The sequence below is a fragment of the Natrix helvetica genome (genome assembly GCF_964273705.1).
Source record: "Natrix helvetica genome assembly, chromosome: 1".
NCBI lineage: Eukaryota > Metazoa > Chordata > Lepidosauria > Squamata > Natricidae > Natrix > Natrix helvetica.
This window is the reverse complement of record NC_138548.1, coordinates 200,981,820-201,270,177: the sequence shown is the minus strand read 5'-3', so window position 1 is coordinate 201,270,177 and position 288,358 is coordinate 200,981,820. Positions and strand designations below refer to the sequence as shown.

Genomic DNA, 288,358 nt, shown 5'->3' with positions numbered 1-288,358 from the left:
GCAAGGTCAGCTAAAGAACAAGCAGGTCAAAAGGAGCCTGGAAGCAAGATACGATTTGGAGAATAAGAAGATTGCGGTAGTAATTGAAGAGCTGAAGCAGACGGTTGTTGCCATTGCTGAAAAGATTAAACGGTATGAAAATCGAGTTACTCAGTTCAAGGAAAACTCACAGTTCAGAGCAGATCAGCACCAGTTTTATAAGAGCTTAGAAAGTGGAGATGGAGTAACAACAAATGAAAAGCCTGATAAAGAGAAAGCTCTGAAATTCTGAAAGAATTTGTGGGAAAACAACAAGAAGCACAACAGAAATGCAAAATGGATCAAGCAGGTTGAGGATTCTATTAAAGTGCATAAAATGGAAGATGTGAAAATAACAAAAGAAATGGTGCAAAGGCAGTCAAGAAAAGTAAAGAATTGGAGTGCACCTGGACCAGATGAGTTACATGGTTTCTGGCTAAAGGCACTTACAAGTATGTACGAAAGATTGGCAGCCCAAATGAACCAGATTTTAAAAACACCTGAAAATGATGAATGGATGACAACTGGAAGGACATTTTTGATCCAAAAAGATAAAGAAAAAGGAAAGGACCTCGGAAACTATAGGCCAATCACCTGTTAATCCACTGGTCATTATGTAAAAAATACAACTTACCTGTATCTAAAAAGTCATGGGAGCACAAAATGGAAAAAAAGTTACCGAAAATGAGAAGATGAAGATCTTGTAGGACTTTTGAATATAGATGGATTGTCATTTGGAACACAACATGCCAGATATCACAGTTGTCGAGGGCCATAGCATACAGTTTATTGATATCGCTGTTCCAGGAGATGCCAGAGTTGAAGAAAAAGAACTAGAAAAAAAATCACGAAATATAACGACCTGGCCATCGAAACTGCACTGCTATGGGTGAAGCATGTAACAGTGATACCCATTGTCATCAGGGCACTTGGCACCATGTCCAAGAATTTTACAAGATACATCAACAAATTGCAGCTTCCTGCAATAACACCAACGGAACTGCAAAAAACTGTGCTACTAGGAACAACATCTATTTTAAGAAGGTACTTGGTTGATATCTAGGATGCTGGCAGCAACCCGTATCAACCATAAGCACCAGTCACTGGTATTTGTGACACATCTTTAAATGTTCAGTTGACTGAGTTTCATGTTTAATGACTAAAGTATAATGACAATAATAATAAATGTACAGCCAGGTAGCTATAACTCCCGGACTGGCAATTGGAATAGCTCAGGATAAGACACGCATTGATTGAATTACTTGCTTTGCATTACTGCTTAAGTGGAAAGATCACTAATTAGCTCATGGTGTTCTCAGCATGTTCTGTTGGAATTTAGCTTCCTCCACTGCTGCTATATGATTATTCAGTTACTTCTTATTAATAGAAGTAAATGTAAATTATCTTCAAGGTGTAGTAAGAAAAGTCAAGGAACATCAGGGGTGGGTTGCTACCGGCATTACTGCCAGTTCGATGCATGCACAATTGTGCGCATGCGCTCCATGCATGTGCGCAGTTGCCCATAAATAGGTCTGCAGAACATTAAAAAATGAACAACAACAAAAACATGCCGCATCAACCGGGGAACCAGTTTGGAGGTGTGGCAGGCCTGGGTTACTGCTGGTTCCGGCGACCCAGGCTGGCAAAGCACTACCAACAAAAATAGGAATAAGATGAAATAATGAAAGTTTAACTATATGAACAATTAATTTAATAGCAGGTTTTAATAGTTGTGGTTGTAATATTTGTTATAGTGCACAATTGTTCTTTTATCTACTGGTTTTGGGCCACCCAAAGTTTGGTACAAGATACATGCAACACATAGGGCACATAGCAAAGCAGCTTTAGAGTAGCAGGACCATATAATTAAGTTGCAAAGTAAGCCATTATGATCGTTTTGCCTTTCAGCTTTTCCTCTTGGTAAGAAACAGCTCCTGAGGAAGCTTTCACATGTCAATCTACATGGGCATTACATCCTATATGATGAAATATATGATCCAATTTTTATTCTGATGCTCAAAATTAATGACTTTTCTTGACTGCCTCCAGGATAGGTTACACCATAAAGTAAGGATAATGATTTCAACATTGTATATCAGTTTAATTTATGGGATGCTGAGAGGGCAGGGGGTTATAAACAAGGAACGTCATTTTCTCAATGAAGCTGGGCATAAGGTATTAAGAACTAATTCTATCACATAATTTATTATCTGTGAGAATAGCTAGACGTTTAGCAAGAGGGAACAATTATCCTAATCTCCACTTTTCCCAAGAAATAATTGGCTGGAAAAATATCGATTTCATTTTTTTACATGTTGGATTGCAGGAATGAAGCAAGGATTGTTCAATCCATATTTGTAATTCAAATAGAGTGAAACAACAACAGCCTGCAACTACATCACCTCCAGTCTTGTACGTTTCTAATTGATCTGTGAAAATAACTAGACGTTCTAGCTTCTAGTCCTTCTAGAAGGGCTCATGTTCTAAACACAGCAGGTATTGTTCTTCATTACTGGTTGAGTGTCTCTGAATTGTACTAATATCCTAGCCACCATGAGGCTTTATCCTTCAGAAATGCTCCCATTAGATCAAAGCTGTTCAAACTCCGGGCCTGTGGGCTGGATGCATCATGCGCTGGCCATGCCCACACCTAGTTTAGCAAAGGGGGGGGGGAGTCCCGATATGTCAATGATGCTGCTGTGACAATGTGAGTTTGACATCCCTGCATTAGATCTTTTGGTAGGTTGATCCAGTTAAAGGCTGGAGGAGCTATGTAGGAAATTGGATGACACAAAGGAATTCTTGTTTCCCTATGAATCCATTGCTCCTTACTTGCATGTTATATCTGTCTTGCCCTTACAATACAATTTTCAACACTGGGATTGGAAGATTTGGTGATCGTTTGTATTTGGAATTCTATTGCATTTGCAGCAGGGGTGGGCTTCAAAATTTTTTACTACTGCTTTGGTGGGTGTGAGTAGGTGGGGGGGCATGTGACTGAGTGGATGTGGGCAACTTGACGTCACTCATGCACATGCCCACTCAGTCACATGTCCCCCCACCCACCTACCCACGGCCATCGAACCAGTGAAAATTTCTGTTTTGCCAACTGGGAGGCTGGCAAAGAAGCCTCGCTTTCCCCACCACTGCTGCGCTTGCTGCGGCACAAAGCAAGCGTGACTGGGGAAAAATCAAAGGGAGGGTGAGGAGAAGGCCAAGCTTCTGCTAGGGAGACAGGAAAGCAAGCCAGGTCACCTCAGCGAGTGCCACTCTTCCTCTCAGCCGCCTCATGAGGTTGGCTGGGTTGGACCCATGACTGCTCTTGCCCGCCCCGGTTCTCCTCCTCACAGCTGATGCCATGTTTTGCGGGAATAAAAGTGGGCATACAGAGAGAACCGGGAGAGGAAGAAGCAGGTCCCGAGCAGGCGGATGCCCTACATACCTGCATTTTCCCCTCCTCCCCTCAATGCAGCCATCCTCTCTGCTCGCCCATCCATGATCACCTGCACTCCGGCCTACCCGCTCCCCCTGCAGGAGCAGGAAAGTGGCATGGGAGGTTTGGCTTGATGGCCGATTTTGTTTTGGAAGGGGGAGTAAGGAGGTGGAAACACCAAGCGGGAAGACGTCTCCCTTGGCTATCTTCAGCCGCCTCTCCCCTTTAGGCTCGTTAGGTCTAGGCCCGTGATGGCGAATCTATGGCACGCGTGCCACAGGTGGTATACAGAGCCCTCTCTGCAGGCATGCGAGCCGTTGCCCAGCACGTGTCACAGAGTACGCGCGTGTGCTTTCAGCACCCGAGGAAAAAAAGGTTAGCCATCACTGGTCTAGGTGCTGGCTTTCCCTACTGGAGAAATCCAGAACACCAAAAAGAGATGGCTGTGGCTTTGAAGGCTACTTGCATTGCAGATGCCACCTCAAATGTATGTAGCCTTGAATCTGGCATTCTCCATTCCTAGTAGGAAGTGAGTACCAACCTGCAAGGTTGTGAAATTCCGCCCCGTGGGGAATTGGGGATGGAAGAGGAGCCGAGGATGGAGGCAGAGCCGTGTTACGCCCCAATCCCAGTCTTCGCCTGCGCCTCCGTGCCATTTTTGAGTGTCCAGCTTGTCGGCCTACCCCCTCTGTCATGGCTACAATGGCGATGGATTCAGGAGACACTGGCCGCAGCAGAGGTGTGGTTGAAGGCTGGGAGGAACACCCCCCCTCCCAACATTCCTACTAGGGAACAACATTGGGAGGGGGTGCAGCATTCCTACTAGGAATGGAGACCGCTGGATTCAAGGCTACATTCATTTGAGGTGGCATCTGCAGGACCGCAAAGCAAGTAGCCTACAAAACACCACGGGGGTTCCGGATTTCTCCAATAGGGATGGAATTTCACAACCTTGCAGGTCCCTGCCTCCTTCCTCTGAGAGCCGGCTTGGGGGATGGCCAGCCTCCCCCGCCGCTGTGCCCTTCCCTCCACGCAGACCCTCTGCTGGCAGGGCACCTCCCATTTTTCCCCACATGTGCCCCTTCCTCGCTGGCTGCAGCCTGGGTCCTGCCTGGTCAGCTGGGCTGCCAGCCGGGAAAGCAGCAAGCGGGAGGGGGGACCATCTTGGCCTCCAATGCTCCATCTAGCAGGGGCAGCAAGGGAAGGACACAGCAGTGGGGGAGGCTGGCCGTCCCCCAAGCCAGCCCTGGAGGAAGGAGGCAGGGACGCTGGTCCGGGGCTCGCTTCCCTTACTGCTTGTCACCACCACCCTTGTGAGACAGAGCTTTGCAGGCCGGGCCCGCCCATTTGCGGCTTTCCCTGCTGCCCACCCAGTTGACCAGGCAGGGCCCTGGTTGCAGCTGGTGGGGAGAGGGGGGCGAGGCTAGCGCGAATGCCGCTTATCTGTGTGTAAACAGGAGGAGGCAGTTCTGTGGATCCATATGGCAAAGGCGAGGCAGGGCGAGCGTCCGAGCAGGCGGGGGCATGACCAGCCAGTGCAATAAAAATTGTTCTGCGCATGCACAGAAGCAAAACCCAAAGTGGCAGCGCCTATGGTGGCGCTGGTAGAACCACTTCGGGGGTATGGCAAGCCTGGGTCGCTGCCAGTTCCAGCAACCCAGGCCGCCAAACCACTACTGGTTTGGCTGAACCGATCCAAACCAGTAGGAACCCACCTCTGATTTTCAGGATATCAGAAGGAGGTTCTTGGACAAGTGGAAGCAACTTAACCTTCCCATTTTTGGTTTAGCTTTTGTTTTGTTCAGTGCTTGAACAAGTCTTCTTTGTTGGCCAATTTCTACTACATTCTACATTCTCCATGAAAGAGGATAAAATAAGAGTTTCCAAAATTGACTAAGATTGTTCAATTAAAATCCTGACGTCAACTGTGGCTCTGCAAAAGGAGGAGTTCGGAGGGAAGTCAACATTGGCTTTTGTTGATTTTCATGACAGCGTTTCAACTTTCATTTTGCAAGAGGAATACATTTTTATTAATTTATGCAGTGATGCACAGTACAAGCTTCAGGCTGTCTGAGATAAGAGAAAAACGTCAGCTGCAGATTAGCTCCCGCTTTTTCTCTGTTATTCTGGTTCTATCCAATTTTCTCTGTGGTTGTAGTATCATGGAACAATCAGCAAAAATATAATGCAATATCATTGTCCAATTCTGGCTGAACCAGTTTAATAATACATAATTGCATGTTTACTACAACAGGGATCATTCCAGGATTTAATAGCAACGCAATTCACAACCATTATTCAAGGACATTGTGCACTAGATCATAGAATAACAGAGTTGGAAAGGACTGTTCTGATCTAGACTTCACCAAAAAGCACGAGGGAGAGTCCTGGTCCTGACAAAACCCCTTTTATTAAATGAATATGAATTCCTCTCATTCACATTCAGCAAGGCCTGGCAAACAGTCTTTCAAAGGAATATTTATGACTACATGCCTTATCTATCTTGGAAAGTTGCCATGTAAATATTTTCCAGTTGAGGTGCTGTGCAAGGAAAGACTGGGCACATAGTCTCTGAGATTCACGGACAGATCTTCAGACTCCTGAAATGGATCTAACGACCAAACAAACAAATTGTTTCCTGCAAACGCCCATTCCCCTTTCACTCCTCATTTATTTCCTATGGGAGGGGCCAATCACCTTCCACCTGTGACTTCACTCCCCAGTCTATCCTGATTTCTGAGTTGTTCTTTTCTCTGGCAGCTCTGCGCAGGCGCACACTGGGAACAGGTTCTAGCTGTTCCTGTACCTCACTGCTGTCTAGCTCCATAGGCACTTAATCACTGCCAGACGGCCTTTGCCCTGTCCCTGCCTATGATGCAGAGCCCTCTTCTGAGCCTTCCCAGCCTCCAGGACTGGCTCATGCTCCTCCCCAACCTTCTCACTGTCCAATTCTGCTGCCAGCTTTGCTGACCGCTGGTGGGCCACAACAGGGACCTTGGAGATCATCTACAAATAGTCCTCAACTTATGAACCATGATTGAGCCCAAAATTTATGTTGCTAAGTGAGAACTTTGTTAAGTGAATTTTGCCCCGTTTTACAACTTTTCTTGCCATATTTGTTAAGTGAACCATTTCAGTTGTTAAGTTAATAACAAGGTTACTGGCTTCCCCATTGACTTTGCTTATCGGAAAGTTGCAAAAGGGGATCATATTACCCTGGGAAACTAGAACCGTCATAAATATGAACCAGTTGTCAAGCATCCAAATGTAATGAACGGATGGGGATGCTGTAACGGTCATAAGTGTGAAAAATGGTCATGTCACTTTTTTCAGTGCTGTTGTAACTTCAAACAATCACTAAACAAACTGTTGTAAGTTGAGGACTATCTGTAGTCCAACCCCCTTCTTGAGCAGGAGTGCGTATACCATTTTAGACAAATAGCTGTCCAGTCTCTTCTTGAAAGCTTTCAGTGACCCACAATTTCTAAAGGCAAACTGCTCCAATGGTTGGTTTTTCTCACCATTAGGAAATTCCTTCTTAGTTCTAGGTTGTTTCACTTGTTGATTTGTTTCCACCCATTGCTTCTTGTTCTACCCTCAAGTGCCTTGGAAAATAGTTTGCCCCTTCATCTTTGTGACAACCCCTAAAATACTGGAACACTGCTATCATATCTCCCCTATTCTTTCTTTCAGTGACGTGCGGTGAGGTTTATGACTGGTGAGGCACTGACACAGTGCTGGGTTTCAAATATTTTTAGACTTGTGGACTTCAACTCCCAGAATTCCACAGCCAGGCATGCTCAGTTCCAATTTAAAGCGACAGCATTTGTTTTTCTCCTTTGCTCCTTCTTTCTTTTTCTTTTTCTTCTCCTTCCCCTCCTTCCTCCCTCTCTCCCTTCCTCCCCCTCTCTCAACACACACACACACACACACACACACACACACACACACACAGAGGTTGGATTGGACTATCTCTCCTACCCCTTCCCTCTCTCACTCACTCTCAAACAAACCCCCACACACACAAAAGTTGGATTGGATATCTTTTCCAGTGGCTTGAAAGCAGCTCCTCTGCCATCCCCCCCCCATTCCCCTGCTGCCTTTCCCAAACACCTCCACCATTGCAAATGCAGCCTGCTGTCTGGGTGGGAAATGCCTGAAACACAATAAAGCCCACCCACCACCTCCTGCTGGCAGGCTGGGGTGAGAGGCGAGGCAGAGAAGCGGGAGGGGAGCTGAGCCGAGCCTTCCAAAAGAAAGAGGCTGGGGGGAAGTGTGTGTACTACAGCATGGCTCTTTGCCTGGCTTCCTGCCTCCTCCTGTGGTCTCCTCAATGCTCGCTTGTGCTCTCCCTCCCCAAGTGTAGTTTGATTGCAGGTGGAGCCACGTTGCCTTTTCAAACTTGTAATCAGTGAAGCTGGGATATATTTTTATATAGTTTTATCCAGCTGTGTGTGTGTGAGAGAGAAATGAATGGGGGCCTGGGGAGGAAGTCACTACACTTGGGGAGGGAGAGCACCAGTGAGGTTAAGCAGAATTGATTGCAGGTGGAGCCACGTTGCCTTTTCAAACTTGTAATCGGTGAAGCTGGGCTAGATTTTTATATAGTTTTATCCAGCTGTGTGTGTGTGAGAGAGAAATGAATGGGGGCCTGGGGAGGAAGTCACTACACTTGGGGAGGGAGAGCACCAGTGAGGTTAAGCAGAGTTGATTGCAGGTGGAGCCACGTTGCCTTTTCAAACTTGTAATCAGTGAAGCTGGGCTAGATTTTTATATAGTTTTATCCAGCTGTATGTGTGAGAGAGAGAAATGAATGGGGGCCTGGGGAGGAAGTCACTACACTTGGGGAGGGAGAGCACCAGTGAGGTTAAGCAGAGTTGATTGCAGGTGGAGCCACGTTGCCTTTTCAAACTTGTAATCGGTGAAGCTGGGCTAGATTTTTATATAGTTTTATCCAGCTGTGTGTGTGTGAGAGAGAAATGAATGGGGGCCTGGGGAGGAAGTCACTACACTTGGGGAGGGAGAGCACCAGTGAGGTTAAGCTGAGTCATCCACGGTGAGGCAGCAACTAGCTCAGCTTTTTCCTTTTACTTTTTTTTTCCATGATGAGAGTAGTGAGGCTGTGCCTCACCTGCCTCACCTGACTGCACGTCACTGCTTTCTTTTCACTATACTAAACATACCCAATTCCTGCAACCGTTCTTCATATGCTTTAGCTTCCAATCCCCTAAACAACTTTGTTGCCCTTCTCTGCACTCTTTTCAGAGTTTCTATATCTTTTTTTATATTGTGGTGACCAAAACTGGATGCAGTATTCCAAGCATGGCTTTCAGGTCTGCCATCTTCAGCTGCTTCACTTTGCTTCCCTGCGTTGGCATCCTGCCATAAACAAAAAAGGGGGAGGGAAGGCATCAGGGGGAAGCTTGAGCTGGACAGAAGAAGAGGAATGATAGGGGGAGGGAATCAGGCTGACAGGAACCAGAGGTGTCAAACTGGAATAATCCAGCCACCAAGGACACCTGGCCTGTGAACGGAACGTGAAATTGCTTTGAGAAGCACAAAACCTCAAAGCAGTTTTGCTTCTCTCCTTATGTTGAGTGTCAACTTTCAAAACAACTCTGGCTGAGGCATTTTTTGTTTGTTTGTTTCTCAGTTGCCACACATATGGCGGAAGGATGGAGGTTTGGAATACTAGACTACAATGTGCTAGTCATAACACAGGTAGAGGCTGGTAGAGCCACGGTCATCTCACCAAGTGCTGAGCAAGAAAGGAGGGGTGTACTTGAAGAGCCTGCCATTTACCTGGTTGGGCAACGTGATCTGTGACATCTGGGGGAGGGAATCATTTACTCTTTTAATTATACTGAACCACAGGAAGTATTTAGAGTTGGCTTCACATTTGAACGTGCCAATATGATGTATCCAATAAAGAGAATCTTTGAGAAGAATCCAGTCTCAGAATTCTGACCTGGTTGGGATCATTACTTGGAACCATGACATTGAGTTTTGTTGGCCCAATCCTTGGTTGAACTTTCAGTGCTGGATTTTTGCACCCGCCCCTCCCTATTTTAGTTTTTTAACAACCTTCTAAAGAATCCAGAGAGCATTTGTCCAGGACTCTCTTCCTAGTCTTTTTTAAGATGTAGCTTGTCTCTTTCCAGGAATATTTGTGAAAGTAGCAAAAGTTGTTAATATAGAATCCAACTCCATCTGCATATGCTGTAGTTGACTTTCATAATCCTGTTGTCTTGACATGCACTGGGGCTTTCAACTGGAAGGATCGATGAAGAAAAACCTACTTGTTCCCCAGTTTCTTTACCTTCCAAGGCCTCATTGTCTCCAGGTCAGGCCTGTAGTTATGTTCTCTTTAGGATCTTTGGCCTGCCACACTTTCTTATAATTTTCTATGCTGTTTCAATAGTGTAGTAGTTGGGAGGGAGGAATAGAAAGGAGTAGGATTGTGGAATGTATTGTTATGGATTTTCTTAGAAGCTCAAGGTCGTCTTTTGTCTCCGCACCACGACACCTGGCCAGAAGAAGAGGGGTGTACATGCCAGCGTGGAAGATGAAGATTGGACCATGTGATGAATTATGGGGTGTGGAGATAGATGATGAACTTTTAACTGGGTGAACTCACAGGATGTACGTTAGAGTTGAAATTTCAAAGCATAATGCCAAAATGTCTGTCTTATTAAATTGGAGTTTTAAGGAGATCATTGTCCAAGGCAAAGTGATCCTTAAAACTCCAATTTAATAAGACAGACATTTTGGCATTATGCTTTGAAATTTCAACTCTAACGTACATCCTGTGAGTTCACCCAGTTAAAAGTTCATCATCTATCTCCACACCCCATAATTCATCACATGGTCCAATCTTCATCTTCCATGCTGGCATGTACACCCCTCTTCTTCCGGCCAGGTGTCGAGGTGCGGAGACAAAAGACGACCTTGAGCTTCTAAGAAAATCCATAACAATACATTCCACAATCCTACTCCTTTCTATTCCTCCCTCCCAACTACTACACTATTGAAACAGCATAGAAAATTATAAGAAAGTGTGGCAGGCCAAAGATCCTAAAGAGAACATAACTACAGGCCTGACACTCCAATTATTAGGAATTCCAGGATCAAACAGAAAAGGTTTATTGCGCAAGATTCAGTCGCAACACAAGAAAGCACCGACTGAATCCCAAAGGATTCGTTTCCAAAACTATTATAGATCTGTCAGGCTCCCCCACCCCCCACCCCCCACAAGCCCTCCCTTTTCCTTCTCTCAAAGCTAAAATAAAATGTGGCTTTTCTAGTAAGTCACAGGTACTTGCAAAACTATCTAAGTTTCCTGTCTTCAATTCTGCGGTTTGGCTAGGTGTGATTTAAGCTTCCTCTTGCAAACCCTTAATCTCCTCACTAAAGTTTTCCTCTTACAGAACTCTTAACATGCTCCATTATAAAGACAGTTACATATATTTAAGATTCCTATTATCCCATATTACAATGATTCTTTCAAGGTCTGTTCTGGGGGCATTATGATCAAGAGAAAAAAAAATAGTTTTCAGTGGGTTTGAAGATAGTCTTGCTAACCTCATTGTCACATCCCAGATATGGACAGCTGAAAAACAATACACTTCTCACAGCATTATACTTGCATAGACATTTTTTCTCAGCAGGAATTCTGCCATCTTTTTTTTTCTAAAAATAGCCCTTGGCTTTCTTCAATGCACAAGGGCCCAAGACAGGAGTGGGTTGCTGCTGGCATTACTGCCAGTTCAGCGTGCAAAATGTTTTGCTTCGCTCGCACATACCCCAAACACGTGCTCTGCCCATGCATGCATTTACACCTAAAAAGGTCTGTGCATGCGCAAAATGTTTAAAGGGGGGGGATTACATTTCTGCAATGAAAATTGTTCTGCGCATGCGCAGAACCAAAAATCAAGACGGCGCCACCATAGGAGAACCGGTCCAAACTGGTAGGAACCCACCTCTGGCTCAAGAGACCTCCACATTGTTCCATGACAAAGTTTGTTCTGTTAGCTATGGATTGCTGACATGATCCCAGTTGTTGAGATCTATTGGCCCTGAGAGCCTCCTGATCCTCATAGGTTTTTGGTTACATGCTTCCATGTGTTCTCTGCCAATATATATTTTTTCCTTATTCTCTGGTGGCTTCTTCACCACCTCCAGTTATTCTGTCCAAGAAATTATCAACTTCCCAAGTGCACTGCAGTTTAGAATGTCTCTCTCCAGTGGTCGGTTGCAGGCGGTACACCCCGATACGGGCGTACTGGAACCTGCCCAGAGCACCTGCCCGCCTTCACTCTTTACCTGTCTTTAAAGTGTTCGGCGCTTGCGCACACGGCACATACAGTGCCTGTGTGACACTCCGCTGAGCAGCTGGAGCGTTGCGGAGGCTTGCAGAGGCATCGCTAGACAGTATGACGCATGTACGCGCTGCGCGTGTGCGCGTGTACGGTTGGAACGGGATCCGGAACCCACCACTGCCTCTCTACTCTGCCAATAAGAACACAAGCTTTTAGGAGCAAGGAACAACATAGGTTGCTGCTCTTTGATAAGTACGTGTTACCACACAAACCTGTGGCTTGACTTACTTTCTTGCATATATAATTGATTTTATCAGTCTTAAGAAGGCTGTAAGGATAGCTTGACAAACAGGAAAAAAGCAACAACTAGGACAATAGTCAGGTAAGAGAAATTTGACTCCAAAGCAGGAATACAGTTTGAGAAAGCGTCCCAGATTACCCCACCCTAGTTCTATTGAACATAAAAAAGGAGGGGAGAGATGTATTCAGACTTAAAAATTCTGTTACTATAATCTTTCAATAACAATAATATTCACTGTCATAATTTTGGTTTCCTCAAAGGGCTGACTTAGTGATCTCTATCTGTAAATCTGTGTAATGTTTTTAGAGACATACATTCCAGTTTAAGTAATGAACAAATGTGAACTAACCTATGATAATAGCTTGGTAGACTTTCTTGTATTATCTTGTCATTTCTGAATGATCAATAGTAGAGCTGCTTTATGACCATCAGGACTTACAACTGAAATTACAGGCTCAAATTGCTTACAATCATAAGGTGAGGACTGCCTGTTCTTTAACAAACATTTTGGGATCCTATCAGAGGTGGGTTCCTACCTATTTGGCCAAATAGGTAGTAACTCCGGCAGACGCGTAACCATTCCAGTTCTATCCTCCATGACACCATCTTGGTTTTCTGTTCTGCACATGCGCAGAACAATCTTCATTGAAAAAATGTAATCCCCCCCCCTTTTAATGTTGTACATATGCACAGACTGTTTTAAGTGCAAATGGCCTTCCCACCCGCCCCGCCCAGTAACTCCTCACCTCCCAGGTGGCTTCCTTGCCTAAACTGCCATGTGGTGCCTACCCTGAGCCCCAACTGAGCTGTCTCCTCCTCCTGCCTACAGGTAAGTCTCGCTAGCACACCCCTCCCTTCCCCGGAGCTTGCTGTGCCCCCACCCCACCGTCCCCACCGGGCTCACAACCTTCCCTTCCCGAGCCCCTTCCAGGATCTCCACAAGCCCCATTTGGACTCCCAGCAGGCTTCAGGCAGGCCTGCTAGGCCCAAAATAGAGCAGGGGGGGCGTGTCTGTTATGGCCAATCAGGGCTCAGCAGCTTCTGTGTCAGGCATGGATCAGAGGGAAGACTGGACACAGCACTCCTCCATCACTAGATGTCGCTTTCGTAGTCCTGTAGATAGGCAGGCCATTTTCTGACTCTCCTGGGCCTCCGAAAGCTCTCTGCAGAAGCTGGAGTAAGTGGAACCACCGAAGGCTCCCTGGAACTTCTCAGAGAAGACATCTTCATTTTGGACACCTTGGCACTCAGAAATACCTGGTGGCCAACAGGCCTCTAGTCCCTGCTCTGACTCAGAACAACCCCCAGAGTCTTCCTCAGCCTCCAGGGCAGTCCCATAGTGTTCATCGCTGTCAGATTCCACCAACAGCTCAGCCGGCCGCTGTTGGGCCACAGCACTATCTCTCACCGCCGGGCCCTTCCCCCGGGTCTGATGCTCAGGGTGTGGCCTAAATGGGAATTGAACATGGAAGGCCTGCACCAAAGCAAGTACGTGCATGGAGGTCACATCCTCCAAGGTAAAATCCTCCGGCCCATAGCCCTTTCATTCAATCAGATATTGGAACCATCCTTTCAGCCATCGGGAATCCCAGATAATGGCAACTTCGTACTTGGGCAGCTCCTCATCATCACGAGGTTCTAGCTGGGGATGATCTGGTTGGCAAAGAGACAAGCCGGCCATTCAGGAATAAGGAGAGATCAATGATAGACCGGATGGACTCGCATTGAACGTGGCAATGTCAGGCGATAGGCGACCGGATTGATGACTGCTTCAACAGGAAGCAGGCCAAGGTAACGCTGGTCTCACTTCTTGACCAGCCATTCTGATGGAAGGTGTCTAGTGGACAGCCACACTTGATCCCCCACAGTCAACGCCGGCATCGTGCACTGAGACCTGTCCGCAACTCTCTTATAGTCCTCCTTGGCTTTATCCAGATATTGTCGCATCACTTGATGGACCGCCTGTAGTTCCGACAGAAAGTCCTTAACTGTGGGGACTGGTGAGTCGATTGGTGTGAGGGGAAAGAACCGAGGATGATACCCTACATTGGCCAAGAAGGGTGTCGTTTGCATGGATGTGTGCTGTAAGTTATTGAACGCAAATTCCACCACTGCCAGGTAGTCCGCCCAATCATTTTGCTGCTAGTTCACAAAACAGCACAGGTACTGCTCCAAGATCCTGATCACTTTCTCCGTCTCTCCGTCAGTTTCTGGATGGTGTGCCGAGGACAAGCAGATTTTACATCCAAGGCCTTCATCAGCCCTTTCCAAAACCGGGCTGTAAATTGCGTTCCTCTGTCCGGCATGACCGTGTCAGGTAGGCCGTGCAGCCTGAAAACATGCGGGCAATGGCGCAGGCTGTTGGTAATCCCTGACACGGGATAAAATGCGCCATCTTCATGAGCATGTCTACCACTACGAACACCGTGGTAAATCCAGAAGACGGAGGCAAGTCCATCAAGAAGGCCATAGAAATGGCCCCCCAGGGTCTCTTTGGTGTTGGCAATGGCTGGAGCAGCCCGGGGGGGGGGGGGGGCTCCCATCACTGATTTGGCCTGCCGACACCATACACAAGACGTGATGAAAGATTGTATGTCATGTCATAATCGGGGCCACCAGAAGGTATGGGAGACCAGGTTCAAGGTCTTGAAGAAGCCAAAGTGCCCCACCGCAGGATTGTCATGGCACTGGGATAGAATAAGTCCCTGAAGTGACCCCACTGGCACATAGAGTCTGTCTCAGTACTGCAAGAGTTCATTGGTGAATGTCCATGGGGAGGCAGGCCCCACTTCTGCCTTCCGTTGTTCCATCCAATCGCCATGCCGCTCCGCTTCCCGTATCTGAGGCCATAAGTCCACAGGCTCCTGAACTGTGAAGAAGGACTCTATGGGCAAAACTGTCTGGGGTGGAATCTTGTCTTTGGTACAAGAATACTCGGGTTTCCACGAGAGTGCATCTGCCCTTTGGTTGTGTGCACTGGGGATGTATGTCACGCGGAAATTGAACTGTGCCATTGTAACTTCAAACAGCGCCTGATTCAGTGGTTCCTCTTCTTTCCTTGGGGCAAAAGGCTGCCATGTGCCCAGATACCCCACAATAAAAACACAAGGCCCCTGAGCGCCATCTGTTTTTCTCCGTTATCGACAAGCAGGATTTAATTCCTCCTGTGGAGTTGGAGTCTCACGCATGGCTGGAACCACCCTGTTCTCCTGGGATGTGCGGCAACTTCCCCGCCTCTGCAACCGAGCATCAATCCGGAGACACAGATGGACCAGTGTGTTGAAATTTGGTGGCCTATCCACACGCACCAGCTCATCCTGCAATTCTTCCGACAACCCATCCTGAAATGTGTCCATGAGGGCTGCCTCATTCCAAGCTGAATCCTTGCTAAGTAGCCTAAACTCGCTGATATATTCTTGCAAGGAACTTGGCTGGGAGCCCAAAAAGCTATATCTATGAAACAAGGCTTGAACTCACAAAATTTTCCCAATCTTTCTCTACGGCTGGATCAGTAAATTGTTGTTTCCTGCAAAATTCCCCTCCCATCGCCCCACCTATAAGCTCTCAGGGAGGGGCCAATCAGTAGCCACTTGTTCCTATTTTCTTCTGTGACCCTTTTTCCAAAGCTGCTCCCTCCTCCTCGTAGCCCTACGCATATGCACATCAGGGACAGCCTCCCTCTGTTCTTCCTCACTGCTCCCTGACTCAGACACCACCTGGTGGCCAACAGGCCTCTATAGTCCCTGCTCTGACTCCGAACACCCCCCAGAGTCTTCCTCAGCCTCCAGGGCAGTCCCATAGTGTTCATCGCTGTCAGATACCACCAACAGCTCAGCCGTGGTTGTTGGGCCACAACATCTGGGGATCTAAATTAAAGGAAAGAGGTTTTCCTGTGTATTTACCCAGGCCTGAGGTGGAGACCGTGTTGAACTCCTTACTGAGATCTGACAGCAACGGTTCTTGGATGTGATGGATTCCAGCTATGGAAAGGCCCAGTGAATTGAACCATTCTAAGCCTAAAAAGCTAGGCCATGGGTCTGCCACTATAATGAGTGCAAGTGACCCTGAAAAATTTCCATACTGAATATGGAATGGGCAGGTACCCAGAATGGGAATGAGTCTGCCTTGGTAGTTCCTCAATTTAATAAGGGCTGGTTGAATTTTGGTTTTTGACAATTTAGGAACTAATTTCTTAATATTTTGCCAGGACATCAGGGACATAGAAGAACCTGGGTCCACCTCCATTTTACATGGAGATCCTTCTAATTTAACAGTAATAAAAATTTTCTTCTTCTTATCACTGATTGCATTGCCAATTACTTTTTCAGTCAGATAGCTATAGTTGTTAATAGTATAGCAATCCTCTCCCCATTTGTATTTTTAAAAAATTTAAAAAAATTAAATTTCTTGTATGCTGGCCTTGAATTTGGCTGTGAGGCTCTGCATACTCTATCCAGGTGGCCCTTCCGTCCACATCGTAAGCAGTCATAATTCCGGAACTTGCATGAAGTCCTCAGGTGTTGTCCCCCCACAGCTTAGGCCAGGGATGGCGAACCTTTTTGAGACCGAGTGCCCAAACCGCAACACAAAACCCATGTATTTATCTCGGAGTGCCACTATGGCAATTTAACTTGAATAATGAGGTTTTAGTTTAGAAAAAACAACTCATATGTGATTAACATCTTTTCTCTGAAAAAACCCCCCACAATAACAGCACATACAGAATATAAGATGCACGTTTTTGTCCCCTAAAAGAGCGTAGAAATGTTGGTGCGTCTTATAGACCAAATACAGCCATTTTTGCCTCCCGAAGCCCTGCCCTCCGGATCCCATTTTTGTGTTTTTTCCTTCCCACACCCCCCAGAATCATTCTGCAGGCTTCAGCAGGGCTGGGGGAAGGAAAAAATGCTCCCATTTTGGTGAAAAAGTGGGACGTTTTTGCCTTATCCCAGCCCTGCTGAAGCCTGCAAAGTGCTCCTGGGGGCCACGGAAGACAAACATCTTGGTGCATCTTATACACCAGAGCATCTTATAGTCTGAAAAAATAGTTAACACTATTAGTTAACACTAAAGAAATTCTCTGAATCAACCAATCTACAGCAGTATTTCTCAGCTGGGGGTTCTTTTGAATTTGCTGACCACCAGTGATTGGGAGAAAGCGATTTCACAGAAGAGGGGATGAAGAGGGCTGTGGGATAATTTGTCTGGAGAAATTCACACCCACTCCCAGACCCCCTTGGGATCAACCAGGACACCTGCAGCCCTCCCCTGCCTCCTCAGGTGTTGGAGCATGTGGGGGGAGAGATGCTTTTCAAGGAGCCACAAGGGGGCTGAGAGCTGGTTCTGTCCCAGAAGTAAGGTTTGGTCCAACAGGAAGGTCTTTTATTTGCTCCTTGTACTCCTTATCTTTCCATTTTTACATTATTAATTCCAGAAGTCAGGCTCTGGATTAAGCAACACTCCAGACAAAATGGAGAAGAGTATCTTGCTTTTAGACATGATAATAGCTGTCTAGTAAGGTGAGTAATGAGCTATTTTTACATCATCAGAAATTCAATTTCTTACCTGGCAAAAATGCAAAGAGAAGGAGTACAAGGACCAAATAAAAGACCTTCATGTTGGGATTGGTTCTGGACCAAATCTGACTTGTGGGACAGAAACCAGATCTCAGCCCCCCTTGTGGCTCCTTGAAAAGCATCCCCCCCACCCTTGGTGGCTCATGTCATTTGGGCCAGCAGAGCATGAAATGGCTTCAGAGGAGAGGGCTTTAGGAAGCAGCTAGCAAGGCTCCCCCCCCCCCCATCCCTGCACTAGCCCAGCACGATGTTAAATGGCTTTGGAGGTGGAGGAATTTGGTTAGCAGCCAGCAAGGCTTCCCACCTCCCACACACACACCCCTCGCGCTAGCCCAGTGCAACTTACAATCAAGCCGGCGAGCAGCAGGAGCAGCAAGCAGAGATCCAGAGAGCAGCCAAAAATTCAGCTTCTCACATGAAGTAAGAGGAGCTGAATTAACTTTCGGTTTCAGCTTGCGCATGCGCAGGTGCCAAACAGCCTCCCGGTGGTTGGCGTGCCAGGCGACATGGCTCCGTATGCCACCTGTGACACATGTTCCATAGGTTCGCCATCACAGCTCTAGGAGTTTTTTTTACCAGGGGGGGAGAAGTTGGCAATGCCTGGGGATTTCTGGGAATTTCTCCTCTGTGTTAGAGGCACTAAAATAACCAAGATGATATAAGGTCTCCTGCTGCAGTACGTGGTTGGACTAGATGACCTCTGAGGTGCCTTCCAGCCCTGCATTGCTGTGCTGTTTCAAAATATTCCCTGAAGCAAACCTCTAGTGCCAGGTTTGTAGTCTTCCCCTCCTTTTTCTCTCCCTCCTTCCCTCCCTCTAGCCATCCATCCGTATCACATTCACTTTCCCTTCTATTTTCTCCCTCCCTCCCTCCCTCCCTCCCTTCCACTATTGATTAGCTTAGCCTGAGCAAGGATAGCTAACCGCACTTTCAATAAGCTCTCAACTCCATGCCAGATGTCTGCAAACTTGGCAACTTTAAGACTTGTGGAGTTCCAGCTAGCAGAACTGAATTCTGGGAGTTGAACTCCATAAGTCTTAAAGTTGCCAAGTTTGCAGTCCTCTGCTCCATGCACCTGGGGATCCCCAAATGCTTTTATTCCCAGGGGGCTGAAGGGAGGCTTGCTAGCCCCCCCCCCCCATGCTCTATTTTGGGCCTAACAAGCCTCCCTGAAGCCTGCTGGGAGCGAAAATTGCCCTCCCGCCTCCCTACACTCTATTTTGGGTCTAGCAGGCCTCCCTGAAGCCTACTGGGAACCAAAATGGGCCCGCCCCCCCTGCCCCCCAAGCCCTATTTTGGGCCTTGCAGGCATCCCTAAAGCCTGATGGGAGCCAAAATAGGGCTGGTGGGGATCCTGGAAAGGGGGGGGGGAAAGTGAGGTTGCGAGCCCAGTGGGGATGGGGGGGGGGGTTGCAGCAAGCTCCGTGAACTGGACTAGAGAGAGTTTTGAGCACTCCGAAGGTGTCAGGGAAGCCACCTGATGGTCCCTGAAGCCTCCGGAGGGCATCCGGGGGGGGGGAGGCTGTTTTCGCCCTCCCCAGGCTCCTATAAAGCCTCTGGAGCCTGGGAAGGGTGAAAAAAGCATGTAAAAATGGGGGGGTCGCATCTGTAGTGCGTGCATGGGGGGGTCGCACATTGCATTATGGGTGCAGCACGCCCACACACGACCCCCCTGCGCTCCCCCCACTTATGGCACACGAGCCAAAAAAGGTTCACCAGCGTTGATCCCCCCCGAGTCCGGCGCTCGGGAGGGAAGGAGACTCAGCCATGGGCCACTCCCTGCATGACGGGCTGCCCTTACCCACCCACCAGTGGCTTCTGCCTCTTCCTCCGCTTCTTTGCTGGCGGTAAATGGCGCTGTGGCTGAGGAGCAGGCAGGTGGCTGGGTGGGAAGCCAGTGGGCTGCTTTGGAGCCCGAAGCCCTGCGGAGCCGGCATGAGAGGCATGCAGGCCAATGTGGAAGGCAGCATCCTCCTCCCCTCTTTGGATCGCCCTGCAGGATGGGGAGGGGGGCTCTGCCTTTGCAGAAATGGAGCATGTGAAAAAAACACCTGTCCCCTTCCTCTCATGAAAGATATTGAATAGCACCCTTGCTGACCCTAATGGGGACACTAAAGAGACAGGTCAAGGTAGTTGTAATAATGATGACTCAAATAAGCAGGGGATTGTGTTCCAAAATGAAGAACTTACTTCGGAAAGGCGAAATGGGGAACCAGGTATCACACATCAGTCACACAAGAAGAGCAAGGTATGCAAAAAGAGAAGTCACCTTCTGGTTGGTGATTCAATCATAAGGGATGTAAATTTAGGAAAGGATATAGAGATTTTAAAAGAGGTCAGGTGTCTGCCAGGTGCTACTGCCAGCAGAGACAAGAGGCGTATTCTTAAGATAGTCAAAAATGCAAGTAAGGACTGTGATGTTGATGCTATTATACATCTTGGCACAAATGATCTGTCCCCAAAAGATGTACTTTCTGTGAAGAATGATTTCCAGAGCTTGGGGTATGAACTTAGTAGTATAGGTTGTAGGCTTATCTTTTCAGAGGTTTTACCAGTATATAAGGAACAAAAAGGGAAGGGCCAGTGTGTAGTAGAGTTTAATGTGTGGCTAAAGGAGTGGTGTAAAAGGGAAGGCTTTGGTTTTATTAGTCATGATGTCTGCAGCTGGTCCAATGAAAAACTGTACAAAAGAGATGGTTTGCACCCATCCAAGAAAGGGACTGAGTTACTTGGCATTAAATTCACAGATTTTCTGGATAAACATTTAACAGTGGGGACAGAGAATTAATTGATACAGAACATTTCTGTCCCCAGCAATCTAAAATTCATAGGATTATCAGTGCATGTAACACAGATGTTTGTGTGGGTAAGATTATCACTCCCGCTGTCAAGCAAAACCAAGCATTTAATAGTGAGTGCCATACCATGTGCATGAATCATACAAGTGGCAAGAAAATAGGGGCAGTCAGGCATAGCAGGTTATGTAGACAGTAAACACAGGGTCAATCAAAATGGACTCAAATGTGTATACACCAATGCACAGAGTATGAGGAATAAACAGGACGATAGAAATTCAAGTAAAAGAGGGCAGATACGATATTGTTGCCATTACAGAAACTTGATGGGATGAAACCGACAAAGGGAACATACAGCTAGAAGGATTTAAATTATTTAAAAGAAATAGACCAAATAAAAGAGGAGGTGGAGTTGCACTATATATAAGAAATAATTACCTCTCTACAGAAATAGAGCACAACAATGATGAGAACTATTTTGAATGCATTTGGGTCAATATTAAATGTTGCGGGGGAAATGACATTGCCATAGGTCTATACTACAGGCCACCCAACCAAGCAGAGGAAGTAGATGAACTTTTTGCTAGTCAGCTAACTAAGGTATGTAGGAAGCACACCACAATAGTAGTGGGGGATTTTAACTACCCTGACATCAACTGGGAAACAAACTCTACACCAAGTGGAAGATCCAACAGGTTCCTAACAAACCTAGCAGACAACTTTGTTTCACAAAAGGTTGAGAAGGGAACAAGGGGATCAGCCATATTGGACTTAATTCTCACTAACAGAGAGGAAATGATGGAAGGTGTTGAAGCCACAGGAACCCTGGGGGCAAGTGACCATGCAATATTGGAATTCAACATTATGCAAACACAAGTAGTAGAACAAAGTGAAACTAAAGTCTTGGACTTTAAGAGAGCAAATTTCAATAAACTTAGAGAGAGCTTGGGAAAAATTCCATGGGTGAGAATCCTCAAGGGGAAAACAACTCAAGAAGCTTGGGAAATTTTGAAAAATGAGATTACAAAAGCCTAGTCTAGCACAATAACAATGAAGAAGAAAAATAATAACTCCCAAAAGAAACCAGCATGCCTGCATAAAGAACTCTGACAAATTGAAAGACAAAAAAGATAACTATAAAAAGTGAAAAGGGGGGGACATAATTAAGGCAGAATATCAGCAAATAGCCCGAGCATGTAGCCCTGGCAGACCCGTGGTTCAACAATAACAAGGACATTCTAACGATGAATGATGGCTTAGTCTAGAAGGGGTCTGAACTGTACATCCCTGTGGGGTTCAGACTGCAAGTTTTACAGCAAAGTCATAATGCAAAACTAGGAGGCCACTTTGGATTCCTAAAAATGCTCCACCTCACCAGGTGTCCATTTTGGTGGCCAAATATGAAATCGGAGGTGGAAGATTATGTAAAAACCTGTGCTACTTGTGCAACGATGAAAGCACAGCCAGGGAAGCTCCCTAGACTACTACAATGGATGGCCAGCTCTAGCCGACCATGGAAAGAAATTGCAATGGACTTCATCGTTGAGCTCCCAGACAGTGGCGGAAATTGAGTAATCTGGATAGTTATTGATTTGTTCTCCAAGCAGGCACATTTAATCGCTTGCTCGGGGTTGCCGTCCGCAAAGAAATTAGCAAAATGCTTTTGAAACACATTTATCACCTGCACGGGGTGCCCAAGAGGATCATTTCAGAGTTCAGTTCACTGCCAAGTACTGGAGAGCGTTCCTGAGGTCCATTGGATCCACACAAGGACTCAGCTCAACGTTTCATCCCAGTACGAACGGTGCAGCGGAGAGGGCCAGTGCGATAGTGGAACAATACATCCGGTGTTATGTGGACTATCAGCAAGAGAACTGGTTGGACTTGATACCCTTCACCGAACCAATGCGGTGTACAGCAGCACTGAATTAACTCCTTTCCAGATTACCAGTGGCATGGAATTTGTTCCCATGCCTGAGCTGCCTAGAGAACCTCCCTCCTCAATGTCTCTTAATGAATGGATGGAGACGCTAAAGAACGGATGGGAGAATACGAAGAAAGCTCTAGCAGATGCGGCAGAAGCCTACAAGAAGCAAGTGGATAAACACCGCTCCTTCCAACTCCCCTTTCGTGTGGGGGACAAAGTTTTTGTGTCTACCCAATACATAAGATTAAGAATGCCTAGCAAGAAATTGGGGCCAAAATTTCTAGGTCCATTCCCAATAGTGAAGATAATTAACCCAGTTACAGTTCAACTCAGTCTACCCAGAATTCTAGGGAAGATTTATCCAGTATTTCATTGTAGCTTGTTGAAACCATTAATTGGGTCTAGCATAAGACCGTCCACCCAAGCTCCCCCTCCTTCATTAGTGTTAGAAGGGGAACGCATTATGAGGTGAAAAAAATCTTAGACTCCAGGCTGTATAGGGGTCGCTTACAGTATTTAGTGCATTGGAAGGGGTACCCTTTGTCCAAAGCTACTTGGGTGAAAAGCTGGGACCTAAAAGCGGCTAAGTTAGTAAAACAATTCCATGAGAAGTTTCCCGATAAGCCAAAGAGTCCCGCTGGAGGGGAAGAGGTGGTTAATTTTGTTATGTTAACCCTTATGTTTTTCTCTTTTCAGGAAACATTTTTCTTCTTAGGAGAGCCCACCTGTCAGGCCTGCAGTCATATTCCTTTTTGGATCTTTGGCCTGCCACACTCTCTATTATTTTCCTATGCTGTTTCATTAGTGGGGAATTGAGAGGGGGAATAATAAGGAGCAGAATGTGTTGTTGTCAAAATAAAACATTCCTTTCTAGAAGCCCAAGGTCATCTTTTGTCTCCGCACCTCTGCACCTGACCGGAACTAGATAGGTAGAAATGCCAGTGTGGCAGAGAAAGATTGGACCATGTGATGGACTCGTGGATGTGAGGACAAGATCATGAACTTTCAGCTGGGTGGGAACCCCAGGAAGCTTTCAGATTCGGGTTTCCCACATATGTACCAACATGTCTCTCTTAATAAATTGGAACTTTGAGGAAAGCTTTGCCTTGAACTCTGATTTAATTTTGGATGATATTTGGAACGCTGAAACAGGGCTCAGCAGCTTCTATGTCAGGCACGGACCAGAGGGAAAACTGGACACAGCGGTGCCCATTTTGGTTCCCAGGAGGCTTCAGGGAGGCCTGCTAGGCACAAAATAGAGCATGGGAGGGGGGCTAGCAAGCCTACCTGTAGCCCCCTAAGAGCAAAAGTGGGGGGCTTCAAGAGAGAAAGAAAGAAAGAAATCCTCACAGTTTGGAGATCCTCAAGTGCATGGAGCAGAGAGGTCTTCAAACTTGGGAACTTTAAGACTTGTGGACTTCAACTCCCAGAATTCAGCTTTGCTGGCCGGAGAATTCTTGGAGTTGAAGTCCACAAATTGCCATGTTTGAAGATCTCTGCTAGCTGCCATCCTTAGGTTCAGGCTAAGCTAATCAAGAGTGGAGCTCTAAGAATGCCCGATGATCAATGGGCATGTTCTCAGTTTGGCTTTTCTTCCTCCTACCAAAGACCACCTGGGGTTCTTCACAGAGAGGGAGGGAGGGAGGAAAGTAGAGTGGAGGGAGGGAGGGAGGGAAAGGAGAAAAAGGGAAGGGAAAGTGAATGAGATATGGATGGATGGATAGAGGGAGGGAGGGAGGGAGAGAAAAAAAAAGAGAGGAAGGAAGGACCACAAACCTGGCACTAGACACAGCTTGAGAGGATGCTTTGAAACAGCATAGCAATCCAGGGCTGGAAGGGACCTCAGAGGTCATCTAGTCCAACTCCCTGCTCCAGCAGGAGACCTTATATCATCTTTGTTATTTTAGTGCCTCTAACACAAATTCTCAGAAATCCCCAGGCATTACCAACCTCTCCCCTAGGTTTTTGCCAACCTAGAGCAAAAACGTCATGCAGTATTAAAAAGGATAGAAAAGAGGGCTGCTGTGTATTGTTTAATGGACTGCTAAATTGGCCACGCCTATCCAGTCACATGACCATCAAGCCACTCCCACCTGGCCACATGGATGCAAAGCCACTCCCACCTGGTCACATGACTGCCAGGCCACTCCCATAAAATAAGCCACACCCACAGAACCCGTATTTTAAAATTTTGAAACCCACCATCGGATCCTATGAATTAAAGTGAGAGAGATCTACCTGGTGCACTTATTAAAAGACTATTAGCTTGCAATATTTAAGTATTCAATTGCTTTCTTGTATTAATCCATGGTCGAGTAGATAGACTAACTGCATAGATCTCTAGCAATAAAAAAAAACCTCCATACTGTTTTCAGGCTCTCCCTATTCTGTAACATTATTGTTACAAGCATATAGAACTACAACTTACTGGTTGTAGACTACAACTACAACTGGTCTTCATTTTTATGTTTCTTTGCTTTGTTTCAATTTCATTTAAAAGTTCATAGAAGAAAGCAGCCCCCCAGATTCTGGCACCAAGCATCTGTCAGCATTTAAAATATCACAAGAATCTTCATTCTTTTTTCAATTCACATAGGATACAACATTGAAAAAAGGAATTGCTTCTTTTTTCAATTCACAGATAACAAGCCAACCCTGTTTTCCTTGCAGTCCTGCAAAATCACCCTGCTTTTTTGTGGCCTTGGCTAATATGCTGAGTTCTCTTACGCTCTCAATGACCTTTAGCTACAAGATTCAGCCAAGGCTATGTTAAAATGAAAACAACCCAATCTGTGTGGAGTCCTTCAGTGGCTCAGTGGTCAAAGACATTGAGCTTGTCAGTTGGAAAGCAGACAGCCAGGGTTCAAGACCTGAGTGCTACATGATAGGGTGAGCTCTCATTCTTGCCCCAGTACCTGCCCAACTAGCAGTTCGAAAGCATGTAAATGTGAGTGGGAAAATAGGTACCACTCTGGTGGGAAGGATCTGTGTGCAACGGCATACAATCATGTTGGCCACCTGACCACAGAAATGTCTTTGGACAATGCTGGCTCCCTTGGCCACAAAACAGAGATGAGCACTGCACCCTAGTGCTCATCTCTGTTTCTGGATGACTGGACATGGGAAACCTTTTCCTTATTTTTGTAATAGCCTCTGAATATTGTACAGTATTGCAGTTCACTTTAATCTGGGTTTTCTCATCTTAAACTTGTTGTAAAGAATACTGAATGTAATGTTGGTGCAGCTATTCCCACTGGTAGAGGTAGAGAGCAGGGATGAGATGTGCACATGCCAAGGATATCTCTGCCATGATCTGTTACTTATCTGGGTGGGAATCACAATGTAAATGTGAACCATGTGCATGCCTCCAGGGTTTGTGTCAGCTGATAGTAAACAAGCTTATTACACTGTCCAAAATCTGAATTTCAATCTGCTTTATTTATGTGGTTGCAAATGATGCTTGTCCTTTCAGCTTCAATGAAGGATCACTTAAGGCTATTTAAGGGCAGATGTCGCAACTGTGTTTGTCAACCACCAGTGGGAAAAACAGCAATCAATCAATCAATCACCAAAGTAGTGTGGAATGGAGTTAAGTAAGTATATACAGATGCCTGGGCCGGTGGTTTTAGCTATCTTTAAAGGTGCCCAAGATGCAATGGATAGAGCAGTGCTCCTCTACCTAGATAGCAAGTAATTTCTGAACCCAAGTTTGTGGCTTCCTGGGATAATGTTTAAACTGTGTCCAAGAGAGTTACGGGTGAACCAGGAAGTTGCTCTCCAGTACATTGAACTAACTGCTTCCCAATTTACTTTGAACCCCTCCTTCATCAACCTTTCTGGTGGATGCTCCCTTTTTTTGACATGAATATATTACTCTTCTAGAAGTGCCCACAACATTTTTCCAGAAATGGCCCGAGTAAAATGCCACTCACATGCAAAGTACATTCAGAATGCTTCCTCACAATTCCCTGTGGGCTGCCTCCCCAAGAGGCTGGAGATGAGAAAAGACGACATCACAAGGATTAAAAATGGCTAGGGAAGCACTTTTGTGCTGTAATTAGAGGGTTATATGAAGTCCTCCTGTAAATAATATAGTAATTAAAAAAGTATTATAAGTGAGAGTGAGCTCATTGTAAATAACTCGTCTGCATGTCTTCTCCCTTGTTGTCTACTGTTTTTTAAACCGCAACGTCTAATTCCAGAACAAATTGACACTTATAACTTAGGTTGGAAAAATCCTTTTCCCCCTTCAGTAAGAAATACATTCTGCTCCAGGAAATTGTGTGTGTGTGTGTGTGTGTGTGTGTGTGTGTGTACACTAGCTGAATATCTGTGCTCCGCTATGAAATTATGTCATTGGGCTTGATAAATTGATACAGCTTGAAAAATTCCCACAGAAACTTCCCCTATCCTTTCCTCTTTTGTCCCTCAGTCTTTCCCCATATAAATGTCTCCTATCCTATCCCCTTCTCTCCCTCAGGCCTGCCCCTCAGAAGCCTATCCTATCCTATCCCCTTCTCTCCCTCAAGCCTGCCCCACAGAAACCAATCCTATCCTATCCCCTTCTCTCCCTCAGGCCTGCCCCACAGAAACCAATCCTATCCTATCCCCTTCTCTCCCTCAGGCCTGCCCCACAGAAACCTGTCCTATCCTATTCTCCTTCTCTCCCTCAGGCTTGCCCCTCAGAAACCTCTCCTTTCCTTTCCCCCTTCTCTCCCTCATGCTTGACCCACAGAAATCTGTCCTATCCTATCCCCCTTCTCTCCTTCAGCCTTGCCCCACAGAAACTTGTCCTATCCTATCCCTCTTCTCTCCTTCAGCCTTGCCCCACAGAAACCTGTCCTATCCTATCCCCCTTGTCTGCCTCAGGCTTGCCCCACAGAAACCTGTCCTATCCTGGGAGAAAAGGGGCTGATGCTGTGACGGCACGACGTGCGATCTTGGTGCTCTGAGATCGCAGTCGATATTTCTGCCGCTGGATGGTCCATTTGGACTTAAACCATCCCACAGAGATGGTGATTGAGAAGGGCACTCCTGCTAATCTCAGGGACACCGCAAAGTCCCTGAAAGATCCAGGATTAGCCTTTTTTTCCAACGACAGGAATGCAACTAATGAAGCTGCTGAAGTTGGGATAGCTCCGGAATGGAAAGAAAGCGAAAAGAGAAAGTGTGCCGAATTGGTGAGGAAATTTTATTATTAGAAAAAGAGACTACCCCCCAAAAAAAATTAAGTTAAATTAAAATTGAAGATAGAAGACTGTAAGCTGTGAAATTAATCTACATTAAACTTAGTATGTTATCCTGTTTCTAATTTTTTTTCATGGATGGAATTTTTGCAAAGACTCCCTATTTTTTAAACTGAATGGATGAATTTTTTCTTCTTTTTTCACTTTTGCTTACACCTATGGATGAATTTTTTCCTTCTTTTTTTATAATGCTCACTTGGATTGATTGGATTGTTTTTGATCTCCATTTAAAGGTTTTTTTCTTTCTTAAGCTTGGAATATAAAGAAGATAATAAGAAGGATTATAAAGAGGGTTGTAAAAACAGGAGGAAAAGCAGTTACACTGCCACTTAGAGGCTGGAGGCTGGATACATTGGTTTTTCTTCTTTCTCTTTGATCAGTTGAGATTCAAGGTTCTTTCAATTTGTTTACTGACAGTGATAGTAGGAAGAGCATAAGTTATTTATACAGGTGCATTTTGGGAGTTTTATCACTAGCTATTGGAGGGAAGACAACATTTGGACTTGAAAGATAATAAATGAACCTGTTTGAAGTTTATTAAAATAGCTTGAATCCTATGGTGGCAGTGCCACCAATTGGAAGAATGGCACAGCAGGAAAAAGAAACTGTAACACTGCAAATGATTATGTTTGAAATTCAAAATCTATTAGTTGTGACAGAGATAATTGAAAAGAGATTGGAGAATATGGAATACAAAACAGAAAAATCTGATGGAAAAACTGAGGATGTTTATCAATTGAAGAATGTGGAGGACAGAGTTCAAAAACTGGAAGAAAAAAAGGAGCAAAGAGATAAGAAAACTGTGAATACTGACAACAAAGTGAGCGTGATTGGTAATGGCAAGAGTGGAATATGGAAAGAGGAGATAGGTGGATTGGAACTCTACCCCAGACTTCAAAGCACAGAAGAAAAAAAGAGAAAAAAATTGATGGAGATAAGGAGAAAAATCTTAACAGAAGCACCAGTGATATCCAAAGATAAGCTGATGGAAAGAGCAGGTGTTGGGTTTCAAGCTTTTATGAGATACGAAAGGAACAACATGTTGCAAAGAGAAGTTCATACAAGATTTATTAAGAAAGTAACTAGAATATTAATGCCACAAATGGCAAGAGATATAAGACTGCACTATTACTGGAAAGACACAGGTTGATGCAATGAAAATGTATAATAAAAACTAAGCTAAATTTAGTTTACTACTGGTATGTATAAAATGCAGTGACAATAGCTATAGTTAGATAATGATTAATAATGATAAAAATACATATAGATATATTAGTTTGATAATATGAAATTTTATATAAACAACAGATGGAGATTATGAGAGGAGGTTTAAAAGCTTTATCTAGAATATGTTATAAAGATGTATTGCGATTGGACGATTTTAGGATGATTTAATAGATTGTTATCATATAATCCTATTCTAGATTTTGAATATGATATATAAAAAGATGTAAAAACAATTATAGTCAAATTAAGGTTGAGATATAATAATTGTGATATACATGAATACATGTGAATTTAAAATATGCGATTTGATATGAAAAGCAAGTGATGACTATGGAAGAGATGCATGGAAATACTGTAACCAACTGACACACTTTCTACAATTTGTAATGGAAGATGGTTTTTTTTTAATGTTTGTTTGTCTTTGTTCAAAAATAAATAAAAATAGTTTTTTTAAAAAAGAAACCTGTCCTATCCTATTCCCTTCTCTCCTTCAGGCCTGCCCCACATAATCCTCCCCTATCTTATCTCCCTTCTCTCCCTCAGTCTTGCCCCACAGGAACCTCTCCTATGTTATCTCCTTCTCTGCCCCAGGCTCCTCTCCAGATTCCCAGCCAGCAGGCCAGATGAGCTATACGCTGGCCATGCCCAAGTGGCAGTTTGAACAGAAATGTTTTCAGGTGGAGAGGGGGGAGTAGAACTCCTTAGCATCAGAGCATGTTAATAATAATATAACAAATACTAATGATCTGATGGTCATTTCAAAAAAATCTTTTCTAAGCAAGGACCTAGAATTCAAGAGGAACTGACTTGCCACATTTCAAGTTTATAGTCTTTGCGATTCTTGAGATTTTGTTATCCGGCATGAGTGGTTTTCACATACATGCGTGTGTGTATGTATGTTCATATTATATAATATTTGTATATTTTTGTATAAAATCATAGAATGAATATGGGACAATATAAAAGAAAAAAAGAATGGCATTTCCATAGGTGTATACTGCCACCAACCAAGCAGAAAAAATAGACAAACTTTTTTGCTAATCAATTAACAAATGTATGTAGAAAACACACTACAATAGTAATGGGGGATTTTTATTACCCTGATATCAACTTAAATTCTGCATCAAGTGAACGATTAAACCGGTTCCTGACCAATCTAGCTACAACTTTGTCATCCAAAAGTTGGAGAAAGGAATTAGAGGGACAGCCATTCTGGACTTAATTCTTATTAATAGAGAAGAAGTGATAGAGAGAATTGAAGTTTGGGTGAGAGTGACCACGTCATATTGAAATTCAACAATGTAAACACAAACAATAGAACATAATTGTACCAAAGTCTTAGAATTTAAAAAAGCTGATTTTAACAAACTCAGGGAGAATTTGGGAAATATTCTTTGATGAAAATATTAAAGGGGAAAACAACTCAAGAAGCTTGGGAAACTCTGAAAAATATGATTATAAAAACACATTCCAGAGCAATACCACTGAAAAAGAAAAACAGGAAATCCAAAAAGAAACCAGCATGGTTGCATAAAGAACTCTCTGATAAACTGAAAGTCAAAAAGGATAAGTACAGAAAATGGAAAGAGGGACACATAACCAAGGTAGAATACTAACATATAGCTCAAACCTGCAAAGTTGAAGTCAGGAGAGCTAAGGCTCAGAATGAAGTAAAACTTGCAACAAATGTCAACAACAAGAACAACAAAAACAATAATACCTGATCCTGCCTTCCTACCATCAAACAGGAAGGTAGGACACTTCCCTCCCCCCATTCCTGATCCTGTCTTCCTACCACCAAACAGGAAGGAGGACCACTTTCCTGCTGTGGCTGGGCCTGGACAGCTATCTGGTGCAGTTCCTATGGTTATGAGATTATCGTCTTTTGATCACCTTTTTGGGAGAGGGGGCGGTTTAGAAATCCAAAGAAATAAATAATAAATCACCAAGCCACCAAGAACCAAACCAGGCACCTACCATCAGTAATGATGAGAAAGAATCAACAAAATTCCACATCAGGTCGGTCGGCGCCCGGATCAACAAGGACCGTGTCAGATCCTATGGCTCCTGGCTATCTGTCGAAAAAGGGGCTATGGGGCTCAGTTGTTACTGCCAAGGAACCAGGATGTGCAACTGCAAAGCAACTGGAACCAAAGCGCAAAACATGGACAACCGAAGAAAATAGAGAAATCATCAAATATTACTACCAGGCAGAACCAACAACCAGGGGATTTCAAAAAAAGAATGATGCAACTGTGGAAAGTGACATAACCTAACAAAGACGCTTCATCATCCATAATAAAGCTTTCACAGATGTGGAAATGCAACATCTAGAAGTATTGACTAAAAAGAAAACAACAAGTAATGATGAACAAGCTGAAGAAACTGCTCCAACACCGGAACAAACTGACCAGCCAGTGGGAAAAAAACAACATACAGGATGAAGATCCTCCTGTGCAACAACTCGAACGAGTAGAGCTAAGCGATCTAGCAAAAATGCTGAAAGAAAAGATTGAAAACTGCATCAAAGAAAACTTAAGAAGCAAAAGACTACCTACCGTTTGTGAAGTGCATAGCAAACAAGTGAAAAATCTGTTAACTGCCATGAACAAGCATTTTAGCTTCCATCCCATCCAGCACACTATATGAAACCAACCAACTAATGTATAGCACATCCGCCATTATAACTGCAGAACTGAGTTATAAAATGCCAAAAAAGAAACCCACTGGAATACCAAAGTGGAACATTTGTTTTCAAAATAAAATTTTAAAACTACGAGGGAATGTCAGCAATCTGAAGTACTTGAAAGAAGGAAAACTAAAGAACAAAAATAGTTCTGAAAAATAGTTTACTCAAAAATACAATCTGGAGGAAAATACAATTTCAGAAATCATGGAAGAACTATAACAACAGCAAAGATAGATACGAAAGATACGAAGGACGAATAAAACAACATTGTGAAAATATCCAGTTCAGACGACACCTCTTCTACCGATCCCTTGATGAAAATCGAGTCCAAACTAATGTTCACCCCTGTAAAGAAAAAGCTTTGAACTTTTGGAAAGAACTGTGGGAAAACCCAGTGGAACACAACAAAACTGCCTCCTGGATCAAAGATATTTAATGACCAACAACAAGAAAAAAAAAAGGGAAATATTGTAATAAAAACTGACTTGGCTGCAAAACAAGCAAAGAAAGTCAAGAACTGGAGTGCACTTGGCCTGGACAAACTGCATGGATATTGGCTAAAAAACCTGACCAGCCTCCATCACCGCATGGCCACTCAATTTGATCAAATGCTTCAAAATGCAACAAGCGAAGAATGATTACCAGCTGGTCGAACATACTTGATAATGAAAGATCCAGAAAAGGGCACAGAACTAGGCAACTATTGCCCAATTACTTGTCTGCCAACAATGTTCAAACTTTTTACAAGAATACTGGCAAATTCAGTATTCAGTCATCAATCATCTGGATACAGTTTGTATCCAGTAGAACAAAAAGGAAATTCAAAAAAAATCAAGAGGAACAGAAGATCAGCTGCTCATTGATGAAAATGGTACTAAAAATGCAAAATGAAGAAAAACAAATTTAAATATGGTGTGGATTGATTACAAGAAGGCATCTACCCCATAGCTAGATTAACACCTGTTTGGAAAACTTTGGAATCAGCAAAAATATCTGTAATATTATTAAAATGAGAATAAGCTTTCCTAGTGCTACTATTTTGTTATTTATTGTGTTAAAAAGGGTATTGTTGTCATTGCAGATACACTGGCAAGGAAGTTGTGAATAGCAGTGCCAGCAAGCCACAGCAGGGATGCATGTGAGAAACTTGTGAGGAACTTTGATCAAATGTGAATTTTACAAGAGGATATGGACTTCCCCAGAACCAACATCATTCTAACCCCAAACCAAATGTGGAAACTTTGGATAGTGTCTTGTAACACTTGTCATTTTCCTCTTAGACAACAGCCAATGATAGAATAAAGTATGGAAGGAAGGAGCTAGAGAAACCATCTCAGCAAGTACAGTGCAGAACATCCAAGATCAGTTGAAATGTTATTGTTGTCCATAGGTTACAGTCAGTGGCAGAATCTAAATTTTGCATTTTCAAGGCCTGGCTATTGGGTCTCTCTTGAAAGAGGAAAGGTGAATTGACTTCACTCAGTTAAAAGCAACTCAGTATGGGACCGAATTAAATATAGGATTGTAGACCTTGAAATGTGGGCAAATTTGTCATTTGGCTTTCCCCAGATTTTCAGAATACTAAATCCAGTTTTATTTTGCCTTGTTTACAAATCCTCATGGATTTTCTTGCTTACTCATTTTAATGCATAAAAAAAAATCAATGCATTGGTACAAGCAGCAGTCAAGAGACCTCTACTGAAATTCATGGTAGAACCCAGCCCTTTCCTTCATGCACTTAGACTTATATACCACTTTACAGCCCTCTCTAAGTGGTTTTATAGTCAGCATATTGCCCCCAACAATCTGGATTCTCATTTTACCGACCTCCGAAGGATGGAAGGCTGAGGCAACCTTGAGCCTGGTGAGATTAGAACTGCCAAATTGCAGGCAATCAGCAGTCAGCAGAAGTAGCCTGCAGCACTCAGGGGTGGGTTCCTGCCAGTTCTAACCTCTTCTATAGAAGAGGTTCCACAAATCTACCGTGCCGTTTAGAACTGGTTCCAGCTCCCTCCCCCCGCCCATCCACACCACACTTGCCCCGCCCACCGCTGACTGATTGGCTGGCTCACCAATCGCCCCACCTCTAAGAGTCCTATCTAAACTTTAAATCTTAAAGCTGTCAAGTTTGAACATCCCTGGGGTTTTTTTTCTAAAGGGTTAGGGGTGGAAGGGTCTTGTAACTTGACAGCTTTAAGACTTGCACACTTCAATGCCAGAGTTCCTGAGCCAATATGACTGGAGGAGGAATTCTGGGAGTTGAAGTCCACAAGTCTTAAAGCTGTCAAGTTTGAACACCCCTGGGTTTTTTTTCTAAAGGGTTAGGGGTGCAAGGGTCTTTTAACTTGACAGCTTTAAGACTTGTGTGCTTCAAATGGCAGAGTTTCTGAGCCAACATTTTGGTTGCTAAGCGTTATTAAGTGAGTTTCACCACATTTTACAAGTTGGCTACGCCCAAACAGTCACGTGACTGCCAAGCCACTCCCACTTGGTCACATGGCTGGCAAGCCACTCCCATCCAGTCACATGGCCGGCAAGCCACTCCCACAAAGCAGGCCACACCTACAGAAGAGGTTCTAAAAAATGTTAAAACCCACCACTGGCAGTACTGCACTCTAACCACTGTGCCACTGAGGCTCAAAGTTGGCCAATTGAACCACTCTGAGATTCCTCTCTTCCAGTGGTGGGATAGGACTGGTATGTCCCAATGCGGGAGCACCAGGTACTGTTCCAGTATGGTGCTCCGGAGGGCCCGCCGCCCTCCTTACCTGTATTTGAACTGATTGGGGCTTTCGTGCATGCGCTCAGGGCAGTGACGTGCAGTGAGGTTTATGGCTGGTGAGGCTGGTGACATCATCAGGAAGGGGGGAATGGGACCACATGTGCAGGAGGCTGAGGCAGCCTCAGCCTCCTGCACACGTGGTCCCATTCCCCGCCTTCCTGAGTCAACATGAAGGGGACCGCGGAGCGCGAGCTGCGGGACCGCAGAGCGCGAGCCGGCGGAGCACGCTCTGCAGTCCCCTTCATGTTGACTCAGGAAGGCAGGGAATCGGACCACATGTGCCTTTTCCCTTTTCCCTTTTTTTTCTTTTCATGATGAGAGCGGTGAGGCTCTGCCTCCCCTGCCTCCCCTGACTGCACGTCCCTGGCTCAGAGTGTACACCACCTGCATGAGCATTGTGTGCAGTGAGTACACATGTGCACGCTGTGCGCGCACTGCACACATACACGTGGTGGACGCCCAGCCCCATTGCAGTGTACCGGTTGCAACAGAATCCGGAATCCACCACTGCTCCCTTCACTCCAGTTCCCAGTTCTCCAGTTCCCAATTATATGTTGGGAAGAGGGAGGTGGAAGAATGCAGAGAATGCATGGAATTGTCCAGCTCAAAGCAGCTGAAAAGACTCCTTTCTTCTTAGATGTAGGGATGACATAGCCTGAGCTGGTGTTCTTGTCTCAGGTTTGATCTCTGAAGGATCTGTAGGAAGAAATGTCCTGTGTTCGTTTCCCAGCTGGGAAGCAGTCACCGATAGACATGGAAGCCCACTGCCAGAAAAGAGATCCTTTAATTCAGGAAGGCAAGAAAAGTAGTGAGACAAGTGGAGCATTCCTGGTTTGCAAGCAGATCGGGTGTGTGACTCTAAGCCTTTTATGTTTAATTCCCCTGTGAAGGTCCTGCAGCTTGATGGGTTTGTTTGTGTGCCTCTAGTTAAAGTTATTGCCCTGGATCCTAACTTCCTGCCTTAATGGGTTAAACCATTGTCTTTCCTATCCTGGGGTTTAATCTTGTCAGGGGACAAGGAAAAGGCTTTGCCTTGGTGAATTATTTTTAGCCATATTCTCCTTATCTTAATGGCTCTACTTAAGTGTTGTCAGCTCTGTTAGCAGAGCTGCTCTGTGTTTTTCTTTCATCTGGTGCCTCTTGGTTTTCTTAAAGCGGGGAGGGCTGGCTTGAGTTTCTTGGCACTGTTTTCTGAGATTTCTGGTACTGTGAGCAGTGGTGGGTTCCTGCCGGTTAGCACCAGTTCTGGCAATCCAGTTCGTGACTGAACCCGGAAGTAACCGGACCCGGAAATAACTTCTGGGAACCGGCACCGGCCCTGTCGCTCGATCGCCCTTGCCGTCCTGACGCAGCCCGCGTGCTCCCCCGCCCGTCCACACTAAACTAGGCTAGCCCAGCCCGCCGTTCACTGATTGGCTGGAGTCCAGCCAATCAGTGAGCGGGCTGGAGGCGACCCGTTTAAAAGCGGGTCCTCCATTTCAAAACTCCCTTCCCTTCGCCTTCCAGGAGCTTGCTGCTTCCCTCAGGTAAGCAACTAAGCGTGAGGGGGGTGGCGGGAGGCTCCCGCTGCCCCGCTCGCGCTTAGTTGCGTTCGGGCCTTCCCTCGCTAAAGCGGCGGACTGGCAGGGGTGGCATGGGCAGCGGGTGGCAAGCCTCCATGAGGAGAGGCCTTCGGGCCTTCCCTTGCTGAAGCGGCAGGCTGGTGTGGGCAGGGTGGGCGGCAAGCCTCCGTGAGGGATGGCCGAAAGCCCCCTGCCCTCCCTCTCCAGCCTCGCCTGGCTGGCTAAGCCTGCCAGGCGACCTGCTTAGTGACAGTCTTACCTGTCCTGCTGCCTCTCTGCCTGTCTGCTGCCTGTTGCATCCATCCATCGCATCGGAGTGCTGCTGATTCTGCCTGCTGGTAAGTAACCTGGTTTTTTTTCTTTTATTTTTTTAATGTATTTTAAAATAATATTTTATTTATTGTGCATAGAATTTCTTAAAATAATTTTACTTAAAAGTATTGAGTATAGAATATTTTAAAATGGTTTACTTAAATTTATTGTGTGTGGATTCTTTTTTTAAATTGTCTTAGACTATTTTAAGAAAGATTCTATCCAAAATAAATTAAAATAAACAATTTTAAAATATTCTATACTCAATACTTTAAAATGTTTTGTGCATAGAATTGTTTTAAATCGTTTTATTGTAATTTATTGTGTATGGAATATTTTTAATGGTTTCATTTTAAATTATTGTGTGTGGAATAGTTTGAAATGGTTATAGTATAAATTATTGCTGGTGGAATAATGGTTACAGTATACTATGGTTGGTACAATACCTTACAATAGTTACAGTATAAATTATTGCTGGTGGAATACTTAACAATGGTTAAGTATTTTTTAATTTAATAGTTTTTAAGGATTTTTTTTATTTATAGAATATCTTTTTTAAATTATTTTTTGAGAATTTTTATTTTTTAATTGTTTATAAAATATATTTACTACAAGAAATATTATTCCTTTTTGCAAATGTTTTCTTTGTGATGCAATATGTTGCTTAAAAGTGTTCAGACCAGGTTTATGTATCTCAAAGTGGCTGCTTTTCTATGGGCAGGCCAGGTTGGTGCAAGGCAGCTTTGCCAGATTTTGTGTGTTTCACCCTTGTTGTTTAGGTAATTCTGAGCTGGTTGGTGGTTCTGTGAGCTTCCTGGCACTGTCCTTTATAATTTCCCACAATGCCTTGATAGTTTTTATTCCAGTGGCTTTGTCTTTCCTGTCCTTAGGGGAAAAAAAACTGGTTTCATTTGCAGTCTTTTTTGGGGGGGATTGTTATTTTTTGGTGTTTTCCTGGCACTATCATAGTTTGTGTGGGTGTGGGTGTGTAATATCCCGCAGTTATCTACGCATTAATAATGATCTAGTAATATTTCCTTATACATTTTAGGGACCTTTCCTTACATAATTGATGTTTTCTTTCATACTTTTGGATTTCTAATTTCTGTTTCCGTTAGTTAGCAATTGCTAAAACAAATCCCATGTGAAAAAGTATTCAAAGCCTTCTTGATTTTAATTGTCAATTTATTTATTCCTGCACATTGTAATATTTATTCATTTTCATATCTCTGTTTTTCCACTGCTAACATGTGTAAAATTAAATATATATTGTACTCCTTTTCAAATAGCCAACAAAATATTTCTGGTTTTAATTCCATATCTTGCTTTACCATTGCTTCTAATCACTAACTTCTGAATAGCTACTTGGACTGACCTAAGTATTGAACCTAATTCATATATTCCTGTTTTTTGTAACTGAGAACTAAATTTCAGAAAAAGGAAATCTGTATTGCTCTGGGAATATGAAACTCATTCTTGAACTATCTTCTTGGATGAAAGACTATATCTTTCCTGTTTGTTGGGGGACATCCTTCCTGAAAAGACTGTACATTGTTGGGTGAAAACAGAGGTCCCTTCTGTTACCTGTAATGTAGTCCTCAGCTTACAACCACAATTGAGTCCAATATTGTTTTAGTTCTTCTGCAGTTAGTATTATTTAACAGGATGAAGAGGCAACAGAGTATAACTGCTAGGACAGTCATCTTTCCTATGTAAGTAGCTGTTTTATTGCTTTGTGTGCTTGTTTCATCCTTAATATAGTAGTGCAAGCAATTAAAGTCTTGCTTTCTGTGTCTGTCCTTTGTGCAGATTTTTTGAGCAAAGTAAATCGATAAGGTGGTGTGCAGAAGACCGGCAAGCCAGGGATCCTTCCTCTGTAAGTAGCTGTCTTTATTGCTGGGTATGGTGTGGTCTGTGCTGTGTTCATCCTTGAGATAGTGAAGTGCAAGCAATTAAAGTCTTGCTTTCTGTGTCTCTCCTTTGTGCAAGTTGTTGGAGCAAGGTGGTGGTGGTGGTTCAGAAGATGCAAAAAAGGAGAATAATTTTCCTTTTCTATTATTTTGTGTGCTTGTTTCACCCTAATGCAGTGCATGCAATTAAAGTCTTGCTTTCTGTGTCTCTCCTTTGTGCAGGTTGTTGGAGCATGAGGTGGTGGTGCAGAAGACGCAAAAAAGGAGAGTAATTTTCCTTTTCTATTATTTCTAGTATTCTAGTAAGTTTTAGCCTCCAGCCCCCTCCCCCCGCCCAATCATCTTTGTTGCTCTTCTGTTTACTCTTTCTTGAGTTTCAACATTTTTTTTTGTATCATGATGATCAAAACTGATTGCAGTGTTCTAAGCATGTTCTTACCAAGGCAGTATAACGTGGTGATCTTGATGCTATCCCTCTGTTGATAATATTGCCATGGTTGGGAAACATTGCTTCAGGCCATGTACTTATCTCTACTGGCCTATTAGGCAGAGCCCTAATCTGGGAAAGTAAAGGTCAATCAATTTTCAAGGTACCAAGATTCTGTGACATAGGTCATCTGCCCGCTGGCTTTGGCATAGTGGAGCATGGAGATTATTCTGTTCCTTTCCATATTTTGTGCCTACAAGTATATAAGGATGAGATGTCAGTGAGTTGTGGCGAGACCTCACCTGGTAGGATTCCCCAGCCTCTGCTTTATATATGAAATGAAATGTTGTGTAAACAATCAGCAAAATTTGAAAAAAGACAATGTCAAAGTAAAATTAAGTAAATGAGATAAAATACTAGTATTAAATATATATATATAACAAGGCCTCACAAACGCAGGGGTATTTTAGAAGACATTATATACGTGAGGCTTTGCTATTAAATTGGGAGAAGATTAAAAGGAAACATTATTTAAAATACCAGTCTGGTTATCAATTATTGAAGCATTTTCATATCCAATAACATACAAAAAGGAACAGTTAGATATGGTGAAATATTGAATGCAGAGGGTGTACTTAAATCTATGCAAGAACTGGAACAGCAAGGTATAAAGATGAACTGTTTTTCATATGTGCGATACATTCTAGATACGATAAAGATCTTAAAATGGAAGGTTTCCATGATAAAATGACTGTGTTAGATAAAATTTTGATAGGTACTGATGAAAAGGTAATTTAAAAACTATATGGATATTTATTAGAAGTTAAGCTAGAAAAAGAACAAGTTAAAGAATCTATGAAAAACTTTGGACATGGGATTGATTTAGAGAATTGGCAGAAATTGTGGTCTCAAAATTATAAAATGACAATGTCAACAGGATATAAAGAAAATGTGTATAAGATGCTTTACAGGTGGCACCTATCCCCGACGAGAATAGCAAGAATGTTCAAGAATAAATCGGGAAAGTGTTGGAAATGTCATCAGATACCGGGTTCATATTACCATATGTGGTGGACTTGCATAGAAGCTAAAAGATATTGGATTAAAATCCACACCTGGTTGGAAAAAATGATACAAAAACATATAGACTTTAAATCAGAGATCTTTTTATTGGGAATTATACCGGAAACATACAATGAGAACTGAAATATTTGACTGTAAATGTGTTAACGGCAGCTAGAATCGTATTTGCTAAAAATTGGAAAAATGAGAAAATACCAATGCAGGAGGAAGTTATTCATAAAATAATGGAATGTATTAAAATGAATAAATTGACATTTGAAATTAGAGAACAAGAAGATAAACAATTTTATAAGATATGGGATTTATTTAATCATTGTTTAGATAAAAAATATGGAAATGAAAGATACTAGAGAATGTTACCAATACAATGAATAATAGAATGATACTGAATATAACATAAAGATATATTATTATTGGATAGATTGAAGATGATGTAATGAATTGTTATAATATGAATGAACCCAATATTTAGTATATCTCGTTTAAAATGAAGGAATAATAGTGATAGTCAAACAAATGAGGTATAATGATAATAATGTATACAAACATATTCAATTTGATATTATGTGATTCATTTAGATTGCAAGTGATGACTATGGAAAGGATGTACAAAAACCTCGTGACCAATCGACACACTGTATGTAATGGAAGATGGTTTTATGTTTTATGTCTTGTTTGTCTATGTCTGTCTAAAAATAAAAACTTTTTAAAAAAGGCTAGTACGTGATGGCGAACCACAGGTGGCACGCAGAGCCATTTGTTAGGGTACACAAGGTGTTGCCCTGTCAGCTCCAGTGCGCATGCGGGTGCTGGCCAGCTGACTTTGGCCTTCTTTTGAGGCTGTTTTTCACCCTCCAGAGGCTTCCTGGAAGCCTCCGGAGCACGAAAAACCAGCCCTATGGGCAAATCAGAAGTTTGGGAACTGACTTCCGGTTTGCTTGTAGGGCCGATTTTCGACCTCCGGAGCCTTCAGGACGCTTCCCTGAAGGCTCTGGAGAGTTAAAAACGCCCCTATGGACAAACCAGAAGTCACCATTTTTTAAATAAAACCCTGAAAAAGCCTCAAGATCTGGAGCTGCCAGTCTTCGGTAAGATACGCATCTCGTGGCCTGCTGCACCCCATCCCCTGCCCCACCCGCAACCCCCAAATTGCCCCCCCCTGCAAAAGTCTCTTAGCCATTGTGTGCAGGGAAAAACCTTGCACAGTAAAGAAAAACTTCCCAAGAGTGCGAGAATTTGTTAATTCCTTGCACTCACAAGAAGTTTTTCTTTACTGTGCAAGGTTTTTCCATAGACACAATGGCTGAGAGACGCTCGCAGTGAGGCATAATTTGAGGGTGGCAGATGGGGCAGGGATGAGGAGCTGCCAGACTCTGGTATGATGCGGATCTTGCAGTGGGACACAATTTGGGGGGTGGCAGGTGGGGCAGGGCGGGGCCACTAAAGAAGGGGAAATGGGGGCAGGGGTAAATAGGTAGAAAGATCAAAAATGTTCCTACTTTTTCCTGTGGGTGTGGCTTGGTGGGGGGTCATGTGACTGAGTGAGCATGGGCGTGAGTGACATCAAGTTGGTCACAGCCACTCAGTCACATGCCCCCGACCTAGCCACGCCCATTGAACTGGTAGTGAACATTTTTGAAACCCACTACTTTTTTACTGTTAAAAACTGACTCAAAGGCATAGAAAGAACAATAAAAAAGAAGCTAGGGGAGATGATGAGGGCACAAGAAGAAAGGGAACATGATTTTTCCAGGCTTGGAAGACTAGCACTCTCTTATTTCAGACATCCAAACTCAGACCTGCCTTACTGAGAGCTGCACCTCTGATTTCATAGCAGAAATGCCTCCTCCTTCTAAGTGAGTGGAAAGATGGTCTTCTGAGCCAGAAAAACATATTTTAACTGACATTCTGGAACGTAGGTCAGAAGGGAAGTCTATTCTGCTTTAGTATTTCATGTAGTTGTAATAAGGAGACTCGCAACAGCTATTCCTTTGCCTTGGCTTCTCAACTAGTACTGATGAGGAAGCATAAACATAAGTTTTGTTCTGAAATGTATCATTGTATATGTTTGAAATTGGAATGGATCCTGGAGAAGGAAGTTACCAGGAGGAGTCTTAGGTTTTTACGGTGTAACCATCTTCCACAGGATTTTATGGGGTGGACATCCAATTGTCTAACATTGGGAACTCTTTTTTTTTTTTACCTCTTCTTTTTTTCTTAATCCACGTAGTAGTACTGAGAGAAAGATAAAATGCTGTGCAGTGACTTCTTATTGATAATACTCAGTCTGGAAACAGCCCAGGAGAACTTAGACTTAGTCAACATTACAACCGAGTAACATTGTATCCCTTCCTCCCTCCCTCCCTTGAAAGTTTCTCTACATCTTATCATTCATCTTTCTTCTTCTTCTTCTTCTTCTTCTTCTTCTTCTTCTTCTTCTTCTTCTTCTTCTTCTTCTTCTTCTTCTTCTTCTTCTTCTTCTTCTTCTCCTCCTCCTCCTCCTCCTCCTCCTCCTCCTCCTCCTCCTCCTCCTTCTTCTTCTTCCATCTTCTATTTTCTATCTTCTATCTATCTTCATCTATCTATCTATCTATCTATCTATCTATCTATCTATCTATCTATCTATCTAGCTATCTAGCTATCTAGCTATCTAGCTATCTAGCTATCTAGCTATCTATCTAGCTAGCTAGCTATTTCTATTATATATACATACATACGTACATACGTACATACGTACATACATGTATTTGTGTTACAACCCCTGGTATGCCCAAATATGGGAGGGAGCTCACTACTCCCCCTTTCTGTCCTTCAGCTCATTACAGAAAACCATCCAGGCAGAAAACCATATTTTTATTTTTAATGTTGCCTTTGCTATGTTTGTGTTGTATTTGTGCTGATAAGCTCCCTTTATTTATTTATCAGCACAAATACAAAACACACACACACACAAACACACATATAAAGAATGTATCAGTGGTGGGATTCAAACATTTTTATTACCCGTTCTGTGGCCGTGGCTTGCTTGGTGGATATGGCTTGGTGGTCATGTGACTGGGTGGGTGTGGCTTGGTGGTCATGTGATGGTGGGTGTGGCTTGATGGTCATGATCTCTATTGTCATGTACCTATCATAGTCTATTTAAAAGTTACAAGAGGGAATATTTACTCTTTGCTCTAGGATCTTTGCAAATATCCTTCTCACATCTATTTTTATTTTTTCTCCACTTTTGAACCTGAAAGAAATGTGATTTATAAAGCTCTCAAATTTTCCCCATAAAGTCATGGTGGGCAAGAGGAAAAAGATGGATGGATGGATGTAAGGAAGGAAGGAATATCTTAAACACACATAGAATACACCCCCCCCCCCATTTAAGATTGTTATATGGGAGGTTTATTCTGTGTGTGTTTAAGATTTCTTTCCTTCCTTCCTTCCATCCATCCTTTGGAGCGCTCAAAACGACCCTCCGAGCAAACCGGAAGTCACTTCAGTTTTGCTCGGAGGGTTGTTTTAAGCATTCCGAAGGCTTCAGGGAAGCCCATGAAGCCTCCGGAGGGCCTCCGGGGTGGGGGGCGGGGAGGCTCTTTTCACCCTCCCCAGGCTCCTATAAAGCCTCTGCAGCCTGGGGAGGGCGAAAAATGGCTTTAAAAAAGGGTGAACTCAGCTGGCCAGCGCATGCATGCGCGCTGGCCAGCTGACAGGGCAGCGCCTCACGTGCCCTGACAAATGGCTCCGCGTACCACCTGTGGCACACGTGCCATAGGTTTGCCATCACTGCCCTAGAATCTAGTATTTTTTTCATTTCATAGTGAGTTTCTCCCTGTATTACCACAGGAGGATGGGGTGGTTGGGTCTGTGGTCTTAAATTAGACCCAGTCATGGGTTTCAACAGGCTACAATGAAAAACTGGGTGTATTTTCCTTAGGATTCTAGGCAGACTAAGCTGAACTGTTACTAGGTTAATTATATTGACTATTGGGAAGGGACCTAAAAACGTTGGCCCTAATTTCTTGCTAGGCATTCTCAACCATATGTATTTGGTAGATAGAAAAATGGAAGGGGGTTGGAGTGAGCGGTGCTTCTCAGCTTGTTTCTTGTACTCTTCAGCTGCATCTGTCAAAGCGGTTTTTTGTATTCTCCCACCCCTTTTTGAGAGTGTCCATCGATTCAGTTAAAGACATCGAGGAGGGGGGCTCTCCAGGCAGCTCAGGCATGGTAACTTGAAAAGGAGCTAATCCAGTGCACTATGATTTTGACTTTGATGGCAAAGGGGTGGATGGCTGCACTTACCATCAGGTCATCATTGCTGTGGTTGTCCTCCTCTGGGCTTGGAGGGGCTTCACCATCTGGTGATTCCTTTGCTTCTTCAGGCAGGAGAGGAACTTCGTCAGTTTGGTTGGTGGGGTGACTCTTGTTGGGTGGTTTTTGCAGGGCCCTCTTTGTCCCACTTGTGGCTTGGATGCACACTTGTGGGATTGGGACCAGTGCCAGGGCATTTGTCAGGCCTGTAATTCTGTTCCTTTTAGGATCTTTGGCCTGCCACACACACACACACACACACACACACATATATATATATATATGTTTTCTGAGGTTTTCGCGGGTGTTTGTATGTATGTTTTTGGTTGTTCGGGTTTTCTCCCGCGTAGAATTGGAAGTATCTTCACGACGTTTCGATGAAGTCTCATTCATCATCTTCAGGCTGCTGCTTCCGGCTTGGTGCTTCTGGCTTGGTGCTTCCAGGAGCAATGTGAGATCTCAGCCAGTTCCTCTTTTTAACTGCCAGTGGGGGTTTGTGCTGATTGGGTGGGAGCTTGGCTGCATTCTGATTGGGTGGAGGTGTATTCTGATTGGTAGGGGGCTTGGCTGTGCTCTGATTGGATGGGAGTTTGGCTGTGCTCTGATTGGATGGGGGCGTGTTCTGTTTGGGTGGGGGCCTGGTTGTGCTTGTGTTAGTCTGAGTTGCAGAGGGATTTGAGCTGGTGAGCTGCGTTACTGTTGTTTGGCTTCGTGTTTGTGGTCGTGCCACATCTCCGTGGTGGGCATCAGTTTGCTTCATGTATGGATTGGAGGGGTTTAAAGTGGCTAATAATTCAGCTGTGGTCTGGCTTCTGGTTTGTGGTCGGGCTTCTGGTTTGTGGTCATTATCGGTGTGGGTTTGGGCTTGCTTTTTGCGTGGATGTGTGATAGTGACATCCTGTGTGGTTTTCGTGAGTGTGGGTCTGGTATCATTCTTAGTGTTAGGGACTCGTTTGTCAGTGAGGGCAGCTTTCCAAATGGCTGGTAGGCGGGAGGTATCATCTCGTTTATTCATGCTGTGTGGTCGTTTTTCTATCTCAATAGCTTCTCTGATTATTCTGTTGTTAAAGTGTTCAAACCAGAACTATTGCCAAGATTGAACACTTTAACAACAGAATAATCAGAGAAGCTATTGAGATAGAAAAACGACCACACAGCATGAATAAACGAGATGATACCTCCCGCCTACCAGCCATTTGGAAAGCTGCCCTCACTGACAAACGAGTCCCTAACACTAAGAATGATATCAGACCCACACTCACGAAAACCACACAGGATGTCACTATCACACATCCACGCAAAAAGCAAGCCCAAACCCACACCGATAATGACCACAAACCAGAAGCCCGACCACAAACCAGAAGCCAGACCACAGCTGCATTATTAACTACTTTAAAGCCCTCCAATCCATACATGAAGCAAACTGATGCCCACCACGGAGATGTGGCACGACCACAAACACGAAGCCAAACAACAGTAACGCAGCTCACCAGCTCAAATCCCTCTGCAACTCAGACTAACACAAGCACAACCAGGCCCCCACCCAAACAGAACACGCCCCCATCCAATCAGAGCACAGCCAAACTCCCATCCAATCAGAGCACAGCCAAGCTCCCTACCAATCAGAATACACCTCCACCCAATCAGAATGCAGCCAAGCTCCTACCCAATCAGCACAAACCCCCACTGGCAGTTAAAAAGAGGAACCGGCTGAGATCTCACATTGCTCCTGGAAGCACCAAGCCAGAAGCACCAAGCCGGAAGCAGCAGCCTGAAGATGATGAATGAGACTTCATTGAAACGTCGTGAAGATACTTCCAATTCTACGCGGGAGAAAACCCGAACAACCAAAGACATATATATATATATATAAATATATAAATATATATATATATTCTTATGCTGTTTCATTGGTATAGTAGTTGGGAGTGGGGAATAGAAAGGAGTAGGAATAATAATAATAATAATAATAATAATAATAATAATAATAATAATAATAATAATAATAATAATAATAATAATAATAATAATAATAATAATAATGGATTTATTAGCCGCTCCCTTTCCGGGCAGGACTCGGGGCGGCGTACACTAAGACATATATAAACATACATATATACAAAGACATACATGCACGGAGGAGGTAATAGATTAAAACATTAAGACAAATTAAAACCATTAACATGCCCCGTCTAATAAAAAACCCAATATACAATAAAAATTTAAAATTTAAAAAAGACAGTCAGGAGGAATATGAAAAGATTACGGTTGAGCCAGGCCGGATGATTGAAAGAGGTGGGTCTTCAACTGTACACGGAAGGAGCGGAGATCGGAAATAATCCTGATGTCACGGGGGAGGTCATTCCACAGGGCTGGGCCCATCACAGAGAAGGCTCTGCTCCTGGATGTCGCCCTCCGACACTGTTTGGCGGACGGCACCCGGAGAAGTCCCTCTCTGTGAATGTATTGTGGAATGTATTGTTATGGATTTTCTTAGAAGCTCAAGGTCGTCTTTTGTCTTCGCACCTCGACACCTGGCCGGAAGAAGAGGGGTGTACATGCCAGCGTGGAAGATGAAGATTGGACCATGTGATGAATTATGGGGTGTGGGGATAGATGATGAACTTTTAACTGGGTGAACTCACAGGATGTACGTTAGAGTTGAAATTTCACAGCATAATGCCAAAATGTCTGTCTTATTAAATTGGAGTTTTAAGGATCACTTTGCCTTGGACAATGATTTAATTCTGCATGATATTTGGAACGCTGACATTATTTTGAAAGGGGTACTGATCTCCCAACGCTGACCACATCAGTGTAAAATATCAGTGAACAATTAAGATAAAGCAGCTAATGATGAGTTGCTTCTCTGAAGTTCTTCCAAAGTGCAAAAGAATTTGCGTGGGAGGATGGGAAGATGCATGCACAGCTGGAGGGGGGTGGCTGGAGGGGCCTCTCAGACCGACTTCTTCAACCAAACGTGAGTCAATCTTTCCCCCCCTTCACTAGTAAAAGCTGCAATGAGCTGGAGGACTTGAATGGAGATAATTACTCCTTCCAAACGGCAATAAATGAAATGACTTATTACCCAGCAACTAAGTGGGAGACAGATTCCCTTTCAAAATGGGAATTTCAACCTTGGCAGCAAGAAAGAATTTGGCCAGCATCTTTCACTTGCCAGCCACCACAAATTGGGCTGCAACCAGTAAATGAAGCAAAACCAGATTGGGTTTTCTTCCCAGAGTTTGGATGGATGAGATGCCACTGGCCACCTCCTTTGCCATCAGCATGGGAAAATGCTCCAAGCCAACAGATGGCACCTACTTGGCCCATAACTCCTTCAAGCCAGCAGGAGGGTCCTTGGCACATAACCCCCCTAGCCAGACATCATTGGTCAAACTGCAACCTGTGAAGCAGGCAACCCCGGGATGGGTCTTAACCCCAGGTCATGGATGGGAGGAATGCCAGTGGGCACCTGCCCTCCCTCAGCAGATGGCACCATGGCAGATAACTGGGCAGTGGCCAACTGAGGGATTGACCTCTCCACCAGTTCTAGTCTCCCCTGCAATGCCCCAACAGGTTCTTGCCCCACCTTCCTACAGAGAAGAGTTCTCAAAAGTGGAAGAAGAGGTGAATGAGGGGATTACTGCAGGATGGGTAACAGAACAATGTGATGAGGCAGTTCCAAAGGCTAGAGATGCAACTAGGTTCCGTCCCTCGGGGAAGCCAATAGAATGCCAGCGTTGCTATCAATTTGGCCACAGAGCGTCAAAGTGCTTGGCTCCAGCCCCAATATCACAACCATGTGCACCAACTGCCAGAGCGATAAAAGGAAGGATCAAGAAGCTACCACAGAGGAGCCTTCTGGGCCAACAACCTCCAGAAAAGGATCCCTAACTTAAGGTGACAAAGAGTCCTACCAAGGGGGAGGCCTCGGAGGAGGGAAATGCTGAAGACGACCCAATGGTTAGTGCACCCATCCGCCCCTTTCAAATAAAAGGCAAACTCCAAGTGCCAGAAACTGGAGTGGAAGGGGAAGTTGTGGCAGTTGTGGACACCGGTTGCACCCAATGCTTAATCAGCATGTCAATTGTGGAGCAACTAGGCATACGTACAAGACCCCTAACCCATCCCATTCGGTTCGAGCAAGTGGATGGAACACTGATTGGAGGGGCCCCAGCCACTAAAGTTACCGAGTTGGTAAAGTTGGTGATAGGGCGCCACTATGAATTCCTCAGATTCATTGTAGCTCCAAGAATGCAGGAAGCTATTATATTGGGGCTTGCATGGCTGGACAAGTGGGCACCTACAATAAAGTGGGAGGACGGCGTTAGAAAACTGCAGGCCATTGCCACCAGTGGAGCCAAAAGGGCACCCAGGAACATTGGAACCCAGCAGCCCAGACCGTCCGGAACCTGCGGCAACCGCAGCAGACACTAAACCTATGACTCCTAAGGAGATGATAGAATTGAGGAAGTACATCGACACCAATTTGAAAAGAGGGTTTATTGAACCAGCAAAATCAAAAGTAGCGGCCCCAGTGCTCTTCAGGGAAAAGAAAGAAGAGGGGGGGGGTTCGCCTCTGTGTGGACTTACGAGCTTTGAATGCGGTATGCGAAAAGAATACCTATCCCCTCCCTCTCATGAAAGATATGTTGAACCACTTGGCTAAGGGCAAGATCTTCACCAAGCTGGACTTGAGAGAGGCATATTACCGTATATGAATCCGGAAAGGGGATGAGTGGAAGACCGCTTTTAATACTCCCTTAGGCAGCTTCCAATATAAAGTCATGCCTTTCGGACTACAAGGAGCACCCACAGTATTCATGCAGTACATAAACGAAGTGCTACACGACCACCTGTACCGCGGAGTACTCGTTTATTTAGATGACATCTTGATCTTCTCTGAGACCATGGAAGAACATGTGAAACTGGTACGGCAAGTCCTGAAAAAACTTCTAGCTGCCAAACTTTATGCAAAATTGTCAAAGTGTGAATTCCACAAGACCTCGCTAGATTACCTGGGATATCGTATCTCCAATGAAGGAGTAGAAATGGGCCCAGGAAAAGTGAAAGCGGTGTTAGATTGGAAACCTCCAAGCACTCGCAAACAATTACAAAGCTTCCTTGGATTTGCAAACTTTTATAGGCACTTTATTCCAACCTTTGCTGAAATTGCCCTACCATTGACTGACCTATTAAGAACGGGGCCTTCCCCTACTAAACCAAAAGCAAACCAACCATTAAAATGGACAATCGACTGTCAAAAGGCTTTTGAGAAATTAAAACGGCTCTTTGCCCAAGAACCCATATTGCAACACCCCGATCCAGAGCGACCTTTCATAATCCAAACGGATGCCAGTGATGTCGCGATAGCCGCGGTGCTATTACAAAAGAATAAAGAAGGCCACCTCTTACCATGCGCTTACATCTCCAAGAAACTCACCACTACGGAAAGAAGGTGGCCCATTTGGGAGAAGGAGGCATTCGTGATCAGGTGGAGCATGCTCACCTGGAGACATCTCCTGGAAGGGGGGGATATACCGTTCGAAGTATGGACTGATCATAAAAACCTCGAAACTCTCCTTGCTCATCGAAAGTTATCCCCCAAACAGGTCCGTTGGGCCCAATATTTCCAAAGGTTCAAATTTGAAATTAAACACATCCCCGCAGGGAAGAACTTGTTAGCAGATGCACTGTCGAGAAAACCCCAGTTTGACAGTAAGAAGGAAGAAAATTTCCACCCCATCATATCTCCTTCTCACCAAAAGGCAGCTCAAGTCACCAGTCGAAGCCAAGATAAACTGAGAACCGAACTGAAAGCAGCCCTCCAGACAGACCCATGGTTCAACAACAACAAGGACATCCTAACGATTAATGATGGCGTAGCCTGGAAGGGATCCAAACTGTATGTCCCTGCAAAGATGAGATTGCAAGTGCTACAGCGGAGTCATGATGCGAAACTAGGAAGTCATTTCAGATTCCTGAAAACTCTCCACCTCGCTAGATGTCAATTTTGGTGGCCAAAGATGCGGTCGGAGGTGGAAGATTATGTAAAAAGCTGTGCTACTTGTGCAACAATGAAAACCCGTCCAGGAAAGCCCCCTGGACTACTACAACAAGTGGCCAACCCTAGCCGACCATGGGAAGAGATAGCAATGGACTTCATCGTCGAACTTCCAGATAGCAGTGGTAATAAAGTAATCTGGACAGTTATTGATTTGTTTTCCAAGCAAGCACACTTTATCGCTTGTTCAAGCCTACCATCCGCAAAGAAATTAGCGAAAATGTTTGTGAAACACATTTATCGCCTACATGGAGTTCCAAAAAGGATCATTTCAGATCGCGGAGTTCAATTCACCGCCAAGTTCTGGAGAGAATTCCTAAAATCGATCGGGTCCACGCAGGGACTCAGCTCAGCATTTCATCCCAGCACAAATGGGGCAGCAGAGAGGGCCAATGCGATGGTGGAACAGTACATCTAGTGTTATGTGAACTATCAGCAAGACAATTGGTCGGACTTGCTACCTTTCGCTGAAGTAGCATATAATAATGCGGTTCACAGCAGTACAGGATTAACTCCTTTCCAGATTACCAGTGGCATGGAATTCGTTCCCATGCCTGAACTACCTAAGGAACCTCCCTCCTCCATGTCCCTGAATGAATGGCTGGAGGCACTAAAGAAGGGATGGGAGAATACCAAAAAGGCACTAACAGATGCGGCAGAAGCCTACAAGAAGCAAGCTGATAAACATCGTTCCCTACAACCCCCCTTTCGAGTGGGGGACAAAGTTTTTTTGTCTACTAAATACATAAGATTAAAGATGCCTAGTAAGAAATTAGGTCCAAAATTTCTAGGTCCTTTCCCAATAGAAAAGATAATTAACCCAGTTACAGTTCGACTCAGCCTACCCAGACTCTTAGGGAAAATTTACCCGGTATTCCATTGTAGCTTATTGAAGCCGGTAAGGGGGTCTAGCACGAGACCATCCACCCAAACTCCACCTCCTCCCGTAGTGGTAGAAGGGGAAACACATTATGAGGTGAAAAAAAATTAGATTCCAGGCTGTATAGGGGTCGTTACAATATTTAGTGCATTGGAAGGGATACCCTTTGTCAGAAGCTACGTGGGTGAAAAGTTGGGATCTGAAAGCAGATAAATTAGTGAAACAATTCCATGAGAAGTTCCCTGATAAGCCAAAGGGTCCCCCTGGGGGAGGAAGAGGTGGTTAAATTTTAATAGGTTAACTTTTATGTTATTCTCTTTTCAGGAAACATTTTTCTCTTGAGGAGAGGCCGCCTGTCAGGCCTGTAATTCTGTTCCTTTTAGGATCTTTGGCCTGCCACACACACACACACACACACACACACACACACACACACACACACACACACACACACACACACACATATATATATATATATATATATATATATATATATATATATATATATATATATATATATATATTCTTATGCTGTTTCATTGATATAGTAGTTGGGAGGGGGGAATAGAAAGGAGTAGGATTGTGGAATGTATTGTTATGGATTTTCTTAGAAGCTCAAGGTCGTCTTTTGTCTCCGCACTTCGACACCTGGCCGGAAGAAGAGGGATGTACATGCCAGCTGGAAGATGAAGATTGGACCATGTGATGAATTATGGGGTGTGGGGATAGATGATGAACTTTTAACTGGGTGAACTCACAGGATGTACGTTAGAGTTGAAATTTCACAGCATAATACCAAAATGTCTGTCTTATTAAATTGGAGTTTTAAGGATCACTTTGCCTTGGACAATGATTTAATTCTGCATGATATTTGGAACGCTGACAGCATTCTGATGCCCGGTGACCATGTTGACCACACCGATAGTGCTTTATTGTTCCAGCTAATTTTGGGGTAGGCATTTTGGCTTTCTTTGTTTGGGCTTGGCAACCTAGGGGTCTTCTGGCTGGCTTTTCAGTGGCTGGCATTCGGTGGGGGTGGAGTCGAGATCCAGAATGACTGCAGTGTTGTGCCAATTCTGGATATGCTCCAGAACCTCCCGGATGCCACAGGCCTTTCGGAGCTCAGGATCCATGGCTTCCTTGAAAGTGTGCACTAGGAGGCGCTCTGGCCAGTCTCATAGTTTTCCAGTCAATCTTCAAAGCTCCCAAGCTAGTTCTTTCACAGGTTGTCTGGCTTGCTTCAGCTCTCGGATTTGCACTTCCGCTTCCACTTGATGGGCAACATTGTAACATCTGGTTCACATCAGTTGAACAAATCCATCGGTGGCGCTTAGCTCAGGAGCCGCTTCATCATGGTGCTCAGCTATCCATTCCAACGCCTCCCCTCGTTCATCCCATCCGAGATGGCTGAAACCAAATCTTGATTGGAAGGATATTCACCCACACACTCACTCACTCATTCATTCACTCACTCACACACTCACACGTTTACACTTAGTGAAAAGACATGCATAGGAATCAAGAGGATTTTTTTCTTCTTCCACCTCCCTGCACTATGCTGCTACACGTTGACCAGAACAGGCCTTTCCTGCCCCACTCCTTTCTGCAAAGGAGAGTGGTGGGAGGGCCAGCCAGTGGCGGGATCAGTCGGTTCACTGAACTGGGTCCGAAGCAGTGACGTGCAGTCAGGTGAGGCAAGTGAGGCACAGCCTCACCACTCTCATCATGAAAAAAAAAAAGTAAAAGGAAAAAGCTGAGCTAGTTACTGCCTCACCGTGGATGACTCTGCCTAACTGTTAAAAAAAGCTGGAAAAGGTACGTGTGGGTTGGAGGGAGGGGGCGGAATTCAAACTTCATCCTCCTGGTGCTGTGCAGGGCTTTGGGCAAAGGCTGGAGGGAAGGACCCTGGCTCGCTTGTGCTCTCCCTCCCCAAGAGTAGTTTGATTGCAGGCAGAGCCACGTTGTGGGGCCAGTGTGTGTGCTACAGCATGGCTCTTTGCCTGGCTTCCTGCCTCCTCCTGTGGTCTCCTCACTGGTGCTCTCCCTCCCCAAGTGTAGTGACTTCCTCCCCAGGCCCCCATTCATTTCTCTCTCTCACACACACAGCTGGATAAAACTATATAAAAATCTAGCCCAGCTTCACTGATTACAAGTTTGAAAAGGCAATGTGGCTCCGCCTGCAATCAAACTACACTTGGGGAGCGAGCACAAGCGAGCACTGAGGAGACCACAGGAGGAGGCAGGAAGCCAGGCAAAGAGCCATGCTGTAGTACACACACTTCCCCCCAGCCTCTTTCTTTTGGAAGGCTCAGATCGGCTCCCCTCCGGCTTCTCTGCCTCTCCTCTCACCCCAGCCTGCCAGCAGGAGGTGGTGGGTGGGCTTTATTGTGTTCAGGCATTTCCCACCCAGACAGCAGGCTGCATTTGCAATGGTGGAGGTGTTTGGGAAAGGCAGCAGGGGAATGGGGGGGATGGCAGAGGAGTTGCTTTCAAGTCACTGGAAAAGATATCCAATCCAACTTTTGTGTGTGAGGGGGTTTGTTTGAGAGTGAGTGAGAGAGGGAAGGGGTAGGAGAGATAGTCCAATCCAACTTATGTGTGTGTGTGTGTGTGTGTGTGTTTGAGAGAGGGGGAGGAACGGAGAGACGGAGGAAGGAGAGGAAGGAGAAGAAAAAGAAAAAGAAAGAAGGAGCAAAGGAGAAAAACAAATGCTGTCGCTTTAAATTGGAACTGAGCTTGCCTGGCTGTGGAATTCTGGGAGTTGAAGTCCACAAGTCTAAAAATATTTGAAATCCAGCACTGTGTCAGTGCCTCACCAGTCATAAACCTCACCACATGTCACTGGTCCGAAGTTAACAATCGGTTGGGCTGAACCAGCTGAATCCCACTACTGGCTTACAGCAGGCAAAGCAGGATGACAGTCCTGACCTAGTCCCCAAGCTTCTAAGAATGGTGTCACCATTAAGTGCAGATATTTGCACCATTAATTACAGATATATCACTAAATAATAAATGTTCAACTGTAGTTGAATTATGAACAGATAAAGAATATCATAGGGAATGCCATGAAAGGTTAACCACAACGATTTCATCAGCCATATGTACCTCAAGGTTTCGTGGAAGCAACTCAATTGTTCCTTAGCAAACTGATATTTGCACTACATTATTTCCATACAATTTGACTATGCTATTTGACTGTGAATGCACTTTTTGCTTTGTTTTTTGTCTTTGAGGTCACAGTTGAACTGTGGAGTAGGAAAAAGTAACCAATGCAACCGATGATGTGCCAGGAAGCCATGGGAGAGGGCTTTAGAAGGATACACTTTAGGGAGCAAGCCCACTGGGTATTCTGTCCCTGTCCCTATGCAATAGTAGAAATGCCAGCATCAAATAAAGATGTATTAAGCTTTACAGATAAAAAAAATCTATGAAACAAATAACATCTGAAAAGAAAGCTTATTGAAAGCTGACATTTTAAGTGCTTACATTATAGAAATGGTGTCAAGCTTTAAAAGGCACTTTTGCTGTTGCAACTATTATCGCTTCTCAGCTTGTCCACAACTAGGGGGGGGGGAGGAAAGGGGGTGATAGAATTTAAGCTCATCTTTGCTGATATGATGTACTCAATAACATTTTGCATTAAGAGACTGGATTGTCCCAGCCGTTCTTGCTTTGATTGGGTTCGTCAGTTGGAACATTGACATTAAACCAGATTTGCCAAAATTAAAACTAACAAAGGAGTCCTGGGCTCCTGAAGCCTGTCTGTCCCCCTCCAGAACAGCTGTGAAGATCGAAGAGAAAACATCCGGAATGGAGTGTAAAGGGCAGCACATGGCCAAGCCTGGGACGGCCATGGCGAAAGAGGTCCTTGCTACTGCAAAAGTGGGTTTCGGCACCCAAATGGTGATGACCAGTTCAAACAGATGGCTGGAGAAATCCAAGCAGACAGCAGCGTGGGAAGAGATTGTGGCAGGGAGGAGCTGTAGCAGAGTGTGGTGCAGAAGGCATCTGAAGCCAAGTTCTCTCTACTTCCCCCTGCAGCGACATTCACCCGAAACCCAAGATGGAGAGAGAAAAGAGCAGCAGAGTGGGAAGAACCAGTGTGTCAGCATTCCAAATATCATCCAAAATTAAATCAGAGTCCAAGGCAAAGTTCCAATTTATTAAGAGAGACCTGTTGGCACATCTGTGGAAACCCGAATATGAAAACTTCCTGGCGTTTCCCTCCCAGTTGAAAGTTCATGATCTTGCCCCCCCACACACAAGTCCATCACATGGTCCAATCTTCCACTGCCATGCTGACAGTTTCACCCATCCAGTTCCGGTCAGGCTCAGAGGTGTAGAGAACAAAAGATGACCTTGGTTTCTAGAAAGGAATTTTATTTTGACAACAACACATTCTACTCCTTACTATTCCCCCTCCCAATTCCCCACTAATGAAAAGCATAGTAGAAAAGAATATTAGTGTGGCAGGCCAAAGATCCTAAAAGGAACCAGCTGCAGGCTTGACACAGTGGCGTGGAGGTACCTACTGTGTTTTCCCAAAAATAAGACTGGGTCTTATATTTTTGGCCCACCAAAAAAGGCACCATGTTTTATTTCCCACCTCAATACAGGAAGGCAGCGGGGTGGGAGCTAGCTGTCCCTCGTGCCTCACATCTCCTTGCCTGACAGTCTTATCAGCAGCTTGGTCCATGAAACAGCTGATATGCTGGCGAGCTCCGGCCACTGGCTCCAAAAAGTGCAGCCGTTTTTGCTGCCAACTGAGGCTGCAAAAGCAGCAGGAGCCCCCACGTACCTCTGCGAAACAACAGCTCTGCGGGTGCACTCCTGTCACCAGCTCCAAGAAGCGTGGCCACTTTTGAAGCCTCAATCTGCAGGTGCAGGGCATACAGCTACCCTGAGTCTGGTGCTTTTCAGGCCCTGGTGGGCATTGCAGCTCTCCTGCCAGCTGTGCGAGGCAGGTGTGGAGCTGCCCCTGGTCACCTTTGGCATCTGCCTCACCAGCAGCTGCTCTGCAGCCACCTCACCTTCCACCTGGCCCAGCCCACTGCTCCCCAACAGCCTCCACTACCTTCTGCTAGAGTTACACCATGCAGAGCCAACAAGAGAGTTGCAGTGCCCACCAGGGCCTGAAGAGCGCCGGGCTCAACATAACTGTATGCCAGGCGGCTGCAGCAGCATGTAGGCGTGCAGGCCAGTGTTCAGCAGCTCAAAGGTTGCAGCAGGTGAGGTGGCCCAGGAAGCATGGCTCCACTGGCGGCTGCTTGCAAAATGGCAGCTCAGTAGGGTGGCCGGGAGCAGCTCTGCCAGGAACTCTGATGCGAAGCCAGCAACCACAGGGACAGCCACTTGGTGGCCAGCACAGGGTCCACCGCAGCCACGAAGTGCTGCCACTGCTGCTACAGAGAGAGGGAGGAAGGGAGAGAGGGAGGGAGAGAGATCCGATCCAACCTCAGAGGGCTGGCGGCGATGTTTCCTACCCACCCCATCTCTCTCTCTCTCACACACTCTCTCTCTCCAAGGCAGTCACATCCCTTCTCCTACCACCATCTTGATTTTTGGTTCTCCATGTGCGCAGAACAATTGTAATTGCACAAATTTAATTTTTTCCCTTTTAAAAATATTTTGCGCATGCACCAATCTATTTTTTTTTGCAAATGCGCACACGTGCGGAGCACTGAACCAGCAGTAATGCCAGAAGCAACCCATCCCTGGTTGGATCAGATCTCTCTCCCTCCCTCCCTCCCTCCCTCCCTCCCTCCCTCCCTCCCTCTCTCTCTCTTACCCTCTCCCTCTCTCTCTTTTACACACACACACACACACACACACACACACACACACACCTGCTTTCCAGCTCCATTCTCCGATGCGCATGCAGGGCAAGAAAAGTAGTCTAAAGTTAGTGAAGGGATGTGGCTGCCTTGGGGAGGTGGGGGGTGAGAGACCTTTAGTGTGTGTGTGTGTGTGTGTGTGTGTGTGTGTGTGAGTGTGTGAGTGTGTGAAAGAGAGAGAGAGAGAGAGAGAGAGAGAGAGAGAGATACAATGCAACCTCAGAGGGCTGGGGGCAATATTCCCCCCCCCACTCTCTCTCAGACATGCACACACACACGTCCCTCAGCCCCACCTCCCCAAGGCAGCCACATCCCTTCACTAACCTGCTTTCCAGCTCCGTTCTCTGCTGTGCGTGCACGGCAAGAAAAGTAGTCTGTGGGATTACAGTAAAAAAAATAGTTCAGACCTTCCAACTTCTCATGGGAAAAAAAAGAGATCTTGCGAAGTTAGAAGGTCTGAACTATCCCGTAGACTACTTTTCTTGCCCTGCATGCACATCGGAGCTCCGTTCTCCACTGAGCGGGAGAACCGTGGTTAAAAAATAGTTCAGACCTTCCAACTTCATGAGATCTTTTTGTGCGTGTGAGAAGTTGGAAGGCCTGAACTATTTTTTTACCGTAGTCCCATACGCAGCCTTATCTTCCATCGGTTTTGTATGTATTTGCTGTCAACCTTCAAATTGCACTCTTCTCTCTTGGGAACAGTTCTGCTACCCACCATATGTGTCCCTGTACACAAACATGTTTACCCTGAATGAAAAGTGAAAAAGCATGGAAAAGCACAGGAATCAAGAGCCTTTCTCTCTCTCTTCAGTATTAAAATGGTATTTGTGCTGCACCAAGGGGGGGGGGCGGGCTGGGACTGCAGCCGGACAATGTCAGCCCCTTGTGTGCTCACCATCTATTGCGCTCGCCACAGCCATCCCCCCCGGGCTTATTTTCAGGGCATAGCTTATATTAGACCCACTCCCTAAAAATCAGGCCAGGGCTTAGTTTTGGGATGGGTCTTATTTTCAGGGAAACACAGTCACAGCCTTCCACAGCCAATTGGTCAAGCAGCTGAAAGACAGGTTCATTGGAATGGAGTTGCGGGAAGCAGAATCAGGAAGGCAGACGGCTGTGCTGGAGCAGGACCCAGTCTGCTCTTGGGGACTCTCCCACACTCATTGTCTCAACCCTGGCCAAGGATGGGAAAAGCCACAGCTTTGACAGAAGCCGTCCCCCTGAGCTTCTGTCCTACAGCCAGGTCTGGCCCCAGGGTAAGGATTTGCGGGACCCCAATGAGTGGCAGCCCAATTCCACGGGATCACTGGGCAGCCCCAAGCACAGCTGGAGGCAGCTGGTGCACGGCCCTGACATTTCCCTATGGGGCAGGATGGCTGGAGGGACACTAGTGCCCCAGGACCAATCAAGCCCCCTTTGATCAAAGCCATGTTCAATGGGAGACCAGGGAAGCTGGCATTCTTCCTGAAGCAAGTATTGGCTCACCTGGACCTTTGCAGCCTGGCCTATATTGGCGATGTGGCCTGCGCAAATGCCACCATGGCAAATCTGGAAATAAAGGTGGTGGAATGAGTGACAGACCTCCACAACAAAGGAGCCCCCAAGCTGGGGGACCCCAGTACATTCCTGGGGCAACTCAGAGGTCAATTTGGAGACATAACGCTAACCTGACAGATGGAATCCAATGTCTGGGCCATTAGAAAAGGGAATAGACCGGCAGCTGAATACGTTCATGAATTCCAGAGGCTAGCGGGGAGACCGAGGCACTGGTCATAGCTGCTCCTGGTCCATTACTTCCGAGATGGCCTGAATTGAGAGTTGTACCATACCTGCCTGCTTTGGGGAATACCTGAATGGATCAACAACTGGTACCAGATGGTAGTAAGAGTGGAGCTAGATCTAGTGGATTATAAATGAAGTGAAGGAGTGGAGAGCTACCTGAATAGGAGCCAAGAAAAGCACCCATTCGGCTGGAGAAATCCTTCTGCAAGAGCCTCGGCTCCTCCTGAAGCCCTGAAGCACAAATCCAGTCTATGCTTCTAATGCATCCAATAGGGTCACCGAGCTGCAGCCTGCCCAGCACTGGCGCTCATCTCAGCCCCAAGGGCTATGAGTCCAACTAAGCCAAGGAAGCCAACAAAACAGGAGAAGGAGAAATTGCAAGTGGCATGCAAAGTCATAGAGTTCTCCCCCTCCCACAGCAGAAGGGGAGGGAACTCCAACTGAGGACAATCCCCAGCTGACGCTTTATGAAAGCAACAGTGAGAGGGAAGACGACCTGATGGTAAGTGGAACCATCACCCTCCTGTCAGCCCAAGTTGAGATTGTAGTACCCCATTCAGGGGCGTAGAAGCTCTAATAGACTCAGGGTGCACCTGATGCTTTTCATTTTATGTGAAGATAGATGCAAAGAAGGAATTAAGTTGTTCCACTTTCTCCCTGCTGCCTGTCACTTTCTTGCCATCTTCAACCAGTGGACTGATCATTTCTTTGATTGGAAGGAAATGTTCTTGTTCTTGTTCCTTACATATTGAAATAAACCTTTTTTGTTATTTTTGGCATTTATTGCAAATTTTCCTCATAGCACTCCATCAAATGTTATCTTCATTTCTAATTTTTTGGTGCCCTGATTGTTGAACCTCTACCCTGCCAGACTACAGCAACAAGGCTGGTAAGTAGTGCTGTTCCTACAGATTGAATGTGGGACAAATTAAGGAAAACGATTTGTAGATTTCTGTGATTTTGTTTCCCCTCCCGCAAAAGGGTCACATGGTAGGAGAAAACCTTTCACTAATACCTCTCCTTAACTTTGGTGGTGTGAGTTTGGATGAGAGTATTGCAGTTTGCTTCCTAGAACAGAGTAATTTGCCACCTTTCTAGTTGCTTAAAGGAGCTGGTCTATTTTTGGAAATAGATCTAGCAATTTTTAAAGAATACTAAATTTTTATTCAAAACAGCCTAGCTGACAGGTCACAGATGTGGAGGACGGCCACAGGATGAAATGAGAGGGGAAGATCTATAAGCTAGCAGTGAATGACAGTAGCTGGCAACATCTGAAAATACTCCTCAAAATAGACAAAACGGCACTGCCCCCCCCCACCTTCCCAAGGCAATCCAAACAGTCTGTAGTATATAAAATCTTTTCTTGAAAAACTGTAATGCACGAATACATGACAGAATCAGTTTCCAGCAAGTAGAAGAACTTGGCTCTTAGGTTTCAAATCAGCAGCACAGGACTAGTAGCTCCTTCAGAGTGCTTATCTTGTTTCTTAAATATAGATCTAGCACTTTTTCCACAAAGCACCAAACTTGCTTGAAATAATAAAGGGCTGGCAGTCTTTTAAAAGGGTTTAGCCCAGGATATATAAGGATCTCATACAATGCCCAACAGATGCATCACTATTTAGCAAGCAATGCTAAATGATACATGATGATATAACACAGGGGTGTCAAACTCGTGGTATCATGGTGGCATTACGTGATGTATCAGGGCTTTCCCCCCTTCACTAAACTGGGCAGGGGTGGGGCCAGCACATGACACATCCAGCCCGTGGGCCATGAGTTTCACACCCGATATAACAGTACCATGAGCCAGTCACGCTATGAGCCAGTACCATGAGCCAGTCACGCATGACAACATAATTTATAATAAAGAAGTCACTGCCTTGCCTTATTTTAAACGGCTGTGGGAAAAAAGAGATATTCTTCTTCTGATGACAAACTAGAGAAACATCTATCCAAATACCTTGCCCAGAGCTATTTCCATTATTCTCTGCAAAGAAAATCTGGAAAAATTAGAAATTTGATAAATGCTTGGCTTTTAATTTTTTGAAAGAGAACTGAGTGAGGAAGCTGGATCTGGCAGGATGATTCAGTTCTGGAGGTCTCCTGAAGAATGCCACTGTGGCCCCTTCACCAAGTGTTGGCTGGTAGAGTAAAAGGTGGGAACACTAGAGCTATCACTGGGGAAGGAACAGGTTCATCTCCTTATTTTCCTGTCCAGAGATTTAGTTCCCAAATGCCACCCAAATGCCTATTTCTTGGGAGTCTATTATTTTTTTTAAAAAAAAATTGAATGCAGATAAAACTTTCCCCATCTTGATTGAAGGTGGAAGGGACCTTTTAAGCTCCTTTGAGAGGCGTGGTGGTCAGTGGCTTAATGACACTGAAGGTGGTCTCTGATTCAAGTTTGAGTTCTAACACTGTGTGGCTGGACAACCTCCTGTCACTCACCTCAACTTCTGTCCACCTAACCGTTCAAAAGCATATTCTATGCAAGTAGATAGATAAGGGATCCCCACATTTCTGTGGGGAGATGAGCTGGTGCTCTGTGCAAGCAGCCAGATTCCTGATGGCTCTGTACCTTTCTGGTTGTGGTGTCTGTTGGTGAGGTAGCTTCAGAGAGGGAGAGATCCTTGGGCGATGCTGCAGGAACAGACGCTTATCTTTTTCCTGTGACAAATTCGCCATCCTGTGGCCTACCTTGGGTAGCGCACAAGCGTGTCCTACAATAGGACTGGTATCTTGTTAAGCCAAACTGCTACTCTGCAATTGCACTGTGGTCTTCTAGCTACTCTAACAACACAATATGTTAATAATATTAGGTTACTTTTTATTTCCACCCTTTCTTTCCTTATTTTTAAAGCTTTTTTTAATTGAAACTTTTTAATCTGAACATTTAAAAGAAATGCAATGACATAGCTATAAAAAAAAGAGCAGTCCCAGCATTTAATGAAAGGCCAGGGGTAGGGTTTTGGATAAGCAGTGCCTTGAAGATGAAACTCTAAAGTACCGTCTTCTCTCTCCACATGGATGAACATTGAATCCTTTGTGAAACCATTTATAGTTTTAGTTCTAATTGCAGCTCAGCACAGCACATCAAAGACTCAACTGAGAGCTAGTTGAGTCTAGTGGTTAAGGCAGGGGTGTCCAAACTTGGGAACTTTAAGACTTGTGGACTTCAACTCCCAGAATTCCCCAGGCAGCCATGCTGACTGGGGAATTCTGGGAGTTGAAGTCCACAAGTCTTAAAGTTCCCAAGTTTGGACACCCCTGGGTTAAGGCAACAGGCTAGAAACCGGGAAAGTGTGAATTCTAGTCCCCACCTTAGCCATGAAGAACAATCAGGGTACCTTTTGGCCAGTCACTTTCCCAACCCAACTCCTTCACCTCACACAGTGGCTGCTGTGGGGAAAATAGGAGGAAAAAGGTGTATTAGGTAATTTTACTGTCTTGAATTATTTCTAAAATAATAAAGGTGGGATAAAGCTAACTAATAAATAACTCAAATAAAATGCAACAAAAGGATTATGGCTCAATAACCGTTTGAATCCTATTTCAGTTCATATTTTGCTGTAAAGTTTCTGTCCCATCTCTCTGAAGCTATAAGAACCAAGTCAATTTTTTTTCATAATTTTCTATACCAATGGTACAGTGGGACAAACTCAGGGCTTTTCCGCACTGCATCCTTGAGCGGCTTGTTTCTCATGGGTAAGCCAGCTGGAACCAAAGGTGGCTTAGGAAATCTGGGGATTTCAGATACCTTCCTTCATTTTGGTCATGGCCATCTGATATTAGGGTGGGAACATATTTCCCACAGCCCGATTGAAGAAATCAAACGTGGGGGAAATGTTAAGGAAAAGAAAAAAAAACTGTTGGAGCTTGGAAAGGGCAGAAAGGAGATCACTTTCATCTGATTAAAAACAAATAAACAAAAAAGCAGGCATTTTATTGTTCCATCAATATACTGTAAAAAAACAAATGAACCCATTTTTTTCCTCCATACCAATGGCACCATCATGGAAGCACTGTCATGAAGGATAGTGACCAGGGGACGAGGTGTTTTTGCTTTGTGCCTGGGAGTTAAATGGGCAGGAGGCTTTGACAAGAATGAAATGAAGCACAGCAGCAGGTAGCATCTCTTAAACTAGCCCAAGTGAGAAAAGGCTGCTTTGTGACACATAGCAGAAAAAGAACAGGGGGAGGTGGCCTTCCTAGAGGGAAGGGAGCAGATGGAAGACAACACTGTGCATTTTTGCTCTCAGAAATGGTTATACTTGCCCTGCGGCACGTTGGCCATGTGCATCAGCCAAGTCAGCAGCCTGCTTAGGGCAAGGATGATTCCCTTCAAAAAAGGGGAAAAAAATAGATCCAGGAAACTACAGACCTATCAGCCTGACCTCAATACCAGGAAAGATTCTGGAAAAAATAATCAAGCAACGAATTTGTGAACACCTAGAAGTAAACAAAGTAATAACCAAAAGCCAACATGGATTTGTCAAAAACAGATCATGCCAGACTAATCTTATTGCATTCTTTGATAATGTGACAAAATTAGTGGACCAGAGGAAAGCCGTTGATATAGTTTACTTGGACTTCAGTAAGGCTTTTGATAAGGTAGACCATAACCTACTACTAAATAAAGTAAAAGAATGTGGGTTAGACAGCATCACCACCAGATGGATTCGTAACTGGCTGACCAACCGCACTCAACGTGTAGTCCTCAATGGAACTGCATCTACATGGAGGGAAGTATGCAGTGGAGTACCCCAAGGCTCTGTTTTAGGCCCAGTACTCTTCAACATCTTCATCAATGATTTGGATGAGGGAATAAATGGGGAACTCATCAAATTTGCAGATGACACCAAGCTGGCAGGAATAGCCAACACTCCAGAAGGTAGGCTTAAGATACAGAAGGATCTTGACAAACTTGAACATTGGGCACTATCTAATAAAATGAAATTCAATGGCGAAAAGAGTAAGGTTCTACATTTAGGCAACAAAAACGGAATGCACAGGTGCAGTATAGATGATACCTTGCTCAGTAGTAGTAACTGTGAAAGGGATCTTGGAGTCCTAGTGGACAACCATTTAAATATGAGCCAGCAGTGTGCAGCAGCTGCCAAAAAAGCCAACACAGTCCTAGGCTGCATCAACAGAGGGATAGAATCAAGATCACGTGAAGTGTTAATACCACTTTATAAGGCCTTGGTAAGGCCACACTTGGAATACTATATTCAGTTCTGGTCGCCACGATGTAAAAAAGATGTGGAGACTCTAGAAAGAGGGCAGAGAAGAGCAACAAAGATGATTAGGGGACTGGAGACTAAAACATATGAGGAACGGTTGCAGGAACTGGGTATGTTTAGCTTAAGAGAAAGAAGGACTAGGGGAGACATGATAGCAGTGTTCCAATATCTCAGGGGTTGCCACAAAGAAGAGGGAGTCAAACTATTCTCCAAGGCACCTGAGGGTAGAACAAGAAGCAATGGGTGGAAACTAATCAAGGAGAGAAGCAACTTAGAACTGAAGAGAAACTTCCTGACAGTTAGAACAATTAATCAGTGGAACAGCTTGCCTCCAGAAGTTGTGAATGCCCCAACACTGGAAGTCTTTAAGAAGACGTTGGATAGCCATTTGTCTGAAACGGTATAGGGTTTCCTACCTAGGCAGGGGGTTGGACTAGAAGACCTCCAAGGTCCCTTCCAACTCTACTATTGTATTGTATTGTATTGATGAAGAGCCTTCTTCTTCAGTGGATGGTGCAACAGGATGGTGGCAGACCATAATGGCATCCCAGGGTGGCTAATGCCATTTCATTAAGCCCCACCCCTCACATCTCCTGGCTCAGATGGGCTTCGAAGGCAGGATAAAGAAATTATCAGAATTTTCTGGTGGAATAAGGCAGCTCTTTGCACCTTTTATAGGTGAAGCAAGCAAAAAATAGCCCATGGACGCTCTCTTTCATGTTTGCTTGAGATTTTTCTGGACATAGAAGCAATTATTGCCCCAAATTTGTAACATTGACCTTTGTACTGCAGGCTATATGTGCCCTTAGGCAACAGAAACAGGGATGCAACCTCAGGGCTCATCTGCACAGCCACACTCGAGGTGCTTCCTCCCCACTGGAGGAACGTATGTTGATAGAAGAGCCACTGCACCAGAGTCTACCTTTCACCACACCTCAGGATGGAGGCTGGTAGTGTTGCTTTTCAGACGGTTTATTGGACTATTTGGAGATGGGGAACCCATTAGCAGCAGAACAGGGCTCTAGACTGCAAGCTGGTAATATGCTTTGTCCAACTAAAGATGCAAGAGAAAAGCATGTGAGGAGTGGGGCTTGGTAAAAGATGATGAACTTGACAAGACCCAGGGAAGGCATTTCTTCATCCAATTATTGCTGAAGTCAGTTCAGGAAAAATTGCACAGGCTGCTGCAGGTTTTCTGTTTTTATCCTTATAGCGCTTCTCTTTCATCACCCCTGCTTGATACAGAGCACAACAATGGAAAGTGCATCCTTTGCATCACACACTTGCCTTCTGTTGCAGCACCCTATACAGCAGGAGAAGTGGTGTAGCAGGGTTGCACCTCTTTCTTTAATTCCAAGCAGCTGAGAGGGAAGTAGCGTGGAAAGGAACATACGGTAAGTCTATATGTATACCACTCTATAACGCCTTAGCTCTAATACTGCATCCAGTTTTGGTCACCACATTATAAAAAAGATACTGAGACTCTAGAGAGAGTGCAGAGAAGAGCAACCAAGATGATTAGGGGACTGAAGACTAAAATATATGATGAACAGTTGCAAGTACTCAGTATGGGTAGTTTAGTAAAGAGAAGGACCAGGGAGACATGATAACAGGGTTCCAATATTTGAGGGGCTGCCACAGAGAGGAAGGGGTCAAGCTATTTTCCAAAGCACCTGAAGGCCAGACAAGGAATAATGGATGGAAACTGATCAAGGAGAGGTTCAGCCTAGAAATAAGGAGAAATTTTCTGACAGTGAGAGCAATCAACCAACGGAACAATTTGCCTTCAGAAGTTGTGAGAGCTTCAACACTGGAAGCTTTCAAAAAGTGACTGGACTGCCATTTGTCAGAAATGGTGTAGAGTCTCCTGCTTGGGCGGGAGGGGGGGTTGGACTAGATGACCTACAAGGTCCCTTCAAACTCTGTTAATCTGTTAAGTCCCCCTCAGTGCCTGAAACGATCTGACTGTAGAGAATGGAAAGTCCTTTTCCCTCACTCTCAATTGTTTCCTGCCTAGGCAGGGGGTTGGACTAGAAGACCTCCAAGGTCCCTTCCAACTCTACTATTGTATTGTATTGTAAATCACTCACACTTGGGGCTTTGGTATTGGAGTATTCACTGTCACAAAAGAGCATGCTGGGGGAGAAGGAAGGGGGGAGGAAAGGAAAGAGCAAGCTATATTATAGAAAACCTCCTGCATAGCAACAGAATTATGAACTCAATGAAGGCCCTCATTTGGTCTATTAGGGGTGAGAGAAATCTATTTCCCTGACCAAGCCACAAGCATAGGAAATTAAGTGCACAATAAAGGTGTCTGGCCTTTCTGGCAGCCATCGTACCAACAGCGATAGAGTCATTTAGCCAACTGGAAGAGCCACATATTTCCAAGCTCTGGAGATTCTTTGCCCATAGTTGGGAATGATCTGGAACTGAGATATTCTTCCATTTTCTCAGGGAAAAACATTTTCAAGCCAAGGCAGCTCTGTAGTGAGGATATGTACCCAGGAAATGGTAAATGGGGTATCTTTAAGCCGGAAGATGGAATGTGTGCGAATAAACTTTCAGGAAGGGGTGCATTGGAAGCCGAAGCAATGCCTGAACACTGTTGAGAACTCTTGACATGATGCTGTCCTCGTTAGTGGAAGGCACTTTTTCCATCCTCTTGACTTCTCTGGATTCCATACCATGAGCTGTGTGGAAAACATGGCTTTCCCATTCTCAGTCTTATTATCCACACAAGCCCTGCGAGTTGTTGCTGTAATGTGGTTGGTTTTCTCGATACCCGGGCATCTGGCTAACAGCACGGAAAAGCTGGTCATGGTCCCTTTCCATTCTGGAGAGCTGCAGATCCTACAAGACACATGCTGCAGAGAGTCAGTCATGCCACACCCTTTCTTAATCTAAAGCAAATTAATCTTCAGGAAATAGGGTTGCCACCTCTGTGAGCATAGGCGGTTTAGTGGTGCATGATATGAAGAAGCTAAGTACAAATTCAAGCACAGAAGCTTGAGTTTGTCCTATCGACATTCTCCCTGGAATGCATAATGGCATCTGCCAGCGGAGGGTCAAATGAAGCAACATTGTGAATGCCACAGTGCAAACCCCACTGCTTTTGTATCTGCATGCAGTGTCAATGCATGTACAATAGGGGTAGGGGGTTGCATTGTTTTCCCTAACTGCCATCTTCTCTTCTTTTGACACCTTCGCTGTCACTGCGTTAATTGGTTTGCTAGCTGTGCTGAGATTTATTGCTCATGTCACAGTTCTTTATCTGCAAATGATTTACTGTGCATGCACTTACACATTCCTTCTTAACTTTCACTTCTGATCTTTTGTTCGCCTGCCAAGAGAGGTAGGCACCTCTGCCGAGATGTGATTAATTCAGTTAGCAAGTTTGTATTTTAACTTTCTTTTATATTAAAATGTTTTTTATTAGAACATGCTTTGGGTTTATTTTTGCTTATTCAGAAGTATACTTCCAGGAGAAGCCACGATCCATCATCATTAATTACAAAGGTTTAAATTATATCCTTATTATAATTCGCTTCCATAACACTGCCATCCAGGTGGGATGTTACCTAGCTCTGTGCTGGATTTTCAGCCTATTGTTCATACTTCAGGACCATCTTTCTGTTATTTATACCACACTTTGCATAGGTTGGATCCCATTCACTACACATTGCCTCTGGAGGGCTCTTACCAGTTGTTTGGCCTTCTCCTCACTCACTTGCAGCTTTTCATGATCCTTCTTCCAACTGGTCTCAATGCAGGACACTCTGGAGAAACACAACAGTCAAGTCTCCTTCAGATCTCACCTCAGCTGGATTGTGGTTTCAACCCTTCTCCACATTCCCTGCTAATTAGCCACTGACCCTCAAGATTCCCCTGACAACAGTTTGAGGAATGAAATAAGACAGAATTTAAAAAAGCAAGCTGATAGCAAATAAAGTTAGAATAAGTTCATATTAGAGTTTTCACTTTCTGTGTAAATGATACCTTTTCCACAATCTGTAACCTTCCAGATGTTCAGTCTATATGAGAATTATTCTCAGAGGCACAGCCAATGAGATACTTCATCAAACTGGGTTTTCCACTACAAAGATTGCACTGACATGTTTGTTTGTTCTTCAGCCCAGCATAAGACTTCAGCAGTGGATTGTAGCTCAGACCTGCTGGTCTTGCCATGGGGAATGGCAGGAAAGATCAGGCCATGGATGCTTACTTCCCTTCATCAGCCCCAACAGTTTTTTTTATTTCCGGCTAGGCTCCTTGATGTAAATGGATTGGGCCCCAACTATGGCCTGCTGGATTCCCAGAACAGGAAACCTGGGCTGTTCTCTTCCTTCCTTAAACACTGGAAGTCTTTAAGAAGATGTTGGATAGCCATTTGCCTGAAACGGTATAGGGTTTCCTGCCTAGGCAGGGGGTTGGACTAGAAGACCTCCAAGGTCCCTTCCAACTCTACTATTGTATTGTATTGTATTGTATTGTATTGTATTGTATTGTATTGTATTGTATTATCCCCTGCCATGGGATTTGCACTGCCTAATAAACTGGGAATTACCCATTGAATGGAATGAAAATTCCCGTCAGGGCTAGCAGTCCCCCCCTCCCCCATCACCACATTTGACATTGTGCCTCTGCCTCCTGTTGCTGGCTTTTCCTACCTGCTGCTGAGCTGTACCAGGCAAAGTTCCGTCTCCTCTAGCCTCTTGCCAAGAATCTCTTCGCGTTCTTGAAATCTGGCCTGCTCCTGAAGCAGTGCTTGATTCTGGATAGACAGTGACTTCACATGCTCCTCCAGGAGCTTCTGCTTGTCTCTAGCTGAACCCAGCTTCATTTGCAGCACTTCCATCTGTCTTGCATACTAGGGAGGGGGCAGAGGGGACAGTAATGAAGCAAAGAGCACCCCTAGGCTCAAGACTACCCAAGGGCTCAAGATTAAGAGAATGAGGGAAAGCTATGCAGGAATAGAGAAAAGCTGTATAAGGGGGTGTTTTAGGCTCTTCTCATCATAATTGGGGAAGACTCCAATCATGTCTTAAGAAGTATACAATTGCAGCTTTGAGAATTTTATTTCCTAGTCTCATCTTCCCCCAATTAGGGGAAAGATTTGCAGGGTTACATTCTACACATAGCTTTTGTGTGCAGTTTCCCTAGTGACTTAAAATGGCTCTCTTTAGCTATGCTTTGAACATAAGTTTGTTATAGCTATGATGCCTAATAATAATAAAACATGTATTTCACTTCTTCTATTACAAAACTACAGGGGAAGAACTGTGAAATGCAAACAGCTAAAAGTGTGATCCCCGAAACAAAAGTGTGTGTGAGGTTGTTTTTGATATTGGCCAGTGCAACATGTCAACTGCCCATTGCACAGGGGTCTCAGTTACTCTCCTATGAAGGCATAGTTGGGTTTCTGATGCAGTCTCTTTCAGGAAAATTAACATGCAACACATTTCCATTTTTCAAATTTCTTTTGTAACATGTGACTATTGACCTATCAAATCTAAGGCTCATTGACCAAGCATTTCCAATGAAGATAAGTCACTCAGAGTAATTATAGGTGACATGGGTGGCTATATCAATTGGATGGATGGATGGATGGATGGATGGATGGATGGATGGATGGATGGATGCAGGGCTGGGTTCCTGCCAGTTGTAACCTCTTCTATAGAAGAGGTTTCACAAATCTACAGTACCGTTTAGAACCGGTTCCAGCTCCCTCCCCCTGCCTGTCCGCACATCATCAAGCTGAAGAGCGAGAGGAGGAATTCTGGGAGTTGAAGTCCACAAGTCTTAAAGCTGTCAAAATTGAACATCCCTGGGGAGGTTTTTTCTAAAAGGTTAGGGGTGCAAGGGTCTTGTAACTTGACAGCTTTAAGACTTGGGTGCTTCAAATGCCAGAGTTTCTGAGCCAACATGATTGGAGGAGGAATCCTGGGAGTTGAAGTCCGCAAGTCTTAAAGCTGCCAAGCTTGAACATCCCTGGGGTTTTTTTCCTATAGGGTTAGGGGTGCAAGGGTCTTGTAACTTGACAGCTTTAGGACTTGCGTGCTTCAAATGCCAGAGTGTCTGAGCCAATATTTTGGTTGCTAAGCAAGAGCGTTGTTAAGTGAGTTTCACCACATTTTACAAGTTGGCCATGCCCAGCCAGTCACATGACTGCCAAGCCACTCCCACCCAGTCACATGGCTGGCAAGCCACTCCCACAAAGCAAGCCACACCTACAGAAGAGGTTCTAAAAAAAATTGAAACCCACTATTGGATGGATGGATAAATGAATGAATGAATGAATGAACAAACAAACAAACAAACAAACAAACAGTAGTTATTCGTTATATTTCTGGAATGATATCACTTTTTTAAAAGTTACAGGTGAAACTCAAAAATTAGAATATCATGGAAAAGTTCATTTATTTCAGTAATGCAACTTAAAAGGTGAAACTAATATATGAGATAGTCTCATTACATGCAAAGGAAGATAGTTCAAACCGTGATTTGTCATAATTGTGATGATTATGCCTTACAGCTCATGAAAACATCAAACCCACCATCTCAGAAAATTAGAATATTACATGCAATCTATAAAACAAGGATTGTACATAGAACAATATCGGACCTCTGAAAAGTATAAGCATGCATATGTACTCAGTACTTGGTTTGGGCCCCTTTTGCAGCAATTACTGCCTCAATGCGACGTGGCATGGAAGCTATCAGCCTGTGGCACTGCTGAGGTGTTATGGAAGACCAGGATGCTTCAATAGCTGCCTTCAGCTCTTCTGCATTGTTCGGTCTCATGTCTCTCATCTTTCTCTTGGCAATGCCCCATAGATTCTCTATGGGGTTCGGGTCAGGCGAGTTTGCTGGCCAATCAAGCACAGTAATCTCACGGTCATTGAACCAGGTTTTGGTGCTTTTGGCAGTGTGGGCAGGTGCCAAGTCCTGCTGGAAAATGAAGTCAGCATCCCCATAAAGCTCATCTGCAGAAAGAAGCATGAAGTGCTCCAAAATCTCCTGGTAGACGGCTCTGTTGACCCTGGACTTAATGAAGCACAGTGGACCAACACCAGCAGATGACATGGCTCCCCAAATCAACACAGACTGTGGAAACTTCACACTGGACTTCAAGCATCTTGCAGTGTGTGCCTCTCCATTCCTCCATACTCTGGGTCCTTGGTTTCGAAATGAGATGCAAAAGTTGCTCTCATCAGAAAAGAGGACTTTGGACCACTGAGCAACAGACCAGGTCTGTTCTTCTTTAGCCCAGGTAAGACGCTTCTGACGTTGTTTGTTGTTCAGGAGCGGCTTGACAAGAGGAATACAACATTTGAAGCCCATGTCCAGGATCCGTCTGTGTGTGGTGGCTCTTGATGCACTGACTCCAGTCTCAGTCCACTCCTTGTGAAAGTCCCCAACACTTTTGAATGGCCTTTTCCTGACAATCCTCTCCAGGCTGCGGTCATCCCTGCTGCTTGTACACCTTTTTCTTCCACACTTTCCCCTTCCACATAACTTTCTATTAATGTGCTTTGATACAGCACTTTGGGAACATCCAACTTCTTTTGCAATTACCTTTTGATGCTTTCCCTCCTTATGGAGGGTGTCAATTATGGTTTTCTGCACAACTGTCTGGTCAGCAGTCTTTCCCATGATTGTGATTCCTACTGAACCAGACTGAGAGACCATTTAAAGGCTCAGGAACCCTTTGCAGGTGTTATGGCTTAATTAGCTGATTAGAGTGGGACACTTTGAGCCTAGAATATTGCACCTTTTCACAATATTCTAATTTTCTGAGATTGTGGATTTAGGGTTTTCATGAGCTGTAAGCCATAATCATCACAATTATGACAAATCACGGCTTGAACTATCTTGCTTTGCATGTAATGAGTCTATCTCATATATTAGTTTCACCTTTTAAGCTGCATTACTGAAATAAATGAACTTTTGCACAATATTCAAATTTTTCGAGTTTTACCTGTATTTCAGCCAGATGCATGTACACGACATTTAATGGAACACATTTTTTCCATAGTTTTTGATGGATTTTTAAATAGGATTAGATTAACAGAAAACTAAGCATGTGGGGGTGGTCCTCCGAGCACAATCCTCCTATACCTGTTCCAGGGGTTGCATGGGGTATAGACAATTTTTAATTGCTGATGCATCTTCTGAATGTCGTAACCAAGGGACCGATGGTTTCTGGGACAGCGATACAGACAGGTGGAGCTTTGAGCATCCCTAAAGCAGAAGAACATTATTTGGCGAGTTTGAAGAAAACAGGAATAAGAGAACAATTACAGAGACATGAAAATCCACTCGCAATGCAAAATGCCCTTTAAATGGAGTCTCCATGCTGGAAAACATGGAGGAAGATAAGAAAACCTCCCAGGTTTTAGAGCTCAGATGGAAAAATGTTAAGAAAGTCTGGAGAGAGAGAGAGAGGGAGGGAGAGGGGGAGGAAGGGAGGGAGCGGGAGGGAGAAAGAGGGGGGAGGGAGGGAGAGAGAGACTGAATGAATGAATGAATGAATGAATGAATGAATGAATGAATGAATGACCGGTCTCCTTGTGAAAAAGCTTTTCCTTTCTGTTATAACAGCAGCTTTCCACAAAATTGAAACTGGACTAAAGGGAGTTATGGGCCATTAAGACTACATTTTAATATAGTAATTGAGCCAGCACCTCCAAAACTCTGCTTACCTGAGATGTCTTGTGGCTGCCATCACTGCACAGAGAGGAGTCATAAGGCTGAGGATTGCTGTCCTGACAGTCAATCACTCGCTTTATGCTACTCTGCTTGTGGAGACGTCGAGATGCCTTAGTCTGGGTTGGGACACTCTGAGTACGCTGCACTTTGCTCCTGTTTTTTGTTTGATGTAAAGGAGTCAGGGCTTCTTCCTTGGCTCTGTTCTTTTGGATGCTGGTCATGGACTGGCTCTTGATCAGAGGACTATACTTGCCCAGATCCCGGGGGGGCACAAACCCTAGTTTCTGTTTCTCAGTGTGTCTGAAACACAAAGAATGAGGAGTCAGCTGTGCAAAAGACATAGTAATGTTGACAATCTCAATTCCAGATTAAGTCTTCAGACCCAAACCTGGCCTACATCTACACATCCTTATGTTTTGATGCATAACTTTCTCACATTCTGCATTGATGTCTTCGCCATCCCATTTTCTTAACCCAGAGTACTGTTAGGGCAATTTCTGTGTGCTGTCGAACTAAGGACACAGGCAGTTGGCCACAGTAAAGTGCAACCCACTAGTCCTTTAGCTGGCAGAAAAATATGCAAGCATAAAATCTACTATCCTGCCAGCAAAGCCCCATTCTGCTACAGTAATCAGGTTCAAGAGTGGTCACACCGTCACACACACACACACACACACACACACACACACACACACAGCTTTACTTTGTTAAAGGACTGGGTTGCCCAGGTGAAGAATTCCTGGCCGGTGGTTAGAAAACGATTGGAAAAAAAATATGCAAATAAAAAATGTTCAAAGCCCAAAGACTTTAAAATAGGGGAACCAGGTCTACCTCTCCACAAAATATCTGCAGTCCAGACAGCCGTCCCAAAAACTGGGAACTAAGTACGTTGACACTCTCCCCATCAAAAGGATCATCAACCCAGTCATAGTTGAATTCGAACTGCTGAAATCCCTTAGGCGCATTCACCCAATTTTCCATTGTAGTGTACTAAAATCAGAAAACTCTCTCTTCTGCACGCAACACTGCCTCTGCCATCTGAGCCACTCATGATTGAGGTGGAACATTTTGAAATGAAAGACATTTTAGAGTCTCATAAACACCAAAGAAAACTCCAGGATTTAGTTATGTGGAAAGATTTTCCTCCCTCAGAAACTGAACAGGTTAAGCAGGTTAAAGCAATCAAACTCCTCAAACGCTTCCATAATTAATATCCTGATAAACCAAAATAGCTCACGCGTCTAACTGTAGATCTACCTTGTTTCTCTCTCTATTTGTTGTGTCTTTTCGTTTGTTTTACAGGACTGATGTACTTGTCAAAGGGGGCAACATGTCAGAACCACTGCCTTCACTTGCCCCCTTGTTGGCATTCTGCCATCAATTAAGGAAGGGAGGTGGGAACAAATGGGCAAAAAAGCAGTATACCTTTATGATGGAAAATTGGGAGGGCGGAATTGACAGTTGAGGAAGAACAGAGCGTTTTGGAATCTGGTCTGGGCTGGTATTTTCAAAGCTGTTTACCCTGAGAGTGGAATTTCCCCAGCCCAAACACCACAGTGTTTCCCAAAACATCTTGGCAGTGCTAGATTGGTTACACATGGATGGACCATGGGGAGGGCTAGGGAGGAGCAAGAATTAGATCTGTATTGATGCATGGCAACTTCAGATTCCGCTTGAACAATCATCATCTCTTACTAAAAGTGCATTTTCACATCAACCAAGTGGAGTTTAAAGTTTTACTTCCCTAGGAGATCAGACTGGGGCAGATGTTAGACAAGTACTTTGAGCAGTGATTTGCCTTCTTTCAAGTTGCCAAGCATGTCACAGATACTACATGGCCACACCACATTTCTGATTTTAAAAAAAGGCTACCTTTGAATCCAACTCTATGTGTGGGGGATGGGGATTTGAAAGGTTGGGCTAACAAGCGCAGAGGAGCGCACAGGGGAACAAGTTCAGAACAAGTGATAAGTGAGATCCATCCTCCATAAGTGCTACAAGGTGGCCATAACCATAGCACCAAAAAGTAAGCAGTTGAAGGAGGCTAAAGGGCACCTCTTCCTCAAAGGAATAAAAAGAGGCAATAAAACATTCCTTGTCAACCCCAAAGGACCACATGTCACTTTTGGTGCTGCCATTCATTACCTTTCCTCCATGTGAGGCCCAAGAAGAATGGAGACAGGCACAGGGGTTCCCTCTTGGATGGCCTGGAGGATTGCTGGCAGAGGCTGCAGTTTCTCCTGGGTTCCCTTGTAAGTAGAAGAGCACAAAGACTCTACATAAAAAACTTGGCCAGACTGATGGTAGAAATTGGTTTCAATCTGGCCAAAGGCTGATCTATTTTCTATCCATTGCATTTATATATTTACACTTATATACACTTATTTCTTATACTGTATATTTAAATTCACACATACAAACTCGAACATACTTTAAAAAGTATGCCATGTGTTGGACAATTTGCCTGCAGAATGGCTTCTCTCCCTCTCTCCCTTGCAAATCTTATTGCAGAGCCCCTCTTCTCACAGTTGATTTCAACAGCAAACAGATCCATTTCCTACTCAGATGAAGAAGAACCATATTTGGCAGTCTACCAACTGCTATAAAAGTGGCTGGAAGACTGTCAACTGTTTATTAAAAAAATACTTGAAAAAATCTTAGAGGTCTTAATAGAGTCAGCATCACTGAAGAGGGCAGTTGAGGAGAGTTATCCACATCTATCCATCTTCCTCTCTTTAAGAATCACATTCGGGTAGGAGAGAAATGGAATTCCTGGAACAGTCCCAAGGCTACAGAGAAGACTTCTTGTAGGAGCTCGGTTATTCTCTATTCTCAGTTTGCATGACATGGCTGGATAGAAGAGGTTAGTTTAGGTCCCAATACTGTTGTATGAATCCTCTGTAACTTGATGCTGACCTAGTGTATCCCAATATACTGCTGGGCCTTCTGTTTTCCCTTCCTTTGATCTCATTTGCAATTGCAATTAATGTATGGAGTAAAGTTCTTGGTGTACAGCATTCAGACAACAAGGGATCAAACCAATCCCAGAAGACTTTGATTTGAGGCAATAGTTGGTGGCTTGAGCCCTAAATTTTAACCTCTGTTTCTGTCTTTTTTATTTAATAGTTTTTATTAACTTTCACTATGAGATAAAAATATGGGGGGGGGGAAACAAAAGTTAGAAAACTGAGAAAAAAGAGAAATGCAAAGAAAGAGAAAAATTGCTAGTGATTTCTGACTTTTCTCAGTGCGGTAAAATACAAATAAATTGCAATCTCGATCCTTTGCTTTGCATTTTACAATATTTTGAACAATTGCTATAATAACAAAAATCACCAAAACCTAAAATCAAAGTTTCATTTTTTTCAATTTTAAGGAAAAAGTCCACAAAAGTACCTGTTTCTGTGTTGTTTCCACACATGAACAGGTCCAACTATTGTGGATGTCATGCAGAAAAACCTTGTGTGGCATCTTGTCACTAGAGAGCAGGCTAGTTTATCATGAGAATTCCCTCCCACCCACTCCCCGCTCCCACCCGCCTCAAGAGTAGCCGATACCTGTTCCAGAGTGGAGAAGATGCTGCAGAGCAGGGAGTGAAGGATGGACAATTCCAGGGCCAGGTCAATTGAGTCATTATAGGCACTCAATGCTATGGTACTACCAGGGCTTGAAACGCTAGTGAGAAATGATTTCATGGTATACCAGTTGTGCTCAAGAAACTCATTCATGAAACTCATATAGGCCTCCTTTTCCCCAAACCTATGGGAAATAAAATACCATGTCACTGTAATGGAGAGAAGAACGGCTGAACCCTGTAGATCAGAGATCCATCCCTTTTGCCCCTGGTACTGCTGGCCAGATGGAGAACTTATCATTCCTGCTGAGACAATCCATTTAATTTTCTGAATTGGGAAAGTCAGTGGATTCCACTGTCCCTCGGGCTGCCAATGCAGTGCAACTGGCTAATATAAAGCTGCTCAGCTCTTGCCTTCTTGCACCGCAAGATCTTCCCTGCTCTTTCAGCTTGACTCCTGCCTTTTCTTGAGCAGATGGTTCCTTGCAGCATAGATGCCAATGGAAAATATCCTATATACCTAGGTTTGAGAGCCCAGAACCAGCCTTAAATACCATAATAATATTTGAAGGCCTTGGATACAGGTAAAGTTTTACAGAAAGGCTCATAGGCATCTCATTTTCCAAGGCATTATGATGGTCTTGGAACTGGGCTGAGTTTGGTTCAAAGCCCTGCCATAGAGGCATCGTCTAAACAACTTCTCTCTATGTACTTAATCAGCAAAATAAGTTTAAACAATAACCCAGTTCAGGGTTTTTGAAGCTGTGTTTTACAGAACCTGAGGGTTCCATGGAGGTGAGGTGGGGAATTCCATTCAAATGCAGCCAGGGCATCCATAGAACATCTGTCTGATCATAATGAATATAAATCACCAGGACCTGATGAATTACAAACCAGAGTTCTGAAGGAGCTGGCAGATGACATCTCAGAACCACTGTACCATATCTTTCAAATATCTTGGAGCACCGGGGAACAAGCAGAGGACTGGAAAAGAGCTGATGTGGTTCCCATCTAAATAAATAAATGGGGGGGGACCAGACCCAGGAAACTACAGACCAATCAGCCTAACATCAATACCCAGAAAGACACTGGAAAAGATAATAAAAAAACAGACCTGCCAACATCTAGAAATGAGTAAAGTAATAACTAGAAGTCAGCATGGGTTTGTTAAAAGTAGATCATGCCAAACCAATCTCATTTCATTCATCAACATAGTGATTTAATTAGTAGACCAGCAAAATACTGTGGACATAATATACTTAGATTTCAGCAAGGCATTCGACAAAGTAGACCACAACCTACTTCTTGGTAAGCTAGAAAAAAGTGGGATAGATAGCATCACCATCAGATGAATTTGTAACTGGCTGACAAACCATATTCAACGAGTAGTCCTTAATGGGTCTACATCTACTGTACATGGAGGGAAGTAAGCAGTGGGATACTACAAGGTTCCGTCTTAGGCCCAGTACTCTTCAATATCTTCATAAACAACTTAGATGAGGGAATAGAATGGGAATTTACCACATTTGCAGGTGATACTAAGCTGGCAGGAATAGCCAACGTTCTACATCAAGGCTGTAAAACTCCCAGCCCACCGGCTGGAGGCTTCACACGCTGGCCACACCCATGCCTGGTTTAGTGAAGGGGGAAAAAGTCCCCATACGTCACGTGACACCACCATGATGACTTGAGTTTGACACCCCTGCTCTAATCTTGATAGGCTCAAGATCCAAATGGATCTTTACATATTTGAACACTGGGCCCATCTACAAATGAAATTCAGTGTAGAGAAAAGTAAAGTCTTATACTTAGGCAAGAAAAGCCAAAAGTACCCATATAGACTGGGTGAAATCAGGCTTAATAGTAGTAACTGTGGACAACCAATTAAATATGAGCCAAAAAAAGCGAAAAAAAGTGAATATGATCCTAGGTTGCGTTAACAGAGGGATACAATCAAGATCAAGTGAGGTACTAATACTACTCTATAAAGCCTTAGTAAGACCACACCTATAATACTGCATCCAGTTTTGGTCAAAACAAGAGCAACCAAGATGATTAGGGGACTGGAGGCTAAAACATAGGATGAATGGTTGCAAGTGTTCGGCATGGCTAGCCTAGTGAGGAGAAGAACCAGGGGAGACATGATAGCAGTGTTCCATTATTTGAGGGGCTGCCACAGAGAGGAGGGGGATCAACCTATTTTCCAAAGCACCCAAAGGCCAGACAAGGAATTATGGATGGAAACTGATGGAGAGATTAACAGCTTGTCTTTAGAATTTGTGGATACTTCATCACTGGAAGCTTTCAAGAAGAGACTGGACTGGCTGTTGTCAGAAATGTTATAGGGTCTCCTGCTGGAGCAGGTGATTGGACTAGATGACCTACAAGGTCCATTCCAACTCTGTTATTCTATTCGATTCTATTCTATTCTATTCAAAACACAGGACCTGTTCTCACTCTCTCTCACATACTCAGATACACACAAATCACAGGCACTATTTTCTAGATGAGTTCTAGAATTTTTTTTAAAAAACCATAGTTTCTGTGATTGAAAACATTTGAACCCCTCTCCCCAACCTAGTTCCTCATAAGGCCACTATAAGCCTAAGAAGCCAGCTAGATTGAACAAACATCCCAGCTATTCAGCACATCTTTACTGTTGTGCTGTGCCAACCAGAGGTTGATGGGAAAACCCCCAAAGCAAGGCACAAATGTAATAGATCTGTTTTCTACCCTACAATTGTAGATGTAATAGGTGCTCTACAATTGTATAGATTTAAAAGACAGCAGAGAAACTCATGGACAATGGAGGCCAATAATGGCTATCTATTTGAATCACCTGAAAGAAAAAAATATCATTATGACTGCAATTTCAACTCAGTCATATGGAGCTAGGTACACTTTAGCATATAGTTGTGTAGTTGTGCAAAGATTCAGGTAATCAGATTTAGATTATTGTACATTATATCATTATTAACATGTGGGAGATCTCAAAATCCTGACTGCCAATTCATTGAAAGGAGAGAAAAATAGAGGAGTATCATTCCTGTAATTATTTTCCCTACATCCCCACTTTAAAAAGTGTTTTTTTCTGATATCTTGAACCGATATTATTTATGATGGGTTTTTTTAAATTGTACTTGATTATGTTATGCATTAAACAATAATTGTATTTTTTGCTTTTGCATAGTTCCATAATTGGAAAGTCTGTTGCCTCCAGATGCTTTTTCAAAATCTTCTGAACCTTCTGCATGTGCTTACAGAAGCATATAATGTCATTGCTCTAATGATCAATGCACTCCTTTTCATGGGACAGGCTAGAATCATAGAATCAAAAAGCTGGAAGGGACCCGAAGTTCTTTTAGTCCAACCCAATGCCCAAGGCAGAAGACATTCTTCCATCCTAGACAAATGGCTGTCAATCTTTTTTTGAAGCCCTAGTTTGTACCTGAAGTCAAGTTTCTAGAATTCTGAAAAAGGGACCTGGTTACTTACGTGGTGAAATTGGCCAGGTTCTGAATAACCTTGGCCACCAGGGTGAGGGTGCGGGAGGTGATGTCATCCGGGTATTTCTGTGTGAGGCCAAAAAGACTGGGGGACATAATGGCTGGACAAAGGAAGCGTAAGAATAGAGAAGCAGAGACAAGTCGCTGGCCAATGTCCACCTTGCCCCGCAACTGGCACACCTCTTGCCAGGCTGTGAAAATCTCGTTAAGCTCAGCTGGAAAGGAGCTGCAGAGAAAAAAGAGATGACAGGCTGAAAGAGAGCCTAAAGGCATACTGGTCACTACTGATCCAGACAGTTGTTGCAGCCATGTCTTCTGGCTAAACAACCTCGCCTGGATATATTGAATTTTGTTTCAGAGTATGCTTGGGTCTGGATGGAGTGACCAACCACAACAATTTGCCTATAGCCAGCCCAGGGACCTTGCTCAGAAACATCTGAGGATCCCACTTGTAGCCAATTCAACTTATTACTGCAAAGTCGTTTACATATACTCTCACGTGAAAGTGAGCTTCTTACACTAAGATAAGGGTAAATTGCAAATGTATACTCGTTATACTTAACTTTATATGCTAAACCTCTTCTAGCAGAACAACAATTTTTCTAGTTCATTTGGGCCTATAGACTGTGTGCTAGAGGAGCCATCAAAGGTCCTAGATCAGGCCCTTTTGTTTCAGTCATTTGGGAAACCAGCAACCCAGCAATTCCTCTACAAAGCAGATCTGGTTCCCCTCAGTGGTGGCAGTAAAGAAAACTCCCTGACAACCCTGGTTGATACTCAAGTACGCACTTGCTGGACGTAGTAATCCTTAGGAAGACTTCTTCACAGAGTTGCTGCAGATGGTTGCGATTGTCAGCCAGGTCACGGGGAGGGCATTTGCTTGGGTCTACTTCACAGCAATCCTCCAAAAAGTTTGGCTGGGTTATAATATCACCTGTGAGACATTCCCCATAGGTTACTGTTAGGTGACTGGGATGGCATAGATCAGTGATGGCTAACCTTCTTGCCATCACATGCCAAAAGCGAGGGGAGCGCAGGGGGGGCGTGCCCACATGTGCCAACACCCCTAATTCTACTCTAATTCTCCTCCCTGCACATGCACACGACAACCCTGCACATGCTCGCAACCCACCCACCCCCCGCTTTTGGCGCGCGATGGCACGGTGGACCCGTTTCCTCCCCCCAGGCACCAGAGGGTTTCTTGCCTCCCCCCCCCAGGCCCTCCGGAGGCTGGAAATGGTCCGTTTTCCAACTTCTGGTTTGCATGTTTGCATGTTTCTCTAAAAACAGCCCAACTTGTAAACTGGAAGTTTGGAAACAGACTTCCGGGGTCCCTGTGGGTTGTTTTTTGCCCTCTGGAGGCTGAAAAACGGCTGAAAATGAAGACCAAAATCAGCTGGCCAGCGCACAAATGCATGCTGGACCTGACAGGGCAACACCTCACGTGTCTGAAGAAATGGCTCCGTGTGCCACCTGTGCCACGCGTGCCATAGGTTCGCCATCACGGGCATAGATGCTTGCAGAGCCATAGTTATGGGTCATAACCCACAATGATATTTCTAACTTAGTTTCTTGTCTCCAGTTCTTGTCTCCACTGATACATTTTTTGATGAGCCTATCATTGCTTATTAAAGACATAATGATAGCCATATTCTATCAATGCTAATGATGAATTTAGCTAGTTTTTCAGGGTCCCTCTGAACTGTAAAGAACCAAAGTCTGATAGTTATTATCAGACATAGATTTCTCTTACCATCTTGACTCACAATTCGCCTTATGTACTATGTAACGATTATAGGCACTAACCCTCAGTGCATTTTTGTTAGTATTATAAAGCAGAATTTCTAAGTTAACTTACTTAATGTGGCCAGCAGGTATGGACTTCCCACCAGCTTCATGTACTCATCAATGGCCTTGGTGGCTAGCGTGTTTTCACGAAAAATCAAAGCTTCCCGGTCACCAAAACGGTCTAGCTCGGCTACGCCTAAGTCAATGAGAAAATCCTGCAATGAAAATGGGAAGGGTGTCAATAGAATAAGTCCCATCCTGTTTTGAGTCCACATTTAAAACCCACTTTCAACCAGCTCAGGATGTTAGGCAAAGGGTAAAATGATACCAGGTTTTTCTCCTGTGGACCCAAGAGCCACCTTGGCAGCTAAAAAGAATAATCCCACAATGCCAGGTGATATAGCAATAAAACAGCCCACGAGGGAAAAATCAGCATGACAGCATGAAGAAAATTCTTATGATGAATCTGGGTATCAGGTTGTTTCCCAGCATCTTAATGCCAGTCTACCTATTACTAAAATGAACAATACCTTGGCTTTGCCTGTGCTTTGCAAGACCCGCACTAGGACACTCATCAGCTCTTCCTTGTCTCTGGCGCTGAGGCTGGGCTCCAATGAAGCACATAAGTCCCGATAATGGAAAGTGAGATATTCAGCAAATTCTTTGTACTGTACGATGGGCAACACTTTGAAATTGCAGTATCGTCCTCGGAGTCGAAGGGTGGGCATGTTTGGCTTCTCTTTGCCCAGTGGGAACCATCTCTCCACGGGCTGGTGCATAGCAGCCAGCTCCTTTAGAGGAACAGACACACTGGTAATGGGGCTCTCCTTTGGCCACAGTCCTTCTTCTTCCTGTACCAGGCAGACCTGTAGTTCTACAGCTGGTGGAAGAGTCTTGAGGTCAAAGTGCTCACCCCAGAAGAGAGTTCCTATGGGGCTGGCTTGCTTGGCTGTTGTGCGGGCATACAGGATTCCATCCAATTGGATTTCACAGTGGTAGTGCTTCCTGGGAGACAAGTTTCGGGCTTCATATACCCAAAGATTTAACCTGTGTTCCATCCGTTGGCAGTTGTCCTGGAAAATGGATGCATGGGACAATATTAAGAGCTGGGATTGGATGCAAAACAAGATGTGCTACAACTTGTGCAGTGTGGCACGTGTTGAATTGTAATTCCTATGAAAGCCACACTTCTACCATAAGTACTGAAGACAACTGTTGTCAAGTGTGTGTGTGTGTGTGTGTGTGTGTGTGTGTATTGGTAGTAGATCAGAGTCAATGGAATTCAAGATGCGATAGACTTTAAATCTATTATGGGCATGAAGGAACTCGAGACTGATGATGTGTTTGACCCTCCCTTGAGCTCAACCAGGTCAACTCTACAACTATGTGGTAATACACAAAACCTTTAGATATGAAGGTGAAGTCACAAAGAAAAGGCAAGAAATAAACATGATTAGGTCCAAAGCAGATGAAAGATTAAGGATTTGCTGGTGGGAGTAGTGGGTAGACACACAAGTGGGAGAGGCTGGAGGGGCCTGTCAGTGCTTACAAGCACTACCAGCTCTTTATGACTTCTTGGTCCTAAAGACTAGAATTTCTGCTTTGGATGAATAACTGAGATAAGAACAGAGACCATGGCAGAAGAATAGTAAGGAAGATTTTTTATAAGGAGAAAGAAAGTGGTGTGGGTGAAAGGAGTTTCCTATGGAAAAGTATCTCCATTTTATGAACAGTACAAGTCAAAACTGCTTTACCATACTGGGATGGACAGCTTGACGTAAGTTCTCCATCCAATGGGTTCTCTCAGCAGCAGATGAACAGTTAAAGCAGTAGCGTTTCCCAGCCCTCAGGATCTAAGAGAGGAGAATTCTAGTTAAGACATGCCCTGGGCCAGGCTGGTTTCTTCTATCATTCAGGAGTAACAGTCCCTTTGTCAGGATTAACAAAGTGAGGGAGCAGTAAGCAGCTGTAATATTGTTTATTGCATGATTCATGATTGCCAAAAGAGCAGGGTTTCATGTAATACTGTATATTCATCTTGAGATATCAGACTAAGCCGATTTGCCATGACTATCAGAGAGCAGAGAACACTTATGTTTATGCAGTTCAGGCAGCAAGATGTTTTGGGCTGGAGCTGCCCTGTGACAAAGGGTATACTGTACAAGTTAAGCCTTTTATAGGCTTTTATAGACCCTGGCAGCCAAGAACTTCCTGAAGCCCTTCATCTAGCCAGAACAACCTTATGGATGAATTTCAGACTGAAGGTAGGTGAATCTCCAGAACCACTTGCAGAATGTAGAAATATTCATTACTGAATCAAGTGATGAAATAATATATAATTATTCTATACCTCAAAGCAGTGCTGCTCTCCCACAAGGCTGCTATGAAGTGGTCGGATCAAGACATCTTTCTCATTGCTCAGGTCCAGGGTGAGAGCTGGGCCAGGCAAGGCCTCCCTGTAGGAAGCAACAGAAAGGCCAGGACAGAATAAGAAATCGAATGTGTCCATGAACTCCAGTGTACTTGCAAAAATCAATTATTATCTGGACCTATTGCTATTCAGAAATTATTTTCAGATCATCAGTTAACTGAGGGAGCCATTGTAGGCCTGCTCTTCCTGCTAGGATTAGACTAGAACTGAGTGAGGCACCAGAAGAGGAGGAGCCCCGTCCAAAAGACTCAAAAGTTTCTACTACAGTCATCCTCCAACCTTCCCAAACCATATCCTGGAAAAGAGGCTTTGCTTCAGAATTCAGGGAGTCAGGGAGTCAGTGACCCATTGTCTTGTAGATCTGCCAGGATGAGGTGTAGGCATACCTGAGCAAAGTCCAAAGACCACACTCTGAACCCAGAAGCTTATTTGGGGTGAGAAAATTGGAAATGTATTCCACAACAAGGCCCTGATGATAAGTCACAAATGAAGTAAACTGTGAAAATGATTGTTTGGGCTCAAGCCAGAGCTGAAGTAATAGATAAACTTGCTGTACTCCATGTGTCCATCTTTTTGACGGTGCATCTGCTTTTTTGGGCTCCCCTACCAGACAGTTCCTGAGTAAGTGGAGACATTTAACTAACTCAAGTTTGGGCCAAGTTAGAAATGACTTGGAAGACCATCTGGAATGTGAAGGCTATTATCTAGACTGGGAAGTTGAAAAAACATCCTGGAGGATTGGATGGTAAAGTGCTTCCATAATGCTGCCCCCAAAACTACCCGGATGGAGTCAGCTTGATTAAAGGGCATCTTTAATTTACCAGCTAGTTCTTTGGCCTTTTCATATAGCTGAAATTTGAGCCCAATGTCAGGAGGTAGAGTTGAGAAACACTGGCAAAATATCGCGATAAAACAAGTTATACGATGTGCCAATCAGTTAAATATGCTCTAGAAACCATGAGTTGCTGCAGGATGAAATTTTTTTTTAATTCAACCATTCAGTAGTGGAGAGAGCAGGGGTACCTGGCAATTTATCAGTTTTTGAGAAGTAACACTGATTCTCAGTATTTCTCAATCATATTTTGAATCTTCCTAACAATCTTCTGACAGCAGCATTTTTATTATGTCTGGAAAGCGCTCAGTTTGTTTGCTAAATATGAGAAGCCCTTTGTTCCACTGCTGGAATATTAGGAGTTCTGGGGACAGCTATGACTGCTACTGCTACATGCCGCCTTAAGGCAGCAGTAAATTAGTAATAATAAAAGAGTAAATATAGCATCCTTTCGTGGCATTTTAAGCTATCAGGAAGACATTGACCTAGCAATCTTTTATGTGCCATAATAGTTACAGTACTTTATAAAGATGCTTTCAGTCTTAATTTTTTTATTTTCTCTTGCACAATTCTCCAATATTTTTCTCTGTTATAAAACATTCAGATCTTTTGTTTTGGGTTGGACTATCAGTCTCCCCCAACTGGTATATTTCACATGAATCCCCCACCACCACAAAGTATGGCCCATCTAGAAAGCATTGGATTGGGGAAATCTGGATTTAATGAATGGAAGCCCAGAGAACAGACAAATAACATTTTGGGGCCATATCTCAAACTGGCTGTCAGGATACCAGTTGAAACATAAAGAATAGTATGAGCCCATCACACCTAAACCAATATGTTCAGTAAAACAACGTGAATCAAGAAAGAGGTGCACAAGATAACGCACAAGATGAGAATTCCTGTTGGAGCCTACCTATTGTCATTCACAACAGATTCACCTGAGGCATCAGTATTAGGATGGACCCGTCCCTTCCGATCTCTGAACCGTCTCCAAAGTATCCCCTGGAAATAGGATGAGAAAAAGGAATAATTATGAGGATTTTCCTACCCTTGAAGCAAAGGGGCATAGCTAAAAAAAAGGTAGAATTTTTTTTGGCCCTGTTTTCTTCCAAGGTTCTCAGCCTTTCACAAGCCAACCCAGGCAATGTCTCTCACAGCAGAGAGCAAGAATAAACGGGCTATGCTTTAGCAAAATACTTGTGGAGCTGTTGAGACCAACTCCAAGGCACATATCATAGCCAAAGACAGCACCTCCCCAAATGAGCGTCCCTCAAGGCCTCAAATGTTGATTTTGATTTTAATGTGGGAAATTTGGAGATAAGGCAGCTAGAACAAGTGACTGAGCAATTGGTGGAGGAGGGATGAAGCAGAAAGGCACAATGATCTGCATTGACTGAGGGAGGACAAGAATAATGTGGCAAGCTGCTACAACTCTGAAGTAACTTTCCTAGAATAGGATTTTTATTCCAGATTCTGGAACACCTGGGGAAAACGAAACTAGGGAAAGCCACAGAGAGACCCTGAGAAGTTAGGGTGTCATCAAAAGAGTGCCTTTACTTGACTTTCTTGCTCTGCATACCCCTCTCCCCCACGTCTCTTGTACCTTCACATTGCCAAGCTGGGTGCCTGAAGAAGCATCCTGGAAAGCCTTTTTCTCAGGAGCCTGTCCTCCTATGAAAAACTCTGCTGGAACGAAGTAAAATAAATGGAAGTCAAACACAGTGAAACAGCTGGGGGATGAAGGAATTATAGAATCAAAGGGTTGGAAGAAACGTTTGAAACTTTTCTAATCCCACCTGCCTAATTCTGGTATCATCTCAGAGAAGTTTACTAAGATTTTCTTGAAAATTTCATTGATAAAGCACCATAATGACAGGAAAGAGGCTGTTCTTAACAGCTCTCATACTCAAGAAATTCTTCCTTATTTCAGATTTAGACTTCCCTCTTTAAAGCTTCTACCCATTGCCCTTTCTTGGGTATTACAGAGAATAAATCCACATCTTCTTTCTTGTAATAGCTCTTATAGTATTGGAAGACTGCTATCCCTTAGCCTTCTCTTTCTTAGGCTGAAGAGTTCCTATAACCATTCTTCATAGGATTTAACTTCAAAGCCTTTGTCACTCTTCTCTGCATTCTTTCCAATTCCTCAGCATGCTTCTTGTACTGTAGAAATTCAAACTGGGCACAGTATTCGAGATATGCTGTGCCCAGTACAGCACAGAGCAAAACTATCACATACCATTATCCTAACAGTATATAACCGTGATGGCGAACCTATGGCACGCGTGCCACAAGTGGCACGTGGAGCCATTTGTCAGGGCACGTGAGGCGCTGAATTCACCTTTTTAAAAGCTATTTTTCGCCTTCCCCAGGCTCGAGGCTTTATAGGAGCCTGGGGAGGGCAAAAAGAGCCTCCCCCGCCCCCCCAGAGGCTTCAGGGACCGTCCCTGAAGCCTTCGGAACGCTTAAAACCACCCTCCGAGCAAACCGGAAGTGACTTCCGGGTTGCTCAGAGGGTCGTTTTAAGCGTTCCGAAGGCTTCAGGGAAGCCTCCGAACAGTCCCCGAAGCCTCCGGAGGGCCTCCGGGGGGTCAGGGGAGGCTCTTTTCGCCCTCCCCAGGCTCCTATAAAGCCCCTGGAGCCTGGGGAGGGCAAAAAAAATGTAAAAATGGGGGGTCGCACGTTCTGCGCGCATGCGCACTGGGGGGTGTCGCACATTGTATTATGGGTGCGGCACGCCCGCACTCGACCCCCCTGCGCTCCCCCCACTTGTGGCACACGAGCCAAAAAAGGTTCGCCATCACTGGTATATAAGAACGTAGTGGTTCTTTTGTTAGCTGCAATACATTGCTAGCCTGTGCTTAATCTGTGGTCTATTCCATGAATACCCAATCAAATAAATGGGTTCACTTAATGACCACAGCATTCACGTAGGGACTATCATGTTTGCTTAATGACTGCTGTGAAAAAGGCCAGAAATTTACTTCGAGAAATGTGCCTTGTCTTAGAACCATAATGTTTTACAATCGTAATTTTGGACTCGATTATGGTTGTAAGTTAAGGACTAGCTGTATCCACAACATTAAATAAATAAATAAAAGCAGAAAGTTTTCTCTGGCACAACCTATTTTTAACAAACTCATGCCTTGTTCCTTTTAAAGTACTTTAAAACTAATTGCTTGATTATCTTTTCTAGGATTTTTTTAAAGTACCAATATCAGGTTTGCAGTTTCTTGAGTCCACTTTTTTCCCTTTTTGTACTCAGTAGCCTAATCTGTGGTCCTTTTAATTCTGAGGGGCTATCCACTCTTCCAGGAAAGAGCTCAGATTTCACTGAGACCAACAGCAAATTTAAGCCCCATGAAACCCAAACCTGAGCACCTCAGTATCCCATCAAACCCCACAGTGATGGCTTCAATGCTATTGGATGGGTGGTGGGAGATGTAAGAGAGGGATGGTCAAATATCAAGGTTTCTTACTTTCCAAAAATTTCAACCCACGGGAATATTAATCTCTCAATCCTTAGAAAAGGAGTGTCAAATTCGCAGCCTGCAGGCTGGATGCATCATGTGTTGGCCATGCCCACGCCCGTTTTAGCGAAGGGGGAAAAGTCACGATAACATCACATGATGCCCCCATGATGACAGAGCAGATATGGAAATCCCCATGCATTAAACTCCTTTGCAATTTCTCACTTCTTTGGGTTTTAACTAGTGTGCATGTTCCTAACATCCAAGCCTTGGATGGAAACTTTGGCTTTTGCCATCCCAACCACAAGAAACCCCTGTCTGAAGAACCAATAAACTATTTACATTTGAGATATGATGATCTACCCGAAGACCAATCTCCTGGTAATATCTCAAAATAAATGGAAAAATGAGGCATTTGCTAAGAGTTTAAAATGCCTTGCTGTGTGGATTAAAGTGCTAATCCCAATTAAATGTCTGGTCATTCTTACAGACAAAACAAAATGGCAAGAGCATCACAGTGCCAAGCAGTCCTGCTGATCACTCTTCAACTCCAAGGAAACAGTTAATATGCTTAAGAAATACTTGATATCAGTAATAGGGTGAATGAGACAGAACAAGTTGAAATTAAATCCAGCTACCCCTTCTTCATTTCCAGTCAGCTGGGCACACATTTAGCCTAATGGTATGTGTGTAAGAGAGAGATAACACTCACTATTCTCCTTATCTGGTCGGAATATTGAGTTATTCTCTGAAACAGAATTGCTGGATCGTTTCCGCTTCTCAAGTAGATTCTAAAACAGAAGAGAGAACTCTGTAGGTAGATTCACTATTTTGATACGTATATTATTATTAATCTGCCCTCAACCCCATAACCTCTGAGCATGCTTAGATTCTGCTCCTGCTCTTTCTTCAATTCCAAAAGTCAGAGATGCTCCCACCTCCTCATCTCTGCTCCATAACATCAGCCGTCCGTCCTGCAGAGATAAGTTAGCCACATCCCAAGGAGGAACACCCATTCTTGGAATCAACTGGACAACAGAATCATCACCTGTAGGGAGGAATATGGATATAATGTGTGAATGAGCTGGAATTATAACTCTAATCTTACCAGGATAAGACCTCCAATATATGATATAGAAAAGTGAGCACTTCTCACATTTTCATTCCCACCATCATGGAGCCTTTTCCAAAGGTACAAGTACAGATTAGATGAAGCCTGGCTCAAAAAGAGGAACTGTGAGAAGGACCTTGGAGTCCTAGTGGATGATCACATAAATATGAGCCAGAAGGGTATGGAAGCACCAGGGATGGGCATTGGAGGGGTCCCCTACTGTACGGCAGCTTGTTGGAACCCCCCAGGCTCAGCGGCAGCCGGTGGGGTTTTTTTCCAGCTTCGCCCCAGGAGCCGGGGAGCAGAAGGGGGGCATGTTTGCCCCTTCGCCGAATGGGCTCCGGAAGAAATAAGTTAATCAAAGGAAGCGTGGCTGAAATGTTGGTTGTGGAAGATCCTTCCTAATCTTTTCAACTATCGGTAACGGATAAGCAGCAGGCTATCGTAAGTTTCTGTTCAATCTATTTAAAACCGAAGATTAGAGGGGGGAGTTTTTTTTTCTAACCCCCCCCCTCGGACAAAGCGGCATTCAAACTCTCTCTCTCCACTTTGGAATGGAGAGAGAACAAAGGCTGACTTGCCACTCGAATTAACTATGTGAGAAAGACTGAAATCACAGTTGCAAGAGTGCTTGCTGAGCTGTTTTTAAAAATCAAAACTTTTGCTCTTCTCCCTGTGAAAAGGAGGAGTCAAGATGGCTCCCCTCTGTTCCCATTTTTGTACTTATAAATGAAGTCTGCCTTTTGAAACCACCCTGGGGGGGGGGGGAATGATAATTTCTGGCATCTTTTAATACCTCCCTTGAGGGTGCTCTAGATCTCTTCTGCTTCGTGGACTTTCTGGATTTGATTATTTGGTTTTTCCCTTCCTGCTGTACCTCTGTTTCTTGGAACAGTGAAGGAGAATTAACTTTTTACTTTCGGATTCGCCTGCTACCTTGGACCAGCCCGGCTGCGCAATCCAGTGACGCCATTTTCTTTGGAAAAGACTTACCATCTCTGAACTTAGACAATGGGACCTAAGAAACCACCAACGGGCAAGTCACTTTCAGCTCCTGCCTCAGCGACTTCCAGTCCAAGTACCCAGCAGCCAAAAATTACTTCATTGCTACAAAAAGAAGCGGCTGGAGAGAGCTCAAAAGAACTGTCAACCAAATGTTTCAGGAAATTATGAGAGGTCAAAACGAACTGAGGAAGGAAGTGGCAGACCTCAAAGATGAACTCAGAGGGGTACAATTGCGGTGAATTGCGGTGCTGGAGGAGAGAGCAGCTGGGATGGAGGAAAAGGTTAAGGAGGTCCGAAAGGGAAATTTAGAACTGGAAAATTTTATGGCCAAAATAGAATTTGAAAGAATGTCTTTTTTTCTCAGGTTCCAGAATCTACCAGAGATAGAAAATGAAGATCTTAAAGATATTATGAGCACAATTTTAGCAGAATACCTTAAGAGAAACAAAGAGCAGATGTGGTGGGATATGGACCTGGTCTATAGAATTAATTCAGCATATGCCAGAACCCATAATGTTCCAAGACAAGTATATGTTAAATTCCTCAGGAGGACCACAAGAGATGAGGTGCTAGGGGCCCAAAGGGAGGGACCTCTAAAATACCAAGATAAAGAAATTACCATTTTAAAGCAAATTCCGAAAAAGATTAGAGAAAAAAGGAGGTAGTATACAACAGAGGAATTTGGTTTAGATGGTTATTGCCAGAAGGAATGCTGATTTTCTGGGAGGGAAGCCGAATTAGAATTAAGACAGTGGATGAGACCGAGGCCTTTATTAAAAAAACATTTTTCTCTCCCAGAGGACGAAGATAGCGAAGGTGGGGGAAAAGGCAGCAATGTACAAGACATGGGGAAGGGGGGGGGCATGGCTCCACCTGGGGGCAGGGAGGAGGGAGCAATATCGAAAAGGCTCAGGTCACAAAAATAAATATATCTGAAATATTATTGTAATTGTTGATATATCAGAAAGTGACAAAGAAAGAGATGATTGAACACATGGCTGATATAAAGTAAGAATTATGTTTATGCTATCCTTTATATGTTATTTTTAAAATTGTAGAAGCATGAGATTGGGGGGGATTTCTATTACTAACATGGGAGCTACCAAATTTTTCTATGTACCCTATTACCTTTTCCCCATAAATGTTTTAAAACCAATTATAATTTTTTTTACAAAAACATAGAACCATATAAGAATCCTTCTTTTTATCCAGTTTTTTGTTCAGCTGACCCAGAACAAACTGCTGAATGTCACTTTGCTTCTGCAATTAAAAACCTCCTTCCGAGCAGCTTCTGAAGACTTTTCAGTTTAAAGCAGGAGTCTCCAAAGTTTGCAAGATTAAGACTTGTGGACTTCAACTCCCAGAATTCACCAGCCAGCCATGTTGCTAAGTTTGGAGACTCCTGATTTAAGGCATTTTTTTTCTCCTTTGCCAAGCGATCTGGCAAGGCTGAAAAGTGAGTCCTGATTTTTTCCATTTAACACCTCCCTCTTTTTTCTTTCTCTTTCTTTCTCCCTTCTCTTCCCTCCCTTCCTTCCTTCTTTCTTTCTCCCTTGAAGCACCCCCAAGCACCCCATTTTTGACTCCAGAGGGCTGCAGGGAGGCTTGCTAGGCGCACACACCCACAGCCCATTTTGCTAGCAGGCCTCTCTGCAGCCCCTGCAAGGAAAAATGGGGCATGGGGGGCGCTGCACCACCAGCACCCTGTGCCCCGTTTTGGGCCTAGCAGGCCTCCTGTCAATGTCTAAAGCATTTCCATGACTACTATCAACTTGAGAAGGGAGGAAAATTCCATGCATATTTTTGTGATTGATGACATCAGGCAGAGGGGAGGAGACACAGAGGTAAAGTTCAGACACCATTAAGTGGGATTTAGTTTTGGCTCCATAGCAGTCCGTGCCAAGATGTTAGTCCTAATAAATGAATGGGGTTTTTTTAAACTTTGTCTCGAGGCTCGTAAATTAATTAGGTCAGCTCTTGGGAACTTCACACCTCCCTGCACTTACCTGAGAGCCAAAACAGTGTGCATGAGGACTCCTGGATGGGTCGGGGTGGAATGGATGGGGCCAGTCAGAGGTGGTATTTACCAGTTCTCTGAACCAGGCAAAATTTCCATTACCAGTTCACAAGAATCTATTAGAACCAGCTGAATACCACCTCTGGCTGTATCCCACTTTCTGCATTTTGCACAGAAATATACACATACACACACAGAGGCACTGCTGGCATACAAGATACTTTTGTGCATGTTAAAATACCCCCACATGTGCTCATCTGTGAATAACTTTTAATATTCTAGCTGTACACAGATGTATTCATGTACTACTAAAACCTTTTTTTTACTTTGCTATTCACACTCTCCAGAGAATGGAGTATGCATATATGTAATTATATGTGTGTGTCTATGTGTGTGTGTGTGTGTGTGTGAATGTGTGAAATTAGGCATTCTATGCAACTTGCGCAACCTGATTACCCTATCCCCCAGCCAGTCTGCCAAGCTGCAAAAGTTCTGGCCTACATAAATCTTTCCATGCAATATGATTTATAAAGTTCTGTAGAAAAAATCAATCATAATTTAATCCTAAAGTTATTTTCATCATTGTGATTTTCCCCACATGCTCCCACTTCCAGAATCATTTATTTCAATGGTCAAGAAATAACAGAAAATGATGGGACTTCCGGGTGGCACCGTAGGCATTGGAAGATGTTTCTTTGGGAACGCCAGCCTCGAGAACGCCAGCCTCGAGATACGCTGCTAGAACAGCGTAAACCAGCTGTCAAGCGGCTTGAAAACTCTCCCCTCGGGAAAAGAGGGGGAGGAGAGCAGCTGGGCATTAAGGGTAGAGCTCCCCATAAACCCGCAGGAGTAATTCTGTGGTGAGAAGGGTAGCTCCCCAGCAGCCCGACAAAGCTCCGCATCTCGGGACGTTTCTGCTGCAGCAGAAACAAAACGTCGCAACCACCCCATGCAATCAATGCTTATCTACATCTGAATAAAAATCAGGCAAAGCAAATACGGGAGTTTTTATAATTGCGAGCACAAACCTTAACTCCGATGCAGTTTTACTTCCTTCTGTGAAAATTGAAAATAACAAAGGGTAATAAAGATGGCATCTCCAAGTCAAAGGGTGTGATCATCCAGCAAGATTGGCCAAAATGTACCCCTAATTGTTGGAGATGCAATCACAAGCCTGGAACATTCTATCACATGTGGTGGACGTGCCCCAACACAAGGAAGTACTGGTGCAAAATTCGAAAGTGGTTAGAAGAAATCACTGAGCGAAAAATAGAACTCAAAACAGAAGCATTCTTACTAGGACTACTGGATCAAAAAATGGACAAACAATCTCAATACATAACCATACATATACTCACAGCAGCCAGGATTGCCTTCGCACAAAATTGGAAAAAAACTAATACACCCTCAGACGAAACTACAATCAGGAAAATACTTGAGTGTGCAGAAATGGACAAAATGACAATAGAACTAAAGGAAAGAGAAGAATCGGACTTTTATAATGTTTGGAATAAAATATACAAGTGGCTAGAAATTAAAAGCCAAAACAGGAAATAGAGAACACAAATAGATGGAGATACCAATAATGAATATTACTATAAAGGTTTATACTATGCTTGTTACATCATAGGACAAGGCTATAGTAATAGGAAGGCAATGCAGAAGGGAGAATTATAAAGCTAGGCAGGAAAGCCGATATTGAAAGCTGTAAAATTACTCTATATTGTTATGTATGTTCCGTGTTTTGTTTTGTCTTATTGTGGCTTTTTTTTCCTTGTTGTGTCTATTTTACTGTTTTTAAATATTAAAATATTCAATAAAATTATTTATAAAACAAAACAAAACTTAAAAGGAAAGTATTTGTTAATTGTTTGTTATCGTCGCTAAAGTCTCAAGAGCTCATGTCTAAAGTTACAAGATTTAACAAACTTGGGGATTAAGTGGACTTTCTGGACTCAATAAGTTGGTGGCTGGAAAGTGTGATTTGGATATTCGAAAGTGCTTTTAAAACAAACCAATATAAGTGCCTCTAAGAGGCTGGAACGGATACACAAATGGTGACATTTGAAGCTCTCCGGGGCGCTTTGGAGGCACAAATTTTGTTTTTGCAGGAGGGGATTGCAACTGCCGTTAAAAATGTGTCTGATGAAATGTCTGAAATTAAGGACTTAATTCAAACCCGTAGTCCACAAATAAGAGAGGCTACAGTGGATGTGTTTAAGGGGTCATTTGTTTTTGCAACATCATTGGGCGATAGGGTGGAAGAAATCACTCAGTCTAATGGGAATTTGGAGAATAAAGTAGATGAGCTTCAAATCAAGATTGAAAAATCATAGGCAGAAGTTACAATGATACAATACACAGTGATGGAATTTGTTTTGAGAATAAGAGGTTTGAAAGAATATAGCGAAGAAAATTTGAAAGAAATTTTTGTAGAAGCTTTCACTCAATTAACTGGTGAACTAAAAGTAGAATATGGTTGGCAGACTGAAAAAACCTATCAGATTAGTTCATGGATCGTCAGACAGAGACAACTATCAAGAGATAATGCAATCTTCTTTGTTATCAGGGAAACAAGAAATGGAATACTACAAGCGTTCCACGATCCAGGATAAATCCAAAAGAAGAATCAGAAAAAATTAACAGGATGTGAGATAGTAAAAAAGGTTACATAAATTTATGCAAGAATAAAATTTGATAGAGACTCTTTATAAGATGCTTTTAGATGGTTTTTAGATCTTAAAAAGTTAGTTTGTGTGTATCTCAACTTATAATTTAAATGGAAATGTGATTGTGTTGATGCTATGTATTATTATGTATGGTGGATTTGTAAGGAAACTAAAGCATTTTGAAGTTCACTCCTCAGTTGTTTTTGCTAAGTATAATTACAGACTGTATATTTATAGAGACTAGGTTGATTTTGAACTTAATAATGGCAACAAGATTGCGGGAAGAAGGAAGAATTGCTTATAATTCAAGATTGGACGTTAAAGGTAGTAAATCTAGCAGAGATGGCGAAAATTTCAGTATATTGGAAAGACTGTTCAGAAGAGAAATACAAGTCGAAATGGAGACTATGGACTGACTATATTTAAAATAAACATTGGACAAAGGAACTTTAATTAGTCTAGGAATGAATAAGGAATGTTATATAGTTTATCTAAATTTTGTTTAATAAAAGGGGAGTTAAAGTACAAGAGGGAGCAAAGATGTTATAGTTAGTTAGCCTATGTTAGTGTATGATTGTTAAAGGTTTATACCCTGTATTTGCTTTGGGAAGTTGGGGGGAGGGAGGCTTGGAGGGGTGGTAGGGTTGGGTGGAGGGAGGGAGGGGAGGGGAAGGGGAAAATATTTGTAAAAATTTATTAAAACTTCTTAATAAAAAAAGTACTGATATTAAAAGTGGATAGTAACATACATGCTCAAAAAAAAATAACTATAAAAATACAAGAAATAACAGAGAAAATGATGACATTAAGGTAGGATGCAGCAGGAACAAATGGTGAGAGAAGGGGTCAAATTTTCTGCTCCCTCCTTCCATCTTGGAATTATGATTGAGTTCTGATTAGAAGCCTTGCTAATTAGAGCAACTTTGCAACATCCATGGGATGCCATAGAAGCAGTATGGTGATGATACTTTGCTCAGCTGACTGCCTCACTTCTTTCCTTCAAAGCATGGGGCCTGCTATGAAATCACTGCAGATAGATAGTGAGGGACAGGAGCACTTGCATAATACATAAAAACCTAATCCCATTTTATATGATTATCTGTCCAACCAATTAATGTTGATTCAAATATTGCGCTGCCTTTTGTAGGAAAAAAGGCTAGCAGCTAGTTGCTGAACAAAAGCCACTGCATAATACGTTTAGTCACATCTCTGATTACTTTCAGTTTTAGTAAAGAGTTTAGACTATTGTGACAGCAAGAGGATACAGTTGACTCATCCATGCAAGTCTGAACCACTTCTTATATTCTGACATGAATAATTAGGATGTCTGTTTCGAGATCAAATTGAATAAGCCTAATCTTACTTCTTTTTGCTATTTATATTGAAAATGTATATGCATAATTCCTTAACTGGGAGATCCGGCTTCTATAATTTAAGTCATTAAGATGAGTTTAGACAATAAAGTTTGGGGTAGGGGTTAAGGCACCCAGCTAGAAATTGGAAGACTTTGAATTCTGCTATTTTACACGTAAGACTAGTTAGGTGATACTCTCTCAGCCCTAGAGACAAGACAACAGCAAACTGCTTCTGAAAAACTTGCCAAGAAATGTAGACATATATCCCAAAAATGCAAATATGTTTTTAAAAAATTCTAGCAAAATAATTGATATCAGAAATGGAGGATATGGCAACAGTCTTTATTAAAAGTTTGCAGTACAAACATTTTCCCATGCAGCAGGAAATTGCCCATGGAAGTTTGGGTAATCTGGGAAAGAAATATGATCTACAAATAATGAATATAATCTCCATTCCCGCTTCCCTACACTATTTTCTGGCATCTTTTCCTTCAATATCTCATAATCCCCAGTGAATGACGAACTGCTGATTAGGGGATAAGTAATCTAGGTCATGAACATGTATGCATGTGTTTATTTTGTGGTACAAATTAATTAGAATAAGGGGACTTCCAATGATTTCATTATAAAAACAGTAATATCTTTTTAGTGATGTTGGAAGAAATATCCGTTTGGTTCAGTTCCAAGCTGGGAGAAAGACACTGGAAACATGGAGGCTGATTGGAAAGATGGTCTATTGATGAAGCAGAACTACATGTGATTCTGGGCGGCTGATACAATGGAGTTGAGAGTGGCTAGGTTTTATACCTTCTTTGGGCTTTGTATCTGAGCTTCCTGTTCCTGTGCAAGAACATGTTCTTTAATATTCTATTGGCGGTTGTCAGATTCCTATGGGGTCATGCAGGGGTTATGTAGGGGTCATAGCTGACTCTATAGGCAAAAGAGAAAATGCAAATTCTAGGTGTTTGTCTGAGCTAATCTGGTCAACCTCTGGCTTATTGTTTATCTCAGCTCCCAGGTTTCTGGGACTTTGAAGTTTGGGCTGCAATGAAGGGGCTTGTGTTCTGAAAGGGTGTTGAGAAATGCCTACTGTGACTAATTGGCTTTTGGCCTCTGTTGGATCTTGGGTGAAGGGCTGTTTTCTAATCTTATCATTCTGCTATTGTTAGCTGTCAAACTGCTGCAAGCAGTTTCAAAATATCCTGTCTTGAATGGATTTCCCTCTGGAGTATTGCTTTGCTTATGAATAGAGCCATCTAGATAGTTGGCTTCTTCTTTCAATAAACTCTTTATTTCTTAAGCACTGACATCTGCTGTGGGCTATTAAGAAAAGTGGGGGCTGCTTTCTGTCTCTAAAAACATGTTTCTCAATTTCTCCCTTTGGGGAAATATAATATATTTTTTAATATTCCTCAAAATATTTCATTCTTCGGGGGGGGGGGGCGCTTCCCATAGTAGAAAGATATGCATTTGAAGAATCTTTGAAGCTGAATTTCTATTGCAACTTATTGGCTTGAGGGCTATATCACAGTTGGCAGGATATTTTTTTTCTATTTTTAAATTTATTTTTATTTTTAGCCAATTAAAGTGTCTGTTAAATAATAATGCTCACTATTAGACTGCAAAAAGTTATTAAGAAAAACCAAATTAAGAAAAGCTTGTGGATGGGATGAGATTAGGACAAACAAGTCCTTGCATGTTCAATGGATTTCCAGCGGTTAAGTGTATTGCAAAGGGAGGGGGTGGCAGACTGAGGCCTTGTGAAGAAATGGACAGGGAGAAAGTTTTAGGGAATGATTTTTAGACAGGTATTTTTTTAAAAAAAAAAGAAAGAAAAGAAAGAAGCTTAGTTTTCTTAGAAATAGTTGCCAACAATTACCATTTTGTTCAATTTGTACCCACAATGTAACATAAGCACCCCAAGATTTAAAAGGAAAGTCCTAGAGATCAGCAATGTACTCTAAAGCACACTGCAATGAAACTTGGCTTCATCTTAACAATACACAGAGCCTGATGTCCATGTTCATATCCCATTGTCACACCCAGCTGTCACGTTTTCACAAAAGGATTGCTGTCTTGGAAGCAGGCAGGCAAGGATGCCCATCACAAGCAGGTTCACAGATTGTCACAGAAAAAAAATCCTTCTGACAAAAAGAAAGAAAGAAAAGAGAGAGAGAGAGAGAGAGAGAGAGAGAGAGAGAGAGGAGGGAGGGGGAAGATAGATAGATAGATAGATAGATAGATAGATAGATAGATAGATAGATGGATGGATGGATGGATGGATGGATGGATGGATGGATGGATGGATGGACGGACGGACGGACGGACGGACGGACGGACGGACGGACAGACAGACAGACAGACAGACAGACAGACAGACAGATAGATAGATAGATAGATAGATAGATCTTCTACTGATCATTTTATTAGGACACATTTTATTGTGACTCATGTTAAGCTCAACCAGAAATCGAAACTGAGTCATATCAATGAGATCTCCTGACACTCCATTTTCACAAAACTCGAAAGCCAGTACAATGTAGACAAAGTATAAGTGTGGTTTCTCTCCACTTGCCGAGAACTTTGCTACGGTACTTACTTAGTAACAATAACACTTCCTTTTGCACAAAAGCTTAAAAACAATTAAGTATTTTATTGCACAATACTTTCCAAACTGTGGCTAAAGGCAAGCATTATTATTCTCTAAAATGGTCAAAGAGAGGCAAATTCCTGGACAGAAGAGAAATAATAATAATAAGTCCAGTTAATGATTCCAGCTGAGTAGCGTATGACATGTAATTTTTTTAAATAATAATAATAATAATAATAATAATAATAATAATAATAATAATAATAATAATAATAATAATAATAATAATAATAATAATACATGTAATACGCTACTCAGCTGGAATCATCAACTGGACTTTGGCTGAACTGGAAAATTTGGACCGGAAAACATGCAAACTTTTGAATATGTACCATGCTTTACATCCACAAAGTGACATTGATAGGTTGTACCTGCCAAGAAAAATAAGGGGCAAGGGTCTATTGCAAATCCATCAAACTGTAGAAGAAGAAAAACAAAGTTTGAATGATTATGTGAACCAAAGTACAGAAAAATTATTGCAGGCTGTGAAAACGGAGAACAGCATAAAAACAACAGAAACAAAGGCAGAATATAAGGAAAAACAGCTGGATGACAGATTAAATAGATGGAAAACCAAAGCTTTGTATGGACAGCACTTGAAAAATATTGAAGGAAAATGTGATTACAACTTGACATGGACATGGCTTAAAATGGGAACTATCAAGAAAGAAAAGGAAGGTTTAATACTGGCTGCTCAAGAACAAGCACTACAAACTAATGAAAGCAAAGATACCAAAATCCACTGACAACTCAAACTGCTGGCTTTGGAACAACAAAGTTGCAACATTTAATATGTGGATGCAGCAAAATTGCACAAACTGATTAAAAAACTAGACACGACCGAGTTGCTAAATTAATCCATTGGTCATTATGTAAAAAATACAACTTCCAAAAAGTCATGGGAGCACAAAGTGGAAAAAGTTACCGAAAATGAGAAGGTGAAGATCTTGTGGGACTTTCAAATACAGACAGATCATCATTTGGAACACAACACGCCAAATATCACGGTTGTCGAAGGCCGAAGCGTACAGTTAACACGTAACAATGATACCCATTGTCATTGGGGCACTTGGTACCATGTCCAAGAATTTTATAAGATAAATCAAGAAATTGCAGCTTTCTGCAATAACACCAGCAGAACTGCAAAAAACTGCACTTCTCGGAACATATTTTAAGAAGATACTTAGTTGATACCTAGGATGCTGGCAGTAACCCATATCAACCTTTAGCACCAATCAGTGGTATTTGTGAGGCATTTTTGAATGTTCAGTTGGCTGAGTTTCATGTTTAATGAATAAAAGAAATAATAATAATAAACAATAAACAGTGATAACCATTGTCATTGGGGCACTTGGTGCCATGTCCAAGAATTTTACAAAACACATAAAGAAATTGCAGCTTCCTGCAATAACACCAGCGGAACTGCAAAAAAACTGCACTACTAGGAACATCATATATTTTAAAATGATACTTGTTTGATACCTAGGATGCTGGCAGCAACCCATATTAACCATGAGCACCAGTCAATGGTATTTGTGATGAATTTTTGAATGTTCAGTTGACTTTTTTTTAATGAATAAAGTATATAATAACAACAACAACGACAATCCCCTAAGAATTGGATGGAGGATTATGAAAGGAGATCCCACATACAATAACTAACTCAAGTTTCAACAGGCCAGGAGTGTGCCAATTTAGCTCAAGCAATCCAAATCCTGTGGCATGGCTTCAGCATATCAATTCAGGAGCACGAACTCCTTACTCTATCTGTAACCCAGTGGAGAAGGCCACCATCACCACTACTTTTTTTTTCTGTTCTAGAAATTGCATCAGGCATGCCTGCATGAATTTTGGATAAAAAACACAGAATGAGCCCTATCGATATAGATAAAGGGGCAGCGGCACCAGATAGGATGGAGCATATGTGGGGGAAATGTAGGGTAATTCTAAATGCCAGGTACTTGTACTCTGGGCTGCTTCAGGGGTGCTGCAATTGGCTTAACAAATTTCTGTCCAGGTCGCTGTGCAGTCCAGACCGTGGCTGCCACAACACCTGACTAATTGTTCCCCTGCTTCTTGCTCTTCAGTGCAGGAAAGATAAGCCTCAGTGGCTGGCCTCTGTATAGGCAACCTACCCTTTCTTTTTAAAGATTATAACACTTCTCACTAGTCCTTGTTCTTTTCCTTTGTTTTCCAAGATGTTTGCATACATGATGCCAGGCCAAAAATCTAAGAATGACATGTGGGAATTCTCCCAGGCTGAGTTATTTATTGTTTCCACACCTATACATAGAACCTTGCCAGATTGTGCATCTACCACATATTCTGTGAACTACTATGGAGGGACTGTCTTCACCCTCTTTCTCTCACTCAACAGCTTCTTTACAAGCCATTGAAGGGGGGGGGGAGGAAGCTTCTGACCAGCTGAGAATATTGCAACCCAGCAGGTCAGCATGAAATAACCATATAAAGGAGCAACCAGCCACTGCAGTGGGGAAGTATGCCAGGCACTGTAGCTAATTGGAGTTGGGGATGTCACTAGATTGCAATGAAGCATGGGGAACCAACTGTTTAAGATGCTTAGGACAGAAAACAGAACTTTCAAAGCTGAGCTTCAGAGAACAGATGGGGAGCGCATTTACAGAAGATGGCAATGAACAGAAAACATTGCTGTCTTTTCCTGCAGTCAGAAAATGGTGGCTGATAGGTATTGGTGATGAGGAAAGCAGAAAGTGTATATCTGGTCTTGGACCATGGCCTAATTCTACTAACTATTCCTCTACACCCGCTGGATCGTAATTGGCAGGATAATGTAGCCTCCCTTACCTTTGCTTGTTTCCTTGGTCTCCCTCACTGTTTGGGAGGGGGCCTCTTGGTTCTTCCAATGAGACATGGAACGCAGGTACTTCCTCACACTGAGCTTGCTGCTTCTCTCTTGGGTCTTGCTCATCCTGCCTGGCAGAGAGATAGCCCTCTGGAAGATAGATCTCTTGGTGGCCGCTCTGCTATCTTGGGAAACCAATGGCGGGAGATCATTGTGTCCAGGCTCAGGAACTTCACTCTCAGGCTGGCTTTGTACTCGCTTCCATTTCTGTATCTTGCGCTTGCACCTGCTGCTTTCTGATCCATAGTGAATAGGTCCCAATTCTGGCACCTTCTCCCCAATTGGCATTACTGTCTGCCATAGGTAGGCCTTAAGTAAAGTTGAGTCCTCTGTTTCAGGCTGAGCTGCCATCTGTCAAATCAAAAAAAAAAGGAAAGAAGAGCCATTTCACAAAAGTAACAGCACTAGAACCTCCATTGCCAAGCATACCATAGTCAAGGTAGCCCTACATTCATATTTCTAAACCAAAATTATCTCTTCTGACTTGGCCATTTCTCCAAAGACATGTAGTCTGGATCCCCCACCCCCACCCCCACCCTGAGCAGTCACAAGCAACAGATACCAGTCTGCATAGACAATGGAAAGGTTCAGTTACTTTCCATTTCAAGCCCTTAAAAAAATGGAGTTACTGTCAATGAATAGTCCTTGCTAAGGTGAGCACGGTGCCACTCTACCCTTCTCACTCTGAAGTGCAGGTTTGCTACTGCTTACATTTTCCAAAGAAGACTTTTGTGCTGCCATGGCAGGAAATAAAAATACACTGGCAGCTTCACCACATCCTGTGTTGCTGTTTGCCGACTCTGACACTTCCTGTGATAAACGAGCATGCACTGTGGAACTGCCTGTTATACCTTGCAGGCATGTCTTGCACACCCTTGATGTGAGACAGCCTTGAAGTCCACTTACTTGAGATCATCCCAAGAAAACTCAGCCTGCCCTTGTTGACATCCCTGTGGAGTCCATGGCCTAACTCTAAAAATGATCGGTGAAGCATGGCAATGCTTGCATCTTGATCAACCGGCTCTTCCCCGACCCATAGAACCTGTATGAACATGAGCCTTGCATGCTGTGAAATCACATGGCCCAACCTCCTTGAAAAATGCAAGCTGCTCAGAAGGGGAATGCTGGGGAGAGAGAAGTTGTGGGTCGCAACGTTTCATTTCCTGCTCTTCTGACTAAGGAAGTGATGGCTTTCTGCTAAATAGCTCATTCCACATCTCTAGGTTGTATTGCAGAGTAGTCCAGCCTTGGTAGAGCTAAATTTTAGAGAAGAAAGAGAATGAGATCATGTTTTCTATGAAACGGGTTTTGAACAAAGAAAGGGAGATTATGTATGCCTGCAGAATAGATTTATCTAGAGCATCTTTATGTAGGGATTCTTAGACTGATCTTTTGCCTCTTGATAAAGCAGGGAGCTGCTGGACCTTGGTGAATAGAGAGGAATGGAAAGTATCTTGCAGCCCCAGCAGTAGATTATGTGCAAAAATGAACATAGATTCTGATAACACAAAGATAGACAAGGTGCATGACAGCAATGAAGCTAAGAATTTCCCCCTTGGGCTCATGCTTAACCCCACCACCCCCTTTGTACCCACATGCTCATTTCCCAACTCCACCACCACCACCATCACCATTGCCATGCCCTGTGTAATTATCAGAAAGAGTATGGAAATATTCTTTGTTTTTAGTATTTCATTGCTTAGTTTTTACCCAGGACCCAGATTCTTCCCCACAACCCCTTTTCCTTAATTACCTTCTCTTCTAGCTGCCCTTTGTCTTTAGCCTTCCTTCATCATCTTTCTGACTTGACTGGTTTCCTCTGCTGCTCCCTCAGCTCTGCAAATCCCCATGTGATCTGTGACATGATAATAATCTCACATCATTCTTGTTTGAATAAACCCAAGGCTGCCTTGGGCTGTGTGGGTGGCTGAAGCTGCACTTAATTCAGACTGCTCACCTAGTTGAGCTCTGCTGCCATCCAAAAGCAGATGACATGTTTCCCACCCATTCTTCCTTCCATGACAACTCCCTTAACAGCCCCATTCAGAGTAGATCTACTGTGTCAAAATTAGTTGAGCCAATTTGCCATATTGCACTTAAGAATGCCACACAAGGGTTTGGCCTGGTCCTGGATCAGCTCTATAGCTGGGCCCCATTCTGTCCTCTTTAGGGCAGTTCAGCAGCTGTGCAAGGAGAACTCCCTGAGGCTGGTTTTCAATGGGAGTTGGTGTGTGTGTGTGTGTCATTTCTCCATTAAAAGGAACTCTAACCTCACCCTCCTCGCAACTTCTCAGCTTCAGCTATTTTGACTGAGAATGGAAGGGGAGGGCTGGTTTGACAGCCTCACATAATTGCGTCTATCATTCAAACAACCCAGAAAGGCCAAAATCTTCTCTTTTGCAGAGGACTAGGACAACATGGCAATCCGTTCAGATGTCTTATTTCTTTTCTTTTGTTTCTCTTTTGTATATGATTGTGGGAGGGGAGAATTTTGGTGTTTGTGAGATTAATGATCTCTCTTATTCTCAGCATTTTGAAGGTAGCAGAAGTACAATACAATACAATAGTAGAGTTGGAAGGGACCTTGGAGGTCTTCTAGTCCAGCCTCCTGCCTAGGCAGGAAACCCTATACCATTTCAGACAAATAGCTATCCAACATCTTCTTAAAGACTTCCAGTGTTGGGGCATTCACAATTTCTGGAGGCAACTTCTGTTCCACTGATTAATTGTTCTCACTGTCAGGAAATTTCTCCTCAGTTCTAAGTTGCTTCTCTCCTTGATTAGTTTCCACCCAGTGAAGACGATGGCACTTTCAAATAACTTATGAGTACCTTGGCGGCAAAAGTGGGTGAAGATGACCTGGTATCAAGAGCAGGAGATTCATAAACTGGCCTTAATCAGTAATCCCATCAGACGTGTTGCTAGGAAGGGCTTCTAGAGAAATGCCTAACATTCCACAATCCTGAATCCCAGAGAACCATGGGAGATGTTAACAATACAAAACAGCCTTGCAAGAGGTGGATGCTTATTCACACCATAGCATCCTTTCTTATTTCCAAATAACATTTTATGTGTTCTATGGCCAGGAAACAACCAACTGTGACTTTTATTATTTTGACTTTAAAACTCTTCAACAACTACAACAAAAATACGTTTATTCCTAAAATCAAAGGCCCCGAGTATCCTGGTAACAGAAGCAAATTCATTTTAATTTCTGAACTGGTATACTTGAAATAAGCTTAAAATAAAATAAAAATATCTGAGCAAAGAGTTAATAAGACATGTTGCGCTGGTTGCCCTACATGAGGGAGGCAGGAGGGAAAAACTAGAGAATAGAATATGATGAGCTGGAAGGGACCTTGGAAGTATTCTAGTCCAGCCTCCTGCTCAAACAGGAGAGCCTATACCAGTGATGGCGAACCTATGGCACGTGTGCCACAGTTGGCACGCGGAGCCATTTGTCAGGGCATGCGAGGCTGAGTTCACCCTTTTTAAAAGCCATTTTTCGCCCTCCCCAGGCTCCAGAGGCTTTATAGGAGGCTGGGGAGGGTGAAAAGAGCCCCCTCCCCCTCCCCCAGAGGCCCTCCGGAGGCTTCATGAGCTTCCCTGAAGCCTCCAGAGCGCAAAAAAAACAGCCCTTCGGACAAACCGGAAGTTTGGGAACGGACTTCCGGTTTGCTCGGAGGGTGGTTTTGAGCGCTCCGAAGGCTTCAGGGAAGCCTCGTGAAGGTCCCTGAAGCCTTTGGAGCGCTTAAAACAACCCTCTGAGCAAACCGGAAGTGACTTTTTTCACCCTCCCCATCCTCCTATAAAGCCTCTGGAACCTGGGGAGGGCAAAAAAAGCATGCAAAAATGGGGGAGTCATGCCTGTAGTGCGCGCATGCACACTGGGGGTGGTCGCGCATTGCATTATGGGTGTGACACACCTGCACACGACCCCCCTGTGCTCCCCCACTTATGGCACGCAAGCGAAAAAAGGTTTGCCATCGCTGACCTATACCATTTCAGATAAGTGACTGTCTAGGCCAGAGCTGTTAAACTTGTGGCCTACAAGCGCTGGCTATGCCCATGCCCTGTTTAGCAAAGGGGGGGAAAGTCCTGATACATTATGTGACACTGCCATGATAATGCGAGTTTGACACCCCTGGTCTAGACTTTCTTAAAAACATCCAGTGATGGAGTTCTCACGATTTCTGCAGGCAAGCTGTTCTCCAGTAGTGAGATTCAAATAATTTAACAACCAGTTCTCTGCTCTAAAGACCAACTGAGTAGGGGTGGCTGGGTGGGCATGTGACTGGGTGGGCATGGCTGACATCACTGACATCAAGAGCACCTCTCCTCGCCTGGCATCTCCTTGCCACACTCCAGAGGTGGTATTCAGCCTGTTCGCAACAGTTCGGGCGAACCGATAGGGAAAATTTGACCTGGTTCACTGAACTAGTAATGACCTCTGGCTAGCCCCACCCCCAGCCACCAGTAGCCGCTTGCCACAGACCCCATATTAGCCCAAGTTTTGGAGTGGGTGCGCAGGGGGTGGCCACAGGGGCCAGTAGATCCTGGGTTTCACCCATATTCATATATATTCATTTATATATATTTATATATTATATATTATATATATTATATATATTATATTTATATATTTATATATTATATATTTATATATTTATATATTATATATTTATATATTTATATATTATATATATTATATATTCACCCCTATTAGATACGGCAGCATGAGCTGTCCATCCTTAACAGGTGCATGTTATGGGGCAATAGGGTGGTAGCTCCCCCAAAGCTTAGGTCGCCAATTTTAAGTTGCCTGCACACTGCTCACCCGGGCATTGTGCGCATGAAGGCTTTGGGCCAAAGCTATGTGTGGTGGCCCAAGATTGACCAGGAAATAGAAAACTGGGTAGCCACCTGCCAACAGTGCTAGCAATCTAGACCGGCTACCCCTTCTGTGCCCATCAGGGAATGGGACATGCCCCAGGCTCCATGGGCACGAGTCCATTTGGATTTTGCCGGCCCGTTCTTAGGGCAGAACTTCTTGGTCCTCGTAGATGCCTACTCGAAGTGGGTGGAGCTGGCACTCATGCCATCCACCACTTTGGAGGCTGTAATTAGGGTGCTGGGGAGGCTATCATGACCCATGGGTTGCCTGATGTGGTGGTGACTGACAATGGGCCCCAGTTCATGTTGGCACCCTTCCAGATGTTTTTAGGCCAGCATGGCATACGGCACGCCCCGACGGGCCCGTTCCACCCGATCGGAAATGGCCTGGCAGAACGAACCATCCGGTCGGCTAAGGAGGCATTGGGCCACCTGGGGCCAGGGAATTGGCATGACAAACTGTCCCAATACCTCCTGGCACAGCATACAACCCCGTGCCCAATCACCAAGCAAAATCCCACAGAACGGCTTATGGGTCGTCGGCTCCGGACAACCCTGGACCGGCTACACCCCAGTTATGCAGCAGAGAAAAGCCCCCTTGCAGGCAACTCCACATGGGCCTTTAATGTGGGAGACCCAGTCTACGCCCAAAACTATGGGGCCAAACCAAGGTGGCTTCCCGGACAGATCACGCATCTAAATGGACCCTTCTCTTATAAGGTCCAGCTAAGTGACAGGTGAATGTGATGCCGACACATCAACCGGCTCAGACAGCGAGCCACCAGTGCAGCAGACCAACACCCAGTGCAGGCCCAATCCTGCCCCGGGGAACTAATATCGATAGAGGCTGCTCCAGCACACAGAGCTGCATGCAACACTCCCCACCGATGAGTTCTTGTCACCAGGCTTACCTGAGAATCCGATCAGTCCCGCGGCGGTCAGGTTTCCTGCCGACTCAGCTGCGCAGTCTCCTGATGTTCCACAGGATCTCCACCAGCGGCTCCTCCTTTGGCCACCGCCCCTGAACTAAGGCGATCTGGGCAGAGCCGATGCATGTGCTATGCATGGGCTAACTGGGAGGAGAGAGGTGTTAAGTCTTCAAGGCTACAACACCTTTTACTATCATTCCCGGTTCTTGATTGGTTGAGACGCGAGCAGCCAGCTGGCGGGAGAATGCAGCCATTCTATTGGTTCAGCGTCTGACAGCTCTAGTATAAAAAGGGCTATCAGCTGTCAAATGCTGCTGTTTGCTGGGTCGAGGTTTGCCATACATTTTGCCGTGTTATACTGTTAATAAAGGTTGTGTTAGCTTCAACCTGCCTTGCCTCAGTTCTTGTCTGTCTCGTTCTCCCTACAGAACACTCAACATCTTTTTTGTAGTATGGTGACCAAAATTGGTTGCAATATTCCAGGTGTGATCTTACCAGGGTTTTATAAAGCGGTACTAATACTTCACGTGATCTTGATTCTATGCCTGTGTTTATACAGCCCAGGATTGCATTAGCTTTTTTGGTGGTTGCTGCACACCACTGGCTTATATTCAAGAGATCATCCACTAGGACTCCAAGGTCCCTCTCACAGTTACTGTTTTTGAGCCAGGTCCATCTTAATCTGTACTTATACCTTTGATTTTTCCTGTCTAAATGTATGTTGGACTATAATTTATTTTTGTGTGAAGACTGGTGTGAAGAATGAGTTAAGCAGCTCTGCTTTTTCCCTACTGTCTGTTACTTTCTTGCCATCTCTCTTTAGTGGACCTTCTGTATCCTTGACTTTTTTCTTGTTATTTATATGTTGAAAGAACATATTAATGGGGGGAAACAGGTTTTGTCTGGATCGCAGGATGAGGTGTAGCAAGTACTATAATGAGCTGGAGTCACATACATTCATAGGACCACATTCATTCATACACACAATACACACACATTGAGGCTTCCAGTAGCACCGTCGGCGTTGGAGGACGCTCCCTAGGGAACGCCAGCCCCGTGACAGAGTATAAGCTGCTAGAACAGTGTAAATAACAAAGGGTGTGATGAAAGTGAAACTTAAAAAGGACAGCACTTGTTAAGTGCCTGCTAATGTTGTTAAAAGACTCAAGAGCTTAAGATCAAAGAAAACAGTATTAGTTAACAAATCGGGGGGAATAGGTGGATTTTTTTGGACTTAATAAACTGGCTGTTGAAAAGTTTGATTGAATATTTGGAAATGGCTTCAAAACAATACACACACATCTGTGGCTACTCAGGAAAGAGCAGCCTTATTAGATTGCTCTGGGAACAAAAGAGAATTTATTACCATGTGCCTTTGCCAGGGATCTGGGCAGAGGGTCTATAATCCTGTGGCTCTGCTAGGCAGCACTAATAATTTTGTCTTGATTGACCTTGAAAAGCTTGTCAGATCTCTTTAGTGGTTGGATGGGAGACCACAAGAAGATTCCAGGGCTGCAAACCAGATTGAGAGAAAAAATCCTAGAATCCTAGAAAAAGCAGTGGCAAATCATTTCAATTTTGTTGTTATGGAGACAATATGGATCTGTCCATAAGTCACAAGGAGTTTGATATAAAGATTTAATCCCTTCATATATATAATAACTTCATAACCAGTACAATTTAGATAGAAATAATGGTGGATGGCGGGGAGGCAGGGCTGATGTTGCTACATGACATGCAGTCTTGGGGCTCCAGGATTGCTGTTGATATCTCTGCTGCTGGATGATCCTTTTGGACTTAAACCGCCCCAAAGAGACGGTGATAGAGAAGGGCACGTCCTGCTGATCTCAGGGACATCGCAAAGCCCCTGATTGATCCAGGAGAAACTCTTTCCTCCAGCTACAAGAAAAGCAGCCATTGAAGCTGCACAAGGTTGGGACAGACCCCTGAAATGGAACCAGCGCAGGAGAGAGAGTGTGTCAAAATTGGTGAGATAAATTTTACTATTGGAGAAGAGAACACCCAAACTGTCAGGCCTGTAATTATATTCTTTTTTGGATCTTTGGCCTGCCACACTTTCTTAGAATTTTCTATGCTGTTTCAATAGTGTAGTAGTTGGGAGGGGGGAATAGAAAGGAGTAGGATTGTAGAATGGATTGTTGACATTCTTTTGTAGAAGCCAAGGTCATCTTTTGTCTCAGCACCTCGACACCTGGCCGGAAGAAGATGGGTGTACATGCCAGCGTGGAAGATGATGATTGGAACATGTGATGGATTTGTGGGTGTGGGGAGAGATCATGAACTTTAACTGGGTGAACCCAGAGCATGTACTTCCAGAGTTGAAATTTCCATAGCAGTACTAACATGCCTGCGGAATAAATTGCACCTTAAAGGATGTTTTGCCTTGGACAATGATTTATTTCTGCATGGTATTTAGAACCCTAACACAAACAGATTTAGAGCTAAATTAAAATTGAAGACAGAAGAGAGTAAGCGGCAGATTAAACCTGTATTAAAATTAGAGTGTTATCTTTTTTTCCTTAACTTCATTTTCTTTTTTTGGATGGAATTCTTACAAATGCTTCTTACTTTTTAAATTGGACTAGTCTCTTTCTTCCTTCTTCTTCTTCTATTTTTCCTCACTTTTTGTATTTGTGGAGCAAGAATCTCTTTCTTTTTGGTAACGTTTGGGTGGATTTTACCTTTTAATTTTTTTTTCTCTGAAGCTTGGAACAAAGAAAGAGCTAAAAGCAGGAGAAAAAGAAGTAACACTGCCACCTAGAGGCTGGAGGCTTGGAAACACTAGTTCCTATGAACATTTTATTTATATTTTATATCTCGAAGCCCTTTACTTGGTTTACTAAAAGGAACAGAGAGAAGAGCATGATTTGTTTATACAGGTGCTCTTTTGGAGTATTATCAGTAGCTGGGCTGGAGTAAAGAGAAAGCCTGGACTTGAAAGATTATAGTGAATTTGTTTGAAATTTAACAATAAGCCTTGGATGGTTTAGTGGCAGTGCTTACAACCTGGAAAAATGGTACAACATGAAGAAGAAAAGGAATTAACATTGCAAATAATTATGGTAGAAATTCAAAAAGTTCTAACAAGCACAGAGAAAATTAATAAGAGATTTGAGATTATAGAACAAAAAATAGAAAGAATGGAGGGAAGAGTTGAGAATATTTACAAAACAGTGATGAAATTTGAGGACAGAGGTAAAAAAAACTGCAGAGAAATATGAACAAAGTGATAAGGAAATTGTTGACATTGACAGCAAACCGAGAGTGGAAGGAAATGATCTGTGTGAATTACTGAAAGGAGAGATCGATGAACTCAAACTCTATCCCACATTTCAAAATATAGATGAAGAAAGGGGAGAAAATTTGGCAGAAACAATGAGAGCAATTTTGGCAGAAGCACCAGTGATAACCAAAGGCCAGATAATGGAAGGAACAGATGGAGGGTTTCAACTCTCTATAAGATATGAAATGAACAACAAGTTGATAAGAGAAGTCCACATAAGACTTATCAAGAAAACACTTAGAATACAGATTCTACAAATGGCAAGAGATATTGGACTGCACTACTACTGGAAGGATACAGGATGATGAAATGAAATGTTACAATAAAATCAAGTTAAATTTAGATAAACTTTGAATATTATGTATAAGATAAAGTAATAATAGTTATAGTCAAATAAATGATTAACAATGATAATGCATTTATATATACTAGATTGATAATATGAAATTTTATATAAAATTGCAAGTGGGACTATGGAGATGAGGCTGAAAAGCTTTTTATAAAAAATAAATAATTTTATATAGAGTAGAATATAAAAATGTAATATTATTGGATGATTTTAGGACGATGTAATGAAACGCTATAATATAAATTTACTTAAAATTTAGTTATGCTTCACATAAAAAGAATGTAATAATAGCTATACTCAATGAATGTTTAATAATTATAATAATTGTATATACATATATTAGATTGATGATATTAATAATGGGAAAAAACATGGAATTGGAAATTATTAGAGAATGTTAGCAATACTAAAATAATATAATGACTTAAAATAGGATATAAAAATAGTTTACTATTGGATATATTGAAGATGATATAATGAACTATTATAATATAAATCAATTTATATTTAGAATACCTTGTTTAAAATGAAGAAACAATAGTGATAATCAAACAAATGAAGTACTATAATAATAATGTATATAAATATATTTGATTGATGACATGTGACTTTAGATAAAGTGTAAGCTGTTGACTGTGGAATGGACGCACAAAAACCTTGTAACCAATCAACACACTGTACGCAATTGAAGTTGTTTTTATGTTAAATGTCTTGTTTGTTTATGTTTGTTTAAAAATAAAAAAAATATTTAAAAAAAGAAATAATGGTGGATGGTGATGAATTGGAAGCGAGGGTACAATTTTTGGCAGGGCTTCAAAAGTGCAAATGTCCTGTAGCTTGGGAATTTATATCCATTATATGCAGTTCCAAGAAGGAATATGTACTTCTGGAATGACTTTTGTGCAATTCAAAATCTGAAGCCACATAAAAATCATAATTAAGTGTGTAACATCACTTAATGTTTATTTAACTGAATTAAATATTGTTTTAAATATTTTAATATTTATTAAGATTATGCTTATTTTATTTTATATAGGCACTGTATTAAAATATTAGATTCCATTATTTATAATTATTTCAATATCATATAAATAATTACAATATAATACAATATTATATAAATGTCCTTCCGACGCGCCCTTAAAAGTTGGCTTTTCCAGCAAGCTTGTTAATTTTAACTCATTTTTTAAATGTATTGACCTATAAATTGGATTTGGTTTTTTTTTTGGATATGTATTTAATTTCTTTTTAACTTTCGGGATGTGTGTTTTTTAATGTTGTATGCCGCCCTGTGTCCTTTGGGAGAAGGGCGGCATATAAATCCAATAAAATAAAACAAACAAACAAACAAACAATGTTCCCAGTAATACCCCATTATAGACAGAACTCCAAGGCAGGTTGATTCCTCAAATGCCTATATTATAGGCATAATTATATTAAATGTAATTTAAGAACCAGTTTTTCATAATGGCTAAGGTGCTAGCCTACAAACCAGGAAACTAGGCCTGCCTTAGGCAAGGAAGTTACTTTGCGCCAGTCACTCTCAACCCAGCTCACTTCACAGGGTTGTTGCTGTGGGAAAAAATAGGAGATAGGAATATTAAATATGCTCATAATCTTGAATTATATATAAATAGGTGGAATAAATATCTAATAATAATAACATTATTGTTGTGGCCCAGCCGGTGCCGCTGTCACCAGACTCCGAGAGTGATACTCCATACGAGTCAGCTCCAGAGGAGATGTGCGATCCTGGACAGGATTCGGAGGCTGAGCAGGAATCCGAGAGTCTGGTCGGCCACCAGGTGGCGCCAGAGGCATGGAGCAGCGGTGAGAGCGAGAGGAGGAGGACTCCCGATGCCCTGCCTTGGAGCAGCGGAGAGGATAGTGACTCAGGACTTAGTAGGGCGTTTCGAGATGCTCGTTTCCGGCGCACCCGCAAGGAGCGTGGGCGTAATTATAGGCAGTAAAGAGCTCTCAGGTGCTGTTGGGAGACGCCCTTTTTAGGTTATAAAAGGGTTGACTCTGGACAGGCTCTGCGTAGCAATCAACAAAGGACTTTTGACAGCAACTCTAGTCTGGGATCCTGGCAAGCTGGATTGCTGCTTTTGTGTGTTCTGTCTTTGTGAGTTCTGTCTTGGTGGCTTGCTGCCACGAAACCTCTTGTCTGTTGGTGTAATAAACCTTGTTCCCTTGTACTGTTCCGGAGTGTGTGTGCTGTGTGGGCAACGGAGGAAGGGGGGGTCAGAACACATTATGTTACTTAATATATTAGTAGTTTCTGTCAGGCCTGTAGTTAACCCAGTTACAGTTCAACTCAGTCTACCCAGAAGTCTAGGGAAATTTGACCCAGAATTTCGTTGTAGCTTGTAGCTTGGGTCTAACAGAAGAGCATCCACCCAAGCTCAATCTCCCTCTGTAGTGATAGAAGGGGAAACACAATCTGAGGTGGAAAAAATTGTAGACTCCAGGCTGAATAGGGGTCGCTTACAGTACTTAGTGCATTGGAAGGGTTACCCTTGGTCTATAGCTACTTGTGTGAAAAGTGGGAACCTAAAAGTGGAGAAGTTAGTAAAGCAATTCAATGAGAAGTTTCCCAATAAGCCTGGGGGGAGAAGAGGTGGTTAATTTTGTTATGTTAACTTTTATGTTATTCTCTTTTCAGGAAACGTTTTTCTTCTGAGGAGAGGCCGCCTGTTAGGCCTGTAGTTATGTTCTTTTTAGGATCTTTGGCCTGCCACACTTTTTATTAATTTCCTATGCTGTTTCATTAGTGTAGTAGTTGGGAGGGGGGAATAGAAAGGAGTAGGATTGTGGAATGTATTGTTGACATTCTTTATAGAAGCCAAGGTCATCTTTTGTCTCCGCACCTCGACACCTGACCAGAAGCAGAGGGATGTAGATGCCAGCGTGGAAGATGATGATTGGAACATGTGATGGATTTGTGGGTGTGGAGATAGATCATTAACTTTCAACTGGGTGGAATTCCAGGAAGAACATTAGAGTTGGAATTCCATAGACGTGCTAACTTGCCTGCATGAATAAATTGGATCTTTAAGGATAACTTTGCCTTGGACAATGATTTAATTCTGCATGGTATTTAGAACGCCTGACAATTTCATTTACAAGGAACTCACATGTGTCTTCAAATCCTAGGTCCCAATCATGACACAGATAAAATTTATTTTATTGGGTATTCTGTGAATGTAGTTGTTGGCTTTTCTTCTTAATATTTTAATCTTTTTCAGAATTAACCATTTTATAAACGCTAGGCCTGTGATGGCGAACCTATGGCACACGTGCCACAGTGGCAGCAGCACCTTCTATAGGGGGCACACGAGCCATCACCATAGTTTAGCACATGTGCATGTGCCTCCTGCCGGCTGGTTGGTTGTTGGGTCTCTGCCTCACATGCCTGGGGGCCAGGATGCACACATGCCACAGGTGGCACGCAGCCACCTATGTGGCAGTGGTAGGTTTCAAAATTTTTTAGAACCTATTCTGTAGGTGTGGCCTGTTTTGTGGGAATGGCTTGGTAGTCATGTGACCATGTGGGAATGGCTTGGTGGTCATGTGACCATGTGGCAGTGGCTTGGCAGTCATGTGACTGGGCGGGCATGGCCAACTTGTAAAATGTGGTGAAACTCACTTAACAACACTCTTGCTTAGCAACCAAAATGTTGGCTCAGAAACTCTAGCATTTGAAGCACGCAAGTCTTAAAGCTGTCAAGTTACAAGACCTTTGCACCCCTAACCCTTTAGAAAAAAAAACCAGGAGTGTTCAAACTTGACAGCTTTAAGACTTGTGGACTTCAAATCCCAGAACTCCTCCTCTGGTCATGTTAGCTCAGGAACTCTGGCATTGAAGTGTGCAAGTCTTAAAGCTGTCAAATTACCAGACCCTTGCACCCCTAATTCTTTAGAAAAAAAACCCAGGGGTGTTCAAACCTGACAGCTTTAAGACTTGCACACTTCAACTCCCAGAATTCCTCCTTCCCTCACTCAGCTGCTACTGCTGGGGTGCCACCAGGACAAGCAAGGTTTTGAGAGGGACCTTCCCTCCCTCTCCAGAGAGCCCATGCTGGGAGAGAGGAAGCGGGCTGGTTTGAATGATGGCTAACAGGCAGTTTAGTGGCCAGTGAGCGCCTCATTCACTCGTTCGAGGAGGTGAAGAAAGAAAGGAGGTGTGCATAGCCGAGGCAAAGGAGTCTGCCGCTTCCTTCCTTCACATATTTGGGCAGTGGAGGTGCTTTCTCGCACACCTTTGGAGAAAGAAAGAGCGCCTGCCCCTCACCTTGAAGTCAGCATCGTGGAACTCACTGCTGCTGCCGAGAGAGGGCCAGCTGGGCAGCACCCCCTTGTTGGCCGCCGGCTCCTCCACGCATAGCCTGGCTCCCAGAGCCACCAGCATTCCATCCAGTGCCCGTCCTCGGCAGTACGCCCCCCCAAAAGACCGCTTCCTTTTTAAAAAGAAAAGGTTCCAAGGCTGCAGTTGCCCAGGGATGGGGGAGGGGGAAAATGTTGCCCATCTGCTCCCTCCCAAAGCAACCTCCCAGGTTTTCAAGATCGTCTGGAGAGGCGTTTTTTTAAAAAGAAAACCGTGAAAAAGCTGCAAGATCTGGAGAGACGGGTGAACAGTCTTTTTGGGGGGGATCCCCAGAACCAGGTTGCCCAGCCAGCACTCTGAAGAGGTCCGTACAGGGCTCCAGCAACTGTAAAGCGTGGCACGAGGGGCAGAAGCCCCTGAACCCAGCAGGGAGCCTAAGCAAATGAGGAGGCGGAGAGCTGGGAGGAGGAAGGGGGAAACTACTGCTACTGCTGGAGCTGCATTACCCCATGGGTTCGGGGACTTCTGCCCCTCGTGCTGCATTTTGCAATTGCTGGAGTTCTGCACAGACTTATTTGGGATGCAGGTATGTGTAGGGTTCCAGCGGCTGCAAAGCACAGCACGGGGGGCAGAAGTCCCTGAACCCAGTGGGGCAATGCAGCTCCAGCAGCCCTCGCTAGGGTTTCTGCCTTCCTCTGCCCAGCTCTCCTCTTCCTCCTTTGCTTAGGCTCCCCGCTGGCTCTGAGGCTGCAGGCGCCATGGACAGGGGGGGAATGTTGCCCATCTGCCCCCTACCAAAGCAACCTTGCAGCTTTTCAAGATCGTCTGGAGAGGTTTTTTTTAAAGAAAACCCCCCAAAAGCTGCAAGATCTGGAAAGACAGGCGGTCAGTATTTTTTTGGGGGGGGAATCCTCAGAACCAGGTTGCCCAGCACCCCAAAGAGGTCCGTGCAGGGCTCCAGCGGCTGCAAAGTGCAGAGGGACAGAAGTCCCCTACCCAGCGAGGCAATGCAGCTCCAGCAGTAACAGTGCAGCTTCTTGCAGGAGTACACCGCCCTGATCAACCTACCTTATGACACCCTCTGCAGCCCGCTCTGCGTGGAGTTGAGTTGGCGGCAGGCAGCCCTTGCTAGGGTTTCCCCCTTCCTCTGCCCAGCTCTCCGCCTCCTCCTTTGCTTAGGCTCCCCGCTGGGTTCGGGGGCTTCTGCCCCTTGTGCCACGCTTTGCAAGTAAGTGCAGATAGGTGGGGAGAGAGAGAGATAGATCGAGCAGTGACTGGGGGGCAGGGGGGGCAAGCAGGGGGGCGGGGCAGGCCATGGGAGGGAGCATTCCAGTACCAGGCCTCTGGAAGAAGGGATATAGGAAGACACGCTAAATTTCAGTACCGGTCCATACCAGTTGAAACCCACCCCTGCTATGTGGGCACACGAGCCATCGCCCTAGTTCATCTCCACCGGAAGTGTCTCGCGCTAGCTAGCTGGTCATTGGGTCTCTAATGCGCATGCGTAGGGTTGGGGTGTGTATGGAATGGCTACACGTGCATGTGCAGGGATGGGGGCATGTGGGGAGCTGCATGCACATGTAGGGGGTGGGGCGCATGCACGGGAACCATGCGCCCATTGCATTACCTCGAGGGCACTCAAAGACTTAGACACACATATACACACAAAGAGAAGCAAAACAGACAAGGAAGACAGAAGTCTCATTTTTACACCCTGGTCATTCCCACCATAAATCTCCATTAAATTAGGGAAGGCACAAATCTTAACAAACATATCACATGGTTGCATGGAAGACAGAGAGGAAGAGAGACAAACAAATAAACAAACAAAAGCCCCAGCATTCTTATTTATATATTTCCCTTTTCTTTTAAGTACCTTTATTTAGCCAAATTGGTTTTCCAGCTTCATCCCTGAACAAAGCCCACTTCTTGCACAACCTTTTTCTTTTTTCCTTTGTTATGCCCACCTGGACAGGTAACTGCCTCTTTTAATCCCAGTGATCTGGGAGGACTGCACTGCTCCCCGCAGTGAGTATGGACACCTTCTGTCACCTTCTGTTTTTCCCTCGCTCACAATTTTCAGACTCAGAAGAGTCCAGAAGGACCTCTGCTTGCTTCCAGAGGTAAGGGTCCCTTCCTTTCATGGGCTTTGCACAGTGACTTCCTCACTGGTTGTCCAAGTTTAACGCTCTCATTCACTATTTCATTCCATTTCTACATACTCTCTCTCCTTTACCTAACAGGAGGTCCTGTGTTCTGGCCTGACCTCCTATAATTTCCAGACTCTCTTGGTAGAACACACAGAGAAAACAAGATCCAGTTGTGATTGGGAGAAGGATCTCTACACTCACACACACACAGGCATAGACACATTTCCCATGCTTTTCTGGACTATAAAATTTAAATTTAAAGGTACTCACCTTCTTTCCAAGAAGCCTTTGAGCTCAACATTCAAAAACCCTTTAAAACCTTTGTTCAAAATGGCCAAGGTCCAGGAAACCTCACAGACAGACTCAATGGGTCTGCTGCCAGCAAGGGAGGCTTACCTGGTCCAGGTCCATTGGTCAAGTTAGCTTGGAGTCCCATCTGGGGTGGCAAATTGTTAGAAGAAATGTCCATCTGGGTTCAGTTCCAAGTGGGAAGAAAGACACTGGAAACATGGAGATTGCTTGGAAATATAGTTTATTGGTGGACAGGACCACATGGTTTGAGGTCCTGGGCAAAAAGAGCATATGAGAGAGAGAGAAATTTATATCCGCTCTTGGGCCCTGCCTTGGAGCTTCCTGTTCCTGTGTAAGAAATGTATTCTGATTGGTTCTCAGACTCCAATGGGGCCATGCAGGGGTAACTTTGTAGGTTGTTTTGAGTCCCAGGCTTGGTTGAATCTTGCTGATGGATAGTGGGCTAGTCCTATCATGTCCTGAGGCCCATGTCGTAATCCCATTACCCTGGAGCTGAAGTGGGCAGAAGGGAGCTGCAGGGAGCTGCTTTGTCTTTAAAACATGTTTCTTCTTTTCTCATCCAGGGAAATATAATATTCTGCCTTTTTAATATTTCCTAAAATATTTCATTCTTCTAGGAGGGGAGTGGATGCTAACTTTCTTCAAAGGAATGCAAATGAATGAATTTTTGATGATGTATTTTAATTGAACCATTGCTAGTATGAAAGGTCGCCCCCTGGTGTTTGAGAAGAATACTGAGATAAAGATCTTTTGTACTTTAGTTTCAGGTTCCATATTAGATACAAAGCTCATTGCCATCATTGGCTATAAAGCATCTTGTTTTGAAACCTTCCCATGTTTCTATCTCCTGGAAAAGTCTGTCTCCTGGGCATAAGGTGCGCACCATCTGTCGGTGTCCGTGAATGGTGTAGTTTGCCTGCAGCCTGGCACCTTTCACTGCACACTGAATGAAGTTGTTCTTCATCAGTTCCAGCTCATAGGAGTCAGGGAGAATCTTCATATAGTCCCCAATGAAACTGATGCCGTATCCTTTGCTGTTGTAGCCCCGGGTATGAGCTCCTACCCAGTGCCAACCCCGGCCTTGGTAGAGGTAGCCATCACTGCCAAAAACAAAGCTGTGCAGGAACAGAAGAGAAGTATCAAGAAAAGCAGGGTAAACATCTTGTGGAAGTTTTCCGATTTCATAAAAAGAAATGCACTTTAAAAACACTTCTAGGAAAAATAAAAACCATGTAAGAATGTACTCATTGCTGAATGAGTAGAAGGATACTTTTAAAAACAAATGGATGTGAAAGTGAACATTATTGAAATAAGCCTTCCTAGAAATAAACAGCAATCTATACGATTTATAATCCAGTGCAGCTAAAATGGGAGCATATGAAACAAATGTATGGTATTGCTGCTTCAAACCAAACATTGATAGAGGAATGCAAGACAATAAGCAGATGCTCATCTTTGATCTATTAACGTTTGTTCAAATATAGAGCTCCCCAATGAACAATTAATCAGTGGAAAGCTTGCCTCCAGAAGTTGTGAATGCCCCAACACTGGAAGTCTTTAAGAAGATGTTGGATAGCCATTTGTCTGAAACGGTATAGGGTTTCGTGCCTAGGCAGGGGGTTGGACTAGAAGACCTCCAAGGTCCCTTCCAACTCTACTATTGTATTGTATTGTATTGTATTGTACTTTGAACAGGGAAGATTTTTTTCCTTGTGTTAATTGGAATTTTGCTCTTCACGCACATTTTACCCTACTGTAAAAGCAGTAAGCAACTTTGAATAGTCTAAATATAAAATACATTCTACAATATAATTTGATAAAATGCTATTAAAATGTCCAGCTGGTTTGTTTATTGGAAATGTATATTGCAGAAAGACACCTGTAGCCAATGTCATCCCAACCACGGTAATCTTGGTGGAATCGCTGCATACTCCGCATGTCAGCTGCACAAGAGGAGAAGTTTCGGCATGGCTTAGAAGGGGTGCTGGTGTGATGGATATAGACAAATTCCAAGGGCAGCTTAAGTTGAGTGGGTGTTCCTTTATAACGACGAGCCCCCCATATGCACCGTGGGATTATGGCAGGACATTCTATAGGAGAGTGAGGAGAAAAACATCAGAGCTGAAGGGCAAAAGAGGGCAAACATTGCAGCATACCAGAAAGCAGGAAGCCAGGACACTGCTGATAATGCAGTGCCTACTATCAAATCACCCAGTATATTATAGCAAAGAGGTAGCAAGAATCCAGAGATGAGCAAGAAATTATAAACATTCATAAAATAAAATATGACAGAGACAGTATAGCTAGGAAGACTTCCAACTACTCTATATGTAACACTGTGAGAAGTTGCCCTTCCCAAATCATATTGAACCATAGACAGTACTTTTTGTCCCAGTACATAGTCAAACTATGGATATTGTTATCCCAACACTTGGCTTCTAAACTTGGCAGCTTAAAGTGAAACCTGACAAATCCAGGGAAATGAAGGTGACAGTGGCATCTGTTCCTTATAGCTAAGCAATAAGGAACGACCAATTCGCTCTCACAGAGAGGGACTTCTCCGGGTGCCGTCCACTAAGCAGTGCCAGAGGGCGGCGCCCAGGAGCAGGGCCTTCTCTGTGATGGGCCCAGCCCTCTGGAATGACCTCCCCCCGACATTAGGATTACTACTGACCTCCGCTCCTTCCGTTCAAAACTCAAGACCCACCTTTTTCAACTAGCCGGCCTGGCTCAATTATAGTTCCATCTTTATTCTCCTGGCAATCTTTTAAATTTGTAATTTTATATTGGGGTATTTTAATTTTAATTTTATTATGACTATTCCTATGTATTGTACTATGCGATTTTGACACCTCCTCCGTGAAATGTTTTAATTGTATAATATGTGTTTTTATTTATTGTACGCCGCCCCGAGTCCCTTCATGGAGAGGGAGCGGCTAACAAATCTAATAAATTCAATTCAATTCAATTCAGTATACACAGTATCAGGAGCAATGTGTTTCTCAATGCCATAAGTGTGCAGAGCAGGAGACATGCTTGCTCTCATGTCCTGCTTGAGAGTTCCCATTGGTATTCCATCTGCAATAGAATGAGGACATCTTGTGTCAATTAGCCAACCTCAACCTCCCCCACTTCCCCCAAGTGTGTGCTTAACCCTGAGACACAATATGCTAGACTGTATCAGCGAATAATAGTAGGACAGCAAAATATTGTGATGGCCTAGAAAGCATATTGTGGCTGAAGGCCATTATCTTTTCATTAGCTCCATAATGTCTACATGGATGGTTCAAGAGCCTGAGAAGAGGTTTCATTTAACTAACAGTGTCTGTTGACACTGCAGGGATTGTACTTTACATGCCATGAGATGTTTGCTTAGAATGGACGTAAGAAGAGGGGAGTGTGTAAATGTTGCAAATAAGTTAAATAAATGACCTCACTTGAACTAATTACCAGCAATGTAGTATCTCAAACATCAGCAATAAGTGAAATCCTATCAGGATGTCTATTTTTCCAACAAGTGACATACCTACATACATCGTCATGAACTCATCAACAGCTTGTTTTGCCAGAAATGTCAATTCCTTGTCTGTGATTCCTTCGAGGAGGGAGCTGACTTCATTCATCTTCCAGAGAAAGCGCAGGGCATTTTCTACCTGCTCCTGTAGCTTTTCTTTACTCAGTAGTGCTGCAAAACATTTTCTGCGGAAGTTGCTCCGGATCTTTTCTTCCCCATCCAGGCCCTTAGAGCCATAATAGTCATTCAGCAGAACACTGATATTGGATGGTGGGTCAACCTTGTCTGCCAAGTAAGTGCCCAAAATAAAGCCATCCATTGCACCGTTGATAACAGCATCAGTCATATATGAGGGAGGACCCATTAAGATAAAAGTACCGGGTTCAGAAATACTATCCCAACAGCCATTTGGTCCCAGGGCTACCTGACTCTGCTTAAAGTAAAAGAACAGAAAAGTCATTCCAAGGTCCACTGAAATAGTGCTGGAAATGAGGGGATCCAAAGAAAGCCGCGATTCTTCTCCAGAACTGTTTGAAGGATCAGCGATCAAAAGTTTCTCAGGCAGAGTCAACTCATTTTTTATTTTCAATCCAGCTGCTATTCCAGCAAGTAAATGACTAATTGAAACTGTGGTTCCATCAGGAGTTAAGACTACCCCATGTTCCACTTGGGAGCCATCAAGTGTATGATTCACTAGATTTTTTAAGAATATTCTCTTTGCCTTACTCAGATAAGGCAAGTTCAAGGTCCTAGAAGTCATTGGACCAAGAACAAATTGGCAAATTTTACTATTACAAAACTCCAATTCCTGGTACAGCTCTGCCATAACTAGGTCTGGGCTTCCTTTGAAGTGGCATTCCACATCGTTCAGAATTTCAATCACAGTGTCCATATGGAGTATCAAGTTACCTGAAAACAGCAGGAATCAGAAATCACAATTAGAGTAGCAAGCAGTGAGTGAGAAGGGGCAACTAAAGCTTATGGGTTATGCACTCTTGGATAGAATATTCTGAATGAAATTGTACTTGCACAAATAGCTGGCATAAGTGGCCAATAACACACAGAGAAGCATAATTTGAAATGGATCCAGGTGTTTTGTAATGACAAAATGATGATAAGGTGGGCTGTGGAATAAAAAGAAGTGAATTGTTCTCTTATGAAACAGCCATTTGTTTCTGCGTGTGGATTAAAACTAGAGGATTTCCTGACAAATTATTTCTCTAAAAGACAAAAATTAATGTCCAGGCAGCAACCAACTTTAATTTCCATCCCATCACACATTTTCATAAAATAAGAGAACATATTTTTGAATGAACATTTCTGCCATTAACATTTCTCCACCCAAACTGGAATTTCTTTGTTGTACATTTCTTTGGTTAAATTAACTAATAAATTGAACTTCATCTGTTCAATATACAAAAAACCCTAAGCAACAGGGTTTTTTTGTGAAAAAATGTTTTTTTTAAAAGGAGTAGTGCATATTCTCAAATGACAAAATGATACTTTTACCCTAAACCTCCTTACATATTGGATGACTATTGCCAAATGATGCCACATTACTTTGCTCAAAACCTCTGTGGTTCAACTGGTATTATTAAAGGGAAGAGAGAAAATCTCATTGAAGTGAGTAGAATTTACTCTATATGCCTAATTATATCAGATTATGAATTATGCTTTGGGGGGTTCAGTTATGGGTAAGACTTATTTGAACCATCAAATACTACAGTCATAGGAAATACATCTTGATTTTTTTTAAGCAGTGTATTTCTGGATACTGATTATGCTCCAACAATATGCTTTAACCAGTGCATGGTTATGGAAGGTAATATGGTATAGGACAGATGTCGGCAACCTGTGGCTCTAGAACCACATGCGGCCTTTTGGTCCCCTTGCTGTGGCTCCATGTCAGCTGAACCCACCACTGGCTGGCCCCACTCCTTGCCCTCCCCTCCTAGTCACTCCTCGCTTGGCCTGAGAAGGTAAGGGTGACTGGGGTGGGTGGGTGGGTGATGGATACTTGCTCCACTTTCCAGAGTGGGAGCGAAGTGCCCCTGTACTTGCCCCATCTCTTGCTGGGTTCCATGGGCATTTCTTCCAGCCCTTGTTGATGCTGTGCACACCTTGGTCGCTCTCCATCCCTAGCCCAGCTGCAGCCAATGCTGCTGCTGTTGCCATCTCCATAGCCTGCCCGCTGCTCTTGCAGTGCCTTGTGCAGCATGGTTAAATTTAGCGCACTTCACAATGGGGGAGACAGTGTCCTCTCCTCCTCCTTGAGCCCATTATGACATGGAGCATTGACCGCAGCTGGGCCAGGTCAGTGTCTCAGGGCAGAGAGCAAGACATGCACCTCCCCAAGCGACTGAGGTGTGCGCAGCACCAACAAGGACTGGAAGAAGTGCCTGTGAGACCCAGCAAGAGATAGAGCAAGTACAAGGGCACTTTGCTCCCACTCTGGAATATGAAGTGAGTCTCCATTGCCCCCTCCTGTCACCCTTACCTTCTCAGGCCAGGCGAGGAGTGACTGGGAGGGCAGGGTGAGGGGCGGGGCCAACCAGTAGTGGGTTCAGCTGACAGGGAGCCATAGCAGGGAACCTGAAATGACTCTTGATTTAAATCATATGGTAAAAAGCACTCAAAGAAGAAGAAAGAACAACATCAGCAAAAAAAAGAAAACCCAAGCCCTCACCTATTTTTAGAAATGGTTCAAGAGGGCGTGCACACACACACAGATGAGAGAGAGAGAGAGGGGGGGGGGAAAAGAGACAGAGAGGGAGAAAGAGAGAGAGATGAGATAGAGATGAGACAGAGAGACAGAGAGAGAGAGAGAGACAGAGAGAGAGAGACAGAGAGGGGGAAAAGAGACAGAGAGGGAGAAAGAGAGAGAGATGAGATAGAGATGAGACACACACACACACACACACACACAGACAGAGACAGAGAGACAGAGACACAGAGACACAGAGACAGAGAGAGATTCCATTTCCCCACAGAAAAGAAAACATAGGTAGGCGTGGCTGGGGGGGTGTCATGTGACTGGGTGGGAGTGAGTGACATTGTGTTGGCCATCCCACCCAGGTTTTGTGGCGCCCAGTGTTTTGTTTTTCTGTGGGAAACGGGTCCAAATGGCTCTTTGAGTGAGCTGATCACAAAACAGTAAACTTCCCAAATGTCCCCTGCTCCATTTGACTTGCTATTTGTCAGCATGCCCTACACTTCAACCCTAAGATGGGGCATGGATGGGATAGAAAGGCTGACCTGCATCCAGAGGTCAAGGGGCAGCCTTGGCCAAGCTTTCCCAACTCAGTGTTCTATCTGATTACAAATGCCTCTTCTCTAGCTAGCATGGTTTTTTTTAAAAAAGATATAAGATTCAGCATATCCTGAGAGGAAAAGCTGAAAAATGGAAGCGCAGTGGGGCCTTTCCAGGGTGAATCAGACCGTTGCCTGGAATGCTGCAGTCAAAATATTGCAGTATAACAGATAGAAAATTGAAAGAAAAAAATGATACACTTTCATTTTCCTAATATGCATGTGGAATCATTGTTGGACTCATTTGCAGTCCCACCACCGCCATCCCTAGCGCCTCTACCCTTTTCCAGCTAAGTTTATTTATTTAGTTTGTTTTTTATTACATTTATTTGCCACCCATCTCATTAGAGATGATTCTGGACAGCTTACAAACATTAAAACTAGTACACATTAAAATAATAAAACAATAATATAATACTGTTAGAAAACAAGGAGGAGGGGGACACAATGCATACAGGGAGAGGTTGAGTCTTGCCACCTCCAGAAGAGTAAACCCCGGTTGGGGCTTCCGGCCAAATGGCAGAACTTGCTTTTTACCCAAGCAGTTTGGTGAAGTTTAGGTTGCCTGCAAGAAAAAGTGATCTGCTGCCTCGAATGTTACCTGCATGGGCTGTGCTGAGACAAAATCCCATCATTGGCACAAGTCCCAACCATATCAGTAACATCCTGTTGGTGGTGTGAAGCACAACTTATGGTTATGGCACCTGCAAGGCAAGGAAAAGGAAAATGAGGAAGGAAAAATAAATAAAAGCTAGCGGGCTGGGCCACACAAATAGCTCAAAGGCCAATAAGGAAGGCAGCCTGATCTTTGGACTCTTGTCTACATTATTCTGAAAATTGGCCAAGAAAGCTGGTAGGCCAGGAATATCCATCTCTTTGCTGGGATGGAAACACCTGAGAGTTTGTGAAATGGTTCCCATTCAAAATTTCTGCAGATCTCTGGTTGAGCCAGGCTGCATTTTGGAAACAGGGAAACCAGCTCCCCCCCTCCCCTGTCATGATAAGGACACAACTTGTGCTGCTGCAGTGTACACACAGATATCCAAGCAACTGCTTGAGTGCACATATGCACACCCAGGGAGTTTTCTCTTTGCTAAACCTTAATGTTGTGTATGAAACAATTTGCTCCTCTATGGGAGATATGTGATTCAGTCTTGCTTCTCAAATTAAGGTGCCAGTTAACAGTTTAAACTAGTATAGCAACTGTGTCCTTTCCTTTAAAATGTTGACTTTTCCTATGTACACTTTAATTTCAGATTAGTTTCCTGTAATACTTGGGTACAGGATTGTCCATAATGAATTCCTTGTAGCAACAGATGGCCTACATCCACCTATTTTTTTGCTCAAATTTTCTCCAGTTATGGAACAATCCTCCCCTTGCACTTTTTGATCAATATTGTCATTTGAGATTATCAAAGGATTTACCTGGTAAATTTCATTTTGTTTTTGTTTTCTATATCAAGAATCAGAGGAGCTGTTGCATTAGCCAAATGTGGACTAGATGAGCTTCAGAAATGTCCTCATATTTTTGTTAGAATTAAATGCCAACTGACACAGCTACCCCTCCTCCATCCTTAATACAGAATTACAGAGTTCAAAGGGACTTTGGAGATCTTCTAGCCTAACCCCTTATAAGGCAGGAGAACCTATACCAGTGTTGGCGAACCTTTGCAGCACAAGCTTCGCAGCCGGTGGCTTCAGGAGACACTAGCCTGGCGGGGGGGGGGGGGCAGCCTGGCAAGCTTCACAGTTGCGTGGCTGCAAAGCTTATCGGGCTGCATCCCCCTCCCCACCAGGCTACCATCTCCCGAAGCTGCCAGCATTGCGAGGGGGGCAGGGGGTGGCCAGGCAAGCTTCGCAGCCACACGACTGCAAAGCTTGCCAGGCTACCCCCACTCTTCCCACCAGGCTAGTGTCTTCCGAAGCTGCTTGCATTGTGAAGGTGAGGCAGGGAGGGGGATGGGGGGCAGCATGGCAAGCTTCACAGCTGGAGGCTTTGGGAGATGCTAGCCTGGTGGGGAGAGGGGGCGGCTCGGCAAGCTTTGCAGCCATGTGGCTGCGAAGCTTGTCCAGCCACCACCCCCATCCCTGCCGGACTAGCATCTCCTGAAGCCTCTGGTATTGCAGGAGTGGCTGTTGCTACTGGCTGCACTAGACGCCCAAGAAAACTTCCTGGCGCAGCACAGTTCCACGGTGGCAGAGGGCTCTGGCATGCTCTGCTGCCACCTCTGCTACCACTACTGCTGCTGCTGCTACCAGCCACACTGGGTGCCCAGTAAAACTCCCCGGCACGGCACAGTTCTGGGGCGGCAGAGAGCCCTACCCTGCTGTTCTCAGCCTGCTCGTTTTGTGGAGCGAGCTGGAAAAAGGATAGCAGGAGTTGTTGGAAAAGCAGCACGCAAACAGCAGTCTTCATTTCTTGGCAAGCTGATGGCATCTCGTCAGCAAAACAGAATTCAAGCCTACCTGGAAAGGAACAAGATCAGGCCCCTCTTTGAGGTAAGAGCTGTGTGCACGCGAAGACCAGCTGGCTGGTGTACATATGCACACTGGAAACTGGAAGAGCAGTTGCCTGGTGCGCATGCGCGCACCGGGAAGATGATCTTCCAGTTTCTGGCATGTGCACTGGTCACCTAGTCTTCCAGTTTCTGGCTCCCATGCGTATGTGAAGACCAGCTGGCCAGTGCACATGCATGCACAGGAAACTGGATGATCATCTTCCTGATGCGCACATACATACCAGGCAGTTATTCTTCCCGTTTCTGGCACTCCCACACCTGTGAAGACCAGCTGGCTGGCGTGCCGGATCCCAGAAGAGCAACAAATCTGGAGAGCTTGCTCTGCGTGCCACTTCCAGCATGCATGCCATAGGTTCACCATCGTGGCCCTATACTGTTCCAGACTAGTAGATGTCCAATCTCTTCTTTAAAACCTCCATTCATCGAGCATCCACAACTTTTGAAGGCAACCTGTTCCACTGACTGTTCTCCGTAACAGAAAATTTCTCCTTAGTTCTAGATTGGATCTCTCCTTGATTAGCTGCCACCCATAACTTATTTCTTGTCCTGCCCTCAAGTACTTTGGAGAATAGATCAATACCTTCTTCTCTGTGACACACCCTCATATTCTAAAACTGATATCATGTCATCCCTAATCTCCTTAGACACGCCCAATTCCTGTAACTGTTCATCATATGTTTTAACCACCAGTTCACTAATCATCCTTATTGCTCTTCTCTGCATTTTAGAGTCTCAACATCTTTTTTGTATCATACTGGTCAAAGCTGGACGCAGTATTCCAAATGTGGTCTTACCAAGGCAGTATAAAGCAATACTAACCCTTCATGTGACCCAGGCATGAAATCCTTTTCTTCACTACCAGTTCAGTAGCGAGAGCGCTACCTTCTGCACATGCGTGATGATGTCAGTTTGACCGCCACTACCGGTTCGGCTGAACTGGTGATGATGTCAGCACCACCACCACTACTGGTTCGGCCAAACTGGCAGAATACAACCACTGATGTGACCTTGATATTATCCCCTCTTTCTCGTCTACACCATTAGCAACACCCAGTGTTCTTATTCATTCTTTTTTTTTCCTAATTTTTTTAATTGTTTTAATTAAACAAGAACACAAAAAAAAAGAATCATCCTTCATTACATCTTGTAGAAAGCACGTCGATTGGTTACCAATAGATTTCGTGCATTGCTACCACAATCATTATTTATACTTCCTTCATGTTGAATTGTACATTTTAAATAAAAAATCTTTATGTATTTTACTATCAATGTACCACCATTCTCATTTAACTATAATTATTTAAACGTGCTTTCATCTGGAATCATTTGTATTTAAAGACACAACCACCTACTGGCATTCATTAACTATTCCAATAAACCTCCAGTAATTACCCTTTATAACATATTCTGAAAAAAAAATCAATTGATAAGATATCTAAACATTCCCCCCCCCTTTTTTTTCCCCAACTCACTATTTAAGGCTTATATCTAATTGCTTTTACCAATGCCAACACATATAGAAATCGTTAAACGTTATCCATTAACATTTCTGTGAAGGTTCCAAGAGTTGACCTAATTAATTTACGAGCCCCGAGACAAAATTTAAAAAAAAACCATTCGTTTATTAGGACTAACATCTTGGCACGGACTTCTGTGCAGCTGAAACTAAATCACATTTAATGGTGTCTGACCTTTACCCCTGTGCCCCCTCCCCTCTGGCTGAGGTCATCAATCACATTCTCCAACAGGACATTATAGCAGGGTTCTGGACATGCGCATTCACATCCCAGTACAGAAATATGAGACTTTTACTCTGCCCATAACTATACATGGCATTTCCCTCCCCTTCTCAAGGGATAGTAGTCATGGAAACGCCTTAGGCGTTGACATCCGGCTCCCCTCACTTCCTGAAAGCGACCTGTATAAAACAAAGCAATCTGAGTACAAGTGTATAACTTAGGGATGTGTCCCTCCCCCAGGCTTGCTTGGATTTTCTGCATGGAATTTTGCTGTAAGGCGATCAGCCTGGATATTTCTACTTTTCACCCAAGACGCCTCTGATAAGGGGTAGCCCTTCCACTTGATTAAGTATTGGAGTTGTCTCCTGTGCCACCTTGAATCAAGGATACGCTGAACTTCATAATGGGTTTGGCCCCCTATGACCATAGGGCCCGGGGACTCCCGGGGTAGTGGTCTCAGAGTGGATCCAATCACGGGTTTTAAGAGGCTGCTATGGAATGCTGGGTGTATCTTCCCCAACAATCAAGGCAGTTTCAATTGCACTGTGACTGGGTTGATGATCTTTACTATGGGGAATGGTCCCATAAACCCTGGCCCCAGTTTCTTGCTAGGCAGTTTTAATCTCAAATATTTTGTGGAGAGGTAAACCTTCTCTCCCACTCGGAATGGCCGTTGCGGAGCCCAGTGTTTGTCTGCCTGTTTCTTATAGGTTTATGCCGCTTTATCCAGTACTGTTGTAATATTTTTTCCCCATCAGGAAGCATACCTACCTTAAATATAACAGCAACTTTGAATTTCCCCCTTTGTTTTGGAAGCTGAAATAGTCATAGTCACCCCTTCATTCTAGAGTTCTACAGTATCTTTATTTTCCAGCATCACAGGTTGTGACCCATGTATTTCCAGGTTTATTTCACAGGATTGGAAAATATAGTTTTTTAAATACTGTAATCTGATCTCTTCTGATCATAAATGCATAGAACATATAGACATATGCTGCTGAATGGGTAATTTTATGACATCTCCCTGTTGGGGTATGTTTGCTTCCTTGAAATATCTATGGCATATTAAAGGCAAAATGTCTTGTGGGTTACTTAAATTCTCCCCAGCTGTTTGAGCCAAGCAATAACTGTTCCTTTAAGCCTGCAGGTATTCCTACACAAAGCAGTTTAAATGACTTCAAAGCTAGAGCACCCATCAAAATTATTCTGTGCCTTGGTGGTAGAAAGACTGTCTTGTTTCTTAGTTCCTCCATCATGAATAGTGGACCTGTGCCCATTATTTGTGACATCATTTGTCTTTCCATTCCTGTAGAATGTTAGCAAAACATAGATAAAGGAACTTGGGACTCCATTTATTTGTCCAACTGGCCTGCAGCAAATAATTCCACAAAAACCAGGAAAAGGAGACTAAATTTGTTGGGAGGGGGAGGAAGTTGGCGGAAAATAACTGTTTTTGCTGTAGAGAAACAAATTCAGAAAAAAAATCCTCCAACATATCTCTAATGGGACAGGCTGCTCAGCAGCTGCTCGCAGTATTACTGGCTCTTCCATTCTAACTCCCCCCCCCTCCTCTTCCCCAGTCATGTGACTCAGAGCACAGTTTTTATTTAGGGTCAGAAAGAGTTCTAGGAACTGAATGCTTTCCCTGCCTTATTGGTGCAGCTTCATTACTAGGAGTGATCTGGGGGGCTCAGAAAGTCCTGTAGCTCCTTAGTCCATATGTCTGCATAATACAGATAATCCTTGACTTATGACCAATTCCTTAGTGACCCTTTGAAGTTCTGATCAACCTGAGAAAGGGACTCATGATCCAGATCCAGAGTTCTGACCATCACCCTCCCTTGGCAGTCATGTGACCATGCTTTGGACACTCTGGAAAACAGCCACATTTATGACTGTTTGCAGAGTCCCAAGGTCACTTGATCGGATTTTACTACAGTTTTGTCAAAAATCAACAGCTATTTCTAGTTTTCAGCAAAACCGCATCCATAGAACACCATTGGTTTGCTTAATGACCATTGGATTTGTTTTACAACTACATTTGCTTAACAACTGCCCTAAAACCATCATAAAATCGGGTCAGCCACATGACCAACCCATTTTGCTACCATTATGATTTGAGACTATAATAAGCAAGTTTCATTATGCTTGTAAACTCAAGGACTACCTGTAAGCAACAGAGAAAAGCTGCATAAGATTTCATTATGTTACATCCTGCATTGAATATCAAGTAGTGTTCCCACAGTCTCAGTTAAATGTGGCAGAGATGTAGAATCAGAAACACAAAGACTAGAAATTATTTGGGACTGTAAGGAAAGACTTGGATAAAGAACAGCAATCTGGTGGTTAGCACTCTCTCCGGATGCCCAACCCAGAGTTTCCTATAGAAAAATTAGCACTCACCTCCCTTCTGAAAGTGGCAGATTCACAGGTGTTTGCTTGGGCTTCCACGGATCTTATATAATCCCCTGAATTACACAAGCAACTTCCCCCTTCTCAGTTCAGATGCTGTACCTGTTGTTTCTGCACTCTTGCCAGGCTGGTTGGCTCAGTATCAATCAACAGGAGCCGCCCAAAGGAACTCAGCCCTGCTCTTTGACTTGGTTGACCTTTGAAGGGAGATTCCTTTAGTGCTCAACACAGGGATCTGCCACAGTTCTGCTGGGAGACACAATGAGGGCACCAGGGACAGCTATGCAGGAACTTGCTGGCCTCTCTAGAATTGAGATGATTGTGTCAGGCCTATCAAGTAGGGTGGAGGCTTGGTTTGCGAGACTCCCCCAAAGCTACATTTGAGATCAGGATAGAGAAGAGTTCTTTTTGATGCTGTAAAAAGTACCCCACCCCCTCCAATAATTTAATAGAGGTCAAGGCATGACCTCCCTGCCTTCTTCACTAGCTTATAAATACTGTATTTCTATGTTTTGTCAGGAACACCTTTCTTTTTCTCCCGATTCCTTGTTCCTCAAACGCAACTAAGTCACAAACTTTATTTTCAATGTTTGCTAAAGGCAGTAGGGATTTCCACAGCGTAAAGCAAGGCTTTACTAACAGATGGTCAAGTGATTGTTAATTTAAGGAAGTTAAACATTACCTGGTCCATGGATGACCTTCACTGGACAACTTAACTTTTAAAGGTACAATTCCAGCTTTAGCATCTTCCCACCTGGCCTCCAAAATCTCCAATCCTTACGCAGAGGATCCCCCCACCCCACATCTCTATAACAGTCTTCTGGTGTAAATAGAGCAGCAAAATAAACTGGCAGTGATGGCAATTGATAGGTGGGTGGAGACTGCCAGAACTGGAGTTAAAGCAGTGACGTGCGGTGAGGTTTATGGCTGGTGAGGTTGGTGACGTCATCAGGAAGGCGGGGAATGGGACCACATATGCTGGAGGCTGAGGCTGCCTCAGCCTCCAGCACATGTGATCCCATTCCCGCCTTCCTGAGCACGCTCCGCCGGCTCGCGCTCCGCGGTCCCTAACAGCAGCTGCTTTTCAGTGCTTTTCTGTGCATCTGGAGTTTAGGACATCCGGCTATCTACCTAAACGCCAGACACACAGAAAAGCACTGAAAAGCACTTCGCCTCCAAGCCACTTCGTCTTGATGACGTTGCCGCAGCTGCTGGGCATGGCCGGACAGAGGTAGCCAGAGCGGCACCAAGGGGTCTGGCCGGACGAAAGAGCGAGCGAGTGATGGAGGATCAGGCAGCCTGATCCTCGGTCGCTCGTCTGCCGGACTGCCTCGGCACCACTCAGGCTACCTCCGTCCGTCTGCGCCCAGCAGCTGCGGCAACATCATCAAGACAAAGTCCAGCGGAGGAAGAAATGTTGTCGGTGCTCCCGGACTTTGTCTTGATGACGAAACCACAAACATAACTGGGGAACGACGAGAACCTTCCTGCCTCTGCTGGACTTTGCGCACTCCTCACGACTGCAATATACGTCCAGAAGCGGCTTTTGTGGCTAATGGGGTTTGGGCTTTGAGCTCAACAGCCCCTACCACTTCTGGACGTCTATTGCACTTGCGAAGAGCGTGCAAAGTACAGCGGAGGCAGGAAGGTTATTGGCGCTTCTGAGAACCCTCCTGCCTTCGCCGGTTGCCCAGCTGGCACCGCCCCGCGCACGCACCTCCTCCTCCTCCTCCCTCCTCTTCCTCTTCACTCCCCAAAGGCTCTTCTCCTTACCAGAGCTTAGCGGGAGCCGTGTAAAAGGGATGGGAGGAAATATATATTATTATTATATATTATTATTTCATGATGAGAGGTGAGGCTCTGCCATAATAAAGTTATGGCCTTTATTAAAGATTAATTATCTGTTCTGCACTAGGGCTTGAGAAGAACTGCTGTTTTACAAATGAAAATTAGATTACAAGGTTCATTTTAGTCTACTAGAGATAGAATCTGGGTGTAGGACTTTCAGCTTCCTTATCAACTTTAGCAGGTCACATCTAACCAAAAAGGTTCCTTCAGGAGCGAACAACTGGTTGAAGGCCCTGAGTATAGGACCTTTGCAATCATAATCAAGGGCTAAGGTGACGACGATGATGATGATGATGATGATGATGATGATGATGATGATGATGATGATAGTGATACTCTGAGTTCCAGAAAACTAATGACATCCCCAGAAGGAGTACTTCTTCTCCCCCATCTCTTTCCTGAGTAAAGGATCAGCACAACTCCTGTCCTGCTTACTATCTGAACTGAAATATAATTCCCCCACATATACGTAATTAAAAAAACTAGTATATATGTTCTAATAGCTATTTTGCACATGTTAATACACCTACTGACTGAAACCACAAACTGATACTTATATTTAAGTCAGTACTCATAGACTCAATAAGGACAAACATAACATGTATTCAATATTGTTTGAATATCCGGTATTAATATCTGTCATGAAATAGGGATAAGTGGAAAACAAAGATTTTAAAGTACACTAATCAAGTGAAAACAAAGGTTACTCTCCAAATCTACTAAATATAACTTATTATTATATTAATAATTTCACTATTTGAATAAGAGTTATGGTGGCACAGTGGTTAGAATGCAGCATTGTAGGCTAACTCACTGCTCACTCCAGGAGTTTAGTTCTGAGTGGCTCAAGGTTGACTCAACTTTCCATCCTTCCAAGGTCAGTAAAATGATGACCCAAATTGTTGGGGGCAATATGTCAACTCTATAAACTGCTTAGAGAGGGCTGTAAAGCACTGCGAAGTGGTATATAAGTCTAAGTGCTATTGCTATTATTGCATGCACTGGTTTTTATTTATTGAACGTCAACTTATATTTGGGAGGAATATGTCACCTCCTATAGGCTCCTCTATCCCCTTCCAACTGAGTCAAAATCTGCCCTTTGCAGCTTTTGACCCTCCCCTGCTGACCCCTAGGATTCTATGCAGTTTTCTGGGCAATATTAGGAAACAATATTGCCACTGCTACCTCCTGGGATTATTTTTCAGCTTCTCCACTGAGCCCATCACCCTAGAATTTCCTAGTGGTCTCCTGTGCAAAGACCACATTGCCTGATGCTGCATAGTTTGCAAACCCAGACAAATGCTGCCATCTGCTGCCTCAATACATAAATAACAACATAGGAGAACAGAAAAGTGGATGATACTCTGTTCTTATTGGCATTTAAACAAGAACCATAGAATTAGAGGCTCAGAGATCTATCTAGAGCAGGGGTGTCCAAACTTGGGAACTTTAAGACTTGTGAACTTCAACTCCCAGAATTCCCCAGCCAGGCTGGCTGGGGAATTCTGGGAGTTGAAGTCCACAAGTCTTAAAGTTCCCAAGTTTGGACACCCCTGATCTAGAGCAATCCCCTGCCCAAGACAGGAATCCTTATATTAAGGCACAATCAGATTTTGTCAATAGTAATGTCATCCGTTGTTTCCGTGATTTTATATTTATTTCAATCCTAATCCATGAATGAGACCAGTTTACATTTTCTGTAGCTCTACTGGTATAAAATAGTATTTTCTCTTTTATTTTGATATTGTCTCAAGATCTATAAAATCTGTTACCCCACTATTTGGCTTGGGAAAAAGACATTTGTGTGGGAGGGTAATTTTGTCTTTTTGTGCAAAATTTGTTATATCTGTCACTCTTCTTTTTCGCTGTCCTTTTAAAAAATTATACTCTTTTCATGTTTAACAACTGCAATGTTCCTTGAATTGGGAGAAAAATGATTGCAAAACGAACATGTGATGTGAGAGAGGGGGGGAGGGACTCCCGTTTGAGCAGGGGGTTGGACTAAATGACCTATAAGGTCCCTTCCAACTCTGTTAATCTGTTATTGCCTCATTTAGATAAAGTTTCATGGTTCCAAGATGGCGACATCGCGGCTACGCCCGAGCGCTGTTTTGGAGTTGCCACAAGCAAGGAGGGGGAAGGGGGTTGCATGGTGTGCACTGTTGGGTGTCGGGTGATGGGTGTTGTGACGGACTCGCAGAGCGGCTCTGGAACAGCGAAGCAGCAGTGGCCGGAGAGGCTAGTCTGACACCGTGTCCAAGGCCTCATGGATGAGGAGTCAACTCGGGACGTACAAGCGGAAAGACTGATCAAGAATAGGAACTGACTTTATATTATGATTTATATATGTTAAATTAACTTAGAAGATGGGATTAATGGGCTATTGTTACTTTAAGAGAAACTTATATTGTGACTGTTGGGAGGAGAGGGGGTACAATACGTGAATGAGTAATTTACTTTAAGACGGGGGGGAGGGGAGGGGAGGGGAGGGGGTAAAGTATTTGGTATAATATTTGAATGAGAATTTTTTTGTTGGGGGTTGGGGGGAGGAGAGGGGGCATAGTATCTGTATGTGATTTATACTGTATGGTGGGGGGGTTAAAAGGGGGAAAATTTGTTTGTATAAAACTTTTTCAATTAAAAAAAAAAAGAATAGGAACTGACTGATGGCAGAATAGGAACCTTTCTGGTTAAGGCCAGAGAGGGAACCCTCAGGAACTGAGCCTGACCGCATATACACTAACCCGTACATGTGCTTGCTCTTTTTGGTTGCTCAGTTCAGGAATGCCCACATTACACTGATCCCAGCATGCATTGTTGTCAGACACACACAATTTGGTTTGGGATTGACAGCATAAATTGGGACATAACATAACCACAACATCTTATGATGACAATTCCCATTGTGAGTCATTAAGCAATTACCCACCCCAATTCTGGGCTTGGTCCCTTCCATCCCTGAACCTCAGTGACTAACTCCAACCCACCCCAACTGCCTATTTACTTCATCTCTGTCTTTTGGATGCCCTGCAATCTGCCTTGTGGGGTGGCAAGCAGCCCCAGAATCTGAGGCTGCTTGCCACACCTGGGGATGATGCAGCCATCCCAGCTCAGTCCCAACCAAAGATGTCCTGGTCACCCTGAACTCTGAGGACCCTGTTGCCCTGTGCTCTGCTGCTCCAGCTCACCTTCACTCTTTTCTTGCTCTTGCTGCTGGCAAAGCATGCTTGGCTGGAGTAAGGTAGGCTAGGCAGGGCTTCAGCTGTGGGGTGAGGGTGGGGTGAGAATTTGAAACAGGCCCCTGAGTGGCAACGCACCAAAATGCCTCTTTGCAAAAAGCCCTCGGCACGCATTGACCCAGGAATTGCTTTTGGCTCCCCCCCTCTCCCCAAATACTTTTTTCTCCTCCGGATAGGTATGCCTTGATCAGCATTTGGAGGAAGGAAACAGCAAAGATGAGTTGAGGCAGTGGGGCTCATGGCAAAAGGGTTCTCAAAATGCAGGGTGGCAAGGGCAACTGTGGCTGTGGCTGTGCTGGGCTAGTGTGGCTTCCCAGAGCATGGCAAGCCAGCCCAGAGCTGCACAGTTCTCTACTGTGTGCTGCCCCTCAAGGTAGGATGCAGGGTTGCCAAAGAGCAAAGATGGGGGTGAGATGGGTGTGTGTGGGGGAGTGATCTTGCAGTGCAGGCTGGCTGCCAAGCATCTGAATTTTGATCACATGACAGCACTGCAAATGCCATAACTTCAATCATGGATCATGTCCAGGTTTTTTTCAGCACCATCATAACTTTGAACACCTTGCTGAAGGAATGGTGGTAAGTCAAAGACTACCTTTAATTGCACAACCATGGTAGGGTCTGCATCCCTCCTTTCTGAAGTGTTTCTACCTTGATGTCTCCTCTGATGTTTCTTTATTTCACATTTTTTTAACTTCACAAGTACAGAAATGGATTTTGGGAAGAGAGTAGGAAAATCAGCCTAGAGGATCCCTGGCCAAAACCTGAAATCACGCCCACCTTATTCCTGGTCCAGTGCCCCAACTGGAAGTTTCCTGGCTGACACCAAAGCCATAACTCATTCAGTTTATCTATAATTACTGGCACACTTACAAATCAGGCTAATCCCGTTTCATAATGAGGCAGACTAGACACAACAGCAGAGGCAGAATAGGAATTAGCAAAGGGACAACAATGTCTATGGTCCATTGTTTGAGGCTAATTCAAGGATGAGCAGGAACATTTTAATTCAGCAAAGTTATATGAATCTTCTCTCCAAGATTTCAGGAAACCTTTTTCCAAGGTTCTCTGAATAGAAATTGTTCAGAGATCTGTTCTGCCACTGAATGTGTGGGTATATTTACATTACAGTTATTCATTAATCTTCTTTTGAGATTTCTGCAGACTTCTTCCTTCTCATGCTTACTCATGAGACTGTACTTGAGATTCACCCTTAATCACATTGGTATAAAGCACAGTAATGTTTTTCCTCTTATTCCAAGATAGAGCACTCTACTTTGAGTTGGACAGTCCAGCTTTTTCAAATTTGGCTCCCCCCCCCCTTATCCGCCAGTCTCTTAGTTGGCTCAGACTATAAATATTGGTGGGGGTGTGTGTGGAGTGCTGGATTTTTTGCTGTAAGCTGGTTGGTTGGCTGTGTTGTTACATCTTGATTAGTTGAGGAGTTGATGTATGCAGATTAGTCTGCTCAGGACATTACATCACAGAACTCAGGAGGTTACAACGCAAAGGTTTAGGATGATACAACACAGCCAACCTCCCAGGATGTTGCAGCACAGGACTCAGGCTATCCCTGCACTAGAGCTCAGGATGTCATCACACAGCCCATTACACAGGTCGTTACAACACAAAAGACTAATGGGCACACAGCTAGTACCTCAGCCACACAGGATGTTACGAAACAGCTGACTAATCTGCACTCATCAACTCCATCAACTAATTAAGATGTAACAACACAGCCAACCAACCCGCTTACAGCAACAAATCCAGCACTCCACCCCCCCCACCAATATTTATAGAAAGACGGCAGCTCTGATCACAGAGACACACATATATATATACACACAGACACACACACACACACACACACATATGCAAAATTCATTGTTTGTCTCTCTTTATAGCTGTTTGGATAACTGGGCATTTAATTACGAATAGGATCAATGAAGGAAGACAACAAAGCCCCAAAGTAGTAGTTAAGGAGAATTAACACATATATATGTATCCAAGTGGTTTAAATTTACTAGAGGTAATTAGCCAATATAGCAGACAGATGAGTAAAATAAGAGGGTTAAGAATGGTGAAAAGCAAATGAAATATAATAGAAGGGGAAACAATATAAGGTGAGCGATATCGATTGGCAATTGCTATTAGAAAGAACAGGAAGCTCTTGGTCATATTGTATTGTGTAAATGTGTTCTCCAAGATGGTGGTACCCCTCCTCCCAGTTGTATTTTATTAAATAGTTCCTTAAGAGGTTCTACCATTTGTAGTTGTACAATTTTGTAGTAAACCGCCGTCAATCCATCTGTGCCAGGGGGCTTACCAACTTTTAACTGCTTAATTACTAGGAGAATTTCCTTCATGGATATTGGTTGATTCAATCTTTCCCTTTGCTCATCTGTAACTATGGGGATATTCTCTTTCTCCAAATATCTATCTGTATCTAAACCTTGTATTTTATCCACAGCATACAGTCTCGTATAAAATTCTAAAAAAGCCTTTTTAATCATATCCTGATGATAAACTTCTTTACTTTTGTACTCTTATGTTCTCTATGGTACCAGACTGTTGTTTTTTCCTTAACATATATGCTAACCATCTACCTGGTTTATTTGCATTGCAAAAAGTATTGTGTTTAGCGTATAACAAATTAGTTGCTACTTGATCTGACATCAACATATTGAATTGCCCTCATAGTAAAGTAATTGCTTCTTTTGTCTTCTTATCAGCTGGGTTAGATATTAGCGCCTGCTCTTTCTTTTTTATCTCTTCTTCCTGTTCCCTTCATTTTCCCCCCTGTCTACGTCTATATAGGTTATTCAAGTTTATTAAAACACCTCTCATATATGCTTTACTTGCATCCCAAACCATTTCCATGGATATTCCCTTATGCATGTTAAAAGCAAAATATTCTTTCAGTAGTTTTTTACATTCTGTAACATTTCCCTCATATCTAAATAAATTTTCATTTAACCTCCAAGACCTCCTAGATCCCTCTCCATATTCCAGTTCCATCCACACCGGGTTATGATCTGTTAGAGTTCTCGGACATATCTTTGTCTTCTTCATACAATACAATACAATAGTAGAGTTGGAAGGGACCTTGAAGGTCTTCTAGTCCAACCACCCTGCCTAGGCAGGAAACCCTATACCGTTTCAGACAAATAGCTATCCAACATCTTCTTAAAGACTTCCAGTGTTGGGGCATTCACAACTTCTGAAGGCAAGCTGTTCCACTGATTAATTGTTCTGTCAGGAAATTTCTCCTCAGTTCTAAGTTGCTTCTCTCCTTGATTAGTTTCCACCCATTGCTTCTTGTTCTACCCTCAGGTGTTTTGGAGAATAGTTTGACTCCCTCTTCTTTGTGGCAACCCCTGAGATATTGGAACACTGCTATCATGTCTCCCCTAGTCCTTCTTTCTCTTAAGCTAAACATACCCAGTTCCTGCAACCGTTCTTCATGTTTTAGTCTCCAGTCCCCTAATCATCTTTGTTGCTCTTCTCTGCACTCTTTCTAGAGTCTCCACATCTTTTTTACATCGTGGTGACCAGAACTGAATGCAGTATTCCAAGTGTGGCCTTACCAAGGCATTATAAAGTGGTATTAACACTTCACGTGATCTTGATTCTATCCCTCTGTTGATGCAGCCTAGGACTGTGTTGGCTTTTTTGGCAGCTGCTGCACACTGCTGGCTCATATTTAAATGGTTGTCCACTAGGACTCCAAGATCCCTTTCACAGTTACTACTACTGAGCAAGGTATCACCTATACTGTACCTGTGCATTCCATTTTTGTTGCCTAAATGTAGAACCTTACTCTTTTCACCATTGAATTTCATTTTATTAGATAGTGCCCAATGTTCAAGTTTGTCAAGATCCTTCTGTATCTTAAGCCTATCTTCTGGAGTTGGCTATTCCTGCCAGCTTGGTGTCATCTGCAAATTTGATGAGTTCCCCATTTATTCCCTCATCCAAATCATTGATGAAGATGTTGAAGAGTACTGGGCCTAAAACAGAGCCTTGGGGTACTCCACTGCATACTTTCCTCCATGTAGATGCAGTTCCATTGAGGACTACACGTTGAGTGCAGTTGGTCAGCCAGTTACGAATCCATCTGGTGGTGATGCTGTCTAACCCACATTCTTCTACTTTATCTACGTAGTAGTAGATTATGGTCGACTTTATCATCCTGGAAGGAAGATCATTTGTAATTAATATAAAGTCAATTCTAGAAAAGGATTGGTGCCTATCAGAAAAAATGTAAAGTCTTGTTCTTTAACATTCCGTTCTCGCCAAATATCCCTCAGTTCCATATCCTCCATCATATCGAAGAAAGATTTAGGCAATCTTGCTCGTGTTTGAATGTTTTGCGAAAGTCCCCTCTTGTCTTTCATAGTATCCAATACTCCATTCCAGTCACCCAGTAATATACACGATCTATAATCCCATTGTATTAATTTAGTATAGAGCAACTTGTAAAAATTTTCTTCTTGTTGATTGGGAGCATATATTCCCGTTAAAAGTATTTTCTTTCCTTCTATTAATAATTCAATTGCGATATATCTTCCTTGAGGATCTGCTTCAATTAATTCAACCTTTAAGTCTTTCCTTAAGTATATAACTATACCATTTTTCTTCTCCGGTGCAGATGCCACAAAGTGCATTCCCAATCTTGCATTCATCAGATATTTCTGGTCATTTGTTCTAATATGTGTTACTTGCAAACAAATTACATCATTTTTAAATTGTTTCAAATGGTGAAATATTTTTTTCCTTTTTTTGTGATGAGTTTAAACCATTAACATTCCAGGTTAGGAATTTAATTGTCATATTCAGCTCCCTGAAGCTTTTTAAGAGCCACCTAGAAATCCTGCTGGAATTTCTTCTTGGGTCTGGCTCCCCCCACAGCTTCTGTATTTATATTTATAGCTTCTTGGATTGTTATCTGAGCTTGTTGCACCTTTAATTCTTGTTCTTTACGTTTGGTTGCCGCTCGGGTTTGTCTTTGTTCCATAACTCCTTCTGTCTCCTCGAGTAATTCCAAGGCTTGAGCAGCACCTGCTTGTACCTGGGTATCTTCCTGCCTAGCCTCCCCTGCTTCTTCTTCTTCTTCTGAGTCCTGGAGATGGTGGGTATTCAGCCTTTAGTACATTACTGAAAAAATATCTTGCCTTCCAAACTGAATTATCTTTCACCTAAATAATTCACCACCAGTCCGGCCAGAACCTCCCATCTATACTGTATCTGATGATTTCTAAGTTCATCCACTAGGAATTCATAGTCCTTTCTGGATCTCAATATTTTAGGGGGAATTTCCTTCAGTACTGCCACCTCCTGACCTGCCACTTGTAGCTTTTTTTTGCTACAAGTTGCTTGTAATATTCCATTCCTTGTTTTCCTGGTGACAAAATAATTACAATATCTCTTGGTAGTTGTCTCTGCCTGGCAATCCATGAATTAACACGGTAAATTTTGTCCATCTGCCAATCACATTCTGCCTTTGGTTCACCAATTAATTGAGCAAAGGCTTCTGCAAAAATGTCTCTCAGGTTTTCTTGGTTATTTTCTTTCAGGCCTCTTATTCTCAAAGCAAATTCCATCGCTCTATATTGTATCACTGTAACCCCTGCCTCTGAGTTATCGATCTTACTTTGTGCCTCATCAAATTTATTCTCCAAATTGACATTAGACTGCTTAATTTCTTCCACCCTATCCTCCAGTGATGTTACATAACCAAGTAAGCCCTTAAATGCATCCACTATATCTTCTCTACACCTACCTCCTTTCTTCCCTCTATCCTCCTTCCCTACTCTATTTCCCCTTCCCCTTCCTCTCTCCTTCTCTTCTCCCCCCTTTCCACTCATTTCTCTCCTCCCCTTCCCCCCTCCTTATCCTCTCTCCTATTCCTCTCTTCTTCCCTTATCTCTCTCCTTTTCTTCCCACTCTTTATCTCATTTACTTGGTGTATTTCAGCTTCTGAGCAAGCTCCATTTTATGTTGATGGTATTTATAGTTCCTTTTCGATATACATATTTAATTTTGACATCCTTTCTTGAAAAAGAGAAATAGAACAAAAAAGTATACATATATAGTCATTGTACTTTTGAACACCCCCCGCCCCAGCCTAATTTTGGTCGAGATTTAAACCTGGTTACAATTCCTAGTTATTCTCATCATTATCTTTATATAATTATATATCCTTATGCGCCCCCAATTTGTGATTCTGTCTTTAAATCTCAGTAATTTCTCATTGTAGATATATTCCATGTTTCCTCTCTATTTTCCATATCTTGGATTAAATTACCCTTAAATTGTCTATAAATGACGAACCACATTGTTCAAAGTTCATTACAATTCCCTTAATCTATTATGTAACATAACAAGCAGTAAACATTTCACTTTATTCAACAACTTAAAAGTTCTATATATAGCCATCTTTCATATATTTTAACCCATGTTTAGTTATCCTTCTGTTGCCATTTTAATTATCATGTGTAAAAGTGAAACACAAACCTCTGCTTTACAACCTTGCTACATCAGTTCCATATTTAACCATATTCCATGTATTTTGGGCTTTTTTAGTTACCTTTCCATTATTATATTCAGCCAGTTAGCAAACTCCATTTTATTGTCATATTTAGGAATAAAACCCTTATCTTGCTTTGTATTTTCCCATATCTAGATATCTGATTTTTTCCTAGTAAGTCTTTTGTCCCACTTCTCTGTTCCTGTCTTCTTCCTTTTCTTTGTTTTAACACCTCCACTCCCATCAATTTTCCCCAGACCACCCTCACAAAAATATTTTATGTTTCTCTTTGTTGGGGCATAGCCTGTTTCAATTTTTCTTATGCTACTAACAACCTTCAAAACCACTTTTGTCTGCTTTTCCCCATTTTGTTGGAACACATTATCTTTTTACACTTTTCCCTATACCAATGCAAAGAATGATGGAGTTTTTTGTCTGCTTTTTATTCCCCCCCCCCCGCTTCTCCCTCTTTGCTTTGCCCCCCTTCTTCTTCTTTGAATTCTTCTTTAGATCTCTGCTTCTCTGGGTTCAAAATCCTATTTAAACTTGATTTTACTGTTTTATGCATATTTTTTTTATAATTTCACATAGTTTTTCTAATTCCCAGTTTTCCATGATGTCCAGTTTCAAAGTTACAGTTAGTTATATAATCCTTGTTTCAATGTTCTAGTCCACCTTAGATTTATCTACTTCAACTGCTGTGGAAAAAAAAACAATGAAAGCCATCTTAGTCTTTTCTTCTTCCTTGATATCCAGTTTCAAAATTGCAGTTAGTTGTACAAATCTTATTTCAAAAGTCTGGTCCATCTTAAGTTTAGTTAACCCAACTCTTTTGAAACCGGAAGAGAAGCTAACGCCATCTTAATTGGCAGAGAGGAAAAAAGAAGAAGAGAGAGGCAAAGAAGAAAAAAACCTCCATATTTCGCAGGTCTGGTATTTATTCTTCTTATATAACTGCTCAAAATAAATCACTTGTAATAAGTTTGTAATCAGCCAAAAGTGCTTCTCTGCCTCCTGCTTTTCCAAATTCTGAATTTATGGCAGTTGGTTGATTAAAACTTCCTGCACAGTCAAAGTCAAATTGTCCATTATCAGTAAGAAGGCATGCTTTTTTCTTAATTATATTAGCTGGAAGGAATTCAAACAAAGTAAAAGTATTGGTTTCTGTTTAAGATCCAAAACCAAATTTAGAGTTTATAATTGCGTGGGTTTGTCACTTCTCTGCTTTCTATTCTTCCGTTCGAAAACATCTCAAACAAAGAGCTTCTGGGGGGGCTGGTGTTGCACCCCTACACCTTCCTTTCTTCCTTTTCTTTTGGGAAAAAAGAAGTCCCAATCTGACCATCAATATTATTTATGTTCTCAATATTTCTTTGCCTTTTCCAGGTTTAATTTCTAGATGTGGGTTAGGTAAATTCTCTTACCAGGTCTTTTATCTCTTCCAGTCACCTCCTCCTGCTCTATTTGCAAAAGCCAGCATCTTATCAGCCATACTCATGGCTGCTGCTGACTCTGATTCATAGGCAAATCTCTAACCCATGAGGGATCTGTTGCTTCCCTCAGGGTCTGATGAGATGCTGCTCTTCTTCGCCCCCACCTCCAGTGGGGGTTCTGATTCAAAAGAATCTTCAGAGATGGTTTGTCAGATAGGGTTCATGTGAGAGCCCACTCCTCCCACGTCTGTCCAGCTGGAGAACTTCCTGTCGAATCCCAGGGTGAGAAATCAACTCTCTGTGCCTGAAAGCCAATGGCTATCCATCCTACAGTGAAGCGAAGCCATGGATCAAAATCTATGGGACATTTTGAGTTTGTCAAAACCCTCCATTTAATAAAACATCAATTATGGTGGTCCCACATGAAGGACATAGAGCAATATGTTGCTAGCTGCCGTGTGTACAGCAGCAAAAGCCGCCAGGGTTACTGCAGCCAGTTACCAACCCCATGGCACCCTGGAAGAAAATGTTGAGCTGCTAGAAAGCTCTGGGAACACAGTGATCTAGGTTGTCACCAACCTCTTTTCTTAGCAAGTACATTTTTAGCTTGTCTCAAAATCTGCTCTACATGTACTTAGCGAGACTTTGTGCAGCACACAAAGGCTTCACGGGATGTCAGACTGGATAATCTGAGACAGGGGTGTTGTCAGCCCTGGAGGCCATCTTTTTCTTTGGATCTTTAGGGCTGCCACACTTAGTGCTGTGGAAAAGTGGGAGAGTGTTTGCATGGAGTTGACATAATTATTTAGCCATAACAACATTCTTTCTTTGAGAATCAAGGACGTTCAGCCTGCACCTGGAGAGGCGTGACTGTGAAGCATCTCCATTTGGGACAGTGGATTGATTGGACCATGTGATGGACATATGGGTGCAGGGGAAGGGACTTTAACTTTCTCTTGGGTAGGGAAAACCCGTGAACTTTCAGATTCGGGTTTTCCCAGATGTGCCAATATGACATCTCTAATAAATTGGATCTTTGAGGAACTGCTTGCCTGAGAGTCTTACTTGGTTGGGTGTGTTATTTGGAACCCTGACAGGTGTCCAATTCATCTCACAATTCTGGCAAGAGTTTCTCAAGCTGTTGGGGACCACTCAGGAGCTGTCCTCGCATAATCCTCAGACAAATGGAGCCTGTGAATGTACAAATGTCATGTTGGAACAGTACCTTAGATCAGTTACCATCAAAATAAGTGGTCTGACCTCTTCCCATTCATAGAAATTGCATACAATAATGCAGTTTATTGCAGTATTGGACTCAGGCCATTCTGAGTGGTAACCAACCAAGACTTTGTGGTTATACCAGAACTGCCACAGAATGACAGGATGGATTAAATCCCTTCAAATTATACCTGGCCCATTGTGCACAAGGCACTAGAACAGTGATGGCTAAGATTTTTGGCACTGAGTGCCAAAACTAGAGCACGCACGCACTGGCCAGTTGGTCTGGTATACCTATGCGACGGCCAGCTGCTCTCTTCTAGGTTCCAGCATGCCAGCTGGTCTTCGCACAAACCCTAAATCAAAAGAGAGCAGTTGGCTGATGTACATGTGTGCATGCGTGTGACGGAAGAAGAGTTGGCAACGGTGCGCGTGCCCACAGCAAAACTGTTACCAAAACAATTTGTTTGAAACCAGTTGGATATAGGGGGGAAGGGCCTGGGAAAGTATGTAGGCAGTTTTTATGTGCAAACAGTTGGGACAAGTTTGACAAATAAAAATACTTTTTAAAAGGTTTAAACTGCATTTCAGTCTGCACATTTTAAAGAAAAGCGCTGCAAAATATTGTATTACTAGGTTTAATTTTAAGTTTTTAAATAATGCAGGTTTCATTTTAGAATGCTTCCTTTTAAGTAAAACATACAAAGTGGTCTTGTTTTTAAAAAGTATTCAAAATAAACACTTTAAAATCTTTTTTCCAAGTAACTGGGAACAAGCATTTAAATTTTTTTACATCAGTTTAAATAATCAAGTAAATATTCCAATGATAATACAAATGGTTAGAGATATACCATAGTAGACAGATCCAATTACATCTATTTTGGAAAGACTAAAACAATATTAAAACTTTTTGGGGAAGGAGAAATTATTAATCATAACTAATTTATGGATTAACCAAGGTTACCCTTAAAGAGACCTATTATCTATTAAACTGATTAGTCATGGATGGAACCCAATGTTTTATTCGAGGACGACACATTTTAGGCATTAAAGAAAACCTACATTTTAAAAAGCAAATATGTAAATTGCCATCAAAATGAAATCTAAAACATAACATCATGTCATTGGATGTGAAATTTAACAGATTGGGACAATGATATACATAGACATAATACAATGGAAAATGTGCAAGGGCGGAAATACTTTAGAAAAATAATGCATGAAGAAATAACAATGACACATTGGGCAAAATGTGTTAATTTGGTGTATAAAATTGGATTAGAAAATCTTTCTTTCCCTGTTACTGTCTATGTATTTGTAAAAGATAAATTTAACATCAAAATTTGAATGTTATAAAAATATATTAGAAAATATGTGTCTAAAATCTGCTATTTTTCATGATTATTATAGGCATAAAATATATGAAACTATAACTATAAATCTGGGTAACATAGATATTATATGTATCCTTCTGTACGAGGAATTGAATTAATTTCTTGCTTACATGTTGAAAGGTCTCCTTTGTCTGCAAAACTAGATGGCAATCTCTTTTGAGAGAGGCAACTAATGCCTCTCAGTATTAAATAGTTTTCCTCTTACAGAGGTTGGTAAAGTTCTGCAATACAAAGTGGACCTGCTCCATTTGTCCCACTAGATCCTATAAAATCACTTTTAAAATACACTTTTAATTGTGAGATGATGAATACTTGTAAATGTCCATACAAAAGGTAGGATAACGATGTTAGCTGCATTAATGCCATTAATTTTGTAGCTTGTAAATTCAGTTGCTTTTATTAGATTGGATACTACTAACCTCCAGGTCAGAAGTAATATCAAATGGCACAAGAAATCAGATTTTACTCAGATTATTATTATTTGGACATGTTAGTTAATAGAAACGTGAACTTATATTTTTCTATTCATTCCCAGCCCATTAGTTATTAAGTGTTCAGAACTAATAGAATTTTTAAAAAATGCATAAAAAGCCAACACCACAAATTGGTAGAGACCTTCCACCAACAGAATTTCCCTTTATTTTAGTTTATTAATTGGATACATAAGGAGGCACTTATTTCAAACTGCTGGGAGTTTTTTTCTTTTAAAGATAGAAAGATATATAATAACCCCTTCACACATGGTAACAAAGAATCAAGACAACTAATTAGAGAAGTCCATGCTACATGGCAAGCACCTGTTTTTGGAGAAATATATTGCAAAAGAGGTTCAAAGCCCTTAGTAATGACTTTGGCAATAGAGGGACATTTACAAGAAGGCAGTGCTGGTTATTGACATAGAATTTAAGCAATAATAAAGGCACAAAGTTAGCACTCTGGAAAAGTCATATGCTTTAAGACGTGAAGCAAGCAATTTCTGTTTCCGTTCACATAAAAAGAGAGGTGTCACTGGAAGGAAGCATTAAGGCAGATGTATCTGTTCCATATATCTTATCTTAGGAAGGGCAAAGGTATGTAAGTGAGAGAGGGCTGAGAAGTAACTTGGGTCTTCTTCAAAAAAAACTAGAATCAAAGAAGTACCAATACAGTCTGTTTTATGAAGAAATATATACAACCATAGCCCAGAGAGGGCCGATTGCTTTCTGTTGACAAGGCTTCAGTCTTGCTCCACAAACTCTTGGAATAATAATGGTTCTAAAGATAGAGTAGCCAACATTTAAAAAAAAAAAACTTTTCAGAGACCATAGACTCCTATATGAGTTTCTGTGGGGCAGGGGGAAATTTAATCTATCTTGGGAGAGTGTTTGCCACAAAGAATCTGCCTCAACCTAGAAGCAAATATAGTTCAGCTGAACTGAAGGACAAAAAAAAATCTGCATAGGAAAGTAGGAACATTTTTCTGTATATAGTCATCTCTGCAAAGATCACAGTTTTTAAAGTACTGCCTCTTCTTACCACTTCTCTATTGGAGATTGAGTAATTATCCTGGCCAATTTCATATTAAAATGATTAAATCATCTGCAACTGGCCATTGTTCTTTTCTAGTAGCTCATCCCAAATTGTATCTGGCAAACTAAGTTTGTCTCTTCCATTGAAGCATAATCACTGGTTGTGCAAAGGGTAGCATGCATAAGTCAGCACTATACCTGAGACTCAAAAACAATTTGGTGCATTCCTCTTTCCAATGATTCGGTTTGATAAAATCTTCAGTTTCGTAAATTGGATTTATTAGCCATTTTTATTTGCTGTTCCATTATTTTTCAGAGATATATAGAAATATTGATCAATATTGTACTAAAATGCCATGGTGGAAAGATAAAGTCTAAGAGGAAGATTTCATATATATTATAACTAAGGAATTAAAAGGTTGGCAGGGAAAATAGATCCAATCAACATTAATGGCAGGAGATTCTAACAAGTGTTAGTGGAAATACAATCTCTCTAGTTTTACACATTTGCAGGCATTCTCATCACAATCGCTCAAGTACCTGGGGGTTGTTTCTCTATTTCCAACAAAGTGCAAAACAATTCCACAAAACAGAAGCGTCCATGTTCCCATGTGGTACGGCCACCATGAAAAACCGGGAAGAAGTCAGTCCCCCTCTTCCCAGAAGGGAAGACTGGTCATTAAATCCTTTCCTAGCCAAGACCCAGGGACACAGAGAGAGATAGAACAGGAATGCTTGGCTTCTCAGAGCTATTTACAGGTAATCAACCGACAGCATCTATTTCTTGATGTCTGTTGCTATGGTTGTGTTATTGTGGGAAAGAAAGGGAGGAGAAGAAATGGGGAAAATGTGCTTGACTTATAATTGACCAGTTACAAAGAGCAGGAGCTCTTTGTAACTGGTCAGTTATAAGCCAAGGCACATAAAGGATTACACTAAAGATTAAGCATGAGTTCTTTCCATAAGATTAACAAGCAATATTGCCTTCCCCTCTGGGTAGTGATCATGGTTAATCTAATAAGGAAGGCTCCGTTGGTCTGATAATGGTAGGCCGGTTTGGTGCTGCAGGAGGTCTTCTGCTGCAGAGAAAATGAACAGAGAAATAGAAGGTGGAAATTAAACAGACATTGCCAAGGTATAAGACATTCAGCATTCCTGCCCATTTTCCTGGTTCTCCTGAACTCCTATGCAATGTGCAAATGTTATAGAACTATTGCTTATCTTCTAGACAGCCTAAGATTATTTCTCCTTTTCCTCTCCATTTCAACTTTTGCAGACGTTGGACAACAATTACTTCTCTGGATGTGAAAGGAGGCTCTTAAAGTTACACCTACTTCTTTCCATAGATCTTTCAATCACTAAAAAAGCTGCATTATGCCAAGATTCTACATAAGCGATTTTCTAATTTTTTAGACAGTATCTAATTTTTCTGTATCAATTCAAAATGAATACGTTTATACAGGAACAAAGACTGTGACTATTTCATAAGCACAGACTTATGCCATAGCCCAGGTTAAATTAAAAAATTAGCTAAGAGAAATCTGAACTGGCTCTTACCTGGGTACACCTGGAGGTATACCAGGTGGAATACGTGCCGGCCGTGAGGGAATTTGAGGCGGGGCTAAGAAAGGTTCATTATTAGTAATAAATGCATTTTGTGGTACAGGACGTGAAGGAATGGGTGGTGCCACAAAGGAGGATGAGCCTGCTGCTGGCACTGGAATCAAGGGAGGACCAGGCATGGGTCCCCTTACAGCTGGAGGTCTTCCTGGAGGCAACACAGTAGAAGGAGGCCTGCGCTGAGATGTTGGGCTGTAAGACAAAAAAAAGGACATATTAAAATATTAAAGTTAGTATAATTTAAGATAACAGAACTCCAAATAATATCAATCATTTTCAGACAAAGCAGAAAACAACGTGTGAAGTTTATTTCAAAAGCGATAGAAGAATATTCTTATAGGTAAAAAATATCCACTATACAAAAAATCTTTTTTTGATGAACATAATTGTGACAGAATTAGAAGCTGACTAAGAAACTCACATGGAAGAATGTGTATTTAGTTCAGTGTTATCATTCTAGTAGTGATAAACCAACTACAGAGTTCCAAAAGAAGAATCTGGACCAATCCCATTCAGCTGTGAGTCATTTGTGGCTTTTGGCTTTGTGATGTTCCATATTTTCATCCTTTCCCTTAACAAATAGCATACTAGAACCAACTACTATATCAACTCACCTATGCCCACCACTTCCTGGCTGCAGCCACGTATCATCCACAGGAGGAGGAACTGGGGTAGAAATTGTACTGGTAGTGATGTCTCCAATTATATGCAAAGCTTCCTTCAGGGCATGGTACATTCGCAACATGTCATCCCTGCGCTGTGCCTGGTCTGCTGACTCCTCCATCAAGCTGTTTTGGTCTGCAGAGGAGTATAAGTAGGCCAACAACTCCGAGTGGATGAAATCCTTGGTCTGTGGGGGATAGGTAATATTGGGTGCATAGAAAAGGTAATGCTTTCCAACAACAATAGACTGGATTGGATAGATCAAGTGGAGTAACCTCAAGAGGCTGGTTTAGATCACAACCCTGGCTATCTATTCATTGGAAATAGTGAGGGGAAAGGACACTTCCCCCAGATGGGATGCTGCACTCAATGATTCTGAAGAAGACTGTTCTGGCTTCAATTATCTACTGCATTATGGAAAGGTTCCCATAGACCATATGGTTATTTTAGTTCATATAATACACCAATAAACAGTTTAAAAAACACAAATACCATAATGGCTGAATTCACATAATACATTAAATAAAAAACAAATTAAAGCTTAAAACAGGAACAGACAACCTTTAAATGGCAAAGGGTTACATTAAAAAAAACACCTATATTTTGGCCTTATAACAGGGTACCTGATTATGTGGAACAATTTTTCTTGGAAAATCAGTGTACCTGATAAGTGTAGCTGCCAATATTCGTTTTGCACAATGGGAGATAATTGTATGTGGGTAGACTGAAAGTATTAGAGGTGAAAGAAGTATCACAGCGGTCTATGTATTTCAATATATGCATGTAAGAATCTAGACATTATAAGTTGTATAATCAAATTTCCTAAGGAACCTCTTTATAAAGAGGTTCCTTAGGAAATTTGATTATACAACTTATAATGAGTCTAGATTCTTACTGTGTTCCTCCGAGTGAAGTTGGAATAGTTCCAATTAAAACTCGTGCCCAAATAGCAGATAATAGCCACTGGCTGAAATTAATTTTCAATGCAGTTTGTCTGGTTTTTTTGTTTTTTTTTTACTCTTCAAGATAAATTCCAGATTTCCTGCCAAAAATTACTTGGTACCAACCTAGATCAATGTGGATTCTCTTTTCATGTATTGATTCCAATTTGATTTGATCAAGCTGTCAAGCAATGTGCCCATAAAACAATCTTAGCTAGGTGCCACAATAAATTCAGAAAATCAATAGAAAAACGCTGCTCCTGCACATTACCTGTACAGTACTGTCTCCATTAACACCATGTTATTATTTAATGTGAAGCATTTCACCATTTCTTTATCTTTCGTCAAACATTTACACTCTTCAAGTATAAATTCTAAAGCAAATCATTACAATACTTTTTCTTCTTAAATTTCTTGCCAGAATACCGGTAATTCCCGAGTTACGACAGATCACTTAGTGACTGTTGGAAGTAATGACCTAACCACCCCCAAGTACTTATAACAGTCCTAAAATTATGAATGTTTGCAGCACCATGGCAATCGCTCACACTTATGAACCACCATAGAGGTTTTGCAACATTCGCCGTATCTATTTCCCACCCCCCACCCGCTACAGGCACTAGGCCTGTGGATACCTTGCGAAGATCCAGGGAACCTTCAATTTCTTTGCCTGTTCTGTACTTCAGATCTTTGGTGCGTTTGCAGAGAATGAAGGCCTAAAGTACTGCAAGATCACGTAAGATCAGTAGCACGAGATCTTGTGCTGCTGATTTCACCTGATCTCATGATACTTTAGGCCTCTGGAGGCCTGGACGAGATCTGCAGGAAAAGGCTTTGCAAATGGAGGGAAAGCCTGAAGTACAGAAGCCTTCCCTCCACTTGCAAAGCCTTTTGCTGTAGTTGCAAAAAATGTTTGCTGCTGAGAACAGAGGCCAGGAAGGGTGCACTTGTCTCTCCAGGCTTCTGTCCTCATTGGCAAAGGCCTTCTCAGGCCCTTTGCCAGTGATGACATAGGTCGGATGGCCGTGCGCGACCTTCTGGGCTTCTGTCCTCGCCAGCAAAGCCTCCTCAGACTAGCGCTAGTGGAGCTTAAAAGGTATTGTAATGGTTTGCACTGGCTAGGGGAAACAAAACAAATTGGATTTCTTCTTCTTGATTATCCCACGTGGCTCAGCGAGGAAGCAGCCTTCTTTATGCTGACTTCCCGAGCTCATCAAAAAGCAAGTAAGCCAAAGGTGACTGGGTGGGCTATAGAGGAGGCCCATAGGGCTTTGGGGAAACTAAGCGGCAGAAGGCATAGCATGGGAGTGCCTGTCCCTGCACTAGGCCTCCCTTGATTTCTTCCATCCCTGAATCCATTGGGGAAAGCAGGGACAGGGAGGTCGTTAGTTAGGTGCTTCATTTAACGTAATCCCCGACTTCTGACATGAATGGGTAGGTCCATTAATATCGTAAGTCGGGAACTACCTGTATCAAGATCTCAGAAGAGAACAAAAAATTGTATTATTTAATAACTAAACGGCCTCCTGCTTACTGCTGACTGACTCGTTCGAATGAGCAGCTTCAGGGATTGGGGCATGGCAGCCAATCAGCACAGAGCCTAATGATGAAACAAGCTCCAAATTGATTGGCTCCAATCCTTGAAGCTGCTCATTCGCACTAGCCAGTCAGCAACAGGCAGGAGGCTGCTCAGTGCTGACCAGATTGGGTGCTAACTAAGCCTGCAGGGTCTCATGGCAGAGAAGCCGATCTTTTATTCAGATGTGGCGAAGCTATTTTCCTTACATCTCACATTTTTATAGTTTTACTGGCTTCTGAATAAAAGATTTCAGCTTCTCTGCCACGTGGGTCAACCTCTTCTGGTGCTCTTCAAAAGGTAAGTGCAGTAAAGCCATTGTAAATATCGTGGAGAGGAATAAGTGGAATCTGGGATGCTAGCAAAGTAGGGCCCAGTGCCTGTGGAGATCTGGCGGGACAGTACGGGGGGTGGGGGGAGAATAGGCAGGGGGAAAGTTGCAACATTTCTACAGTTGGACGCAAGGGTGAGTGGCCACTGTGTTGCTGCACCATAAGAGGTGGTATTCAGCAGGTTCTGACCAGTTCTGGAAACTGGTAACGGAAATTTTGAGTAGTTTGGAGAATTGGTAAATGCCACCTCTGACTAGCCCCGCCCCCATCTATTCTTGGTCTCCTGAGTCCCAGCTAATCGGGAGGGAATGGAGATTTTATAATATCCTTCCTCTGGAGTGGGGTGGAAATGGATATTTTACAGTGTCCTTCCCCTGCCACGCCCACAAAGTCACGCCCACAAAGCCATGCCACACCCACAAAGCCATGCCCACAGAACCACCAGTAAAAAAAAATTGAATCCCACCACTGTGCAACATGCATAACTTTGGGACTGGGTCATAAGTACTTTTTTGGGGGGGCGGGGTTGTAATTTTGAATGGTCGCTAATTGAACTGTCATAACTCAATGACTACCTGTAGTTTCATCTCTCTGCCACCCTGGCAAAATAAATGATCAAGGCATAGTTACATTATTTATCATTAGATGCATTATTGTCTTTGGCATAAGGTCTCGGATAGATTTGTTGATGATCCCAACGTATGAATCAACAAGATTGCGGATAGTTTCTACTTGGCGTTCCAGTTGAGGATCCATGGAAAAGGTATTTTCCTGAGCTCCATCTTCATTTTCTACCTGTGCATAGGAAAAATGGACACTATTACAATATAAAATTCTAACATCAGATCATTTTTTTCAATGCCTCCAGCAATCAGAACCACAGTTCTTTCATAAGTTAAGTGAAGGTCAGCTACACAACTTTCAAAAAGGCAGATTAAGATGGCAGACTACAATGCTAATACATAAAACTGATAATGTACAAATATTATTCTTATCTTCTTCTTGCATTAAAGATCATACAGAGAACTTCTTTTGCATCTTATTATTCCTCTTAAAATCTATTCTTATGATAAATTTTCTACACAATAACCCTTTTTTGCAAATAATGTATCTTGTCCTACTCATTCACCTTCACCTAGATGTGGAATATTTAATAAAATGAAAAAAGTCTATAAATTATGAGGAGGCAGCAGCTTCTGCCTTAGCTTTAGACAAACTACACAATTCTTATACGTGCAAATTATGTTAATTACATCAAAACCCAAGCTGATTATCTCCTTGATTCCTGCACTATGAATAGAAGAACAAAAGTTATCTCAGCTGAGTATGTTTCACATTTCATTTTTGTGTGTGTGACAATAAAGACTGGATATCTGAAGTGTCTCAAAAGAATATTGATTTGTCATTATTTTTTGACTCATAAATATTTCTTCAGTCATATCAAAATTACAAATCATCCTTGTTTAGCAACTGAAAAACGCAAAACGCAAATTTCATGAGGTTACATGAAGAGCTAATACAGCTGTGTATCTTGTCTTTTTATGTACACTCTGAGCATATGCACCAAAGACAAATTCCTTGTGTCCAATCACACTTGGCCAATAAAGATTTCTATTCTATTCTACTCTATACCAATGGGGTTCTGTTCCCATGTTTTGGGAACCTGGTGCCTCAGCACCGCTATAAATTCCTTTCTCAGGGCTGGCGTACTTGAAGGGAGGCAGATGGCTATTTTGCGCCTCTGGTTCCTGTTAGTGTCCATACTCCCCCATTTTCCACAGCATTCTTTCACACCTCCAGCACTCTTCCTCTCCCAAATCCCCCCCTTACAGAAGTTGCTAGTGAGCTTCAAAGAAAGTAAAAATGGGCAGCTAACAACTGCTTTGCTTAGAGATGCAAATTCTGATCCCTATTAGGATAATTAATCAAAAATTACCTATACCGGACTCCTCCTGAGGACACTTAAATCATTTAAGATGTTGCTGAAATATGACATTTTAGATTTTCAAGGTTGTATACTCCTGATTTTAGGCATACGGTACTTCCAGAAAATGGCAACAACTGATAGGAAATTCTTCAGCAATTCCCTCACTCCCCTTCAACTAAAAATCTGAACAATATTTACTTGGTCTTTCTCAGGATAAACACCAGCACGAAGGAAAGAGGCCTTCCAGCTATCCACATCTTCCTGAGAATCGCAGGCAAGTTCAATCTGACGCAGATCTTTGTATACATTTCTAAAGTAGAAATGCACAACAACAAAAGAATTACCCATCTAATTAAATGAGAGAAAATATCAACATCATGAAATAAAGTAAGAGAAATATCCTACAGTCTGTATTTACTAAACATAATTTTTGATTTGTTTGTAATGACATTAGCTGCATATTGATGTTGCAATGATATTCTTCTATGCAAATGACCTCTGTGATTGGTTCACAGAGGTCATTTGAGTGAAAGTGTTTGAGTGAACATTATACAGTATATAGCATGAAGAATAAGGATATGAAAATTTAATGGGAAATGGAAAAATATACAGAGAAGTTTTAAGATATGCTAATACCAATAAAGAAAATGTCTGTTTGCTATTGCTGGGAGCAGCAAGAATAGCTAAGTACAAAGTGTGCACTTCACCCATTTTGTAAAGTGAAAATGAGAATTGAGTTCAAGAAGTCCATGAGTTACAACAGTACTTGGACTGGAATTTTCATTGCTAAGCAATATGGTTGTAAAGCATATCATAAGACCACGTTTAGCGGCAATTATTCTGGCAGTCCCAGATATCACTGTTAAGTGAGGACATACACATTATTAAGCAATAATCCTGCATGATGGCAGGCCTCCAACTTCCTGCCAGTTTCCCAACTGACTGTGGGAAGTTGTGTTTCCCATCTGTGGGAAGCCTGCAGGGTACATCAGAAGTCATGATTCATGACCATGGCTGACTATGATGATTTAATTTTGAGCTGGGCATCAAGTACCAGATCACAATCACTTGAATGTGGGAAGCTTGAAATCCAAGCACTGGTTCTAAATACCATTCATTCAGCATTATTGCAACTTTGATGCAAAATTTATCGTTTCCAGTATCTTCCCAGGTATTGATGTTAGGATGAGTGGTCTGTAGTTTCCTGGGTCTGTTTTTATTTTTCCTTTTTTGAAGATGGGAACCACATCAGCTCTTTTCCAATCCTCAGGTAGTTCCCTGGTGCTCCAGGATTTTGGAAAGATAGGGTACAATGGTACTGATATGACATCTGCTAGCTCCTTCAGAATTCTGTTACATAATCTGTCAGGTCCCATATGATGTATGTATGTATGTATGTATGTATGTATGTATGTTCCAGCATAACTCTGGAACAGCTTGAGCAATTTCAACCAAACTGGGTACACAGATGACTTACCCTCTGGAAAGAAATACTGCTGGGATAAGACAACCCTAACATCCCTAGGTGTGTGTGTGTCTGTATCTGTGTCTGTGTTCAAGCATAACTCTGGAACACCTCGAACAGTTTTAATCAAACTTGGTAAACAGATGAGTTACTTTCTGGAAAAAAATACTGTGGGGGTGAGATACCTTTAGTATCCCTTGGTGTGTGTGTGTGTGTGTGTGTGTGTGTGTGTGTGTGTATTCGTTCCAGCGTAACTATGGAACATCTGGGCTAATGAAATGAAAAGGAATGAATTATATCTATAGTGTCAAATCACAGTACTTTTCACAGTGATACTGTGCATTTGGGATTCAAGCTCTATTAAAATACAGCCTGTTGTACCTTAAAATGGCTTCTACTGTGCACAATGAAGTGGCCATGGTAATGGCTTCACAGTACTCCACAAGGGGTCTCCCTCTGGTAAATGGGATTGGTTTTTAAAAAACAAACAAACAAAACAAACAAAACAAAACCCTAGGCCTTCAGCTTCAAGCAAAGAGGGCAAGTTGTCGGGAGAGGTACCTGCTAATGCAGATAATTACTTCAAAAGCTGTTCCTTGTAGAATTTTTCCCAGGCTGTTGGCCAGGGCAATTAGGTCTCTACTTCTCACCACAGTGAGTGATGGCTTTTCCTGTCTAATACAGGATTCAGATAAACAAATACCCAGGCAACGCTGGGTCATCAACTAGTTATATTATAATTGTCAATCCTGAAGCTGACCTATGACTCCATCATAGTTGGATGGAGTAGATGGGAACCTCAAAAATAGAAAGAACAAAAGAATATAAATTGTTGTATGAATATATGGGAAGTAAGGTTGGCTGTCAAAAAAAAAAGAGGTATAGTGAATGATAGTGCAAACTAAAATTCGACAAATTTCTTCTGCTTGTGGTTTTTTTTGCAAATATCGTGGAGGGGAATAAGTGGAATCTGGGATGCTAGCAAAGTAGGGCCCAGTGCCTGTGGAGATCCGGCAGGACAGTATGGGGGGTGGGGGGAGAATAGGCAGGGGAAAAGTTCCAATTTCTTTTGCTTACTATTTCTTCTTGTTCCATTTTGTATTTTATTTACCCAAAATGGAATAATGTGAATGTATATAAGTATGAAACTGTAAGAAAAATCAAATGATGATTCTTCAAATCTTACAGAACTCTAACTAACTTTTATATGATCATAATAGTGTCATTTTCAACCATCTTTTGTTTCCTTGGATTTCATATGCTTCTCTATTTCATTTCTTTCCAGATGTTTTCAAATACAATTCTTATCACTGCTGACCAAAAAGCAACAACTTCGGAAATGGTTCTAACTATTCTACCTTTGCTCACCTTTGATCTAATTTTCCCTCTTCATCTAACCAGAGTACTGTCTATGATTACTTTTTAAAGGAGATTTTATGAGTTATTGTACAAGCCAAGAGAAATGCACTTTGTTAAATCTCTTTTCAAAAGCTATATTTTTGCAGCACAGCTCCAACTTCCGTCATATAATATGTAACAAAAGATAAAGTTAAATTTGGTTTAACTATCAAGATATAAGCATATCTATGAAAGGTGGCTAAAAGCAAGAGAAAAAAGCACTATTTCATTTTCATTACTAATCTTCCAGTGTTTTTATGCAAATGCTATTACTCTGCTGTAACACAATGCTATATTTTTACAAGACAGAAAAACACTTGCAACTTACTTCAAGAAAAAAGAGTGGGGGAGATTCAGACGGATATAAACACTAATCTGCAAGTCTCCATCATTTTGGTTTTCTGGCAAGGTCATCCATATGAGTTGAGCCAAGGAATTTAAACAGCTTTTTATAAAGATCTAGACTGAAGGGGGTGGTTATTTTTACCTTTGTTCTGTGTTAAAAATGGCAAAGACATGCTTGTTAGACATGAAGCCCTTCTCCACATCTCTTATTTTTAGGTTATCTAGAGGCAGCATATATTTCTTCTCTTTCTCCTATAAGAGATAAAAAATTACATGTAATTTTTCTTTGTTCCTTAAAAGGTGAACTCAATACTCTAATAAGATGGTTCTGTGTAAAAATGAAAAGAAATCAATTGATTAATGACAAACTATTTCCAATTCTACATTGGAAAAAACAGAGTTCTAGTCTTGCATACATAGTCTCTTAGATTGAGACCAAAAGACTTGCATTCATAGTTTACACAGAGATATATGATATAAGATATGACATAACATTCCTCTTAAGGTCATAGAAATACTAAGATACCATTTTCCAATGGCTGAGCATTTTTTTATTTCTTCATTTAGTTTTTTCTTCCTATCTTTCACCAGATATTTCTGGTGAAAGTCATTCAGATTTTGTTTAATAATTTTATGCTGTTTTTGAAACCAACATTCTCAGATTTTTAGTGGCAGTTAGGTATTGTGATAATGAAACAGATCCCTGATGCCCTTTACGTGGCCTATTGCAGGGGAAAATTCCAACTCCCCTCCCATACAACACACAAAACAATAGTAATTTTTTGGATAGACTTGGCAACTTTGGGGTAGCTTTAAAAATTGTTAAACTTTTTATATACCTGACCTGGAAACAGAAGAAAAGAGTAAAGATTTTTGACAGTGGAAATCTGCAATATCTTAAAAATCAGTGGAAGGAATGTAGAAACAATGGACTTGGGAATGAAAGAACAGGTTTCTAAAACAGTTTTCTTTAATAAGATGCCCCTGCGAAAACTCCATATCTGGAAGTGTTTACAGCTCTAGATTCTACATCCCTTCTTCCACACTGCAGGGACACAAAATCCCAAAAGTGATGTACAAAAAGTGGCCCGAAAAATGGCCAAAACCAGTCTGAAAAATGGCTGAAAACCAGGCCAAAAATAGGCTGAAAATGAAGATTTCAAATCTTTAATTATCTCTCTCGAAGCTGTACAATAATCTGGATTTGAAAGGGGAAGAGGAATTCGTAGCTTGTGTGGGCATACACTTCAGATCTCTCAATACCTCACATCCATTGTTCCTTTTCCTGCCCCACTGCACAAATCTTTTAAACATTTGCTGGCAAACACAAAGTGAGCCTTCATCCCAAAGCATATTCCCCCTTCTGAATTTGGATTATTACACAACCATATGAAATAGTATAAAATCGCACTACTAAGCACAGTAACACTTGGAGCAAAACTTTGTGGGGAAAAATTGATATGCCGTATTTTTGGAGTATAAGACGCACCGGAGTATAAGATGTGCCAAGATTTTGAAAAGGCAAATTAAAAAAAAGTTTTTGCACTCTGCAGACCTCTCAAAAATGGCCCATTTTTCACAAAAATAGTCTGACTATTCCAGAATATAAATAAAGACAGAGGACAACAGTTTTATGATTGGGAGAACTTTGTGTCTATTTTTAGGGTCCCATACTATAAATAAAGAGAATGGAGGACAATTCTTATGATTGAGAGAACTTTGTATCTATTTTTAGGGCCAGAATGATCACAGCTCAATGACAGAGCATAGATGCTGCATATTCAGGCAAAGCAGAGGAAAACTTCTGTTGAGATCATTGCAAACTTCTTCTCATAAATTATGGCCCATGAAGGTGGGGAGATTAGTGATCCTTAGATGCCTTTCTATATTTTTATGCATAAAGCATGTCTCTATTAGAGTCCTCCTTCTTAGATATGCTGCTCAGGATAATCTGTAATATGTTTTTTTAAAGGAGACCAAAGCACAGATCCCTAAAAAGGATCTTAATTTGCCTATTTTTGACAGGGTATTTCAAACTTGCAATCCTAATATGTGTGGACTTCCAGAATTGCCCAGACAGCATTCTGGAGGTTGAAATCTACACATCTTAAAAGTTGCCAAATTTGAAAAACACTGATCTATCAGAACATCTAGCTCAGGGGGCACCCAACCTTGGCAATTTTAACTTATGGACTTCAAAACCGGCCAAAAAATGGGCAGGGTGGGGCCAGAGAGTGGTGGGATTAGCCTGAACCTCTCCGAACTGGCTGAATCCCACCTCTGCCTTTGAGGCGAGTGGCTGAGAGGCGGGGCTGGGTGTGATGACTGATGTCAAGTTGGCCATGCCCAGCCAGTCACACGACCATCCGGCCACGCCCACCCAGCCAGTCATTAGGGCAGAGAACCAATTGTTAAATTGTTTGAATCTACCACTGGCTGGGTAAGAATAATTTCAGAGATGCTGGCTGCTCAGGTAAGGTTCTACCTCTTTCTGGCGGAAAACAATTTTATTCTAAGTTTTGATGAATACTTAGAACTTAGATATTTAATTAAAAAGGCAGGTAATTATTTGTGCTCTTCATTTTCTAAGTACAAGAGATGAGTTTAGAGTAAAATCTGGTATTAAATATTTAATTTGATGTTCAAAAGAACCATTTTTAAAATCTTGTTTATAATTGAAATGTGTAAGTGTACCGATGCAGTTCTGAAAAAGTGAGCAATTGCAAATTCAATGAAGGAAGTAATTCATTTTCATCTAGGCTCTGTTGTTTTTCAAAACAATCTCTTGTTATCTCACTGACAATCAGTAGCCCCCCTCCTCACCGGAAAAAGGAGCTCTGAGTTAGAGGATTGCCTGTGAGATGAGTATAAGAAAAGAAAAACATTTCTACTACCTCAGTAAGCTTCTTTTAATATGAACTCCTTAGCTATTGAATGGAAACGGGGGAAAGCTATGCAGCATACTTGATAAGGATGTTGCCTGTACAGTCTTGAGAAGGAAGATAAAAGATACTTAATCTGAGTCTAGCTAATTTAGAAGGCATCTTCCGTGCAAAACAATTCAAGAAATGTAAGGACATGTCTATGTTTAGGAGTTAGGAGATATATCAAGAGAAGAATATATTGTACTGTGACTAGTTTTTGGAAATTAAATGTCACAGACCATTCTACTCACTAAAGAAAGCTGGCTAGTGTCAAATAATTTCATTGTAACTAATTTCATTGTAGCCAATATCGTTGTAACCAACTTCGTTGTACACATGATGTACAATGACAATAAAGGCTATACTAGAAAAGTCAGGATGATGATCTTTTAAAAAAAAGCTACACGCTTCTTGTAAGATGTGCATAATACAAATGGGAAAATCATACAGAACTAGGCAACTGGAACTAGAAAAAAACATTTCAATAAGCAAATCCTGTCAATAAAACATAGACCTGCTATTTTAATTTGCCCTTCTTTTACTCTGCCACTTTTCACTCTATACTACAGAGAGTGCTGGCTCAGTATCAACATCTGATTGCTTCAAGATTTTCAGAATTCAATTTTACTCATATGTGTCATTATAACAAGCCACTTAAATATTTGCAATTACTTGTTTCCCTATCTTAATGTAAGAAGCAACAACTGTTCTATTCTTACATTTATTATGTCATAAATTCTTCTTAAAAACATCCAACTAGATATAAATATCTAGATAAAGATATAAATATCTTTTGCTTTATAGGTTCAATATATTATCATCTCTTCCAATGGCATTTCCACAGTAGCCAATGAGTTAGATTGGGCTAAGATTGGGGCCCAGACATCCAGTGAACTTAAATCTTATATACTTATAGTCTATCTAATTCCTATGTCACACTAGCATCCATTCCAAAATATTTATCAGCTGAAAATTTGAACACATGCTATATAGTTGTGCAAAGTTATACAAAATGCATAAATTAAGCTAAGTTTTATATAAAATCAAATTGGCTTTGTTTTAATTGAAGAATAGAACAGAACTCTTCTGGAATAGGATAATAATTGAAAAAGTCATCCCATTACATGCAGCAGATATCTATTACATACCTCTTCATCCTTGTACCAAGACAAACTCTCTGCTGTTAAAATGAACCAATATTCCTTGGAGCCCCCTTTCATGATGCTAATATTGTTGATGGTCAGCCAGCCTCGCCGGATGACCTGGAGGAAATCAAGAAGTGGGAGATGAGAAAGGAAAAAAAAAGAACAGATTAACAAATCAACTTCAAAAAACAAAAGAAGAAGGGAGTTGCTTATCAATTGATGCAATGTCTTAAAAATCTAACTTATCTGCAGCAGGACACAAACAGAAAAGACTTTAAAGCACCTCATCTTACAGCACCATGGCCGTGGAAAATAATGAAACTCCACTAATAATTCCATCTTTAAGGTGTCTCTGAATTGCTAGTCCACAACAGCCTGGTTTATGACAGTAATGAGAAAGTAAAATAATTCCGTAAAACTAAATTGGAAGCAAACATTTGAATTTACGAAAAACTTATCTAGAGAAATTTTAATACCGACTACAGAAAATGCTAGGTTTATGAAGCAGATTTTGATATATGACATGACCATAGCTCTGCAACAAGCAATCTAGAAAGATCAGCTGATCCACAAGACACAGAATATCCTAGTTGGAGTACGTATGTATCCAGTTTGAAGCCTAAAAATCACTAAGAGATATCTATATTGCAATGAATAAAAAGTGAACAGGAACTTTTCCTGCTCATAATCCATGATTCCAAAACTTCAGGAAACTCTCTTCCCATCAACTTCAAATGCATATTCAGTATGTGACTTGGAGTTTTTTGGCTAAGTGACTTGGCTAAGGAAACAACTCTGCCTAATCTTGTAGACAATTCTGTCAAGAACAACAAGTAAACAGTAGACAAAACATTGGCAGTGGAACTTCACAGCATGAAACAGAGGGCAAGAGCATGTAAGATTATATCTGAAATCAGCTATCACATAGCTTTACACAAAATCTCTGAAAAAATGAAAGCAGTAGCTAGAATATATTGGCAACCATGCTTTATTTTGAAATTGCCTCTTTAAAAAAAGCTATTCATAATATACAAAGTAGCCATAGTCAGCAGCCACAACTCAGGATACAGAATATGCATCCATCATTCCCTGCTTATAGTCCACTGATTCCAGAATTTCAATAAACTCTGTTCCCATCAAGGACTTCAAAAAAATATCCAGCATGTGACTTATGCTGATTTGGCATAAGGTAAATTTGATTTAGCTAAGCAAACAAGTCTCTTGCTACTCCAATCATACAGAGGACTCTCTCAAGAACAATTTATAACTCTGAAAGATAATCTTCTGTTTCAGAAGCCAACCAGATAGTTTATTAAAATGGTTCAAAAACAATAAAGCTTATCTTCTTTTTATTGTTTTAGCGCTTTCTGTCAGACCTAGAAACCATCTTTTACATTGGGCCTTCAGACCTGCTATATCTCATCCACACTCCATATAATCCCCCCTCCCATGTGGGAAAATGGGAGGGGGGATTATATGGAGCGTGGATGAGATATACCGTATTTTTCGGACTATAAAACACACCAAGATTTTGAAGAGACAAATTAAAAAAAAGTTTTTGCACTCTGCAGACCTCCCAAAAACAGCCCGTTTCTTGTCAAAAAAGGGCATGCATGGCCTTTAGGAGTCTTATAGAGTACTCCTAGGGTCTGCGGGGGGCAAAAATGAGCAAAAAACAGGCTGTTTTTAGCTCATTTCTGTCCTCCCCAGCCCCCAGGAGCACTCTGAAAGCCTACTAAAGGCTATGCATGGCCATTTTTGGTGAAGTGGGCAGGGTTTTGGGAGGCAAAAAATGCTGTATTCAATGTATAAGACGCACCCAGATTTTCAGCCTCTTTTTGAGGGAAAAAGGTGTGTCTTATACTCCGAAAAATACGGTAGTCAAAATAACATTCTTTTCTTAGAGAGTCAAAGACACCTTGCCCTTCTCAAAATAACATTCTTTTCTCAAAGAATCAAGGACACCTTGCCCTGCAGCTGCGTTAGTGTGACTGGGAGGCATTTCCAGTTTTGGACGGTGTCTGATTGGATCATGTGATGGACATGTGGGTGCTGAGCAGGGACTTGAACTTTTGTCTGTGTGGGGAAAACCTGGAAAATTTCAGATTCGGGTTTTCCCAGATGTGCCAATATGACATCTCTAATAAAATGGAACTTTGAGGGAACTCAAGCCTTGGAGTCTTCTTTCATTGGGGATGTTATTTGAAACTTTGCCACTTTCACTCTCTTGCTTTTTTAGTAATAACTCAATTTCAATTATGAATTAAGAAAAATAGCATAACCTCTAGGATTATTTTTATTATTTGGCAGTTAATATGCTGTCAAACTGCAAAGACTAACTAAGGCAGAATACCTGCATATAGGCTTGAGCTGCAAAGATGAAGTCAGGAAAGCTAAGGCTCAGAATGAACTAAGAATTGCAACAAATGTCAAAAATAATATTTAAACGTTTCAGAATGTAAAAAAAAAAAGCAAGAAAAAAGTCATTAATGGAAAAAGATGGCAAGGATGAGCAGCAGGGAGAAAGCAGAACTGCTTAATACATTCTTTGCATGTCTTTACACAAAAGGAAAAAAAAAACTATAGTCTATCAAAAGTAATACCATAAAAGACAAATTAGGAATATGTCAAAATAGGCAAGAAAATTGTAAGACAACACCTATCCATCCTAGATGAATTCAAATCAGCACGACCAGATGGATTACATCCCAAAGTTCTGAAGGAACTGGCAGACATGATCTCGGAACCTCTGAAAGGTATCATTCAAAGATCCTACAGCACCAGGAAACTACCAGAGGGCTGGAAAAGAACTGATGTCATTCCCATCTTCAGAAAAGGGAGAATATTGGTTTAGGAAACCTACAGTCCAATCAGCCTGACAACAATACCTGCGAAGATGCTGGAAAAGATGATCAAGCAACAGATCTGTGAACACCAAAGGCAGGCAAAGCTATTACTGGTAGTCAGTATGGGTTTGTCAAAAACAGATCATGCCAGACAAACACATTGTTTTACAAAGTGACTTAATTAGTGAAACAGCTAAATACTTTGGACATAGTTCTAAAGAATGAATGAGCCAATCAACACCCAAGATCTATGTAATGCTTATTCCAGGATTTTAAAAAATAAGGCTCCTACTGTATAATAAGAATTACCCACTCCTCACCCCAAGGAATAACCGGTACATATTTAGCTTATCTATATTTAAACAGAATACAATTTCTTACCACCATTTGGGAAACTGGACAGCAAAATGATAAAAAGCTAACTTTTTGCAGTGGCTAGCCGTCAGCTATAACAGCCAATATTGAAAACAGACAATTTTATTTGGCTTCATTAAGCCTACAACTTCATGAAACACAAAAAACCTTAGTTTTCATGCCCTTCTTTAGGGGAAAAAAAACCCTCTCAGCATTCTACCTTCTGATTACTGATTTAAAAAATGAGTCTTAATAAACTCCTGCCTCTCAAACAAACAAAATCCCAATACCTTTTCAACTAAATTACGTAAGAGAAACCTGGGGTCAACTTCAGATATCCAAATTTATGCTGACCATTCTTACTGTTGCCAGTAATTTTAGAGTAGAAAAAGAAAAAAGAAAATCAAAGTTTAGTACAACTTAGCTTAAATACAGATATTTTTTCTACCAAATTAGTACAACCACACAGATTAGTAATGAGTTGGAAAGGAGCAATCAATACTGAGGAAATTGCACACATGTTTGAGTACAGTCATGCCAAACCTAATGGCTATAGATGGATGTGTTAGATTACGACAATTACAAATGTTATAGGCAAGAATTCTGAGTAACCATAGAAAGGGATCAAGAGTTAGGACTGTATTTGGATCTTCATCTTTCCAGAGCTGCTCAGTTTACTGCCAACATAAACTTCCAAGTAATTTACACAACTGTTCAAATGCTCATATGCAAGGATGGTGCACTGGAGGGCATGGGCTGTTGCAAACTCAGCTTTAATTCAATTTGCTCAACAAAACAATGAAAAAGTGCTGAGAATTCAACACACAGAACGGAAAGCACATCTGTTTAAATGTTGTTGTTTTTTAAATTTAAAAAATAATCAGAAACAGGAATCATGTACATTTTAAAATCTAATTGAAGTTGAAAAATAGAGCCAGAAAAACAGAGTGAAGATAGCAAAGGAGAGAAATGCTTGTATGGAAGAAGAAACAGATTCAGATCTTTGGGCAGCAAATTAGTGAGAACAGCAAAAGATCATCAATTGCAAGAAAATAATTTCTGCTGTTAATCTTGGGGAGGAAAAGGGGACATTTGCCTTAATATTCTGTTTCCACAAAAAGAATACCTATCCTGAAAATAAGTCATAGCCTGATTTTTTGGAGTGGGCCTAAAATAAGCCCTGCCCCCAAAATAGGTCCTAGTGAAAGGGTTGGGCATGGGCAGCACAGGAGGCAGCTCTTCTCTTCCCCGGTCACCTCATGGCTGCTTGGCCCCTTAATCATGGTCCACCGATCAGCTGAGCCAGCACGGTTTCAGTGCACTCTTGCTAGCCCCAGCCCTGCCCATGGCACCAACTTCGCAGCTGAGGGCCCCTTCCTTCCACAGCTCATCTTGTGGCTCTGGAGCAGGTAACAACCACAGTTCGTGCTCCGCCAGACCTGGAACTTGGGTGTTGGTCAGGCTGCTGCTACGATGAGGCAGAAAGCCATGCGGCCCATCGGAATCGGCTCTCCACTCCCCCGGTTACCTCTACCCAGCTGCTGCTGCTTGAGAAAAAGATGTTTGGCAGGCAATTCTAGAAGATTGTGGGAAGCATGTATTAACAGTTGAGGCAAAGTGTGTGTGTGTGTGTGTGTGTGTGTGCGCGTGTGTGCAATGATGTTTGAAAGGGTTGCCAAAGCGGGGGAGATTCCACACGTCACAGCACAGCCCTGAACTGGGTTAGTTGACTTCACCTGATTTGGCAATATATACAAACTTGTTGGTTATACTAGAAACATTTGTTTTCTGTAACACACATATATTATGCCTTGTATTTGTAATGTATATGCTTGCATGGTGTAACTGCCTTTTGTTCCAAGCAACTGACTTCCTGTGGTGCTGTTATTAGGGTCTGTATAATATCTGGCAAATATCAAAACGTGTGATCCTTGCCATTTGAACTCTTATCAATCTGCAATCTATGGGCCTAGAACTTATCCCGGAATAGAACTGTAAAGAGCTGTAAAACTGACACCTTTGATGTCCCATGAGAATTGATCCTAAATGATCAATTGAAGATACTCTATCCTGTCCAGAAGATAGAGTATAAAATCAAAGAGGCCAGGATTGGGGGATTTACTGAGGTTTATAACATTTCTAATAGTATAAAAAGGAGCTACACCTTCTCTGAAGAGTAGTTCTTCACCGCATATCCTTGGGGCATGTTGGAAACAACTGACCATCATGTCTTTAAACTTTGATCAAAGATTAAATGCTGATTGTTATTCAAGCCTCCATTTAAGTCTCATTTTTGGCTCATTGTGACTTGGATGTATTCTCAAACTTCTATGGGTCTCAACTTATTCTCAAACCTTACACTTGAAAGAGACTGATGATCGGAAATGTTCCAGAATTGTCTGCCGATTGTCCTTTTCTCAAGCAGCAGCAGCCAGGTAGAGGCAGCAGGGGTGGGGGAGCCGATTCTGATGGGCTGCATGGCTTCCTGCCTCATCGTAGCAGCAGCTAACCAACACCCAAGCTCCAGGCCTGGTGGAGTGCAAAATGTGATCGTCGCCTGCTCCAGAGCCACAAGGTGAGCTGCGGAAGAGAGGGGCCCTTGGCTGCTAGGTTGCCTGGCACTGTGGGCAAGGCTGGGGCTAGCAAGAGTCCGTGGAAACATTTCCGGGCATTCGGAGACACAGAACTCCTAGCCCTCACTAGTTCAGCTGATCCATGGGCTGCGATTAAGAAACTGAGCAGCCATGAGATGACTGCACTCACCACCTCCTGCAGCTGAAAATAAGTTAAGATACCTCCAAAAAGAAGCCCTAGCCATTTTGGGGGGGGGGGGGTCAAAAGAAACTAAGACCGGGTCTAATTTTCGGGGAAACACAATAACAAAATTTGCCTTCATTCATAAATCACAAAAACTAGCCATATTTACAGATCCAGAAAACAGAAGGGATTACAAATATAGGAAAAAATGGTTAGAAGGGTCAAGAGAAGCCTCCTGACACTTTCTCACCATCAATACTACAACCAGACTTGCAAGAAGCTAGAGAAAGAGGTATAGAAGGATTTTTCATAGGTTCATATGTCTTCTGATATTCAAGAAGCCCATTATGTAATATCAAACAGCCCAGCCAATCAGATTTCCACCTTCCTCTTACTGCAGCATAATCCACATTCTTACAGACAGCAACAAAAGAGTAGGAATTGCAATTGGAATTGGAGTTGTTTCCCAAAGTTTTGATAGATAGCAATCTTTTGAAAAATTAAAATTGGACATTTAAATACCAGGAAAGGAGAAATGTGCACAAAGAAGTAGAAATTATTCATTCTCAGATAAAAACCTACCCTTTCAAGTATGAGCAATTTTGATTGGATTTCCTGCTTAATTGGCAGGGCCACAGCAATTTCATACACATTCAATAGGCAATCCTCTACTGATGTGGATTCAGACACACCTCCAATTTCTTGCAACACACTCCTACGACTTCATACTATATTTTAAAATGACTATTCTATGATTTGCACAATTATCTGTAAAATATTATGAAAATGGAAGTGTCAGAACTCTCAGATTATTCAGGCATAATACAGTGATTAGACTACCTGACCACCTACCTAAACCTCCAGAGAAAACTGGTCAAACACAAACTTATTATATATTTTATACTAGATAAGATTCTATTCCACCAAATTGAAATGTAAAACTGGGAAGAGGGGAGTAAAACAGCACTCTGAAGAACAGATCTTCCATACCTCAAATCTGAGCAGAATGAATGCATAAGCATTCAAAATGGATTAATTAGCCAATTATGTACCCAGATTGTATTACCTCATTAAGAATCAGCATCTTTGCAAGAGTAATTATTAGTAACAGAACTAGATAGGTGAAGTGCTCTATCCCTAGTATTAAAAGGATATTCCCTCAAAGTTTCCAGCATTTCCATTTTCTCATGAAGTCACCAAATGAGCCCATTTGATTTTTAGCTCTGAACCCAGCATCTATAATTTCTTCAGTGTCTTTTTAGTTGAAAGCACAATAACAGATTGTCTAAAAAAGCCAAGCCCACTCAGCCAAATTTCTTTGAAGTAGTGCACTTAAAGGAAAAGCAGGGAGAAACATTAGTCTCACCAGACAAGGGAAAAGAATATAGAGGAATAATAGTGTGTACATACCTTTCTCAGAGATTAGAGGAAGCAATACCAGTCAATATGTTATGCAAAAAATGTTACACTTCAGAACTGAAGCTTTTATGTAATAAAATAGCCACCGTGCCAAGTACAGTGGTACTTTAAAGTCTGTGAATCATTTTGAATTGTCAATATTTCTGCATAAATACGATCTAAAATGCATTTTTTGCACCAGTCCAAACACTAATTAAAAAGTTTTCAGGCTGTTTTCTGGTGCTCTGGCACCCGTGAAGACCAGCTGGCTGGCATGAGCATGCCTGTTTTTTGGCTGCTGTTTTCTGGCCCGTTTTTAGGCCATGTTCTGGTGCTCCGGTGCCTGTGAATACCAGCTAGCCGGCGCGCTGGAAACCAGAAGAGCAGTTGGCGATGGCACACGTGCCCACAGAGAGGGCTTTGCGTGCCACCTCTGGCACATGTGCCATAGGTTCACCATCACGGTTCTAGGTTGTATCTTTCTTGGACAAGTTTTCACCTATTGACATTACTTCTTGTCCTGCCCTCTGGTGCCCCCTAGAGAATTAGAAAATCCCTTCTTTGTACTGAAAGATAGTTCAGCCCATCAAGTACTGGAGGACAGTTATCATGTTCCCTCTAATCCGTGGTGGGTTGCTCCCGGTTCAGCTGAACCGGTAGTAAAGGCGGCGGAAGGCCCCGCACGCGCATGCAAACAGTTCCCTCAACTGTTTGTCACATGATTTGGCCTTCTTTATTATCTTTGCTGTTCTTTTCTGCATACTTTCCAGGGTTTCAATATCTTTTTGGATTTGTGGTGACCAAAAGTGGACACAGTATTCAAAGTGTGGTTTTATCAAAAACAGTGAACAATTCACGTGACCATAATACTATACCCCTGTTGACACAGCCTAGGACTGTATTAGCTTTTTTTGGCAGCGGCAGCATACTGGTGGCTCATATTTAAGTGGTTGTCCACTAGGACTTTTAAATCTCTCTCAAAGTTACCACTGTAGAGCCACCTATTCGATAACTGTTCATTTGTTTTTTTCTTGCCTAATTGTAAAATCTTACTTTTCCTACCACTGAACTGTATTTTGTTGGTTAGGGCCCAGTGTTCGAGCCTGTCAAGGTCCTTCTGGATCTTGAGCCTATCTTCTAAACTGCTAGCTGTTCCCCCAGCTTGGTGCATCTGAAAATTTGATGAGTGACCTTTCTATCTACTCATCTAGATAATTTATGAAGAGTACTGGACCTAAGACAATGAGGGATAGAAAGTACTACCACTAGATGAATTCAGAGTTTGCTGACCAACTGCCCTCAGGGGATAGTTCTCAATGGAACTACATCTGCATGGAGAGAAGCATCCAACGGGTTACCTCAAGGTCCAGTTTTGTTAAATTTAATTGACACATATCTCACTACAGGGTTACTCTAAAGTGGCTTCAACAATAAAAAGGAAGAAATGAAAAGAATGCAAACAAAACAGAAATAAAATAAACAATGAAAAAGAACATAATGTAACTACATCAATATGATATCCAAAAAGATGGATGGGAGGAGGGGAGAGAGCAAGGTAGGGGGGGAGAGCTTGAGTTGCCATCGATCCAGTAGCCACTTCCAGTGTGGAATTACCTCATGCTTGTTGTGGTCTACTTTGTCAAATGTCTTACTGAAATCCAAGTATACTATGTCCATTGTATTTCACTGATGCACTAATTTAGTTATTTTATCAAGAAAGCAATACAGTTTGTCTGGCATGATCTGTTTTTAACAAAGCCATGTAGGGTTCTAGAATTATCTCGTTGTTTCTATGTATTCATAAATCCTCTGCTTGATTGTCTTTTCCATGATTTTTCCAGGTATTGATGTCAGGCTGATTGGCCTGTAATTTCCTAGATCCATTTTTTTTCACCTTTTGTAGAGAAGGTTTTTTTGGTAGCTTCGGAACATTTTCCTCAATGAATAAATAAACAGCAACCATGCACATTAGAATTCAATATAATGCAGACCCAAGCGTTGGAACAAACAGGTGTTTTAGACTTTAAAAGAGTTATTTAAACAAACTTAGAGAGATCTTGGGAAGGATTTTATCGATGAAAAACTTAAAGGGGAAAATAATTCAACAAACTTGGGAAATTCTAAAAAATATAATTATAAAAGTCCAGTCACAATACCAGTGAAAAAGAAAAATAGGAAATCCAAGAGGAAACCAAATGGTTTCACAAAGAACTCTCGGATAAACCGAAAGACAAAAAGGATAAGTATAAAAAATGGAAAAAGGGACATCTAACTAAGGCTGAATACCAGCATATAGTCCGACTCTACAAAGATGAAGTTAGGAAAGCTAAGGCTCAGAATGAACTCAGACTTGCATCAAATGTCCAAAATAACTTAAAATGTTTCTTTCAATATATAAAAAGCAAGAAAAAAAATCAAAGAAACAATCAGTCCACTAATGGAAGAAAATGGCAAAGAGGTAACAGAAGCAAGAAGAAAGCAGAGCTATTTAATTCTTTCTTTGCATTTGCTTCACACAAAAAGAAACTATAGCCCAACTTACCAAAAACAGAACTGTAAAAGACAGACTAAGAATTCAAATTAAAATAGGCAAGAAAATAGTAAGAGAACACCTGTCCATTTTAGATTATTTCAAATCTCAAGGATCTGATGGATTATATCCCAGAGTTCTGAAGGAACTGGCAGACGTGATCTCAGAACCATTGAACTATATCTTTCAAAATATCTGGGCACCGGGGTACTACCAGAGGAACTGGAAAAGAGCTGATGTGGTTCCCATCTTTAAAAAAAGGGGGGTGGGGGGGGGAAACAGATTCAGGAACTACAGATTAATCAGCCTGACATCAATACCTGGGAAGAACATGGAGAAGATAATCAAGCAGTAGATCTGTGAACACCTAGAAGCAAGCAAAGTTATAACCAGAAACCAACATGAGTTTGTCAAAAACAGATCATGTCAAACAAATCTTATTTCATTCCTTGACAAAGTGACTAATTAATGGATCAGCAAAATGTTGTGCACATAGTATATTTGAAGTTCAGTAAAGCTTTTGACAAAGTAGACCACGACCTACTTTTTGCTAAGCTAGAAAAAGGTGGGATAGACAACATCACCCCTGGATGAATTTGTAACTGGCTGACAAATCGCATTCAATGCGTAGACTTTAATAGAACTACATCTACATGGAGGGAAGTAAGCAGTGGGGTGCCCCAAGGTTTTGTTTTAGGCCCAGTACTGGCTTGTGAAAGCTTCCCACGAGGTGAAAGGCGGTTGGACTCTGGTGGTGATTAATGCTTCCCTACAGGACGAGGTAGTGCCCCAGCACTTTACGGAGGCTGTGGTCCACCCAGTTTTTAAGAAGCCATTGCTGGACTCCACCCAGTTGGATAATTTCCAACCAGTTTCCAGTCTTCCCTTTTGGGGGAAGGTTGTTGAAAAAGTGGTCGTGTGGCAGCTTCAGAGATTTCTGGGTGAAACGGATTATCTCGACTCCTGCCAGTCAGGATTCAGGCCTGGATTTGGGATAGAAACGGCATGGGTCACACTTTTGGATGATCTCTGGCAGGAGCAGGATGGGGGTAGTGCAACCTTGTGTCAGGCCTGCAGCCATATTTCTTGCTGGATCTTTGGCCTGCCACACTCTCTCTTATTTTACTATGCTGTTATATTAGTGGGGAATTGGGAGGGGGGAGTAGAATGTGTTGGTGTCAAAATTAAAAAAAATCCTTTCAAGAAGCCCAAGGTCATCTTTTGTCTCTACACCTCTGAGCCTGGGTGGAACTTGATGGGTAGAACTGCCAGTGTGGCAGTGGAAGACTGGACCAGGTGATGAACTTGTGGGTGTGGGGGCAAGATTGTGAACTTTCAACTGGGTGAAAAACCCAGGAAGCTTTCAGATTCGGGTTTTCCACAGATGTGCCAACATGTCTCTCTTAATAAATTGGAAGTTTGAGGAAAGCTCTGCCTTGGACTCTGATTTAATTTTGGATGATATTTGGAATGCTGACATTAACCTGAATCTCCTTTAAAATACTTCATCAGCTATCCCAAGCAGGGAAGCTGTTAGGGATACTGAATCCTAGTTCTGACCCAACCCTGGGCAGTACAAAATTTCAGTGAAGATAGAGGAAGAAAAGAAAGCAGCAGAGAAGGTCAAGATGATGGATCGCCTTTATTTGTTGGGACCATCTATGCACCTTCTAAAGAGGTAGTCGAGGCTGCAGAAGCTAAAGAAAGGGAGCTTCAGCTGGGGGCCTGGTGAAAGGAACCAATCCCTAGACCACCCTCACAGATGGAACTAGCCCTACGAGATGAAGCCTCGGGATTTATGATCTCTAAGGAATGCCTGCTAGAAGGAGAGAGGGGCGCTAGGAAAACTCTGACACACGACTGGAGGATGGCCAGAAGATCTGATGAATGGCGATCCCAGCCACCCTCATGCAGTCATCCTCTGATGGGCCTCCCAGACCAATTCGGACTGCTAAATGTGAGTGGAATCGACCCCCTCCTTCCCTCAGGACCACCTAAGTGGACCCTGCCCCAGCCCACATTCTCCTTCCCTAGCAGAGAATCTGCTACGCAATGGAGTGGAGGTCTTGGTTTCTTCCATACAGCGACTAGCGGATCAAACCAACCCCTTGCTGCTGGAGTAAAGCCAACATCAGTCACATCAGCACCCCTCCCTCCTGGAGTGCAGGCATGTCCTCCACCGAATTGAGGACTTCAATCCAGCCAGCAGAAAGGGGCCTGGGGCACATTCCCCTTTCCCCAGCTGCCAACGGTTGGACCACAGCCTGTGAATCAAGCATCACCCGGCTGGGCTTTCTTCCCGGGTCACGGGTGGGCTCAATACCAATGGACTCCTGCCCCACTTCAGCAGATGATGCCATTTCAGATAACTGCCCCTGGACAAAGCCAGAGACTGGGGGTGCCACCATTCCCCCCCGCAGCAACGCCTCAACAGGCTTTTGCCCAACCTCCGCCGATGGGTGCGGCTCAACAAGGGGGCTTACCACCCCAAGCATTCGACCAACGGCCCACTCCAATTCAACCACCAGCCCCTCCGGCTCCCATGCCCCCACAGTTCCAGGCAATGTTTGATGGGACCCCAGAGAAGCTGTCTTACTTCCTGAATCGAGTCTGGGCATAATACACTTCTGATAGAGAGTTGATTCAAGAAATAGCTGAGGGGATGAATGAAGGGGAGGCTGCACCTTGGATAGCAGAGCTCCATGAGGAGGAGGCTCCTGAGCTAGAAAATGCAGCCGGGTTCATCCAACTGATGCACGCCTGATTTAGCAATGTGGCTCAACATGTGGAAGCAGAAGAGCAGATCCAGGGATTGCAACAGTCTGGTCATCCTGTAAAGAAGTTAGTTTGGGAGTTCCGGAGGATAGCTGGAAGACTACGATATTGGCCAGAAAGACTTTTAGTCTACACGTTCAAAAACACCTTAGATTCCAAACTGAGAGAAGCTTGCAGCATAAGGGGGGTCCCAGAATATATCCAAGATTGGTACGCCACTGCAATCATACTAGATCACGAAGTTAACCCTCATCGGAAGCCTGCTGCCGGAACCCCTTCTAAGAAATCTTTGGCCCACCGAACGCAGATGCAGTGAGGTAAAAAGCCTCCACCCCCCTCTCGTCCCTCAGAGAGGGGGCAATAAAATGCTACTGATAAGGTCAGGTTGGCCACAGAGCATCAGAATGCCTGGCTCTGGCCCTGGTTCCACAACCCACGCACCATCCGACAGCGCAACGAAGAAAAAACCCCGAAAGTCACCAGAAAAGAGTTGTCTGGTACAACAGCCAATGGAGATGGAGAGTCCTGCCATTAGGGAAGCCCCTACCACCTCAGAGAAGGAGGAGGAAAATGCCGAGATGACCCAATGGTTTTCGTATCTACCAAATACATGAGATTAAGAATGCCTAGTAAGAAATTTGCCCCAAAATTTCTAGGCCCATTTCAAATAGTGAAGATAATTAATCCAGTTACAGTTCAACTCAGTCTACCCAGAATTCTAGAGAAAATTTACCCAGTATTTCATTGTAGCTTGTTGAAGCCAGCAATTGGGTCTAACATAAGACCGTCCACCCAAGCTCCCCCTCCTCCTGTAGTAATAAAAGGGGAAACACATTATGAGGTGAAAAAAAATCTTAAGACTCTAGGCCAGCGATGGCGAACCTTTTTTGGCTCGCATGCCACAAGTGGGGGGAGCGCAGGGGGGTTGTGTGCGGGCGTGCCGCACCCATAATGCAATGCGCGACCCCCCCAGTGCGCATGCACGCACAACGCACGACCCCCCCCATTTTTTACATACTTTTTTGGGCCCTCCCCAGGCTCCAGAGGCTTTATAGGAGCCTGGGGAGGGCAAAAAGAGCCTCTCCCCACCCCCGGAGGCCCTCCGGAGGCTTCAGGGACCGTCCGGAGGCTTCCCTAAAGCCTTTGGAACACTTAAAACCACCTTCCGAGAAAACCGGGAGTGACTTCCGGGTTGCTCAGAGCGTCGTTTTAAGCGTTCCGAAGGCTTCAGGGACCGTCCGGAGGCTTCCCTGACGCCTTCGGAGCGCTTAAAACCACCCTCCGAGCAAACCGGAAGTGAGTTCGCCATCACTGCTCTAGGCTATACAGGGGTTGCTTACAATATTTAGTGCATTGGAAGGGGTGCCCTTTGGCTGAAGCTACTTGGGTGAAAAGCTGGAACCTAAAAGCAGATAAGTTAGTAAAGCAGTTCCATGGTAAGTTCCCCGATAAACCAAAGGGTCCCCCTGGGGAGGGAGAAGAGGTGGTTAATTCAATGATGTTAACACCTATATTAATCTCTTTCAGGAATCATTTTCCTTTTGAGAAGAGGCTGCTTGTCAAGCCTGCAGCTATATTCCTTGCTGGATCTTTGGCCTGCCACACTCTCTCTTATTTTACTATGCTGTTATATTAGTGAGGAATTGGGAGGGGGGAATAGTAACTGTAGAATTACTCCTTCCAAAGACACTCAGGCAAGTCCACCCAGTATTTCACGTTAGTTTACTCAAACGAGAAGTAATCTCACAACTCAGACCACCTCCACCTACACCACCTGTTCCTATCATGATAGAAGGCGAACAATACTTTGAAATCAAGGAAATCCTTGACTCTAGGACCCACAGGGGGGAAACCCAATACTTAGCTGCTTGGAAGCATTTACCTTCATCCCAAAATGAATGGGTAGCTAAACACCATGCTAGGGCTTCTACCCTATTGAAAAAAATGCACTCCCAATACCTGACAAACCTTGTTAAAATACTATGATTGGGATTTTTGGTTCTATCTTTTCACAGGTGGATCTCTCCTTTATCTAAAGAACGGCAGCATATGCGATACTGCCATTCAATTGGGAGGAGGGGGGCCTTGGAGCCAATTTATTGGCAACGCCTGTGACAACTGACATTTTACAACTGGTTTCCTGGCGCCGAAAGGCTGGAGATCCCACCACCTTTTGGGGAATGTTTATGATGGCTGTGTGGGGTGTTTTACTTTAATGCCTAACGGAAGATAGCCATGGGAATGTATGTTTATTCGGCTCTCAGGACAGTTGATAAAGGAAACATCTTCACACTTGTGTATTGGTTAGAATTTGCATGGGAGGGGTCACTACTGCTTTAATTCTACCTGCATTGCCTAAAGGGGATTCAGATGTTGCTTTGCTTCTAATGGTTTCCATTCTTCTTAATTAAAGGTTCCTTTTGAAATAATCCGTTTCAAGAGTCTTCACTTTCTTAAGTTAGGAGAGGAGCCTTTACACCATCGTTTTCTCATTTCTCTATCTTTCTCTCTTTTTCTCCCCCTTTCTTGTTCTCATCTCTTTCGCGCATGCATGTGCACGCCAGCAAAATACCCTCCTGGGCCGGGGTCACAGCAGTGGGGATGGCGACTCCTCCTCCTGCTGCCGCCACTGCACAGTGAGGTGAGTAGTTGGCTGCGTGGCGCGGGAGAGACCCACTGCGCTGGAGACTCCTCAGCACCACGGAGGGGAATGGGAAGCAGCAGCAGCTGCCATCGCTGGATGCAGGGAGTTGAGCCCTGCGCAAGGAGAGCCCTGCCCAATGCAGGAGAGAAAGAGTGCAGAGAACATCAACGAAGATGATTATGAGGCTGGAAGATAAAACATATGAAGAACTGTTGCAGGAATTGGCTAGGTCTAGTCTAGTGAAAAGGACTAGGGGGCAACATTGATAGCAATCTAAGGGGCTGCCACAAAGAGGTGGTGAATCTATTCTCCAAAGCATCAGAAGGCCAGACAAGAAGCAAGATATTAATCAAGGAGAGAAGCAACCTAGAACGAAGGAGAAATTTCCTGACAGTGAGAACAATTAAGCTAGTGGAACAACTTGCCTCCAGAAATTGTGGCTACTCCATCACTGGAGGCTTTTAAAAATAGACTGGATGAAATGGTATATGCCCAAATGGTAGGGTTTCCTGCTTGAGCAGGGATTTGGACTAGAAGACCTCCAAGGTCTCTTCCAACTCTGTTATTCTACTCTTTTTTTAAACTCATTTATTTAATGTTTCTCTTTGTTTAGTTTTAGATCCTGTTGAAGAACAGATTGTGTTTTGGGCCATATTTATGCAGAAATATTGACAATTCAAAATAGTTCAGAAACATCATAACTGATGAAATATCTAAGTTAATCAATTAAATTTTCACAGCTAAATTTACATCTAATTTTTTTCTGGACAGCATTTGCCATATGCTTGTGAGTCCATTGTCATTGTAAGTAAACCACATGCATTCATTAAATCTGAACTGTCATTATTCCAGAAGCAAGGGAGATATAGAAACAATATTTTTGACCAGACACCCACCTGGACCATTTGAAGCTGTTTCTTCAAATGGTAAGTGAACAGAGGATGATAGCCAAGCACGTGTAGAGCAATTGTGGGTTTCCTAAACGGTTTACTACAGGTTCACTGAGAGGGCATTTTGCGTGCTCGCTGCTCGCTTCGCAGTTGATTAAAAACTGTTCTGCACATGCGCAGAAATATGCGAGCAACAGCAGAAGAGACCAGGGAACCAGTTCTGGGGTGTGGCAAGCCTGGGTCACTGCTGGTTCCAGCGACCCAGGCCGCCATACTACTACCAGTTCAGCCGAACCAGTCTGAACTGGTAGGAAACCACCACTGGTGTAGAGAATGTTCAAGTTCCTCGTAACTACAAGATTGAGAGAATCAGATCTCCTTTTACAAAAAAGCTTCATGCAATCAATTTTTCAAGAAGGCAAATGTAAGCTGCAACTAGGGATATCATAAGTTCCATCTAACAGAGTTCGTAACACTGCAAGTACCAGTCAAGATTCACTAGCACTCTTAGCTTTCACCAAGAACTACTTTTTCACTTCTTGTTCCCATTCTTAAATTAAAAACTAGGGAAACTTAGGAACTGAGACATGAAGCCTTATTTGGTAAAGCATCAGTGAGGTGGATAGCATATGTGTTGACATTTCATCGTACCTACAGCACTCACCAGAAGATAAAAATCTAAAACATGCAGAAAGAGGGATTTTCTCCCTAAGCAATTTCCTATTCTATTTTCAATGGAATGGAATGGGGTGGGGTGGGATGGGATGGAACAGAACATAATAACAGAGTTGGAAGGGATCTTGGAGGTCTTCTAGTCCAATCCCCTGCTCAGATAGGAAACCCTTTCAGACAAAATTTGTATGCCCTTGAGCATCATGCAGAGAAAGTCTATGAAAAGCCACATTCATGGCTAGATTAATTACCCCACAAATTTAGTACTAGGAGCTAGGCTTAAAATTATACTGTAGTTCCCATGTCTGGATCTCCTGGAATACTTTTTGGAGACACTTGCTTTTCTGTACAATTAAGTGCACAATGTTTGTGGCAGCAAGACAGCCTATTTTGGGATTTTTGTTATGAAAGAAAATCACCATCACCAAGTTTTAAGTATCAGTCACTAGCATATTATACAAGTACTTACCAGTATCTCACCCTTTAGAGGTTGGCAAAATTAGTTGTGCAGGCAAAATAAGGAAAAACAGAATGAAGGGACAAAACAGTGAAAAAAATAAAATAAATTGAGTAGAGGGGGAAAGGGGAAGCAAAAGCATAAAAATGGTAGGAAAATAAAGGTAAAGTAGAAAAAAACAGTAAAAGAAAAAAAGTTACATGCTATTAATTATAACTGTACAGTGTTAATGTTTCATTACACTCTTTCCAAACAAGAATCAATATATGTTGGTACTATGTATTGTTTATTTACTAACCATCATGCAATGTTAAGTTGCCAGACATGTGCCTCAAGACTGACAAATTATCAAAGGAATGCTATGGTTGCATTATTTATTTTCTCTATTTTTTTCTGTATAACTAGCATTGTTTTCTGATTATTTCTCAAAGAAACTGGAAATGCACTTTGCAGAAACAGTTTCAGTCTAAATCAACGCATACAGCAAAAAACTTCCTAGAGGTATTATACATTTTGTAATTGGATCTGCTTCCTTGTCATTTTCTATTTTCAGATGATATAAGGAAAGAGCATTACCTCCTGCATTATTCAGTGCTGTGCTCACAAGCCTACTCACTTTTCTGCAACTACATATATTCATGTGCCCAATAGACAGCAGTATGTGTGTAGTTACAATCTGCTGAAAGAGAAATGGATCAGTATCTGACATGAATCAGTACCTGATTTGGAATTGCTCTTTTCTTATTTGCCTGGGTGTTCCTTTGTTGTGCACTGAAAGAAAAGGAACAAAGAAAAATAAATGTTTTTTAAAAAAATAAACATGAATATTGCATGTTATTCCCCACCCGACAAAGCTAGCTTACATGTTAGCAATGCTCTAAGACAGCTAACAAGACAGTTATGCTCTAAGCCAACAAGAACAGTTCCTGTCAAGGTAAATTAACAAACATGCAAGAAAGTAAGTTCCAGTACTTGAAGAAAAATGTCACCAATAATTAAGCTAATATCAACATTTATTTTGATACCATCGACCATGGTATCCTACTGCGCCGGCTGGAGGGGATGGGAGTCGGAGGCACCGTCTTACGGTGGTTCGGCTCCTACCTCTCCGGCCGGATGCAATATGTGTTGACTGGGGGGCAGAGGTCAACCCCGAGGCCACTCTCTTGTGGGGTGCCGCAGGGGTCGGTCCTCTCGCCCCTTCTGTTCAACGCATACGTGAAGCCGCTGGGTGAGATCATCCGTGGTTTTGGGGTTGAGTACCATCTGTACGCTGATGATACTCAGTTGTACATCTCAACCCCAAGCCACCCCAACGAGGCTGTCGAAGTGATGTCCCGGTGTTTGGAAGCCGTCGGGGTCTGGATGGGGGACAACAGACTCAAACTCAACCCCTCCAAGACTGAGTGGCTGTGGCTACCGGCGCCTCGGTTCAGCCAGTTGATTCCATCACTGGCCATAGGGGGCGAACAATTGCCCCCTGTGGAACGGGCGCGCAATTTGGGCGTCCTCCTAGACGCCCGGCTGTCAATGGATGATCATGTGGCAGCCGTGGCAAGGGGGGCGTTCCACCAGGTTCACCTGGTGCGCCAATTGCGCCCCCTTCTGGACCGTGATGCCCTACGCACAGTCACTCATGCACTGGTGACGTCTCGCCTGGACTACTGTAACGCTCTCTACATGGGGCTTCCCTTGGGACGCGCCCGAAGACTGCAGCTAGTCCAGAACGCAGCCGCGCGGGTAGTCATGGGGAGTACTAGGTACTCCCACGTAACACCTCTCCTGCGCGAGCTGCACTGGCTACCTGTGGTCTTTCGGGTGCGTTTCAAGGTTCTGATCACCATCTTTAAAGCGTTCCATGGCATAGGGCCTAGTTACCTGCGGGATCGCATCCTCCCACATACATCCATGCGGCCAATCCGCTCTCACAGGGAGGGCCTTCTCCTGGTGCCGTCCACGAGGCAATGCCAACGGGCGACACCAAGGAGTAGGGCCTTCTCTGTGATGGGCCCAACCCTCTGGAATGACCTCCCCCCCCGATATTAGAACCACTACTGACCTCCGCTCCTTCCGACAGAAACTGAAGACACACCTGTTCCGACTGGCTGGTTTGGCATAATTTTAACGTCTACCTCCTGGCATACACATTCTTACTGGTTTTTAGAGGGATATTGTTTTAAATTTAACTTGATATTTTAAACTTTTGTATTGATTTATTTATTAGCTGTACAGTTTGGCATATTTTACCCTCCTCTTATACATGTATTTATATAGTTATTTCTACGTTTTAATCTGTTGTATTTTAATACGGACTGTACACCGCCCCGAGTCCCTTTCGGGAGAGGGGGCGGTATATAAACGCTAATAATAAATAAATAAAAATAAATAAAACCACATAATAGATTATATCAGTACTAGAATGCTATTTTAGAAGAGTTGTGAAACATTCCATTTCAAGTCTAAATTAGGGAAAGGGAAAAAAACTAAGCTGAAGCCTGTAATTGCTTGCTTGCTGCAGAAGCAAGTGAAAAAAATGGCTTTAAGAAAGAAGAAAGATATGTTTAGCCTAGTTCCAAGCTGAATCTTACTTGAGCCCTTATTTTGCAGTGGATAAACAGAAAATCCATGTTTGGATGACAAAGAAGTAAGAAGTACAGCAAGATCAGTACACTGGATTGATGATTTTAGGGGTTTTTAAAAACTTTTTTTTTGTTTAATATTATTTTGTACTTACTCCATTCTGTATTACAAAAAGTATTGCCTTAAGCATACCAATATATTTTATTCCAATTCCATTTTAAGTTGTATTTTATCAAATTCCATTTTAAATTGCTTTTTATCAAATTTTAGTAATAGTTTCTGGAACTTTGCACTTTGATATGGCCCAAGGGCTAATCAATAAAGACCCAATGTTAAAAAGCAATAACTTAAATAGAGGCACATTTTAAAATGTTTTTAGTTGGTAATCCAGCTGTTTCTTTAATTAGGTATAATCTCATTCTTAATTCTAACAATTTATGCAGCAATAATATTTTTAAATTGGACTACTGTAATGTGCCCTGCATGGAGCTTTCCTTGAAGAGTATCCATATGCTTCAGTTGGCACAAAATGCAGCAGCAGAAGGCAATTATGTGTGCTCCAACTTGCACACATACCTTGCTGTTAAAGTTGCATTGGTTTCCACTTCGGTTCCAGGTCCAAATCAAATATTGATTGTAACCTTTAAAGCCCTATATTGCACAGGACTAGTATATTTGAGGGACTATCTCTCCTCAGATATATCCCATGAGGTCTACCATGAGAGGCATGTTGTGGGCTCTGGCAGCTAGGCAAAGTTGTTCAGCAGGACCTAGGAAGAAAGCCTTTTCTGCAGTAAGCCCCCCTCTGTGGAACATCACTCTCCCTGAGGTGAGGTTGGCCCCAATTATGTTGGTCTTCTAGAAGGCCTTTAAAACGTGGCTTTGTCAACTAGCTTGGGGTAGTTGCATGGTAAAGTGCAACCTGTTAGGATGGCTATATGACAGTTAACGGAGTTCATTCAATGTTGTATTGCCATTTTATTAGTTTTTATTTTAAATTTAAATTGGCTATTTTAACGGTTTTTACTTGATTATTGCTACTTACATTGCCCAGAATCACTTATGTGGAAAGTTATACAAATGTGATGCATGGATGGATGGATGTGAGCCTCTTGCACAGTGGTGGAACTGCTACAGAAAAGGAACTGCACCAGCTTCACCTCACCGGATGACATGGTGGGGCAGTGTTTAGAATGCAGTATTGCAGGCTACTCTGCATTCCCACTACCAGGAGTTCGATCCTCACTGGGTACCTGCCTGTTTGACCTAGCCAGATAAGGTGGATGGCACTAGGTATTCCTTCCAATTGTGTCATCTGGTGATATCATGCTGTCACATCTTTTCCACAGCAGTTCTGTCACTATGAAATAGGTTTCTACCATGTGATTCAGCAGCCTCCCCCCATTATTTAGAGATCTGCGCCCTGTTCAGAGGTGCTTGTGGTTTATTGAAATTATTTTTAAAAAAGCATGTTTTTCTGGATGCAAAGTGTGGGAAGTTGGGAAAATACGATGGGAGCGGCCAGCTGATTGGTAGCAGAGCATGGCGTGTCCTCAGCAGGTGAGAAGTTGAACAGCTGACTACGAGCAAAGGCTGCATCCTTTGGCTCTTCTCCAAAGAGTGGCAATGTTTTTTGGCCAAGCGGGGCAATGACTTCAAGGTCAATAGAAGTGGTATGCTGCTGGCGTGTGGTTGATGTTACTTGTTCTGGCTACCCAAGGCAAAAGGGGAGTAGGGAGGTGCAGCTGCAGAAGGCAACGTTATGTGCTTGGGGAGCAGCACCTCCCTTTTGGGTAGTGGCAAGGCACTCTACCACCACTGGAAAGGTGCACTTCATGGGGAAGAGCGGCCCAATTGCCTTAGCAGTGGGATGGTCAGCCAGGGTGGAGTCCAGCACCCTCCTTCAGGGTGTGTGTGTGTGGCAGGGCACTGGGTGGGAAGACATGCCAAGGCATGTCCACCACCTCCCGGCACACAGCCTTTTGAAAAAGCCAGCACTGAAGGCTGCTGCCCATCTCACCTGGTGCCTTCTCAGTGCACCAAGTCCAATGGGAAGGCAGAGCATATGGATTGGCTGCCAGGATGCATGGCTATTTGTCTCAAGTGGTAAATCGGCCGGGGCAATTTGTCCCATAGTGAATTGCCAGGGTGACGTGGCAGGGGAGGAATGGTGGGGGACAACCCCATTGGATCAGCTGGCCCGTGGGAGACCGGGATGAAGTGGGAGGGCCAGGCAGCTGTGCCCATTGTCCCATTCTGGCTTTAATCTGTATATATCACCAGAAGTTTTCAAACTCTGAGATACTAGAAAACTGACTAATTACATAGATAGAACTGGGAACCAAGCCCAGAACCAGCTTTAGCACTGCTCCCACTTAGCCTGCGTGTCTTATCTGACTTTTAAAAATGAAATGTGATTACCCTCATCCCTTTGGGGGGAGTCCTGATTCACAGTGTGAGAATTCCTGCCCTAACCTAAACTCTCCAAAAGAATAGTAGCATCTGTATATTAAAGTTTCAAATACCAAATAAATCAACAAAACACTTTTTCAAATAACATGCTGAATTATTTTGTCCATATAGTTGCAGATAAATTCAAGGCTCATGCATTCTTAATTGGATGCTCTGAAATAAATGGAGATCTTCAACTCTGAGTCTATTGCATGAATGCATAATTTCCAGAGAAGATGAACCGTTATAAATAATTGTGTTCTATTTAATAAACCCACAGATCTGTATTATATACAACCCAAGCCACTATTGATATTTGATATTCCACAGAACTTTAAATTAGAAGACAATTTACGATACTAATTCTAAATTGTGATCTCCAACTTTCAGAGGTAGAAACAGCAATTTAGGCACCATTTTCTTGGGTGAATGTCACTTCAAATTACTAAGTGCCCTATTAACAAGCTGTAAAGTACAGGTAATCCTTGACTTACAACCACAATTGAGCCAAAAATTTCTTTGTTTGTTAACATTTGTTAAGTGAGCTTTGCCCCATTTTATTATCTTTCTTGCGACAATTGTTCAGTGAATCACTGCAGTTGTATAATTAGTAACACGGTTGTTAAGTGAATCTGGCTTCCCCATTAATTTTGCTGCAACTGTCATAACTATGAGTCAGTTGCCAAGCATCTGAAATTTGATCATGTGAATTTGGGGATACTACAATGGTCATAAGTGTGAAAAATTATAAGTCACTTTTTTCAGTGCTGTTGTAACTTCAAATTGTCACTAAATGTACTGTTATAAGTTGAGGACTATCTGTACTTCAGACACTAGAAGCATTCCCTTTTCTATGCTGCATAGAGTTTTAACCGCGGCCTTCAACTAGTGATCATGGATGCGTGTCACACAATCGCTTTGTATAAGTAAGCTCAATTTGCATTTAAATTTGAACCTGGTTTTTTTGTTTATAATACCAGAAGTCTCAAAAAATGAGAGATAAAAGGTAAATAAAATATTAAGAGAGCCAGAAAATCAAGCAGCCATTAAGAAACAAAAAGTTCTGCTTCCTCTCTGTTAGAGTAGTTTGAAGGCAGCATTTATTTGGTTGGCAACAGGAAAGCTTAATAATTCAAAATTCGGGAAATGAAAACTAGTTCTGTGTTCCTCTCAGCTTTGGCAAAAGAAAAAGTTCTCTCATCTGTATTGAAATATAAAAATGCAAGCAACAGAAGGAATTGCTCCAACTCATCAGAAGAAATCCATGATTATTTTTTTCTTTCCTAATTTGCAGCCCAAACAAGTCCTTCAAAGAAATTATCTGACATGATGTGCATGACAGATAACTAGCATTTTTTTGGGCTTTTGGATTGAAGATTTGTAAGAAGTAATTTCTACTGTTCAATTCCAAACTTCATTCCAGTGCAAGTCCAAATGCAAGATACTTCCAGCAAGTGTTCCAAAAGATTAGACAATTTGGATTATTGTCATAATAGAGAAAAACTTTCACAAGCAGATACGCACCTAGTCACCATGTGCTGTTCAGTGTAACAGCTGTGGAATTTTGGACAGTTTCAAAGGCATCCAGAAATAAAAGTGAGACAATTCAAAGAAAAACCAAGATAGATTAAAGGGGGAAAAAAACCTCGGCATTAAGAAGGAAAGAAGAGATATATGAATTTACATGCTCTAAAGAAAGTCATTCTCAGGTCATTTGATACTTTGATGGTAAATATTTTATTTGCAGTTCGCATAAGCCACATTATAAAAGTCCTTAGAATCATATCATAATATAAAAAAAAACAAATCAAAGGGATTCAGGTTTTTCTTTTATGGTAATCATTGATTTAAAAAGTAGCAAGCTTTCAGACTCCTGTGCTGTACAGATTGCTATTTTAATACAGAGGGGGAAAAATACATTAACATATTTTACAAGTTTGCAAAAAAGTGAAAGTAAATTTTGTTAAAGAATCTAAACTTGCTATAGGTACATCAATAAGGCATTTGACATAGTAAACCACAGCTTCTTGGTAAGAGAGAAAATGTCAGTTGGTCTTACCTGAGCTGCATGTCTCGAAGTTGGTGTGGGAGGAGTCACAACTGGGTATTAACACGGCCCAGTCGAAGAAGAGCCTGGGAAGGAAGGGAACAGGAAAACACACCAACTCCCTCCCTGGTCTCGGACTGACCAGTAACTAACCAAAGGCTCCCTCATGCGCAGGAGCGCACCGAACGGGTGGGAAGTGACTCCTCCCACGCCACCTTCAAGACATACAGTTCAGGTAAGACCAACTGACAGTCTCTGAAGTGAGGCGTGGGAGGAGTCACAACTGGGACATATCAAAGCTAGATGTCCATGGGAGGGATCATTGGGCCTGAGCCCCCCGAGTGTCCAGCACTCCCTGAAGAACCCTCCTACCAAAGGATGCCTCTGTGGAGGCATAAGCATCCAGTCGGTAGTGTCTAATGAAAAGGGAGGGCAAAGACCAGGCAGCCGCTCTACAGATATTCTCGATGAGTGCCTGGGTGGCCCAGGCCGCAGAGGTGGCAGCACTCTTGGTGGAATGTGCGGTGATGCCCTCTGGCACCGGGAACCGTCACGCCTCATAAGCCTTGGAGATGGCTAGCCTAATCCATCTGCTGATGGTGGCTGGAGATACCTTTGCTCCTCGGGTTGAGGGCTGGAAAGAGACGAAAAGCGCCTCCGACCGCTTGAGGACAGCCATGCGCTTCAGATAAATACGCAGTGCCCTTCTTACGTCCAGGTGGTGCCAGGACCTCTCCCTTTCCCTGGAAGGTGCCGGACAGAAGTACGGAAGAACTACCTCCTGAGCCCTATAGAAGGGGGAGTTGACCTTAGGCAGGAAGGTAGAATCAAGCCTGAGCACGACCCTGTTGTCATGAAAGGTACAGAGATCCGCCCTGGCAGACAGAGCGTTGAGCTCGGACACAGTCCTGGCAGAGGTAATTGCTACAAGGAAGACCACCTTGAGGGTCAAAAACTGTAAGCTCACCTCCCTCAGGGGCTCAAAAAGCACCTCTGTCAGCGCCTGGAGCACCGTGGGAAGGTCCCAGGTATGGAAACGGTGGACCACCGGGGGCCAGAGATTCGCTGCCCCTCTGAGGAACCTCTTTATAACTGGGTGCTGGGACAAGGATTGGGCGCCCACCCCTCCAAGGACCATGGCTAAGGCTGAGACCTGCCTACTGAGGGTACTGTGGGCCAGTCCGTTCTCCAAGCCATCCTGGAGAAAGTCCAGCACCTGAGGAACTGAGGCCGATGTCGGGTCTACCTGTGCAGACCGACACCAGGACGCAAAGGAGGCCCAGGTCACATCGTAGATGCAGGTGGTAGATCTCATTCTAGAAACCTCGATGGTCCTGATGACCCTGGCGGAGAATTGGGCCTCTCTTAGCTGCTCCTGCTCAAGCAACAAGCGGTCAAATGGAGCCATTCTGGGTCCGGGTGCTCCAGACTCCCCTGGTACAGATCAGAATGACCTCTGCTCTCTCTAGCACTAACTTTCTCAGAACCCCAGGAAGGAGGGGAAAGAGGGGGAAGGCGTAGAGAAGTCCTGATGGCCATCTGCAGCGCAGGGCATCAATGTCCACTGCCGAGTCAGGAACCGCGAGATGAACCTCGGAAGCTGGGCGTTTGACGGGGAGGTGAAGAGATCCATTGTCAGCCGACTAAACTCTGGCAAATCCACTCAAAGATGCTGGGATGAAGCTGCCACTCTCCGTGGTCTACTGTCTCTTTGCTGAGCCAGTCCGCCTGTTGATTTTCCACCCTGGAGATGTGTTCTGCCCGAATGGACAGGAGATTCCGTTCTGCCCAGTTCCCCAGCCACACTGCCTCATCGCGTAGTGTAATGGAATGAGTGCCACCCTGCTTGTTCATGTGGGCCTTGGCCGCCACGTTGTCCATCAGAACCAGGATGTGCTGTCTGGCGACCATTGCCTTGAAGCGCCGAAGAGCTAAGTGAATCGCACTGAGCTCCAGCCAGTTGATGTTCTTCCGTAGGTTCGCGGGTGTTCACCGGCCCTGAGCTAACTGGGACTCCAGGTGTGCCCCCCAACCTAACAGTCTTGCATCTGTCATTGGGACCAACCTGTCTGGTTCCCTGAACAGGGAGCCCTTGGCCAGTGCCGGAGACATCCACCAACGGTGGGAGAGAAGCAGCTGGGGCGTCACGAGGACCCTGAAGCTTGTGTTGCTCATCCCGTCCCTCTGGTGTGGAAGCAGGAACCACTGCAGTTCTCTGGGGTGAAGGCGAGCCCAGGGCACCATCCCGATGCAGGAGATGAACTTGCCGAGGAGCCTGGAAAGAAGAGCTATGGGAACAGAGCGAGTCTTGCAAATCTCTCGAATCAACTCCACAATACTGTCCCTACACTCCTGTGACAGAAACACCTCACACTCCACCGAGTCAATGATGGTCCCCAAATGTTGGAATCTGGTGGTGGGAACCAGGTAGCTTTTCTTGAGATTGATTGAGAACCCCAGGGTCCGCAAGGTGTTGATTGTGAGGCACAGATCCCCCTCGGCCTGGTCAGCAGATGTGGCTAGCATGAGGATGTCATCAAGGTAGCAATGTAACCGGACCGGGATGGCTCGGAGATGACCCGCTGCCATGGCTAGCCCCATATGAAAACCTAAGGAACCTACGGTGATCTGGGGCAATCATGATGTGGAGATAAGCCTCCATGAGATCAATGGAGGCTAAGAAGTCCCCCTGCCTGATCCCCTCCAGGATAGACTTGAGGGAGGCCATCTTAAATTTATGGTAGACAAGCCTGGAGTTTAACAACTTGAGGTCCAAGATAGCCGTCCACCCCCCTGAACTCTTGGGAACAATAAACAGGTTGGAATAAAATCCCCTTCTAGAGCCAACTCCACTGCTTTGATATCCAGCAGATGCCGGATGGCCTTGCGCTTGAGGGAACGCTTGACCGGGTTCTTGGAGGAGGGAAAGATCCAGAATCTATTTGGGGGATGGGAGCGGAACTCCAACGCTTGGACATAGAGGGGAAGACCTTGCGCTTGTTCTTGTCCTCAATGAGGATGGGATCCGGGGAAGCACCAAATAGCTTGTCTCCCGTGTACTTTGCCCCTGCCAAATGCCATTTCACCCGGGACTCAGCCTGCCAATTGCGCAGCCACAGCAAGCGTCTGGATGCCACAGAGGAGGACAACGCCCTGGAAGAATACTTAACTGCATCCAATGTGGTGTCAGCCGAAAACTGGGTGGCTGCCCAGTTTTGTATCCTGCAATAGCCGCACGTCACACACCGGAGTCCTATCCCGGAGTTGTTCCAGCCATAGCAGGGTAGATCTGTTAAAGAAAGAGGCTGTGGCAGCTGCTCTGATCGCCCACGTCACGGCCTGAAAGGTCTTGTGCAGGACAAGTTCCGCCTTCTTATCCTCCGCCTTCAGACAGTTGGAGATATCCCCCGTCATTGCTGCAGAGGAAGAGGCCAGACCAGCCATTGGAATATCCACGGAAGGAACCTGTAGGGCTTGGGCGAAGGTTGCATTAAGATTGTAAAACCTGCGATCATAGTTCCCTGGAGTGGGGAAGGTAGCAGGCTTAGCCCCCTGAGACTTAAGCACCTCCAGGAAGAGGTCTGGGGTAGGAATCTTCTCCTTCTCAACCTGAGGCCTGTGAAAAGGCCCCTTCTTGGTCTCCCCACTAGTGCTAGGTGTGGCAGCGACCTGGTTAGGATCTGGGGTACTGTCCAGATCTGCCGTGGCTTTGGCTTTGTGCAGCAAGGAGTTGAACAAAGCGGGAAAAGTCCCGTGATAGCAGGTGCCTCAGGAGCCTGAGAGACTTCGTCTTCGGAGAAGCCAATATCTTTCTGCTCCTCCTCTTCCAAACCAGACCCTTTGCTTAGCCGTTGAGGGGGAAGCTAATCTGTGCTCTCTGGTAGCCGCGGAACTGGGTTGGTCTGGATGACCTTGTGGGGTTCCACAAGAAGATTTTTGCCTAGACCCTTGAGATTGGTGTTGCAGACCCGTGGCAGAGCAATGGCTCGAGCAATAACATTCTGAAAAGTCTCAGAAACCTCTGGATAAGCCGGGGTGAGGTTGGGAGGCTCCAATACAGGCCTAGAGGCTGCAGATTGAGGTGCCAAACCTTGCCTGGTGGAGCTGACCGCCCTGCGGCCAAATGGATCCTCCAGGGCCCCAAATGAGCAGGCAATAGAGGGGGAGATAAGGGGCTACCCCCCTGACAGAACCACAGGGAGAGCCTGGAGAACCATATAGGACCTCAGCCAAGGGAGATGTCCTGCGGGGGGAATACGATCTGGATGGTGAAGGGCTGATGCTATCCCTGATCCGTCTGCCAGCCGCCCTGGTGATGTGAACCTCCTTGCTGGGAACCCCTTTCCTTGCAGACTTAGAGGTGCTTTTCTTAGAGGTGGACCTCCCTCTCGTTACTGGGTTAACCCCCCCGGGAGGTCCCCTCGCCCGGATCGGAATCACCTGGTGATCCAGGGGCAGCCAATCCCCCGCTCCTCGTGGCATCCGTCATCACGCCCCTACACCTCCTCTCTCGATTTCCACCAACCTAAGGACTTCTGCACGAATCGGAGCGCCTTCGGTCCAATGCGCTCTGCAGCCACGGCGGTGGTTTTTGAGCACCTGCAGCCTCTGTAACCGAAGCACCGATCCTTGCGCTCTGCCACATGCACCTCCAAACAATGGCCACCATCCAAGATCGTGACCGCTGACCACGCGGTCCGAACGCCTGAGCCAGCTCCGACTGAGCTGCTCTCTTCCAATCTGGTCCCGCAATCCCCTTCACTGAAACGGAATCGCGCGGTGCAGCACTCTGCAGCGCGCGGCCTGGAGCCCCCCCCCGACAACTGCCCAGCGGCTCGGGAGCTCCCCACTAGCGCAGCAAATCCAGCTTACAGAGGCGCAGGTGAGAGAGGTGGGAGAAATAAAGATTAAAAGGAAGGCACAAGTTAAGTAAAAGGAATTGTCTCGAACCAAATGGAGAGCCAGCAAAAAGAACTCCTTCTGGGTCGAAGACTGAGGTCAATCTGGAGTGTCAGGAATAGTAGTAGAGGGAGTGGCCTCAAATTCTACCTCAGTCTCCGGGCAAATGGGCCGTGTTAATACCCAGTTGTGACTCCTCCCACGCCTTACTTCGGAGACATGTGGGAGAGACAGCATCACCACCAGATAGATTTGTGAATGGATGACAATTCACGTTCAATGTGAGGTCCTCAATAAAACTACATCTACATGGAGGAAAGTATGCAAAAGGTTCTGTCTTAGGCCCAGGATTCCCCATCTTCATAAATTATTTAGATGAGGGGATAGAAGGGGAATTTATCGAATTTGCAGTCAACACCAAGCTGGCAGGATAACTAACACTTTCTGATAGGCTCAGAACAATCTTGACAGACTTGAACACTGGGTCCTATCCAACAAAATGCAATTCAATGGTAAGAAATGTACACTTAGGCAAGAAAAAAGCAAATGCACAGTTATATAATAGATGGCACAACAGCAGTAACTGTGAGAGAGATCTAAAAGTCCTGGTAGACAATCCCCTAAATGAGTCAGCACTGTGTTGCAGCTGCCAAAAAGCCAATGCAGTCCTAGGCTAGCACCATTTTATACTGCCTTAGTCAGATCACACTTGGACTACTGTGTCCAGTTTTGGTCACCATGATACAAAAAAGATGCTGAGATTCTAGAAAGACTGCAGAACAACAAACATTATTAGGGGACTAGAGGCTAAAGCATATGAAGAATGATTGCAGGAATTGGGTATGTCTACCTTAATGAAAAGAAAGAACGGGGTGAAATGATAGCAGTGTTCCAATTGAGCAGCAGTCACAAAGAACACGGGATTGACTTATTCTCTAGGACACTGATGGCGAACCTATGGCACGTGTGCCACAGGTGACATGCGGAGCCATTTGTCAGGGCACGCGAGGCGCTGCACTGTCAGCTGGTCAGCGCGTATGCGCACGCTGGCCAGCTGAGTTCACCCTTTTTTAAAGCCATTTTTCGCCCTCCCCAGGCTCCAGAGGCTTTATAGGAGCCTGGGGAGGGCAAAAAGAGCCTCCCCAACCCACCATCCGGAGGCTTCATGAGTTTCCGTGAAGCCTCCAAAGCGTAAAAAATCGGCCATACGGGCAAACCGTAAGTTCGGGAACAGACTTCCGGTTTGCTCGAAGGGTCATTTTGAGCGGTCCGAAGGCTTCAGGGACCATCCAGAGGCTTCCCTGAAGCCTTTGTAATGCTTAAAACGACCCTTTGAGCAAATCGGAAGTGACTTCCGGTTTGCTCGGAGGGTCATTTTGACTGCTCCGAAGGCTTCAGGAAGCCTCCTGAAGGTCCCTGAAGCCTCCGGAGGGCGTCCGGGGGGGCGGAGGAGGCTGTTTTCGCCCTCCCCAAGCTCCTATAAAGCCTCTGGAACCTGGGGAAGGCGAAAAAAGCATGTAAAATGGGGGGAGCGCCTGTAGTGCACGCATGCACACTGGGGGGGTGTCACGCATTGCATTATGGGTGCGGTACGCCCACACATGACCCCCCCCTGCGCTCCCCCCCACTTAAGGCACGCGAGCCAAAAAAGGTTCTCCATCGCTGCTCTAGGACACCAGAAGGCAGGACAAGAAATAATGGGTGAAAGCTTGTCAAAGAAAGATACAACCTAGAACTAAGGAGACATTTCCCAACAGCAAAAACAATCAATCAATGGAATAGTTTGTCTCCAGCACTTGTGGGTTCTCCATCACTGGAAGTTTTTAAAAAGAGACTGGACAGCCACTTGTATGAACTGGCATAGGATCTCCTGCTTGAGCAGGTGGCTGAACTACAAGACCTTACAATTCTGTTATTCTGTTATATAAAAGCACATGAAAGAATAAGTTACAGCAATAGTGCAGCCTTTTGCAACTTGCACTACATCAGCTGTTTTGATTGCAGAGGTTATGGGAGTATGTATATAATGCAAGCAAGTTGCTGAGGAATTATGCCTATAGTGACTGAGTTGAAGAAAAAAGGGGAAAATTGGAAAGTTATGTAGAACAGATGTTCATAGAAATAAGAAAACTGCCAGACCTACACTGTTGGGCAAGCTTTGGGTTAGTTAAATAATAATAGACTGAACAGAGAATCAGAAGTTTGCAGAAAGATGAAAAATAATTTCAATGGTCACTCTAAATATATTGTTTCATTCAAAAAACTTTATTAGAACATTCTGAGTAAATTATGTTCCAATTGAACAAAGCTCAACCTATTTCAAGAGAATCTTACTTCTTCATTTTGTGGGCTGTAACAGCTAAATGTTATTAGCATGGAATGTAAGGAACTGAAGCAAAAGGTAGATGTTTAATTATAAGAAAAGTGTTAAAAATTCTCACAGCAAACAATGGTAATATCAGTACAATTAAGACTATGTAAACATGGTATAGCATAATTAAACACTATATTCTATCAACAGTTTGATGCAGCTGGTCTGAGCATATGTATACAGTATGCTCAGAAGCTATAGCCACTAGAGTGCCACGAAAGTAAAGTATTATACTTTCTTTTGCAATCTGCCTGCAGAAAGAAACACAACATTGAATCCAGTAAAGAAGCAACAAACTTTAAAAAAATATAATAAAAAGGAAACGATCAAACTTGATAAAGTATTTAAGGGAAGAGAAAAAAGAACTCAATGTGATGGTGAACTATGGTGAACCAAATGTAATTTCCAATGATTCCATCAAGGAAATACATGGATAAACAAACATTCAGAACAACTAATATAAACAAATCCCTAAATCTAGCTACAAAACTGGTGGTATAATTCTTGAGTAACAATAATTTAGGGAGAGTTGGAAAAATAAGAGACACTAATCATAGAATAATAGAGTTGGAAGAGACCTTGGCGGTCTTCTTGTCCAACCTGCTGCTTGAGCCTAATCTTACCCATTCCTTGTCCTGCCCTCAGGTGCTTTGGAGAATAAGTCTACCTCCCCCTTCTCTGTGACAGCCCTTCAAATATTGGAAGACTGTTATCATGCCACTCCTATTCCTTCTCTATAATGCAGTAGACAATCCTGCAATCGTTCATTGTATGCTTTAGCCTCCAGATCCCTAATCATCTTTGTTGCTCTTCCCTGTACTCTTTCTAGTGTCTCAACATCTTTTTTGCATAGTGATGATTAGAAATGGGCTCAGTATTTCAAGCGTGGTCTGACCAGTGCACTATAAACAGAACTATAACTTTAATCTTTCTGAACACATTACAGGTAGTCCTCAATGTACAAACACAACAAAGCCTAATATTTATGTAGCTAAGTGAGACAGTTCTTGTGAGTTTTACTGCATTTTATGACATTTCTTGTCACAGTTGTTAAGTGGATCACTGCAATTGTTAATTTAAAATATGGTTAATTGTAACTAGTTTCTCCATTGACTTTGCTTGTCAGAAGGTTGCAAAAGAGGATCATGTGATTCCAGGACACTGCAACTGTCATAAATATGAACCAATTGCCAAGCATCTGAATTTTGATCATGTGACCATAAGGATGCTGAAATGGTTGAAAGGGAGAAAAATGGTTATAAGTCACTTTTTTCAGTACTGTTGTAACTTCAAACAGTCACTAAACAAATGGTTTAAGTCGGGGACTACCTGTAATATCAGTTACTCTTCCCTCCCCACCGGCCTGGATATTTTTTCTCAAACCTGACCATCGGAAATGATAAAAAGTCATTTTTTTAAAGAGCCACAAGTTTTAATCAGAACCAGATTGATAGAATTAGAATCTTTTTCAAGTTGCAGGGTATACTTAGTTCTCGTTTAGTGATTGCTTCATATAGCAACTATTTGCAGTTAAGACAATTATGAAATAGTAACTTTGCAACCAATTCTCACATTTACGACCTTCAGAGGTCTGTAAAACATAAGAAAAATAAGACCATAAACACAGTCGGTTTCATTTAGCGACCATTTAGTTTACGAATCAAGTTGTCAATCCCAATTGTTATTGCTAAAAAGGACTAGCTGTATTATTAGATTATTGTAATCTAACTCACTTTAAAGCCAGCAATAGAGAGAAAGATGCTTCCCTTTCACATGCACTCAAATATGGCAACTATTATTCTTGAATGGTAATTTCAAGACTCACAGTAAACATTGGAATTACAAATTCAAGAATAATAGTTGCTTATTTATTTTATTAAATGTATATGGTACCTATCTCGTTATGCAGAGCAAATAATATTACACTGTTTCTTAGTTCAAAAATGTAATCAGGGAGGCAGGGGTGGGTTCCGGCAGGCACGACTGCCATTTTGCTCATGTGTGCTTCGTAGGCACGGGCGCTTGATGCGTGCTGCGTGCACTTGCGCAGTGCAATTAAAATTGTTCTGTGCATACACAGAACCAAAAGACAAGATGGCAGCGCCTATGGCGCCAACCGAAGAATCAGTTCGGGGGCGTGGTAGGCCTGGTCAACGGTTCCAGCAACCCAGGCCACCAAACCACTACTGATTCGGCCGAACTGGTCCGAACCAGTAGGAACCCACCACTAAGAGAAGCAGTAGCAGCAAACAGTATAACAACACTGTTCTATTCCCTAGCCCCTTACTTCAATATCCATTTCACTGTGATCACCCCTCTGAAGTTATGGTTTGCTTTGTTTTGCTTCTTGAAAGGATAGCATGGTGATTACATATATGTAAACAATTCTTTTTCTCCCATCTTAACATTATTCAAGTGCTTAACTAAGGATGTTCTTAATGCTGCTCATGCAGATCCTCACAATCTAGTCATTCAAAGCATGGTTACACATTCTAAATTATTACATTTGTACCTTGCTATTGTTTTCAAAGTTGGATTAAGCTTGTGTCTTGGCTACTTTTGATAATGAGAGGCATATTTTTTTGAAATCTTCAGAAATTGGGGAATGGGAAAGTTCCAGATAGTAGAAGCAGGGAAGAGACTGAGCCCCATGTCCCTTTCTTGTGGGCTTCTTGTGGACACTTTCTCCACATGTATTTAATATCTACATGAAGCTAATGTGGGAAGTCATCTATAGATACAAGATCAGCATGTCCTTGAGATACTAATTACAGTGTTTGGAGACTATTATTAGATCTGGATAGAAAACAATAGGTTCAGATTCAGGCCTCCTAATTCCAAATATATTCCATCTTTGGTTCTAGTTGAGACCCTGTTCCCTCACAGTGTTAATTACATTGAAGTGGATCACAACTTGAAGAAGACAAAGCACATATGGGCAGGAAGGCTTCTTGTGTTCCTTGGTCACTTCTCACATGGCTGCTGCAATGCACTCTACATGGAAGACCACTTGGAAGCTGGTCCCGAATTCAGCAGCTTTGGTAATTATGATCATTCCTTGGTTCACCCATGCACTTCTTCAACTCTGAGAACTGTACTGGTTACTAGTGAGATGGAGTGCAAGATGCTGGTTGTCACCCTTCATGTCTCTAATGGCTGGGTGTCTGGGTGTGTTTGTGGTTTTAAGCACTCCGAAGGCTTCAGGGAAGCCTCCGGACAGTCCCTGAAGCCTTCGGAACGCTTAAAACCACCCTCCGAGCAACCCGGAAGTCACTTCCGGTTTGCTCAGAGGGTGGTTTTAAGCATTTCAAAGGCTTCAGGGAAGCCTCCGGATGGTCCCTGAAGCTTCCGGAGGGCCTCTGGGGGGGGAGGGGGAGGCTCTTTTCACCCTCCCCAGGCTCCTATAAAGCCTCTGGAGCCTGGGGAGGGTGAAAAATGGCTCTGCGTGCCACTTGTGGCACGCGTGCCATAGGTTCGCCATCACTGGAATAGCCCCTTGGATAATTTCTCACAAGGAAATTTATCAATAAGAACCATGGAAGTCAGTCTTTTCAATTGCTGCTATTTTGATTTTTATTTGTTGCTTTAAGCATGTTTGCAAATGATAGGCATTATAAGCCACTCAGAGTCAGCAATGATTTGAGTAATTTGTAAATCTAGTTAAATAATAAATTAAAAAAATAAGATTAAGATCTGAATAAATTCTATAAAAGTAGTGGAACTGTAATACTTTTACTCCTATTTTTATTGAACTTGTTTGAAAGTGTGTATTTCTAAATTTTTAAAGAGAATAGAACCCAAACTAAAATGTAAAACTATTTTTATCAATTTGAATTGTACTAAATCTTAACATCAAAGCTTCCTTACAACTTAAAATCAAGCATTTTTAGTTTCTACTTGATATAGCTGAAAAACAGGTATTTAAGTACAGGGATAATGTCTCTGGTGTTTAGTGAAAAACAGAGACACTATGTAGTCTACATGTTTTCTAGATCTTTATTAGATAGCCAATACTCACTTAGCAAATCCAATGAAGTCTTCATGGTTTGTATTGATATAGGACAGCTCTATGTCAATCAACAGGAGAATCTGAAAAAAGAATGACAAGAGTTTCTCAGTTGTAAGCAAAATAAATTAAAAACTAACCCATCTAATCTATTCTGCATTTAGAGAAGATCATCTATGGAGATTAACATTTATTTATTTATTTATTTATTTACATACAAACACAAATTTAAAGAACACCCAATTCCAACCAATACTGGATACTTAACAAAATAAAAGCCAGAACAATAAAATAAAGAAACAGACTGTATGAATGAAGAAAAACATACTGAACAGATTTTACAAGAATACAAATCTTACAGGAATCACCCACCACCCTACTCCAAGTTCTAGAATAGAGAATAGCCAGTTTCTCAGTACCTTCTCAATGTTAACAAGGTGGGAAACATATGAATCTCTGATAAAATGCTATTTTAGAGGTAGGCACTACCATAGAAAAGAAAGGATTCCAAAGCACCAATAGATAATATTGTTTAACTGAAGGGACCTGAAGTGTACCCACATTGCCAAATCTTACAGGATGGGCAGAAACAATAAGTGATAAATGGTCCCTAAAATAACCAGCCCATATGCCCTTTATTAGTACTAAATAGCACCTTGAATTGCACTTAAAGGCCACCTGGCACTAATACAGTTTATGGAGCAATGAAATCACATGGGCATACAGTGGCATGCCTATTATTGCTCAAGCTGCTATGATCTGGACCAGTTGCTTCTGCTAAGTGGTTTCCAACGGCAACTTCATACTAAACATAGTGCAATAGCCCATTCATGAGGTAAGTACGACTGATTTAGAGTCTGTGGGGATTTGGACTGGAAGAGCAGGCTTCAGCTCAACCCTGGCAATACGGTGGCTATGGGTTTTAAGACCTCCCTGCTTTTCCACTTTTAATTCTGAATGTAGTTGAATCAAGAATAGAGTTGGAAGCGAGTTTGGGGGTCTTCTAGTCTAGCCGCCTCCTCAAGCAGGAGATCCTATACCCATGATGGCGAACCTATGGCACGGGTGCCACAGGTGGCAAGCAGAGCCATTTCTTACAGCACATGAGGCGTTGCCCTGTTAGATGGTCAGTGCACATGTGCACGCTGGCCAGCTGATTTTGGCCTTCATTTTCGGCCATTTTTCACCCTCCGGAGGCATCTCTAAAGCTTCCGGAGGGCGAAAAACAACCCAACGCACAAACCAGAAGTTCGGGAATGGACTTCCGGTTTGCACGTTGGGCCGTTTTTCTCCCTCAGGAGGCTTCCCTGAAGGCTCCAATGGGAGAAAAACGGCCCTACGAGCAACCTGGAAGTTCAGGAACGGGCCATTTCCGGCCTCCAGAGGGCCTGTGGGAGGGTGGGGGAGGCCATTTTCGCCCTCCCCAGCTCCTAGAAAGCCTTTGGAGCCTGGGGAGGGTGAAAAAAAGGTCCACCATGCCATCGCGCACCAAAAGCAAGGGGAGGCGGGGGTTGCACGTACATGCGTGGGGAGAGGGGTCATGTGCGCATGCGCAGGGCACGCACATGTACGATCCACTCACGCTCCGCCCACTTTTGGCACATGATGGCAAAAAGGTTAGCCATCACTGTCTTATACCATTTCAGACAAATGATTGTCCAGTCGTTTCTTAAAACCCACCAGTGATGAAGCACTCACAATGTCTGAATACAAGCTGTTCCACTGATCAATTGTCCTCACTGTTAGGAAGTTTCTCCTTAATTCCAGGTTGCTTGATTAATTTCCATCCATTGTTTCTTGTCTTGCCCTCTGCTGCTTTGGAAAATAAATTGATCCCCTCCTCTTTGTGACAGCCTCTCAAATACTGGAATACTGCTATCATGTCCCCCCTAGTCCTTCTTTGCTCTAGACTAGCCAAACACAAATTCTGCAACCATTCTTCATATGTTTTAGACTCCAGGCCTTTAATCATCTTATTTGCTCTTCTTTGCGTTTTTTCCAAAGGCTCAACATCTTTTTTGTAATGGCGTGACCAACACTGGATGCAGTATTCCAGATATGGTCTTACTAAGGCTTTATAAAGTGGTACTAATACTTCACGTGACTTTGATTCTATGCCACTGTTTATACAACCAAGGATTGTATTAGCTTTTATGGTCGTTGCAGCACACTGCTGACTCGGGTTTAAGCAATCGTCCACTAAGATTCCAAGGTCTCTCTCAAAGTTACTGTTTTTGAGCCAGGTTTCACCTAATCTATACTTGTACCTTTGGTTTTTCCTGTCCAAGTGTAAAACCTTGCTTTTCTCCACATTAAATTTCATTTTGTATATGGTCCATTGTTCAAGTCTGTCAAGGTCTTTTGAAAACAGCAAAGTCTATATTTTGGACAGAGGGGACTGCTGGTTTGAAAGAGGGGGTCAAAGAGCCCATCTATGTCAAAATTGAACATCCCTCTCTTAAAAGAGGGGGAGGGATACGGCATCATCTATCTCCAGTCTACAACACAGTCCTTTAAACAGTTCCAAGAAGGCTCCACATCCATTTGCACTACTCAGGTGATTCTGAGGTCACAGATAAACCTCCAAGTTTGACTCTCAATGACTCTCTCAAACAATGCAAATGACCAGCTGTCTGCAAGGAATATAAATCCTTCCATTCCCCAACATCCTGTCAGAGCTGAAGAAGCTTGTTGGATGAGAAGCAAAACGACTTCAAAGAAAAACAAGAAAGTCCAGTTGCCTCTTGAAAAAGCACCTTTGAGATATCCTACTAATCTTATACTGGTTTGCTGAAAAAAATCTTTTAAAAAGATCCTAATCTGAGCATGCATTTTTCTCTACTACTGCAGTTCCTAAAAAGGACTACAGGAGAAAATGCAGAGAGCTGGTCTAATCCATTTTTTAAAAGTTGTGGCTTCAAATCCTGTGGGTATTCAATATTATCCACATTTATAGAAGTACTATAAATCCTACTCCATAGCCCTAGTCCAGTGTTTCACAATTGTTAAGCATGCTGAGGAGTTGGTCCACACATCAAAGTTGCTGAGATGAAATTGCTAATCTAACAGTAATTTCATCTCACTACAAATATTGAGAAACCAAGGAAGGGTTCATTTTGTTTTAAGAACTACCTTTTCAATTCTAATCCTTCTATTCTTGGCCAGTCCAAAAGGTTATCTAAAAGATAAGGAAGCCGACTGTTTACCTGGTCTTTAGTTTTTCCTTCACGTTCTCTGATGTACGTAGTAACAATTCTCTCTGTCTCTTCTCGCAACCTGGGATAGGAACCAAGCTAAGGACAATAGGATGAGACATCAGATCTCTGCAGCTTTAAGCACTATTTACACAGACATACAAGAAAAAAGGAAGATCTGGGTGGGCTGTTTCCCTGTTTTATCACTAGGGAAGGATTCATTTACCTAATAAAAGAAATTTATTTTTGCCAATTTAGAACAGATCTATTTTAATTTATTAATCTATTTTGACATAACATTAACCTAATACTCCCCCAATGAACTTCTGGGAAATAGCCCGAGATCCTTCAGGGGTTTAGTAGAAAAAAGGAGCAAACAGAAGACTGGCTTCTTAATATCACGGGGAGCTGATTGTTCTCTTAGACAGAGTTGTTCATTAAATATTGTATATATTCCAAAGCATCTTTCATGATATATACGTTTAATATAGAGACAAAGGAAGTCATGTAAAATGTTCCTTTAGTTCCATTTCAAATCGAATACAACTATAGTTGCTGTGATCCAAGACACAGCATTACTTTAGGACCCAATTGTATAGCTTGATCCATGTGCAATAAACTACAGGAAAGGAACTTATATCTCAATTAATCAAATGAGTAACTGACCCAAATGAGTAAAAAGAACTAAGCTAATAATTAACTAAAAGAATGGAACTTCATGTAGTATCCATTGCTTCTTATTTGAATACATTCAGGCTTTCATTTCATATCATATGAAGCCATACTCCTGAAGTGTTATCAAGAGTTAGGGAGATAGCAGAAAAGTGGAAAAAAAGAGTATAGACCCATTACCTTCTCTGAACACTTTTTAATGACCATGGCCAGCTCTGAGACCACCAGATCAACACACTTCAAACTGGGCTCTTTGAGCTTTATAATCTGTTTTTTCACTATTGCTTCAAAAGCCATATCAGGTGTGAAGAGCCCCGTCCTGTGCCATGCAGAAAGTATGAACACAAAGGAGAGATTCCGAAGAATAGAGGAAAAATGACAGAGAGGGAAAAAGAGATTAAAAAGGTTAGTGGTGTGCAAAATGAAAAAGCAGCAGCACTTCCTCAAGAAGATCCTTCTTTGAATTGTCAAAATGAGCAGTTCCCTTCCAAAATCTTTCAAAAATTATGCTCCTCGGCAGCCTCAGACAGGATTCAAATCCTGCAGCAAATGGACTGTAATCCAACTGGCTCATTCTTGTAAAGTATTTTATGTGATAATAGGTCTTCAGCAAAGGCATGGAAGTCCATCTGTTACTTGCTATCTTCAAAACTCATGAAAACTGTTTTAGTACAGTGGCAGGGAAGGAGTTATGGCTGCTTCTCTGTGTGCCTACAGCTAGCCTACTGGTCTAGAGCACTCCCGAGGGCTAGATGTGGCCTGCGGGGTACTTAGATCTGGCCTGTGGGGCTGCCCTTGAAACAATGAAGGACTGGCCCACAGTGCCTCTGCCAGAGAAAAATGAGCTCGGGAGCGCCGTGGCCAATCCTCCTGAGCTACATTTCCGCTGGCAGAGGGTTGTAGGAGGCCATTGCAGTCAAAAACAGAGTATGTGAGGGCCATGGGTGCCCCTCCTGATCTCCGTTTTCACTGGCAGAGGGTTGCAGGAGGCCATTGCAGCCAAAAACAGAGCTCGGGAGTCAGTTTTCGCTGGCAGAATACTCAGGTCACCACAGTTGCCCCCAATACGAGTGACGTCCAGCTAGCCATGCCCACCCTGGCCCCCTGAGGTCAAACACAACCCTGATGTGGCCCTCCATGAAGTTGAGTTTGATCTAGAGCATAATCAGCCAACTTGGGCACATGGGTTACAAGCACAAATATAAACATAGAAAAGAGCAGAAAGGCTTCTTATGTCAGAAGCATATTTTTTAAGTATTTCTTCACCGAAGAGCTGTGCTAGAATCAACTTTTCATCTCAAAAGACTAGACTCAAACTTCCTTCAAACATTGTGCTCTGCACAGAGTAATAGCATGCAAGGTTTGACTTGTGGTTGGCTGCCAATGTCTGAAAGCCATTTACCTAGCAGGCATCTAGGGCAAATAGGGGTGGGAGGGGGGAAGAAGGGCTTTGGTGATGATTGCCACTTTTAATAAATAGAATTATTGACTTTCCACTTCTGGAATAGATAATTAGCATCATTACTGGAGCATGGAATTGAGTTATTGTTTGTCTGAAAGACACAAGACTCACATAACTTACTGCTTTTCAATATCTACATGTATTCTCCATGTCAATGAAAATATTTGTGTAACACATATGTTTTTTATATGCAAAGCAAATGGTTTACTAAGAAAATTCCAGTACAGTATATAGGTCCTTATATACATGATGGCTGTATCAGTAAACAAGAGACCTTTTTCAGAAATCAGCACTTCAACTGCATTTCAGTGGTCACTGTTTGCACAGAACAAAGCCCAACAATTATTTTTGGCTATTTAAGTTAAAAGAAATGCCACTACTAAAAAAATGGAACTAGTAACCTATTCCTCTTTGCAGTAGCAATTACATGTAGTCCTATTTTATCATTCTTATCATCTCTTCCTCTGTCATCTTTCCAGTACCTGTTTTCAGATTAATAAGTTATTTCTATAACATTAAAAAGGGACATGGTGGCTCAGTGGCTAAGACGCTCAGCTTGTCGATTGAAAGGTCGGCAGTTCAGCGGTTCAAATCCCTAGTGCCGCATAATGGAGTGAGCTCCTGTTACTTGTCCCAGCTTCTGCCAACCTAGCAGTTCGAAAGCACATAAATAATGCAAGTAGAAAAATAGGGACCACCTTTGGTGGGAAGATAACAGCGTTCCGTGTGCCTTTGGCGTTTAGTCATGCCAGCCACATGACCAAGGAGACATCTTCATACAGTGCTGGCTCTTCGGCTTTGAAATGGAGACAAGCACTGCCCCCTAGAGTCAGGAATGTATGTGTGAGGGGAACTTTTACCTTTTATAACATAAAAATATCCTATATTCTATTTTTGGGGAAAGACTTCTGTAATGAGTCATTTGGTATCTCAGTACATACTAGCTCAGTGATGGCGAACCTATGGCACGTATGTGCGCGCTGGCCAGCTGAGTTCACCCTTTTTTAAAGCCATTTTTCGCCCTCCCCAGGCTCCAGAGGCTTTATAGGAGCCTGGGGAGGGTGAAAAAGAGCCTCCCACCCCCCCCGGAGGCCCTCCGGAGGCTTCATGAGCTTCCCTGATGCCTTCGGAGTGCTCAAAACGATCCTCCGAGCAAACTGGAAGTCTTCCTGTTTGCTCGGAGGATCGTTTTGAGCGTTCCGAAGCCTTCAGGGACCATCCGGAGGCTTCCCTGAAGCCTTCGGAACACTTAAAATGACCCTCTGAGCAACCCGGAAGTCACTTCCGGTTTGCTCGGAGGGTCGTTTTGAGCACTCCGAAAGCGTCAGGGAAGCCTCTGGACGGTCCTTGAAGCCTTCGGAGCGCTCAAAACGACCCTCCCGGTTTGCTCGGTTTGCTCGGAGGGTCGTTTTGAGCGCTCCGAAGGCTTCAGGGACCGTCCAGAGGCTTCTCTGACGCCTCCGGAGGGCATCCGGGGGGGGCAGGGGAGGCTGTTTTCGCCCTCCCCAGGCTCCTATAAAGCCTCTGGAGCCTCGGGAGGGCGAAAAAAGCATGTAAAATGGGGGGGAAGCGCCTGTAGTGCATGCCTGGGCACTGGGGGGTCACGCATTGAATTATGGGTGCGGCACGCCCGCACACGACCCCCCTGCGCTCCCCCACTTATGGCACGCGAGCCAAAAAAGGTTCGCCATCGCTGTACTAGCTGGACAACTACTATTGTAAAAACCTTGCATGGTATGGGTCCAGCTTACTTGACCCGCTGGAACGGGCCTGTCCACCTACAATGGCAGAGGAGGCCTGCTTCAGGCCCTATCAGTCAAGGAATTCTATCTGGGGGGATTCAGGAAAAGGACTTTCTCGGCCATTGCTCCTGCCCTTTGAAACACCTTATCCGTCGAGATGAGATTGGCTCCAACCCTTCTGACCTTCCACAAGAGCTGGAAGACCTGGTTCTGCCAGATTGCTTGGGGCACCAATGGAGGAGCATCACACTGAAAGTGATTAATTAATTAAGAGGCACTCCCACCTCCATGCATTCTGCTCCCTCCCTCCTCATCTTTTAACTATAATTTTAATTATGATTTTATTTTTATTATTATTTTCATGTCATTGTTCTAGAAATATTTACAGTATCTGTTAGGATTTTAATGTTTTAATGCTGTAAGCTTCCCAGAGTTGTTTCGATATCAGATGGGCAGCAAATAAATTTAACAGACTAACAGACAGACAACCAGAAATCCTGTTGCATCTGAGTAAGTGGGACTTGAAGGACCTTGGACAGCAAGTGCTGGCTTCTTCACAATGTATCAACAAAAGTTCAATTCCTCAGCCAGAAATAGATTTAATCAATCACATACAGCACTGCAACGTCAAGCAATGTAAACTACTCTTCATAGAGTGTTCTTTAGCACTTTGCTAATTATAAAAAAATATCAAGAAGATACACAGACAATGAGATCCTGAAATCTTAGTTTGGATAGCCTGCTTTTGATTATATAAAAATATAATCAGAGAGAAGTCAGTTTCCTGACAAATCAGGTTTTTAAATATATGGCTAAGCCAATTATACTGGAATGATGGAATTTGAATGAGACTTTTAGATCGGAGACAATGCATTACTTCAGCCAATGTAGTTAAAGTTAAACTGCTAAAACAACTTTAGCTTTATTGGCCCGGTTGCTATGAAAGAAATTCAGAGAGAGTGGTTGAAATGGCAGATCATAGAAGCCATGCACTTAATAGAAAGCCAGGATCCAAGAGGAAATCTGCTCACTAGTTTGAACAACCTCCAGACAGCTCACAAATGCTTCTGTTTGAGATCAAAGGATGAAAACAAGAGAGAGCTAAGGCTAACTGAAATGTGATACCAAGATTGTTGTCTGGACTACATAAAGCCATATTTATGCATTTTATAAAAATATAGGGAACAGGACAATCTCAACTTTAACCAATCAAGGTTTTAGAAGAAGTTTGCAGCAATGCCTGGAGGTTGTATTTGGCAAGTTAGGAAAAATAGAATAGTACAAGTTTTAGGTTTCCCAACTCAGTCAAGTAAGAGCTACAATAGCTAGTTCAATACCTTACTGGTACACTGCCTAACTGTATTGATTAATTCCTGAATAACCAAGTCGACACACTTCAAACAAGGCTCTTTCAGCTTCACCACCTGCTTTTTCACAATGGCTTCAAATGCCAAGTCTGGTGTGAACAGTCCCGTCCTATATCAACACAGGGAGGATAGAAGAGCATAGACACAGCAGAGAAAAAACAAGTGGGGAGGGGGGAAAAAGAGGTTTAAAGATGGGCAACATTCCAGAACACAATACCCTCCCTTAGCAAGACGGCTTTTCTGTGGCAACAAGCCTCTCCTTTTGCTAGCAATGTTAGTTAAATAATATAGGAATGGAACAAGGACTTCATAAAATAAAGATTATTATAGAAAGAGATAAGAACTGTCATATTTGTTGTTGAAAGGTATTTTGCAAATTGAATTTGTAATATGCTTGTTCATAATGTTTTTTACAATATCTTTGAATATTAGAAAGGAATTGCCAACATTATGTATTTTAGGAGAAATTTTTTTCCTTTATTAATTAGTTATCAGAGAATTAGAATGTGGAAGTGTGAAAAACAGCTAGCTACCAAATAGATCACAATGGATACTCTTGCTGGATCAGGGGAAAACTGTTCTGGAAGCTAGGAATAACAGGAAATAATAACTTAGTTTTCTTGTGTATTAGCAAGAATCACCTAACCTATGCATCCCAACTATAGCTTATTCTTTTAAAAAATCATTCCAGAGTAGCCATCTAAACCAATATAATCTCAACAATCAACATATTTTTCTATCACTTACATCTTCATTTGCAGTATAAACAAAATAAAAAATGTATAGAGGGGAGGGAATCATCACATAAATACTGTGCCATTCCCCTTGTCCTCCTATTATAACAGAAATTAAAAAAACTTCTCAATAGATTTACAATTTAATGTCCTAAGCTTTTTTCATCCTCCGCACTAGCTGAAATTAATTAACAGGAAGATGCTGTAATTTAGATTTGTGAATCTCTAGTCATGCCAATATGATAATCATAATCATCAGTTTGATCTAGTGGTTTAAGGCACCAGGCCAGTGGCCAAGCAGAACATTAGGCATGAAAGCTGGCTGGCCTTAGGCAGGAAAGCTGGCTGGGTAACTTTGGGCCAACTCCCCCTCTCAGCCTAAAAAATTTGTTCACTGCTTTGAGTTATTTATAAAAATAATAAAAGTGGAATAAAAATAAATACAGTTTCAGTACAACATTCTCATCAACATTTTTCTTTTTAATTTCACGGTAATAGGAAATATTTTCAGTAGCAAACAGCTTCCCAAACTATCAGCTACTTTGGATGCATCAGATAAGTATCATTATATACATTTTATGCCATGTACATTCAATTCAGTTTGAATACTTGCCTTATGCCATGGATGTTTTTGATTGCATAGCTGATTTCACGTCGCAAATCTTTCTCATCAAACTCCATCTAAAAGAAAAATGCTGATATATAACCAAAATACCTCTTTTTATTCCATGTGTAGACCTTTTCCAAAAATATTTGCATTTATGTGAAATCATGATTGACAGCCATTTTATAGTGCAAACCTATGTCAAGATGCAAGAGCTGAGGATATAATAAGTAAGAGCAAAGTGCTCACCATAATAACCAGTGGAAGGAGAGCATCCAGAAACTGGCAGCTCCTCTCATCCAATCTCAGGGATAAATTCTGTTTCCATCTAGTGGGAGGAGAGCCACTGAATTTCACTGTACACTTTAGCATCTATATACCCTACTCTTTAGTCAATATTCAAGTCATAGCAACAATGATGCTAACTATTAATAATTACTCTCCAAATTTGCTGGCATAGGATGGAGAATCCATATTATGACATGACATTGGAAAGTTGGACTGTCAGACCTGGAAGCCATCTTTTCCTTTTTGGATTTCAGGCCTGCCATACTTTCTACTGTGGGAAAATGGGAGGGGAGGTTATACAGAGTTGGGTGATGTGTTTCTTTCTCAGAAAGTCAAGGTCGCTTTTGTCCCTGCACCTGGAGGATGTGGATGGGAGGAATCTTTCTTCATGGCAATGAAGGATTGGACCATGTGATAGACTTGTGGGTGTTGGGACAGGGTTTTGAACTTTCAACTGGGTGGGAAAACCTGGAAGCTTTCATGGACAGCCTGACATGGACAGCCCAAGTGTAAGGAAGCATATTATGCATCTCTTCTTCAAAAAAGAGCTTGGAAATTTATCTGGATCCATAAATAAAATCTTCATCATATTAGTTGAATGCTTTAATTACTAGATGACTTCATATTATTACTTCTCAAATTGGTGTCAAGTTATCCACTCCCAAGATGAAGTTCAAAAAAAATGAACTGTAGCTGTTCTAAAAAGGGGACATTTACATAGCCCAACAATTCCACACCATATCCGATTAATAAGCTAGGGTAAGCTAGCTAGTAAGAGCCCACAGAGTTGCTTAAAAATTAGAATGAGGTGGGAAGGTGGATACAAGCTAAGTAAAATATTCTTTTAGCAATAGCACTAGAAATGACCCTTAGACTTATATACCACTTTACAGCCCTCTCTAAGCTGTTTACAGTCAACATATTGTGCCCAACAATTTAGGTCCTTATTTTACCCATCTCAGAAGGATGGTAGGCTGAGAGGCGGGGCCGAAGTCGCGACATGCGATCTCAATGCTCTGGGATCGCAGTTAACACTTTTACCACTGGGGGGGTCAAAATGGACCTAAACCGTCCCGCAGAGACGGTGAACAGGAAGAATACGTCTTGCTGATCTCAGGGACATCGCAAAGTCCCTGACTGATCCAAGAGAAAGTCTTCAAGCCAGTGACAAAAAATCCAGCCATTTGGCTGACGAAGTTGGGGTGGCTCCAAAACGGGAGGATATGGAAAGAGAAAGTGTTTCCAGATGGTGAAGAAATTTTATTGTTTTAAGTTTATAAAAAACTTAAAATAAATTTAAATTGGAGAACAGAAGAAATAAGTGGTGGAATTAAATTTGGAATGGTTTTTGACGGGGTTATCTTTTTGTTTCTCAATGCTATCTTCACGGACAGAATTTATGTAAGACCTTTAAAACGAACGGACTAAGCTTTCTTCTATTTTCCTTTTTTTCATTACTCTCTGTAACCTATGGTCTAAAACTCTCATCTGTCATTACTGTGGACGTTTTTTTAACTCATTTAAGAATTGGACCTTCTCTTCAACTTGAAATACAAAAAAGACACTTTCTTTTTAAAAAGGAAAGAATTTGCAGCATTGTGGCTAACACTGCGGAAGTTAGGCTTTGTGTATTGGAAACAAAACACCTTTACTTTTTTTCACGGACTATCTCGGCTGGTACCTCAAGGTCTTATTGCTTGTCTACAGAGATAGATAAGAAGAAACAGATGTTCCTTTGAGGTATTTCTAACCAGAGAGATTAAAAGCTACTAAATTAGAATAACAGTGTTTACATAGTTGAAAACAATGGCGCTATCACAGCAGCAGAAAGATATTTTCAGAAATACAGAAGTTATCAAATATGTGTGAGACGATTGAGAAGAAGTTGGATGATTTAATCCATTTAGCAGCAAAATATGACGGGGAAGTTGAAGATGTTCATCAAATGGAGAAAGTGGCAGTTAAAATTTAAAAAAAATGAAAATGATTATAAAGAAATTAAAACTGCTGATATTTATGATGATGGGTTCGTCTCTGAAAATGGAAAGAGTAGAATATTGAAAGAGGAATTAAATGGAGGGGACACTTACTCCAGATGGCAAGATACAGAAGAAGAAAAAATAAAAGAATTTATGGACCTAAAGAGAGAAATCTTTTCAGCAATAGTTTTGATAACGCCACTGACAATTATAGATAAGCTGATTGAGGAAACAGAAGAAGGGCATCGAAATTACAAGAGAAACCGTATAAGCAAAGAGCTGCTAAGAGGAGCCCATACAAAGTTAATTAAAGAGAAAATAAGAGGACTGATACCACAAACAGCAGAAGATATGAGATTGCCTCGTTATTGGAAAGATACAGGTTGATAGATGGAAGAATATAACTTAAAACTAGCTAAACTTAGTGAAATTTAGTGATAATAGATATAGTTAAACAAATAATTGATAATGATAATAATGTATACTATGTGTAGTGTCATGATAAGTAATAATGGGATATGAATATTGAATGGTACCCATGAAAGGAAGATTAAAAACTGTCTTGGATTATATATAAAGATTAATTAATAAATAAATAAATAAAAGAACTAAGGTATAGTTAAGTTTTGAATATTAGGGGGGAAATGTAATAATATACGATATAGTTAAATAAAGGAGGGATAATGATAACAAGGTATATACAGATATGGGTACAACATAAGGAAATTGAATGTAAATTGCAAATAATGATTTGGAAAGAAGGATTAGAAAATTTTGTTATTGAATATTATGGATGTTTAGCTAGAATAGGATATAAAGATTCAGTGTTATTGGAGGATTTTAGAAATAGTAAATGAAATGCTAGTATGTGGTTATGTATTAAATTTTGGTATATTTTATGATGAAGGACGTTTAAACAATTATAGTCAAATGTAAATGGAGGTATGATGATGGTAACGTGTATAAATATCTGAGTTAAAACACTTGAGTTAATATGAATTATGCTTGATGACTGTGGAAGAGATGCACGAAAGCCTTTTGTAACCAACTGATACACTTTCTACAGTATGCAAAAAAAGAAGATTTTATGTGTTGTGTTTGTTTTGAAAACAAAAAAATAAAAATAAAAATTTTATTAAAAAAAAAGGATGAAAGGCTGAGTCAATCTTGAGCCTGGTGAGATTTGAACTGTCAAATTACAGGCAGCCGGCAGGCAGCAGAAGTAGCCTGCAGTAATGCATTCTAACCACTGCACCACCGTGGCTCATATTTTATTGATGAAGTTCTATTTAATTTCCGACAATGCAACATTTCATATTTAAATAAAAACGAATCTAACGATAGCTAGATCCAATATCTATAAAACATAGATAAAATAATTTAGCACAGGTCTTCAAAATTTGAAAAGGAACTATTACTATTTCCACTCTAGATCAGGGTCAACAAGCTACAACCTATGAGCCAGATTGGGACTGACACCTGTTCTCATGAGCTAAGAATGGATGTATGAGTAGGTGGCATCATCAAAGTTTCTAGGGCAAGGAGCAGGGCCAAGCATCTTAGTTATAATAGCCCAGCAGTGATCTCCTTGCTGGAAGACTGGTGAAATCCAATGGCTTCCAAGCACTCCCATGGATGAAAAGAAAGATGCAGGATTATACAAAAAATCCCAATTGCCACCCTAGGTTAACATTTAATCTGCTGCCTTATTGTCATTGTAATAATTCTATGTTTTTGAACACAACATGTTATATACCATGTATTAGTTTTAGAAAAAAAGTACTATAATTTGCAAAATATCTCAACAACCAAAAATTTTCAGAATGTGAAAGTTTGTGATAAGATTTTTTATCAGGAAGATAAAAAGAAGATGCATTGCTCTGAACATAACCAACCTATACCAAACCTTATCCAAGAATTCTAGGCTTAGGACAATTAGACATATCTAAGAATTCCTCTTTATACTACCACTTTAAAGCATTATAAAAAGAACTCTCTGTAAGTATTAGTTAAACAGTATAGACTGGTTAAATGGATCTGAATTTCCTAGCACATAAGGTATTTTTAAGAATATATACCTTCCACTTGTGTACCTCTTAATATAGACAAATGCCTCTGCATCATATTCAGACTTTAAAGAAAGACAAACGTACATATTTTGTTTACATTCTTACTGCCAGGATGTTTCCAAAACATTTCAAACAAAAATAAATTCTTCTTTCTAGGCATAGAAAAACATTGAAATGGACTTGTATATTGGATTTATATTTGTCAAGATCATGAAATACAGATTCAATATTGGTGAACAACATATTTGAAAATCATGAATACATTCCTCTAAGGAGAATAGTTTTTAGCACTTTACCTTGACTAACTCAAAGGGGAATCTCTCATGAAAAATTCGATTTATTCGGGCTCCACCTGAGAGTTCTAGTGTATCCACTTGGTCTCCTGACCCCTCAATTCTCTTCTCAAAATCAACTGCAAACTGTTGGACCATTCTGCAAAAAGATAAATGAGGCAATGATCATTTTTCAAGATGTGATAAATCGTGGAAATCTCACTAAGCCACAGGTGTCAAACTCGCCGTATCACAATGTTTTTTCCCTTTGCAGAGTTAAGGTGAGTGTGACCTGCATGTGACACATCTGGCCCGCAGGCTGCCAATTTGACACCCCTGCACTAAAAAAGAATGTCCAGAGATGCTTTTAGGTATTGAATCAAGTTCTGTTGATATCTTTCTATGAAAAATGTTAAGTTATTGCCAGAAAGATTTTAAAAAGTATGTCCGGTAAGTAGCAGATTTATCTTAATCTTAACATAAAACTCTAGTTTTTTAAGTCATTATCAAAAACCAACTTTCTATAACATCTACTGAAAACTAATAGAACTTTATTTTGGTTGTTGACCAATAAAAATACAATCACACCCAAACCCAGACAAACACACATACTTTTTTTCTTAATTAAATGATGTAGTTTAACCCAAGAGTTCACATATCATGCAGTAAGATGGAATGTTTCTTATAAATTCTATTTTAACCAAGAGTTTCTTATTGTCACCCCAAAAGGCTCCCAGAGAAGCTAAACTAAAAACAGAATCAACTTGGAATTAATACCAGCTACTTTATCTCTAAGCAGTCAGAAAAATCAAGGACTTCTACTATTCTAGGTTCAGTTCATAGAGTTTGCAGTTTTAGAAACCTTCAATAATTCTGGTCTTTTTTACCTGCAGCATCTTATAATTTTATTTATTATTATTTTTTGCTGCCCATCTCATGCAGGGCGACTCTGGGCAACTAACATACAGTACATGGTTTTATTTTGATGTTGTATATATGTATGTGTATGGGGCGAAAAACGAATCTACCAGGCCCACCGGAAGTCAGAAAATGGGCCATTTCAACCTCTGGAGGGCCTCTCGGGAGTGGGGGAGGCCGTTTTCGTCCTCCCCAGGCTCCAAGAAAGCTATGTGCACATGCGCAGGGCAGCAGGGGGGTGTCACACGTGCATGCACAGGGGACATGGTGCAGGGGGGGTATTAACATGGGGATGGGCATGCAAGTGCAAGCGCCTGCACACTATAGCATGTGGGTGCTTGCTTTTGGCACCCGAGGCGAAAAAGGTTCGCCATCACTAGACTAGGTGATTCCTGGCTCAAGAGTAGTAACTGTGAAAAGGATCTAGGAGTCCTAGTGGACAATTACTTAAACATGGGTCAGTATGCTGCAGCCACCAAAAAAATTAACAGTCCTACGCTGTATTAACAGAGGGAAAGAATCAATATCATACGAAGTGTTGCACCACTTTACTGTACAGTAGTAGCCAAAATTGTGGAAAGCTTTTGGGAAAAGTGTACAATATTTTTGAGGTTTGATGGCTAATACCACTTTATTTGCAGTAGTACCATAAATTATATATCAATGGAAAGATAATTTAATCAAGAATGTAATGCAATAACATTTATGAAGAATTTGCTAGTAGAATAGCAGTTATAAAGAAGAAAAGTGAAACACTTAGAAAAAACAAGATATACAAAAATTATCACCATAGAAAAAATGAGATATACAAAAATTATCACCATGTTAGTTAATACTTAGTTGGGTAATCTTTAGCATGAATTATACCCTTAAAATGTCTTCCCATAGAGTCAACCAAGTCTTTTAGTTCTGCAGCTGTTATAATGTGAAATCAAGATTGAATGATTGCTTCTATTAACTGGGTGAGATATTTGCAAAAAATGGACTGTTAACGGGACTCTTAATACCTCTATATTTCTACATAGTAGACTACTATATTTTTATACTATTCAGTGTCTCTGTATACTGTTTTGTGCATGTTATTCCATATCACTCTCATTACGCTTCTCTGCATACTCGCTCTTCTAACAGGGAGCTTAATTACTTAACACTGGTTATGGGCCCAGAGTGTACCAGACGTAGCTAAAAAGAGAGTTGGTATTGATACGCAATACCGTATACAGATAGCTGTTTAGTTTATAAGTGTTTACTATTATGGAGAAAATGGCACATGCACCATCAGCAAATTTATCACTGATAACCCGGTTGGATGGAACAAACTATGTTTCCTGGTCAATGAAGTGCAGCTTACTTCTGTGTACTGAGGCATTGTGGGATGCTGTACAGAATCCACCGGACCTGACTTCTTGGAATCCAGATGATGAGGATGATGCCAAGAAGATAGCAGAGTTTCAAAGATACAACGAACGAGCATTGTGTATAATTGGTCTAACTTTGACTGACCAACAGTTAGTTCATATTCGTGGGGAGAATTCTGCAGCAAGATGTTGGGAGAATTTGAAGAAGATATATGTACGTGACACTGTAGGTGCACATACACATCTTACCCACAAACTGTTTAGGGCACGACTTCTGAAGGGTGGAGATATGTTAGCTCATTTAAACTTTATGAAAGGAGTTTTCCAAGAGCTACATGAAATAGAACTTATTTTCTTAGAGTTACATCAAATTTACATCATTCTGTCATCACTGGATGAGAGTTATGATGATTTTGTATCGTCCCTCGAGGTCCTAACCCGAAATGAACTAACATTGGCTGACATAACTGCACGCCTGTTGGAAGAGTCCAGAAGAAGGTTGGAAAGAGAGCAACTGAGAGAGAAACCACCACAACATGAAGAGTCACCTTCAACTGCCTATACTGTTAGAAAATGTTTTTCTTGTGGGGCTAAGGGGCATATAGCTAGATTCTGTAAAAATGCAAAACGACAGAATACTAGAAAGGCTGAGAAACATGCTGATGTCAACTTATGTATTTATTTATTTATTTATTTATTTAATTAGATTTCTAGATTGCCCCCTCTCCCCGAAGGGACTTAGGTATGTCTACTTTGACTATTTCTAGAAATGCACCAATAAGCCATGATTCATGGGTTGTTGATAGTGGAGCATTACTAGAAATAAGAATTGTTTTATAAAAATGTCTGCCAGCAAGCAACATGTATCTTTGGCAAATGGATGGAGGGTGAAAGCATCTGGTGAAGGTATGGCAAGGTGTTCATTTGTAAATGAGCATTTATCCATGTTGTATATACCTAAACTGAAATTTAATTAATGATCAGTAAGAGCTCTAGTTAACATTGGCTACGTAGTAACCTTTAGGGGACATAAATGTATCATAGAAAAGGAAGGTAATAGGATTACTGAAAAATTAACAAATGGTTTATATATTATAACTGACGACCATACTGCAAATTCAGTGTATGACAATGTGAAGCCACATGATGAATGCATACATCTGCTACATAGGCGTATGGGGCACATTAATTTCAAGACGCTGGAACAAACTGTAAAATTGTCAGAGGGAGTGAAATTAAAACCTTGCAGTAAGTATTTAAATTGTAATGTATGTAGTAAGGAAAAGAGCAAGGTTACTCCCTCAAACAGATATAATGGGTTTAAAATGAAGGAACTTTTAGAAGTTGTTTTTGCTGATCTAATTGGACCTATAAAACCCAGTTTGGGAAGTGCCTGTTATGTTTTGAGTATCATGGATCATTACTCAAGATATGGTTTCTGCTACTTAATGAAAGACAAGACAGAAACATTTCAACAATTTTTTAATTGGCTGAGATTTGCAGAAAGAAAGATAAAAGCCAAGGTTATTACTGTAGTTACTGATAATGGGACGGAGTTTACAAATTATAAGTTCCAAACTATGTTAAAAACAGTTGGTATTGAGCATAAACGTTCTGCTCCTTATAGACCTCAACATAATTCGTTTGTAGAACGAAGGGGGCAAACGTTACAAGCTGTGACTAGAACCATGTTAGCCGATTCAGGATTGCCTGAAACATTATGGGGTGAAGCCATGATGTGTACTAATCATTTATTGAACAATGTTGTAAATGCTTCTACTGGAGAGGTACCATTTACCCGTTGGCATGGTAGGAAACCTGATTTGAGCTACTTGCACATGTTTGGAGTTCCTGCATGGGTGCATATTCCAGCACAGATGAGATTAAAGGGACAAACTTGTGCAAGGCAGTTAATATTTGTTGGTTATAACTCAAACCATAGATCTTATAGGTTCTTGGAACGTGGGACAATTAAGATCTACCACAGTGCTAATGCGACGTTTTTAGAGCATGTTCGTTGGGATAAACTGGAAATAAACAACGATATAGTGATTGAAACCTGAGTAGACCAAAATAATGTATCAGGAATACCAGAAACGTGTGATGAAGGGAAGGAGTCTACTCAGGAGGAGTCCACCTATAAGCCCTGAGTTACCCAGAAGGTCAACCCATGTAACGCAGCCACCTGATAGGTATCAGGCATCAGTTGCATGTCAAGTAGATAACGTTCCTGCAACGTATAATGAACTATTAATGTATCCTAAAGTGGAACAAATAGTTTGGAAAGCAGCAATGAACAGAGAACTGAAATCTTTACAAGATCTGGAGGTATATGAGAATATGAGATTACCACCAGGTGAAAAGGGTGTAAATGGATTTATAAGGTTAAACAAGTGTAGATGGGACAGTTACCCATAAAGCTAGATTGGTAGCACAAGGTTTCAACCAGTCGGCAACTGATTATGATGAAGTGTTTGCACCAAGTTTAAAAGCCATAACATTGCGTGCATCATTAGTTTGGGCAGCTAAGCATGGATATGTAATAAATCATTTAGATGTTGAAACAGCATATCTTCATGCACCATTGCAACACACTATTTATTTAAAGAAACGTGAAGGGTTAAACACTGATAGCAACACTGATTGTTGGAAATTTAAAAAGAGCCTGTATGGTTTAAAACAGTCAGGCTACAAGTGGAATCAATGCATAGTGAAGGAACTAGCAAGGATAGGGTTTAAAGCTGGTTTAGCTGATCCTTGTTTATTTAAGCTAGAAAGCGATGGTATGGTTTCATTGTTGTTATTGTTTACAGACGATATAGCATTGATGACTAAAACAGAGCAGAAGGCCATTGAAAATATTACACTGTTAAAAAAGAGGTTTAAAATAAAACATCTTGGTGAAATAAAGAAATATCTTGGATTGAAATAAAGAAATATTTTGGATAAGACTAGAGGAGGATATAAAATATCACAGGCTGATAAGATCAATCAGTTACTGAGGAATTACAAGATGAAACTGTGTAAAACTGCTAAAACTCCTATGAGTCAGGAATTTAGCAATGATGATAACAAAAGCCCAGTGTTTGATAGGAATATTTATCAGTCCCTAATTGGCAGTTTATCTTATCTTAGTAATTGGTCTAGACCAGATATTTCATATAGCGTTAATCAATTGGCAAGGTTTAATGCCGAACCCACTGAATGGCATTGGCAAGCAGCAAAACGTGTATTAAGGTATCTGAAACAGACAATATACTATACATTATACTTAGAGCCTAAGGATGAGCTGATATTAACCACATATGCTGATGCAAGTTTTGCAACTGAAGTTTCCACGCGTAAATCTACATCAGGTATTGCGATATTCTTAGGAAAGGCATTGGTTGGATGGCAGTCTATTCGTCAAAAGCATATATCAGTGATGGCGAACCTATGGCACGCATGCCACAAGTGGCACGCGGTGCCATTTGTCAGGGCACACGAGGCGCTGCCCTGTCAGCTGGCCAGCGCGCATGCGCGCGCTGGCCAGCTGAGTTCACCTTTTTTTTCGCCTTCCCCAGGCTCCAGAGGCTTTATAGGAGCCTGGGGAGGGCGAAAAGAGCTTCCCCGCCCCCTAGGAGGCTTCAGGGACTGTCCGGAGGCTTCCCTGAAGCCTTCGGAACGCTTAAAACCACCCTCCGAGCAAACAGGAAGTCACTTCCGGTTTGCTCGGAGGGTTGTTTTAAGCATTCCAAAGGTGTCAGGGAAGCCTCCGGATGGTCCCTGAAGCCTTCGGAGGGCCTCCGGGGGGGGCGGGGGAGGCTCTTTTCGCCCTCCCCAGGCTCCTATAAAGCCTCTGAAGCCTGGGGAGGGCGAAAAAAGCATGTAAAAATGGGGGGGGCGTCGCGCACTGAGGGATCGTGCGTTGCATTATGGGTGCGGCATGCCCGCACATGACCCCCCCGTGCTCCCCCCACTTGTGGCACGCGACCCAAAAAAGGTTCGCCATCGCTGGCATATATGTTTGTCTACAATGGAGGCCGAATTTTCATGTTTATCTTTGTTATGTACCGATTTAGTTTGTTACAAGCAACTACTGATAGATATGGGAATTAATGTTCATGAGCCTATTGTTGTATACGAGGACAACCAAGCAGCGATCCAGATGGCAACAAATATTGCTGTAAAGACAAGATCAAAGCATAGTGACTTGAGATATATGAATGTACGGCAAAGTGATAGTTGTAAAATGATTACACTAGAATATTGTATGTCTGAAGAGAATGTTGCTGATCATTTTACCAAAGCACAAGGTACGGTCAAACATAAACAATGTTGTGATGTTTATGGATTAAGAATGTGAAGTTATATGTAAATACATTGACAACCCAAGAGGGGAGAATGTTAGGGATGTAACCCTAGGCTTGGCTTGGCAATGTATATAAGCTATGATTACTTTACTGCTACTTTAAATGATTAAGAAATGTAATTGGTTTGTTACCTCAAGCAGCCATAAGAGGGAGTCAGAATGACTGTTAGCTCTCTGTTTGTTAGAAGCTGGTCAGTGTATTCTGAGGTATTGTGGTTTGCTACTGTTAGCTATATTTTGTGTGCTAAACTGACTATTTTGATAACTGAATTATTGAACCATGTGTGACTTGGACTGTTAACGGGACTCTGAATACCTCTATATTTCTACATAGTAAACTACTATATTTTTATACTATTCAGTGTCTCTGTATGCTGGTTTGTGCGTGTTATTCCATATCACTCTCATTATGCTTCTCTGCATACTCACTCTTCTAACGGGGAGCTTAATTACTTAACAGGCTTCATCTGGGTTGATTTTGGTGTAGCTTCAATTCTGCATATTTTGCCCCTAAATACATCCCCACTGAAGACATCATATGCAGATTTGAAACTACACTCACCAAAATCAACCCAGATGAAGCCAATAAAATCAGACTTGCAGTCACCAACATCCTTTGCTCCAGTAATCCACCCAGAAGCAACTTACAACTACAAGAAGAAAAAGCACTCACCAACCTGAGGAAAGACAACAACATAATCATTCTCCCAGCAGACAAAGGTAATGCCACAGTGGTGATGAACACGTCTGACTACCAAGCCAAACTATCCAACCTACTCTAAGACCCTGCTTACAAACCTCTAAATACAGACCCCACCACCTACCTGGAAAAAACCACCAAATCCAAAATAAAAGCCTCTCCCATCAGTGAAGAGATCCAGCAAAGAATCATCCCCAGAGAGAAATCTTCCAGATGCCCCAAACTCTATGGCCTCCCCTAGATACACAAAGAAGGAACACCACTCAGACCCATAGTCAGCTCCTTAGGCTCACCTCTACAGAATCTTGCCAAATTCCTCACCAAACAACTCCAACCCTACGCAGAATCCATCACCTCACATACAAAACTCACTCCACTTCATAGAAACAATAAAGAAACAAAACCTACAATCCAGCGACCTACTCGTGAGCTTCGATGTCAAATCCCTCTTCACCCAAGTGCCTATAAAAGAAGCCTTGACAGCTATCCAGAACAAACACAACCCCCCTAAACACATCCTGGACCTCACCAACCACTGCCTAACCAACACATACTTCATCCACAATGGACAAAGATACAAACAGATAGAAGGAGCACCCATGGGATCACCCCTCTCACTCGTCATCGCAAACTTATACATGGAACATTTTGAAACTAACGCCTTAGATAAATCTGAACACAAACACAAACTCTGGCTTAGATATGTTGATGACACTTTCGTGATTTGGCCACATGGGAAAGAAAAACTGAAAAATTTCCTCACACTTCTCAACAGCCTACACCCCAAAATACAATTCACTATGGAAATAGAAGCAAACTACCAACTTCCCTTTCTGGACATCCTAATCTACAAAAAACCCAATGGCTCCCTAGGACACACCATCTACCGGAAAAAAACCACACACCAACTGCTACTTAAATGCACAATCCCATCACCACCCTGCACAGATCAACTCTGTAGCCAAGACCCTCCAGAACCAAATGCCTAGCCGACAAAGACCACCTGAAAACTGAATTACACACTTTGACGAACATATTAATCTCCTACGGATTAAAAAAAAACAATTACCAACCTAATCCAAAGGGAGACTCCCCCAAAAAACCGAGACACAGAACAGGACAATGTCATCGCCCTCCTCCCTTTCATCAAAGGCACCACAGATAAAATCAGCAAAATTCTCCACAAACACAATATCAAGAAAGCCTTCAACACTGACCAAAATATAGCCAACATCTTAAGAAACCTCAAAGACAAAATCCAGCTAGAAAACCAAGTAGTCTACGAAATACCATGCAAAATCTGTCCTGCAACATACATAGGACAAACGAAAAAAGAAAAAACTTCCTCCCTTTTCCAGCACCTTAAAGCTACAGGACATGAAATTAATTATGAAAGAACCAGGTTAATCTCCAAAACTGAACACTTCAGCAAGAGAGTAATTATGGAAGCTATCAAAATAGAGAAACACCCCTACAACATGAATAAACGTGATGTTATCTCCCACCTACCAGACATCTGGAAACCAGCCTTAGTCAACAAACGAGCCCCACCCACCACCCAGGCCGTTACAACACGAAACAACAATGGACACACAGCCAGCACCAATCTACCAATCATGATACAACCACACAACCAATCATTCCACTTACTGAAACAAAGCCCCCACTCCACACACACACCAAGATTTATAAAAAGACAGCAGCTCCGACCACGCTTTAAGCCCACAACCCAGCCTGAAGATGGTGAGTGAGACCTTGCCGAAATGTTGCCAAGACAATCTCAATCTTATATGGCAAAAGACCCGAATACAACAAGACCAGCATATATACATACATACATACATATACATACATACATACATACATACATGCATACATACATATACACACACACACATATATACACATACAAACAAACACAACACACATACACACACCAGTGACGTGCGGTGAGGTTTATGGCTGGTGAGGCACTGACGTTATCACCCAAGATGCTGAGGAACAGAAACGTTTTACATTTACAAAATATAACAAAGACATTTCAGTACTTCAACAGCATACAGATAGTCCTCAAGTTACACCTGTTCATTTAGTGACTATTCAAAGTTACACCACTGAAAAAAGTGACTTAAGACCGTTTTTCACTTATGACCATTGCAGCATCCCCATGGTCACATGATCAAAATTCAGATGCTTGGCAACTGATTCATATTTTTGATGGTTGTAGTTCCTGGAGTCACGTGATCACTTTGTGCAACCATCTGACATTTTGCAACCTTCTGACAGTAGACAAGCAAAGTCAATGGAGGAAGCCAGATTCACTTAACAACCGTGTTACTAACTTAACACCTGCAGTGATTCACTTAACAACTGCAACAAGAAAAGTCATAGAGTGGGGCAAAACTCACTTAACTGTCTTACTGTGCAAAATAAAATTTTAGGTTCAATTTTGGTCATAGGTTCAGGACGACCTGTCTCCTATTAAAACACGACAAATGATCATCATGAAGGGAGGACTGTGATATCTTTGATCTTTTTGCAATTGCATAGAAAATGGCGAGAATTAATATTCTACTTCAGTTCTACTTGGAAATGAACAGCTATCAGTAATAAAGTTTAGCAGGGAATGGCATACGCTACTGAAAACATATTGTTCCCTACAACCCTGGGTAGAAGTTTTGGAATATATTTAAGGCAAGTTAAATATTAATAATTAATTTAATATATGTTGCCTGCACTGGATGTTTGCATAATGGAATGGAGGAGGAGGAGGAGGAGGCGAGATGAAAGGCAAAGGGGGAGGAGGAATTCCTACTCTTTCTCCCAGTGTATCCCTCAGCAGTATGCTTTGCACCTCAGGGATTATTTAGCTAGCGGTGGGTAGAAAATAATGAAAAATAAACGTGTTCTTCCTGGAGCTTGGGGGGGGGGGGAGCAACCATCCCCGTCTGTCACCAAAGGAACCTCGGGCAGTTAAAAAGGAATAAGCGTTGCCTTAGCTCAGCAGAAATGACTGGATTCTATTATTAGCCCACCTTGGATAATAAAGCGCTATTGCCACAGGAGACGTCTAGAGAGCAGGTGGAGGTCCTCACGCTCCGAATCTGACCGAACACAGGTAAGAGCCTATTTGCGGACTTACCTTGTGGCAATAAGAGTGGCCAAACGTAGACACTGTGCTGCTCTTATTGCGTCCGCGGATAACCGCCCTGCCGCCCTGTTTAGGGTGACCCGCTCCCTTTTATCGCAGGGGGCGCGGGAGACACCCTTACAAGGTAGAGCAGAGGAGTTTGGAGAATATCTTCAGGACAAAATCGATCAGATCCGGAACGGGTGGGCCTCCGTCAGTGGACCAGACGAGCTGCCAACAGCGAGTCTTGAGAGACCATTCTGGGAGGAGTTTGACTCTGTTGCCCCCGAGGATTTGGACAGGTTGCGTGGACGGCTGCGACCTACCACATGTTTAACGGACCCGTGCCCCTCCTGGCTGGTACTGGCAGCCTGGGAGGTGACACGAGGCTGGCTCCTGGGCCTGGTGAACGCCTCATTGGGTGAGGGATACTTACCTACCGCCTTGAAAGAGGCGGTGGTGAGACCCTTGCTCAAGAGACCTTCGCTCGACCCAATGGAGCTAGCTAATTATCGTCCAGTCTCCAACCTCCCCTTTTTGGCAAAGGTTGTTGAGAATGTGGTGGCGCAACAATTTCCACGACACCTAGACGAATCCGACTATCTAGATCCACGCCAGTCCGGCTTCCGACCCGGGCACAGCACTGAGACAGCCTTGGTCGCGTTGGTTGATGATCTCTGGAGGGCCAGAGATAGGGGTTGTTCCTCTATCCTGGTCCTATTAGACCTCTCGGCGGCTTTTGATACCATCGACCATGGTATCCTATTGCGCCGGTTGGAGGGGATGGGAGTCGGAGGCACCGTTCTGCGGTGGTTCGGCTCCTACCTCTCCGACCGGAAGCAATGTGTGTTGACAGGGGGGCAGAGGTCGTCCCTGAGGCCACTCACTTGTGGGGTGCCACAGGGGTCGGTCCTCTCGCCTCTCCTGTTCAACGCATATGTGAAGCCGCTGGGGGAGATCATCCGTGGTTTTGGGGTTGAGTACCATCTTTACGCTGATGATACTCAGCTGTATATTTCAACCCCAAACCACCCCAACGAGGCTGTCGAAGTGATGTCCCGGTGTTTGGAAGCCGTCGGGGTCTGGATGGGGGACAACAGACTCAAACTCAACCCCTCCAAGACTGAGTGGCTGTGGGTACCGGCGCCTCGGTTCAGCCAGCTGACCCCATCGCTGGCCATAGGGGGCGAACAGCTGTCCCCTGTGGAGCGGGCGCGCAATTTGGGCGTCCTCCTCGATGCCCGGCTGTCAATGGAGGACCATGTGGCAGCCGTGGCAAGGGGGGCGTTCCACCAGGTTCGCCTGGTGCGCCAATTGCGCCCCCTACTGGACCGGAGTGCCCTGCGCACGGTCACTCATGCGCTGGTGACGTCTCGCCTGGACTACTGCAATGCTCTCTACATGGGGCTTCCCTTGGGACGCATCCGGAGACTGCAGCTAGTTCAGAACGCAGCCGCGCGGGTTATTATGGGAAGTACTCGTTATTCCCACGTAACACCTCTCCTGCGCGAGCTGCACTGGCTACCTGTGGCCTTTCGGGTGCGTTTCAAGGTACTGATTACCATCTTTAAAGCGCTCCATGGCATAGGACCTAGGTATCTGCAGGATCGCATCCTACCACACACGTCCCTGCGACCTATCCGCTCACACAGAGAGGGGCTCCTCCTGGTGCCGTCTGCTAGGCAATGCCAGCGGGCGACACCTAGGAGTAGATCCTTCTCTGTGATGGGCCCAACCCTCTGGAATGACCTCCCCCCAGACATTCGAACTACCACCGACCTCCGTTCCTTCCGGCAAAAGTTAAAGACTCACCTATTTCAATCAGCTGGCCTGGCACTTTCTTAGTTTTACCTCCCGGGGATTTATTCATTTTAATTGGGTTTGGGGTTTTAATAAGCTTTTAATGTACTATATTTATTATTCTATATACAGTCTTACAACCTCCTTCACCTACGTATTTAATTATTTAACTGTTTTTGTATGTATTTTATAACGCATTTTAATGACTGTACACCGCCCCGAGTCCCTTTCGGGAGAGGGGGCGGTCTATAAATATGAATAATAAATAAAATAAATAAATAAATCCATGCTCTGGCAGGCAGGGGGAGGGGGAGGCAATTTCCAACAAAACGCAGCAACCGGAGAAAAGCAGCGAGGGGCGAGGAAGCTCGTCCAGGGAGAGCCAAGTACTGCTTTCGCCTTAGATTCCTCTCCTCCACCTGCGCACCTTTCCTCCTGGGCTCTCTCCCAGCTACCTCGCCAGTTGCTTCTTTTCCCTTCGCCTTCCAACCCGCCAAGAAACGCCAGATCTGAGCCCATCCAGCATTTGCAGCTTGACCCTAGGGTAGCGATGGCGAACCTTTTTTGTTGGCTCGCGTGCCATAAGTGGGGGGAGCGCAGGGGGGGAGCGTGCGGGCGTGCCACACCCATAATGCAATACGCGACTCTCCCGAGCCGACAACTTTAAATTCAAGCCCAGGGAAGCAGTTTGTGGCACTTCCTCCCAAAATGGATTACTCGAGTGCCAGGCCTCCAATTCTAGCGACATGGAAGGCAAGCACCCCCCACCAGCTTGCTCCGCACACTCTCACCTTGGAAGTCAATACAGTAATTCACTCCAACAAATTCGAAATAAATAAGGTACACAAGAAAAACAATAAACCAAAACAAGAAAACCTGTGGACAATCTGGAGAGTCCAAGCCAAATTAATTAAAAAACAACTGGAGCGCAATAAAATTCATCCTGAATGGGCCAGACTGAGTTTAAAATCTGGCCTTAAGGAGGAACAGGATGCCTGGCTAAAGAATTTGAACTCAGTCCTTGGGCAACCACTCTAATTTAACACATGCTTAGACTCTCCAAGCAGCGCACAGGAAAATAGTATAGATTCTCCTGCAGGGGTTGGACTAAAAGACCTCCAGACCTCCCCCTATTCTGTTATTCTGTATTCTGTAAATGAGAACCAGAGTTTAGTATAGAGTTGACCTACTGCAGCAAGGCTTTGGTTTTCCGTGTAGGATCATCAGGACGAAAATTCTTATATTCCTCCACCTCCTTTTCAAGTGACAGCAGCTGACTCTGCAGTTTGCTCCGCAGGGATGGAAGGGTGTCGCGGATATGGTTTGTCAATTGCTGAAGAGCAGATACGAAGCACCAATAAGTTTATATTAATATTATTACATAATGTTTCTTATTACTAAAATAAGCCATCCTCTCTTTGAAGCCAGTGAGGCTGAGTCATGCACGGTTCCCTTAAGAACTTGTCAGGCTATTTTGCTCTCAAAGGAAAATACTGATCCGATAGACAAACTGTTCTAAAAGTTGGGAAAAGATAATAATTATAAGGTACGTCTAGTAATCAAGAATCTTTATACTCCATTCTCTCCCCAAGAAAGCTCTACTTTGTTCTCATTATTGCAAATTAAGAAAGAGCAGAATCCTTCTGTCTTATGTAATGTCACCTACAGATCTATGGCTTCAACAAGGTTTGCTCACATTCAGTAGAAATGCATTCATATTTATTCAGTATTAATACTCCTGCAGAATTGTTTATGCCTGGTATAGAGACCTAAACAAACTACGATATAAACCAAGATATCCTTCCCTGTTTCTTTGTAATATTTAAATTAGCTCCAAACTGAAGCATAGCTAATTGATTTATGGATATTAAGGGAAAGGGAAAAATGCACATGTGGGTTTAAAATAAGAGACACATCTTCTCGAATAATATACACCATTAGAAAGTGTAAAATAAACTCTCAATGATGTTCAGCTGATGGTAAAAATTAAGATTGAGCCAAGAAAAATGAATAGACTGCTTTAGGAACAGCTTACCTGGTTCAGAACCTTCTGCAAATGGGGAGTTCCCATGCGATCAGCCATGTGTCTATAAGCAGGATGGGAAAGGAAGAACTTGCGCTCAGCTGCCAATGCTGCTCTGATATCCTTTTTACCATCGATATCCTTCTGGCTCCGGTTCACAACTCCAATATAGCCTACAAGGGACAACTCCATATCTCAAGTTCTGTCTTAAAATGTGCAGGCCCAAGAATAAATTTTAAGTAGGGTAAAATGAGACTGTGCAGCAACTTCACAAAGTCAGATAAACATAAGAGTATAATGGTAACAGAGGGAACATACTTCTATCACTGAAGTCTAGAAATCAATTTTTAATACTCTGAACATACTGTTATTTTTTCTTTGCATGAAACACTCTGGATATAGGATAGGATCTCACCCTGAACAATCTGCTCATCAATAATGTCATCATACCACTGGTCTCAAATGATCATCTTTAATATAGGAAAAAGGAATCTAGAATTATATAGAAAACTAGAATGCAGTATGTGAATATAAGACCACAAGAATGTGCTTATTTATTCTAGATGCAGAACAATGATTCTCATTTGGATTAAACTGATAATCATAATCTTAGTTTGTGAAATGAGTCATCACCTAGTCCTCTACTAATTATCTACTACTAGATAAAGCTTGGGTCATTCCATGTCAAGTGCCCTGGGGCTCCCTGCTGGACCATCACGGATTTCGATGAAATGTGGTGTGAACATGTACACAAGTCCTCATTGAACATTGGTAAAGTGTTACATTTGCCAATGCAATACTTGCGGAGATATAGTCATTTGCTTGACCCCATAGTGCAGCCTTCTGACTCTGAGGTTTCATCAACTTTGCGACATAATATCTCCAGCAATATTTTGTTGAGTGAAACAAAACTTAGTCATCTTGTACAATTTGTTGTGCTCTATTAAATAAAATAATAAAAACATTCTCATGAACAATCTCAATAAGTTGGAGCAAAATTGGCTGAAAATGACTGTCGCTTGAAAAAAGGTTGAAGTTTGGCTTTATACAGGTGAAACTCGAAAAATTAGAATATCGTGCAAAAGTTCATTTATTTCACTAATGCAACTTAAAAAGTGAAACTAATATATCAGAAAGACTACATGAAAAGCAAGATAGTTCAAGCCGTGATTTGTCATAATTGTGATGATTATGCCTTACAGCTCATGAAAACCCCAAATCCACAATCTCAGAAAATTAGAATATTGTGAAAAGGTGCAATATTCTAGGCTCAAAGTGTCCCACTTTAAACAGCTAATTAAGCCATAACACCTGCAAAGGGTTCCTGAGCCTTTAAATGGTCTCTCAGTCCGGTTCAGTAGGAATCACAATCATGGGAAAGACTGCTGACCTGACAGTTGTGCAGAAAACCATAATTGACACCCTCCATAAGGAGGAAAAGCCTCAAAAGGTAATTGCAAAAGAAGTTGGATGTTCCCAAAGTGCTGTAACAAAGCACATTAATAGAAAGTTATGTGGAAGGGAAAAGTGTGGAAGAAAAAGGTGCACAAGCAGCAGGGATGACCGCAGCCTGGAGAGGATTGTCAGGAAAAGGCCATTCAAAAGTGTTGGGGACTTTCACAAGGAGTGGACTGAGGCTGGAGTCAGTGCATCAAGAGCCACCACATACAGATGGATCCTGGACATGGGCTTCAAATGTCGTATTCCTCTTGTCAAGCTGCTCCTGAATGACAAACGACGTCAGAAGCATCTTACCTGGGCTAAAGAAAAACACACCTGGTCTGTTGCTCAGTGGTCCAAAGTCCTCTTTTCTGATGAGAGCAACTTTTGCATCTCATTTGGAAACCAAGGACCCAGAGTATGGAGGAAGAATGGAGAGGCACACACTGAAAGATGCTTGAAGTCCAGTGTGAAGTTTCCACAGTCTGTATTGATTTGGGGAGCCATGTCAACTGCTGCTGTTGGTCCACTGTGCTTCATTAAGTCCAGGGTCAACGCAGCAGTCTACCAGGAGATTTTGGAGCACTTCATGCTTCCTTCTGCAGACGAGCTTTATGGAGATGCTGACTTCATTTTCCAGCAGGACTTGGCACCTGCCCACACTGCCAAAAGCACCAAAACCTGGTTCAATAACCGTGGGATTACTGTGCTTGATTGGCCAGCAAACTCGTCTGACCTGAACCCCATAGAGAATCTATGGGGCATTGCCAAGAGAAAGATGAGAGACATGAGACCGAACAATGCAAAAGAGCTGAAGGCTATTATTGAAGCATCCTGGTCTTCCATAACACCTCAGCAGGGCCACAGGCTGATAGCTTCCATGCCACACCGCATTGAGGCAGTAATTGCTGCAAAAGAGGCCCAAACCAAGTACTGAGTACATATGCATGCTTATACTTTTCAGAGGTCCGATATTGTTCTATTTACAATCCTTGTTTTATTGATTGCATGTAATATTCTAATTTTCTGAGATGGTGGATTTGGGGTTTTCATGAGCTGTAAGCTATAATCATCACAATTATGACAAATCACAGCTTGAACGATCTTGCTTTGCATGTAATGAGTCTGTCTCATATATTAGTTTCACCTTTTAAGTTGCATTACTGAAATAAATGAACTTTTGCACTATATTCTAATTTTTCGAGTTTCACCTTCCTCTGGAAGGAAAGGTATGAGAAATGGAAACTTTGTGCGTAATAAGTTAGCAACACAAGGTTTTCAAATATAAAATTTCATTCTCCTACTGCATTCAAATAGTTCACAAATTGAGTGTAAAGTTGACGGTTTTTGTAAAAACACCAAAAATAGGGTATTTTCAGCCCACTTTTACAAATGAGCCACAGTTGGTTTATTTCATCAATCATTCTTATTTTAATTTTTATCTCCTTTTTGTCTTAGCTTCTTGTTTGTTGTTTCCTCTGTTCAGTTTTTTCAGCTGCTCTTTCAGTTGACTCCTCTTCTTCCTGAGAGTCCTGGTTTCTCCCTGTCTTTTGTACTATAATTTCAAGGATTTTTCTGAAATCAGAGCACTTGACATGGAATGACCCACTTGTCAAATTAATGGCTATCCAAAGGAATAGTATGAAATCATAACCATGACGTCAAAACCAATTTAGCAATTTTTACTGAAATACCCCAAGACTAATCCCACCTGCGTATTTCTTTTATATGTCAACTATTCATATGATCTATATTAAAGCATTTTCTGCTGAACTATTTCTTAGCTTCTAAATAACTATTCTACATAGGTATATATGGCTCCAGCTCTTAATGCTTATTTCCAGAGGAGAAAAGATAGTTACAAGCAACCTATAGTATCAGATGCTTCTTATTCCTAAGGCCAAAAGTTGCCCAGCAAAATAAGATGCTGTCTGTCTGTATTAGTTTTTCAAATTTAGAGGGCTAGAAATCACTCAGATGACAGAGGTAGAATCATTATTTTATCTGGAAAGAAAAAGGTTCTTAATTTAAGTTTATCTCACCTTTGAAAAGATAGAAAGTAATATTTTTTTCTGTTATGTTATTCTATTTTCATCTAATGTGGTCTTGGACCTAATGTTAGTTGGTGACTCACTATTACTATGAACTGAAGCATATATATGTTAACCAAATCCATGATATGTGCTCCTGCAAGCACATGACAGAACAACTTTTAAGACCTGTCAATTATACCTTCCTAATAACAATTTAGAGACAAATGATGCTCCAAAGAACAGCTACAACTGTATCACCAAAAATTTAAAAGCATCTCAGAAGGAAGCTTGAGTCTTATCTCTCCTTCCAATCATGAAAGAGGGTCAGAAAGGGGGGGCAATACTGTAAATTAGTGAGTGGTTGATATTTTATTGAAAGATATATGGTTTAAATTATTTAAGATGATTGATAGCATTCATCTCAGAATTCGTAAAATGTATTTAATCAAGCATAGGCTTGATTCAAATTGAATTGTGGGGAGGGGACAGTTAAAAATCAAAATCCCTGAGGAACTCAACCAAGACGGGATCATGAGCTAGGTTCTCCCTACCCACAATCAACACTGATTGGAACTGTGGAAGAAAATCAATGCAGAACTATGCCTCCCACTCCTATTACTCAGTCCAGAAAGATTTATTGATCAACAATATTGAAAGATGCCAAGAGATCAAGGAGAACAAGGATGAATGCACCATCCCCACCCCACTCCCACCTGAGCTTATCCACAAATGCAATCACAAATTTATCCACAAATGCATAATCACAAATTATGGAACTGTTTCAGTCCCATAATTCAGGCCTGCAAACCAACTGAAAGAGTCCAGCTATTTTACTTCTTTGAACAACCATCTTCTCAACAAGATAGGATTCACTGAAAGAAATATCCATCAACTATAATTCTGAATGGTTTTCTACCTCTCCGCAAAGGCAACAATTTATTCTCCAAGATATCTCTGGCATCAGTGCCTTCATCCATCAGGTCTAACTTGGTTATTACTCCAATTGTTCTTAAGCCTGAGAAAGAAAAAAGAATTGTAATCAAATTGTGAACCATTTAGCAAGTTCTAAAATAATTTTCTCAGGATAATTTTTCTTTGCAAAATAATAACAACAATAGCACTTAGACATATACCGTTTCATAGAGCTTCACAGCCCTCTCAAGTGGTTTCTAAGTCAGCATATTGCCCCCCCCCCCGGCCCAACAATCTGGGTCCTCATTTTATCCACCTTGGAAGGCTGAGTCAACTTTGAGCCAGTCAGAAGCAAACTTTTGGCAGTGAGCGAAGTCAGCCTGCAATACTGTTTTCTAACCACCGCACTACCACTACTCTTATAATCTTTATATATTATGTATGACAAATTCATCATCAGTCAATTTTCTCATCTTTTATAAAAAGGTTTTTCAACATCATCTCCATCATCCTCAATTACAGTTTATATAAAATTTCATATTATCAATCTAGTATATATAAATGCTTTATTTTCATTATTAATCATTTATTTGGCTATAGCTATTATTACTTTGTCTTATACATAGTACTCAACATTTAAATACATTTAACTAAATTTTATTATGACATTTCATTTCATCATCCTGTATCTTCCAGAAATAGTGCAGTCCAATATCTCTTGCCATTTGTAGAATCTGTATTCTAAGTGTTTTCTTAATAAGTCTTATGTAGACTTCTCTTGACAACTTGTTATTCATTGCATATCTTATAAAGATTTGAAACCCTCTATCTGTTCCTTTCATCAGCTTGACTTTTGTTATCACTGGTGCTTCTGCCAAAATTACTCTCATTGTTTCTGCCAAATTTTCTTCCTTTTCGTCATCTATATTTTGACATCTGAGATAGAGTTCCAGTTCATCGATCTCTCCTTTTCGTATTTCGTACGTATCATTTCCCTCCACTCTCTATTTGCTGTCAGTGTCAACAATTTTCTTATCACTTTCATATGTCTGTGGTTTTTTGAACTCTGTCCTCAAATTTCATCATTGTTTTATAAGTATTCTCAACTCTTCCCTCCATACTTTCTGTATTTTGATCTATAACTTCAAGTCTCTTTTTAATTCTCTCTGTGATTATTAAGACTTTTGAATTTTAGCATAATTCTTTGCAATGTTAGTCCCTTTTCTTCTTCATATTGGGCCATTTTTCCAGGTTATAGACACTGCCACTAAAACATCCAAGGCTTTTGCTAGGTTTCAAACAAATTCAGTAAAGTTTTTCAGGTCAAAGCTTTCTCTTTCCTTCAAAGAAACACTTGTATAGACACTGACCTTTCAGTAAACAAAGCCAATAACTTTGTATTATCAGATGTTGCCAACCCTCTAGCCTCTAGGTGGCAGTGTTACATTCCTTCCCCTTTTGCCTCTCTTTCTAAGCTCCGAACTCCGGAACAGAAGAAAAAAAATGTTTAAAGGTTACAATCCAGCCGAGCCTTGCGAGGAAAGAAACTTTTAATCCACAAATACAAAAAATGGAAGAAGTATAGAAGAAGAAGGAAAAAAAGACCAGTCCAGTTTAAAAGTAAGAGGCATTTGTAAAAAGTTCATCCATAGAAAACAAACAAAATTAAAGTGAAAAAGATAACACGATAGTTTTAAACCAGGGTGAATTCGCCGCTTCCTTCCTTCTGTCTTCAATTTTATTTTAACTAAGTCTTTTGGGTTTTCTCTTCTTTAATAATAAGGATTTTTCTCACCATTTCGACATACTGTCTCTCCTGTTCTGCTTCCGTTTCAGGGGACTGTCCCAACCTTCTGCAGCCATTTTGACTGCTTCTCTTGTAAACGGCAAAAAGAGCTTTCTCCTGGATCGATCAGGGACTTTGCGATGTCCCTGAGATCAGCAGGACATGCTCTTCTCTATCACCGTTCCTTCAGAATGGTTTAGATCCAAAAGGATCGTCCAGCAACAGAGATATCGACAGCAATCCTGGAGCCCCAAGATTGCATGTCGTGTCATCGTGACTCAAGCCCCGCCCTCTAAGGCAGCCGCCAACTTATTGATATCCTGACATAACCTGGTCTCCTCGGAGCCCATCGTAGCCTGTAATTGGCAAAGCCAGAGCAGGTAAGTTCGATTAAATAAGGATGTGGCTGTGGCTGCTTTAATAGCCCAAGTGATCGCTAAGTGAGTCTTGTGGAAGAAAGATTCCGCTTTCTTGACCTTCACCTTCAGACCGTCTGTTAGTTTAGAAGGAAGTACAGCTGAAGAGCCCAGGGAGGCTACCGGAATGTCTACCTTTGGTCACTCTGGAGCAGTGAAGCCTTAAACTATCAGATCTAACCCCAGACTGGGAAAGGCAGAGGAATCACTCACCACCTGCCCTGGCTCAAAGAGACTGTGCACAAACTGCCCACATGGTTCCTCTGCACCGGGAGCCCTGCCGCTGTGCCCGGGATGTGACCAAGTTCTCAGGAAGAGGCTCCGGGCATCGAAGATCTATAGATTTCACACAGGGCTTGGCAGGGCAAACTGTGGTGATCGTGGCAATCTGCGGCCAGGTGCAATTCAATTTGAGGCTTTCAGGGGATTCCGATGGTTCCAGGTGATGCTGTAATTGCCTTCAGCTTCCCTGAAGTATGCCTGAGGAACAGGCAACATGTGGAAGCCCTCAGCTACGCTGTGACGGCAATCGGCAGCTGGCACGATAATAAGAACAAATGGGCCAATGCCTGAATCGAAGAGGCTCCGACAGCCATGTGGCGGCTGGGCTGCTCCACTCGATTCCTTTAAGTTTCCCTATGACCACTCAGCTTTCTTAGGAGAATTTGAGATGGAAATAACTGCTGACTAATGGCCAAATCTGAAGAAAGATTTGGCTCACATCTGCTAGGCTCGATTGAGAAGAAAGAACTGAGGAGGTCAAGCAGAGGAGGCACGCCAAAGCTTTCTTCTCAGTCTCTAGGCAACCAGACAGAAGTTAACCCATGCTTGGATTCTCCAAGCAGTCCACAGGAGAACTAAGAGAGGAGACAGATGTTTGCAAGGTGAGTGAGTCCTTGTGGCAGGGAGGGAGAAGCATGAGGTATCTTAGTTGGTTGGGGAGGCCTTGAGGGCCTATTCTATCACTAGGCCCCCCATGGCCTTCCCCACTCTGAGATAGCTCATGTGCACATTGGTATTCTTGAATTGTGAGCTGTTAGGAAATTATCCCTTCCTTGTGTTTTGCAAATAGTCATTTCCAGTGGGGAAAACAGGACAAAGTACATGGGGAAAAGATAGTTTCCTTTACTATATTTCCAGTCTGAATTAGACCATGGCAGGGTCCCTACAGGAGAGCCCTTTTAAAGATTATGTATTAATAGAAAAGCAACTAACTTACCTCTGCTCTTAAATGCTAACGCTGTTGCACATAAAAAACAGGAGCACTGAGCAACTATCAGAGCCATAATTTTGACAGTTTTGCTGTACTGTAGTCTCCGGATGCCCCCATGAAATGCAAGCATGGGATAAACTGAGCCTTGTTTGTTCTGTCTTTTAAGTGGCCACAAACTACTAAGAAAATGGCATTTGATCACAAGGCAAGGAGGCATTTTGCATTTGAGCATCCAAGAAGGGATAGGAAAGACAAAGAAGGAAAGAGGGGGAGAGAGCAAGGAAGCAAAAAGAAGGAAAGAGGGGAACAAAGAAGAAAGAATGAAGAGGGAAGGAAAAAAGGGAGGGAGGGAAGGAAGGCAGGAAGGAGATTATAATGAGAGATTGAGGATCTGAAATAAATCTGCCTTAGCACTTGACCACTAGCAGCCCTGCTGCCTTTTGCCATCCCCTTGTCCCCTCTTCCTGACCTCTCCTGTTGGTCTCCCATCCTATCACTGAGGATGCATTGGTTACAAAGCCAGGTCTCCTCATAAGGAGAGGGAGTGGACCTCCCTCTGACCCACATACTTTGCCCTCCCGCACACACCATAAGCAACCTGGCCAAGGAGAGCTAGCACAGCAGCAGTGGCAGTTGGCCACACCCACCCCAGCCACACTACCCCGGCCCACGAAGACAACCACAATCCTAATGCGGCCCTCACTGTAATTGAGTTTGGCATCCCTAGACTAACAGACAATCTGAGTGCTGCATGTGTTGCTCTCAAATTTACAAAGTGCGAGCCAAGATTAGAAAAATTATCAGTGTGCATACAACAGCAAAAGTCACATTAATGCCAAATGCAAACTTTTACCTTTCAACAAAAAGTTGTTTGATTCATTGAAACGTTAAACATGTACGAGTTGTTTTTTCTAAACTAAAACAATTCAGGTTAAATTGCCATGTTGGCCCTTCGCGATCAATAAATGGGCTTTGGGTTGCAGTTTGGGCACTCGGTCTCTAAAAGGTTTGCCATCACTGTGATAGGTGGATAAAAATGCCAAATCCAATATGAACATCTGGCTGACCATAAACCATAACAAGTAATATAAAACTAGCTGAAATATATTACAACAACATACGTAGTTGAGCTGGCCTGCTTAGGTTTTGCATTTCTGCCTCATGTCCCATTAATTTTATAGACCTTCTGGAATCTTTTAATAGCTTGGTAGGCAGCATAGAATTTTAAGTTACTACTCTAAACAATAGCATGTTTCCCCGAAAATAAGACCCAATCTTATTTTCTTTTGGGCTTGAAAATAAGTACTTGGGCTTATTTTTGCATAGGTCTCATATTTTTTAAGTGCAGGGGGCGGCAAGCACAGGGACCGACAGGAGTGGGAGCACAGCTACCGCTGGCCCCACCTTCTCCATCCTGCTGTCTGCTTGCCTGAAGCTGCAACAGGCCAAGCTCTCAGCATGCCTTGGCTTCCTTGGCGAAGTGCAAATAAATTAATTCTGAGCACAGAGGCAAAAGTGGGGAGGGGGGGGAGAAGACAGGGGATCCGGACTTGCTGTACAGCTTCCTGACTCACAGGAGGCTTGCGCAGCAGCACCAGCAGCAGGCGGGTAAAAGCAAGCTTGAGAGTAGCACAAGTATGGAACAAAATACTAAATTTTGTTCTTATTCGCATTGTGAGGTAAAGGATACTTTAATTTTATTAGTTGTTTCACTTTTTCTCTGCTCCTCTTCCAGTCAGTAAAGGCATACTCCTATGTCAGCAATCCTAGGCAAGCTGCATTAGCTGCCAATTAGCTTCAAGTGCAATTCAAAGTGTTGGTTATTACCTATAAAGCTCTGTATGGCATATTCCCTCCCACTCCAGGGGAGGATTACTGCAAAATCCCCATTCCCTCCCAATCAGCTGGGACTTGGGAGGCAGAGAATAGATAGGGGCAGGGCCAGTCAGAAGTGGTATTTATACTGGTTCTCTGAACTACTCAAAATTTCTGCTACTGGTTCTCCAGAACTGATCAGAACCTGCTGAATACCCCCTCTGGCGTGCATGCAGCTTGGGCACTCGGTGTCTAAAAGGTTCGTCATTACTGACATAAGGCCATATTTGAGAGCTTCTCCAACTGTTTCTGCCTGTCTGTTTGTTCCAAATCCCCTGAATTAAACATTGCCATATTGTGGAGCATAGGAAGTGTACATTCTATTTTGTGGTCCTCGTCCTTTAGAACAGCAACTCCCACAAAGATGGCATCCCCTCTCCTAAAGTTTGAAAACCTGCCTTTGGCCCAGGTCTGGGATTAATGCTTATTATTTGTTCAGTGGCCCCTATTTTGTTTTGTTGATTTTGTTGAACTCTCTTTGATTTAATATTTGTACCTGTTTTTATATTTTATCTAGTTTTGTTTCCTGCCCCACAGTTGGCCAGCCAATAACTTTAAATAAATAATAATACCAGAAGATTTCTTTTAATACATTGAGATCTTATCAATAACTATTGCAACTATAGAACAGCAACTGTATTTTGGTGCATTCTACCTGGAAAAATCATCACAATTTGATATTTTGGAATTTCACACGTTTGTGATATATATATATCCACTAAATCCAAGTAAATATAAAAATATAATTTACCTTGTGGGTCAACTTCTTTAGCCATTTTGAGTGCGTCAGAGTTGGCCAAATCCATATTGGCTGGAGTCACAGCAAGAATCAAGCTGCTCTCTCTGCTAATAAACTGTAAAATCATATCTTTGATTTGGTATTCTATATCCTGGGGTTGGTCACCCACTGGCACTTTAGTGATACCCGGAAGATCAATCAGAGTTAGATTCAGCACTGAAAAGGAAATCAGCAAAGACTAAGAACTTCACCTGAAAGATGCTGTTTTGTCTTAATTCAACTTTGGACCTTAGAGGCTTTCCCCAAACCTTTCCATATAGAAGGGTGGGGTGGGGTGGGGTGTCTATTAATGCCAAGAGCAAGCTCATTTAAATGAAAGAGAGGGAGATTAAAAAATATAAGTAAATTAAAGTAATCTTTATAACAGACTAAAATACTCTCAGCTTTTAATTATTATACTCATAGGTTATGACATTATTTCCAAAAAATTACAAAATAATTCCATTTTGAGAGATTGATAATGAGATTGAAAGATATTTTCAACGTTTGGGGCCTGATTTATCTCTTGGCTTTGTTGTAGTGGAGCTTTCTTCATTCTTTTAATGTCATCAATAAATAGGACAATTGTTACTACTGTCCTCTGCTTACAACTAGTCGCTTAATGACTGTTCAAAATTATGATGGACTTCATGATGATAAAAAAGTTACTTAAGACGTCTCCTCAAAATTATGACTGTTGCACCAGCTTCAATGGTCATGTGATCGTATTTCAGGCACATGGCAACTGGCTTACATTTACAACTGGTTGCAGCATCCTGCAGCCATATGATCGCATTTGGCACCACTTTTTTGCCTTTTAAAAAAAGGCAAAAAATGCCCAATGGATAAGCTGGGTTTAACTTATGATGTGATTCAATTAACAACTATATGATTTGCTTAACAACCATAACTATTTTCTTGACAGTCGTCATAAAAATGGTCATAAATTTGAGTCTGATCATATGGAGACTTGAGTTATGATTGCAACAACTTAGAAACAAAACTCCAGGCTCAACTGGGGTTGTAAATCTAGGACTACCTGTATCTATTTTCCAGAAAGGATAGGAATGCATAGATTTTCTGAATAATATTTTCCAAATATCCATTTTCTTTCCTAGATATTGAGAAGATATAACATTCAACTTTTACAAAAACCCACAACACTTGCCATGTGGTGAATATACTCTCAGGTTAATAGGAATAGGAGAAATTCCTTTGTTTGTTCCTGTCACCCTATCAGTTTCAGCTTCAATCTCCTGTCGGACTTCATCAAAATCTGTAAACTTCTTAGATTTGCAGTGCAAAAATTCTGCATATTCTGAAAGAGAAGAGATATCTCATGTGAAGCTCAAATACAAATCTAAGGGAAATTTTTGAGTGCTCACATAAGAATTATAATGTATTATCACAATTTAGCCATACAAATATTTCATCATGCTTACTAATTTTTAAGGCATGATTGAATGTGTAAAGTACTCTAAGTCCAAGAAGAAACTATACATGAATATAACATTGTTCACAAAAGAATTTAATTACTTTTTAAGCATAAATGAAGGGACCACACACCTGTTTTAGAAAAGATAAGCTGAAGAATGAGAGGTCTTCGGGTAACAATTCCAGACCCACGGGGCAGGAAATCCCTACAAAATATATTGACAGTATATTACTATGATAGCTATGATAGCTTAAAACAGATACTATGAACAAGAAATTTTACTAAGAAATTATCTTTAAATGTATGTCATCAGATATATGATAGACTGCAACTTTCCAGAAAGCATTCCATTCCCCAAATCTTAGTGTACATAGATTGATAGCTCATTAATGACAACATTTTGCAAGATCGTAGAATAATGCTGGTCATAAGAAAGATAACAGAGTATTTCAAAGAAATAAAGGAGGGAAACAAGGGAAACTACTTTTATTTATTAACAGTTTTTCCCTTTTGTAAAGTACTTTTTTAAATTCAGGAAGTTGTACAATGTTACTGTTTCCTTAACTATAGAAACAGAATGGAAGCTTAGATAAGATAACCTTTATTGTCATTTTTTTTCTGTGGGATTCTGGTACACATTAAAAATGAAATTCTGTTGCTTGCTCTCAAAATTGTACATATGCATAACAGACACATAGATATGCTATATATATATATATATATATATATATATATATATATATATATATATATATATATATATATATATATATATATATATATATATATATATATATATATATATATATATATATATATATATATATATATATATATATATATATATATATATATATATATATATATATAATGTGTTACAACCCCTGGTATGCCTAAATATGGGAGGAAGGTCACTACTCCCTCTTTCTGTCCTTCGGCTTCATCACAGAAGACCATGCAGGCAGAAAACCATATTCTTATTTTTAATGTTGCCTTTTATATTTGTGTTGTATGTATGTATGTATGTATGTATGTATGTATGTATGTATGTATGTATGTATGTATATATATATATATATATATATATATATATATATATATATATATATATATGTTATATATATATATATATATATATATATATATATATATATATGTTATATATATATATGTTATATATATATATATATATGTTATATATATATATATATATGTTATATATATATGTTATATATATATATATATGTGTGTGTGTGTGTGTGTGTGTGTGTGTGTTGTATTTGTACTGATAAATAAATAAAGGGAGACTAGTAACACACACACACACACACACACACACATATATATATATATATATATATATACATACATACATACATACATACATACATACATACACATATACATACATACATACATACATACATGTTGTATTTGTGCTAATAAATAAATAAAGGGAGACTAGTATGGATCCATTTCAAGCTATTTAGCTCTCATCAGCTAGCCATACACTTACTGGGATTCGAACCAGGGCTGTATTACATGTTAGGCAGTTATTTTAGCCACTGAGCCACAGGCTCTCCTCCTTTATCAGCTAAGCCAGGGAAATAGGTATGCATTTGTGTTTGGGCATACCAGGGGTTGTAACACAAATGCATATATACATATGTATATACCTACACTAACATATAAATACATATAAATATTAATTACTGTCCATCTTGAATACATAGCAGAAAGAGCAAGCTTGAGAGTTCACAAGTATGGAACAAAACGGTGGCTAACTACATGTTCTTCTGATATCACAGAGCCTCCTCCCAGAAGGTAGCAAAGAAAACAGATAAAGAGGATGTCCCAGACAATACTGCAAACCCTGATCAAGCCATGCTTATATGTTATGTCCTGGATAGAAGGGAATGAACTGCCAGTAATCTTTTCTTCCATCCTCACCACTATATGCACCACCTTCCTGTCTGAAGCAGTAATAATTATAGTATTATTATCAGGCTTATAAAATCAAATTGTAAGGCAAATCTTTAGACTGCTATTTCACATTACAGGTAGTCCTTTACTTACGACCATAACTGAGCCCAAAATTTCTGTTGTTAAGTGAGACATTTGTTAAGTGAGTTTTCCCATTTTACAACTTTTCTTGCCACAGTTGTTAAATTGTTACGTCAATCACTGCAGTTAACCTGATTGTTAAGTGAACTTGGCTTCCCTATTGACTTTGCTTGTCAGAAGGTCGGAAAAGGCAATAACATGACTTTGGGACACAGCAATAATAATAAATATGAACTAGTTGCCAAGGATTTGAATTTTGATCACATGATCATGGGGATATTGCAAAGGTCGTAACTATGAAAAATTGTCATGTCACATTTTTCAGTGCCATTGTAATTCCAAATAGTCACTAAACAAACTGTTGTAAGTCAAGGACTACCTGTATTACTTTGAAGTGCTTTTAACAGTAGGTGAGTCCCTGATATGTTTACCATATTTATCTGTCTGTCTTTGACTTGACTTACAACCATTCATTTAGTGAACATTCGAAGTTACAATGGCACTGAAAAATGTGACTTATGACCATTTTTCACACCCCATGATCACATGATCAAAATTCAGACACTTGGCAACTGGCAAGTGGTATTTATGATGGTGGCAGTGTCCTGGGGTCATGTTTTTGCAATCTTCTGACAAGCAAATGGGGAAGTCTGCTTTTTATTTCCTTTTGTTGGGACATATCCCCCCCTTTTCAATTTTCCCTATACCACTGCCAAACCCAATGGAGTTTTTTGTCTGCTTTTTATTTTCCACCATTTCTAACCCTTCATTATCCCTCCCCCCTTCTTCCTTCCCTTTTTCTTTAAATACCTGCTTCTCTGAATTCAGAATTCTATTTAGGTTTGATTTTAATGATATATTTATATTTTTTATAATTTCATGTAGTTCTTCAAATTTCAGAGTTCTGGTCCACCTTAAATTTATCTAATTCAACTGCTGTGGAGAAGAGAGACAGGAGCCATCTTGGTCTTTTGTTCTTCCTTAAAACTAAAAAATTGCAGTTAGTTATACAGATCTTATTTCGAAGTTCTGGACCATCTTAAATTTAGCTAATTCAACTAATGTGAAAACGGAAGAAAAGCTGGAGCCATTTTGATCTTTTGCAGAAAAGAAAAAGAAAAAAAACTTTGTATTTTCCCAATTCTTGATTTTGTTATTATTTTTTCCCTTGCTACCTTCCACCTCTCATTGGTTATAGTTGCTCAAAATATATTTATATATTTGCACATGTGGCAGCAGAGTAGCATTTGATGGCTGGATAGATGGCTGCCCTGCCCACTGCTCCTTCCCCAGCAGTGGCTCTTGTACTGCTGCTTCCAGCTGGGATACTGGAGAAGGAGCTGCTGGCGGGGAGGCAAGCTACCCGCATGAAGACACCGCCGAGGGCCTGGCTCACTGATGTGGTAGCGGGTGTGATGGCTGCCCAGTCACTCCTGCCCTTCCTCCTGTGGCTGCAGCTGCTGCTCTTCTGGGGCTGATTCTAGGGGCTCAGAGGGGGGGACCACTAAAATATAAAGATAAAGAAATTGCCATTCTTAAGCAAATTCCAAAAAAATAAGAGATAAGAGGAGGAAGTATTCCTCCTTATCAAAGAAATTATATAATAAGGGAATTTGGTTTAGATGGTTATTGCCAGAAGGAATGCTGATCTTCTGGGAGGGAAACAGAATTAGAATTAACACAGTTGTGGAGGCAGAGGCCTTCATTAAAAAGCATAGTGCCCTCCTAGAGGACGGAAATATAAGTAGTGAAAAAGGCGACAACACACAAGACATGAAGGAGGGAGGGGCTGCGGCTCCGCCTGGGGACACGGGGTAGGGAACAATAATGGAAAGACTCAGGTCACAAAAATAAATATATCTGGAATATCATTCTAATTGTTGATATATTAGAAAGTGGCAAAAGAGATGATTGAACACATGGTTGATACAATGTATAATAAGATGCTGTTTCTGCTTATCTTTTATCTGGTTTTTTTTCGTTAAAAAGTTGTGAGAATTGGAGAGATTCCTACCTCTAGCACGAAGGAGCTGCCAAAAAAAAATTTTTTTGTATATCCACCTACCCTTTTCCCCCAAAAAATTTAAAAACCAATAAAATTCTTTTTTAAAAAAGCAGCAGTTCCATCTTGCTTTGGTTTAAATTGATTTGTTTGTCCCAATCCAATCCCTGATAATTACCACAATTATATTATTATTGTTCTTCTTCTACAATTACTGACTGGAGCCACACATGTAGATAGGAGTGAATAATTAAGTTGCCTCTAATTCCAAATTTTCATAAGCAATCCACAATGATGTTACAATGGTATCAAATAGTGCTAAAAGAACTAAGAAAGACATATTTGCTCTATACAAGTCTCAAAGTTAATCTATTAGAGTCATAAATACTATTTCCAATCCACAACCAAGTTGGAATCTTGAAAACAATCCAGATAATATCTTTTTTAAGGTCCTCTGTAGCTGATTTCCCACCAATAACATTCCCTAGAATGCCATTTGCTGAAGAATGGGTAGAAGTTATCCACTGTGGCCAGATCAAGAGATGGGTTCTTTAAGACAGGAAGGATCTTTATTTTTATTACAGCAGCCATTTCACCTCAGTTAAGGAGGCACTGATCACCTTCAGATTCAATCAACTATGCCCCATGACCACTAAAAGAAGTTAGGATAAGTCTTTAGGTGGCAGAATTCATTCTACATAGGATTCTATCCACTTCTTCAATCTCTCCAGGTTCAAAAAAATCTCGTGAGTATCTATCTGGTCAATGAATGCAAAAATTAAAATGTACCATCATGAGGTTGTTCTTGTCAACTTGCAAAGCAATCATGGTCTGTTCTCGAGTTGCCATGGGCAGGAAGGGGAGAGAACTGATGAAGCAGTTCAGCAGCCACATTCAGCAGCACATTCCATGCATACCTTCCTCAAGGTCGGATCTCAAATTACTGGAGCCGGCCTGAAAGGCGTGGTTTTTACACCCCACGAAAGTGCCTCATTGGACAATGACACACTCTGAGAGGAGTGACTGACCTCTTAAAGACCTTAGGGGCAAAACCCCACCCGGGAGAACATCTGCAGTGGGACCTAACCTGCCAAAAGGTATTTGAAACACTAAGAGAAATGTTTGCAAAGGAACAGGTGCTAAAGCATCTTGACCCCGAACCACCTTTGTTATCCAAGCAGATGGCAGTGACGTGGCAGTGGGAGCAATGCTACTCCAAAGGAATAGCCAAGAAAACCTACAGCCCAATGGCTACACCTCTCGCAAGCTCACGGTCACAGAGATACGATGGGCCACAAGGGAAAAAGAGGTTTTCCCAGTGAGATGGGCACTTCTAACCTGGCACCACCTGCTAGAAGGGGACCAGAGACCATTCAAAGTCTAGACTGACCACAAAAATCTGGAGGCCCTCAGGATCCAGCAAAACTATCACCTAAACAAGTCCACTGGGCTCAATACTTCAACCATTTCAACTTCATGCTAAAGCACATCCCAAAGGGGGGATGAACTTTCTAGCTGACTTTCTAGCCCTCTCCCACATGCCCCAGTTCTAAACATATCATGCCAGACTAATCCCATTAGTTTAGTAGATCAGAAAGCCATAGCTATCATATACCTTGAAAAATCTCTCAGGCTATTAACATTAATAAAATAGGAAAAAAGTATAGATTAGGTGACATTGTTGTTATATAATAGGCTGAATGGCTTTCTCTCATAGTGGTTCTACAGGAGAACTGCTCCTACATTTAGGAGGCTTTTTCCTAATATACAGCAAAATTCCTTTATGGTCTTGCTGTCTGCTTCACTTTGCAGAAGCTGAAGATGAGACAAAAGTTTAAGTTCTTCCATATTTGATCCTAAATCAATAAGTGAAGAGCTAACAGCACTGTGAGAAAGTGATATAATCATCAGTGGATACATGCATACTAAATTCCAAACTTTCAATAAGCTTAAAATTGCCCATGAACAGAAATCCATAGGCAAAAGGGTGCATAGGGAGATTAGGAACCTTCAAAAAACCAGTATCTTAGAAGTACAACTACATATCATTCCAATGAAAAGGAAAAATAAAGGGAAGATTTAGGAAACTGTTATAGATTTGCATAGAGTGCTCTCAAATAGGCTTGAAGGAAGAAAAGGGAAGGCACTGACACTTTACATGAAGAAAATAGTAAAATGGAAAAAGATGATGGGAGGAAGGCAGAGTTACTCAACTTCTATTTCAGTTTTCCCCTGAAAAAGAAATTACATTCAAATGGACCTAAACAGAACTAAATACAAATGGCAAAATAAAAACATAGGTAGGAAGCATCTGGATACCATGAATTCATTTAAGTCTCCAAGAGTAGATCAGTAACTTTCAAGATTATTGAAAGAGAGATTAGTTTTACTGAGCAAGGGAATGTGATGGACATGGTTTACCCTGACTTCAACAAAGCATTAAACCAACATATACATGAAATTCCAGTAGAGGAGATGACACAAACTAGACAACTTCCATTAGTTGTTGGGGGCAATATGCTGATTCTGTAAAACCACTTAGAGAGGACTGTAAAGCACTGTGATGTCTAAGTGCTACTTCAATTAGATGGATGTAGAGCTGGCTCACTATCTGCCCACAGTGAGTGTACATTAATGGCTCCTCATCAAATTGGAATGAAGCATAAATTAACATACCACAGGATCTCTGTTTGGGCCCTGTACTATTTAACAAAATAAATGTCTTGAATGAAATATTAGCAAATATGTTACCAAATCTGCAGTTGACATAAAGATGGGGAATAACAAACAGTTTATGGACCAGGAAAAAGACTTAGGAAGATCTTGATAAACCAGAACAGCAAGTAGATACTACTTAGATGCATTTCAACAGGGAGGAATACAAAATATTACACAGATAAAGTGAAAAGCACATATAGAATGAGAGGGAAGATAGTATTGGGCAGCAATTATTTGAAAAACAACTGTATAAAAAATGGAAAGAGGGATACATAAAGAATATCAACAAACAGCCCAAATCTGGAAGGAGGGAGTCAGAAAGAGGTAGAATGTATTAAAACTAGCAACCAATCTGGGAAAGTCCTGGAAAAGATAATCAAGTGGAGGATTTGTGAACATCTGCAAACAAACAAGATGATTACTAGAAGCCAGCATGGGTTTGTTAAAAGCAGGTGATGCCAGACAAACTTTATTGCCTTTTTTGACCAATTAATTAAATTAGTGGATCAGCAAAATGCTGCAAACATAATATTCTTAGCAAGGCATTTGACAAAGTAGATCACCACTTACTTCTTCGGTCAGATAGACCAATACAGCATAGACAGTACCACCACTGGATGGATTCACAATTGGCTGATTAACTGCATTGAGTAGGTAGTTCTCAATGGAACTACATCTACATTTAGGGAAGCATGCACTGGAGTATCTCAAGGTTCATGTCAGCTCCGGCCAGCCCAGAGCCTAGAGCTGCCATTCAGGGGAGAAACCTGGGCCAGCTGCCAAGACTTACCAGGCTTCACTCCTCCACAAACAGCTGAGTAAATCTACAAAACTAGTGATAACTGACTGACAACAATCCACGATTAATTGCCAGGTGGTTTTTGTTCTCGGTTATGAGGGGATGGCTGTGCGCACACGCGGGATGCAGGTTATCCTAATTACTAAGTAACTATAAAAGGTGGTGGGGAGCACCGGGTGGCAGCTCTGACAATTTATTCATTGCCTTAGTGCTTTGTTGGTCAGTTTGTGCTGAAGGAAGAATACAAACTGCATTTCAAACCGTTTCTGTGTTTGGCTGTTTTCATTAACCCTTCGGAACCTGACAGGTTAGTCTTAGGCCCAGTACACTTCAATATCTTTATAAATGCTCTAGATCAGGGCATAGGAGAGAAACTTATCAAATTTGCAAGGACACGACATTGAGGAAAATAGCTAATACTTTAGAAGATGGGCTAAACAAAGAACAAGGATGATTAGAATCCAAAGGCCAAACATTGCAGGAACTGTGTATATCTAGTCTAACGAAAAGGACTAAGGGCGACATGATAGCAGTCTTCCAATATTTGAGGGGCTGTCACAGATAAGAGATCAACTTATTCTCCAAAGCTCCTGAGGAGAAGTCAAGAATGACAGATGGAAACTTATCAAGAAGTGGTATTATCGCTTTGCACTGTACTAGTGAGACCACGCTTGGAATACTGGGTGCAGTTGTGGTCACAACTATGTAAGATGCTGGAAAGTTTGCAAAAAAGAACAAAGATGATAAAGGGTTTGGAGGCTAAATCGTATTGATGAATGGTTGAGAGAACTGGATATATCTAGCCTATCAAAGAGATTAGGGTGGGTACGATAGCTGTCTTTCAGCATTTGAAGTGTTGTCACAAAGAAGAGGGGATTGACTATTCTCTAGGGCACAAGAGAGAAGGGTAAAAAGTAATGGGTGGAAATTTGTCCAAGAGAAGTACAATCTAGGAGTAAGGAGAACTGACAGTGAGAGCAATCAATCAATGGAATAGTTTGCCTTCAACCCCATTCTAGGGTTGTGGACACTCCATTAGTCGAGATTTTCAAAAATACAATAGACTGGATAACCATTTGACTGAGATGATATAAAATTCCTGCTTTGAGCATGGGGTTGCACTAAGACTTCCAAAGTGACTTGCAACCCTATGATTCTGTGGATGTTTGGGCAGATCACAAGCTGAACATGAACCAACAATGTGGTACAACTATTAAAAAAAGCAAATGCAATTATAGGCTGCATTTTTGGAAGTACATTGTCAAAATGAATAGAAATCACTATCTTCTCTGAACCTAAAATATTGCTACATTTGGGCATCAAATTATATATATAGCCTTTATTGTCATTGTACAAAATAAATACAATGAAATTGGTTTTAGCACACTGGTGCAATCCATGACAACAAATACAAACAACATAAATAGTATAAGTAATAATCCAAATAAAAGTAATTAGGGGAAATGAAAAAAGAAAAAAAAATAGTCACATGTTTCAGCATTTGTGTGGAGTGATTGTGGTTGTGTTTAAGAGTCTGACAGCCCAAGGATAGAAACTATTTTTAAATCTATTTGTTTGGCTGGCTATGCTTTGATGTCTTCTGCCCGATGGTAGAAGTGCGAAGAGACACTGACCAGGGTGTGAATCATCTCTGAGTATCTTCCTTACTTTGTAAAACAGGGAGACCTGGCGAAGTCATCCAGTGGTGTTAGAGATCAACCAATGGTTTCTTGTGCTGAATTTATTACTCTTTGTAGTGCCTTCCTGTCCACAGCAGTTAAACCAGCATACCATACTGTAATGCAGCATGTGAGGACACTTTCTATTGTGGACCGATAGAGCTTATCAGCCGTTGTTCCACTAGATTTTTTTGCAGGACTCTTAAGGAAATGAAGTTTCTGTTGGGCCTTGCCAATCACCAGAGATGTGTTGTTTTTCCACGTGAGATCTTGACTAATAAGCACTTCCAAGAATTTAAAAGAGGAAACCCTCTTCACACAGTCCCCCTCGATATACAGTGGGGCAGGTTCCTCTTTGTGCTTCTGGAAATCTAGCACCATCTTCTTTGTCTTACTAGTATTTAGATGTAAGTTGTTTTTTGAGCACCATGCAGATACCTTCTGGACTTCTTCCCTGTATGCTGATTCGTCCCCTCCAGTTATGAGACCCAGCACCGTTGTGTCATCTGCAAACTTTATTATGATGTTGGATGGATCAGAGGGTATGCAGTCATGTATATACAGCGAGTACAGGTAGGGGCTGAGCACACAGCTGTGAAGGGAGACTGCGCTGAGCTTCAGCATGGAAGATGTAAAGGACCCAACCCTTACTGTTGTGGACGATCCGTCAGGAAGTCTTTCATCCAGTCACAAGTGAGGGGAAGGAAATTCAGGTCAGTCAGCTTTTCAATGAGAATGCCTGGTAAGATGGTGTTAAAGGCCGAGCTATAGTATATAAAAAGCATTCTGACATAATTCCTAGATTTCTCAAGGTGGCTCAGTGCAATATGTAGAGCAGTGGCGATTGTGTCCCCTGTCGACCTGTTGCTTCTATAAGCAAACTGGTGTTGATCGAAATTTGGTGGAAGGCAGGATGTGAGGTGTTGTACAACCGGTCTCTCAAAGCACTTCATCACTATAGAAGTCAGTGCAATGGGTCTATAGTCATTCAGGCTGTTTATGGCTTCTTTCTTCGGAACTGGGATAATAGTGGCTGCTTTCACGCATGATGGGATTCCAGCCTGCTGCAGGGAGATGTTAAAAATCCTTGTCAGGACCCCTGTTAATAGGACAGCAGAGTTTCTACTTTCCCCAGCATCCTGTCTGGACCTGCAGCTTTGTTGGGATTTACAGCCTTCAGCACAGCTCTCACTTGATGTTCATCCAGGGTGTGTGGCTAAAAATTAGAGAGCTTTTGGGTTACAGCCAAAGAGACAGGTCTTTTGACCTCAAAGCGGGCGAAGAAGCTATTTAGGATATGGGCAGGATATTATAATATTATGCAGAATATAGGTAATCAACATATGACTATATGGATCCTGCCCATTACGGTCACTTTTTGCAGCCGTCATTAATCACCCCTGCCTCCATCTCTACTTTCCTCAATGAAATGTAAAATGAATGTGCAGGTTATTAAACCGAGCATGGGATGCCTCCTAGGTGGGAGAGTCCATTAGAGACCTAATATAGGCCCAGGCCTGCCTGCCAAGGCCCTTCCAAACCTCCATCCCTTAGATGTCCCCATGCTTCCCACCCCTTGGGTTCCAACAGGTCTTTTCCCATCCCCACTGGGTCTTCCTAGGCCTTAAGGCTGATTCCTATCCCACTAGACCAAATAACCTTCTCCTCACTTACTTTTTGAAAAGTTCCAAGGTCTTCCAGAGCACTGGAATGAGTTCCTTCTTTGCACGGCTACATGGTACAGTTCCAAAAACAGTCACCGTTTCTCCTGCCCACAAAATGGCAGCTGCATTCAGGTTACCGTCACATAGTCTAGGGACAAACTTCTTCATTTTGCTGCTTTAATAAGCTCTGAACAGTGAGCTCCTGCAGCACTATGGAGACCTCTCTTAAGACAGCAAAATGAAGAAATTTGTCTGGTCTTTTATAAGGCAGCTGCCATTTTGCCCCTACCACAAATGGAATTAGAGAGGTTTGCGGTGTTCAGAAGCTTCTGCAGCACTGTGCAGACCATCTAAGGAAGCAGAATGAAGCTCTTTGTCTTGTGGCCGCCATTTTGCCCTACTCACAAATGTCTCTAAACAGAAATGTTTTACTAGAATATTTGCTTTAATTTGTTTAATGTTACATAAAGTTAACAATGAAGTAAATTGGTCAAGATTCTGTCAGTAAATGAGAGACAGGATAGGACTCCATACACATATATTATGTACAAGCGTATAGCATCAGCATATACCATCTTTGCTTAAAATAATTTTAATCAGTTTTGAAATAGTTTGCTTATTCTTGAAATAAACTCAGAAAAATTGAGACAATTTTGCGTAAATGAACTTCATTTTATGACATCATATTTGAATCAAATTTTAAACTTTGGTTCTGTGATCACCATATGCCTTCATCCATAGGTGCCTGATCATTCCTCAATGTCTGATTTTTCTCTTGAATATCCCCTCTAAAGTTTAAAAAGTAACAATAGACAAGCAGCTCAAATTTATAAAATATTTCCTTTGAGAAAGCTCATCAATATTGCTTTCTTTTGGTGCAAAGATAAAAACTTTTTTTAGTCATTTGAGATCTTTGTTATTTTTATTCCTTTTATATATTTAAAATATTCTGATATTTATTTTCTCTATCCTATCAATTTTCTAAATGAGAATAATATCTATATAAGGAAGGTTATAACAGACTAACTCAAGTAACTCTCTTGACCTTCCTGGCCTAGAAATCAGGAGACTTGTCAGTTCTACTTCCACCAGTTTGGTCACTTTGCATCAATTGGGTGACTTTCTTAACCCAACTCACCTCACAGGGTTGTTGTTTTAGGGAAAACAGGAAGAGGAATGAGTATTAGGAATCTTTTTTGCCTTGAGTTACTTATAAAGTAATAAAGGCAGGATAAAAATGTACAGAAAATATGTAGAGAAAATACATTTCTCTGGTCCTCAAAAGAAAAAGAATTAACAAAATAATTCTATCCTGCACATAAGCATCTTTAAATAGAATTATGATGCAAGATATCACAGGACCATTAGTCTACCACAATAGGCATCAGTAGCTTGTAATGACAACTATGGCTTATTGGGGGGGGGGAGCACTATAGATAGTCCTCGGCTTAAGACCATAATTAAACCTAAATTGTGGTCGTAATTCAAGTTGGTTAAATGGGTCATCACATGACCACACCCATTTAATGACCTTTTCGTAGTAATTAAGAAATGCCATGGTATTTCTTGCAAAACAATTGTATCCAATGGGTATTTTTTGCAGGAAACTAGAAGTGAATGCCAGTTTGCAGACAAAAATGGTCACATGACCATAGGAAGCTGCAAACGGCCATAACTGCGAGTAGGCTGCCAAGCATCCAAAATCCAATCCCAAGGCAGGCAGGCAGGCAGGCAGGCAGGCAGGCAGGAGCCCGCGGAGGGGGGGGGGGGGGGGACGGCGGCAGCCATCGGAATTTCTATACCAGGTCCATCGTAAGTTCAACTGTCCAAAGCAGAGGACTATTTCTACACAAGTCCAGGTTAATAAGATTTTTAAATCATTATTCTAAGACTGATGCACTATCTGCATATAAAAGAAAAGGAGGCAATGCATTTTCTATTCATGCAACTTTAAAGGAGGGTCTTAAAACGTATCTTCTGTTTACATAGTAACAGAAATAATTCATAAACCAATTAGTCACTGGAAAGTTTCTGCAACCGACAAAGTACTAAAAAAAGTGGACCACAAACAACATTAATACCCCAGGAGATATTTTACAAAAGAGAAACTTAAAATGTCTATATGAAAAATCACTTCAATTTTCATAATTTATTCATACAATCAGCTGTACAATTACCGATGAACATATGAGAACCAGAACAAAATTTCCAGGAAACAATGAAGCGGCGTTTTCTGAACAAGATAAGGGTGGAAAGAGCACGAAGGTCGCTTCGAGCACTATCCTACCATTTGCCTCAAAAAACAGGCGGCGGGGACGCTTCGGACAGCCGCCTCCCCCTGTCAATGAGGCTAAGAAAGAAGGACGGGAGTGTCCCATCCGCCAGAAAACATCGCCCCGCCTCACCAAGTCAACCCCTGACAACCCACACAGAAACCTCTGTTCGAGACCGCCACTTCTGGTATCTCTGTGCGCTTCTTGCTCAGCTAACGCAACTAGCGTTACCGGAACGTTCAAAGAATAGGATACGTTTTGGCAAAGGAAGTTATTCACAGAGAACGGTTACACCAAGGCCATCGCTCTAATGGTGGCTGCTTCCGAAATCATCGCAGGAGACGTACGTGATGTTCGCAGAAGGCATTTCCGCAAACTCCGTCGGCTACTATAAACCGGCCAGTCAAAAGACTCCCTTGGCATTTTGCCCCCTCCCCTATCTGCCTTCCCTTCGTTAGAAAGACAGCTCAACTTACCGGCCGACGAAGTTCTCGAGGACCGAGCTCTTCCCCGCACTCTGACCACCCACCACAGCGATTTGTGGCAGGTCGAGATGGCAGCTTTGTCCAATAGAGCTGAACGCATCCTGCAGCTTGTTCACCAGCGGAATCAACTCTTCCATTCCTCGGTTGCCCATAGCAACGACCTGGGGGGGGGTAAATCCCCCCACACTCCACCGCTTCCTTTCACAGCCCCAGGCAACAACCCACAAACTTCCCCTTTGGATTCTTCTCATCCGGCTTCAGGAACGCCCGTTTGCTCTTCGGCCCGCCCTAAATCTGTCAATCACTATTACTATTGCTAATAGAAACTGTCATTTCCCGTTCAAAGCCAATAGTAAAGGAGAATTTAGCAGGCTCCCATAATGATAGGATGGCATTTGTCAATTATGTCTGTTTCCAGTCAGCATTCTAATAGGACAAATTATGTGTCATTCGACAGACTCTCGGTTCAAATAGCCAATAGCAGCTTTAAGAGCACAATGTATAGTATAATCCTGCCTTAGTATAACCCTGCCTTCGCCCTTTGGCCTCTTTATATGTTTTTTTTTAATTTGGTGAGCGACCTATCTATCTCTTTAAAACAACGAATCATCAAAACAAGAGGCCACCCCACCCTTCAAGTTACTTTCGCTCTTTATTGGACAATATTTCTATCACATGAAGGAAATGGCCAATCACTTTTCACAGATTGTTTAGCTGAAACGACGTGATGGGTTATATTTTATTGCGCCTTATATTACATATTATTGCCGTTCGATGGGCTACCAAACTTCATTTCCTCATGGGAAACATAGGTTGATTGCACTGGTAAGACCATACTCGCAGTTTTGGTCACCAATATTCTAAAAATATATTGAGACTCAAAAAGATTGAAGAAAAGAATTATTAGGGGACTGGAGGGTAAACTACGATGAACTGGGTACGTGTAGTCTAATGAAGAGAAAAACTGGGGTAACGTAGCAGTTTTCCAATATTTGAGGGATCGTCAGAGGAGGGAGTCAACTTTTTCTTCAGAAAATAAGCATTAGATGAACTTAATAGAGAGGCACTCAATTGCAAGGGAATTAGTATTTGTTGACATGTTTGTTGGAAGAAACTAAAATAGCTATATGTAAGATAACAATGCTGTTATAGTTTTTGGATAAAAATATGGTGGGTTATTCAAAATATACTTTAAAAAAGGATAAAGTTCACACACCCCCAGTTGTTTTTGTTAGGTATAATTACAGACTGTACAGTTATAGAGATTAATTTGATTTTGAACTTAACGACGGCAGCAAGATTGTTGGTGGCGCAGTACTGGAAGAGGGAAGAATTGTCTACTATTCAAGAATGGACACTAAAAGTAGTAAATCTAGCAGAGATGGCCAAAATTACAGCATATTTGAAGGACCATTCGGATGAGAAATATAAGTTGGAATGGAGAAGATGGATTGACTATATTCAAAATAAATATCGGACTAGAAAATTTCAATTAGCTTATGAGTGAAGGCACAAAGAATGTTACAATTTACCTAAAGTTAGCTTAACAAAAGGGGAATTAAAGCGCAAGAGGAGGTAGGATGTTAAAATCGGTTAGCTTATGTTAGCGTATGATTGTTAAATGTTTATACCCTGTATTTTGCTCTGGGGGGTGGGAGGGTCGGAGGGTGGGAAGGGGAAGGGGTAATATTTGTAAAATTTGTTAAAACCTTTAATAAAAAAAACTGCTGTTATAGTGAAGTGAAAGTTATATATCAGGAGCAACATAGAAGTAAATACATTAGAATGGGTACTTAAAATATGCAATTATTTGTGTGGTATGAAACTAGCTAATTACTTATTGGTCAAGCAAACTCTTGTTTTGAAGTACAAAGTAAATGTCTAGATGTTTTCTCCTTACTCCTTACATAGTAAACTCTAATTGCTGTATTATGTATAAAACAGCCTGTACTGCTCTTCTGCAATCTAGATATTATTTACACTTTACATAGTAAACACTAATTAGTTAACCAATATGTAGACACCAGCTTGTACTGCTCTAACGCAACCTGTAAATACATATATCTTTATTAGATATATATTGTACCTCAAAAATATTGATACCTAATACTTTTTCCTCCTATTTTCTCTACAATAAAACATCCTATGAGGTTGATTGAATTAAGAGAGAATGATTGGACACAAGTCATCCAGTGGCTTTCATGCCTAAGGCAGGCTAAAAATCACAGCCTCCTGGTTTCTAGATCAATACCTTAGTCCTGTGATGGCAAACCTATGGCACATGTGCCAGAAGTGGCATACAGAGCCGTCGCCCACTGCTCTTCCAAGTTCCGGCGCACCGGCCAGCTGGTTTTCAAGCGCACTGGCCCACCAGAAACCGCACACCAAGAAGATGATCTTCCTGTTTCCAGTGCACACATGCGCATCGGCCACTTGGTCTTCTGGTTTCTGTATGCGCATACGAAGATCAGCAACAGCAAGATCAAAGGTCTGCATGCCAAAAGACGCGGAGGGGATCCCAGCGGTCGCTTCCTAGGGGAGCAGAGCTGTCCGCCAGGCCTGGTGGTCGGGCTTCCCTCCCTCCCTGCCCGAGCAGGCTTCTTACATGGCCCCAGCCCACAGCACATCCATGACGCGAAGCACCTGGCCTGATCAGGCACTCCAGAAGAGCCGGCCAGCCCCTGCACATCCCCCCGCCACTTCTGCCAAGGAAGTGCGACTGCTTCCCGCCCAGCACGCCTCTTACTGCTTCCCGGCTAACACCATATCTCCAGCATTCCTCCTGGGCAGCCCCACTGCCCCAAACGAGCCAAGCAGGAAACAGCAACAGTCATGAATATGAACCAGTTGCCAAGCATCTGAAGTTTGATCACATGACCATGGGGAGGCTGCAATGGTCATAAGTCTGAGAAATGGTCATAAATCACTTTTTCCAGGGCCTTTCTAACTGGATAGTTACCAAATGAACTGTTGCAAGTTGAGGACTACCTGTGTCAGAATTCTGATTAATGCATCTGCCAAAAGCAGAACTCCGAGGCAGGTAGAGTCCTCAAAGAACATGCTTATTGGATACATCATATCGGCACAGCCAGTGAAAACCAACTCTAAAAGTTCCCATGGTTTTAGCCTAATTAAAAGGACAAATGATTCCCTCCCCAGATGTCACCGGTCACATTCTCCAAAGTAAGTAGCTAGCAGGCCGCTTGGTTACTTCTCTCTTCCTTCAACTGCCACCTGTTAGGATGACCTTGGTTCCCACAGGAAAACTCTGTTTTGACTGTTAGTCAGTCTATCTACTTTCCCCTCCCTTCCTCCTTTCAGAGTTAGTGGCAACTATGAGGCAGCAAAAGATGGCTTCAGCCAGGTTCACTGACCTCCCCCCTTAACTCAAGAGACGTTCCTGGAAAATTCAAATGGAAAATAAGTCTTCCATCAGCCACCCTTCCTTCCCCTAGGAGGTTCTTTTGGCTTTTGAGAGTATTCGTTATGGAATTTCTTAGTCAATCTATCTATTTTTACATCCAAACATTTTACCCAGGTGGCCTCTGACAATGGATATCACTTCCATTGCACTAGGTCTTGTAGTCTCCTCTTGTACAATCTAGAGCGGGGATGTCAAACTCAATTTCATTGAGGGCCACATCAGGGTTGTGTTTGACTTTGGAGGGGATGGGGGGTCAGGATCGGTGTAGCCAGCTCAATGTCAGTCGTGTCAGGGGCACCTGTGGTGGCCCGAGTGCTTTGCCAGCGAAAATGTGCTCCCAAGCTCCATTTTTCCCCGCGACAGCCTTCTGCAACCCCCTGCCAGAGAAAACAGAGCTTGGGAGTGCCTGCGGCCCTTGCTATTTGGAAGGGCATTGGGGCAGGGAGAGGGATGCTTATCGGCTTGCACTTTTTGTGCTTTTGCAGCTTCCTGAAAGGCTTGTTTCACATTTTCCCATGCTTTCCTCAGTGACTCCATTTACTAGGGAGCTCAGGCATGGGGACGAACTCCATGCCTCTGGTGATTTTGAGGGGGGTCAGCCCAGTGCAGTGGTGGGATTCAAATAATTTAATAACCAGATCTCTACCCTGATGACCAGCTGAGTAGGCATGACTGGGTGGTCATGTGACTGGGTGGGCGTGGCCACCTCAACATCACTCACGTCGAGGGATGCCTCCCCATGCCTCGCCCCTTGAGAGCGCCATCTACTGACGGAAGGAAAATGACTCCTAGACTCCTGAAAACTTTCAGAGATCCTGGGAAGCTAGAATAAAAGTCTGAAAATACAGAGTACACTCAAAGAACTTGGAAAATATTTTGGATTAACAGAGTACTGAGAAAATGCTGAGATTCACCTATCTGGTTTTGTTCTGAAAAAAAATGGAGATTGAGTGAAATAAATATCTGCTGGAAAGAAGGCAGTGTGGGAATTGGAGAGGAGAGTCTTATTTATCAAAGCATACTCCCAGGAACTTGGACTCCCTGGATGTTGGATTTGATTGAGGCGTGAGTGTTTACCCAGTTGAAGGAGTTGAAGGAACAGTGCTGGGAACGAGAGAACTTCTTAATGAATGGCCTTGGTGTTTCAAAATATCTTGAACTTAATTGATGGTATGGATCAGAAAGCGGACAGTATTTCACAAAGAATGAGAAATAAAGACCAAAATGTACATGAACTAGTGGAAACAACAGAAAGATTGGATGAAATGGACCACTTAAGTCAGCAAATAGAATACAGAAAGGGAAAAAATATAAATCAGAGAAATCATCAAACAAAGCAACAGCTTGATGAAGAGGAAAACCAGATTAAGGACAAGCAAAAGGAGCAGAAAGAACAAAGATTGGCTACATGAACAAATAAACCAAGGACTGGAGCAAAAAAGGGGACTGACAAATCAGCTGACAAAAGAAGAACTACTGAAGAAAAAAAAAACAGATAAATCAACAATTGGAGAGGCAGGAAGATACTTTTGATAAGGAGATTAGGACAAGGGCAGATAATTGGGAGAATTGGCAGTACAAGAATCTACTGGGAGAAATGTTTAGAATAAACAAAAAAGAGATAGATAAAAAGGAAGAGTGTGGGAGCAGAATTAAAAAATGGATAAGAATTGAAGTACTAAAAAACAGAAGAGATGATCGGTAAAAAAAAGTTGCCCTTTAAATATTAAATTAGCCTATTATAAGCTAGAGAAGCAGAAATAAAATTAGATAGGGGAAATATTAAAACATAAACTGCTTATAGAATGAATAAAAATAATAGAAGTTTACAGATTTTTTTCTTTCAATGTATATTTTAACAATATAACAAGACAATATAATTTGATTAATGTGATAGTGATAATAATGTTAATATGAGTTGGATCAACATGAATGATATCTAGTTAATGATATCTCTGGGTTTTTAAAATATTTTTTAAATTGTTTTTGCATTTAAAATAGTGCAGCACAGCAAAGCCGTTATGGGCATACAATCACAGTATATACACGTAATCTCATCCATTAGCTGTCAGCCTACTTAGTACATTATCTATCTTTTTATCCAATCACATTATTTACAATTTGTTCCTGTCTTGTCACTTTGTCTTATACCAATAATAAAATCTGTTCCAAACTTCATAATATTCTGACTCCCCTTTATTTTTTAATTCTAGGGTACGCCTATCTGCTTCCGCACAGGCCAATTTTTTTTCTAATTATGTCTGACTGATGGGATACTTTCCTTTTTCCAATATTGTGCATAGGTTATTCGTGCCGCTGTCAATACATGGATATCTAGAAAGAGCACATCTTTCTTATACCCCTCTGGATTATGCCTAAGAGAAAAATTTCTGGTTTGAACAGAATTTGATCTCCCACCATTTCTTCCAGCCACAATTGTATCATTCTCCAATATCTTTTTGCTCATTACATGTCCACCGCATATGGAAAAAGGTGCCTGGTGGTTTTTTTGCACTTCCAACAATTTGAGGCCAAATTTTTAAACATTTTAGAGAGCCGTGCTGTAGAAAGATGCCATCTGTAGAACATCTCATACAGATTTTCCTTATAAGCTGTGGTCATTGTTAATTTCCGATTGAGTGTCCAAAGTCTTTCCCATTTAGCCAATTCAACATTGTAACCAAAATTTTTCGCCCAGGCAACCATAGTTTCCTTAACATGTTCTTCCTCGAATAGATATAGGTACAACACTTTAATCAATCTGTCTTCTGTCTCTATCAGGAGCTTATCTAATATTGTGTATTCTTTGGCAATGCCTTCCTTTTACCTATCCTGTGCAAACCTTGTGTCAAGGTTCCAAATAGCATCCAAAATTATATCAGAGTCCAAGGCAAAGTAATGCTCAAAGTTCCAATTTATTAAGAGAGCTATGTTGGCACATCTGGGGAAAACCTGAATCTGAATCTTCTTGGTTTACCCCACCTAGTTGAAAGTTCAAGACCTTGCCCCATTTTGGCTACATAGCATTCCACTCCATCCCCCCAATAGAAACGACAAGTCGAATAATACAAAATGTGGCAGGCAAAGATCCAAAAGGGAATATGGCTGGTGGCCTGACAGGTGGCCTCTCCTCAGAAGAAACCCGCTCCCTGAAAAGAGAATAATGTAGGGGACAAATTACATCATTTTTAAATTGTTTCAGATAGTGAAATATTTTTCCCTTTTTTGTGGTGAGTTTAAACCATTAACGTTCCAGGTTAGAAATTTAATTATCATCTTCAGCTCCCTGAAGCTTTCTAAGAGCTACCTGGAAATCTTGCTGGGATTTCACCTTCGGTCTTGCTCCCCCCACAGCTTCTGTGTTCGTATTTGTAATTTCTTGGATTATTGTCTGGGTTTGCTGCATCTTTAATTCTTGCTCTTTGTGTTTAGTGGCCGCTCGAGTTTGTCTTTGTTCCATAATTTCTTCTGTCTCCTCAGGTAAGTCCAGAGCTTGAGCAGCTCCCGCTTGTACCTGAATATCTTGCTGTCTGGTCTCGTCTGCTTCTTTTCTTCCTCTAGATCCTGGGGGTGGAGGGTATCCAGCCTTTAATACATTGCTATAAAAATATCTTGCTTTCCAAACTGAATTAAGACAATATCTTTCTCCTAGGTAATTCACCACCAATCCGGCTGGGGCCTCCCATCTATACTGTATGTGGCGATTTCTAAGTTCGTCCACTAAAAATGCGTAATCCTTTCTGGATCTCAACATTTTGGGAGGAATTTCCTTCCATACTGTCATGTCTTCTCCTCAGTGACGTGCGGTGACGTTTATGACTGGTGAGGCTGGTGACGTCATCAAACCACGTGGTTGCTCCGATCGCAGGGGCGCAGCCCAAACGGAGAAATTTCTTCAGCTCCAGCCTCAATCAGCGCAGCCGCGGTCCCCTTCATCTTGCCTCAGGAAGGAGGGGAATGGGACCATGTGTGCAGGGGAAGGGGATTGCGGCTCTGCTAATCTGAGGCTGTGCGCTGAGGAGCCGCCTGCACACGTGGTCCCATTTCCCTTGCAAGGATCCCGGGCTCGCCCAATGCAAAAAATGCCTGGGTACCGTGTTTCCCCGAAAATACAACCTGTCCTGCGCTCACTGACCTAGCGTTATCCCGAAAGCGCCAAGTTACAGGAGCCGAGGGTGGGGGGAGCGCTCACGTTGCTTGCCGCCTTCGGTATACCGCTAGGTTGGGGAGTGGCGTTCTGTCCGGCCAGAGGGGAGAGTTGCCGGGAAACTCCCCAGCCGGGAAAAGCGCCATTCACTGACCTCAGCAGCCGCCCCGCAAATCCCCTCTCCAGCCGGGAAAAGCGCCATTCACTGACCTCAGCAGCCGCCCCGCAAATCCCCTCTCCAGCCGGGAAAAGCGCCATTCACTGACCTCAGCAGCCGCCCCGCAAATCCCCTCTCCAGCCGGGAAAAGCGCCATTCACTGACCTCAGCAGCCGCCCCGCAAATCCCCTCTCCAGCCGGGAAAAGCGCCATTCACTGACCTCAGCAGCCGCCCCGCAAATCCCCTCTCCAGCCGGGAAAAGCGCCATTCACTGACCTCAGCAGCCGCCCCGCAAATCCCCTCTCCAGCCGGGAAAAGCGCCATTCACTGACCTCAGCAGCCGCCCCGCAAATCCCCTCTCCAGCCGGGAAAAGCGCCATTCACTGACCTCAGCAGCTGCCCCGCAAATCCCCTCTCCAGCCGGGAAAAGCGCCATTCACTGACCTCAGCAGCCGCCCCGCAAATCCCCTCTCCAGCCGGGAAAAGCGCCATTCACTGACCTCAGCAGCCGCCCCGCAAATCCCCTCTCCAGCCGGGAAAAGCGCCATTCACCAAGCCCTTGAGCAGCTGTCCCAGGCGACCGCTGCTGGCTGCTGCTGCCCGCCGCCGCCCCGCTCCGCTCCGTGCATAACTTCCAAACTCCAAAACTTCCAGCATCGGCCGCTCTAGGAGTGCTCTCTATGGTGGGCCGGCTGCTGGACAGAGAGTTTTCCGGACAGTCTTCCAGCAGCCGGCCCACCATAGAGAGCACTCCTAGAGCGGGCGATGCTGGAAGTTTTGGAGTTTGGAAGTTATGCACGGAGCGGAGCGGCGGGGCGGCGGCGGGCAGCAGCAGCCAGCGGCGGTCGCCTGGGAGAGCTGCGCAAGGGCTTGGTGAATGGCGCTTTTCCCAGCTGGAGAGGGGATTTGCCGGGCGGCTGCTCAGGTCAGTGAATGGCGCTTTTCCCGGCTAGAGAGGGGATTTTCCGGGCGGCTGCTCATGAGCATAGTTACCTCATGGCTACTTCGCCCCTGAGGCTGTGCCCGGCTCTTCGGGAGCCAGTTCACAAGAGAGCAGCCGCCCGGCAACTCTCCCCTCTGGCCGGACAGAACGCCACTCCCCAACCTAGCGGTATATTGAAGGCGGCAAGCAACGTGAGCGCTCCCCCGACCCCCGGCTCCTGTAACTTGGTGCTTTCGGGATAACGCTAGGTCAGTGAGCGCAGGACAGGTTGTATTTTCGGGGAAACATGGTACCTAGGCATTTTTTGCATTGGGCGAGCCTGTGATCCTTGCAAGGGAAATGGGACCACGTGTGCAGGAGGCTCCTCAGCACACAGCCTCAGATTAGCAGAGCCGCGATCCCCTTCCCCTGCACACGTGGTCCCATTCCCCTCCTTCCTGAGGCAAGATGAAGGGGACTGCGGCTGCGCTGATTGAGGCTGGAGCTGAGGAGCCTCCTGCACACGTGGTCCCATTCCCCTTGCAAGGATCCTGGGCTCGCCCGATGTAAAAAATGGCGAGATCGGCACACTTGGGGCTGCTGCTGAGATGTCCAGGGAGGCTAAACCAAGCCGCGCGCCTCTCCCAGCCACTTTCACGGCTTCCTGGAGTAATTCTTTTTTATTTTCATGACGAGAGTGGTGAGGCTCCGCCTCCCCTGCCTCCCCTGACTGCACGTCACTGCTTCTCCTGCCACTTGCAATTTATTTTTGTAAGTTGCTTGCAATATTCCATTCCTAGTTTTCCTGGTGACAAAATAAATTACAATATCTCTTGGTAGTTGTCTCTGTCTATCAATCCATGAATTGACACGGTAAATTTTGTCAATCTGCCAGGCACACTCTGCCCTTGGTTCACCAGTTAATTGAGCGAAAGATTCAGCAAAAATATCTCTCAGATCTTCTTGGTTATGTTCTTTCAGACCTCTTATTCTTAGAGCAAATTCCATTGTTCTGTATTGTATCATTGTAACCTCTGCCTCTGATCTATCAATTTTACTTTGTGCCTCCTCAATTTATTTTCCAGCTTGTTATTAGACTGATTAATTTCTTTCACCTTCTCATCCAGAGATGTTACATAATCAAGTAAGCCCTTAAATGCGTCCACCATGTCTTCCTTATCTGCTGATTACGGGTTTGTATTAAATCCTTAATTCCAAACATTTCATCAGACACGTCTTTAAAAGCATTTGAAATTTTTCCCTCCAAAACAACGGCTTGGTCCTTTAATGCATTTTGAAGAGCCTCGAGTGTCAAGAGTTTGTGTTTCTACTGGAGGTAATAAAGTTTGTAACTTCTGTGTCTGGGCTGGGGAACTTCCAGTGCTCTTGGAAACGCTTAGTTTTGTTTGTTTTGAAGCCATTTCCAAATATTTAATCAAACTTTTCAACAGCCAGTTTATTTAGTCCCAAAAGTCCACCTAATCCCCCAGATTTGTTATCGAATACTGTTTTCTTTGATCTTAAGTTCTTGAGTCTTTTAACATCGTTAGCAGGCAGTTAACAAGTGCTATCCCTTTTAAGTTTCACTTTTGACACACCCTTTGTTATTCAGGCGCCATCTTCCTTTTAAGTCCCTTTGTCTTCACAGAAGGAATTAAGGTTTGTATTTACAATTATATTCACTCCTGTTTTGCTCTGCCTGTGTATCATTCAAATGTAGATTTAAACATTGACAGCAGGGGTGGTCGTGACGTTTCGTTTCTGCAAAAGCAGAAGCGTCCCGGACGAGGAGCTCTATCGGGCTTCTGGGGAGCTCTCACCCTTCGCACCATAGAATTGCTCCTGGGGATCCCGGGGAGCTCTACCCAAATTGCCCGTCTGCTCACCTCCCCCTCTTTTCCCAAGGGGGGAGTTTTCAAGCCGCTAGACAGCTGATTTATGCTGTTCTAGCAGCTTATACTCAGTCACGGGGCTGGTGTTCCCTAGGGAGCGTCTTCCAACGCCGACGGTGCCACCGGAAGCCTCTTGATAATCAATTTTCTAACGCCGTCCTCCTACTTTATTGTAGGCGCCCACTTGTCCAGCCATGCAAGCCCCAATATAATTGATTCCTGCATTCTTGGAGCTACAATGAATCTGAGGAATTCATAGTGGCGGCCTATCATCAACTTTACCAACTGGGTAATTTTAGTGGCTGGGGCCCCTCCAATCAGTGTTCCATCCACTTGCTCAAATCGAATGGGAGGGTTTAGGGGTCTTGTACGTATACCTAGTTGTTCCACAATTGACATGCTGATTAAGCATCGGGTGCAGCCGGTGTCCACAATTGTCCCAACTTCCCCTTCCACTCCAGTTTCTGGCACTTGGAGGTTGCATTTTATTGTAAAGGGGCGGATGGGTGCACTAATCTGTCACTGCGTTTATTTGTTTGCCAGCTGTGCTTAAACTCTAAGACATACGGTAGACTGATCTGACTCTTATCACTAAACTCACTGCGCATGTACACATTCTTCCACATTCCTTCATTATTTTTTCTTTTTTTTTTTGGTCGCTTGCCAAGGTGGTAGGCAGGTACTCTGCCAAAATGTAATCATTTAGCTAGTAAGTTTTTGTTTTTAATTTTCTTTACAATAAAATGTGTTTCTTAGAATATATCTCGGGTTTATTTTGCTTAATTATCAAGTATACTTCAAGGAAAGGCCACGGTTCACCCTTGTTAAATACAGGGCTGAATTTCACACCCTGACAAGTGGTAGCAGGGGATGGTTGAAATTATGGCTATTTTGGATTAATTTATCGTTTTTCCTTGCTTGTTACTTTGATGATAAGTGTCTAGGCTAATTAGGCAGATGATTAATTTTGCGACTGTGGAACGCTGATTTAAATCACTTCTAAGGTGCCGAGAAAGAAAAAAAAAACTAAGAGAACGTTCTGCAAAATATATAAAAGCCTCTGATCTCTCTGATGAAGAAGTGAAAAGTATTTTCAGGTTTTCAACCTTTCAAATGCCACTTGCTTCAGCAACCAGACTGAATGGAGAAACTGCTGTGGGAGAACAAAAGGAGGAAATGCTCTTACACAGGTCTCAAGAAGAAAAAGAATACAGAAAAGCTGCTTTTGAAGATGACGTGCTAAGACCGAGGTCAGTGACGCCCCCTTCTAATTATGCATGCTCCCAAACAATTCTCCGAGAACCTGTAGATTTTGAAACGCTTGGTACAAGGCCAAAGTTTTCACAACCGGAGGTGCATTTTCACTCCCACACAGAGAGAGAAACTTATCATTCTCCTCAAAGCTCTAAGCAAGCTATAAAAGCCTATCGTGGTCAAATAGAATTTTTTGAACATGAGATATCCCAGGCAAAAATGGCCTTATCTATGCTTGAGCCAGATAAGAGGGACTTTCAAATTTCTGAAAATGCCATCTTGGCTCCTTCTCCAAAGCCTAAGCACACCCCCTGGAGGATATTGTGTCAGGCAAATCAGAACAGAGGGCTGTGTACATGTCACAATTGCCACAAGACATTTTTTCTTCTCAAGTTACATATGCCATGCAGGCAGAAAGATTAACTGAGAAGCCTAAAACTGAAATTGCAGCTCCATCTACTGGCAGTTTAAGCACAGCGCAGAAGGAATTTACTAGAGTGTCCCTCCTGGCTTGTACTGGCATCCTGGGAGGTTACACGCGACTGGCTCCTGGGCCTAGTGAACGCTTCGTTGGGCGAGGGGCTTCTACCGACCGCCTTGAAAGAGGCGGTGGTGAGGCCCCTGCTCAAGAAGCCTTCCCTGGACCCAATGGACCTAGTCAATATCGTCCAGTCTCCAACCTTCCTTTTTTAGCGAAGGTTGTAGAGAGTGTGGTAGCACAACAGTTCCCACGTCACCTGGAGGAGAATGATTATCTAGACCCGCGCCAGTCCGGCTTCCGACCCGGGCACAGCACGGAGACGGCCTTGGTCGCATTGGTTGATGATCTCTGGAGGGCCAGAGATAGGGGCTGTTCCTCTATCCTGGTCCTATTAGATCTCTCGGCGGCGTTCGATACCATCGACCATGGTATCCTGTTGCACCGGCTAGAGGGACTGGGAGTCAGGGGCACCGTTCTACGGTGGTTTGGCTCCTACCTCTCTGACCGGACGCAACGTGTGTTGGCAGGGGAGCAGAGATCGACCCGGAGGCCACTCACATGTGGGGTGCCTCAGGGGTCGGTGCTCTCGCCTCTCCTGTTCAACACCTACATGAAACCGCTGGGCGAGATCATCCGTGGTTTTGGGGTGGGATATCATCTGTATGCTGATGATACTCAGCTATACATTTCCACCCCGAACCACCCCAATGAGGCCATCGAAATGATGTCCCGGTGTTTGGAGGCCGTACGGGTCTGGATGGATGACAACCGACTAAAACTCAACCCTTCCAAGACGGAGTGGCTGTGGCTTCCGGCCTCCCGGTTCAACCAGTTGCTTCCTACTCTGGCCATTGGGGGCGTGCAACTGGCCCCCATGGAACAGTTGCGCAATTTGGGCGTCCTCCTAGATGCCCGGCTGTCCATGGATGACCATGTAACAGCCGTGGCAAGGGGGGCGTTCCATCAGGTTCGCCTGATGCGCCAATTGTGCCCCTTATTGGACCAGGATGCCCTACGCACAGTCACCCATGCGCTAGTGACGTCTCGCCTGGACTACTGCAATGCTCTCTACATGGGGCTTCCCTTGAGATGCACTCGGAGACTGCAGTTGGTCCAGAACGCGGCCGCGCGGGTGATTATGGGGAGGACTAGGTACTCCCCTGTAACCTCTCCTGCGCGAGCTGCACTGGCTTCCTGTAGTCTTCCGAGTGCGTTTCAAGGTTTTGATTATGATCTTTAAAGCGCTTCATGGCACAGGACCTAGTTACATGCAGGATCGCATCCTGCCCCATGCATCCCTACGACCAATCCGCTCACACAGAGAGGGACTTCTTCGGGTGCCGTCCGCCAAACAGTGTCGGGGGGCGACACCCAGGAGCAGAGCCTTCTCTGTGATGGGCCCAGCCCTATGGAATGACCTCCCCCGTGACATCAGGACTACTTCCGATCTCCGCTCCTTCCGTGTACAGTTGAAGACCCACCTCTTTCAATTATCTGGCCTGGCTCAACCGTAAATTTTTCTTACTCCTCCTGACAGTTCTTTTAAATTTTTAAATTTTAAATTGTGTTTTACAATTGGGGTATTTTAATGGTGATTTTTAATTGTCCAATGTGATGTAATTTGTTACCTCCTCCGTGCATGTATGTTCTGTATATATGTATGTTTATGTGTTTGTATACATGTTTTATGTTTTATATACTCCATTGTACGCCGCCCCGAGTCCTGTCTGGAAAGGGAGCGGCTAATAAATTTAATTTATTATTATTATTATTATTAAAGCCGACATGCATTGTAAATTCCAGGAGCAATTACAAATATTGCAACAGACTTTATTAAGCATGTCCTTAACTCATTCAGATATTCAGGCTGCAATGCAACAAGTTTCTCCAAAGGCCCAATCTTCAGCACCCGCTGGTGGTGCTGGTGTCTTCTTAGATGGAGCACAACAATACTTAATGCAGCAAAGGCAAATGGCTGCGTCTCCAGCAGGCCATGTTAATATTGCAGCTCAAGCACCGGCCGCAGCTGTAGTACAGCAACCACAGGTTCAAGTACAGCATCCACAGGGTCAACAACAAGTATGTTTACCTGCACAGCCAGCATTTCAAATGCACATTTCTCAACAGGCATCTTCTGTTGCCCCATTGACTGGTGAGTCAAAATTAAAAATGTCAGGACAGAATTATAAGCCCTGGGTCAGTGAGGTTGCACTTTTGCTTTGCAGAGAAGGTACCCATTGTATGGTGTTTAATCCTCCTGTCCAGCCATGGACTCCTGCAATAAGAGACTTAGAGACTAAGGCTTGCACAACATTATTGATGTCCATGGACACTGAATTACAAGTTACTTTTCCACCTGATGCAACAGCCCAATAAATTTGGGTCCAATTGGAAAATTGCTACTGGCCCGTTTCAATCGAATCTTCAGTTTGCTCATGTCTGAGTTCCATGGTTCGAGATTGAAACCTGGTGAACAAATCGGAGGACATTTAACCAAACTGAAAGGAATGAGAAAAGAATTGAGAGAAAGAGGCCATTTTATTGATGATATTCAAATGATCAGCATTATCATTAATTCATTGAATTATGAATGGAAAGATGCCATTGCAAAGATTAATCAAGTGCCTATTGCTCAACGCACAGTGGACAATGTTTACAGACTTTTAATTGAAGAAGAATCACTTATGTTAGCCATACCACATTTGCGACGATCACCCGCATCAAGAGCTCCAGCTAGGCGTCTCTTCCGAGGAAGAGGCTACATTCCAAGGATGCCAAGATGCTATATCTGTAACCGTGTGGGACATGCCACCCGGGATTATCTCCAACGAGTTCCAGCTCCCGTCACATACCAGCCCAGAGGAACAGATTCCGGAGGCAGAGGCAAAGGTGGAAGACAAGGTCATTGTGGTCGAAGGCATGATCCACAAGCTCCACTCGCCACATTGGCCTTAACCAACAATCCACAACCTGATCCAGAGTACGACAGACAGCTTTTGTGGACTTTGCACAGAGGTGCAGCGTTGCATGTCACCTACAGAAAGGAAATTTTCACAGAGATGCACGAGCCTGAACCTGAACTACGTGAACTTTATTCTTTCTCCAATCATCCTTCTAAGGTCATAGGAAAAGGAACTGTTTATGTTGAAGAGCTCGATGCATTCATTCCTGATGTTTATTTACATACCTACAGCCAGTGACGTGCGGTGAGGTTTATAGCTGGTGAGGCAGCAATTTTTTTAGACTTGTGGACTTCAACTCCCAGAATTCCACAGTCAGGCATGCTCAGTTGCGACCTGCCGCCCTGCGTCCTGGGATTCGGCCACGGCACCGCCTGCCAGAGCTGCGCGGAATCCATGGCGTGCTTGTCAGGCGAGGGCAGCGCAGGTGGGGAGCGGACGGAGCGGAGGAAGCCTCTCCCCCCCCCGCTTCTGGAGTCTCGAGTCTAGGGCAGCGAGTCATTCGATAGGAAACTTGCCTCTTGGAAGTAATGACTCAGCTTGGCTCCTGCTTTGTCTCTCCTGCCTCTTCGCTTCTCCGTTCGGTCGTTGGGCGGCAGATTGAAAGCGGGAGCCAAGCTGGGTCATTCCTCCCAAAAGGCAAGTTTCCCATCGAATGACTCGCTGCCCTGATGATGAGAGGTTAGGCTGTGCCTCACTTGCCTCACCTGACTGCACGTCACTGCCTACAGGAACTAGTAATTTGCTTAGTCAGAGTCACTTGTCTAGAGTGTTAAAGTTCCAGGTTCACCACCTCAAAAAAGCAAGTTACATAGTTAAAAATGGAGATATTGTTGCTGAAACCATGCTAATTGGTGGTGTTTATTACATAAAACCAAAGCCTAAACCGCAAACACAGGCAAGTATACAAACTCCAAAAGAGGAGGTCACAGGCCCAGAGAGAAATGTTCCAGTGAGAGATCCTGTAGCTACTCCAGAGGCTCGTAAAGCCAACAAAAAGAAAATAGGGAAGCAGGTTGCTCAGAGCAAGCCTGCGGTTCCTCACAAAACTGTTACTGTTGAAAATTCACTAATTGGTAAACCTTTGCATTCCAGGTGGCATAGAGATTGGGGCATGCCAGTTTCCGTGTTCTTAGGAAAATGCCAGAGTTCGCAAAATGTTTGGATCTAAAGAGGTGTAAGGTGTTTTGGATTGTGCTTTCTGCAAGAAGGCCAAATCCAAAGCAGCAGCCGTTCCCAAACGCGCTACATGCCTGTCAACACGCATTTTTGATTTGGTACAAACTGACATAGTGGGTCCTTTTCCACCAACAATTGGTGGTAAAAAGTATTTTCTAACAATTGTTGATAATCATTCTAGATATGGATTTGTATATCCTATGAAAGAGAAATCTGAGACCTTTCAGATCTTTAAAGACTTTGCAGCTCTTGTTTCTACCCAACACCAAGTTCGCATCGCCAGAATCCAGAGTGATCGTGGTGCAGAATTCATGTCTCAGCGTTTCCAGGACTGGATGCGTAGGAATGGAATTCTTCATCAGACATCGGCTCCGTACACACCGGCTCATAATGGAGTCGCAGAACAAATACAAGGGGTTCTACAAACCATGATGCGTTGTCTCCTACAAGATGCCAACCTCAGTAACCCATACTGGGGTGAAGCTATCAAATATACAAATTACATTGTCAACTGTGCTTGGAGCAGTGTAATAAATCAGACTCCTTTCTTCATGATGTATGGCTACAAGCCCGATCTCAAAACCTCCATATTTTTGGTTCATACGCTATGGTGAACATTCCCTTAGCTCAAAGAAGAAAAGGAGGTCCAGCAGCAAAGAGACTGAGATTTATGGGTATTGATAATAATTCAAAATGGAGCAAATTTATTGACTCTAACCATGTAATTGAGATTTCTCAATCTGCTAATTTTGAGGAAGATGTTGATTGGTCCAGGATTCATTCCAATGATCCTGGAGTTTATTTTCCTAGAGATGATCTTGTAGATGCCACGCAGCCTAATGACCAAGATTCACAGGCAGATATTCCATCCACTCGTTCTTCTCAACCTGATGTTCTGTCTTCACAAGCTGCGGATGCTGATGCTAGCGACAAATGTGAGGACGAGGATAAAGCAGAAGAAGAATGGACTGTTGTTCCGAGATGTTCCAAGAGGGTCACTAAGGGAATCCCTCCACAGTGATATTTGTGGCAACTGACAAAAACACCATTGCCTTTGATTTGCAATGTTACACTTCCTCCTGATACGTTCACACAAATCAAGCAGCTTCCTGATTCAGAGCAAGAGAAGTGGTATGAGGCAATGCAGAATGAAATGGACAGTCTAAAGAAACTTAAGGTATTTACACCTGCAAAACCTCCAGCAAACAAAAAAGTCATTGGCACTCGATGGGTCTACAGAATCAAGAAGAAGCTAAACGGTGAGTCATTGTACAAGTCCAGACTTGTAGCCCAGGGTTTCGCTCAATGTTATCCTGAGGACTACACAAACACCTACTCACCGACAGTCAGAACTGAGAGGGTAAAAATTGCTTTAGCCACTGCAACTATCCTTGGTTTAGAAGCTTTCCAGTTCGATGTAGACACGGCTTATCTACATGCTGACCTAGATGAAGAGATCTATGTGAGAGGTCCTCCAGGATTCCGATAGCAAGAAGGGGATACTTGGTTTCTAAACAAAAGTCTTTATGGTCTGAAACAGTCTAGTTTAATGTGGTACTTATGTATTACTGACAAACTAAATTCAATGGGCTTTATTAAGTCCGAAACTGATGAATGTGTGTTCACAAAAAGATCTAACAATTCATATGAGATAGTTCTTGTTTATGTTGATGATATCGTTTATATTGGTCCAAATAAGAAAATGAGTGAGATTTTTGCTAAAGCATTGCAGAGATACTTCACATTGAAATCTTTAGGTCATATTAGCACTTACTTAGGTGTTCAGATTGACAAAACACAAAAGGTGTTTAGTCTTTCACAAGAGGATAAAATTGAATACATTTTGCATCATTGCAATATGAAGGATGCTAACACAACAAAGACACCCATGCAGATTTTCACAACTTGACACATGAATCAAGTTGCTGACATGCTCAACAAACCGCTTCCAGCAGCTCAACACGAGTATCTGCGTAAGAAGATGTGCCTTATTTAATGATGTACCTGATGTCCACTCAACTGGCAAAAGGGGTGTCACTGTGTTTATTTGTCAGCTGTGCTTAAACTCTAAGAACTCAGATCAGTACGGTGGACTGATCTGACTCTTATCATTAAACTCACTGTGCATGTACACATTCTTCCACATTCCTTCATCATTCTTTTTTCTTTTTTCTTTTTTTTGTTCACCTGCCAAGGTGGTAGGCAGGAACTCTGCCAAAATGTAATCATTTAGCTAGTAAGTTTTTGTTTTTAATTTTCTTTACAATAAAATGTGTTTCTTAGAATATATCTCGGGTTCATTTTGCTTAATTATCAAGTATACTTCAAGGAAAGGCCACGGTTCATCCCTCATTAAATACAGGGCTGAATTTCACACCCTGACATAATCATTGGGTTGTCTTTGGCATTTCCCTCCTCCGAGACTTTCCCCTTGGTAAGACTTCTTTGTCACCTTAGGTTGGGGATCCTCTTCTGGAGGTTGTTGGCCCAGATGACTCTTCTGTGGCAGCTTCTGGAACCTTCTCTTTACCGCTCTGGCGGTTGGTGCACACATTTGTGATATTGGGGCTGGAGCCAAGCACTCTGACGCTCTGTGGCCAAATTGACAGCAACGCTGGCATTTTATTGGCTTTCCCGAGGGACGGAAACTAGTTGCATCTCTTACCTTAGGAACTGCCTCATCACATTGTTCTGCTACCCATCCTGCAGTAATCCCCTCATTCACCGAGGGTTGGACCACTTGGCATTGGTTGCACTTGGGAAGAGTTCCTTTACTCAAACCCACTTTCCAGGTTGGACACAAGGTGGTGCTGTTGTTACTGGTGGCAAGGCATCTTGCACCTGTTGAGAAATATGAGACAGAACCTGGGCCAGTTTCTGCAAATACTATGTTATATTTGTCTCTCCTTCATCCCTTGATATTGACTGGTGTGAGAAAGGTCTACCATATAGCATCTCAAAGGGTAACAGTTTCCACTGTCCTCAAGGTAATGCCCTGATTCTGGTTAAAGCAATGGGCAAGACCTGTGGCCAAGATAAATTAGTCTCCTGACATAACTTGTCTAAATGGGTCTTTAATGTTCGATTAAAACATTCTGCAAGAGCCGAAGCTTGAGCTCTGTAGACTGAATGAAGGTTCCAATTAATCCCCTAAGTATTTACTCACTCCCTGAACTACTTGGGATGTAAAATGTCTACCATTGTCAGATTCTATACTTTTTGGTACTCCAAATCTAGGGATGATTACTTCTATCATGATCTTGACAACTTCTTTAGCTGTTTGGGTCGCTGTGAAGGTGGCCTCTGGCGATCCGATGAACATATCGACTTAAACCAAAAAGTTGTTCTTAGCTCCTTTCTTAGGCATTTCTGTGAAAACAATTTGCCATTCTTCTCCTGGATAGCAGGATGTTCTAATATGTCCTTGTGGGATTTTGGCTCCTCCTATGGGGTTATTCTTCTGACATATCTCACACTGATCTATTACAACCTTCTTACATTCTCAAATCCTGTATCTCCTTTCTAACCATCTCTTCATTACTCTTGGACCTGCATGAGTGGCCTGGTGGACACGTCTCACTATTGACCAAGTTAGCTGTCTAGGCAGTTGTACTTTATCCTTTACTATCCACCAGCCATTTTTCCACTGACCATCTGTTTCTAACTTGTCTCTACCATCGTACAAAGGAAGGAAGTAATCAGTAGATTCCTCTGGAATTAATGCAACTGTACATGTTGTGATCTCTGGGCCCATGGCAGCCTGTTTAGCACAACAGTCTTATTGCCCCTAGAGACTGGACCGGGGTCAGTTTGATGTCCACGGCAATGAACGATTGCAATGGCTTTAGGTAAGTGAATAGCTTCCATCGGAAGGGGTTTCATCTTTAAAGCTTTTCCATCAGCTCCTACATAGCCTCGAGCTTTCCATAAGGTGGCATGGGTATGTGCAGTTAAAAAGGCATATCGGCTATCAGTATATATAGTCACTCGTTGGCCTTCAGCTAAATAGCACGCTTCTATGAGAGCCATTAGTTCAGCTGCTTGTGCAGATATGTGTGAAGGGAGTCATCTCTGAAGCAATAGTCCATCTTCTGTCACTACTCCTGTATATCTTTTTCCATCTTTCATAAAGGATGAACCATCTGTCCAGAGTGCCAGATTTCCATCCATCAATGGCTCAGTCTTCAGATCGCAGCTGGAACCTGTGATGCACTCTAACATATCTAAACAATAATGTCCTCTTTGGGCCATTGTAAAAGAGCAACGGGGTTTAAAAGTTGCCATGTGGATAATTGAACATTTTCTAGCTCCACTATAGTACTCACATATTGGGAAATCCTATTGGATGTTGCTCAAGCAGGAAGTTTTTGTTCTAACAGAGCCTGAACTGCATGGGGTGTGAAAACATGGAGAGGGGCTCCATGAATAATTTTCTGTGATTCTGCAATCAGGACAGCTGTAGCTGCAACTGCTTTTAAGCATGCAGGGCATCCTTTAACAACATTATCCAGGCCTTTTGACAAGTAGGCCACTGGGACCCGTTCTGGACCCACATTTTGTAGCAAGACTCCCACAGCACAGCCTTTTGTTCTATGAGGTACAAGTCAAATCCTTGGGACTGATCTGGCACAGCCAAACAAGTTGCTCTCACTAGACTTTCCCTTAAGATCTTCCAGGCTTGAGTATGTTCCCCTGTCCATTCCCATATCCTTTTGGGTCAGTTGGCACAATGGTTTGGCTATTACAGAATAGAGGGGGATCCAAAGTCTGGCATATCCTGTAATACCCAAGAAGGACCTAATTTGTTTCACATTGGTTGGCATTGGTAGGGCCATCAGTGCTTGGAGTCTACTTTCATGTAAGCGTCAAGTTCCTTTGTCTGGCACATAACCTAAATAGTTTACAGTTTGCTTAGTCCATTGGATTTTCTTTTGGGACACTGTGTATCCCTTTGTAGCCAGATGATTCAGTAACTCAATTGATTTTTCTTCCAACTGTTCTTCTTTTTCGGCTGCCAATAACAAATCATCTACATATTGTAAAAGCATGGTGGGTAGAGCATCAAAGTCATTTAAATCTGTAGAAAAGGCAGCAGCAAAGGCTGTAGGAGTGTTTTTATATCTCTGGGGTAATCTAGTCCATGTCAACTGGCAGCAACGTCTATTATCTGGATCGGATCATTCGAAAGCAAAGTAATCTTGGCACTCTGTGGCCAAGGAGATACAGAAAAAGGCATCTTTTAGGTCTATTACAGTGTACCACACTTGACAGTGTGATAGGGTGGTCAAAAGGGTGTAAGGATTGGCTACTACATGGTGTAAAACTTGAATCCTGTAATTTGCCTCTCTCAAATCCTGGGCCACTCTCCAAGTCCCATCTGGTTTTGGGACTGGAAAAATTGGGGCAGACCATGGAGACTGAGAGTCTCTCAGAATGCCAAAATTCAAAAAGGTTTGAATATGTTCTTTTATGCCAATGCGAGCCTCCCTTTTTATTGGATACTGCTTTATTGAAATGGAGGCTGCATCATGTTTCAGTTTTGCCAAATGGGGGGCAGCAAGTTTAGCATATCCAGGCGTTCCCTGGTACCACACGGAAGGGTTAATGCGAGAGTCTGAAGGTGACTTAAAGTTCTGCAGATTCAGAAAACACAAATATGCTTGTTCAGGGGAAAATTTTAGCTGTACTCCCTCTGGAGAGCACTTAAGAGTTGCTCCAAGTTTTCCTAATAGATCCCTTCCTAACAGGTTAATAGGGCATTGAGGCAGAATGAGAAATGAATGGCTTACACAGGGACATTGGATTCCTTTGACTTCCAAGCATCCACTTTGTTTGGCAATTTCCATTCTCCCTGTAACGCCTACTATGGGGGTACTTTGAGTGGCCAGGCATGGCACAGTATGGTCATTGAGAACACTGTAGGTTGCCCCGGTCAATGTTCCCTCTAATTTTTTTTCAGTGTGTGCGGAAAAGTATAGTGTTTGAGCGGCACATTTTCATGCCTGAGCATCTGAATATTTTTCACAGATGTTTCACAGAGCAATTGATTTATATAGGATCCGAATTGGAATGGAAAAAATGGTTTTGTGCATGTGTGTGTGTGTTTGAGTGAGCGAGGGGTCCAGTAAGGAAACTGCGCCTATTTAAAAAAGGCAAATTATTGCAAACATGATCAGTCGAAGATAAGTATGGGGACAGGTTGGGCAGTAGAGAGAAAGTGATAAAAGAGTGGGAGAGAGGAAGAGAGGAAGAAAAAAGGGAAGAGAGACAGAAAGAGACAGAGAAGGAGAGAGAAAATGACAAAAGAGTGGGAAAGAAGGAGAAAGAGAAGAGAGACAAAGAGAAAGAGGATGAGAGAGACAGAGAGAGAAGAGAGGAAGAGGAAAGAGTAAGAGAGAACATCTCATTTCAACCCTGAGGTGCAAATATTCTCTTTGATTGGTAATTTTATTTGTCCATTTACTATCCAATACTCTCATTTCTCCTTAGGTTCATCAAGAATTCCCTTCTTATTATTGAATTTATCACAATACCCGTAGAACAACTTTTTCAGCATAGCTTTACAGCTATTTAAAATATATAGTAATTTAGGTCAGGTTTTCAGAAAATTAGTCTATTTATAAGTCACTAAGTGCAAAGAAACAGAATTCAGAAAGTTGGCTTCCCTTTTTGTAATTGCCTATTGTCTGCTTAATTTTCTACCTACATTTTTGATAACTGATATTCACTGTTGACCCAAGAAGCCCATTGTAGAAAGAAACCCTCCCTATGAACTTTGTTGGGTTTCCATGGAATGAAGTATGATCTTTTTGTCAACCATACAGTAGCATATTCTTTCTAAGGAGGATATAATCAAGATAGTCCATAATTGTCTATCAATCTAACAGCATGGCAATTGACAATCTCTTTATATTTCAATTCTAACTCTTTCAGTCTTAAAGGTTTGGTGAGGAGAAATCCAAAAATTCTTTTAAAGAGGAAAAAAAATGCTTGCACAATTGCATCCATGGAGACATGTATACAGTATATACACAACACAGAGAGAAACAAACTTAACAAAGTGCTAAGTCTACCCACTCTTTTAATGAGAGAGAGAGAGAGAGAGAGAGAGAGAGAGAGAGAGAGAGAGAGAGAGTGAGTTTATCCCTCCTTCCTTCAGCCCAACACTCTCGCTGGCATCCCAGCCAGACGAGAGGGACTGCAGAGGGTCTCCCCGAGTCTAGGGCAGCGAGTCATTCAATGAGAAACTTGCCTCTTGGAAAGGAATGACCCGGCTTGGCTCCTGCTTTCGATCTGCCGCCCAACGACCAAACGGAGAAGCGAAGAGGCAGGAGAGAAGAAGCGGGAGCCAAGCCGGGTCATTCCTTCCAAGAGGCAACTTTCCCATCGAATGTCTCGCTGCCCTAGACTCAAGGAGACCCTCTGCAGTCCCTCTCGTCTGGCCGGAATGCCAGCGAAAGTGTTGGGCTGAAGGAAGGAGGGATACACATGCTCATGCTCTCCCTCCCTCTCGCAAATGGCCAATCAGAGCAGCCGCTGCTGGGAGCCCGTCCCATGCCTTCTCCCAACCCCCACACCCCTTCTCTCAGCTACTTTCTGCCTTGTGGACCTAGAACTGATTGCTGACTCCAGGCTGGCTCTCCTCTCCTATTATCAGGGAAGGTGTCTCACAAAAACCACTGCGTGGCAGTTGGAAACTGCTGCAGGATGTTTTGTTGCCACGTGCGTGGCTGCGCACCCACGCAGCTTAGAGGGAACATTGCTAGTGACCCAAAATATCCAACAAAATTGCACAGATAAACTGACAGATAGGAAGTTTAATTAGCTTAAAAGCAAAAATATTCTCAATGACTTTGAAAATCCTAATGAGTTATCAAATATCACGTGATGTCACTTGACCAGCTGGAGACTCAAAGATAGCTGAGATTGCAGCCAGGAGAGGTAGAACAAGGAAGACTTTCTTTGAAAACCATTGAAATCAAGGACGCCTACAGAGCATTCCCTCCCATTTTTTAAAGTATTAGGGTCATAATATAACCAACTGCTAACTTTGACAATCAGGTTAATGCTGCAGTGGCATAATGGTGCCCAGGATATTAGAGGGGAGGAACCTGTGAGTAGATTTGTATGCAAGGGGAGGGTGTAATGGGCTGCCTGGGCAACAGGGGAAGAGCTGCTGCCTAGGCAACTGTGATAAGAGACATCTGAGCCCAGGAGAAAGCTCCAAAGGGATCCTTCCTAGCTTTCTGGAAAGTAAAGGGAAGGAAGAGAGAAAGTGCTTTCAGGCTTGCAAGATTACTGTAGCTTTACAATAAAGGTACTGTTAATACTCCCAGTTTTGGTTTTCTGTTTGGTCTACCTCAAAGGGCTGGCAGGAAGAGCATTCATGTGCAGCAGCTCAAAAATACGGTAACTAGAGGCAGCCTATGAGTAATTGATCATAAACTTCATATTTTATCAAATACATCTTGTGCTTGCCAATCTTCCATGTACTCTTGAACTCATTCCCTGGACTGCTGAAAATAGAGAAGTAGATAAGTGTCCCCTCCTGAGCCACTGGAATAATATCCTGGGTGAGTCTCTTATCACTTCACAAACTCTGAGTCTGATTTTACTGTTATGGAAAGCAAGCTAGCAATTCTGGGAAGGGAAATACAATTTTGTCTCCATGGGATAAATCATCTATTTTTTATGACAGCAGCCCTGAACTCAAAGCAAATTGGTAGTGGTTGTGCGTTTTATAGCTAAAGAGCCTTTTTCATTGTCCCAATATTTTTTTCTAATCCTCATGATCATGTGGGGGGGGGGGGAAACATGTATTTAACAAGTACTCATTTTGACCACACCAAGACCACAAGAGTTTACCAGATGGACTGTGGTATTTTAAAGTACTAGTTTTAACACTGAAAAGTGACTATTCTCACAGTTGACATAATCTTCAACAATCCTATTGCCAAGACTGACAAGTATATAATTTAAACCCTTTGTAATTAATGATGATGGATCGTGGCTTCTCCTCAAAGTATACTTCTTGAATAAGCAAAAATAAACCCGAAGCATGATCTAATAAAAAACATTTTATTAAAATACAAACTTGCTAACTGAATTAATTACATCTTGGCAAGAGCTATGTGCCTACCTTCCTTGGCAGGCGAACAAAAGATCAGAAGTGAAAGTTAAGAATGTGTGACCTGCGCAATAAAACATTGCAGATAAGAACTGTGACATGCGCAATAAATCTCAACACAGCTAGCAAACCAATTAACGCAGTGACACCCCTTCTTTTGCTAGTTGGGTGGATGACATCAAATAAGGCACATCTTCCGCAGATATTCGTGTTGAGCTGCTGGAAGCGGTTTGTTGAGCATGTCAGCAATTTGATCATGTGTAGATACATATTGCAATTTAACAAAACCTTGTTTAACTAATTGCTTTGTGTTTTGATAATGAATGTCAATGTGTCTGGACCTAGAACCTGTGAAATGTAACTCAGAAATATAAACCACTGATTCATTATCTTCCATCACGGTGATTGGTGAATCGGACGTGTCCAGATATCTGCGATCAAAGCATCAAACCATGTTAGAGAATTACATGCATCTGAAACACAAGCATATTCAGCTTCAATAGATGAACACGAAACAAAACTCTGTTTTCCCACTTGCCAGTAAACAGGGCATCCATTCAGGAACATCATGTAACCTGAAGTACTTTTGCGTGATTTCTTATCACTTGCCCAATCAGAATCTGCATAACAACATAATTCTGCATAATCAGTATGTGTTGGTTCTAGCAATAACTTCATGTATTTAGAGTGTTTCAGGTATTTCAGTAACTTCTTAACGCATGTCCAATGAAATTGTTTTGCCTTACCTACGTGTCGTGATAAGAGATTAACACTAAGTGCAATGTTGGGTCTGGTCCAACTACTAATGTACAACAGTGACCCAATGACTGAACGATAAAGTGTTTGATTCTCGAACTCAGGATTTGGTTCATGTGTTAAGTTGTGAAAATCTGTTTGCATGGGTGTCTTTGTTGTGTTAGCATCTTTCAAGTTGCAATGATGCAGAATGTGGTCAATTTTCTCCTCTTGTGAAAGACTAACCCCCTTCTGTGTTTTGTCAATCTGAACACCTAAGTAAGTGTTAATATGACCTAAAGATTTCAATATGAAGTATCTCTGCAAACTTTTAGCAAAAATGTCACTCATTTTCTTATTTGGACCAAGCAGTATCCCGCCGGCACCAAGCAACGAGATCACCTTTGCCTCCCCCCTGGTTCCCATGGCTTGGCACCTTCGGGATACCGCTAGGTTGGTGAGCGGCGCTCTGAGGTGGGGGGTTGTCCAGGGGGCTTATTTGCAGGGGAGGGCTTATATTTTTGCCCACCAGAAAAATGTGGCATGGCCTTATTATCAGGACATGTCGTATTTTCGAGGAAACACGGTAGGTAGCTATATAGTTTCTTAATTATTTTTTCTTCCATTCCCATAAATATCTTATCCTGCTCCGAAGTTCCTAAGTTAAAACCGTATTCCCTTTTATCTTTTTCATATCTTGCTTGTATTTGCAATTGTGGAAACCATCCTATATCAATCCCTTGTTTTTCTAATTCTTGTTTTTGTTTTAATTCCCTCCTTTCTGTTAAAATATCTTTATATCTAATGATGTTTTTTTGTACTACTAATATTTGGATATGTCAATGCTTCCATTGTTGAAAGCCACATTGGAATTTCTAAATAGTATTTCCCTTTCACTCTTTCCCATATTGTTATCAGCCCTCCTTCAAGGTCATTTTCCTAGGTAGCTCTGTTCTTTTTTTCTTCTACTGCCAAATTTGTTCAACCAGCTTTTATTTACCATTAGATGGCAGTGCAAACAAATAATTCATCATCTCTATCTTTTAAGTTCACTGCTTGAAAACAGAGAGATTGTCAAAAATTATTAGCATTACTAGAAAAACAAATGTGCAAGGTAAAGGTTTGTAAAAGTCTGTAAAAAGTAAAGAGTAAAGTCAAAGTCAAAGTTAAGTTTGCTTTCTAGCCCTTCAACAGTTAAACAGTTCTCAAGATCTATTGTTTCTTTTATTCTGTTAATGGCTCCATCTGTCTGTTCGCTGCTGGTCCGAGGGTGGGAGAGCTTTCTAATGCCCGTCCCATCCCCCCCCCCTATCTCCTGCCACTCTTTCTTTTAAAAAGTTTTTCAACCGGAGGTTAAGATTAATTACAGGAATGTTGTACTTTCATGCAATCTTGTTATCTCACCCAGACGAAGCACTTCGCTGATTTTCCAAATTGCTCAGCCGTGGAAGCTCACAATGGCTGAATTTCCTGCTTTAGGTCCAGGAGCAATTGCATAGCAATTTGCAGGTGTTTTAGGGGAGTTGTGGGTTCCCCAACCACACCTACTTATGCTCCCCCTCTTCACTGCCCCCACAAGGCAGCTATGATTTAACATCCCTCAACATTGCATGAAATCTGACGATTCTTCAGAGAGCCCCCCCGGAGAACACGTCCTGTTGCTGAGATTCAGGCCACACCCCCAGGATTGCTCCCACTTGAGAGTAGAGGTGGATTACACTTACCTTAACAACCAGTTCGCTGGTTGTGAGCACATGCCATCCACGCATGCGTGCGGCCTTCCACACATGCACTTCGCTCACTCACATGCCTTCTACGCATGTGTGTGGCATAAAAAACAAGGCTAAATAGGACAGCATAGTGCCAGGGCGGATGGGTGGGCAAGGGCGGCCACCCACAGGTCGCAACTACTGGTTCGCCTGAACTGGTCCGAATCTGCAGCCGGCCACCACTGCTTGAGAGCTGCAATCGGCAATCCTTCCCTTAGTTTTCAGCAAAAAAATAATAATATTTTCTCAAGTGTGTCTCTTAAATTGTTCCTTTTTTAAATTATGGGGTGAATGTTTTAGAGCAATTTTTCTATTATTGCCACCAAGTGAGGGTTTTTAATGCCTCATTAAGCATTTCCCAACAGAAGGGTAGTAGGGAAGTAAACTATACCATAGGGCAAGCTCCTCTCATTCATAAGATCTGTTGCCCAAGAGATAGCGTGTGGAAACGTCCCTGTGATAGTTCAGGTAGAAGTGTATTTGGCTAGACTTGGAACACTGATAGACCCTCTGACACAATCAAAATGAATGCAGCCAACCAGCATGATAGATACCAGTGGTTTCATAAACCTCCAGGCTGTGTTGGCAACCTGCTATTGCAGAATAAAAGCTCATCAGGCATTTGCTTGATCAAACTATAAACTTGTCTCTTGTTAATGCTGCAATGCTGCTACCAGGAGTTTCACCTGGAAGATGGCACTGAGTGCAAAAAACAGGAAGGAGACAAATGTAGAAATTCAAAAATAGAGCAAGGGAAAGTCTGCAGAGAAAAAGAAGAACTGCTAAGTAACCCATAACACGGACTTGGGTCTGGATGTTTATTTTCCTTTTCTTATTTTTTCTGCTATTGGTTCTTTTGCTGAGGAAAGAATCTCTGTCCTTTGAGGGACTTTCCTCAAGAGAATTGCTGAAAAAAGACTCATGAGAAGAATAATCTGGGAACTTGGGAAAAGAGACTCAGCATGAAACCAAACATGCAAGCTGCCTGGTCTGTGGTCAGAAAGCACAGAAGCATCTCCTGGCTTTTAAATGTGGTACAACAGTGCCGCCTAAAGCATCTGGTAAACTGACCGTCTGTTGGCAAATCCTGCTAGCTTTTGTTTCCTCAGAAAGCCTCTTCAGAGAAGCCTTTATATCCAAAGGCACAACTGGGGAAAAACTAGACATAAGGGTATTTAGAAAGGTGACTTCAGTCACTAGATAGTTTCTGATTTTCTGCTTAGATAGCCAATTTGTCTAGTGGGTTAAAGCACCAAGCCTAAAAGCGGGAGACCGTGAGTTCAAGTCCCACCTTAGCCATGGAAGCCAACTGGATAGTCTTGGACACTCACTTTCAGCTCACCTCACACAGTGGTTTTGGTGGGGAAAATAGGAGGAGAAAGGTGTGCTGGATATGTTCATCCCCTTGAATTATTTGTGAAAATAATGAAGGGGAGATATAAATTATCGAATATATAAATACAAAAAAATAGATCTAAGGCATCAGAGATGGAACATTTTCATTTATTGGGCAAAACAGGAATCTAGAGGTTGGTCCTCACATATCCTCCAAATTTTATAAAATGATTGTATTGCTTACTGCTCATTCACAATGACAACAAATTCCCCAAAAGGTACTTACAACCCAGATTCAAAGTTCTGATGGCCGCTGCCACCACACCAGCGGTGGTATTCAGCAGGTTCTCACCAGTACTGGAGAACTGGTAGCGGAAATTTTGAGTAGTTCGGAGAATCAGTAAATACCATCTCTGACTGGCCCTGCCCCCATCTATTCTTTGCCTCCTGAGTCTCAGCTGATCAGAAGGGAATGGGGATTTTACAGTAACCTTCCCCTGCCACACCCACCAAGCCACAGAACAGGTAGTAAAAAAATTTGAATCCCACCACTGCACCACACTGCAATCACATGACCAAATTTGAGATATTCGGTCACTGGCCTAATTTATGGCCACTTGCAGCATCCCACGGTCACTTCCAGTTTCTGGCAAAAGACATGCCATAGCAAACAATAGGTTCCCTTAACAACTGCCACAAATGATCATAAAATTGGACGCAGATATATGATGACCCGCTTTTCAACCTTCAAAACTTACAACCATAATTATGGGCTCAATTACAATCATACGTTGAGGACTACCTATATCTATTTTACTTTGAATTCTGCGTGGTTGTTATTTTCCCTTGTTATTTCCTTTATTTTCCTTTTCCAAATAAAACACATCTTTTCTATCTAGAGATCTAGCTTAATAAAGGCATGTGTTCTTCAAAGGTTCCCCATTCTCATCCAAGAAGCTTCCCCATATTTCAGACTTGGAATATTTTTTAATATAAAATACATAGGTCTAAAATCATAGAGGTTCTAAAGGATAAAATAGCAGCATTTGTTACCTATACTAGTGGATACTTTTTTACAGGATGTTTATACCACATGTAACCACCTACCCTTTTACAAATCTCTTTAAATGTGTCCTGAAAAGAGGGGGGGGGGATATTAGAGGAAAGTAAATAAACATGTGTTCTAGTAAATGAAAGAACTGGATGTTCCCTACAAGAACTTCCTGCTTCTGTTGCTGAAGCATCTTTCAAGCATCTTAAATTATTTAAAAGGCATCATCCTTTAAAAGGACATTTGTTTAGCATCCTTAACTATTATTCTTTTTCAAATGGAAAACTAGCTGACCTTGTTGCTTTATGCTAGCCAAAGGAGAGTTAATAATAACGTTCAAATGCACATATGCTTTTGGTCTCTTCCTGTGAATAAAAGGAGAGGGTTGGGCTTTTTTTAAAAAAGTACAATGTATCTGGATGCCAATGAACAGAAACAAATGAATCAAGAGTGTATCCCACTGACTGATTTTGAACGAAAGCCTGATCTGTTGAGTGTAGCTGAAAGCAACCATTTAAATGGCTGTATTATTGCTACATGCTTTGTTTCGTTTGGGGATTGGCTAGCTTGCTATACTCTGTTTTCAACAGGACTGTGAATAATTCAGATGACAGACACAAGTGAAATTGAAATAGGAATGTTTTAACTATTGCATAGCATGTCCATTTTTGGCACCGAAATGCAGGCATTGTGTAGCACTGAGGGGCAATCTGGATGTGTCACATTCAATTTAGTTTGAAAAAAACAAGAAGATGAAATGCAAGAGGTTGGTTCTTAAGCCCTTCATTAGGAGGTTATTGTAAAAAATAATTTAATATCAATATCTGGGTGAATCAAAAAATGTACAAAGTGGTTGTTATTTCCATCCTCAATTTCAGTAAGGGATTAAATAATACTACAATACCAAGTTGCTGTAAATATTCCTTCCCAAATCTGATCATATCATCTGGGAATTCTGGGATTTATAATCCCACAAATCTATAAATATGAATTATTACATTGGCACCCACAAATGACATAGATTAAACAGAGGCAAGAGCCAGGTTGGTCTAATGGCACAGGCTAGTAAGCAGGAGGCCATAGGTTCAAATTCCACCTTAGCCATGAAAACCAACGTGCATAAAATGCACCTGGAGGAAAACAAAGCCTTTTCTGCAAGAGAGAGAGAGAGAGAGAGAGAGAGAGAGAGAGAGAGAGAAGGAGAAGGAGAAGAAAATAAGACCTGTGTAGAAAAGATGCAGAAAATGGGATGTTTGTAGCCCTCTTCATTAGGCCTTGCATGGGGGTCAAAAAATTCAAAATGGCAACTTTGCATGTACAACTAAAAGCCCCAATTCGTTCTGACTTCTGTCACTATCTTGATTATTTTTCACTTTACATTTCAAGAAGCATCATCCTCTGAACTAGGAAGAAGCTTACCCAAGCTTTTCACCTGGATAATATTTGTTATAGTGGGAGAATAAAATTGTGGTAATGAGTTATACAGCACTCCTTATTTGTCCCTCTCATATTGCTTTGTATTTACAGACTTCAGTAACAGAATTTTAGACCTAGTTATATAAAGTGTTGGGAGGGAGGGAGGGAGGAAGGAAGGAAGGAAGGAAGGAAGGGGGGAAAAGAAAATATGTGCAATTTTATTCTTTTGGAAACAAATCCTAGTTCCTGCCCTTCTAATTTTTATGTCCTCCTTTACAGTTTCAGGCTTTCCATTAACGCCAGCCTGTACTCTGGAGTTCAGGTAATTAATACCCTTTGAACAGACTATCACATATGTAGGAAGTTATCACCCAGCCCTCTCCCAGAAAAATGAAATATCCTAGGAAATATTGATAAGGCAGAATATTATATTTTCCTGGATGTGAAAAAGGGAGAAACACATTTTAAACACAAAGGAAATTCCTGCAGCTTCCTGCCCATTCTCACTTTATCAATGGGCCATTAAGAAGGCCAAGCTAGTCCACTTTACATAATAAAGAGTTCTCCCCTTCTGCTCCAGGGGGATGGGATTAAGGCATGATAATATTGGCACTTTACTCAACTGACCACATGGCATCTGAGAATTCAACCAAACCTGGATTCAAAACTCAGCCTAGAGCAGTGGTCGGCAAGCCGCGGCTCGCGAGCCACATGCAGCTCTTTACACATTTTAATGCGGCTCTTCTGTGTGCCGGGCGCCCGCTCCCCTCCCTCCTCTCGGGCACTTCAAAACAAGCACCCCTAAATATATGTTTAATTAACTTAGAAGATGGGATTAATGGGCTATTGTTACTTTAAGAGAAACTTATATTATGTTTGTTGGGAGGTGAGGGGGTATAATATGTGAATGAGTAATCTATTTTAAGATGGGGGAGGGGAGGGGGTAAAGTATTTAGTATAATATTTGAATGAGAAATTTTTTGGGGGGGTTGGGGGGAGGGGAGGGGGCATAGCATGTGTATGAGATTTACATTGTATAGTGGGGGGGGTTAAGAGGGGGAAAATTTGTTTGTATAAAACTTTTTCAATTTAAAAAAAAAAAGCGCCCCTTTCCCTTTTTTCTTTTCGACCCACAATGATTAGGGAGGATCCTGAAGTCGAGCGGGGACGAGAAGCGAGGAGGCAGAAAAAGAAATGGAGGCTAAGGAGCTTTCCCCCCGCCCCCTCCCAGCAAAAATCTAACCGGGGAGCCGGGTGGGCAGTAGCAAATTAGCCAAGGAGGAATTCTGGGAGTTGAAGTCCACAAGTCTTAAAGCTGTCAGGTTTGAAGACCCCTTGGGGGTTTTTTCCTAAAGGGTTAGGGATGCAAGGATCTTGTAACTTGACAGCTTTAAGACTTGCATGCTTCAAATGCCAGAGTTTATTGAAACTAAAAACAGTGTACCATCCTATGTATTTTCGGTTTTAAAAATGTGGCTCTCAAAATAAATTTCAATCGTGGTTTTGGCGAGATTTGGCTCAGTTGAAAAAAAAGGTTGCCCACCACTGGCCTAGAGGTTTGCCCCTGCATGGGCCCATGTGAGTCTGACAACCAATCAGAATATATTTCTTACACAGGAACAGGAAACAGATAGGTGGGGCAGAACAGATTATAAAAAGCCCTGCAAGCCCTTCTTCACCCTCCTCTTCTCTTCCCTTCTCTCTTCTTCTCCACCAACATTGAAGCATGTGATCATCTTTTCTGTTCAGGACTCAAGCCATGCGGTCCTGTCCACCATTAAAACCATCTTTCCAAGCAGCCTCCATGTCTCCAGTGTCTTTTTCCCCACTTGGAGCCGAACCCAGAAGGACATTTCTTTCATCACATAAGTATGCAATACCATTCTGTTCATCCAGTTTAATACAGACTGAGGTGCTACTTTGTAGAACTCTTTTGCTTTAGAAGAAAAGCTGCAAGCATCAGCAATCCATAAGGCACTGTTACTCTCTTTACGAGTTTACTGAAGGAAGCTGAATATTACAGCTAATCCTCGATTTACAACCATCTGTTTAGTGACTGTTTGAAGTTACAATGGCACTGGAAAAAATGATCTATGACCATTTTTCACACTTAACCACCATTACCGCATCCCCCTGATCACGTGATCAGAATTCAGACACTTAGCAACTGATTCATATTTATGATGGTTGCAGTGCTCATGTGGTCAAAGTCAATGGAGAAGCCAAATCCACGTAACCATCACATTATTAATTTAAGAAATTTGATTCAATGAACAACTGTGGCAAGAAAGGTCATAAAGTGTGGCAAAATTCACTGATACGGCGGATTTATTGTCCTCGGATCCCTCTTCTGCAGAAGGCTAACCAATAGAATAGGGTTTCTTAGCTTTGGCCACTTGAGCCATTCTCCAACCAGCATAGTCTTAGGCATAGCTGGGCTAGCAGAGGAATTCTGGGAGTTGAAGTCCCCAAGTGTCTTCAAGTGGCCAAAGTTGAGAAACATTGCAATAGAGCAGTGACATGCAGTCAAGTGAGGCACAGCCTAACCTCTCATCATCAGGGCAGCGAGTCATTCGATGGGAAACTTGCCTTTTGGGAGGAATGACCCAGCTTGGCTCCCGCTTTCGATCTGCCGCCCAACGACCGAACGGAGAAGCGAAGAGGCAGGAGAGGCAAAGCAGGAGCCAAGCCGAGTCATTCCTTCCAAGAGGCAAGTTTTCTATCGAATGACTCGCTGCCCTAGACTCGAGGCTCCAGTCCAGCCTGCGGTGCTTGCAGGACTCCCAAGCTCGGCACCAGAGAGCCGCCGCGAGAGAGGCCGGCCAGGTTGCCCGGGCAGCGGCAGAGGTTCCCTTTGTTCTTTCGGGTGCGGGAAGCGGGGGGGGGGGGAAAGGCTTCCTCCACTCCGTCCGCTCCCCATCTGCGCTGCCCTCGCCCGACAAGCGCGCCCCGGATTCCGCGCAGCTCTGGCAGGCGGTGCCGTATCCGAATCCCAGGGCGGAGGGCGGCAGGTCGCAACTGAGCATGCCTGACTGTGGAATTCTGGGAGTTGAAGTCCACAAGTCTAAAAAAAATTGCTGCCTCACAAGCTGTAAACGTCACGTCACTGCAATAGAGCAAGCTACACTTGATTGGAGTTAATTCAAACTGAAATGAATCAAGATAATTGGGGACCTCCAAGGTTTGGGATCCACTTATTTTGTTTGCTAGCTGCATAGATATCAATCTTACCGACCTGCATAGATCTCAATCTTTCAAACATTGTCCAAAATAACCCAGGTACGTATTTTCTCCCAGCTATGACAAATAAATTACAAATAAATAAAAGAGGGCAAACGATATTAGTACATCAGACAAGTATCTTCTCCACTTCCTCAAATCTGAACTCGATCCCATCCTCAGAGCTAAATGTCTACTTAAGCTTTTATTCATTTTGTAGCAAGAGATGTCCCGTGGTTTTTCACCTCCTCCGAAGCTGTTTCATCCTTGGATCCAAAATAAATACCCCACTGCAGGAGCAGCAGTTAACACGCGCAGGCAAGTAAAATAAGCGCCTCACTAAGTACACCTATTCATTCACCCCCGAGCCGAACAGAAGAGATCGTCTTCGGAAATG

General features: G+C 42.6%; 3 protein-coding genes across 14 annotated transcripts; all 3 read right to left on the bottom strand.

Moving 5' to 3' along the window:
• Nucleotides 1-64,208: 64,208 nt before the first annotated feature.
• RASAL3 (RAS protein activator like 3) lies at nucleotides 64,209-118,082 on the bottom strand. 6 transcript variants are annotated; one of them, XR_014176133.1, is made up of 22 exons: nucleotides 117,944-118,082; nucleotides 103,475-103,576; nucleotides 102,628-102,977; nucleotides 101,664-102,072; nucleotides 88,969-89,078; nucleotides 88,743-88,821; nucleotides 86,164-86,246; nucleotides 85,474-85,562; nucleotides 83,645-83,750; nucleotides 83,049-83,147; nucleotides 81,825-82,367; nucleotides 81,365-81,509; nucleotides 80,296-80,440; nucleotides 79,496-79,732; nucleotides 75,984-76,185; nucleotides 74,572-74,675; nucleotides 72,420-72,726; nucleotides 71,836-71,958; nucleotides 68,385-68,584; nucleotides 67,418-67,493; nucleotides 65,804-66,567; nucleotides 64,209-65,730 (listed from the first exon to the last, which is right to left on the bottom strand). XR_014176133.1 is itself a non-coding variant. In XM_081961758.1 (21 exons), the coding sequence occupies exons 4-21, from the start codon at nucleotides 102,070-102,072 to the stop codon at nucleotides 66,445-66,447; spliced, it is 3,180 nt and encodes a 1,059-aa protein (XP_081817884.1). In that variant the 5' UTR covers nucleotides 102,628-102,977; nucleotides 103,475-103,576; nucleotides 117,944-118,082; the 3' UTR covers nucleotides 64,209-66,444. The 6 variants fall into 6 exon arrangements, 5 of the variants coding, with proteins under 5 accessions (XP_081817884.1, XP_081817888.1, XP_081817885.1 ...); XM_081961758.1 differs by having other exon boundaries at nucleotides 64,209-66,567; XM_081961762.1 differs by having other exon boundaries at nucleotides 64,209-66,567; nucleotides 86,164-86,243.
• A 122-nt stretch (nucleotides 118,083-118,204) lies between these two features.
• On the bottom strand, nucleotides 118,205-131,570 carry PGLYRP2 (peptidoglycan recognition protein 2). Its single transcript, XM_081962001.1, has 5 exons — nucleotides 131,470-131,570; nucleotides 125,410-125,512; nucleotides 121,512-122,408; nucleotides 119,865-120,075; nucleotides 118,205-119,100 (listed from the first exon to the last, which is right to left on the bottom strand). The coding sequence occupies exons 2-5, from the start codon at nucleotides 125,471-125,473 to the stop codon at nucleotides 118,761-118,763; spliced, it is 1,512 nt and encodes a 503-aa protein (XP_081818127.1). The 5' UTR covers nucleotides 125,474-125,512; nucleotides 131,470-131,570; the 3' UTR covers nucleotides 118,205-118,760.
• Nucleotides 131,571-146,748: 15,178 nt separating this feature from the next.
• DNM2 (dynamin 2) lies at nucleotides 146,749-253,307 on the bottom strand. Of its 7 annotated transcripts, none has more exons than XR_014176136.1 (21): nucleotides 252,884-253,298; nucleotides 239,340-239,413; nucleotides 238,942-239,091; nucleotides 237,747-237,950; nucleotides 231,710-231,808; nucleotides 227,333-227,493; nucleotides 226,488-226,630; nucleotides 213,065-213,200; nucleotides 208,442-208,509; nucleotides 207,065-207,203; nucleotides 201,864-201,950; nucleotides 198,670-198,740; nucleotides 181,011-181,074; nucleotides 162,984-163,097; nucleotides 159,054-159,163; nucleotides 155,902-156,013; nucleotides 154,407-154,571; nucleotides 150,879-151,114; nucleotides 150,202-150,456; nucleotides 149,554-149,723; nucleotides 146,749-149,519 (listed from the first exon to the last, which is right to left on the bottom strand). XR_014176136.1 is itself a non-coding variant. In XM_081961819.1 (21 exons), exons 1-21 carry the CDS (start codon nucleotides 253,141-253,143, stop codon nucleotides 149,654-149,656), a joined length of 2,718 nt encoding a protein of 905 aa, XP_081817945.1. In that variant the 5' UTR covers nucleotides 253,144-253,299; the 3' UTR covers nucleotides 146,749-149,653. The 7 variants fall into 7 exon arrangements, 6 of the variants coding, with proteins under 6 accessions (XP_081817945.1, XP_081817946.1, XP_081817947.1 ...); XM_081961819.1 differs by adding an exon at nucleotides 180,316-180,327 and having other exon boundaries at nucleotides 146,749-149,723; nucleotides 181,023-181,074; nucleotides 252,884-253,299; XM_081961820.1 differs by lacking the exon at nucleotides 207,065-207,203 and adding an exon at nucleotides 202,704-202,842 and having other exon boundaries at nucleotides 146,749-149,723; nucleotides 252,884-253,307.
• Between the last annotated feature and the right edge of the window lie 35,051 nt (nucleotides 253,308-288,358).

Coding starts and splice junctions, on each gene's coding strand:
- RASAL3 (XM_081961758.1), bottom strand. CDS start 102,072: ATGGCAGCTCAGCCTGAAACAGAGGACTCAACTTTACTTAAGGCCTAC. Junction 83,751..85,473: donor TCTGTTGTGAATGACAATAG/GTAGGCTCCAAC, acceptor TGCTTCCTACAG/GGAGGCCTTGCCTGGCCCAG. Junction 68,585..71,835: donor CCATGCAACCCCTGGAACAG/GTATAGGAGGAT, acceptor CCCCCTCCCTAG/TATGCAAGACAGATGGAAGT.
- PGLYRP2 (XM_081962001.1), bottom strand. CDS start 125,473: ATGTTACTGATATGGTTGGGACTTGTGCCAATGATGGGATTTTGTCTC. Junction 122,409..125,409: donor TCTCAGCACAGCCCATGCAG/GTAACATTCGAG, acceptor TGCTGTTTTCAG/GTAACTTGATACTCCATATG. Junction 119,101..119,864: donor TGGGATGACATTGGCTACAG/GTGTCTTTCTGC, acceptor GTTCCTGCACAG/CTTTGTTTTTGGCAGTGATG.
- DNM2 (XM_081961820.1), bottom strand. CDS start 253,143: ATGAGAAGAATCCAAAGGGGAAGTTTGTGGGTTGTTGCCTGGGGCTGT. Junction 213,201..226,487: donor AAAACCAAAGCCTTGCTGCA/GTAGGTCAACTC, acceptor ATCTTTTTGCAG/AATGGTCCAACAGTTTGCAG. Junction 156,014..159,053: donor ATTTTTAACACAGAACAAAG/GTAAAAATAACC, acceptor TTTCTACTTTAG/AAATGTATACAAAGATCTGC.